The sequence below is a fragment of the Loxodonta africana genome, chromosome 1 (assembly GCF_030014295.1).
Source record: "Loxodonta africana isolate mLoxAfr1 chromosome 1, mLoxAfr1.hap2, whole genome shotgun sequence".
In the NCBI taxonomy this organism is placed as follows: domain Eukaryota; kingdom Metazoa; phylum Chordata; class Mammalia; order Proboscidea; family Elephantidae; genus Loxodonta; species Loxodonta africana.
This window is the reverse complement of record NC_087342.1, coordinates 46281863-46570220: the sequence shown is the minus strand read 5'-3', so window position 1 is coordinate 46570220 and position 288358 is coordinate 46281863. Positions and strand designations below refer to the sequence as shown.

The 288358-nt window shown below is 41.6% G+C and overlaps 1 protein-coding gene across 1 annotated transcript; it reads left to right on the top strand.

The window, feature by feature from the left end:
• Positions 1–47596: 47596 nt before the first annotated feature.
• F13A1 (coagulation factor XIII A chain) lies at positions 47597–282991 on the top strand. Its single transcript, XM_003417863.4, has 15 exons — positions 47597–47705; positions 50385–50532; positions 63579–63767; positions 118448–118699; positions 158031–158149; positions 161627–161734; positions 184206–184380; positions 187022–187160; positions 216816–216919; positions 225941–226029; positions 234794–234947; positions 242946–243233; positions 250149–250309; positions 271607–271743; positions 281232–282991. The coding sequence occupies exons 2-15, from the start codon at positions 50403–50405 to the stop codon at positions 281383–281385; spliced, it is 2199 nt and encodes a 732-aa protein (XP_003417911.1). The 5' UTR covers positions 47597–47705; positions 50385–50402; the 3' UTR covers positions 281386–282991.
• Positions 282992–288358: the final 5367 nt, after the last annotated feature.

Below are 288358 nucleotides of genomic sequence, written 5' to 3'. Positions count from 1 at the left end.
CATGACTCTGTATCAACAGATAAAAAGGGAGTTACCATACTGGATGGTGTGATTGGTCCTGATTATCAAGGGGAAGTTGGATTGATATTACATAATGGAGGTAAAGAAGAGTATAGCTGGAACACAGGAGATCCCTTAGGGCGACTCTTAGTACTACCATGTCCTGTGATTAAAGTCAGTGGAAAACTATAGCAACCCAATTCTGACATGACTACTAATGGTCCAGATCATTCAGGAATGAAGGTTTGGGTCACTCTATCAGGCTAAGAACCAGGACCAGCTCAGGTGCTTGCTGAAGGTAAACAGAATATAGAATGAGTGGTAGAAGAAGGCAGTTCTAAATACCACTTATGACACATGATCAATTGTAGAAATGAGAACTGTAATTGTTTTGAGAATTTCTTCCTTGTTTTCTTATACATATATGTGTGCATATGTGTATATATATGTATATATAGAGAGAAAGAGTGCAAATATTGTTTTCCTTCCTCCTTACCCCATTGCTTATAAAATGTAAGATGTAAATGGGGTTGGTGCATTTCCCATTGTATGCATCTTAGTTGTATCATGTTAAGTGCATATGTGACTGTCTTTATTTAGCGATTATGTATGGTTTAAGGATTGTGTACAGGTGTCAGTTGACAAGGGGTTTGATGGTCAATGTTATGTGTCAATATGGCTAGGCCATGATTCTCATATTATGTAATTATCATCTATTTCATGATCTGATGTAAGGGATGTTTTCCTGGACCTGCATCCAATATACATGGATGTTCTGGCAAAGCTCTCTCTTTCAATCCTGTATCCGACTTGTCATCATCTGACCTCCAGTTCTTGGGATGTGAACCAGCAGCTTGCTGCCTAACCTTCAGATTTTGGGATTTGCCAGCCTCGTGAGCCAGCAGCCTGCTATCTGACCTGCCAATTATGGGTTCATCAGCACCTGCAACCATGTGAGCCAGAAGAAGCCTCCAGACTGATGGCCTGCCCCACATATTTAGAACTTGCCAGCCTCTACAATTGTGTGAGCCATTTCCTTGAAATAAATCTCTCTCTATATATATACTTATATATACAGCAACCGGTCTGACAGATTGGGTCCCCAGAGTCCCCTTGACCTCCTGAAGGCCCTTGGCAATTCCTGTCTTTAGGATGCAGTTGGGGGCTTAATGGTTCAATGATAGAAATCTCACTTTTCACACAGGAGACCTGGGCTATGCAGCCACCACCCATCTGTCAGTGGTGGCTTGTGGGTTGCTGTGATGCTGAACAAATTTCAGTTGAGCTTCTAGACTAAGACAGACTAGGAAGAATGGCTTTCACTGGTTTTGCTCCTCTGGAGAACCCAGCCTAAGACAATGAATTTTAAAAACGGGAATTTATTTTCTCACAGTTCTGGAGGCTAAAAGTCCAAATAATGTCTTGGCCATGTTGATTTCTTCCTTCTTTGTGTGTCTCTGTGTCTATTCTGGTGTTTTTATAACTCAGAAGTGATTAAATTTAGGATCCAACCTACACTGGTATGACCTCACTAACATAACAAAAAGAAAACCTCTATTTCCAAACAGGATCACACCCATAGGTACAAGGGCTGAGAATTCAACACATATTTTTTTTTGAGGGGGAACACAGTTTTAATCCATAACAATTAGCAATCTCTATTTCAATACATATCACAGAATCATTATATCAATAACCTAATTTTTCATGACTTGTGTAACAAATACAAAGATATTTGTTTTCTGCTCAGAAAAAAATACATATGCCCAAACATATCTGAAGCAAAGCTGAAAAAGTTCTAGTTTCCAGAGTTATTATTTGTTTGAATAATACCTATTTTTATTGTAAACAATAAATCTTTGCTATGGATTTTTTAAATGCTAAAATATTTTACATTGAGTGCCTATGGCCATTTTGTTTTGCTGGATTAATCTAATATGTTATGGATTTACCTGTTGAACTTTTCCATGAGAAATGAATATAAGTGCAGCAAATTAAGCAACTTGAAGAAATAGAGAAAAGATGGTCCAACACATGAGCTTCATTTAGAGAATTTAATTAGGTGCAGAAGTAGGAGGGTGACTCAGAGGTTATGTATGATCAAGGAGCTGATCAGAAAACCTGAAGGAAGAACATCTCTGGTGGAGGATAAAAATAGACATTCAAATCAAGATGCCAAAGCAGCTGCAGACAGATGGTGAGAGCAGAGGGTAGTTCTGCAAACAGCAACACGGTGCCTAGGGAGGTTTGCCATGGAGTCATTTTTAGTCCTTGCCAGAGAAAGAGGTAACCTCAACCAGGGCCTGCAGGATGTTAGTGTTGGTAATGGGAGGCCCTGTCTCTTATCTCCTCTTGTGTCCTGTATTACTGCAGAGGTGCCAGGGCCACATGCGAGGCACCTAGGGTTAAGTGTCCTGCCCCCCTGCCCCAGCCTCATGTAGAAACTCCCAGGTCTGCAGGTGGAGGGGGCTTGAGGATTCCTTTTGGATGGCTGCAGCCATAGGCATCAGAACCTCACTGGGGCAGGGAAACCACTCTCTGTGGCAACTGGCCTGATATCTTGGGTCCCCAGCGTCCCCATGACCTCCTGAAGGCCCTTGGCAATTCCTGTCTCTAGGACACAATTGGGGGCTTTAGTGGTTCAATGAGAGAAATCTCACTTTGCATGCAGGAGACCTGGGTTACATGGCCACCACCCGTCTGTCAGTGGTGGCTGTGTGCTGCTGTGATGCTGAACAGATTTCAGTGGAGCTTCTAGACTAAGATGGACTAGGAAGAGAGGCCTGGAGATCTACTTCCACAAATCAGCCAATGAAAACTCTATAGATTGTAATGGTTCAATCCACAATCATGGGATGGCACAGGACAGGGCAACTTTTTATTCCTTTGTACGTGGGGTTGGCATGAGTCAGGGCCAACATGATGGCAGCTAACAACTGTAGTATGCATTTGGGAGTTGGTTGTATTTGGTTTGTGTTTCTGATTGTCTTATCTTCTCACTCAAGTGTGTTTGAATATCTTCCCAGGAACCCCTGCAAATGTATTCAGGTGTCTCACACAGTGGGGTCCCTGATGCAGCCTCAGCATCACTGGGAACTTTTTAAAAATGCAAAATGGGAAGCTGTCCAGGGGAGCCCTTGCAGGCCACAGTCTGGCAGGCCCCACCCCCAGCCCCTGGCACCTTCTGCAGCCACAGGAAATATTCAATGAGTACTTGTAGAATTGAACCATTTGCTTCCTTTTGAACAAAGCAGAGCTTCTAATAGAAGCACGGCCTTTTAGTATTCAAGGACTGAACAAACTCAGCTGAATAGCGCCTCTCTGACCTGAGAAAGTGGAGTAAAAACACATTAAACAGCATCTCCTCCCCACACATTCAGCCTTCACCCACTTGAGAGACTTCAAGGAGCAGGAATGCTTATGGACTATGATGAGTGTGCCTTCACTGCCTGAATGGGAAGCCTTGTAGAAAAGAGAAGCTAATGACCCTGGGAAGTGCTGATTCCTAACAAGGGGCTGGTATCAAAGCAGATGCGCCTGTGAGTGAATTCTCTCTGATAACGTCCAGCTGCCCCACACAATGTGAAAGCCACTTGTTGATAGCTACCCTAGAGTTGGCCCCTGCACGACAAACAAAATGTAATGCTGCCTGGTCCTGTGCTATCCCCATGATCAGTTGTGAATCACACTGATATGATCCATAGGGTTTTCACTGGCTGATTTTCAGAAGTCTATCATCAGACCTTTCACCCTAGTCCTTCTCAGTCTGGAAGCTCCACTGAAGCCTGTTTAGCATCATAGCAACATTCAAGCCTCCAATGACAGATGGGTGTTGGCTGCAATGAGGTGAGTGGGCCGTGAACAGAACCCAGGGCTTCCACATGGAAGGCTAGAATTCTACCACTGAACCACCACTGCCTCAGGTGAAAGTCATTTACCAAGTGTGGCCTAGTCAGGAAACCAGGAATTGTGCCATCCTGTCAAAAATGCCTGAACAGTCTTTTTCCGCCATAAACATAGCTACGTATGCAAAACCTGGGCTCTGTTCACAGTAGAAACCAATTGGAAAATTTGAGAGTGTGAAATTATATTTCAAGGGAGTCTTGCACGTGATTTACACAGGGCATGCATCTGCAATCACCATTAAAGGAAAATCAGCTGCAGTCGGCAGATCCCGAATACCTCAATTTGCTTTACTTTAGGGAAGTAGGGCCAGATGACCAGGCTTAGAAATGCCTTTTTTTTCCCCCTATTTTTCAGAAAACCCATGAAGCTGGCAAGAAAAACAAAATCTGAAAGCAGTAAAACAGATTGCAACCCTTATTTGGTGTGTAAACCCTGACAACCAGCTCCTCTCCAAGGCCTCTCATGTTTTCATTGCAATGCTTTTCTAAATAGTCCACAGGCTCTTTGGTGAAGGGAACTACAGCGGGAGTACTGTGGGTGACTGAGAGTGCACTCACAGGGTTTTTAAAGCATCCAGAAAGAATCCCATACAAACTCAGGCCAAGGTGCCTGGAGGGAAGATGCCCCATTGACACAACCAGTAACTAGTTGCCACTGAGTCAGTAAACCAATGTGTGTCAGAGTAGAACTGTGTTCCATAGAACTTTTAATGGCTGATTTTTCAGAAATAACTCACCAGGCCTTTCTTCTGTGGCACCTCTGGGTGGACTCGAACTGCCAATCTTTCAGTTAGCAGGTATGCCTGTTAACCATTTGCACCACCAAAACTTCCTTGGCCCCGGACCTCATACACTACAGAACCTAATAAGCATGTATCATACTGAGGGCAGGCTTGATTGTAAATAGACCGCCTCTCTGCTCCACAGATTTTGCACTCTCAGTGTTGTTGTCGTCATTGCTAATTGCCCTTGAGTTGATTCCAACTCATGGTGACCCCATGTGTGCAGAGTAGAACTCCTCTATAGGGTTTTCAAGGCTAAGACCTTTCGGAAACAGATTACCAAACCTGTCTCCTGAAATTCCTCTGGGTGGGTTTGAACTGCCAACATTTTGGCTAGCAGTGGAACATTTAACCATTTGCACCCCAGGGATCCCTTCTCTTCTTAGTTTCATACTTCAATTAAAAAATGAATCTGGCTGGGGGGACCATGGTCTTGGGGAACATCTAGCTCAGTCGGCATAACATAGTTTATAAAGAAAATGTTCTACATTCTATTTTGGTGAGTAGTATCTGGGGTCTTAAAAGCTTGTGAGCAGCCATCTAAAATACTGCACTGGTCTCACCCCATTAAGAGCAAGGGAGAATGAAGGAAACCAAAGACACAAGGGAAAGATTAGTCCAAAAGACTAATGGACCACTACTCCCACAGCCTCCACCAGACTGAGTCCAGCACAATTAGACGGTGCCTAGCCAGCACCACTGACTGCTCTGACGGGGATCACAGTAGAGGGTACCAGACAGAGTGGAAGAAAAATGTAGAACAAAATTCTAACTCACACACACAAAAAAGGCCAGACGTCCTGGTCTGAAAGAGACTGGAGAAACCCCAAGAGAATGGCCCCCGTATACCTTTTTAGCTCAGTAATGAAGTCACTCCTGAGGTTCACTCCTCAGCCAAAGATTAGACCAGGCCATAAAACAAAACAAGCAAAACGAGACTAAATGTGCACACCAATCCAGAGCAAGGATAGAAAGCAGGAGGGGGCAGGAAAGCTGGTAATGAAGAACTCAAGGTTGAGAAGGGGAAGGTGTTGGCCTGTTGTGGGGCTGGCAACCAATATCACAAAATAATATGTGTATTAATTACTTAATGAAAAACTAGTTTGCTCTGTAAACCTTCACCTAAAGTACAATAAAAAAAATAATATCTGAAGCTCATTATTGGCAATGCTTTGTATGCTAGTTCACTGAGGTGAAATACAGACAATAAAACTCAAAGAAATGCAAGTATAGTTAACATAATAATTCCTCCATCTCCTCCCCTCTAAAGGAAAAGCGTGACTAAAATTCTGCACAAAAAAGTATGCCTGCATGCAGATGAGAAGTCTGGTAAATACATTAAAGCCACCTTAAAATGTGAGTCTTATCAAGGAACCATCTCAGCAATTAGGCACGACAGTGCAGAATAAAGAACTAAAAGCCAATTACGGATCCCCTGGGCCCTGGAGAGATTTCATAAAAAATTAATGCTGGGTAAAATAGAAACCATCTGAACTATAGCTGGCAGACATGTGTGATGCTCTTTGATAGCCAAGGCCCAGCAACAAAAAACATTTTTCTGTTATCATTTGTTAGACTGGAAGAATTCTTCTGCCATATTTCCTGCCTGTGCTGAAGAACATTTTAGGTTAGAGAAGTGGTGGATGTGAGAGTTGGAATGGGGATAGTAGATGGTCATCACATTCAGAATAAATGAGTGGTTCTAACGCACTCTGGGTAACTAAGGTGTCCAGAGCATAATGAACTTAGTAGGTTTGTGCAAAATTCCATAATGCCATGTCTTAAAAAGAGCCTGCAGAATGGGGTTATTGGGATGGAATTGCCCAGGATAGATGATAAATTTTGATCTTTCCTGTCACTAATGAGCTTAGGGGCCAACTGTAAGCCCCTTGACGGAAAGGGCAATTTCTTGCTCCCCACTGAATCACCAGCTCACCTAGCGGATTACCTAGCCCCTACAAAAACCAAAAAACCCATTGCCATCAAGTCAATTTTTACTTATAGCAACCCTATACAGGGGTCCAATAAAAACTAGTATATATAGATCACAACACTTCCATCTGTGTCTTAGTCATCTAGTACTGCTGTAACAGAAATACCACAAGTGGACGGTTTTAACAAAGAGAAATTTATTCTCTCACTGTCTAGTAGGTTACAAGTCCAAATTCAGGGCATTGGCTCCAGGGGAAGGCTTTCTCTGTCGGCTCTGGAGGAAGGTCTTTGTCCTCAATCTTCCCCTGGTAGAGGAGCTTCTCAGGTGCAGAGACACCAGGTCCAGAGAATGTGCTCTGCTCCTGGTGCTGCTTTCTTGGTGGTATAAGGTCCCAGGTCTCTGCTTGCTTCCCTTTCCTTTTATCTCTTGAGAGATAAAAGGTGGTGCAGACCACCCCCCAGGGAAACTCCCTTCACCTTGGATCAGGGAGGTGACCTGAGTAAGGGTGGAGTTACAATTCTACTCTACTCCTCTTAACATAAAATTATAATCACAAACTGGAGGACAATACTGGGAATCATGGCCTAACCTAGTTGATACACACATTTTTGGGGGGACATAATTCAATCCATGACCATCTGCAACCAATTATGGGGTTGGTGTAGGACTGGGCAGTGTTCTGTTCCACTGTGCCTGGGATCTCCATGAGTCAAAGGCTGATCTGACAGCTAACAACAGCAATTGACTGACTTGTGGGAGAGGGGAGGCATCCTACACACAGGATGGTTCTGTAAGTACATGCCAGTCACCACACTTAAATGTCACCCTTTCATCATACGTTAAAAAGCTCTGAGCCATGTGCCTGTTTGCCTCTGTCACCACACAGGCGATTTGGATAGATTCAATCGTTGTCTCCCTGGGTCAGTATGAGCCCAACTCTAGAGACACCTGGAACATGTAGGTTTTAAGGGAAGATGTGAGTAAGAAAGAGATGGTAGCTTGGGGAAGGTGTATTTTAACTGAGACCCTGAATTTGATTAAAACACATTAAGTTTGAGCCCCAGATCTGTAACTTAACCAACTGTGTGATTATGAGCAAGGTCTCTTTGCCTCTCCAGGCTTCAGTTTCCTTATTTGTGTACTAGAGATATTGTAGAGGGTCATTTTCAGACTTAAATATCAGTTATGAAAGTGCTTTATATAGTACGAGGTGCTGGGCCAAGCAGGCTCTGCACAAATACTGAATTTCACAATAAATCACAACTGTGCTAACTATCACTACTCTTATTCAATATTGTACTGGGAGTCCTAGCCATAGCAATAAAGCAAGAAAGGGAAACAAAAGGCATCTAAATTGGAAAGGAAGAAGTAAAACTATCTCTATTCAAAGATGACATGGTCCCAATGATTGCACAAAAAAACTACTGGATCTAATAGACGGATTCAGCAAAGTGTCAGGGTACAAGATCAATGCACAAAAATCAAATGGATTCTTTTACACTAACAAGGAGAATTCCAAAAAGGAAATCAAGAAAACAATACCATTTACAATAGCCCCCAAAAGGATAACTTACCTAGGAATAAACCTAACCAGGAATATAAAGGACCTATACAATGAAAACTATAAAACACTAATGGAAGAAACTAAAAGAGCGCTTTATAAATGGAAAAACATTCCATGCTCATGGATTAGATGACTTAATGTTGTGAAAATGTCAAGACTACCTAAAGTTATCTGTAAATATATTGCAATTCTGATCCTAATTTTGACAACGTTCTTTGCTGAAAATGGGAAAACATATTACCAACTTTATATGGAATGGAAAGATGCCCCGAATAGTTAAAGCAATACTGAAGAAAAACGAAGTAGGAGGCCTCGCACTTCCTGATCTCAAAACACATTATACAGCCACAGTAATTAAAACAGCCTGCAACATAGACAGATGCATCATGTTGACCCTCTGCAGGAAAGACCCAAAAAACTAAAACAGATACGAACTTCAATCCTGGAAACCTAAGCATCAATGAAGGGATAAAGACCTAGATCAAACACCAAATTGAAGAAGAAGCTGACAGGAAAAAGAGAAAGAGGAGAGATACAGAGTGGAAGCCCCCTGCCAGCTAACACAGCACAATGTCACCATCTTGTAACATAGCCAGCAACTGGCCAGGACAGGGAATACGGGAATGCAACTTCACGGAGCTCCCAACAGGAGACAGAGCACCCAGAACCAGAGAAACATGCTTTCCCACTCCTCACCCTTCTGCCACATACACCAAATCCACCCCTTCCTGCCAGGCTGCGCTGCATCGCTCAGCTAGAGAGTCAATGATCAGCTGCCACCCAGGTCTGCCATGCCCCCATTACCAGCTCCCCCCGTGCCATTTTGAAATTTTATTTTATATATAGTTTTCCTTTTTCCCCTTTCTTCCTTTTCTTTCTCCCTCCCACTGAGCTCCATCTGACCTCTACCTTTCCCGCCAGGCCACACCATGCCACCTTGGCTAGACAGCCACCAGCACACCACCACACCAGGTCAGCCTCAAACCCACCTGTCGGCTCCCACTGCGCCATGTTTTCTTTTTCCCTTTCTTCCTTTTCTTTCTTCTTCTCACCTAGCCATATACTCCACTTAACCCCTTTCCACCAAGTCACACCCGCACCACTGCAGCTGGACAGCTACCCACTGGCCTGCTGCCACTACTGGTCCTCCCCGTCCCCACCACCAGCTCACACCAAGCCATTATTTTATTTCTTTTTCTCCCTTTCTTCCTTTTCTTACCCCTCCCAGCTATCCTGTATGCTACCTTCCCCCCATCCACAGGACCACACCTTACAGCTGTGGCTAGAGAGCCACCTGCCTACCACTGTCCCAGGTCTGCCCCACCCACCTACTATCTATGGTGATGCCACCACCTTTTTTGTGCTTTTTTCTTTTTTTTTTTAATTTCTTTTCTTTCTCCCTCCCACTTAGCCTCTTAGATCACCTCCTCTCCCTTCCAACTTCAGATCAACCTTGTCCCCGCTCACTGGCCCCCACCACATCACCAGTTTATTTATTGTTTTTCTTTCTTTTCTCTTTCTTCCTTTTCTTTCTCCCTAAGACCTAGTCAAGTAAACCACCTCCCTCCTCTCTGCTGGGCCCCACCATGCTGCCGTGGTGAAAGACCCATCAGCATGCCATCAGCCCACCACTGGTCCAGGCCCACTTCCGCCACATCCACCAACTCCCACCAAGTTGTCATTTTTTTCCTCTTTCTTTTATTTTCTTTCCCATCCTAACTAACCCTGTAAACCACCTACCCACCATTTCCACTGGTCCTTGGGTTCAACCTGCCCCAATTGCCAGCCCCCACCATGCAGCCAGTTTTTTTGATTTACGTATTTTTTTTTCTCTCTTTCTTCCTTTTCTTTCTCCCTTCCACTTAGTCCTGTACACTACCTCATCCCTTTCCCACCAGACACCACTACACCAAAGTGGCTGGAGAGCCACCTGTGCACTGGAGCACATATCATACCAAAATCTTTGGGGCACAGCAAAGGCAGTGCTCAGATGTCAGTTTATAGCAATAAACACACAAATCAAAAAGGAAGAATGGGCAAAAATCAAAACGTTAGCCCTACAACTCATACAAATAGAAAGAGAACAGCAAAAGTAGTCCACTGGCACAAGCAGAAAGGAAATAATAAAGATTAGAACAGAAATAAATGAAATAGAGAACAGAAGAACAATAAAAAGAATCAACAAGACCAAAAGTTGGTTCTTTGAAAAGATCGACAAATTGATAAACCACTGGCCAAACCAACAAAAGAAAAACAGAGGAGGAAAATAATAGCCCAAATAAGAAATGAGATGGGGAACGTTACAGTAGACCCAACTGAAATAAAAAGGATCATAACAGAGTACTATGAAAAACTACTCCAGCAAACTGGAGACCCTAAAGAAAATGGACAAATTTGTAGAAAAACTATCTGCCTAAACTAACACAAACCGAGAGAGAAAATCTGAACAGACCTATAACAAGAGAAGAGATTAAGGAGGTAATTTAAAAAAAAAGAAAAGAAAAACTCCCCATAAAAAAGAGGCCTGGCCCAAATGGCTTCACTAGAGACTTCTACCAAACATTCAAAACAGAGCTCACAGCAGTACTACTCAAGCTACTTTAGAGCCTAGAGAAGGAAGGAGTATTCCTGAACACATTCTGTGAAGCCCACATAACCCTGATACTACACCCAGGCAAAGACACCACGCACAAAAAAAGAAATTACAGAGCAATATCTCTCATGAACATAGATGTAAAAATTCTCAACAAAATTTTAGCCAATAGAATTCAGCATCATATCAAAAAAAAAAAAAAAATACACCACAACCAAGTGGGATTCATACCAGGTATGTAAGGATGCTTCAACATCAGAAAGTCAGTCAACATAATCCACCACATAAATAGAGCAAAAGAAAAGAATCACACGATCATCTCAACCAGTGCAGAAAAGGCATTTGATAAAATCCAACACTCATTCCTGATAAAAACTCTCAACAAAATAGGAATAGAAGGGAAATTCTTCAACATGCTAACAGCTAACATAATTCTCAATGTATAGACGTTGAAAGCATTCCCCCTGAGAATGAGAACAAGACAAGGATGACCTTTATCACCACCTGTATTTAACATTGTGCTGGAAGTCCTAGCTAGAGCAGTAAGACAAGAAAAACAAATAAAGGGCATACAAATTGGAAAAGAAGAAGTAAAACTATTCCATTTGCAGATGATACGATACTATACATAGAGAATCCCAACAATTCCATAAGAAAAGTACTAGAACTAATAGAAAGATTCAGCAGAGTAGCAGGATACCAGATCAGCATACAAAAATCAGGTGGATTCCTATACAGCAACAAAGCGAACTTTGAAAGGAAATCAGAAAAACAATACCATTTATAATAGCCCCTAAAAAGATAAAATACTTAGAAATAAATCAAATCAGGGACATAAAAGATCTGTACAAAGAACACTACAAAATACTACTGCAAGAAACCAAAAGAGACCTGTATAAATGGAAAAACATTAACATGCTTATGGAAAGGAAGACTCAACATTGTGAAAATGTCAGTTCTATGCAAAGCAATAAAAAGATATAACTCAGTTTAGGTCCAATACCAACAGCATTCTTTAACAAGATGGAAAAAGGAATCACCAACTTTATACGGAAAGGAAAGAGTCCCTGGGTAAGCAAAGCGTTACTGAAGAAAAAGAACAAAGTAGGAGGCCTCATCTATCTGATCTCAGAACCAGCTATATAGTCACAGTAGTCAGAACAGCCTGGTACTGGTACAATGACAGACACATAGACCAATGGAATAGAATCGAGATACCAGATATAAATCCATCCACCTATGATCAACTGATCTTTGACAAAGGATCAAAGTCCATTAAATAGTGAAAAAACAGTCTTTTTAACAAATGGTGCTGGCAAAACTGGGTGTCCATCTGTAAAAAAAAAAAGTGAAGCAGGACCCATACACAAAAACTAACTCAAAAGAAATTAAAAACCTAAATATAAAACCTAAAATGATAAAGATCATGGCATTAACAGAGTATGAATCATAACTAACAATGCACAAACACCAAAATATAAACTAGATGTGTCCCCCCAAAATATGTGTCAACTTGGTTAGGCCCTGATTCCCAGAATTGTGTGGTTGTCCTACATTTTGTGATTGTAATTTTATGCTAAAGAGGATTACCGTGGGATTGTAACACCGCTACCCAGATCATATCCCTAATCCAATGAAAAGAGAGTTTCCCTGGGGTGTGGCCTGCACTACCTTTTATCTCGCAAGCAAAAAAAGGAAAGGGAAGCAAGCAGAGAGAATGGACCTTATACCACCAAAAAAGCAGAGCATGTCCTTTGGTCCCGGGGTCCCTGCGCAGAGAATCTTCTACTCCAAGGCGAGATTGGTGAGAAGTCCGACAGAGAGAGAAAGCCTTTCCCTGGAGCTGACACCCTGCATTTGGACTTTTAGCCTACTTTATGTACTGTGAGGAAATAATCTTCTCTTTGTTAAAACCAAAAAGTATTTTTTAGTATTTTTGTTAGAGTAGCAGTAGATAACTAAGACACTAGATAACTTGAGGTTCCTAAAAATTAAACACTACGCTCATCAAAAGAGTAAAAAAAGAACTACAAACTGGGAAACAATTTTTGGCTTTGACATATCCAACAAGGGTCTAATCTCTGAAATCTATAGAATACTTCAACACCTCAATAACAAAAAGACAAATAATTCAATTAAAAAATGGGCAAAGGATATGTACAGACACTTCACAAAATAAGACATTCAGGCTGCTAACAGACACATGAGGAAATGCTCACAAGCATTAGCCATTAGAGAAATGCAAAGCAAAACTACAATGGGATACAATCTCACTCCAACATTATTGACACTAATCAAAAAAACAAACCAAAAAAAAAAACCCAGAAAATAACAAATGTCAGAGGGTTTGTGGGGAGATTGGAACTCTTATGCACTGCTGGTTAGAATGAAAAATGGTACGATCACTATGGAATACAATATGGCACCTCCTTTAAAAGGTAGAAATAGGAATACCACATGATCCAGCAAGTCCACCCCTAAGAAGATATCTTAGAGAAACAAGAGCAGTCACATGAATAGACATATGCACACCAGTGTTCATTGCAGCATTATTCACAATATCAAAAAGATGGAAACAACCTAAGTGTCTATCAGCAGATGAATGAAAAAATAAACTATGGTGCATACACACGATGGAATACTGTGCAACGGTAAAGAACAATGATGAATCTGTGAAACATCTCACAACATGGGTGAATCTGGAGGGCATTACGCTGAGTGAAATAAGTCAATCACAAATGGACAAATATTGTGGGAGACCACTATTACAAAAACCCAATAAAAGGTTTACACAGAAAAAAAAACAAAAAACAAATCTTTGATGGTTATGAGGGAGTGTTAGGGTAGGGAGGGGAAATCACTAACTGGATAGTGAGACAAGTGTTAACTTTGGTGAAGGAAAAGAGAACACATGGTATAGAGGAGGTCAGAACAGCTTGACCAAGACAAAGTCATAGAAGCTTCCTAGACACATCCAAACAATTTGAGGGACCCAGTTACCAGGGGTGAGGACTGGGGACCATGGACTATGGGGACATCTAGATCAACTGGCATAACATATTCATAAAGAAAATGTTCTACATCCTACTTTGGTGAGTAGCATATGGGATGGGGTCTTAAAGGCGTGCAAACAGCTGTGTAAAATACAGCTATTGGTCCCATTACATTTGGAGCAAAGGAGAATGAAGAAAACCAAAGACCAAAGGAAAATAGTAGTCCAAAGAACTAATGGACCACATAAACCACAGCCTCCACCAGCCTGAGCCCAGAAGAACTAGATGGTGGCCTGCTACCACCACCCACCACTCTGACAGGGCTCACAAAACAGGGTTCCAGACAGAGCTGGAGAAAGACACAGAACAAAATTTAAATTCACACACACACAAAAAGACCAGACTTACTGGTTTGAAAGAGACTGGAGGAACCTTTGAGACTACAGCCCCCAGATACCCTGCTAACTCAGAACTGTGGCCACTCCCAGAGTTCACTTTTCTGCCAAAGATTAGACAGGACTGTAAAACAAACAATAACACATGTGAGGAATGGGCTTATTAGATCAATCAAGTATATGAGACCAAACAGGCAACACTTGCCAAAAGCAAGGAGGAGAAGGCAGGAAGGGACAGGAAACCTGGACGAATGGACACGGGGAACCTGGGGTATAAAAGGAAAGAGAGTGCTGACCCATTGTGGGAATTGCAATCAATGTTACAAAACAATTTGTGTATAATTTTTGATTGAGAGAATAATTTGTGCTGTAAACTTTCACCTAAAACACAATTAAAAAAAAAAAAAAAAAAGGCCTGGTACTAGTAAAATGGCAGACATGTAGACCAATAAAAATTGAGAGCCCAGAAGTAAATCCATCCATCAATAAAAAAAAAAAAAACCGATAGGTAGCTGATTTTTGACAAGCGTTCAAAGTCCTTTGAAGGGGAAAGAAAGGGTCTATTTAACGAATGGTACTGGCAAAATTGGCTGTCTGCTTGCAGAAAAATGAAGCAGAATCCATACCTAACACCATACACAAAAACTACCTCAAAATGGATCAAAGACCTAAATGTTAAAGCTAAAACTACAAAGTTCCTGGAAGACAATATAGGGACAAACTATGGGACGCAATTATTGTCAGTTATAGATTGCCAAACACAACTAAAAATATACAAACAACAGAAGACAAATTAGATTTCTGGGACCTACTAAAAATTAAAAATGCTCATCAAAAAACTTTATCAAAGAGTAAAAAAAGAGCCTACATACTGGGATAAAAATCTTTAGGAATGATATATCTGATAAGGGTCTAATCTCTAAATTATACAGAAAATTTCAACAACTCAACAACAAACAGACAAAGAATTCAATTAAAAAGTGGGTAAAGGACATGAACAGAAACTTCACGAAACAGGGTATTCAAACGTCCAAAAAATACATGAAAAGATGCTCTTGATCATTAGCAATTGAAATGATACAAATCTAAACTACAATGAGATATCATATCACCCCTGCAGAAATGGCACTGATCAAAAAAAAAAAAAACAAAAAATGCTGGCAAAGTTTTGGGGAGATTGGAACCCTTATCCATTGATACTGCAAATGTAAAATCATACAACCCCTGTGGAAAATGGTATGGTGCTTCCTCAAAAAGCTAGAAATAGAAATACTGTCATTGCTCAGTATCCACAGGGGATTGGTTCCAGGACCCACACAGATACCAAAATCTGTGGATCCTTAAGCCCATTATATAAAATGGCATAGTATTTGCATATGACCTACACACATCCTTCCATTCACTTTAAATCATCTCTAGATTACTTTTAATTCCTGTTGTTGTTGTTGTTGTTAGGTGCCATCAAGTTGGTGCCATCATAGTGACCCTATGCACAACAGAACGAAACACTGCCCGGTCCTGCGCCATCTTTGCAATTTATTGCTATTCTTGAGCCCATTGTTGCAGTCACTGTGTCAATCCATTTCGTTGAGGGTCTTCCTCTTTTTTGCTGAGCCTCTAATTTACCAAGCATGATGTTCTTCTCCAGGAACTGATCCCTCCTGATAACATGTCCCTAGTATGTGAGACATAGTCTTGCCATCCTTGCTTCCAAGGAGCATTCTGGTTGTACCTCTTCCAAGGCAGATTTGTTCATTCTTTTGGCAGTCCACAGTATATTCAATATTCTTTGCCAACACCACAATTCAAAGGTGTCAATTCTTCTTCAGTCTTCCTCATTCATTGTCCAGGCTTTGTATGCATATGAGGTGATTGAAAACACCATGGCTTGGGTCAGGCGCACCTTAGTCCTCAAGGTGACACCTTTATTTTTTAACACTTTAGAGAAATCTCTTGCAGCAGATTTGCCCAATGCAATGCGTCTTGACTGCTGCTTCCATGGGTGTTGATTGTGGATCCAACTAAAATGAAATCCTTAACAATCTCAATCTTTTCTCCTTTTGCTTATTGGCCCAGTTGTGAGGATTTTTGTTTTCTTTATGTTGAGGTGTAATCCATACTGAATGCTATGGTCTTTGATCTTCATCAGTATGTGTTTCAAGTCCTCTTCACTTTCAGCAAGTAAGGTTGTATCATCTGCATAACGTAGATTGTTGATGAGTCTTCTTCCAATCCTGATGCCCCATTCTTCTTCTTATAGTCCAGTTTCTTGGATTATTTGCTCAACATACAGACTGAACAGGTATGGTGAAAAGATACAACTCTGATGAACACCTTTTCTGACTTTAAACCACACAATATCCTCTTGTTCCGTTCAAAGGACTGCCTCTTGATCCATGTACAAATTCCCCATGAGCACAATTAAGTGTTCCAGAATTCCCATTCTTTGCAATGTTATCCATAACTTGTTATGATCCACACAGTCGAATGCCTTAGCATAGTCAATAAAACACACGTAAACATCTTTCTGGTATTCTCTGCTTTCAGCTGGGATGCATCTGACATTAGTAATGATATCCCTGGTTCCATGTCCTCTTCAAATTTGGCTTGAATTTCTGTCAGTTCCCTGTCAATATACTAGTGCAGCCACTTTTGAATGATCTTTGGCAAAATTTTGCTTGCACGTGATATTAATGATATTGTTCAATAATTTCCACATTTGATTGGATCACCTTTCTTGAGAATAGGCATAAATATGGATCTCTTCCAGTTGGTTGGCCAAGTAGCTGTCTTCCAAATTTCTTGGCATAGATGAGTGAGCACTTCCAGCACTGCATCCGTTTGTTGAAACATCTCAGTTGGTATTCCGTTAATCCCTGGAGCCTTGTTTTTCACCAATGCCTTCAGTGCAGCTTGGACATCTTCATTCAGTACCATCAGTTCCTGACCATATGAAATGACCTCTTGAAAAGGTTGAACGTTGACCAACTCTTTTTGGTATAGTGACTCTGTATTCCTTTCATCTTCTTTTGATGCTTCCTGCATCGTTTAATGTTTTCCCCATAGAATCCTTCACTATCACAACTCAAGGCTTGAATTTTTTCTTCCGTTATTTCAGCTGGAGAAATGCCAAGTGTGTTCTTCCTTTTTGCTTTTCTATCTCCAGCTCTTTGCACGCATCATCATAATTCTTTACTTTGTCTTCTCAAGCCACCCTTTGAAATCTTCAGTTCAGCTGTTTTATTTCATCAGTTTTTGCTTTTTCTTTAGTTACTCGATGTTCAAGAGCAAGTTTCAGAGTCTCTTCTGACACCCATTTAGGTCTTTTCTTTCTTTCCTGTCTTCTTAATGACCTTTTGCTTTCTTCATGTATGATGTCCTGATGTCATTCCACAACTCGTCTGGTCTTCAGTCATCAGTGTTCAAAGCATCAAATCTATTCTTGCAATGGTGACTAAATTCAGGTGGGATATACTTAATGTTGTGTTTTGGCTCTCATGTACTTGTTCTAATTTTCTTCAGTTTCAACTTGAACTTGCATATGAGTATTGATGGTCTGATCCATAGTCGGCCCCTGGGCCTTGTTCTGACTGATGATATTGAGCTTTTCCATCATCTCTCTCCATAGATATAGTTGATTTGATCCCTGTGTATTCCATCTGGCGAGGTCCGTGTGTATGGTTGCCTTTTATATTGTTGAAAAAACGTATTTGCAACAAGGAAGTGGTTGGTCTTGCAAAATTCAATCATGTGACCTTTGGCATCATTTCTATCACCAAGGTCATATTTTGCAAACACCGATCCTTCTTCTTTGTTTCCAACTTTTGCATTCCAGTCACCAGTAATTATCAGTGCATCCTGATTTCATGTTTGATCAATTTCAGAGTGTAGAAGTTGGTAAAAATCTTCAATTTCTTCATCTTTGGCCTTAGTGGTTGGTGCGTAAATTTGAATAATAGTCATATTAACTGGTCTTCCTTGTAGGTGTAAGGATATTATCCTATCACTGACAGCGTTGTTCTTCAGGATAGATCTTAAAATGTTCTTTTTGACAGTGAATACAACGTCATTCCTCTTCAAGTTGTTCCCGGCATAGTAGACCATACGATTGTCTGATTCAAAATGACAAATACCAGTCCTTTTCAGCTCATTAATGCCTAGGATATTAATGTTTATGAGTTCCATTTCATTTTTGATGATTTTCAATTTCCTAGATCCATATTTCAGACCTTCCAGGTTCTGATTATTAATGGATGTTTGCAGCTGTTTCTTCTCATTTTGAGTCATGCTACATGAGCAAATGAAGGACCTGAAAGCTTGATTCTATCCACATCATTAAGGTGGACTCTACTTTGAGGAGGCATCTCTTCCCCAGCTGCCTTTTGAGTGCCTTCCAAACTGAGAGGCTCATCTTCCAGCACTATATCGATATTCCACTGCTATTCATAAGGTTTTCACTGGCTAATTCTTTTCAGAAGTAGACTGCCGGGTCCTTCCTAGCCTGTCTTAGTCTGGAAGCTCAGCTGAAACCTGTCCGCCATGGGTGACCCTCCTGGTACTTGAACACCAGTGGCATAGTTTCCAGCATCACAGCAACACACAAGCCCCTACAGTATGACAAAGTGACAGACATGTGGGGGTATAATGCCTAATACAATGTAAATGCTGTATAAATAGTTGTTAATTCTTACACTTAACGCTTTCTCAGTCTTTGCAAGCTTTTTGGAACTTTTTTTTTTTTTATGCATGGTTGGTTGAATCCATGGATGCTCGACCTGAAGATATGGAGGGTCTGCTGTGTACAACAATCCAGCAATCCCACTCCTAGGTATATATCCTAAAGATCTATCGGTAGTGACATGGGTAGACATATGCACACGTATGTTCATTGTAGCATTATTCACAATAGCAAAAAGTTGGAAACAATCTAAGGGCTCATCGAAGGATGAATGAATAAACAAAATGTGTTATATAGACACAGTGGAATACTATGCAGCTATAAAGAATAATGACGAGTCTAGAAAACATTGTACAAGATGGATGAATCTAGAGGACATTATACTACATGAAATAAGTCAAGCACAGAGGGACAAATATTGTACGATCCTACTTTTATAAAAAGACAAAAATAGGTATACATATAGAAATCAATGTTCTTTGGTGGTTACCAGGGATGGGAAAGGGCGGGGAGGAATCGCTCTTTACGCAGTAGACACTTGTTATTTTTGGTAATAGTAAAGGAAACACTGAATGACGATGAAGTGAGCACAACTTAACCAGGGTAAATGATGACATTAAGAAATACACAAGAATAAGGAACATTACTGATAAGTGCTATAACATGTACAATTTGGCAACAATGGCAGTAATAACCAAAAAATACATGAGTGGTTACATAGATACATATGTATGCACATAGGTGTACAGGAAAGTACATGAATGTGTATATGTGAGCATATATGTCCAGGCATATCTATATACATGTCTGTGTGTGCTGCACATATATTCATACACATAATAAGGTACATGGGGGCACAGTCACAGATACCTCCCAGACATAACCAAACACCTTGTAGGATTGGTTTACTGGATTTGAAGGCTTAGGAGCGTAGTCTTGTAGGACATCTCAGTCGATGGCACAACATAGTCTATAAAATTTATGTTTTATATCCTAGTTTGGTTAGTAGCTTCTGGGGTCTTAAAAGCTTGCTAGTGGCCATCTAAGGTACTTGTCTGGAGCAAAAGAGAAAGAAGGAAACCAAGGACTCAAAGAATAAACCAGTCTATAGGACCAATTGCCTACATGAACCACGACCTCATCTATCCAGAGATCAGAACTAGATGGTGTCCAGCTACTACTAGCAACCGTTCTCACTAGAGCCACAATAGATGGCCCTGGAAAGAATAGGAGAAAATTATGGAACAAAACTCAAAATCTTTAAAAAAAAAAAAAAAAAAGTACACACTTACTGGACCAGCAGAGGCCTGGGGAATCCCCAAGACTATTGCCTTGAGATACCATTTACACTTTGAACTCAAATTGAACTGAACTGATTCTGGAGATTACTTTTCAACTAAACAACAGATTGGCTCATAGAATAAATAATACACCTGTAAGCACTGTGCTTCTTTTATTTAAAAAAAAAAAAATTATCTATTTGACACCAAATGGTCAACATCTACCCTAAAGCAAAGATGAAAATGTCAGGGGAAGGCAGGAAGCAAGAATAACAAAAGCAGAAAAAGAGAACGGAAATAATGAGAGTGTTGTTGCAATACGGAAAATGTAACCAATGTCACTGAACGATATGTGTAGGAATTGTTAAATAAGAACATAATTTCTGTGAAAACTTTCCCCAAAAATTCAATGAAATATGTTAAAAAAAAAATCACAACTGTGTTTTCTATAATCGATCCCAATTAGAAGGTTGATAGAAAATGTTATGGCCTTTTTAGGTGAAAGCATTTTGAAGACACATGTTAAAAATTAAAGTAAAATGCTTCTGATTTCTAGAACTTTCTCTAGGCTATTCAGCTCTATGGCACCCATTTTGTATTTGTGTATGTGTATATAAACATATATATATACACACACAGATATTTATTTGTTATTTATGTAAATAAAATATATATATAATGTTGTTGTTGTTGTTGTTGTTAGGTGCCATCGAGTTGGTTTCAACTCATAGCGACCTTGTGTACCATAGGACAAAATAATGCCCAGTCCTGCGCCATCCTCATAGTTGTTGTTATGCTTGAGCCCATTGTTGCAGAATAATTCTATTGCATATATATTTGTATATATATTAGGATTCTTACATGATAAAAATGATTATTCCCCATATAAAATAAAATAAATGCTGTAATATTAAAGTACATATATATATAAAGTTTAGTACTATAGAAAATCATATAAATCAATATCGCCATGGGACAAAGTACTGAAAGAAATTATGCCAAGTTAGTCTCAGGTTGACTTAATTATCTTGATTTTATTAATCTATGATATACACATGGCTGCTGACTGAAAGGTTGGTAATTTGAAGACACTGGTCTCTCTGTGGGAGAAAGATGTGGCAGCCTGCTTCCATAAAGATTTAGTCCTGGAAACCCTAATGGGCAGCTCTACTCAGTTCTATAATGTTGCTGAGTCCTAGTCAACTCCATGGCAATGAGAAATAGTATCTCCACATCAAAGTGTGATCTTGCTCAAGTTTCCAAGTTTATACGGCTGAAGGCAAAGCAAGTAGGGGAGGAGAGGTTGGTGGAGTGACTAAGGGTATTGAGTGGTTTGTTGGCTCTGTCAATATTTCCAAGCTCAGACTCTAAAAGACATTTCACTGTAAGTGCGCTGCCCATAGTTGTCGTCTTAGTCATCTAGTGCTGCCATAACAGGAATACCACAAGTGGATGCTTTAACAAGAGAAGTTTATTTTCTCACAGTCTAGTAGGTTACAAGTCCAAATTCAGGTCGCCGGCTCCAGGAGGAGGGCTTTCTCTCTCTGTCGGCTCTGGAAGAAGGTCCTTGCCCTCAAACTTTCCCTGGTCAAGGAGCTTCTCAGGTGCAGGGGCCCCATGTCCAAAGGATGTGCTCTGGTCCTGTTGCTGCTTTCTTGATGGTATGATGTCCCCAACTCTCTTCTTGCTTCCCTTTCCTTTTATCTCTTGAGAGATAAAAGGTGGTGCAGGCCATACCCCAGGGAAACTCCCTTTACCTTAGATCAAGGAGGTGACCTGAGTAAGGGTGGTGTTACAATCCTACCCTAATCCTCTCAACATAAAATTACAATCACAAAATGGAGGACAACCACCCAATACTGGGAATCATGGCCTAACCAAGTTGATAACACATATTTTTGGGGGTACGCAATTCAATCCATGACGTTACACTCTTTGGCCTCCCAAAAATCACATCCTTGCAACAAGCAAAACATATTCATCCCATCATATCATAGCAAAAGTCTTAACTCCAGGTTCAGAATCCAAAAATTCCTCTTCATCTGTGAAATCTAGAATACAAGTTATCTGCTTTCAAAGGTACAATGGCAGAACAGGCACAAGACAGACATTTCCATTACAAATGGGAGAAACTGGAGGGAAAGAAGGGATAACAGGCACCAAGCAAGTCAGCAGAACACATTACATTTGCCCTCAAAGCTTTGAAAATAATCCTCTGTTCTCTAAGACAATTTACACTATAACCCTGCCCTCCAGCCTCTAGGTATCGGCCACAATTTTGGGATTCTGAGTGGAAGCCCCCTGGCCCTGAGCATCGACTCTGCCTTCCAGGCCCACTAGGACAGCAACTCTGCTTCCTCAGCTTTAGGTGCACCATTCTCCTCAACCATCTGAATGGCAACTCTGCCCTTAGAAACACCAGAAGCCATGGCTCCACCCATGGCCATACCATTTGAGACTGAGGCAGGTCACTTCTTGAGTAGTTTCTTCAGCTTCTGCTTCCTGGTTTTTTGGCCTCTCGGCTCCTTGGGCCTCACACCTGCATCTGCCCTGCTGGGGCAAGTGTTCCAAAGCTCTGTAGCTCCACCAATAAGTGCCTGGAGGCACCCCACTTCACCAGGAAGCCTCCTGCATACAGGCACTCAGCTCTCTTGCTCAGCGGGTTGGCTCCAGCGCCGTCTCACACTGGTCTCCTGGTTCTGCTGCTGTTTGTTCTCTGCTGTTGCCACTTCTCTGCCGCTGCGGGTTCTCTGCTGTGCTGGTGCTTCGCTGCTGTTGCAACTCTATCTGTTCACAGTTTCAAAACCACTTCCAAATTTTAGGTAACTGTTAGAGCAGCACCCTACTCTCTCGGTACCAAATTCTGTCTCAGTCATCTAGCACTGCTATAACAGAAATACCACAAGTGGATGGCCTTAAAAAGAGAAATTTATTTTCTCACAGCCTAGTAGGTTACAAGTCCAAATTCAGGGTGTCGGCACCATGGGAAAGCTTTCTCTCTCTGTTGGCTCTGGAGGAAGGCCCTTGTCCTCAATCTTCCCCTGGTGGAGGAGCTTCTCAGGCACGGGGACCCCATGTCCAAAGGACACGCTCTGCTCCTGTTGCTGCTTTTCTTGGTGGTATGAGGTCTCCAACTCTTGCTTGCTTCCCTTTCCTTTTATCTTTTGAGAGATAAAAGGTGGTGCAGGCCACATCCCAGGGAAACTCCCCTTACCTGGGATCAGGGAGGTGACCTGAGTAAGGGTGGTATTACAGTCCCACCCTAGTCCTCTCAACATAAAATTACAACCACAAAATGGAGGACAACCACCCAATACTGGGAATCATGGCCTAAACAAGTTGATACACATATTTTTTGGGGGACACAATTCAATCCATGGCAGGTGTCCTCTGAACAGGAGAGGAACAGTGTTGGTTAGCAAGATCTTCAGCATGAGTTCCTAGGCCTGGTGGTACAGGACACTCAGTGCCTGCCCTCTACTCTCTCTGTACTTAGAACAAGGCTTATCCGATAAACATAAACACCAGGGGATGAGCAGCCCAAAGAAAGTGTGGGAAGAGCAACCCTGTAAATTGAAACATAAATGGTTACCTAAGTAATATTTTTTAGAAGAAATTGGGCACATGTTACTTAAATAGGGATTATTGTGTGTGAATAGGAGACCCTGGATGGTACAAACAGCACATCTGGCTGCTAACCACAAGGTTGGAAGTTCGAGTTCACCCAGAGGACCTCAAAAGAAAGCTTAGGCAATCTACTCCTGAAAAGTCAGCCATTGAAAACCCCAGTTCTACTCTGACACACGTGGGGCTGCCACGACTCAGAGTTGACTCAATTGCAACTGGTTTGGTTGGTATATGAATAATTCACTTAGGTGTTATAGGCAGCATAAGTCATTATTTATACTTGGAGTTATGAATAAAGATAATAGCAATTATTGGTGCTCCCCTCATGTGGCTCTCAGCTTTAGGAACTTTAGTGTAAAGTTAGTGGCTAATTGTATAAGGCAAGAGACAAAACGAAAACCAGCACTCCATACACAATTCATTGAAAGCCTTACTTCTTATTTTTGTGAGCCATACTTATTGATTTCACTAATCAGAGAGATTCCACCGACTGTAATTACTGAATTAATTAATATATATTTTTTGGACACATTAGCCAGATTAGGTTCATAAATAGGATATTCATCTTGGGGGCAAAAAATAAATTATCTTGAAGTCTATGAAATCACGGAAAGAAGCTTGTAGACTGAATTCCAAAAGATTAGGTTTTAACGTCATTTCCTATCTAGACTATATTCCTTAAAGATAGATATCTTTTCTTATTCATGCGGCCAAAGTAAGTATCAGATAAATATTTGTTGGATTAACATGCCGTAATTATCCATTGGTGCGTAACAAGCTATCCCAAAACTTAGGTGCTTAAAATAACAGCCACTCTATTTAAACTCTTTCAAGACTGAACTATTTTCTATACATGTCCTCTTCAGACAGCAGCATGTACTATAAAGGGGACACTGGAATCCCAAGATCCACAAGAGGTAAAGAATATAAGTGGGCCTTGTGCTTCCCAGTGATCAGACAGCAGCACGTATTATAAGTGTAAATTAGCAGCCCAAGAAACCCGAGAAGTCAAAAATTTAAGTGGTCCTTACGTGTACCTGGAGTCATGAAAGGGTTGCTTAATTGTTTCAATTCAAATGGTTGCTCTTTCCACACTTTCTTTGGGCTGCTCATTCCCTAGAATTTATCATTACAGTTTTATCATTTAGGCAGGGCTCAGCAGGGCAGGTTGTCTCTGCTCCACATGGCATCAGCTGGAACACCTTGACTGAGCTAGAGGGTCCACTTCCAAGTTGGTTCACTCACATCATAAGATGGGTAGCAAGTTGGCAGGGACAGCTGAAGGCTGGGTTCCTCTTTCTCTCCATGCAGTCTCACGGCCTCCACCTCTCCACATGGCTTTTCCACTTGGTAGCTGGAATCCAGGAGGGCATATGGGACTTCTCCATGGTGGGTTAGGGTCCTAAAAGTAAAACATGGAAGCCTCCAGGACCTCTTAAGGCTTAGGCTGAGAACTGGCACAGTGTCATTTCCATTGCATTCTATTGGTTAAAGCCCAACTCCAAGGTGTGAGGGGACTACACAAGGGCATGAATACTGGGAGGCATGGTTAATTTGGGCCATCTTTGGAAATCAGACAGTACAGAATGAATGAATGGATGTGATTATTCAAGAATGCTTCATGCTTAAGGAAGGATGTTTTAGGACAAGTGGAAGAAAGTACAGAGTGCTGCATAAGGATATATATGTATATGTATATGTGTATGTATATGTATATGTGTATGTGTATGGGTATGGGTATGGGTATGGGTATGGGTATGGGTATGGGTATGGGTATGGGTATGGGTATGGGTATGGGTATGGGTATGTATATGTATATGTATATGTAAGTGGGACATATATACCTGTTGTTAGTTGCCACTGAGTCAGTTCCAACTCATGGCAACCCTGTGTGTACAGAGTAGAACTGTGTTTCGTAGGCATCCTGTCTTCTGAGATGCCTCTGAGAATGTTCAAACCACCAGCCTTTTGGTTAGTAGTCTAGTGCTTAACCATTTGTGCCACCAGGGGTTCCATATTACCCTAGAAGCCTGTAAACTAGGTGAATGTATAGTACAGCAATGCATGAATGCTTCTTAAAAAATACCAAACCCATTGCCATTGACTCAATTCTGACTCATAGTGACCTACAGGACAGAATACACTGCCTCATAGGGTTTCCAAGGAGCAGCTGGTGGATTCAACTGCTGACTTTCTGGTTAGCAGCCAAATGCTTAACCACTGGGCCACAAAGTCAAATTCCATAAAGCACAATTCTACATGATATCACACAATTAAGGTTCTGGTCACAAACACCTGAGCTTTAATGAGCTTTATGATTAAGAAGGATCTATGGTGGCACAATGGTTAAGCTCTAGGCTACTAACTGAAAAGTAGGCAATTCGAATCCACCAGCTGCTCCTCTGTGGGAGAGAGATCTTCTAGTCCATCTTAGCCTGGAAACTCTGCTGAAGCCTCTTGAGCATCATAGCAACATGCAAGCCTCCTCTGTGCATGAGGTGTGCTGGCTGGAAGTGGGACTGGGTCTCCTGCACGGAAGGTGAGAATTCCACCACAGAACCACCAAGGACCTCTAGACCACTGAGGGTGCAAAATAGGAAATCCAAAGGGTTCCTTTCTCCCCTTCCCAGTGGGCCCGAAGAAGGCCGGCTGGACCATGGAATATCAATTGTAACAGGTGAACACAGCCTTTCATTTTAAAACCAATTCCATTTCACAGACTAAAAATCCATTTAGAAACCACCGGGCTCTAGGCAGTAAGCAGCCCTTGTTCTGCCACCAGGGGTCCTCCCACACCCTGCAACAATAAGACACTCAGTGGGGCCAACAGGTGAAGTTCTTGTTTATTGTTGCTGCAACTTTCACAGTTACTAAAAAAACAAAAAACAAAACCATTGCCATCCAGTTGATTCCTACTCATAGCAACCCTGTAGGACAGAGTAGAACTGCCCCATAGGGTTTCCAAGGAGCACCTGGTGGATTCAAACTGCCAACCTTTTGGTTAGCAGCTGTAGCTCCTAACCACTACGCCTCCAGGGTTAGCGTTCCATTAAATAAAGAGATCTAGCACATTAAATACATCACAACCTGCAAAGCAAAAGACTGCAGCCATGTGACAGAAGAGGAGAGGGAAGTCCGGGCCCTGTGACCAGCCGGCCAGAGGAGGTACATTCTTTGGGGGGGCAACACCAACATTCCACATACTCAGGGGTATATACCTTATTTATACTTATGTATAGAGATCTTTGAGTTTTGAGTATACAGAGAACGGTATGTTACAAACACAATATTATATTTCTCCTGACGCTTTACAATAACTCCACTCTCTGCTGTGCTAAGTGTGTACCAGGAGTTCTGTCCCCATAACCTTCATACACTGCCTGCAGGAAGGAGGAAATAAAAGTCAGAATCATACGATCCAGTCAACACGAACCAAGGAAGGAGTAGATGGACAGGACACGGACACTGACAAGGGGGCTTATGGATGAAAACTAAAAATCCCACAGCCATCAAGTTGATTCTGACTTATAGCAACCCTATAGGACAGAGTAGGACTTCCCCATAGTTTCCAAGGAGGGCCTAGTGGATTCTAACTGCCAACCTTTTGGTTAGCAGCAGTAGAACTTAACTGGATGAGGCAGTTGTAATCCGTAGGGATTGCAGCCTTGGAAACCCTATGGGGCAGTTCTAGTCTGTCCTTTGGGGTCGCTATGAGTCGGAATCCACTCACCGGCAGCAGGTTTTGGTCTGATCAGGGAGGAATTTGGATAATATCAAGAACAGTGGACTAAAGAAGTCCTCGGTGTTAGAGGGCTTCCTTTTGGAGTTGATGCTAGATCTTTATCAAGCACAGAATACAGGGCGGGATGAACCACTCGAGACCCCTAACATAATTTCTTTTATTCTTGGACATCTGTTCCATCTTTCTCAGAACATAGGTCCAGAGACTCTTGTCACAATATCTAAATTTATTAAAAATAGATATATTTAAAATAATTGTTTTTATTTAAATTAGAAAATGGGTTGAAGGCAATGTTTTCAGGGGGTCATAATATACATCCCTATGGTATAGCTAGTATTTCAGATGCTATTCTAACAACTTAGAGTTACCATCACGATACGAGAAATGCACTAACAAGAAAGACATTCACAGGAAGGACTTGGCACGGTTATCCGCAAACCTCACTGCAGAAATCGCTGAGGAAGCAACAAAGAAAAGAGAACTGCCCCATTCTTTGGCTGGATTTTTAGTGCCCACACGTGGGGTTGCGCAATGGCCTTCAAATTGTTTTGTTAATTTATAGCTCATTATCCAGAGGTTCTGCTGTGGGGAAGACACTGAGGAATATCAGGCCCTTTCCATTTCCTGCCAGGCCTCGCTAGAATCTCCTCTTCTAGTTTCCAGCTTTGGTGTTTGTCTCTGCTCTTGTGTCCCTCCAGAATACTCCTGCAGGGCTGGGTCTCGTACTCAACTCGTCAGCAAGAATGTGCATTGTGTGGCTAGGCCAGGGAGCAGCAAAGCCCTCTGACAAGTGACTGCAGTGTACCGGGCTGACCCTCCTGCCCACATGCATGGAGCCTCATTAAAACGATTTGGTGAGATGCCCAGGCCGGGGCTATTCCTTTGGGTTTCCAAAAAGAACTGGACTCCACACAATAGCTGGTCCATTCATTTGGCATTGTTGTTGTTAGCTGCCATAGTCTTGGCCCCAAATGATGAGTACCCCATGCGCCATAAAAAGAAATATTGTCTGGTTCTGCACTGTCCCAATGATCAGTTGCAGGTCGGACTGTCATGATCCATAGGGTTTTCACTGGCTTATTTTCAGAAGTAGAACTCCAGGCCTTTCTTCCTAGTCCATCATAATCAGGAAGCTCCACTGAAACCTATTCAGCATCATACCAACATGCAAACCTCTGACAGGCAGATGGTGGCTGCACATGACCTGGATTGGCAGCTAATCGAACCTGGATCTCCCACATGGAAGGTGAGAATTCCACCACTGAACCACCATTGCCCGTTATCTAAAATCCTTCTCTGATCCACTCCCTCTAAAAAAAAGCTCCCTCTAGCCTTCCTTATTTAGCTTAAAAATAAGAGGTTTTTGTTTTCTTCCTTTAGAAATAGGTCTGGGTGTACCCTTCCACACACAACTACAACCAGCCTGTTATAAATCTACAGCTCTGTGACGATCATGAATTGCAGAGAGGACCCCTGTAGATGATCTCATCCCAGCAAATTAAGTGGCTCTCGTCGATGTCCAGCTGTCATGCCACAGATATTGTTGAAAGCCCACTCTGTGCCAGGCATTGTTCTAGGCACTGTGGACACAGCCGTAAACAAAAGAGAAAAATATTCCCTGTCCACATGGAATTTACATTCTAGTGGGAAGAGATAAAACTTAAACAAAATAAGTAAAATTTAGAGTATGCTAGAAAGTGAAACCTACTGTAGAGAAAAATAGAGCAGGGAAAGTGGCTGCGAGGGAGGGAAGGGGCTGCAAGGTTAAATAGGATGGTCACAGAAAGGCTCATTGAGCAGGTGACCTTGAGGGAGGTGAGGGCATGAGGGAAAGAACTTTCCGGGTGGAGGGAAAAACAGATCCAAATGTCCTGAAGCAGGAGTGTGATTAAGGGTTAAAGGACCCACGGTCAGTGTAGCTGGAGAAGGGGCAGTTATCAGGAAAGGACAGGAGATCAGCTCAGGAAGGAAAAGGGGAGGAATTCAAGTGGGTAGGGCCTTGTTGGCCATTGTAAGGAATATGACCTTCACTCTAAGCGAGACAGAAGCCTTGTTGGAGGGGAGAGGAGTGATGACAGCCCTGACTTCATTTCTATAAGATGACTCTGGCTGCTTTGTTGAAATAGACTGACAAGGGCAAAGGCAGAAACAGAAGCAGAAGGCTGGTTAGGAGGCTACTGCAGGAAGCCAGGCGACAAATGATAGTATACATAACACCTGCCAACACAGCACCAGAAGGGTTGAGGGATTTCTCAAGGCCTGCTCCGGCTCTTAACCATACTCTCCTCCCAACAGCCTCGATGCTGACTGCCACCCTTATTTCCAAGCACACAAAGCACTTCCATGCCCCAATGTACAACCCTCCTCCCAGGGCTCCTAGGCTTTCATACAGACTCATCCCCATGCACATTAAATTTGTGCTGTCCTGAAGCCCTGGTGGCACAGTGGTTAAGACCTTGGCTGCTAACCAAAAGGTCAGCAGTACAAATCCACCAGCTATTCCTTGGGAATTCTCTGGGGACAGTTCTACTCTGTCTTATAGGGTCACTATGAGTCAGAATCAACCCGATGGAAATATTTTTTTTTTTCTTAGTCTGGAAGCTCTGAAATGGGTGATCCTGTAGGTATTTGAAATACCAGTGGCATAGTGTTGGCAAAGAATATTGAATATACCATGGACTGCCAGAAAAATGAACAAGCCAGTCTTAGAAGAGATACAACCAGAATGCTCCTTAGAAGTGAAGATGGTGAGACTTCATCTTGCTTGATTTGGGCATGCCATCAGGAAAGATCAATCTCTAGAAAAGGACATCATGTCTAGTAAAGTAGAGGGTCAGAAAAACCACAGGAAACCCCCAAGCAGATGGATTGACGCATAGCTGCAACAATGGACTCAGACATACCAGCAGTCAAGAAGATGGCACAGGACCAGGTAATCTTTTGTTTTATTATACACAAGATTGTCATAAGTTGGAGCCAACTCGACATCAACTAACAACAACAAAACACTTCTTCACCTTTTCACATCTCTTCTAGGAGAACCCTGTAAGGAAACCCACTGCAGTCCAACATTTACTGAGCACCTACTTTATGCCTGGCCCTGGGATAGCTGCTGAAGGATTACAGAGATGAGACAGCAAGGTCCTTGCCCCAGACTGGTGACCCTCCTCACCCTTGCTACATGCATTCATCCGTGTCTGGAACAGGTAGTCCAGGGTGGTGTTTTTTAAATGATCACCTGAATCTCTCTACTGGTCCAGAAAACCCCACCTGTCGGACCTTAAATTGTTTTTAAAAAACTCAAGCATTTTCTTTAGTTCTGACCAATTTTTATTTGTATCTGCAACAAAAGCTATTCACTAGTATCTTACAAAATGCTTATTTAAGTGGTATTAAATTTTGATACTTACATTTGGTAGGGTAGGCTAAGTTTCTTCTTTTAACTTTTATTGTGCTTTAAGTGAAAGTTTACAAATCAAGTCAGGCTCTCATACAAAAATTTATAAACACCTTGCTATATATTCCCAGTTGCTCTCCCCCTAATGAGACAGCACACTCCTTCCCTTCTCTATTCATGTCCATTCGGCCAACTTCTGACCCTCTGTACCCTCTCATCTCCCCTTCAGACAGGAGGTGACAACATAGTCTCATGTGTCTCCTTGATCCAAGAACCTCATTCTTCACCAGTATCATTGTCTATCCCATAGCCCAGTCCAATCCCTGTCTGAAGAGTTAGCTTTAGGAATGGTTCCTGTCTTGGGCTAACAGAAGGCCTGGGGACCATGACCTCCGGGGTCATTCTAGTCTCAGTCAGACCATTAAGTCTGGTCTGTTTACGAGAATTTGAGGTCCGCATCCCACTGCTCTCCGGCTCCCTCAGGGGCTCTTTGTTGTGTTCCCTGTAAGGGCAGTCATCAGTTGTAGCCAGGCATCATCTAGTTCTTCTGATCTCAGGCTGATGTTTTCTCTGATTTATGTGGCCCTTTCTGTCTCTTGGGCTCATAATTACCTTGTGTCTTTGGTGTTCTTCATTCCCCTTTGCTCCAGGTGAGTTGAGGCCAATCAATGCATCTTAGATGGCCGCTTGCTAGTGTTTAAGACCCCAGACGCCACTCTCTAAAGTGGGATGCAGAATGTTTCTTAGTAGATTTTATTATGCCAATTGACTTAGATATCCCCTGAAACCATGTTCCCCAAAACCCCGCCCCTGCTATGCTGGCCTTCAAAGCGTTCAGTTTATTCTGGAAACTTCTTTGCTTTTGGTTTAGTCCAGTTGTGCTGACCTCTCCTGTATTGTGTGTTGTCTTTCCCTTCATCTAAAATAGTTCTTGTCTACTATCTAATTAGTGAAAGCCCCTCTCTCTCTCTCCCTCCCCGCTCTCATAACCATCAAAAAATATTCTCTGTTTAAACTATTTCTCGAGTTCTTATAATAGTGGTCTTATACAATATTTGTCCTTTTGCAGCCGACTAATTTCACTCAGTGTAATGCCTTCCAGATAGCTCCATGTTATGAAATGTTTCACAGATTCATCATTGTTCTTTATTGATGTGTAATATTCCATTGTGTGAATACACCATAATTTATTTATCCATTGATCCGTTGATGGGCACCAACCTTTTGCTATTGTAAATATGCTGCAATGAGCATGGGTGTGCATATATCTGTTCGTGTAAAGGCTCTTATTTCTCTAGGATATATTCCAAGGAGTGGGATTGCTGGATCATATGGTAGTTTCATTTCTAGTTTTTTTAAAGGAAATGCCAAATCGATTTCCAAAGCGGCTCTACCAATTTACCTTCCCACCAGCAGTGTATAAGTGTTCTAGTCTCTCCACAACCTCTCCAACAATTATTATTTTGGATTTTTTGGATTAATGCCAGAAAAAAATTTTTTTTTTTTTTGTTGGAGTGAGATGGAATCTCATTTTAGTTTTGATTTACATTTCTCTAATGGCTAATGATCGTGAGCATTTCCTCATATATCTGTTAACCACCTGAATGTCTTCTTTAGTGAAGTGCCTGTTCATATCCTTTGCCCATTTTTTAATTGGCCTATTTGTCTTATTGTAGTTGAGTTTTTGCAGTATCATGTAGATATTAGAGATCAGATGCTGATCAGAAATATCATAGCTAAAAACTTTTTCCCAGTCTGTAGGTAATCTTTTTACTCTTTTGGTGAAGTCTTTGGATGAGCATAGGTGTTTGATTTTTAGGAGCTCCCAGTTATCTGGTTTCTCTTCTGCATTGTTAGTAATGTTTTGTACACTGTTTATGCCATGTATTAGGGCTCCTAACATTGCCCCTATTTTTTCTTCCATGATCTTTATTGTTTTAGATTTTATATTTAGGTCGTTGATCCATTTTGAGTTCGTTTTTGTGCATGGTGCGAGGTGTGGGTCTTGTTTCATTTTTTTGCAGCTGGATATCCAGTTATGCCAGCACCGTTTGTTAAAAAGACTGTCTTTTCCCCATTTAACTGACTTTGGGCCTTTGTCAAATATCAGCTGCTTATATGTGGATGGATTTATGTCTGGATTCTCAATTCTGTGCCGTTGGTGTATGTATGTGTTGTTGTACCAGTACCAGGCTGTTTTGACTACTGTGGCAGTAAAATAGGTTCTAAAATCAGGTAGAGTGAGGCCTCCTACTTTGTTCTTCTTTTTCAGTAATGCTTTACTTATCCGGGGCCTCTTTCCCTTCTATATGAAGTTGGTAATTTGTTTCTCCATGTCATTAAAAAATGTCATTGGAATTTGAATTGCATTGTATCTATAGATCGCTTTTCACAGAATAGATATTTTTACAATGTTAAGCCTTCCCATCCATGAGCAAGCTATGTTTTTCCACTTATGTAGGTTTCTTTTGGTTTCTTGCAGTAATGTCTTGTAGTTTCCTTTGTGTAGGTCTTTTATGTCTCTGGTGAGATTTATTCCTAAGTATTTTATCTTCTTGGGTACTACTGTAAATGGTATTGATTTGGTGATTTCCTCTTAGATGTTCTTTTTTTTGGTGCAGAGGAATCCAACTGCTTTTTGTATGTTTATTTTGTATCCTGATACTCTGCTGAACTCTTCTATTAGTTTCAGTAGTTTTCTTGAGGATTCTTTAGGTTTTTCTGTGTATAAGATCATTGTATCTGCAAATAGAGATACTTTTACTTCTTCCTTGCCAATTTGGATGTCCTTTATTTCTTTATCTAGCCTAATTGCTCTGGCTAGGACCTCTAGCACAGTGTTCAACAAGAGTAGTGATAAAGGGCATCCTTGTCTGGTTCCTGGTCTCAAGTGGAATGCTTTCAGACTCTCTCCATTTAGGACGATGTGAATGTTGGCTTTGTAAAATGCTCTTTATTATGCTGAGGAATTTTCTTTCTATTCCTATTTTGCTGAAAGTTTTTGTCATGAATAGATGTTGGACTTTGTCAAATGCCTTTTCTGCATCAATTGATAAAATCATGTGATTCTTGCTTTTGTTTTATTTATGTGAAGGATTACATTAATTGTTTTTCTACTGTTGAACCATCCCTTCATACCTAGTATGAATCCCACTTGGTCATGGTGAATTATGTTTTTGATATGTTGTTGAATTCCATTGGCTAGAATTTTGTTGAGGATTTTTGCCTCTAAGTTCATAAGGGATGTAGGTCTGTAATTTTCTTTTTTTGTAGTGTCTTTACCTGGTTTTGGTATCAGGGATATGTTGGCTTCCTAAAATGAGTTTGGGAGTATTCTGTCCTTTTCTATGCTCTGAAATACCTTTAGTAGTAGTGGTGTTAATTCTTCTCCAAAAGCTTGGTGGAACTCTGCAGTGAAGCCTTCTGGCCAGGGCTTTTTTTTTGTTGGGAGTTTGTTAATTACCTTCTCAATCTCTTCTTTTGTTATGGGTCTATTTAGTTGTTCTATCTCTGTTTGTGTTAGTTTAGGTAGACAGTGTTTCTAGGAATTCATCCATTTCTTCTAGGTTTTCAAATTTGTTAGTACAATTTTTCATAGTATTCTGATATGATTCTTTTGATTTCAGTTGGGTCTGTTGTGATATCGCCCATCTCATTTCTTATTGGGGTTATTTGTTTCCTCTCCTGTTTTTCTTTTGTCATTTTGGCCAATGGTTTATCAATTTTGTTAATTTTTTCAAATAATCAGCCTTCAGTCTTGTTAACTCCTTTGTTCTTCTGTTCTCTATTTCATTTAATTCCACTCTAATTTTTATTATTTGCTTTCTTTCAGTGCCTGAAGGTTTCTTTTGTTCCTCTCTATTTGTTCAAGTTGTAGGGATAATTCTTTGATTTTGGCCCTTTCTTCTTTTTGGATGTGTGCGTTGATTGATATAAATTGACCTCTGAGCACTGCTTTCGCTGTGTCCCAAAGGTTCTGAAAGGAAGTGTTTTCATTCTCATCAGATTCTATGAATTTCTTTATCCCACCCATAATGTCTTCTATAACTCAGTCATTTTTGAGCAGGGTATTGTTCAGTTTCCAAGTGTTTGATTTCTTTTCCCTGCTTCTTCTGTTACTGATTTCTACTTTTATGGCCTTATGGTCAGAGAAGATGCTTTGTAATATTTTGATGTTTTGGATTCTGCTAAGGCTTGCGTTATGATCTAATATGTGGTCTATTCTACAGACTGTTCCACGTGCACTAGAAAAGAAAGTATACTTGGCTGCTGTTGGGCGGAGTGTTCTATATGTCTATAAGGTAGAGTTGCTTGATTGTGGCGTTTAGATCTTCTGTGTCTTTACTGAGCTTCTTTCTGGATGTCCTGTCCTTCACTGAAAGTGGTGTGTTGAAGTCTCCTACTATTATTGTGGAGCTGTCTATCTCACTTTTCAACACTGTTAGAGTTTGTTTCATGTATCTTACAGCCCTGTCATTGGGTGAATAAATATTTAGTATGTTTATATCCTTCTGGTATATTGTCCTTCCTTATCCTTTGTGGTGGATTTGAGTTTGAAGTCTATTTCATCAGAAATTAATATTGCCATTCTAGTTCTTTTTTGATTGTTGTGTGCTTGATAAATTTTTTTTTTCCATCCATTGAGTTTTAGTTTATTTGTGTCTCTAAGTCTAAGCTGTGTCTCCTGTAGGCATCACATAGACGGATCATGTTTTTTTATCCATTCTGCCACTCTCTGTCTCTTTATCAGTGCATATAGGACATTAACATTCAGCGTAATTATGGATAGGTATGAGTTTAGTGCTGTTATTTTGATGTCTTTTTTTTGTGTGCTGTTGACTGTTTTCCCCACTTAATTTTTTGTGCTGAGTAGTTTATCATGTATTGTCTTTTCCTCTTTTTTGTTTTTGTTGATTTTGTTTCTCCCGGGTCTCTATTTTTTTCTTGTATTTTATTTCAATGAATAGGACAGTCTCCTTTGTGGTTACCTTAATATTTACCCCCTTTTTTCTAAGTTTAAACCTAGCTTTTATTTGTTTATATCGCTTTGCCTTCCTCTGCATATGAAAGATGTATTACTACAATTTCTTAGCTGTTCTTTATTATTTTAATGTGGCCTTCTTTTACATAATGACATTGCTGTTTCCCCATTTTAAGGGCTTTTTTTTTTTTTTAGTCTTGATTTATTTTTGTGATTCCCCTGTCTGGGTTAACATCTGATTGCTCTGTCCAGTGTTCTAGTCTTGAGTTGATACCTGATATTATTAATTTTCTAACCAAAGAACTCACTTTAGTATTTCTTGTACTTTTGGTTTGGTTTTTACAAAATCCTTAAACTTCTGTTTATCTGGAAATGTCCTAATTTCACCTTCCTATTTGAAATGCAGTTTTGCTGGCTATATGACTCTTGGCTGGCAATTTTTTTCCTTCAATGCTTTATATAAGTCATCCCATTGCCTTCTTGCCTGCATGGTTTCTGCCAAGTAGTTTGAGCTTATTCTTATTCATAGTCCTTTGTAGGTGACTTTTTGTTTATCCTTAGCTGCTGTTAAAATTCTCCCTTTATCTTTGGTTTTGGCAAGTTTGATTATGTCTTGGTGACTTTCCTTTAAAATCTACCTTATGTGGAGTTTGATGAGCATCTTGGATTGATATTTTCTCATCTTCCACGATATTAGGGAAGTTTTCTGCCAACAATTCTTCAACAATTCTCTTTATTTTCTGTTATCCCTCCCTGTTCTAGTACTCCAATCACTGGTAGGTTATTTCTCTTGATAGAGACCCACATGATTCTTAATATTTCTTCATTTTTTTAAATTCTTTTATCTGATTTCTCTTCAAATACATTGGTGTCAAGTGCTTTATCTTCAAGGTCCCCAATTCTGCCTTCCACTTGCTCGATTCTACTCCTCTGACTTTCTATTGAGTTGTCTAATTCTGTAAAATTTTATTGTTAATCTTCTGAATTTCTGACTGGTGTCTCTCTATGGATTCTTGTAACTTACTAAATTTTTCATTATGTTCTTGAAGAACCTTTTTAATGTCCTCAACTGTTTTATTTGTGTGCTCCTCGGCTTTTTCTGCATAGTGCCTGATCGCTTTCCTTATGTCTTGAAGAGTTCTGTATATTAATCTTTTGAAGTCTGCTTCTGGTAATTTCAGGAAGGCACCTTCTTCCAGAAGATCCTTTGAGTCTCTGTTTTGAGAGCTTGTTGAAGTGATCATGGTCTTTTTCTTTATGTGGTTTGATATTGACTGTTGTCTCCAAGCCATCTGTAAGTTATTGTATTAGTTTATGTTTGCTTACTGTATCCTAATTTCTCACTTTGTTTTGTTTTGACATGCCCAGATGCATTGCTTGAGTGAGCTAGCTTGATCATTTTCACCTTTGGGGCTCTGACATCCTGTCACCAGATGGCTAGAGCTGTTATCAAGTATATGAGCTTATGAGTCCATTCACTTTTCTTGTGTGGGTTCAGCTTAGGTGTCCAGGTAGCTCGTCATCAAGTGTGTGGTACGGGCTCTGTCCTATAGTCTTAGAGGGGCAGGGGTGTTTGGTGTAGGTACCAGTATATGATTGCAGCAGGGAGTCATGCTCTGAACAAGGCAGGGGGCTGAGAACTTACCCCTGAGTGTCTCTGAGGAAAGCACATCCCTTTTCCCTAGAGTGTGCAGGTGGGTGGGTTCTGCAGATGGACCATGGGCACCCAATGCTTTTGGTCATAATGACTGGGAGATACCAGTTATCCTTGGACCCCTGACGCAGGGGCTGGGTGACCTGAGGGGAGCCACCAGTCCTTAGGCCTCTGATGTGGGTAGGTGAGGACCCTGTTTAATAGGCAAATCTGTGTCAAATATCAAACATCCAGCTCTTTACCACACAGCTGAAACAGTTGCAGTCTGCCAGCAAGGGCCTATTCTCCTGATCCATGCAGGGGGGAAAGGTATTTAAAGTTCATGGACCGTTTATGCTGGGACAGGAGCCACTTCTGTCCTGAGCTCCCCAGGTTAGTGGAGCTAGCAAATTATCTTTTCCCCTGTTGTGAATTTATTCCTTCTCCAAGTCCAGGAGCATGGCTTGGGGTGCTCAAATGGGCCTGTCTGAGGCCCAGGGAAACCAACAGCCACTGAAGCTAGCTTGAGGGCGGGGGGCACAGTAAAATACACACAAGTACTTAGCTTTTGCCAAGAGTGCTGTTCTTCTCTGGTTCCGGAGGTGTGAGTAAGCTGTGCAGCTGGCTGCTTCTCCCTGAGGAAACTGTGGCTGAATACTACCACCAGTCTGCCACAGCTCCTCCTGGAAATGTTGCCTGAGGGAATCCCAGCAATTCAGGTCTGGCAACTCCTCTCTGCTTCTGAATGGTCTCACTCTCATGCTGCCACTTAGTCCATTTTCTAACTTTGCCTTTGATGTTCAGGGCTCCTGGCTTGTTATAAATATAATCATTTCACTTGATTTTTCAGGTCTTTGTTGTAAGAGAGATTGCCGGAAACATCTAGGCTAACTTTTAAAGAAAACAAACTCCATATCTCAGTGTCTTAACACAATAAAATTGTATTTCTCCTGCACGTCAAAGTGGAATACAGGCCAAGGGAGAGGAATCCTTTGCTCCTGAAGCTCCTCCCTCCTCTATGCCCTTAGAAGGATTAAACTTGGGAGAGATTGTGTGGGCACATGAAACGGGCACACATTGCTACGCTCACACCCCATTGGTCAAGACTCAGTCACAGGACCATATCCAACAGCAGGGATGCTGGGAAATGTAGTCTAGCTGTGTGTCCAGGAAAGGAGGTTGCCTTTGATGTTGATAAGCACCAGCTGTCTACCACAGAGTCTAAAAATTAAAATCAGCACATTTCTACAGTTTACTGTGAACTTCCATCTAATATTCTAAAAATGGTGTCATATGAGGAAGTAAAGTTTTATTCGAGGCCCTTCTCTGCTTCCCTGGGTCCTGGCTGGCCTCTTCCTCCATCCCACAACTAAGAGGAAGGTGCAGGGATTAGTGTGGTAACAATTTAGAGTTGCCTGTCAAGGAGAGCACATTCTCTAGTTGCTAGAATATTCTGGTGTCAGATGCACCCAGCCCATAGGGAGGTGTCAACTATGGCAAAGGGGGTTAATGGCTTCTGCCACCCTGAAGGCATAAAAAAGGGACCAGAAAGAAAGCTTTGTATTATCTTCAGGAAAGAGTATTTTTGGAGAGTTTTTGAGGATTCACAGCACTTCTCCCTCCTTTTGGCGGGGGTGGGCAGTGGAGAGAAGAAGAAGGAGAAGATGAAAGGAGGGAAAGAGGGGAGGGGAGGGGGAGGGAAAGGGAAGGGAGGAGAGAAAGACAGCACAGAGAGCCTGCCCCTCTCCTCTGCAGACAGCCTCCAGCAGCCCCACAGGAGTGGGCTCAAGCTGAGGGTAAAGGAAAGGATTACATACCCTCACCCCTGGAGCTTTGGACTGGAAACTGCTGCAGTAAATGCTGATTATAAACCCCTCCCTTAGGTTATCTGGAATCATTGCAATTTGGCAAGTTTAAATTTACTTCCCTGATAACAAGAAAGTGTAAACAATATCAATTATTAGAAAAAGTTAAAATATTCATCACGGATGAGTCGATGCTGCTCAGTTCACTTCTGCTGTTTTTGGTAATGCTTCTTTAGTGCTAGCTTTGTGCCAACAACTGCACAAAGTGTTTTATATGCCTACATAATCTAAGAGGGAGACACGGTTGATCACAGGTGAGGGAACTGGGGTATGGAGAGGTTAGGTAACTTGCCTAAGGTCACACGGGTGGTGAGTGAGGGAACCTAGATTTTAATGCTGATGGCCCTGCAACACTTGGAAACCCTGCAAAGATCCTACTGCACCTGTGTGCACACACACACATGTGCACACACAGACACTGAAGTAGTTGCCATAAGATTACACACTGACAATTTTAATAACATCAACATCATTTCCTGCGCATTCCCATTTGCCTGGGGTTGGGTGTGGTTTTAACTATGACTACTCTTTTAATTAATACATTTGTAATACATTTGTGGAATTACTCTTAGATTTCACTTGTGTTGATCCTTTTGTTCATATGCCTTGATATGTTACCATTTTAATTGCTTTCTTTTTCTCATAATGTTTTTGTTATCTTTAAACACCTTTTCTCCTGAGAAGTAGAGAACCTGAGCTAGGTGGGTGTGGTACCTCTGCTTGCAGCAGTCTCTCATGCCAACAGAGGCTGGGCACCACACACGTAAAGAAGGGGTCAGCAGAGCCCAGCAGCCCTAACCCGATACCTGGCTGGGTGACGGGTGCTGGCTGTGACTTCTTAAAGGCATCTTTCTCACTCATGATGTCTCTAATAAATCAACAAGTTACAAGAAGAGCCCTCCTTCCAAATTTAAAAAGTCTTTATTAGTAGGAAAGTTCAATCTAGTTGACTTTTGTCATGCTTGGTAAAGTCTTTTAAAGTTTAAAAAGGTCTCAGAAGCTCTTTAAACTTTAAAGTCCAACCAGGACCCTGGAGGAGTTAGGATGTCAATAGAGAGTGTTCTCTGGAGCTGAACCCACCTCCCAGAGTCAGCATGAACAAAACACCCTCAGCATTTCCTTAGTCCTCCCTGACCGTGCCCACACACCCTCATACATTCATTCAGCTAGATGTATACACACACATACAGACACACTCACAAATGCCCTCAGACACAGGCACTCAGACACACACTCACAAATACATTCAGATACACACATGCAGACACACGCACACTCACACACTGACCCATATACTCACAAAGCACACACACACGCACTCACACAGACACAGACACACTCCTAGCTGTAGTTATAAGTCATCCAGGACACATGAGTTGCTCATTTTAAGCCTGATTTTACATATTCCTTAGTGGAAAAAGAACGTTCTGTAAGTGCAACCATTTGACTACCAGTGACAAAAAGTCCACATTAAAGACAGATATTCATCGTAATCGGGTGAGTGCGTTAGTTACGTCATTCACTCCTAAGGAAAATAACAGCTTCCCTCTGTTCATCCTTGCGATCAGCCTGCCACGAGGAGGTGCAGCCCAGTCAGGCCCTGCCGCTCAGGGGAGAGGTAAGTTCAGGGTAAAGGCCGACTGAAGGCAAGAGGCCATTCCTGGGGAAGCTAGAGCAATGAGACTTCTGCCATCTGGAGCTGTCACAGGCCTGAATTTACATCTCCTCACAAAGAATAAGGGAAAGAGACTGTCTAAGAAACAGTCCCCTTGTAGACCCCAAGCCCTACTGCAGCTGCTATGGCACTTCGGTAAATTCCTTCCCAGCGCTTTAAATGTCATTGTCAGACTTTGTGAAAACTCCCCTGAGGCCTCTTAAAGATGTGGGTGGATGTAGAAAGCCACTAAAAGCTAGACCTCACAAACTGCTCCCTACTGTAGCTGGAACATTATTGTAAACTCCCTGCCCAGCTATCCTCCCACCCTCTTGCCCTCCCCACCTCCTTCTGGAGTGGAAAGTTTTCCCCCTACTCCTGCAGGCTCAAGGGCACTTGAGGAGAAAGTGTCCGCAAGGGAAGGACTTATCACTCATGTCAGAAGGTTTGGCATCTTTGTATGACATCAGTTCCTATTTATATTCACCCACTTGCATCTGGACCTTCAGCTACAACCAATAAAATACAGGTCCTGTTTGGCTGGAAAAGTCCAGTAGCATCTGGACATGACTAAGTTTTTGTTTGTTTGTTAGTTTGTTTGTTTGGGATGTGAAGTTTTGCATGTAAATCAAATAGAGTTTACTGGAAAAGCCATCCCCTGAGCAAATATAGTCTGCTTCTTGAGTATTGCCAAGAAGGAGGAAGATGGCGGTTTATCTGGAAAGAAGGGTGCCTGTATCATAGAAGTGACACCTCAGGTTGAAAGAATCAAGGTAAAGAGACTTGCAATCCCTCCTCCCATCACTCCCAAAGGTTGCTGCTTGTTTCTAACAGGAGCCAGGATCCCTAAGCGATATTTTTAGGCATTCTTTCTCTGCCCTTTGGGAAGGCAATGGGGTGTAAATTGCAGATGTCTACAAGTTTCAGTCAACGGGACCTTGGGATCATGGCCTCTTGCAGAAAAATGAGAAGGCAAGGCAGGCCTTATGCACTCTGTAGTGCTACAACTGTTAACCAAAATGTTAGCAGTTCAAATCCAGCCGCTACTTGGAAACTGTATGGGGCTGTTCTACTCTGTCATATAGGGTTGCTATGAGTCAGAATCAACTTGACGGCAACGGGGTTTTTACTATGCCTGAACTGTTTGTGCAAACAGTGTGGTTATGCATAGAATTTTGGTACATGCTAGGCAGAGGGTGCCTATGTGACCAGGCCACAATAAAAACCCTGGGCACTAAGTCTCTAATGAGCGTCCCTGATACCATTTTACCTGTGTTGTCACAACTCGTTGCTGGAGAAATTTAGTGCACCCTGTGTAGCTCTGGAGCCCTAGTGGTGCCATGGTTAAGAACCCAGCTGCTAACCAAAAGGTCCCCAAAACCACTGCAGCAGTTCGAATTCACCAGCTGCTCCCTGGAAACCCTATGGGGCAGTTCTACTCTGTCCTATAGGGTTGCTATAAGTCGGAATAGACTCAAAGGCAACAGGTTTGGTTTTTTGGTGGTTTTGTGGGACTCCACTAGGAGAAGGCATTTGGAAGCTCATACCTGGTTTCCCTATCTTCACTGCATGTATCTTTTCCCTTTGCTGATTTTGCTTTGTATCTTTTCACTGTAATATGAGCATGCCTATGTGCTATGTGTGAATCATTGAATCTGGAGCTGGTCTTGGGGACCCCTGATATGAGGGTGCAGTGCTAACTTTCAGGCTGTTTCCCATGCTCCTTTGTCAATTACTTTTAGTCCCTGTTTAGTAAAAGATAGTCACGGAGGGAAAGTGAAAGAGGAGAAAAGGACAACCTAAAATATTTCTTCTTCTTTCTCTTGACCTCACCCAGTGTTTCTGGCAATAGTTGAATCTTGAGTGCCCCAGACAGGCCCACATAGCTCCGGTTCTGCCACACGATGCATAACGCCAGCCCTTGTGCTGTGATGGCACCAACCCCTCCCTGCTGTTGCTATTTGACTAGCTGACTTTCCTTCTCCTGCTTGGCTTCTTGTCTTTTCCACCACCTGTGTAAACCATCCCCTTGGTTAAATTCCCTCTTTTAAAAATACCTAATGTGGTTTTCGTTTTCCCAGCTATACTCCACCTAATACATTTCTTAAATACCAACACTGTACCAGCTCTCTGCCAGGTAAGGGAAGTTCAGCAGTAAAAGACACCTCTCATCCTGAAGGGCCTCAGAGTCTATGCACCCAGGCTGCTTCTGCAGAGGTCACATTTTCTAGCACAGCTCAAGGTTCATCATATGGACAGAAGCCTTGGCTCTGATTTCTAAGGCATAGGACTGTCAAGAACCGCTCTGTAACTTTGATGGGTTTCAAACTCCATCCATGGCTGGTGCTCAGGGCCCTCAGATGTTCTTATTAACCCCAGTTGTTAAGCATGAGGAAAGCCATTGCAGTTTTCATGCTGTTGGGTTGGTGGTTGTATTAGCCTCCTAGGGCTGCTGTAACAAAGCACTACAAAGTGAGTAGCTTATAAGAACAGATATTCATTGTCTCACAGGTCTGGAGGCTAGGAGTCTGAATTCAGGGTCCAGCAGGGCCATGTTTTCTCTGAACTCTTTAGGGGTGGCTCCTTTCTTGTGTCTCCCAGTTTCGGGTTGCCCCAGGCATTCCTTGGCTTGCAGCTGGAGCATAACTCTGTCGTCACCACCTTCCCTCTCTGTCTGTGTCTCTTCTCCTCTTTTGTAGAACACCACTCAGAGTGAGGAAACCCTGGTTGCATAGTGATTAAGCACTACGGCTGCTAACCAAAAGGTTCAAATCCACCAGGAGCCCCTTGGAAATTCTATGAGGCATAGAATTCATAAGGTTGCTATGAGTCAGAATTGACTCAAAAGCAATAGGTTTCGTTTTTCTTTTTGCTTACAGTGGATTAGGACCCACCCTACTCCAATAGGACCTGATGTTAACTGACAACTTATTCAAGGATGTTACTCCCAAACAAGGTAACATTAACAGGTAACAGGGGCCAGGACTTCAACATAAATGTTTAGGAGATACAATCCAATCCATAACAGTGGTTTGGGGGAATTAGAAAGCTAATCTAACATGCGAGTGTTCACAGAACATCCATGAGCCTCAGGCCAAAAGTGACACTAGTGTGATAGTGTAGGGTGGTTGGGGTGGCAGGCCTGCCCTGAAGGCAGCAACTCAGCCAGGAAGCCCAGGGGACCTGGCAGCTGTGTCCCCTAAACTATCTAATCTGAAGGATCCAAGGGTGGTCACTCTCACTTAAACCCCACATGAACGAGGGCTTCTAGGAATTCTGGACGCTTTGGTTGGATGTTTGCCAGAACTACAACAGTATAATGACACCTTCTCTAGCAGCCAGCCAAAGATATGGAAAGCATGGACTATGGTTAACTGCAGGATCAGCAGCCTCTGTAGCCCTAGGAACTCTGGTCAGAGACCCTACCCTCATGTAGTCTAGTGTGGGTACACCTGAGACAGATACAGTTAACTGTGCTGGCAGAACAAAAGAGCTGTTAAAAGATTACACTCTGGAAGCTGGGTAAACAGGAACCCACCCTATCAACATGATAAGTTTGAAACAACCCATGAATTACTATCTCTTTCTTAGTGTTTTTCTAGTTCCCTCCTCCTTTACAGGCTCAGCGTGCACAGAAGAAGAGTGACCACGGTTTAACCTTCCTTAGTCCTCCGAAGATGGCGATGTAGTGCCAAAGATCAGTACGCTTTTGCTATATCCCATAATAAACGATGCCAAGGGCTGCCGAGAGGACTCTATCTTGACTATCAGCAGGTTCCATCTTGGATTCCAGATGCCCGCGCAACCTAATTAATATACATCGCCATTTTGAGAAGCACCCGCCCCTTGAAAGAAGCCCACTAAATAGTCATTACTCTGTTGTCTCCACGGAACCCATATAAGCCCTATCCTTGCTTCCCTTTTCAAGTCAGTCTTTTGGAAAGGCTTAGTACACCACTGACTCCTTTTGCTTGACTCAGAATAAAGCTTGCTAAAGATAAAGTTTGTCTTTCGTATGTATTCCTACTTAGGAAAAGACAAGGACCCTTTGTGTCAGATTGGCGATTGGTAACACAGCCAAGGAAACAGAAAATAACCAGAGTGAGGAGCGAGATGACAAGGCATACTCCTTGGAGGCCATCTCAGCAATTCAGGCTGAGATCTGGAGGGTGAGTTAGAAATGACCTGTGGAGAGAGGGGGAGTGAGGAGTATGCTCCTGGCAAGGGCACAGGAGAATGAATTCGTTGTGGCTGGAGCAGAGTGAGGGTGGTCAGCCGGGCAGGGCTCAGGGAGTAGAGCAGCATATCAGAGAGAATGAAAAGAGGTGGGCTAGAGATTTAAGTAGGGTATGGATTGTATATGACCTTGTCAGTTAAAGTTTGGAATTTATCCTTCAAGCAAAGGGAAGCAGGCATAGAAGGACTCTGTGCAAAGAATAATCCGATTTGAGTGCCACCAAGTTTGCTCTGACTGCAGTGTCGAGAACAGATGGGAAGGACCGAGGGTGGAGGTGGTAGGAAGTGGTTCTGGTGATTGACAAGAGATGATGCTGTGGTGGCCTGAGCCGACACTTTGGGATAGGAAGTGTAGAAGGGGAGATTTAAGAGATATTTAAGAGATTTAACAGGAAATATTTATTGAAGGATTGGATTTGGGGGTTGAAAGAGAGAAAGAAGGAAGTGCCAAGAATGGTGCCCACATGTCTGGCTTGGCAACCAGATGCAGGGTGATGGCATTTATTGTCATAGGAACTCCTAAGGTGGAACAGGTTTTTCAGGGGGAATTATATATTTAATTGTAGAATGATGAGTTTGAGTTATCACTGGGACACATCAAATGAAGCTGGCTGGTAGTCAGGTGAATCTGAAGTTCTGGAAACTATGGTGGCTAAAGATCTCAATTTGGATATAGATGGAAAAGGAAAACCATGGGAGTTTCTGAGATTATCAAGGAAGCTTGTACAGTACTAGAGGAAAACTCTGAGCGTGCAATGCCAGAGAGGCCAGGGGAAAGGCCTCCAAAGAGAGAGTGGCCATCAGAGCTAAATGCCTCCAAAAGGTTCAGTAAATAAGTCCTGCATCGTGCCCTTTGGCACAGTCCATCGATGACCTTGACCTACAGTTTCAGCAGAAAGATGGGAGCAGAAGCCAGATGGCAGAAATTTAGCAATGAAGGGGAGGAGAGAGAAGGAACAATAGCTGGGAGGGAGAGTTTTAAAAAAATATTGAAGAAACTTGACTTGAAATTGTATAAATGCTGATGGAATTAGCTACCAGAGAAAGGGAGCTTGAAGATGTGGACAAAGAGTGGATAAATGGTACAGTAAAGTCCTTGATAAGAAGGTGACGTTGTAGACAGGTAGAAGGGAACTCAGAGCACTTAGTCTTGGACCAGAAGTTGTTGTTAGCTGCCTTCCAGTCAGTCCCCAACTCATGGCAACCCTATGCGCAACGCGGAATAGTCCTGAATGTTGTGATCTATTAGGTTTTCATTGGCTGATTTTCAAAGTGGATCTCCAGGCCTTCCTTCCTAGTCTGTCTTAATGTAAAAACTCTGCTAAAGTCCATTCAGTATCATAACAATGTATATGCCTCCACTGACAGACATATGGTAGCTTTGCATGAGGTGCATCAGCCAAGAATTGAACCAGGGTCCTCACAACGGAAGGTGAGAATTCTACCACTGAACTACCACTGCTTCCGGACCAGGAGAGGGGAAATTTTCTGCTTTAGTTACAGAAAGAAAGAAGGAAAAATGGGTGACAGTACAGGCAAGATAATAGGTTCAGTAGCATAAAACTGAGGGAAATTCCAACCAATGGCATTTTTTTTTTCTCTATAAAATTAGATCAAGTTTCAGGGTCACATATTTGAAGACCATAAAGAAGGTTAGGAAGAGCCATGTTGGAAAATAAGTGTATTTAGAAATACAAAGACTCAAAAAAATATGGAAAACTTCAGGAGGAAAATTCTCTTTTCTTTTTCTCCAATTATTTTGGGATAGACCAACATAGTTTTGTGGTATCCTCATAGGCAGGCATCACCTTCTGCAGGAAGTCTTGTGGTTGGGTTGGTGGTGGCTGTGGCTGTGTAGACCATTCAAGAATACAGCTTATGCCCACAGCCTTATTTCCACAAGAGGGACATATTACTCTTACTTTATGCATGGTCACAACTGTCTGTGTGACCTGTCTGCAGGGGACAGAATTCTCTTTTGCCAAGCCACCCAGCCAGCCTCTCAACCCTGCATGGCAAAGACATTACTTTGTAAAGGGAGACCCCTTCCAGCCCTTCTGACCAAAAGGAAGGTGCAGGGACCTGTGTGGTGCCTCACACTCCCAGAACCAAGTGAGGGAGGCACAGGACGGAATTGTGGGTGGGGATGGCGAAGACAAGCTGGGCTGAGATACTGCGAGTCAGGGGGCAGGGGAGGGAGAGCAAGCCAGGATAACAGATAACAGAACAGAAAGGCAGAAGTAAGTGGGAAGTCCTTGAAGCTCTTTGCTAGCTCTAGCTGTCAAGAAGGGGGAGGAGAAACCCAGTGGGACAGGGGAGGAGGGAGAGGGCTGTTAGGAAGTTATTTAAGAGCCAACTTTCTAGTCATTTTTTCCTGCGTCCATTTGAGGAAGCCCAGAGACACACCGGCCAGGTCTGCCCCAGGGCCCCTCTGGCAGGGACCACAGGTAAGCCCCTACCCCTTCACCTGAGCATCCCGCAGCCAGCGCCCCGGGCTGCCTGCACTTCCGTGTCCCTGGCGATCCCTCCGGTGCCAGGGGTGGGGATGAGAGGCACCCCACTGTCCTCTTTTAGCCTTTTGCTCTCAACCCCGCACCTCCTCAGCCCCACTTCCCAGCAGGGACTTCTCTCAGGTCCTGCATGAAGCTTTCCTGAAGCTACCTGCTAGGAAGAAAATGAGAATTAGGAGTGCTTCCCAAAGGGGAAGTCCTCTTTCCTCAGGGAGGGGACTCTTAAGCAGGGGATGCAGAGGTTGCAGGGAGAAGCCAGGTAAGGTGTCTGCTTAGTTGGGAACGGGCGCTCAGGTTGGCTCCCCACTCCCGTGCCCATCCCCATTCCTCTGTGTATGAACTGCCGCTTCTTCCCTTCCCCAGACCTGCTGAGAGGGGGCACCTTGCCCAGCTGCACTCACACAGCCAGGCCTGGGCAGGCTCCTCTTGACTTAGCAATGCTTGGAGCTCCCTAGCTGTTCAGTTTTCAAGCTCACTCTCCCCAACGGGCTGCTGCACTGCTCCGCCCTGACCTCCCTCAACCTTTCCCAACCCCAGTGTGTCCTGCACTCCACTTTTGCTATATCCCACCAGGGTACTCCTTTTCCTGCTCTCTCCATTATGAACTTTTTCTCTCTCATCCCTTCTCTCCTGCTGTGCACTGAAAACTGTCTATAAATATACGTATAGGTATTTATGGATACCTATTCAGACTTTGGAGCCCCGGTGGCACAGTGGTTAAAACACTGGACTACTAACAGAACAGCACTTCCAACCCACCAGCAGGCTCTGCAAAAGAAAGATGTGGCACTTTGCTTCTGTGGGTTCCAACCACCTACCTTTTGATTACAGACAAACGGTTAACCACTGCACCACCAGGGCCCCTTCAAAGATTTACAGACTTGGAAACCCTATGGGGTAGATTTATCGTGTCCTATAGGGTCACTATGAGACGGAATTGACTCAATGGCAATGTTTTTTTGTTTTTTGTTTATTCAGTCCTTACATTTCCAAAAGACTTCTATCTCCTTATAAGACCAAATAACTTAGGAAGTGGTTCTCTTGTCCAGCCAGGCTGCCATTGCTCAACCTGTTTCTGGAACAATCTACCCTAGTTGCCTCTACAATGGCAACTCTTCATCTGTTGAGGGCGTGCCTGGTTTTTTAAAACAGCTGAGTCACCAGGAGTCATGACTGGGTAATCAAGGTGATTAAGGGGGGAGACTTCAGTTAGAGCCAGAGACAAGGTTCCCATTCATTGGGTCAGCTGGTCAACAAATACTTGTTGGGCATGGACAGTGAGGTGTGTAGTGTTTAAATTGGCCCTGTATCTGCACAAACCCCAAAGGAAGGAGAAGCATGCCTTGAGCAATAGCAATGTTAGCACCACTGACCAGGTCAGTCTAGAGAGCTGTCTATGCACAGCCTGCCCTGTCTACTCGATTTAACCTTGCAATCTACCTCCTCCTACCTCCCAAGCTCTGCATCTCCCTCGCCCTGCTTTACTTCATTCTCCTTCCCCAGCAGATATCACTGTCTAACACACTACCTGGTTTACTTATGAATTGTTACAGGGCTCCCCCTTAGCTGCCACTAGATTGTAAGCCCCGTGAGGACAAAAATCCTTGATGTTTTGTTCTCTGATGTAGCCTGAGTGCCTGGGACACAGGCAGGGGTGGATTATCCAATAGGAAAGGTAAGCACCATGCTTACCTTGCTTACCAGATCATCTGTAGTAAACAATTTCACATTTTTTCACCACATCAAAGATTCTGCTTCGAGATATGGCTGGCATCTGTCTCCCTTCCAACTCCACAGAACCTTCCTGCAGAATCAAAGTCCCTTTTCGAATTTACAATTCCAGACAGGGACAGATTACCCAGTCAGCAGATAAACACCTCAAAGATGTGGTGAGACCCATGTGGAATTGCTCACTACAGATTAGTTTGTAAGCTCAAGTAAGCCCGTGCTTACCTTGCTTATTGGGTAATCTGCCCCTGGTCACAGCCTCATGGCGACCCTATGTGTGTCAGAGTAGATTGTGCTTCACAGGGTTTCCAATGGCTGATTTTTCAGCAGTGGATCACCTTTCTTCTGAGGAGTCTCTGGGTGGACTCAAACCTGCAGCCTTTAGGTTAGCAGCCCAACGTTAACTGATCGCGCCACCCAGGGCCCTTAATGACATTGGTTGAATTGAATTGCAAACATGAACATTTTGGAGGACAGCACTTATTTGGATATGGTTGTGGGAGTTTATTCTTAAAAGTTGCTTAGGTCTCATAATCTATATGATATGGGTACATGTACATACATACTGCAGTAAATGTTGCTGCCTTTAGGAAGATTTAGAACAACAACAACAAAAAACCCTGCCTTCCAAAACTGTCTACATTCTTCATTTCTTCAAACAAGCCTTCTGTCTTCTGTTTTACATATGTTTGGACAAACACCAAATCCCCCAGAGACCCTTGGGGAACAATATCTTCATTGCGTGTTTCAGTTTTTATTTATGTGAAACTCGAAATGTGTTGCTCAAGTTCTATCACAAATAGATACATCTTTTTATTTTTGAATCCTCGTCCCAAATGTGTAACTCATTTCACATGTCCTTTTCCATGTTTCTGTTTTTCCTCCAAGTTGCTTGTGAAACTGAGAATGTCAGAAACAACCACGGCCACCTTCGGAGGAAGGAGATCAGTCCCACCCAACAACTCCAATGCCGCAGAAGATGACCTTCCCACCATGGAGCTGCAGGGCCTGGTGCCCCGAGGTGTCAGCCTGCAAGGTACGTGGTATGCCTAGTCCAGGCCCATCCCTGGCCCCAGCACTGGGTGAGCATCCTTTGCCTCCGTTGACCTCCCACAAATGGATGCTCCTTCCATCTTTGGTTTTAAAGAAGACCAAACCAATTGCCATGGCATTGACCCTGACTCATAGAGACCCCATGTGTGTCAGAATAGAACCGGGCTCCTTAGGGTTTTTAAGGGCAGATTTTTTGGAAGCAGATCCTTAGGCCTTTCTTCAGAGGTGTCTCTGGGTGGACAAGAACTTCCAACTTTTGGTTAGCAGCTGAGCATGTTAACCATTTGCACCACGCAGGGACTCCTGTTTTAAAGAAAGACTCCGAAAACCTCTTTTGAATGGTGAAGACACCAGAGACCCGGACTCTTATTCCAGTTCTGCCATTTAGTAGCCTTGTTGCCTTAGGGGAATTACTTTGTCTTTCTTCTTCTCCATTATTTCCTCTAAAAAATAAGTGCGTTGCGTGAGTGGAGGCCTCTTCCAGCCATACTGTTCTATGCTTTGAAGATTTTTCCCTAGCTGGAGGACTCCACTTCCAAAATACTGTGGCTCTTCGGGTTGTCTGGCTTCCACCTCCTTCCTTCTCCCTCCCACCTCCTCCATCCACTGCTGCAAAGTTCAGAGCTGTTGAGAGGTGCCAGACTTTGACACTAATGGCGATGGAAGCCTCTGTTTCTCTCCAAGCTGTCTGGTGAGCAAGCGAGGCAAACTGATTCCCCTGCCTTGATCTCTGCCTGATCCTGCGGGACCTGACCTCTACTCACCTTGTCAGCTGTGACAGGGCACAGGTGCCAGTGTGATTTGGAGACATAGACGCTGGTCCCTTGGGCCCCAGCAGGGACAGACTCACCTCCCTGAGTGGCATCTAGCAGGGAGCACATTTTGTCACTAGCACATATGTACCTGGGTAGGACCCAGTTTTGATCCTGAGGATGCCCTGTGCTGGGTCCAGCAGGAAGAAAACATCTAGTTGCTGGGAATGGTCATGGTCACCCTGTGGCTCTGCGGGCAATTCCCCTCAGAAAGATCTCATAGCGGAAAGTCCCAGGTTGATGCAGCCCTCTTGGCAGCAAGGGTTAAATCAGGAGCAAAGAGAAAGGACACTGTGGACTGCTAACAAATCCAGCAAAGCCAAAGACCTGCCCAGGCACTGCAGACAGTTTGATTGTGATAATGTCATCTCTAGACAATTTGGTATCAAATTATGAAAAGAAAGAGACATCCAGTCCACCGCATTAGGCGCCATCCCAATTGTGTGGAGGGCGGGGCCAGTGGGCACAGGTCAGAAGGGCATCCTTAGTGAGCAGTTCAGTTTGAGGGGCCAAGAAGAACTTGTAGTTCTGAACACTCTTCCCCAGCTAAGCACTCCGTTCTCTAACACTGCGTGAAAAGAGACTTGGAACTGAGGGCCAAAGCAAGCAGTTGATATTCTTCACTGCCTGTTCTTGGAATTTTTGTTTTTTAAAGAATGTAAATATAGTTGGAAAGCATGCAGACAACAAATTACCAAGCAGATCACTTTAGTATATTCCATTTACTAGCAAAATCCCTTTTGGCAGAGAAGACCCTGGACCTGGCAATGGGGTGCCAAGGTGCTGGAAGAATTAGGAAGGAAGAACAGATAAAGGAAGGGGACACAGCTGCCCTGGCCCGGGTCAGTGAGGACATATGTGAACCTCCAGAAAAGGGCATGCAGTGTTGCAGAGAGCACCCTGGTCCTGAGTTGGGAAGACCGGGTTCCTATCAGACACTTGCCACTTGCTCACCGGGGACCCAGAGCAAGTTGTGTAAGGGCCCTAAGCCTCAGTTTCTCCATCAGCAAAATAGAAGCAACACCTACTTCACAGGTTGTCATGAAGATCACATGAACAGTGCCTGTATCTGACACATAGCACATGACCAAAAAATGTTCGTTGATTCAGAATGTACAAATTATTGTAATCTAACAAGATCAGGAAGCCACTCAAGTGAAGACTTGTTTCAGAGCGGAATATGTCCAGCCTGTAGCCCTGTAAATCTGAAATCTGAACAAAATGTTGCCAGTAAGACCCCACAGCTGCCAGAGAACTTGAGCAGGGAAGTCAATTAAAAAATATATATATACACAGGATTGTTGCTTTTTGTTTATTTTTCGAGGCATAGGGCAGCTTAACTGAATTACTTTGGGAAAAAAATCAGTCATTATTACTTTATCGTCATAGGTGACATTCTGGGGTGCTCATAGAGGCCCTGGTAAAGGCAGTGTGAGTGTGCCATGGCTATTTGTAGAATGAATGAGCACAGTCAATCACTGGAGAATTGACTAATTCATCAGCCCTAAGGTTTTTTGTGTTTGTTTTTTTAAGGTAATTATTAGTTTATTATTAATAACAGAGTCTGGATTTTATAAGCATGCATTCATTTAATATTTCTCACACAAATTAGCTAAGTGCTACATGCTATGAGGATTGAGTCTCTATCCTCAGGAAGTACAGCGTTAAGTCACAGATGACTATGATAGAAAACATAAAAGCCACCATATGAACTGCCCGAACAAGGAGATCCCTCTCTTGGTTTCTTTACATTTCAGATTTCTGTTTAATGATTCTAAAAGCATTTAGACATGCAGGTGTTCTGGCTCTAAATTGATCAAATTTAGTCTTTTTTTTTTTTTTTTTTTTTTACCAGTAGAAGGCATGTCATTGTTGTTGTTAGCTACAGTCCTTGACTCATGGTAACCCCATGCACAACAGAATAAAACACTGCCTGGTCCTGTGCCATCCCCATGATCTTTTGCGGACCAGACCAGTGTGAGCCATGGTTTTCATGGGCTGATTTTCAGAAGTAGATTGCCAGGGCTTTCTTCCCAGTCCATTTTAGTTCTGAAGCTCCGCTGAAACCTGTTCAGCATCAAAGCAACATGCAAGCCTCCACTGACAGACGGGTGGTGGCTGAGCCTGAGGTGCATTGCTGGGAATTGAATCGGGGTCTCCACAAAGGAAGGTGAGAATTCTACCACTGAACTGACACTGCCCACAGGAAGGCATAGGCACTCATTTTAAATAACATCTTCTTGCAGTTCACTCAGTGGCCACTAGTGGCCCCCAAGAGGACTTGTCTCCTGATCACCCATTTGAGGATGACTTGGCCTCCGAAGAACACGGAGCCCTGAGTCAAACTCTATTTCTTCTTCTTCTTTTTTTTTTTTTTATTGGTAGCTCTTCCCTTTACCAACTTCCTCTTGTGAAACTGAGAAGGAAAGAGAGATAAGAACAGGAAAAGGGGATTGGACTGGACTGTAAGATAGAAAATGATACTGGTGTGGAGTGAGCTTCTTGTCTCAATTAGACACATGAGACTATGTGGGCAGCTCCTGTCTGGAAGGGAGATGAGAAGGCAGGGGGGACAGAAGCTGGCTGAATGGACACAGGGAATACAGGGTGGAGAGAAGGTATGTGCTGTCTCATTTGGGGGAGAGCAACTAGGAGTACATAGCAAGGTGTATATAAATTTTTGTATGAGAGACTGACTTGATTTGTAAACTTTCACTTAAAGCACAATTTAAAAAAAAAAGACCAGGAAAAGAGGAAGAATCCAAGTTTTTTCATTTTTAATAGTCTGTCAGTAATCCCTGACTGTCACTGTATATACAGGTGCTCTGGCGGCGCAGTGGTTAAAGCACTTTGCCACAAAACACAAGGTCAGCAGTTCAAACCCACCAGCTGCTCTGTGGGAGAAAGATGTGTCAGTCTGCTTCAGTAAAAATTTACAGCCTTGGAAACCCCACGCGGCAGCTCCACTCTGTCCTATATTGTTACTATGAGCCAGAATTGACTTGATGGTGGTGGGTTTCGTTTTGGGTTTTTTTTTTTTTTTATCATTGTATACAGCTTTCAACTGAGTGTGTATAACACCCTTAGTTGGCTTTGGTGACTATTTGGTTAAAACTGTTTTAGTAAAATCTGTATTTCAAAATGTATAAACTCAAGTTTCCTCCCCTACAACACCACACTTTTGAAGAAAAATTGAAGTTTTTGAGGTGACACTACCACCCCAGAGTTGGGACTGGTCAGTAGTGGTGGCATTTGACATCCTGCATGGTTTTAGGGATCCTTCATGTCCCCATTTGAACTCGATTGTAGCCAGGAAACGTACTGTGAGACTCTCTCAGGTGGTCTGGATTTGCGTTGATTTCTAACAGACTGCTGTGCACGCTCTGCATGGTGTTTCTGAAAATCTCTCTACAGCCTTTCTGTCCTCAAAGGTTATGTTGAGCTGGGAATTTCATGTCCTAGAAGATAACCTTAGATTCTCGGGCTGGTTTGACTCTGTGTTATTAACAATATGTGATCATTTGCAGCAGTGATTGTGAAACTTATTTGACAGGTCTAATGCAATGAATTCAAATTGAAAAGCAAGCATGTCTCTATTTTAAAAAGTCACGTAGAATTTATGTTTTCAGGTTAATGAGGTCTTGTGCCTTCTTAAGCCTCCTCTCCTCCACCACTCCTTGTCAGAACTAAGTAAACTAATAAACCAGTTAATTATCAATCTCCCCTTTGTGCAGAGTAAACCTGTCTGCATTCAGGGGAATTGAAAGGATGAGACAGGCATCCAACAGAGATTAAGAAACCATGTTGCAAACATCAGTCCTTCCTCTCTTTGAGTTCCCGGAAAAACATTTACTGTGTGTCAGAAACTGGGCCAGGCTTTCTCTGGGGACACAAAGATGTGCGTGCCAGTACCTGGCCTCAAGCAACTCTCAGTCTAGTAGACAAAACAGACAAAAGATAATTGCAATTCAGTGAATACAATAACAGAAATGTGTGCAAACATATGGAAAAGCAGAGAAAGAAATGAAGAATGGTAAGGGTGGAGTGGGAAAGGGGTGAGGAAGGCTTCATGAGGAAGGGACATCTGAGTTGGGTCTTAAAAATGAACAGGTATTTTCCAGGCAGACAAGGGTGCGGAAGGTCACTTCCAACACAGGGGACAGTGTGTGCCAAGTCGTGGGAACGGGAAAGAAAAGCTCTCCTTGGAGAACGACAGGTGCGGTGTGGCCGGCAGGTAAGAGAAGGCAGTCAGTCATCTTGGAAACACAGGCAGGGACCGTGGTGCAGCAGGCCGGAAGACCTCAGCCTTCATCATGCAGATCACATGGTACTTGGCAAGGATTTTAAGTAGCAAAATGACATAATCAGAATTGTTTTATAAAGGTAATTGTAGTGGAGAAGAGAAAATGGGGTAGGGGGGCTATATTTGGAGACTATGGAGAGAGTTCAAGCTGGAGGAGAAGTAGACCAGATGACTGGGAGATCCTGGAGCAACTGGTATCTTGTTTCTTATTCTAGTTTCCTCTCAAGCTAGGGTATGCCAAACCCAAAACCAAACCCATTGCTGTCGAATCATTTCCAACTCATAGTGACCCAATAGGACATCTTAATAGTAACAGTTAAAAAAACTGCTGCTTAAGGGGAAAAAAAAAATCATTCCAATTAATGATACTTTAGTATTCTGGGCATCTAAGAGATGTGTGAGGAAGAACCCATTATCCTGTTGCTCTCTTCACAGTAAACAGACTTGTTTCCTCCTGGGTAGCATTTATGCTCATAGTTTAGTAATAATATTACCAAAGATTGCACAGAGAATTCAGTTCACCAGGGAATCCCTAGAATATGAACCTAAACATTAAACTGATTTCAAGATTCCATTCCTGACAGGTATAATCATTCTCTGAAGAATATTTTTACAACCTAGGGAGAAAATAATCCACTTTTTTTCATATTAGGGAAAGTGTAGGAGAAAAATGCAGCTGGTTTGCAAGGAGAGATTTTTTTCCTAAACAGTACACTTTCTGATGTGTTTGGAATTAGGCTAAATTGTGTTAGGTAGACTTTTTGAAAGCTGTCACTCTGAAATAGCGAGCTGCCAAGTTTCCAGCTACAATATGTCTACAAAAAAAAAAAAGTGGCTTAACAATGAGCTGCTCCTACATTTTTCCAAGAAGTGGGTTTGGACAGGGAGAAAAAAAAAAAAGAAGATGAAGAAGCAAATTCATTTCCTGTTTGTGGCAAATGGAGCCTGGATGATGAGAGGGTTCTTTCAACCTAAACTAAGTCTCATCAAATCAATAAACAAAGCAAAAATCAATATTCCAGCTTAATAAATGTTTGAGTGCCCACTATGTGGGAAAGGGCACTGCTAAAGAAATTGGAGGATAGAAAGAACTATGTTACTTTTATATCTCTGCCCATATTTTATGACAACCATTTTTAGAGTCCTTCTATTACCAGATACTGTAAGACCCAGATACTTGGCTTAACCTGGTGTGACAATCTATGAGCAGTGAAGAAAATCTGTGGTATGGAGAGTGTTACCTCCTTCCCCAATATTTGGGACTCTTGTTGTTGTTAGCTGTCATTTGCCCCACACTCCTGGTGACCCCATGCACAACAGAACAGAACACTGCCGGTCCTGCACCATCCCCAAGAACAGCGGCAGATCAGACCGTTGTGATCCATAGAATTTCCAAGGGCTGATTTTCAGAAGTGAATCATCAGGTGTTTCTTCCTAGCCCATCTTAGTTTGGAAGATCTGCTGAAACCTATTCGGCATCATAGCAATACACAAGCCTCCACTGACAGACAGGTGCTGGCTGTGTGTAAGGTACACCGGGTGGGACTCAAGCCCGAGTCTCCCACATGGAAGACAAGAATTCTACCACTGAACCACCAAGGCCAAAATCTGGGTCAGCCCCCAATAAATCCATAAACCAATTAGGAGATTACATTTGAGAGAAGGCATCATGGCTGCCACTCCCTTCTCTCCTTCTAAAGAATAAACTACTGTGCATATTACCCTTCTCTACATTTTATGCATTTGACCACAGTCTGCAATGTTATTTCTTTAAACTCTCTACCTCTCAGGGTAGCTTTTAATCTTCTATACCTTTATCCAGTTTTCTTTTTTAAATGAAATATTTTTCTAAGTTAATTTAAGGTGGACTGTTACTTTAAGAGATTACACAGAGAAAATTTACTTATCACTGCCTTAGTTCTTCCCCACTTGGAGCACTCCTATGATTTCCTATAATTTTTTTTTTCTTTCTTCCTAAAGGCATTGAATTGTTAGGGTAATGTTGCAATAGAGAATGAAAAGATCACTTAGAAAAAATAATATTTTTTAAAACTCCATACTTAGAGTTAAATGTTGTCAAAAGCATAATGATATAGCCTATACTATCTTAAAAAAGCTCTTCTCATTCATATATACATACCTAATTTTTTCCGCTAGGAAAGAACTGTAAACCCACAAGCATCTCTTTATATTGAGTTTTGGGGTCTTTTTGTGGGTTTTTTTGGTGTAAGTTTTATACTCAAAAGGGATTCATTAGCACCGTTTTGTTTACTCTTTCTTATGAGCAGTTAAGAGCGGGCTGTATGAAGATAGAATATTTTTATTCCAAACTGAAACAAAACTATTGATCTGGAGGCCTCGTGTTATAAAAACCTGTATCACCATCTTCAGCAATACACATGGCCCCCAAACGAGCATATATTGAGAATGACATTGTCTGAAAAATGACATTTAAAGGATTCCTGTGGTTAATCCTATAATAAATGAAAAAATCCATTTTAAAATGAATAGTCAACTCCAAGCTCTAATTTTCAGGCATTGGGTTTGTATAAAGTGAGAAATGACATATTTGCATATTTCTATAGCATTTTTCACATTGCCCAGGCACAGTGACAAGACGATTAAGACACAGTCCCGTTCTCAAGGAGTTTATAATCTAATAGATAAAATCACCTACATAAACACACAAAGTGCTTTATGATAATGCACATTAAAAAAAAAGAAAGAAAGAAATCAGTGTTCTGGTAATTGAGAGGAGAAAAGGATTCTGCCCACCTGAAGAAATTCAGGAAAGGAAAGCGAGCCTGTGTGGTCAGAAGACAGTGGATGGGAGGGGTAAGCTGGCCTGGAGAGGGCTGGAAGGCCACTCCTACAAGCCTCACGGGGAGACGTTCCTTACCTTGATGGCTTCCCCTTGCTCAAATTCCAGCCTTCCATCATGCCCTCTCAGATACCTGATATGCCAGCTCATCCACCCCAGGTGTCTGCCCAAATGCTCAGTGCTATTTTAATTCCATCACTGCTGTCGTTTATTGAGCATGTGCCACGTGCCAGGCCTGTGATGGAGCACAGGATGCATTTCCTCACTCAAACCTCACACCAACTACATTTTGCAGTGAGAACTACAACTGTCATAGGTACTGGAGTATTACTTGAGTTTCCCCCTCCAGATTTATTTTTCCCTAGAGTCAAAGCTATTTGGGAAAACCAAACAAAAAACCAAACCCACTACCCATCGAGTTGATTCCGACTCATAGCAACGCTATAGAACAGAGTAGAACTGCCCCATGTGGTTTCCAAGGAGCGCCTGGTGGATTCGAATTGCCGACCTCTTTGGGAAGGCAAGCCATAAAGCTGATACACACATTCTGGGGCAAATCCTCATGGGGCGGAGGGGAGGGGTAAGCCCTGGGAGTGTTCCAGGACCAGCACATTCCATTTCCCACCGGCAGACTGGACTCCCCACCATCTCTCACCCAGAACACTGCAGCAGCCTTTTGACTGCCATATATACATGTATATCAAGATATCTGTAATCTTTCAATGGGGGTCCGATGAAGACCTGAAACAGCAAACTGACATGATTTTATATATATATATATATATATACACACACACACACACACACGCGCACGCACACACGCACGCGCGCACACACACACGCACGCACACACACACACACACACAGAGGAAACCCTGGTGGTGTAGTGGTTAAGCGCTACGGCTGCTAACCAAAAGGTCAGCAGTTCAAACCCGCCAGGCGCTCCTTGGAAACTCTACTGGGCAGTTCTACTCTGCCCTATAGGGTCGCTATGGGTCGGAATGGACTAGACTGCAGCAGGTTTGGTTTGGTTTTTTAAAATATATATAAACACACATAGCATCTAAAATTAGAGGTCCCTGAGTGCCTCACATGGTTTGAATCCACCCAGCGGCTCCGTGGAAAAAAGGCCTGGTGAAAAACTGAAGTTAAAATTAAAGTCCAAACTCCTTAACATGGTCTACCAGGCTTGTATGGGCAGACTCCAGGCTACTCTTCCACTGTGGCTCCTCCTACTATACGCAGGCAACCAATCATCTTCCAACTTCTTAAACAAAACATACCCTCTCTTGCCTCATTCTTCACACATGCTTCACAATTTCTTCCCCACCTCCCCACCTAGATAACTTACTCATCTTTAAGACTACAGCTTATACTTCACTTCCTCCAGAGAGCTGCTTTATCCTTTCTAGTCTGAGCGAGGGGCTCCTTCCAGACATCCCCCACTGGTAATGTACCCTTCTTTGTCAGAGTATTTATTGTACTGTATTGTAACTATCTGTTCACTTTTTAGTACCTAACACTGTGCATTTACCTAGCTTATTTTTATTAGGCAGTTGTGCAATGGGTAAGCACTTGGCTGCTAAATGAAAGGTCAGTGGTTTGAACCCACCAGTGGCTCTGCAGAAGAAAAGGCCTGGTGATCTGCTCTGATAAAGATGGCAGCCCAAGGAACCCGGTAGGGCAGTTCTGCTCTGCCACGTGGGGTCACTATGAGTCAGAATCCACTGGAAAGCACACAACCACAACAACACAGCCATGTCTTAGTTGACAACATAAAATAATACATTGATAAAATTCATGGTAGACAGGAATCAAGAGAGGATATTAAATATATTGAATGCATACTTAGGGTCTAAAATTATCTTAACAGCATGGAACAATGAACCAAATTCAATAAGATGAAATAATATTAACACATGTAAGATGCTAAAAATGAGTTAAGCAGAAAAAAACAATTGCATAAATAATAAAATATAGACATGATTAAATAACAGCATGGGTGAGTGATTTGCAGGGTCTGAATTGAATTTTTAAGCCCTAGTGGCTCAACAGTTAAAGTGCTAGGCTGCTAACCAAGAGGTTGACGGTTTGAACCCACCAGCGGCTCTGCAGGAGAAAGATGTGGCAGTCTGCTTCTGTAAAGATTTATAGCCTTGGAAGCCCAATAGGGCAGTTCTGCTGTGTCCTTTGGGGTCACTATGAATCAGAATCAACTTGATAGCAGTGGTTTTTGAGTTTGAATTGAATTTAAATCCATTATTGGTAGGAATGACATCAGAATGTATTTTTAAGGGTTTTGGCAACATTAAAGAATGATTATCAAAAACACTAAGGATATCTTGGGCCAAAATAATAGAAATATATTATTTATTTGGAAAGAAGTGACTTTCTCATTGTTTTTTCTTGGAAAAACTACAACCAGAGTAACGTACTTAATTCTGGGAACTACATTTCAAGAGAGAAACTGACAAAATGGAATGTTTTCCAAAACAGTAATGAATAAAAGTTCCTGAAATAATTTCTTAAATAACAGTTGAGGAAATGGAGAATGTTTCACTTAGAGAAATCATGACAGCAGTCGTTCAATATCTAACGAGTGCCAGATGAAATGCATAGAAGACATATGCTGTATTTATCCAGACGTCAGAACCAGGATTCATGGGTAGAAAAATTATAGAAAAGCCAATGTCAGTTCGTTTTAAGAGGATTTTTCAAATAATTAGAGTTGCTTAAAAATGAGACAGTTTTCCCTCTCAGGTGGTGAGTTCCCTGTTCCCATGGAGGCTAGAATCCCAAGTACTGACGCTTTCATGGAGATGTTTCATGCAGTAGATAGCAGGTATGCCAGATGCTCCAGAAAGTGCCTTTGAACTCAGAGATTCTGTGAAATTATAATGTCAGTATATTCCTTCCAGTGGTGCTAATGAATGGAAAATTGATTGAACCCATTTCTGAGGACTTGTGGTTCTTAGAAATTTTTTTGTTGTTGTTGAAAAGACCTCATTAAAAGGCACTGTGTTAAGAAAGAAGGCCAGATGAGTTGATTACTAAGGTCTTTTTCAGCTGTGATGTTTATGATTCTCATGTTTTCTCCTAGGCTGGTTTAACACTGGGGATTGTGACTTCAATAAGGCCAGGGAACTTAGAAGGAAGGCAGCCTGGAAGAGAGAGGTCTAGAAAATTAAGCATATTCAGCCCACAGCATAATGGAAAGAAAGTGCCCTTCAGGGGGCCGTGTGCTGCAGCTGGGCTCTGAGATGAAGTAAAAATAAAACTGCAGCTTGCGTTCTCCGTTTGCAGTAATGTTGCACTCAGAACAACCCACTGAGCACCAGGCCACGTGAAATGGCTCCAACCGAGGACATATCCAGAGAGCCCATCCACCCCCAGCCTTCCCTTCCCGATGGCCCATTAGAACTCCAAATACACATGCAGAAATCTGTTTTTAGACTAGATTTTCTAAAGTACAGTGTAGCTGAGTAGTTAAGAGTTACCTTCACATTCAGTGATCTCAGGTAGTCTCTATGTGAGTCTGTGAAATAAATGTTAGTGTCTACATTTTATGAATGAGGAAATGAGTTTATGTCATTTATGCAAAGTTATAAAAACCTGTTACCATCAAGTCAATTTCAACTCATAACGAACGTTAGGAGAGAGGAGAACTGCCCCATAGGATTTCCAGGGTTTTTTTTTTAATCTTTAGGTAATCCAATTGCCACATCTTTCTCATGTGGAGTGGCTGGTGGGTTTGAACGTCCGACATTTTGGTTAGCAGCTAAGCACTTAATCGCTGTACCACCAGGGCTCCTTATGTATAGCCAACATTCACACTCTTGATTCCAAAAATCAGAGGGAAAAAAAATGTGGATTTTGGAGTCAAGCAAATCGGGGCGTGATTTGTAGGTTGGTCATTTAGTAGCTAGGGAAGCACGACATGGAACATAGGCGTGTTAGGGCCTTTTCTCCAAACCTGCCCCTCGCTTCCTGCCTTTGAGTGACCAGTTCTAGTTTTAGAATTACAGAAGAAGGGGTTATTTGAACCTTCCTTAGTTAAGAGAAGAATTTTGGATTCATGGGCAACTTTGTCCTTGAAACATCCCTTTGAGACTATGTCAGATTTGATTCTTCCCTTTTAAAAGATGAGAAAATTGGAGTGACTGTTTCCGACTTATCCCTAGCCAGTCACACAGTGAAGCGCTGGTCACAATGGAAAGCATCAGACCTAAAGTATATCAGCATGAGCCTGAGAATCTGGAGACCTGAACTCTGGTCCTAGCTTTTCTGTGTCTAGATCTATGAGATGCTTGCACTGTTGTTAGCCGCCATCTAGTCAGCCACCAACTAATTTGACCCCATGCACAACAGAATGAAATGCTACCCAGTGCTGTGCCATCCTCATGATCAGTTGCAGATTGTATCATTGTGATCCATAGGGTTTTCACCAGCTGATATTCAGATCACTAGGCCTTTCTTCCTAGACCACCTTAGTCTGGAAGCTCCACCGAAACCTGTTCAGCATCATAGCAACACGCAAACCACCACTGACAGATTGGTGGTGGCTGCACATGAGATGCATTGGCCAGAGATGAAACTTGGGTCTCGTGCATGGAAGGCAAGAAGTCTGTCAGCAAACAGCCAATGTCCTTGATCAAACAAAAACCAAACCCAGTGCCGTCAAGTCGATTCCGACCCATAGCGACCTTACAGGACAGAGTAGAACTGCCCCATAGAGTTTCAAAGGAGCACCTGGTGGATTCAAACTGCCGACCCTTTGGTTAGCAGCCGTAGCACTTAACCACTACGCCACCAGGGTTTCCAATCTATAAGATAGGCATTATAAATACTGCTTCATCTATCCCCGAGTGAGTGCCCTATGGTCTGAAATGACACCATAAGGTGGAAAAAGTCTAAGACTCTTCTTCAAAAGCAGTAATGTCACGTGAGACTGACTCGCAAGTTGGCTGACTCTCATAAAGAGTTTTATTCAACATACCTTGCTGCCAAGTGTCTTCAAGAAAAATAATCTTGTTTTTTAGTTTCTATTTAAACCAAACCTAACATTCTTCCTCTATTGCTTTCTTTGTGCATAGACTATCTGAACGTCGTGAATGTTTACCTGTTCAAGGAGAGATGGGACAGCAACAAGGTGGACCACCACACTGACAAGTATGACAACAACAAGTTGATTGTACGTCGAGGACAGCCTTTCTACATCCAGATAGACTTCAATCGTGCATATGACCCCAGAAGGGATCTCTTCAGGGTGGAGTATGTCATTGGTGAGTACCACATGCAAACCTGAGTCATGGTGCCATGGACTGCGCTGTAGAGAAGGGTGGGTACAGGTGAAACTGCATTATTTCCTGGAATCACAGATTAACATTTGGCTGGAGCTGGGATTACGTCCAGTCTCTGGACCACTCTGTGCTCTCAGCTGTGTCCGTTTAATGCCGAAACATCAATCATTTGGGCTTACCCAGGCAAAAATGCAGTATAAATGAACGTGAGTACAATTGGTACAAAATGTTGGTTAAATAAGTTATTTTTCCTCAGACTAATGGTTTTGGCATCATATACTTGTGATCTTTGATTTATTGCCTGTGCCTCATGATTTAATTGGCCTCATGTGATGAAAACATTTGCACGTTATAGCATGCTATCTCCATATGAGCATTTTCCAAAATTTGTTCTGCTCTAATTTGGTCCCATGGGATGTTTGAGGAAAATAGGTTATCAAATAAAGTTCAATAAATAAGCTGTACTCTACCCTTCTCTTGAAGATTCACAATGTGTATTAGACTTAAAGATTCTAGGAAGTACCATTATTTAGCTTTGCTTAGTCCAGTGCTTCTCAAATTCATGAGATCATGGAACCCTTTTATAAGTTATAGTGATTAATACTTGACACATTTTGGTAAACTTTTCTTAGGAATTTACAAAAATTGCAATTAAACACATGCAAAAAAAAAAGCAAGGGTAGTTCAATATCAGGAAGTCTGACCATGTAATCATGTACATAAATAAATGAAGGAAGAAAAATCAGACAATCAACTGAATAGTCACTGAAAAGGTACATGATAAAATTCAAGGGTCATTTCAGAAAAACAAAAGTGGAAGAAAACTACTCAATTATAATAAAGGTGTTTTACCCCAAACTAACAGATTTGGCACCCTAAGTGGCAAAAACGTCATCATTTTAATAAAAATTAGAAATTAGACAGGGGTGCCTGCTATCATCGTTCCTTTTTTTTTAAAGCACTGCTTTCAACAAATGAACAATGTAAGAGAAATAACTACTGTAAACACTGAAAAATCGGAGGTAAAACTATATATTTTGTTAATGCTATGATTGTATGGAAACCCTGGTGGCATAGTGGAAACCCTGATGGTGTAGTGGCTAAGTGCTACGGTTGCTAACCAAAGGGCCTACAGTTTGAATCGGTCAGGCAATCCTTGGAAACTCTATGGGGGGCAGTTCTCTGTCCTATAGGGTCACTATGAGTCATAATGGACTCAATGGCAACAGGTTTGGTTTGGTTTTATATCTAGAAAACCTGATAGATTAAGGAAAAAAAGCACTACCAGTATGTCTTAGTTATCTAGTGCTGCTATACCAGAACTACCACAAATGTGTGGCCTTAACAGACAGAAATTTATTTTCTCACAGTTTAGGAGACTAGAATTCTGAATTTAGGGTGCCAGCTCTAGGGGAAGGCCTCCTCTCTCTGTTGGCTCTGGAGAAATGTCCTGGTCTCTTTTGAGCTTCTATCCTTTGGTTCCTTAGTGATCTTCATGTGACTTGGCATCTCTCTTCCTCCATCTCTGCTTGGTTGATTGCTTTTTTAATCTCTTTCATATCTCAGAAGAGATTGACTTAAGATATACCTTACACTTATACTGCATCATTAACATAACAGAGAACATCCATTCCCAAAAGGGATTATAACCACAGATATAACCCAAACGCATTGTTGCAAGTCAGTTCCTACCCACTGAGATCCTACAGGACAGAGTAGAACTGCCCCATAGGGTTTCCAAGGTTGTGATCTTTACAGACTGCCCTATCTCTCTCCCATGAAGTGGCTGGTGGGTTCAAACGGCCAAGCTTTCAGATAGCAGCCAAGCGCTTAACCACTGTGCCACTAGGGCTGTATAGAGGTTAGGGTTTACAACACATATTTTTGGAGGACACAATTCAATCTATAACACAGTATTAATAAAAATAATTGTAAAATGGCTAGATAGAAGATAAATACACAGAAATCAATAGTCTTTTTTTTCTTTTCTAGCACTAAACTCCTAAAAATGAACATAAGAAAAAAAATTTCACTTATAATTGTGACCAAACCTATAAATAATGTAAGACTAAAGCTAAAAAAAACAAGACATGAAACCTATATAAATCAGGTAAAATCTTAAAACACATGAAAAATCAATGAAAAGGTATGTATGTCTTTTAATGTGAAGTCTCAAAATATTAATAATAAAAAAGATCTCCCAAAATCAATATGCAAATTTTACACGTTACCAACTAAAATCCTGATGGAGTCTTTTTGTTTGTTTGTTTATTTTGACTGGGGGAAACCTTGGACAAAATAATCATAAAGCTTATTTTAAAGAATACCTGACAATAACAAAAAAAACTGTACAAAGGAAAAATAATAGATTTTCTATCAGAACTAGCTATTAGAATAAAATATATATAGCAGGAAGAGAATAGAAAGTTTAGAAATAGATCACAATTAATATAGTTGTTGATTTAATGGAGTAAGAAATGTATGGTTTTTTCTTTTTTTTTTTTTTTTACAAATGATCCTAGAACAACTGAAAGAAAATAAAAATTGACCCTCATTTCATATGATATATACTACTAACTTTCAGATGGGATAAATATTAATGTAAAAATAAAACTCTAAAAGACAATTTTGTCAGAACACTTAACCTAAGACTGGAAATTCTAAAACCGTCAAAGAAAGACCTTATAAGTATGTGTGTGTATACTTGTAATACTGTATTTTTGCACAAATAAATGCACCTTCTATGTTTGTTTGCCAACCACGTCCTCCCACTGTGAAATATTTTCATAAGCGCCACTATACCAATTTTTTACATGTTGCTGTAAAAACAATTAGCATAACATGTTTACAAAAATACCTCATGGGAGGAGGGTGCAGTTGCAAACAAAAGCAGAAGGTGCACATTATTCCTGTAAAAATATGATACATACACCAAAGTACCATAAATGAACAAAATATAAATATGTAATTCAAAATACCACAAATTCTCTAGACAAAAGATAAATCTGGAAAAATATTCAAAATGTCAATAACAGATAAAATGTTAACGTAGAAAGCAAAAGGAAAAAATTCTGTTACAAACTAATAATACAAACAATAGGAAATATGCAAAGGCTGTGAAGAATCAATTTGCAAAAGAGAAAGCCAAATGGTGAATAATCAGATGAAAATAAGCTTAAATTCATTAGTAGACCAAGGAAGCAAAGTATACCCACTCACTTATTGACATGGTTAGGTTCCAAAGACCAGTTCATTATGTGAAAATCAATGTTATGCAAAAACGGAAGATGACCAGGGACGTGGGGATGCAGGGTGCCCCTTGCACTCTTCCTTGCATCTTGGGGCTGGCAGGTGACACATCCACCATGGCAGGTCCACTCCAACACCCTCCTCCTCTCCGCTCCTGTTCCCTTCCTTCTCTGCCCTCTCTCCCAACTCCTCCCCTGCAGCCTCTCCTTCATTCCTTCTACTCCCTTGGTCTCTTCCTCTCTCTGCTCTCCAGCTTGCTGGGTTGGGAGCTAGTTGGAGCTCAGGGCTGGTGTCAGAACGCAGCTCTCTGGAGCCAGGCAGGTTGGCCACACTGAAAGGACCCCAGCACAGTGGGTGCAGACCCAGGGTGGGACTGCATGAGAGTGAAGAGTGGGGGGATGGGGACCATTCCTGCATGGCCACTGTATACCCAGATAGGCCACCAGATCTCCTGGCTTACTGTAGCCACTCCATGCCACTTGGATCTGGGAGTCACCATGAGCCACCTGCACCTGCTACTGGGAGGCGAGTCCCAGAAGCCCAGACATCTCCCCTGTGCAGGCTGGGGCTGGTACGAGAGGAGGTCCATGGGGGAGTGACACCATGAGTTACCACATTGGGTGACACCAACCATAGCGAGTCCGCTGCAGCCAGCATTACTCTCACCTCGCACCTCAGCATTCGTTACTGCCAGACATACATTGTTAACGTGCAAAAGAGTCGGCAGTAGATTTTTTACTATACCTTCACCTCACTTATCAACAGGGTTAGGTTCCAAAGACCAGATCATTAAGCAAAATCAGTGTTATGTGAAAATGGAAGATGGCCACATCAGATCACAAAATGGAAGATGACTACATTGTTATATAAATGCCAAATTACATCATTGCATAACTGCCAAATTACATTATTACATAACTGCCAAACCACTGAGAATCATGGTTCAGCTAAGTTGACAGATAACCATCATAGCTAGCGCTACTCTCTCCTTGCACCTGAGCATTCATTGGTGCCAGACATATGTCATTAATGTGCAAAATAGTTGGATAGAAGATTCTTTACTGTTGTTGTAAATACAAAATGTCAGATAACGAGATAGTTGGCAAGTGAGGAGAAGATGTATTGTTGTAAATGCAAAGTATTAGATAGCAAAATACTCGATAAGTGAGGTGTAAGTGTGTAACATCTAAAAGATTGGCAAAAATTTGAAAAAGACTATAATACCTGTTACTGGATGCTATGTGGAAAAAGCATACCCTTATACACTGCTGATAGAAATGTGCAATTTTTTATAACCTTTTTGGAAAGTAATTTGGCAATATATGCTAATATTAAAAATATACATGCCCTTTCACCCAGCAATTCCATTCTTAGGAATTTATACCATAGATTAAAGATCTGGTTTGGAAAGGTAATATTTACTGCAATATTGTGTATAGTGAAAAAAAATGAAACAAATATTTCTCAATGGTGGAATGGTTGAATATATAGTGATATATTCCCGTAATGTATTATTATTTTTAAAAAATGAATTATGTCTATGCCAGATGACTTCAAGAAAGACAGTGAATGAGAAAAGAAAATACAGAAGAATGTACAAACGGCCTTCCATATACGTGTGTGTAACTGTTTATGTACATAGATCTGTGTAATATTCTGAGTACTAAAAAGAGTATGAAGGACACACATAGATGTTGATATGAGTTTCTTAGAAGGAGTGGGGCCAAACTAAGCGAAGGAGGAGCAAAAGGGAGAGGGAACCAAGCAAAAAAAAAATAAAGGAGGAAAAAAACAAGCTTGATACGATATGTATCATCTATGTAAAATTACTGATAAAAGTTGTTGTTGTTAGGTGCCGTTGTGTCGGTTCTGACTCATAGTGACCCTATGCACAACAGAACGAAACACTGCCAGGTCCAGCGCCATCCTTACAATCCTTGTTATGCTTGAGCTCATTGTTGCAGCCACTGTGTCAATCCACCTCACTGAAGGTCTTCCTCTTTTCTGCTGACTTTGCCAAGTATGATGTCCTTCTCCAGGGACTGATCCCTCCTGACAACATGTCCAAAGTATGTAAAATGCAGTCTCGCCATCCTTGCTTCTGAGGGGCATTCTGGTTGTATTCTTCTAAGACAGATTTGTTCGTTCTTTTGGCAGTCCATGGTATATTCAATATTCTTTGCCAACACCACAATTCAAAGGTGTCAGTTCTTCTTCCGTCTTCCTTATTCACTGTCCAGCTTTCACATGCACATGATGCGATTGAAAATACCATGGCTTGGGTCAGGCGCACGTTAGCCTTCAAGATGACATCTTTGCTCTTCAACACTTTAAAGAGGTACTTTGCAGCAGATTTACCCAATGCAATGCGTCTTTTGATTTTTTGACTGCTGCTTCCATGGCTCTTGATTGTGGATCCAAGTAAAATGAAATCCTTGACAACTTCAGTCTTTTCTCCTTTTATCATGATATTGCTCATTTATCCAGTTGTGAGGATTTTTGTTTTCTTTATGTTGAAGTGCAATCCATACTGAAGGCTGTGGTCTTTGATCTTCATCAATAAGTGCTTCAAGTCCTTTTCACTTTCAGCAAACAAGGTTCTGTCATCTGCATATTGAAGGTTGTTAATGAGTCTTCCTCCAATCCTGATGCTCCAGCTTCTCTTATTATTTGCTCAGCATACAGATTGAATAGGTATGGTGAAAGAATATAACCCTGATGCACACCTTTCCTGACTTTAAACCAATTAGTATCCCTTTGTTCTGTCTCAACAGCTGCCTCTTGATCTATGCAAATGTTTCTCATGAGCACAATTAAGTGTTCTGGAATTCCCATTCTTCACAATTTTATCCATAGTTTGTTATGATCCACACAGCCGAATGCCTTTGCATAGTCAATAAAATACAGGTAACCATCCTTCTGGTATTCTCTGCTTTCAGCCAGGATCCATCTGACATCAGCAATGATATCCCTGGTTCCACGTCCTCTTAAGAAACTGGCCTGAATTTCTGGCAGTTCCCTGTCGATACACTGCTGCGGCCATTTTTGAATGATCTTCAGCAAAATTTTGCTTGCGTGTCATATTAATGATATTGTTCTATAATTTCCACATTTGGTTGGATCACCTTTCTTGGGAATAGGCATAAATATGGGTCTCTTCCAGTCAGTTGGCCAGGAAGCTGTCTTCCATATTTCTTGGCATAGATGAGTGAGCACCTCCAACCCTGTATCCATTTGTTGAAATATCTCAATTCATATTCCATCAATTCCTAGAGCCTTTTTTTCACCAACACCTTCAGAGCAGCTTGGACTTCTTCCTTCAGTACCATGGGTTCCTGATCATGTGCTACCTCTTGTTTTGTTTTCTTTCAATATACGTAAATGGGATACTAGATTGCGCTGTCTTGATTGTTGTAGCCCTTGAATCACTTATGTCCTATTACCAGCTGGTTTGGGCTGTTACCAGATATATAAGCCTAAGAGCCCATTCACTATTCTTGAGTCGAATCTGATTTTGGGTCACCAAGTGTGAGGTGCAGACTGTCACCTATCCACCTAGAGAAGTAGTGGTGATAGTTGTGTGCACCTGATTCTAGTAGCAGCAGGGGTTCACACTCCGGGGGGGGGGGCAGGATGCTGACAGGCTTCCCCCAAGTGCCAGTGAGGTAGGTGTGTCTCTATTCCTAAAGCACTTTGGTGGGTGGGCTCTGCAGCTGGACCTCAGGCCCCCAATGCAAGTACCTCTACAGATTGGTAGGTGTCACCCTCCTTAGACCCCTAAGGCAGGAGGCTAGGTGGTCTGGGGGGAGCTTCAGCCCTCAGTTCCCCATTGTGGGTCAGTTAGGGCTCTGTTGAATACGCAGAGATATCAGACCTGGGAAACTTGTCTTTCCAGTAATCTGCTAAAACAATTACAGCCAGATCCCTATAAGAAATGCCTTTGCATGTAATAGCCACCTTGTTCCCTGTAGGGATGAAAGCCCAAGACTGTGGATCACTTATGCTTGGCTGGAGCTGGTTCTGTGTTTTTAGTCCAATTAGGGAAGGATTTTTGGTCCCTGGGTTTTTTGTAGCTGCTTCCCTCAGGCCAGGAGAATGGGTTAGGAAAAGACCAAAAAAGAAAGAAAGAAAAACTGCAGCGCAGTTCACTCTCTGGCTCAGGAAATTCCAATGTTAATGAAGCCGCCTGGGAAGGGGTGGGGAGGGTTCAGATAAATAGGAGAGAGTAGCACCCTGGAATATAGACAAAGTTACTTATCTTGCTTGGGATGACTGTTTTATCTGAGATTCCCGAGGGGCGTGTCGACTGTGTGCGCTGGCTGGGTAGAGATTGCCCCCGAGGGTCAGGCCCGCGTCCCGTCCCGTGCTTGCGCTGTCTCAGAAGCCATGGTTAGTTCCTCCGCTCCCAGTCCAAAGCCTAGCGCCAAGGTTCTCCGGCTGCGACGCCGCACTCCTGGCTCCAAAATCAGTCACTGCCTTTCGATAACTTCTCCTCCTGTCAGCCATGTCACTGCACTGTCTGCGTGCATTGGCTGGGCTTCCCCCGAGGTCACTTCTGGGGGATAAGGCTGCGTCCCATGTTTGCGCCATCTCAGGATGCCGTGCTCAGCTCCCCTGCACCCAGTCCAAAGCCCGGTGCCAAGATTTTCTGACTGGGACGCTGGCTCCAGGCTCCGAAAACAGTCACTGCTTCCCCGTGGTTGTTCATTCTCAGTCTCTGTCACTCAGGTCAACTCTTTGGATCTGTGTTTGATGGTCAGGGTTCGTAGATTGTCATGTATGTGATCGATTCACTTGTTTTTCTAAGTCTTTGTTGCAAGAGGGATCCAAGGTAGCTTCTACCTAGTCAGCCATCTTGGTCCTGCCTCCTATGCTACCTCCTGAAATGGTTGAACATTGACTAAATACACATAATAACTCTGTGTATTCCTTCCATCTTCTTTTGATGCTTCCTGTTTAATATTTTCCCCATAGAATCCTTCACTATTACAACTGGAGGCTTGAATTTTTTCTTCAGTTATTTCAGCTTGAGAAACGCTGAGCGTGTTCTTCCCTTTTGGTTTTCCATCTCCAGCTCTTTGCACATGTCGTTATGATACTTTACTTTGTCTTCTTGAGCCGCCCTTTGAAATCTTCTGTTCAGTTCCTTTACTATTATCAATTCTTCCTTTTGCTTTAGCTGCTCGACATTCAAGAGTAAGTTTCAGAGTCTCCTCTGACATCCATCTTGGTCTTTTCTTTCTTTCCTGTCTTTTCAATGACCTCTTGCTTTCTTCATGTATGATGTCCTTGATGTCATTCCACAACTCGTCTGGTCTTTGTTCACTAGTGTTCAGTGCGCCAAATCTATTCTTCAGGCGGTCTCTAAATTCAGGTGGGATATACTCAAGGTCATATTTTGGCTCTCATGGACTTGCTCTGATTTTCTTCAGTTTCAGCTTGAACTTGCATATGAGCAATTGATGGTGTGTTCCACATTCGGCCCCTGGCCTTGTTCTACCTGGTGATATTGAGTTTTTCCATCGTCTCTTTCCACAGATGTAGTCAGTTTGATTTCTGTGTGTTCCATCTGGCGAGGTCCATGTGTATAGTCGCCGTTCATGTTGGTGAAAGAAGGTATTTGCAATGAAGTCATTGGTCTTGCAAAATTCTATCATTCAATTTCCGGCATTGTTTCTATCACCAAGGCCATATTTTCCAACTACTAATCCTTCTTCTTTGTTTCCAACTTTTGCATTCCAATCACCAGTAATTATCAATGCATTCTGATTGTATGTTCAATCAATTTCAGACGGCAGCAGCTGTTAAAAATCTTCTATTTCTTCATCTTTGGCCCTAGTGTTTGGTGCATAAATTTGACTGGTCTTTCTTGTAGCCATATGGATATTATCCTATCACTGACAGCATTGTACTTCAGGTCTTGAAATGTTCTTTTTGATGATGAATGCAACACCATTCCTCTTCAAGTTGTCATTCTCAGCATAGCAGACTATGTGATTGTCCAATTCAAAATGGCCAATACCAGTCCGTTTTAGCTCACTAATGCCTAGGATATTGATGTTTATGCATTCCATTTCATTTTTTATGATTTCCAATTTTCCTAGATTCATACTTTGTACATTCCAGATTCCGATAATTAATGGATGTTTGCAGCTGTTTCTTCTCATTTTGAGTCATGCAACATCAGCAAATGAAGGTCCTGAAAGCTCTACTCTATCCATGTCATTAAGGTTGACTCTACTTTGAGGAGGCAGCTCTTCCCCAGTCATCTTTTGAGTGCCTTCCAACCTGGGGGGCTCATCTTCCAGCACTAAATCAGACAATGTTCTGCTGCTATTTGTAAGGTTTTCACTGGCTAATGCTTTTCAGAAGTAGACTGCCAGGTCCTTCTTCCTAGCCGGTCTTAGCCTGGAAGCTCAACTGAAACCTGTCCTCCATGGATGACGCTGCTGGTATCTGAATACTGGTGGCATAGCTTCCAGCATCACAGCAACACACAAGCCCCCACAGTACGACAAATTGACAGACACGTGGGGCTTTCTTGATAAAAGTAGGACTATGTATATATAAAGAAACCAAAAGTACTAAAACAAAAACTAAAAATAAGTGATACTTTCTTAAAAGAAAAAAAAAAACTCTGACCCCTGATCACTTGAAGTTTATGCTTACTTGCATTTACAGTGCAAACTGGAATATAAATATGGGGAAAGCAATGGGTTGAAGCCAGAGCAGAAATAGGAGAGGTAAAGAGAGATCCCTGAGTTGGAGTAAACAACATGGGTGGGATGCTTGGGGTTCTACATAGAATTGTTTGTTATCTCAATTATAGGCTGAGAAGGGAAAACTAAATTATTATACCTGTATGTTAGGCAAAATGAAATAACTGCAGTTTAATTACAGTTAGAGAGCAGGCTATTATTTTAATACACATTTTTAGGTATTTTTAATAATAGGTATTCTCTGTGGAAAAGGGGTCCACAGTTAATCCGCAGCTCATATTCTAAACATTTTAAGATAATATTTTTTTCTTTCCTTAAGTTCATTTATCTCTTTCTTGTGTGTGTGTGCTTGTGTGCATGTGCATGTGTGCACCTGTTTGAGTACCAGGACTAGATTTGACTAAAATGCCCTTGACAAATATGTAATAGAATTATGGCTCATATTCAATGCATGTCAACAAATAACCATTTGAGTACTCTATCCATACTTCTGCTCAAGGTATGAAGACATTTTTATCTCTGCCTTTATACCCAAGTACTCAGGGCACTGAGAAGAGGCCAGGGAAGCCTTGTCCCTGAATTGGACTTGCCTGAGACCCTCTTCCATAGATGGTTCAGAAAATAATCGTGATGATGACCATCTTAGGGAGAATGACAAAATGTGGTTCTTAGATTGGGTTCCCAGGAAACAAACTCTGAGAAGGAGATTAGTGTGCAGAAAGTTTATGGGGTGCCCTCTTGAGATCAACATTTGTGATGGAGTAAAGGGATCAGTATTGGCTAGAGAGAGTCATTGAGCCATGATGTAACAAAGGTCTCAGTGGATCACATGGGGAGCTCTACAGCTGAATTGGATCTTCAGAGTGGTTCCAGTATGAGGAGAAGACATGGCATTGGGCATTGACTGGTCATTAGCTACAGGCTATCCCCAGGGCAGGGTTGTAACTTTAGTGTAGTTGACTTTCTATGGCCAAGAGCAGATCCCTGAGAGTGACTCAGTAGGAGCTGTCAGCCACCAACACTCAGCAACTGGAGAAATAAATGCCTCAGTCTTGAAAGAGAAGGATCTGGGCAGAATATTGCAGCATTCAATACAGTGAGCATTTGAAGTCTTCTATTTCACAAAAGACATATTAGTAATTTTGTGCTTCAGGAAAAAGGGAAATACAGCATAATGTCTTTGATTTTGACATAAAAAAATATATATATATTTTAAACCTACATGTATTTTAAACCCTTCTCAGAGCTCATAATAAGTACTTTCAAACAGAGATAAGTATTATTCCATCATGCATGGCCTATTATAGGCATTATTACATTAGGTGATTTTCTGTTTCCAAATTTATTATAGGTACAAGAAATGGAAAACGGTAAAATTCACCATTCTGCTGTTTAGTGTATGAGAAATCAAGCACATTACCATACTAAACCCAAAAAACCAAACCCACTGTCACCGAGTCTACTCTGACTCATAGTGACCCTATAGGACAGAGTAGAGCTGCCCCCATGGTATTTCTGAGGCTGTAAATCTTGACGGAAGCAGACTGCCACATCTTTCTCCCTTGGAGTGGCTGGTGGGTTCAAACCACCAGCCTTTCAGTTAGTAGCCAAGCACTTAACCACTATGTCACCAGGGCTCCTCTAAAGGACCAATAATAGGGCTTTATCTTTTTCATTGTGCTTACTGCACCTCAAGTCTTTCAGGCAGTTATAGACCGACCTCAGTTTTCACCCACTGCGGTAGTACTGAGACTTAAAAAAAAAACAAACACACATTGTTGGATGCTCACGGGGGCTCAGAAGTAAGTCTCTTGAAATGCAGTACTTGTTTCAGTGGAACTGAATAAAACCATGAAACTTAGATTTTTAAAGTAATTGCTATAATGAGAAGAGACAAGTGTTGAATGTGAATTAGAAATGAAGTTAAGTGCAAAGGTTTATAAATGCAGGTACAGCTCAATTTCAGGAAACTCAAACTGTGAAACTCTGGATCTAAACAACAGAAATACAAATACTCTGTAAACAATAAATGACACATAAAAATATCTCTCTAAATATTTCTTTTTGAGGGTTTTTAAAGCAATTAGACTTATCAGCAAAAATCAATTACACTACTACTTTTAAAGAATACATCCATTGCCTAGAGCGGGCTATTATTATATTTAAAATACAGAAAAATAAACTTACACTTCATTTTTCCAGTTTGCATTCATTTCTTTGTTAGTGTTCTTTCCTCTTTCCCTGTGACTTTATTTAAGATGAACTGGGATGCGTTAATACACTAGAAAACAGGTCATGGCAATTATGTATAAGTGGCTCTGCCTTCTAATCAAGTTTCTCCTTTTCTTTATAATTAAATAGACTCTCTTGGATGGCCCCATATTAACTCATTTTATGCTGGATTCTACATACAGAGAAGTTGAACCCTAGAACTAGTGTATTATTTCCACCAGGGCTGTATAAACATTTGCTGCAGATGGTCTCTGTGCATCCATTAGTTGCTGGCAGAGCATAGCTATCTCTGTGAGTTAGGTGGGAGGTGTTAATGAAATTGAGGAGGTGGGTGTGGCTGAAAAATTTGCTTGGTAGTCTATGGGGCCTCTTCTCTCCTTCCACCTCTGAACCTGCAGCCATGATAACTCCTGAAATGCATGGAGCAGAGTGTTAATTGTAGGTTTTGCTAACCTGTAGTTAGAGCTGTGAAAACTTGGAAACAGCTTGTTGGTGTTAATTTGCTGTTACTTTAACATGGCCCCCTACTTCTTTGTTACACTGTTCAGGGAGAGTCATTCTAAGGAAAGAATTCTCAGCTGTATTCCTTACCAGTTCTCCCCCTCAAAAGGACAGACATTACCCTACCAGGTGAGCACTTTGAAATAACCATAGAGTCAGTGAGCAAGGTTCTTTCTTCGTGGAGTCCAATCATAGGAGCCCAAGGGTGTCAAGGCTGACACGTCTGAGATTTTCTTGACTTTCTCTTCAATCTCATGATGGCTCCCACAGCTCCAGGCTTCATATTTCTGGTTAAGGCAAAAAGAAGATGAAAAGGATGTCAAAACCTGTCCCTTTTACCAAGACTAAAAACTTTCCCAGAAGCTCCACAGCAAACTTCTACTTAAGTCTCATTTGCGACCTTTAGCTGTAAGGAAAGGTGCTTTTGTTATTAGTTGCTATCGAGTCCATTCTGACTTATGGCGAACCCATGTGTGCAGAGTAGAACTGCTCCACAGGGTTTTCAAGGCTGTGACCCTTTAGAAGCAGATAACTAGGCCTGTCTTCCAAGGCACTGCTGGGTGGGTTCGAACTGCCAACCTTTCAGCTAGTAGTTGGATGCTGAACTGTTTGAGCCACCTAGGGGACCAAGAAAAGCCATGAAAGTGAATATTTCATTTTTCAAGTCTTCAGAGAAGATCGGCAAGGGATTGTTAAGAACAGATGTTGGTAGACAACCAATGAGGTTTGTCACAGGCCCTTTCCAGCTTTGCCAACCTGTAAGGCTAAAAACACAGCCTTCTTAAGAAGTGGCCCTTGATGATAACATTGAGGCCATTCATGGTACAGTCATTACATGACCCAGAATTTTCAGGACTGTGCCAATTGCACATATTTTGCATCACTAACTCCATAAAACATCAAAATATCATCAACATTTCAATATTTTTATTTCACTTATTCCTTCAGTCACTGGCACTTATTGAAAGCTGACTGGGGGGTCAGACTCTGATGTGCTTTAAGGATGAGAGTAACACGGGCAAATCTTATTTGGGATAGCTCACTCCAGCTCACCATATGGAGGCAATTTGGGGGTAGGAGAAGGAGCCTAAGACTGGGGAGAAAGTGCTCAGAGGAGAGGGAGTGAGAGCCTGAATTAAGGCAGTAGTTGTAGAGAAGGGTAGCAGGATTTGAGAAATATTCGTTGCTGTTGTTAGTTGCCGGCAAGTCAATTCCTACTCAGGGCAACCTCAGCGTAGAACTGCTGTATAGAGCTTTCTGGACTGTAATATTAATGGAAGCAGATCTCCAGACCTTTTTTTTTCCCCCATGGTACCAGTGGGTGGGTTTGTATTGCCAACCTTTAGGTTAGCAGTTGAGCACAAAATGTGTCACCCAGGCCCTTATTTAGCACCTTATTTAGACTACTTGTGATAGGTAGTCTGTGTGGAGTGAGCGGGAGGAAAGAGTCAAATACAACTCCCAAGTTTCTGCCCTTGTGACTCTGATGATAGATGCTAGCACTTCCAAATGAGATAGAGAATGCAGGGAGTTGAGGAAAAAAAAATGGAGTGTAGGGAATAATGATGGTGGCTGCCATTGATAGTTTACCTCTGCTGGGCAGATGCTCTGCTTCGTTCCATTTAATTTTTCAGTACCTATCTAGGCATGGTCATCTCCATTTTTCAGATGAAATGAGGGTTGGAATGGTTAAGTAACTTACCCAGTGTCACACCTGGGAAGTGCTGGAGCTGTAATTCAAACCAAGTCAGTGTTTTCTAGTCACTGTGTAAGTAAGTACTGCCGCCATCAAGGAAACGGTGGAGGTATAAACATGATTCAGTAGTAAACCTGCTGGGCTTGAAGTCCTTGAGGGACTCCCTGGTAAGCATGTCCCATAAACAGTTGCGTATATGAGTCTGAAGTTCCGGTAAGAGGTTTGGGCTGGATGTATGGAAATTTGGATATCACACACACATAGATGGACAAGATCACTCAGAAAAAGTAGATCAAATGAGAAGTGGACTGAGGCTCAACTCCTGGGGAAAACAACTTTAAAGGGTTAAGTTGAGCAGGAGACTCTTCTGAAGAACAAACACAAAGACTGATCCAATAACTAGGACAGTCAGGAGAGCGCAGTGCCACTAAATCCAAGGGAGTCAGGTGTTTAAAGAGGGAAGAGCAACCAACTGCATCAAAGCTGACAGGGAGACCTAGTGAGGTGAGAAATTTCCTTTGGACTCAACAATCAGAGGAATACTGGTTACTAGGAAAGAAACCAAATTTTAATGGGCTGAAAGTAAATGAGAATTGAGGAAGTGGACTTAGAAAATCTGGATTAACCTTTAAAGAAACTCGAAGGAGAAAAGAGGAGAATCTGGATTATAAATAGAGAAGAATGTGGATTAGAGGAGGGGTGTTGCTGTTTGGGTGTTTCAGGATTGGAGGTACTTGAGCGTAGTAGAGGTCGAGGGGCAGGAACCAGCAGAGAGAGAGATTGGACATTCAGTAAGGACAACAGATGGCTGAAGGAGAAGGAAGGCGGTGGAAAGAGAACTCAGTGGAATGGGCGAGGGATTGACTAGGAAGAAGAATCCTTTTCCTCTGAGAGTGTGAAAAACAGGCAAGGGCAAATGTTTTCAGTAGAGGGACAGGAAATTGAACATCATGCCTGGGCAGGTGAGTAGGTGCTAATGGAGCTTAGGGGCCCATTTCTTACACCTGAAAGCTTCACCCAAATCCTTAAATACTATGGATTCCATTGATTTTTGGTTCAGAAAGCCCAGATAAAATCACCACACTGTTGCACAATTTTGATGGACATAGCACAGTTTCTCTGTTTAGAAATTTCTTGCCACAAATCATGAAGCTATTAAGATAAAGAGAAATAGTTCTAAGCCCACGCTCTTTCCACTCAGAAAAAGTAGATCAGATGAGAGATTGAACATTCAGGAGGAACAACAGATGTCTGAAGGAGGAGGAGGCATTTTGCTGAAAATAAACTACCTATTTCACCATTTTGAAGCAACGTTTACATAGGATGCAACTTCACTTGTTGTGTCTGTGTGTTTCTGTATCAACGATCAATGTGTTCGCTTTTGAGCATCTCTGTGAAGTGATTAATGATGGCATCCAAGAAACTAGGACAGTGTTTCCCAGAGTATGTTCTGTCTGAACACTTGTCGTGTGGAATGCTCCTTGAATGGAAAAAAAAAAAAAGTTGTATGGCCCAATAGATTTAGGTCATGCCACATAGCATGTCCTTTCCTGGAGAGTCCAACACACACCCATGCATTAAAGGCTCTGAGGATGCCCACAGTCAGACACTACCTAACCTTGTTTAGCCCATCTTCTCCCAGAGTGGGTTTACCACAAACACCCTACCATGTTTTTACTTTCATAAAATGCTTTAATAAAATGCAAAACCCACCCTCAGACATATTAAACTAGAGCTGCAAATTACCTTTGTTCTGTAGAATCCTGAGGTGGAAGGGTGATAGGACTTGAGAGGCTTTGTAATCTGTGTGTCATGATAACTCAATGTCTGTTTGTATTCTTGACACTTAAGGTTTTGTGCCAAACATTAATTCTATCAATTTGGCATTCACATTCAATAACTTTTCTTTTCAAAAGGATTACTTTCCCTTTTTAAATTATTTATAACTCTTATTTTCCAGATTTTTATTCAACTTCTTTTACTATAGAGCCTGTTTAGTTTCCTTTTGTATAAGCTTATTTAACACTTATTGAACATCTTATATATGCAAAGCACTGTACTGGGAATAGAGTAGAAAGATGTGTTCATTCTCCGTGCTTAAAGGGCTCACAGCCTCGGGATGCAGCCTGAGCAGCAGAGGTTGAGAATAGTGCTAGCTAGCCCCTTTGGCAAAATGCCTAGAAAGTGACTTTAAGAAAGGGATTGACTGTGGGTAGTTGGAGGAGTCTCCCAAGAAGTAAATTTGAGCTGGATGTCAAAGGATGTATAGGAGTTGACCCAGTGCAATGGAGAAAGTGTATATTCTAGAAAAAAAAAAAGTCTAGTAGAGAAAGAAAACTAGGGAACATATTGATGACTTCATATGCCATGATAACAAGTTTAGAGGTTATTCTATAAACAGCCAGGAGCCTCTACGGAAAAGGTTTAAGCAGGGTATTAACAAGATCTGATTTTTTTACTTCTTAGATTACTGGGACAGAGATATGGAAGATTAATTGGAGGACTGAGATTGTTGTTGACAACATCAATAAAAAACTTGGAAAAAAAATCTTACTAATAGAAGATAGGGTAAATACTTGTTGCATCATTCTGTATCATTTTTCTCTCTCTTTTTTCCCAGAGGAACCTGTATGTAATTTCACAGTAAGTAGTACAGTCTTTCCTTTGCACAGTAAACTAAGGCTCACCTGTAATAAAGTGATGTTCCTGTGGTCTGAGGGATCACAGTTCACTTCAATGACCAGCCCTTGGTCATTTGTGGAGTCATTTCAGGAATGCCAGTTCCTTTGATTAAGGGGTCAGGAAGCAAGCTGGTGGAAGAGGAGGGCTTTGGAGTCAGGCAGACCCCAGTAGGAATCCTAAATCTACCACTTAGACAGATGACAAAATTGCTGAACCCCCTTAGTTACTGCTTTTCCACTTGCAAAACCTGGAATGTAATGCTTCCAATTTCAGATTGCTGTTAACGCATTAAAGTAGACAATGACAACGAAAGCGTCTTTTTATTTTCACAACAAAACTGGGAAGCAGGGAGGGTAGAACAAATCTCATTAAAAATCTGGAGACCAAAGTTCACAAAGGTTAAGTGACTTGTCTAGGGTTGTGCAGTGGAGAGGGGATCCCCTCTCCCCAGCTTCTCCCCAGGCCATTGGAATCTTAGACCCTGTGGTCCATTCCACCTTAGCACTGCCTTCTAAAAGGTGGCACAGCACCAAGCACTGAGTTGGCAATAAAAGAGTAAAATTAATCCCCATTGCATTATTTTGGTGAATTAATTCATTTATTCTGTTCTAATCACCCTGTTACATTGTTGTTAGCTGCGATCAAGTCAGCCCCTGACTCATGGTGAGCCCATGCATAACAGAATATGAAATGTTGCCACCCCCATGACTGATTGAAGATAGGACCATTGTGATCCACAGAGTTTTCAGTGGCTGATTTTCAGAAGTCTATCACCAGGTCTTTCTTTCTAATCTATCTTAGTCTGGGAGCTCCGCTAAAATCTGTCCAGTGTCATAGCAACACACAAGTCTCCACTAACAGACAGGTGGTGGCTATGCACAAGGCACATTGGCCAGGAATCGAAACCAGGTCTCCAGCATGGATGGTGAGAATCCTACCACTGAATGACCACTGCCCCCAATCTCCATGATAGCTCTCCTGTAAATTGAGACTCTTGCTCAGGCACCAGTCTGGCATGGCTTTAGGTATCATTGCTTCTTTGAGAAGCTTTCTATGGGATCAGCTTCTCCACTATTATATATCCCCTTTATGGTGGCCCACCCCATCCTGGTCCTGAAGAAATGGCAGTGAGAGAGAATGGGTCCTTAAAGACTTCGTCATCAGACCAGTGGCACTGGATGAGGCTCTGAGTTCTACTGAATAATACTTTCAAAAAGGCAAATGGGAAGTCACTGCCCTTGTGTTTCTCTCTTATGCTGGCAAAGCAAAGACAACAGTCACTGAACTTCCAAACAAAAATACCAGTGTCCTTGCAACATCCATGCTGACAGCTTAATTAGTCAATATAGGAACCCTGACAACCCACAGGCTGAGTCTGCTCACAATGACTTGCCCATAGTTCAGGCTGAAGTGACGAAGGTTGGTTAGTCAAAGTAGGGATTGTCATTCCTGTTCTGGTGGCAGAAGCCTTACAGTACATCTCGGCCTGCCTGTGATCCACATCATAGCCTGCAGAGCTTGCGTTGCTAAGCGAAGCTTAGGGTCTTTAGGATAATAGAATCACCGAAATATTTTTGTAAGTGCACCACACAGAGTGCTTGAGAGAGCTCTGGGTGTTGGAATGAGAATTCTCACATAAATGCCAGCCTTTCTCCTTCTGCTTTCTCCCCTCTCTTTTTTATTTCTCTAAGTTGCCTTGCCCTTGTTCCTCTCTATTTTCATGCTTGTAGCTCACAGTGACCTCCGCCACTTACAAGAATTCTTAAGCTTGGCTCATTAAAAAAAAAAAAAAGCTCATTAGCACCCTCATAATTGAAACTGTGCTTTTTCAAAAACTCATGATCTGAACTCAGTCATTATACAGCACGAGCATCTAAGACATCCTTGCAGGGTGTGAAGGAAGGGGTAAAAATGGTGGGTGGGGGGCAAAAAGTTAATGCAAACTAATGTGCCCACTTTCATACCTTGCTCTTCAGTCTCCAGTCCCTGGAAAGAAGCAGCGTCTACCTGGCATGAAAACCCACTTATTCATCCTCTGTGCCTGCTAGCTACTCCACAAGCGTGTTCTAAGGATTGATGAGGGAACAACTCAGAAGCTCTTTGAACTCCTTAGTGATAGTTACTTGCTAATAAGATGACCCAATTACCAGCCTTATTTTGAATATTGCAACTATAAAAAAAAAAAAAATAAGAAAGCTAAATTCCTATAGTACTCTTTAAGGAAGTTTAACCTTCATAAAGTGCTACTTTAACAGCAGCCAGGGCCAGACAAGTATTAGAAGATAAGCTATGAAGAGCTGTAACTCATTTTTGCTGTCTTTTTTACCTTGTCTCTCTTTTCAGTGTCTCAGCCCTCCTTCTGTTCCACTACTTTCTTGTGACTGCTCTGACTCTATGTCTGTCTTTCTGTTTCTCTCACTCTCTCCCTCTCACACACATACAACTGTCGTTTGGATGAATGTTTGGGTATTTACCCATTAGCCAGGGAAATAATGGGAATTACCCTCACGAGGTTGGTATAGCACTGCCTGTGCCTTCAGCTTCCAGGAAGCTGAAGTTGCACGGTTCAAATGAGCTCCGCATCTCCTGCTGAAGCCTAGCTTAGCTATTTGGATGCTCCTTTGCTGTCCTTCCTGTTGGAGGTTTTTCAGGGAGTCTTGATGTGGCTTCTTCAGCTTCCCTGTGTACTTCCTTCCCATCCCTGTATAAGTGCCTTTAAACACCTCATCTCACATCCGGTTCAGTGACTTTCTGGTGTAGATAGCTCTGTGGTGTGCAGCATCGTGTGAGGGGCTATGGGAGATGAAGAAGGGTTTCAGACACCATCCCTGTCTTTAAACAAATGAACAAATAGCTGCCATCTGGTTGAATCAGACTCATGGCAACTCCACATGTGTCAGCGTAGAACTGTGAACCACAGCATTTTCAATGGCTGATTTTTCAGAAGTAGATAAGCAGGCTTTTCTTCCAAGGTACCTCTGGATGGACTGGAACCTCCAACGTTTCTGTTAGCAGCCAACACATTAACTGTTTGCACCACCCAGGGTATATAGTTGGGTGAGGGAGGATTCTACAATTAAAGAACACAACCATATGGTATGTAGTCAAGTGCTAAACTGACACAATTCTCTACCCAAAGTGTGTGATCCAAGCAGGCACTGCTCTGGGCAGTCAGGAGTGAAAGGGTCAGGCTTGAGTTAAAGGGTAAGGACTCAAGACAAGGCAGGCCTTAGATGAATCTTGAAGGACTGGAAGTATGACAAGATGGATAGGAAGGACACAACCTCCAGGCGGGGAGTTAGGACATTCTTAGAGGCCAGGAGCTCCTATTTCTGCCAGTACACGCATGTTTCTAATGAAAAAGACATACTAGCTGAATCCAGGTTCCCGGCTGTAGTCGGGGTCTGGGTACCACTCACTCTCCAGGTTCCCTGAGTTTTGTAGAGCTTGCAGTAGTCAGGAAGGCATAGTCTGGCAGGGCTATAAGGGAGGTGCTCACCTTATGGACCTAGCCTCCAGGTATTGCTCAATTCAGGAATCTTTGTATCTCAGGTGGTAGAATTCCGAGATCATCTTCTCTGCTTAGGTTGAGGTGAACTGCAGCATCTGGATTTTCCACATAGCATATCATTATCCTTCCAAAGCAACCCATTTTATCACGTCAGAATAAAACGCAAGCCCTGAAAAACTATCTTTTATCAAAGATCAGCATCCAATTAGCATGACCAAATGCAATTAAGTCTCTATTAGTTTTCAAGAACATTTTAAGAGTGGCTCAATAAATCTTGTAGGTCTCTGTATAAGTGGGAGTTTGAGGGAAATTTGAGTGGCACCTACTTCCTTTTTACTTACTCACTGTCTTAGTTACCTAGTGCTGCTATAACATAAATAGGACAAGTGGGTAGCTTTAACAAACATAAATCTATTCTCTCACAGTTTAGGAGGCTGGAAGTCTGAATTCAGGGCGCCAGCTCTAGGGAAAGGCTCTCTGTCTCTGTCCATTCTAGGTGAAGCTCCTTCTCTCTTTTGAGCTTCTATTCCTGGGATCCTTGGCGATCACGTGGCGTGTATCTTCCCCTCTGGTTGTGCTTGCTTGTTTGCTTAAAATGCTCTTTTATATGTCAAAAACAGATTGATTTAAGAAATGCCCTACACTAATACTTCCTCATTAACATAATGAAGAAAACCCATTCCCAGTTGGGATTACAACCACAGGTATGGAATTTACAACACATATTTTGAGGGGACATGATTCAATCCATAACATTCACCAAATAAGCCTATGGGGAGGTGATGTAGGGGTGATATGATCCATGCTGTCTTGCTGATCTAGAGGTTAGAAATCCTCACATTTTGAACTGTGAAACCGAATGTAATTTAAAATAATAAAGGCTTCTGGGGAGGAATTGTAATGAAAGTAGATTTTCAACCCTATTCATTCATTCATACATTGTTATTCACCAACCATACGTTGAGCTCATATTCAGTGCCAGGCACTGCCATCTGCCAAGTTTATAGCTCAGGTAGAGGGGCAGCTATCTGGATGGTGAGACATGAAAGGTGTCCCTGACACGGCACGTTAAATTCCCCCATTGTAGTTACTCCTTTGAATGAAGACATGTTATTTGAAGCCCCCCTAATAAAATGAAAATGCTGCATAGGGAGAGATGATACCATCCAACCAACACCTTTTAATAAATTAGCACAGGTTGGCTTTGCAGAGCAACTAGATGACACCCCTCAGAGAGTGGCATTGTAAGGAAAGGAGATATTCAGAGAGTAAGCTTTCAGAGAAAAGACGGAAAGCATGGGAGGCTGGGCCCAGAGAGAGGCAAGACAGTGGGGTACCATGAGTCCACAGCAGGTGAAATGAAGATGCTAAGGATTGAGCTGGTATTCAGGGCAGAAAGGGGGAACTGGAGGAGGAAGACAAGAGCCCAAACTACCCACCCACCGTGCAATTAGGACTCACTGCACTGAAAACCACGCCTCTCTGAACGCTTTACTGCGTGCATTTGCTCATTGTTAAAGCAAAGTCATCCAAAGGTTGCTGCATTTCATAGAATCACAGATGTTAGGGCTGGAAGGAATCACAGCCATCATTTTGCCCAACCCACTTGTTTGTCAGATCTGCAATCTACCCATGCCCAATAAGGGATTCTAACACATTCCTGCGCCAGATCAGCCCCCAGAGGCCTTCTGGGACCTCAGTGAGGTGACAATGTAATTTATCATTCAAACCAGTAAGTTTCTGAGATTGAAAGAGGGGCTGACTGGATGAGATGCTAGGAAAACAGACACACATTGGGACTGTCCTTAACAAATGTGGATATACGGGTGTCATGTCAGCAATGAGACAAGAGGAAGTTCCTAGAAAGCTATAGAAATGTAGAAGAGGAAGGGGAAGCAATCACAGGGTGCTAGCAATCAGTGTACATGCCCACACAGTGTGCAGCAAATCCATCCAGCAAGACTCAGGAGCCAAGAGCCATTTGATTGCATGGGCTATAGTTTTGATCTGGCCTTGGGTATGTGGAATGGGAGTGGTGAGTGCATCAGATGCATATCAGGTCAGGCTGAGACAACCATTCAAAATGAGGCAAGAAGAAGACCCAGCACCCAGACCTGGGCTGAGCAGGACTGATCTGAAAGCTGACTCCAGCAAGCTATTAGAGGAATAATGTGGGATCCTTTCCACCTCCTCACTGCAGGAGCAAGGAAGCCAGAGCCACCGAAGGGGGTGAGCAAGAGGGAGCCACCTCTACTCTCCAGCAGGGAACAGCTGAGTCTCTCTCCATGGCTCTCTTGTTGGGGGCTGTGCAGGGTATTACCACTGTACTCTATAACCCTCCAGGTTCCGGAGGGGGCGGCAGCCTTGAATTAGCTGTAGGCTCAATTGGATCAACTAGGAGAGGATTAGGACTCAGATAAGGCAGTCCCTGAAAGAAACTTAGAGCAAATGGGGGAATAACTTGGCCAAAGTCACATGAATCTGTGGCTCAGCCAGTGTGGAAACCAGGTTCCCAATCATTCTCTTTCTAGGTATATGAGGTATTACAATTATAATCTGCATTTTGCATACGAGGAAATGGAGGCAGTGGCCTTCCAAGTATTTCAGGAAGGTTCACACTGCCCAGTAAGTGGCTTAGTCCTCCCCACGCTGGGACTTCATCTGGGCCAGCCTTTCCTGCCCTAGCAGTACTTGGATGCCAAAGGTCTCCACACTTTACCCCATAAAAAGAGCCATTTGGTAACTCATTCGAAAGGAACTGGTCTCAGTTAACAGCTAATGGCAAGAGCCTAATGCATTCATTCTTCCTAAAATTTTCGTATCAGATAAGACTGGTTGTACTACCTCCCACCTCCACATTTACTCTCTATAAGAAATAATTCCTTAACATCTTAAATGAATAAATTGCCCTGGTTGGATTTCATTCAACACATAAAATTTGTAGAGAGGGATGGATTCCTGGCCTTAGCTTCATATTCAGTGGACCAGCTTTCTTCCAAAACTTTCCAGATCCCAAGCCCAGCATCAGAAGAGGAATACAAGGACCAGCCAACAATCAGAATTTGAATTCCACTGATTCCTCCTTGAGGGAAGAGACCAGATATATGGAGCTTGATTAATGTATCAATTCAGGCTAGTCAACCTGAAGGCCTTTAGTAAGGGAGTGAACAAGACAAAACCAGCTGCCACTGAGTTGATTCCAACTGAGTAGAATGGTGCTCCATTGAGTTTTCAATGGCTGATTTTTTGGAAGTAGATCATCAGTCCTTTCTTCTGCCTGTGGGTGGACTGGAACCACCAATCTTTGGGTTAGCAGCTGAGTGCATTAATGTTTGCTCCAACCAGGTACTCTTAAGGGAATGACAGTGGGGATGGAAAAGAGGGATGAGACATCATGGAATGAGAGACTCTTGAGAGCTGACACTTCCTGCAATCCAGCAGCTAAATGACATGTGTGTAACACTTCACACTAGGGGTGTTACATGGGGAGAAATGCATTTGCAGAATTTTTTGGAAAGCAGTGATCTTCATAACACTATCAACTCTTGCAATAAAGACATCATGCTTTCCATTTGGACTTACGTCACAAGAGCCAATGCTATTTCAAGTCCTGTTCCCTTGAAAGGGAAAAATGCAAAGAGAAAATATCTTTCCTTCTCAACTGCATAACTGACTCCCAAAGGTAGAAGCTCCACATGTCAAAGTTAAGCTGACATATATGCTATAGGTTCACCAGAAAATTACTCCTCTGGGTAGACAAGAGCCTTTAGTATTCGGAAGCAATTAGTTTCACAAAAAGAGACAAAAACAATGTTTCCATGACTGAAGTGATGGAAATGAAGTAGTGAGGACAGCTAGGATGACATTTTTCCATCAAACAACTTTTTTTATTTGTGTAACATATTTCTAAGTGATGGAAAATGACACTGTCTCCATTGCTTCATTTCCGTCATTTCAGTCTTCTCTAACTTTCATATTTGTGAAACAAATTGCTTTAAACATGTCAAAGACACTTGAGTGAAGTGTTAGCCAAATTTTAAAAATAAAGATGATTCATAAAGACAGCACATGTGTTTATAACCATCAAGATAAAATTTCAAGAAAAAAATCACAGTCCTAATTATTTAGGGCACAAGCATAAGGAAATCTTCTTTGGAAGTCAGAAAGAAATCTCTTTTCGCTCTCTGCCTCATTTCCCCTGGATTTATAAAAAAAAAAATTGGCACAGTAAATCTGGCCTTTTGATTGCTCTATCTTCCGTGTTTCTATGATTTACTAAGGAGCCACTCATGTATTGATTCCTTCAGTCTCCGGATTTTGTTTGCAACATTATGCAGTGGGTCTAGCATCTCACTGATGTTCTGCTCCTCACCAGTTAGTCCTATGCTTTGTTAGAACTGATGCTTCTTAAGAGGAAAGGCTATATTATGCTCAGGAGGTAAGGGGTTACGAGACTGACTTAGCCATTCTGTGATGTCCCAGGCATCCAGGCTCTCTTAACTTCCTGCTCTACCAGCCTTAATGTGTTGTCTGATGTCCTTGTCCTTGGTGCCTTGCAATCACAAGATGGCTGCTGCAGTTCTGGACATCACTTTCACATCCAGAGGATTACAGCTTTATTATAGCAAAAATGTATAAATGAAGACACACATAGGGTGAGGTCTGAGAAGGTTCCCATTGCAAAGCTTTCATGCCCCCAAAAAGGACACACTATCCTCCCACATGCACTGATGTCTTTCATCAACCAGGAAGTCCCCTATCACTCATTTTCTTTATGTTCAAATTGTCCTAGAGTTTTTCAGTGGAAGGCCCTTCCAACTGGCTTTGGTATCCTTGGTTCTTTATATTCTGACACAACAAGATATTTCAGACTCCTCTTGTATTTTCCCCATCTTACTATAGGTCGCTATGAGTCAGAATTAACTCAACAGCAATGGGTTTGGTTTGATTTTATCCCTGGAATCAATCATTTCTTCAAGGAGAAATGGTTTGTTTTAGTGGAAAGTAGTATTTAGGAACCAAGATCTGGGCATTACATGTGCTTCTTTCTGTTTTACCTCCTTACAGTATTCCCTAATCCCACCTCATTCATCTCATTTTCCATTTTTTAGACTTTTTTCGATGGCTACAGTGGCCCTCTGACCTCCGTAACTTTTTGTATCCTTGAAGTTTCTCCCAATTCATATCTGTGGATATGGGTGTACACCCAATAGTAATACCAGCCAACATGTGCTGAGTCTTCAAAATGTGCCAATACTATGCTTTGTGTTTACGTTGGTTTTCTATGACTGCTGTAACAAATTACCACAAATTTAGTGGCTTAAAATAAAACAAATTTATAGGGTCGTCGATGAGTCAGATTTGACTCTACAGCAACTAACAATAACAGTTTTGTAGGCCTTAAGTCTAATATGGATCTCACTGAGCTAAAATCAAGGTGTCAGCAGAATACTTTCCTTTCTGGAGGCTCTAGAGGAGAATCTGTTTCCTTTAATTCCCCAGCTTAATAGATGCCTCCAGCATTCCTTGGTCAAGGCCTCCTTCCTTCACCTTCAAAGCCAGCAGTGGTGGGTTGAGTCCTCCTCCGGCTGCATTTCTTTGATCTTCACCTCAATCATGTTTCCCTCTTACCGTAGCCAGGACAGATTATCTGCTTTTAAGGGCCCTTGTGGTTACCTCAGTCCCACCCAGATAATCCAGGGTGATTGTCTCATCTTGAGGTCTAACCTTAATCACTTCTGCAAAGTCCCTTTTTCCAAGTAAGGTGGTATAGTCATAATTTCTGGGGGGCTAGGAGGAGTCCCCACAATTTTGGGGGACATTGATTACAACCTTCATGAAATGGAGTTCTAACAACAACCATATAAAGTAATTACAATTATGATCCACCTTTTGCATATAAGGAGACTGAGGCAATCATCTTTAAAGTGGAGCACACTTTGGGAGACAGAAGAATATACATAACCTCCAGTTATGTTTATTTCTATTTTATTTTATCTTTGTGTGTATTTTATAATTTAAATAATTTATATAAATAATATATATTATATATAATGTATATGTAGAGTATATATGAATATATAAAATATTTTTACCAATAGGACTATACAAATAAAATGTTAGAAACTAAATTAAATATATAAACAAGATAATAAACGAATACATTTTTTAATCTTGAATGAATGAATGTATTTAAGGGAACATCACTACCATTCTGCCAGCTGTGAATTTCCTTTTCTTTCTCTCCTTTTACCACCATTTCCAATAAACTATGAAGCCCCAAAGATTCACATTCCATGATATCTCTTTCCATCACTTCTGCTACTTCTTTACTAAAAACATTCATGTTGAGCAACCTGGATTATTGAAATATACCTTAATAGAGCTCCTTATATCTAGTCTCTTCACTCAAGGAGAAACATAAAGAGATAGTTAACAATGACCTTTATTAAAGATTTCAGGAAAATCAGTGAGTAGCAAGTTACTAAAGGAAATGAGAGAAGATTGGAGTATATTCCAAGGCTTTGGAGAAACACCAAGTAAAACAATCGTGTTCTCTCAAAAGCCTCCCTTGGCAGGGTTCCACTGGTCCAACCCAGTGTGCAGTTCCTTTACCTCCTTGTGTCTAGACTGTGTTCATGGTCTCTTCTGTAGTTTATCTGTGTCACACGTGCAAACAAGGCTTAAATACAGTTCTTTTTATGATGCTTTTAAATGGGAGCAATGATCAGCTAATGAAGTAACTCTGAACATTTATAGTAAGTGAATTAATTAAAAAAAAGTAAAAATTTTATCCACTCATAAATATGCACATGAACAAATAAATGCAAATATGCCCGTTGTTCCTTCTGCCCAGGCTTCACATTTCACCTTCCTGTTACGCATGTAACGAAGCCGTTCCCGACTTCCCCCACAATTCACTGCTTTTTGCCTGTTACTTTCAGGTGGCGTTGGTGTTTTGACTTGAATTAAAGTCTAAACTTGGATATTTGATTCTAAACTCACTGAGAGCAGCAAGTATTTCAGATACATCTCAATATGCCTACCCTTGTCTTCTCCAGATTAAGTGGCATTGCTTTGCTCATAGTAAATGTCTACTGAGTAAATGTCTGTTGAGCATGTATTGTGATTATCCACAGACGGACTGCATCTTATTCCCTAGCATGACACTTGATGGCATAGTGGTTAAGAGCTTATCTGCAAACCAAAACATCAGCAGTTCAAATTCACCAGCTGCTCCTTGGAAACCCTATGGGGCAGTTCTGTTCTATCCTATACAGTCACTATGAGTCAGAATTGACTCAACGGCAGTGGGTTTTGGATTGGTTGGTTTAATTGGCAAACTCATTTAGCATTTGCTGTTAAATGTTGCCTTCATATATATTGCATTCCAAAGACAAATATTTTGTTAGAATTACCAATGATTTGTCCTTATTCCCATTATTGTTACCTTGAAATTATCAGCCAGAATTAACTGTTTTAGTGAAAATTTCATCAGTTGATCTGTTTATCTGGGAAAACTTTCAACTAAACCTTTTGATCTTATCCTTGCTGGTCAATGACACTTCGTTATTTTTAATCAGTTGCCATGATTTTAATTAAATAATTCTTTCTCATCAGACCTACAGGCTTCTGTCTGCTCTCCTGATGGACAGAGCACAAATAAATAGAGCTTTGACTCCATAGTGTTTCCATTTGCAGGGAAATCCAGTTCTTGGAAGAAAAAATTGGAGTCCCTGGGAGATGCAGGTTCGAGTCCACCCAGAAGTGCCTCAGAAGAAAGGCCTGGCAATCTACTTCTGAAAGATGACCAAAACTTGTAAACAAACCCATTGCGGTCGAGTCGATTCTGACTCACAGCGACCCTATGGTTCAGAGTAGAACTGCCCCATAGAATTTCCAAGGAGGGCCTGGTGGATTTTAACTGCCGACCTTTTGATTAGCAGCTGTAACACTTAACCACTACACCACCAGGGTTTCCCTGAAAGATCAAAGTCATTGGAAATCCTATGGAGCACAGTTATACTGTGACACTCATGGGGTAGCCATGAGTAGGAATTGAGTCAAGGGCAATTGGTTTGGTTTTTGTTGTTGCTTTTAAAGAATTACTTGTGGTACACTTCCCAAAGTTGATTGAAAACATGAAAGAGGTTGGCCTCAAAGCTGCACCTGTCATGTGTCTGATCAGTGATCCTTGTGTTCAGTCCAAAGTGTGTTCTCCCCCCAAAACCCTCTCCACTTCCCACTTCCAGAGCCCAGTGTGAGGGTGGCAGAAACCCAAGAAGTATGGAAATATCCTTTGTCATTTGAAAGGATTACATAATGATTGGAATGAGGTGGGGCAGAAAGCTGGTATGTAGATTGGTTCATAATCATGAAAACCCAGCAAACTAAAACCAAAGGGATGTTTGTGACACCAACATCCTTCCCCAATGTCTAGAACCTGGACAATTGTAATCTTGATTGATTGATGGAACAACAGAGTTTTGTTTAAGCCATGCCAGAGAAGGGCTAAAGATTGCCCCAGAAACAACTGTGACATAGATGAACTTTGTATTTCTAGTGGCCACATTTTTATATCATCTCCATGAACAAATTTTTCTATCTTCAAAGTCCAATTCCTTCCCAACTGTGAAAACCAGCTTTTAGGAAGGTTTTTGCAATCCATTTCTACATCATAGCATAACTAATTAAAGCAAACATACTGCATTTCCCAGGAATGTAGGCATTTTAGCATTATCTCTAATTTGTCCTCTGTTGGAAGGATTTTAATTATCAACAAGCAAAGTGGGAATATTAGTGAAAGTCAAGAGATCTTCATCACAAACTCAATTGCTCTCCTACTGTCTTCACACAGCTACCAGAGTGATGCTTTACTTTAAAGAACTTAAGACAGACCATGTCTCTTGGCTGCTTAAAACACTCTAATGACTTAAAACACCCCAATTATGAATTCTTTCATCAATCAAAAATAAAATCCAAAGTCCTGACGGCATTCACAAGGCCCCACTTGGTCTTCAGGCTCTCTCAGCCTCATCTTCCACTGCTGTCCCCACTTCTCCCTCTGGTCCAGCTCCTTCCTCGGGATCTCAGCACTCGCTGGAATGCTCTTCTCTCCAACATTCCCTTGGCTTCTTTTACCACTTCTCTGTCTCTACTCAAATGTAACTTTAACAGAGGGCCCCTCTCTGGCCACTCACTCTCAAATTAGTGCCCCCACCTCCATCACTCTCTGCACCTTTAGGCAACTTTATTTATTTTTTCATAGCACTTGCTGCCATTTGACATATTACATATGTATTTGTTCATTGTCTGTTTACCCCCATTAGACTGTAAGCTTTGCAATTCTTGTTTGTGCTGACATTGCCGTATTCTCAGTACTTAAAACAGTGTCAGCCATGTAAACGGGGTTCAGTAAATACCTGGGGACTGAATAAATTCTGGAATTATGTCTCATTGACAGCCACCTTCTTCACAGCCATGTGGTCATGTTCAGAAATAAAAATAAAATAGGCATAATGGGTTTTCTTTGCTCTGGCCTGTCTGTTGCCATTGAGTTGATTACTACTCATGGCAACCCTATAGGATAGAGTAGAACTGCCCCACAGGGTTTCTAAAGAGCACCTGGTGGATTCAAACTGCCCACCTTTTGGTTAGCAGTTGTAGCACCCTTCCACTTCGCTTTCCTCAGAGTCAGCCATTGTCATCTATGAGGACACCATCACTCCTCACCTGAGTACTTCTGCAGCCCTCTGACTGGATTCTCTGACTACACTCTTGGTCTTCCTATCCATTCTCCACACAGCAGCCAGAGTAGGTTTTCTGTACACATCAGGCCACTTAAGGGTTTAACACTTCTCAAAGGCTCCCATCTCACCTCCAGCCCCTCCCAAGAATACAGTCTAACTTCCCGTGCAGGGCATCACAGGTTTCCTGGACTCTTTCCCTATCTAGGCCGACTTCTTCTTTATGTATCATGCTTTCTTTATTCCCTCAGCTAGGAAGATTCTTCCCCATCTTGTCCACCTTTCCAATTATGTTCCAAAGCCAGCTTCTCTAAGGACTCTGCTCCAACTCCCTCAGGCACCAATAGCCACTTCCTCTTCCGGATTCCCACAGCAGCGAATAGCAGTTACCACCTTGTTGTAAAGATTGATATTTCAGAAACCCTCCCCCCGCCCCACACCGTGTTCCACATGGACAGTAATCCCAGTAATGCTTGGCATTCTCTAGGTGTGTTTAAAATGTGTATAACTGCTATTGAAGGAGCTCTATTGGTGTTCACAGCTGGAGAAACTTTCCTATGTCCATGTGTTTCCTCCGAATGTTATCTCATACCCTCCCTTTCTTCTCTGTGCCATTGGCAGCACCCTGGGCCAGCCCTCATTCTGTTCATGTGCTGGGTTGACCATATAACCCTCATGTGCCTTAAGACCAGGAACAATTCTAAAGAGATTTCTAGTGAGTTAGGAACCTTTTGAAAGGAAAGCGAAAGAAATAAAGTTAAGGTGGAAAATACACCTTCAGTAGTACCTGACTTCAATTCACCCAGTATTTATTGAGCACCTACTATGTTCCAACATTGTACAAGCCTCTGGGCATACATAGTTAAACAATAGTCCTTACCCTTGAGAAGTTTCCTTGCCCTTCCCCAGTGTCTTAGGCTTGGTTCTCTAGAGAAATAAAACCAGTGAAACATCTATACATACGTATAGATAGAGAAAGAGAGAATTTATATCAAGAAGATGGGTCACACAGTGATAGAGCCTGGAAAGTCCCAAGTTCGTGGGTCAGGCTGGAGATTTCTCCCAACTCATATAGCTGCAGGGGCTGGCAAACCCAAGATCAGCAGGTCAGACAACAAGCCTCTGGCTCATAGGCTGCAGAGGCAGACAAACCCCAAGACTGGCAGGTAAACTAGCAGGCCACTGGCTTACAGACTGCAGAGGCTGATAAATCCCAAGATCGGCACATAAGCTGATAAGTCCCAAGAACTGAAGGTCAAATGGACAGGAGCCAGCTGCAGGATCCAGAGTGAGCAAAAGCCCTTGAGCCTTGCTAGAAAGTCCACCTATACTGGATGCAGGCAACACCCCCAAGGAAACTCCTTTTCAACTGATTGGCTACTCACAGCAGAGCTAATCATGGAAGTGATTACATCATTATACAACCGCCAGCCAAGCTGACACACAACCTTAACTATCACACCTAGTTTGTCAGAGCTACGAGATAAACATCGCCAGGAAGCTTTCTTCCTTTAGTAAACATCTGGGATAGAGATATAGATATACAGATATACAGACAGAGGTAGAGGTGGAGATATAGATACCTCACCACCGGCCTGTCAAGCTGTCAGACTGAGGTGGATTGTGTGTTGCTATGATACTGATATTTCAGATACCAGCAGAGTCACCCAAGGTAGACAAGTTTCAGCAGAGTTTTCAGAATGAGACAGACTAGAAAGAAAGGCCTGATAATCTACTTCTGAAAATTAGCTAATGAAAACCTTACTAATCACAACAGAATATTGTCCAATATACTGCTGGAAGATGAGTCCCCTACATTGGAAGGCATTCAAAATATGGCCGAAACAATGGACTCAAAAATACCAGTGAGTGTGAAGGTGGCACAGGACCAGGCAATGTTTCATTCTGTTGTGCGTGCGGTCACCAGGAGTCAGAGATGACTCAGTGGCAACTAGCAACAACAACCTTCCGTTGGTAAGGCAAATGAAGAGGGCAGGTTCTTGAGGTCTTTAATGAAATGCTTTTCTTTCTTTTTTTTTTTTTTTAATAACTTTTATTAAGCTTCAAGTGAACGTTTACAAATCCAATCAGTCTGTCACATATAAGTTTACATACATCTCACTCCCTACTCCCACTTGCTCTCCCCCTCTTGAGTCAACCCTTTCAGTCTCTCCTTTCTTGACAATTTTGCCGGCTTCCCTCTCTCTCTATCCTCCCATCCCCTCTCCAGACAAGAGTTGCCAACACAATCTCAAGTGTCCACCTGATATAATTAGCTCACTCTTCATCAGCGTCATTCTCCCACCCGCTGACTAGTCCCTTTCATGTCTGATGAGTTGTCTTCGGGGATGGTTCCTGTCCTGTGTCAACAGAAGGTCTGGGGAGCATGGCCGCCGGGATTCCTCCAGTCTCAGTCAGACCATTAAGTTTGGTCTTTTTATGAGAATTTGGGGTCTGCATCCCACTGATCTCCTGCTCCCTCAGGGGTCCTCTGCTGTGCTCCCTGTCAGGGCAGTCATCGATTGTGGCCGGGCACCAACTAGTTCTTCTGGTCTCAGGATGATGTAGGTCTCTGGTTCATGGGGCCCTTTCTGTCTCTTGGGCTCTTAGTTGTCGTGTGGCCTTGGTGTTCTTCATTTTCCTTTGATCCAGGTGGGTTGAGACCAATTGATGCATCTTAGATGGCCGCTTGTTAGCAGTTAAGACCCCAGACGCCACATTTCAAAGTGGGATGCAAAATGATTTCATAATAGAATTATTTTGCCAATTGACTTAGAAATCCCCGCAAACCATGTTCCCCAGACCCCTGCGCTTGCTCCGCTGACCTTTGAAGCATTCATTTTATCCCGGAAACTTCTTTGCTTTTGGTCCAGTCCAACTGAGCTGACCTTCCATGTATTGAGTGTTGTCTTTCCCTTCACCTAAAGCAGTTCTTATCTACTGATTAATCAATAAAAAAACCCTCTCCCACCCTCCCTCCCTCCCCGCCTTGTAACCACAAAAGTATGTGTTCTTCTCAGGTTTACTATTTCTCAAGATCTTATAATAGTGGTCTTATACAATATTTGTCCTTTTGCCTCTGACTAATTTCGCTCAGCATAATGCCTTCCAGGTTCCTCCATGTTATGAAATGTTTCAGAGATTCGTCACTGTTCTTTATCGATGCGTAGTATTCCATTGTGTGAATATACCACAATTTATTTACCCATTCATCCGTTGATGGACACCTTGGTTGCTTCCAGCTTTTTGCTATTGTAAACAGAGCTGCAATAAACATGGGTGTGCATATATCTGTTTGTATGAAGGCTCTTGTATCTCTAGGGTATATTCCCAGGAGTGGGATTTCTGGGTTGTATGGTAGTTCTATTTCTAACTGCTTAAGATAACGCCAGATAGATTTCCAAAGTGGTTGTACCATTTTACATTCCCACCAGCAGTGTATGAGAGTTCCAATCTCTCCGCAGCCTCTCCAACATTTATTATTTTGTGTTTTTTGGATTAATGCCAGCCTTGCTGGTGTGAGATGGAATCCCATCGTAATTTTAATTTGCATTTCTCTAATGGCTAATGATCGAGAGCATTTTCTCATATATCTGTTGGCTGCCTGAATATCTTCTTTAGTGAAATGTGTGTTCATATCCTTTGCCCACTTCTTGATTGGGTTGTTTGTCTTTTTGTGGTTGAGTTTTGACAGAACCCTGTAGATTTTAGAGATCAGGCGCTGGTCTGAGATGTCATAGCTGAAAATTCTTTCCCAATCTGTAGGTGGTCTTTTTACTCTTTGGAGAAGTCTTTAGATGAGCATAGGTGTTTGATTTTTAGGAGCTCCCAGTTATCTGGTTTCTCTTCATCATTTTTGGTAATGTTTTGTATTCTGTTTATACCTTGTATTAGGGCTCCTAGGGTTGTCCCAATTTTTTCTTCCATGATCTTTATCGTTTTAGTCTTTATGTTTAGGTCTTTGATCCAGTTGGAGTTAGTTTTTGTGCATGGTGTGAGGTATGGGTCCTGTTTCATTTTTTTGCAAATGGATATCCAGTTATGCCAGCACCATTTCTTAAAAAGGCTATCTTTTCCCCAATTAATTGACACTGGTCCTTTGTCAAATATCAGCTGCTCATACGTGGATGGATCTATGTCTGGGTTCTCAATTCTGTTCCATTGGTCTATGTGCCTGTTGTTGTACCAGTACCAGGCTGTTTTGACTACTGTGGCTGTATAATAGGTTCTGAAGACAGGTAAAGTGAGGCCTCCCACTTTCTTCTTCTTTTTCAGTAGTGCTTTGCTTATCCGGGGCTTCTTTCTCTTCCATATGAAATTGGTGATTTGTTTCTCTATCCCCTTAAAATATGACATTGGAATTTGGATCGGAAGTGCGTTAAATGTATAGATGGCTTTTGGTAGAATAGACATTTTTACTATGTTAAGCCTTCCTATCCATGAGCAAGGTATGTTTTTCCACTTAAGTATGTCCTTTTGAATTTCTTGTAGTAGAGCTTTGTAGTTTTCTTTGTATAGGTCTTTTACATCCTTGGTAAGATTTATTCCTAAGTATCTTATCTTCTTGGGGGCTACTGTGAATGGTATTGATTTGGTGATTTCCTCTTTGGTGTTCTTTTTGTTGATGTAGAGGAATCCAAGTGATTTTTGTATGTTTATTTTATAACCTGAGACTCTGCCAAACTCTTCTATTAGTTTCAGTAGTTCTCTGGAGGATTCCTTAGGGTTTTCTGTGTATATAATCATGTCATCTGCAAATAGTGATAACTTTACTTCTTCCTTGCCAATCCGGATACCTTTTATTTCTTTGTCTAGCCTAATTGCCCTGGCTAGGACTTCTAGCACGATGTTGAATAAGAGCGGTGATAAAGGGCATCCTTGTCTGGTTCCCGTTCTCAAGGGAAATGCTTTCAGGTTCTCTCCATTTAGAGTGATATTGGCTGTTGGCTTTGCATAGATGCCCTTTATTATGTTGAGGAATTTTCCTTCAATTCCTATTTTGGTGAGAGTTTTTATCATAAATGGGTGTTGGACTTTGTCAAATGCCTTTTCTGCATCAATTGATAAGATCATGTTGTTTTTGTCTTTTGTTTTATTTATGTGGTGGATTGCATTAATGGTTTTTCTGATATTAAACCAGCCTTGCATACCTCGTATAAATCCCACTTGATCAGGGTGAATTATTTTTTTGATGTGTTGTTGGATTCTATTGGCTAGAATTTTGTGGAGGATTTTTGCATCAATGTTCATGAGGGGTATAGGTCTATAATTTTCTTTTTTTGTAATGTCTTTACCTGGTTTTGGTATCAGGGAGATGGTGGCTTCATAGAATGAGTTGGGTAGTATTCCGTCATTTTCTATGCTTTGAAATACCTTTAGTAGTAGTGGTGTTAACTCTTCTCTGAAAGTTTGGTAGAACTCTGCAGTGAAGCCGTCCGGGCCAGGGCTTTTTTTTGTTGGGAGTTTTTTGATTACCGTTTCAATCTCTTTTTTTGTTATGGGTCTATTTAGTTGTTCTACTTCTGAATGTGTTAGTTTAGGTAGGTAGTGTTTTTCCAGGAATTCATCCATTTCTTCTAGGTTTTCAAATTTGTTAGAGTACAATTTTTCATAATAATCTGAAATGATTCTTTTAATTTCCTTTGGTTCTGTTGTGATGTGGTCCTTCTCGTTTCTTATTCGGGTTATTTGTTTCCTTTCCTGTTTTTCTTTAGTCAGTCTAGCCAATGGTTTATCAATTTTGTTAATTTTTTCAAAGAACCAGCTTTTGGCTTTGTTAATTCTTTCAATTGTTTTTCTGTTCCCTAATTCATTTAGTTCAGCTCTAATTTTTATTATTTGTTTTCTTCTGGTGCCTGATGGATTCTTTTGTTGCTCACTTTCTATTTGTTCAAGTTGTAGGGACAGTTCTCTGATTTTGGCTCTTTCTTCTTTTTGTATGTGTGCATTTATCCATATAAATTGGCCTCTGAGCACTGCTTTTGCTGTGTCCCAGAGGTTTTGATAGGAAGTATTTTCATTCTCGTTGCTTTCTATGAATTTCCTTATTCCCTCCTTTATGTCTTCTATAACCCAGTCTTTTTTCAGGAGGGTATTGTTCATTTTCCAAGTATTTGATTTCTTTTCCCTAGTTTTTCTGTTATTGATTTCTAGTTTTATTGCCTTGTGGTCTGAGAAGATGCTTTGTAATATTTCGATGTTTTGGACTCTGCAAAGGTTTGTTTTATGACCTAATATGTGGTCTATTCTAGAGAATGTTCCATGTGCACTAGAAAAAAAGTATACTTTGCAGCAGTTGGGTAGAGTGTTCTGTATAAGTCAATGAGGTCAAGTTGGTTGATTGTTGTAATTAGATCTTCCGTGTCTCTATTGAGCTTCTTACTGGATGTCCTGTCCTTCTCCGAAAGTGGTGTGTTGAAGTCTCCTACTATAATTGTGGAGGTATCTATCTCACTTTTCAATTCTGTTAAAATTTGATTTATGTATCTTGCAGCCCTGTCATTGGGTGCATAAATATTTAATATGGTTATGTCTTCCTGATCAATTGTCCCTTTTATCATTATATAGTATCCTTCTTTATCCTTTGTGGTGGATTTAAGTCTAAAGTCTATTTTGTCAGAAATTAATATTGCTACTCCTCTTCTTTTTTGCTTATTGTTTGCTTGATATACTTTTTTCCATCGTTTGAGTTTTAGTTTGTTTGTGTCTCTAAGTCTAAGGTGTGTCTCTTGTAGGCAGCATATAGATGGATCGTGTTTCTTTATCCAGTCTGTGACTCTCTGTCTCTTTATTGGTGCATTTAGTCCATTTACATTCAGGGTAATTATAGATAAATAAGTTTTTAGTGCTGTCATTTTGATGCCTTTTTATGTGTGATGTTGACGATTTCACTTTTCCGCATACTTTTTTGTGCTGAGGCGTTTTTCTTAGTAAATTGTGAGATCCTCATTTTCATAGTGTTTGACTTTATGTTAGTTGGGTCGTTACGTTTTTCTTGGCTTTTATCTTGAGTTATAGAGTTGTTATACCTTTTTGTGGTTACCTTATTATTTACCCCTATTTTTCTAAGTAAAAACCTAACTTGTATTGTTCTATATCGCCTTGTATCACTCTCCATATGGCAGTTCAATGCCTCCTATATTTAGTCCCTCTTTTTGATTATTGTGATCTTTTACCTATTGACTTCCATGATTCCCTGTTATGTGTATTTTTTTTTAAATTAATCTTAATTTCTTTGTTTTTGTGATTTCCCTATTTGAGTTGATATCAGGACGTTCTGTTTTGTGACCTTGTGTTGTGCTGATATCTGATATTATTGGTTCTCTGACCAAACAATATCCTTTAGTATTTCTTGTAGCTTTGGTTTGGTTTTTGCAAATTCTCTAAACTTGTGTTTGTCTGTAAATATCTTAATTTCGCCTTCATATTTCAGAGAGAGTTTTGCTGGATATATGATCCTTGGCTGGCAGTTTTTCTCCTTCAGTGTTCTGTATATGTCGTCCCATTCCCTTCTTGCCTGCATGGTTTCTGCTGAGTAGTCTGAACTTATTCTTATTGATTCTCCCTTGAAGGAAACCTTTCTTTTCTCCCTGGCTGCTTTTAAAATTTTCTGTTTATCTTTGGTTTTGGCGAGTTTGATGATAATATGTCTTGGTGTTTTTCTTTTTGGATCAATCTTAAACGGGGTTCGATGAGCATCTTGGATAGATACCCTTTTGTCTTTCATCATGTCAGGGAAGTTTTGTGTCAGGAGTTCTTCAACTATTTTCTCTGTGTTTTCTGTCCCCCCTCCCTGTTCTGGGACTCCAATCATCCGCAGGTTATCCTTCTTGATAGAGTCCCACATAATTCTTAGGGTTTCTTCATTTTTTTAAATTCTTTTATCTGATTTTTTTTCAGCTATGTTGGTGTTGATTCCCTGGTCCTCCAGATGTCCCAGTCTGCATTCTAATTGCTTGAGTCTGCTCCTCTGACTTCCTATTGCGTTGTCTAATTCTGTAATTTTATTGTTAATCTTTTGGATTTCTACGTGTTGTCTCTCTGTGGATTCTTGCAACTTATTAATTTTCCCACTGTGTTCTTGAATAATCTTTTTGAGTTCTTCAACAGTTTTATCAGTGTGTTCCTTGGCTTTTTCTGCAGTTATCCTAATTTCATTTGTGATGTCTTGAAGCCTTCTGTAAATTAGTTTTTTATATTCTGTATCTGATAATTCCAGGATTGTATCTTCATTTGGGAAAGATTTTGATTCTTTTGTTTGGGGGGTTGGAGAAGCTGTCATGGTCTGCTTCTTTAAGTGGTTTGATATGGATTGTTGTCTACGAGCCATCACTGGGAAACTAGTTTTTCCAGAAAATCCGCTAAAAAAAAAAATGCAGTCAGACCCCTATCAGAGTTCTCCCTCTGGCTCAGGCTATTCGGACGTTAATGAAGCCGCCTGGGGAGGATGGGGGAGGGAACAGAGAGGTAGGAGAGTAGCACCTCAGAATATAGCCAGAGTTGCTTGTCTTGCTTGGAATGACTATTATATCTGAGATTCCCGCGGGCGCTTCGCCTATGTGTGCTGGCTGTGTGGAGATTGCCCCCGGGCGTCTGGCCCGCTGGAGTCACGGTCAGATCCTCCACTTCCAGCCCCACGCCCAGCGTCAAGGCTCCCCTACTGGGATGGTGCACTCTCGACTCCAAAATCAGTCGCTGCCTCCCGGGGACTTCTCGTCCCTCCAGCCGTGTCGCCGTGCCGCCCCCGCGAACCAGGTGGGCCCCCTCCCGGGGTTAGTTCAGATGGGTAGAGCAGCTCCCCGTGCTTGTGCCGTGACCGAGTGTCCTGGCTGGGAAGCTGTTCTCCCCGCTCCAATACCAGTCGCTGCCTCCCGGGGACTTCTCCTATCGGCTGCGTCCCACTCCGCCCACGCGACCCGGCTGGGCCCCTTCCTGGGGTTAGCTCAGGGGGGTGGAGCAGCTCTCCGTGTTTATGCCGTACCTGCATCCAGTCCAAATCCCGGCGAGACGGTTTCCCCGGCTGGGACGCTGCTCTTCGTGCTCCAAGACCAGTCTCTGCCTCCCGGGGACTTCTCCTACCAGCTGCGTCCCACGCCGCCCGCGGAACCGGCTGGTCCCCCTCCCGGGGTTAGTTCAGGGGGGTGGAGCAGCTCTCTGTGCTTGTGCCGTACCTGACTGGTACGCTGGCTCCAGGCTCTGGAAACAATCGCTGCTTCCCCGTATTAGTTCGTTCTCCGTCTCTAAATCTGTGTTTGTTGTTCAGGGTTCGTAGATTGTTACGTATGTGATCGATTCACTTGTTTTTCCGTGTCTTTGTTGTAAGAGGGATCCGAGGTAGCATCTGCCTAGTCCGCCATCTTGGCTCCGCGCCAATGCTTTTCTTTTGAGTGTTTGTTTTTCCTTCCTCTTAGTTGCAGTCATCCAAGATCTCTGTGCCTTATTGTTTGTCTCATTTTGGTGGTGGTGTTTGTTTTTGTAGGTGGTAACCTGATGTTTCTAAAAGTTATTTGTGGGCTTGTTTCATCCTGATCCCCATGCACTTCCATTCGAAGACTGTAAAACAAGGCTTGCTTCCCTTTACAAGGCTACTGTATACACACTTCCAACTCGGCCTTATGTATCACTCTGTCACAGTAATACTTCCAGGGCCCATTTGGAAATAGATCGATTATTTTGAACACAAAAGGTGTATCTCGGGGAAAACAAATGAATCAAATGTGAAAATGAATTAACATCATGAAATTTACCTTCCCAGCTGGAGACATGATATATTCCTAAGTTCCTTAGAGACAATTCTCTTATAAGAACACACTATTGAAGAAAGGCTGCAGTTAGGTGGAATCAGAGCTCAGCTTTAAAATGTGTTTATCTATGAATGGAAAACACTCTCCGAAGGAAAAAGTTTAGAGTTGGAAATTTTTATTTCTTGCAGGGGACACTTGGAATTGACACTTGGATTGCCACAGGTGTCTTATCCCAGAACTTCTAAAGACTCTGTGGTAGGACCTGACAAATGCAACAACCTCAGTTACGTCAAATTGACATTCACTGGGCACCTACTGAGTGCTTGGTGGTGTGACATTCAATAGGGCTATAAAGATATCCAGGATAAGACTTTCAGGTCAGTTTAATTAGAAAAATAGATATCCAAGTGAATTACTAAGGAGGAGAGGTTTTATTTTGGTCTTTTCAGGTGATCAGTTAAGGCTCACAAGACCGAAAGTTTTACTATCAATAAGCATAGCATAGGCGGAGCACAGGCTATGGCCACTGGACTTAGAGACCGTGTGCCTGAGACATGGGCGACATGGGGTGTCCTGAGTGAGGGCTTCTTCACGTTAGAGCACCAGTGGGCTAATGACTGAAAGGATTGTCTCCTTTGGTGACTGGTGCCTTCCCCTCCTCCATGCTGGGCATGTTCTCCCACAGCCTAGATGTGAGTAAGGGAGAGCCCATCAGTTCTATTGGCAACAATATCCAATCATGCTGACTGTACCGTGTACTGACTAATGACCTTCTCGGGCTATCTGGGGACCGAATCACCACATAGAACATTGTCTTTTTAATGTAAAAAAATTCCAAAGCCTTCAATTAACTAAAAAAATTAATTTTTAAAATGTAGCACATTTCTCCACTGGGTGTTACATCTGCAGTGCAATGAGCACTTGGGTGTGTGAAAAGAAAGGTGGAAAGCAAATTCCCCCATGGCCACCTAGGGCTCAGCCTGAGTTGGAGGCGGATGTCATCTGCCCCCCCTTGTGAATGGCACAGATATGAAGAAACAGTGCAAAAAGCCCTGACCCATTTAACCAGGATAGGGAAAGAACAAAAGCTTAAAGGTGCTAAATGTTTTCATTCTCTTAGTTCCAGGCTGGGGGATTAAGGCAGGTATATAGCCCTCTGTATTGACACATGTCCACGTAAGGGGGGCGCTAAACGAGGGCCAGTGTGGTGTTCAGATACAGAGATACATACGGTCTAAGTGAATTTTGCTTTACAAATAGTATTTTTTTTGTGACCTCAAAAATCATTTACAAATTAAGTAAGCATTGAAACTAAGAACATATGTTAATTTCTAGATCACTTGGGAGGATGGAACCCATTTTACATAAGTGTGAAAGAATGCAATTGGTAATTATTATATTTGTTTCATGTTTAGCCATCTAATCTCAAATGCTACATTATTAAAAACAAAATGAGAATCCTTTGTGGGATATGATATTTCCTGCTCTTCTTTTTCTTGATTGTATTTTCTTTAACACAGAAGTTGGGGAAAAAACGACAACAGCTTCTATTCGGGCATTGCACCCTCTCAGCAAACATGAGCACGGCAGTCACTTGTGTGGGCTCTTTCTCATCCGCATTTAGCAAAGGACAGCTGATAGACAGACGGTCATGGGTGGTGAGGAATGGATGTTCTGGAATGTCGCCTGCTTGTGCTTCTTCAAGGCGCGGACTCCTGGGGGTGCAAAGGCTGTTTAGCTAAATGAAATACTATCCTGCCACAACTTCCTCACTCACAATTCAATCATGGAAAATTCCTCCCCAGTGCTGTCACTGCAATCATTACACTCAGAATTAAACATGGTGTAATGGAGCAGCTGACAAACCCCAAGGTACTATTGACATGTCAGGTCTCACATTAATAACAAGCTTTTCCACACAGTGAATAGGAAAAGGCCTGCAAATGGGTCCTCACTTTGGAATTAATGGAATCGCTAACTATGCCTGCTGGACTTGTCTGTTTTTTCCACACACCGGCCTGGGCATGCCCAGGTCCATCAGCAGTGCTGCTCACACTGCTCCTGTCTTCAGTCACTTGCTTATATCACTTTAGAAACCTTCCCGACTCTCAAGCCCATTGTAGCCCGGAGACCATCTGGAAAGTTCCTTATTGACAGGTCTTCTTTCCCACCACCCGGTTATAGCCTCTTTAATCCGTACTTTCTCAAGCATCTGATATCCTCTCACTCCTCTTTGCCTTATTTTTTAAAATTTTTATTTATTTATTGCTTTTGTCTGTTTGCTTTTTACTGTCATTTGCCATCAAGTGTCTCCGACTCATGGCGACTCCACATACAACAGAACAAAACTTTGCCAGGTCCTGCATCATCTTTACAATTGCCAACATTTTCAAGTCCATTGTTACGGCTATTGTGTCAATCAATCTATCTCTCTCACTCTCCTTGGCATTATATTTCACTAAACATGATACCCTCCCACTATGGTCTTTCTCAATGACGTGTCCAAAGCAAGAATTTCAACAACGTTCTGTTTTGATCCATAAGGTTTTCATTGGTTGATTTTCAGAAGCAGATTGCCAGATAGTCTGTCTTAGTCTGGAAGCTCCAATAAAACCTGTCCAACATGGATGATGGTGGTATTTGAAATACTGCCAGCATAGCTTCAGCATCACAGCAACACATGCACCATCACAGTACAACCCACTGACAGGTGGTGGCTTTTGCCTCATATCCGTTAATTCTTCTCTTGGTTTCCTTCATCTTCCCTAATGCCTTCCAGCACTCTCCTTCCTGCCCTTCCATGGAGGCCCATAATGTAGAGAAAAGGAGATGTCTTCGCAATGCAGAGGCCTTGATCTAAGCCCTGTCTCCTCCTCTCCCAGTTACCTTATGCTATGTGTGTGACTTAACCTCATGGAGCCTCAGTCTCCCACCTATAACAACTTCCTTACAGGGTGGTTGCAAGGCCCAGAGGAGAAAAACCTACATTCCTGTCACTTTATTTCCATCTCTATCTATATGAACAGCCTTGACAGCTCTACACAACTTTTACGGTATTAAAATTCTTGAATATTTCAGCTATGTGTAGTGAAATCAATAAAAAGCTACGACCAACCTCCTATGTTTGAAATACCCTCTAAGGCTGAGAAGAATTTAACTAGGAGGCTTTAAGGAAACTAAAAACTGATCTAATAGCAATGTGGATGGTTTATATTACTTAAGTTACATTTTTCTGTGTGGGAGGAAAAACTGGGTGATGGTATTTTCTTCTTAGGTCCAAGTCTTAGATGTTGAGTGTCTGTAATAACCAAACCCATTGTCATCAAGTCAATTGCACTCATAGTTACCCTATACAACAGAGTAGAAGTGCCCCATAGGGTTTCCAAGGAGCAGCTGGTGGATTCGATCTGCCGACCTTTTGGTTAACAGCCAAGCTCTTAACCACCACGCCACCACGGCTCCATATATAATAAACCCACTGCCGCCGAGTAGATTCTGACTCATAGCGACCCTACAGGACAGACTAGAACTACCCCATAGAGTTTCCAACGAGCACTTGATGGATTCGAACTGGCAAGCTCTTGGTTAGCAGCTGTAGCACTTAACCACTACGCCATCAGGGTTTCCCATCTATAATAAATCTCCCCTTAAATAAGTAAAATATAAAATTCTCAAAGGCAGGAATTGGCAAACTTTCACTGTAAGGGCCAGGTAGTAAATATTTTAAGCTTTGCAGGCCATATGGTCTCTATCACAACTGCTCGACTGTGTTGTTCTTACACAAGAATACATAAACTTTATTTACAAAAACAGCAGCAGGCTCAGTTGGCTCACAGGCCTCTGCTCTAAGGGATGCCTGGAGATTACAGTGACCACCAATGATGCAGAAAGTCAGAAATTATGGTTGGATGACAGATTTCAGGAGATACTACTGATAATTCTGGGATTATTAAGGATGTTTGGTTAATAATGAATGCCATCCTTATTTTTTGACCTGAACTCATTCTCCTGAGAGAAAAATCAATTGGCTCAAGACTTTTTAATCTGGAATAACTTGCCTTTGAAAGTAGACTTGGATTCTATAGGTTTGTTGGCAATAGGTGAACCCATCTCAGCTCCCCCACCTGGAGTAGAGAGAGGACCACTTAAAGGAATCAGAAATCCCAAAAAGTGGGGAATTAACAATAACATTAATAACTGCTATTTGTTGAGCTGCCCTCCCCTTCACAAACCATGAGCACTGTGATCCACATTTTACAGAATACAGCTAGATTTTAGTTAAAACAAAAACAAAACCCTTTTGCCATTGAGTAGATTCCAACTCATAGTGACCCTATAGGACAGAGTAGAACTGCTCCATATGGTTTCCAAAGAGTGTCTGGTGGATTCGAACTGCCAACTTTTGGTTAGCAGCCAAGCTCTTAACCGTTATGCCACCAGGGTTTCCAGTGTTAGTTAAGAGAGAGTAAATAATACACCCGAGATCACACAGGGCTGGGATTTAAATCCAGATGAATTACTTTCCATTTTGTCTCTATACTTCCCTCAGCAAAAGTAACACAACTTTCCCTGGGACACCTACCTCTTTCTTCAGATTCAGAACCAGAGGGGAAAAAGACCTCTTCTTCCTTTTACCTTTATTTTCTAGCAGTACGTATGTTTAAAACACAATAAATGTCTCCTGAGTCAGACGCTACTCTGTGCCAGGCATAAAGCTTTCATTATATTATAAAATCTACATATTTTTTTAATTTCCAGAACTAAACTGCAAGGAAATAAGGAAATGGAGGCTCAGACAGTGTAAGCAATTTGCCCAAAGTTGCACCAGTTAACTGTGGAGTCAGAACTTGAGCACGGTTCTTACCAACTCCAAAGTATTTTCTACACGTGCAGTCATGTTCTAGTTTAATGGTTAAACTCCCAGGCTTTCAAGCCAGACTGTCTGGAATCAAATTCCAACTCTTAGCACTTACTAGTTAGCTCACTCTACACAAATTGATCGATGATTCTGTGTCCTAGTTTCCTGATTTGTAAAATTGTTGTTAGGTACCATCGAGTCAGGTCCGACTCATAGCGACCCTATGTACAACAGAACGAACCACTACCTGGTCCTGCGCCATGCTCACAGTCATTGTGATTTGTAAAATTAGGATGATGATAATGATTTCCCTCTCACAGCCTATTATAGTGAAAAAGGGTAGCAGGCATGTAATAGACACCACATGCATGGCTTTCTCCATGGAATGTAAGGTCTCTGAACGCAGAAGTAATTGTCAGTTTTCTTCACTGCTTCATCTCTAGCACTTAGAATAATGTTTAACACATAACAGGCAATACTGTTGCATGAATAAAAAATGTTCAAACTAGAGTCTTTAGGCTGTGATTGGGTTCAAAGCTAGTTTGAATAAACATGGCTCTTTTTAACCTTTTCTAATAACTGAAATAAATTTGATAGGCAAAATTTAATGAATCTTTGAGGTCATAATTTGAAGTGTAGTAATGGAAACTAGTGATTGACTTAGTTCTTTCAATGTTCTCAACGAAAGTAGATGTCAACACAAAGATGAAACAAGTTTACAGCACATAGCAGGTATGAAGAGTGGCTTTGGATACTCCCTGCTAGTTCTTTGCTACTTCCAGAGATGCAAGCTTATGGAATTCATTTTAAAATTCTATTCATCCTTCCCCCCCGCCCCTTAAATCTGTCATTATTACATGGACTTTTATCTCTGAAAGTTTGTTTTTACTAAGCTTGTGTCTGGTTTAATGTTGTGCATTCTAAAATCCAAGGCACTATTTAGTGGCAACAGCTGCTGGCAGCCACTGTAATCAATGAATTATGATTCCACTTACCTGGCAAGTTTGCCTTTGATGTCTACCCTTCAACATTAATGGGGGCCCCAGAAAGCAGCAAGGCCTCTGGGAGAAAGGGTAACCTCATTGGCAAGTTTGGGCAGGAACAGGGAGGATATATACACAGAAAATACAGGCATGGACGTACCTTTGGAACAAACATGCTTTTGCAGCTGGATTTATGTAGGGGCTTCTACTAAGCCCCATGTATTCCCAAAAGCACTACCGAGACACTGTGGCATCTTGGCAGAAAATCATTGTTAAGGTTTTATTGAATTTACGATAAGTATATGTGATACTCATTTTTAGTGGTGGTTAACTGATAGCCTCAACACATAGCAAAGCACTGGGCTTCTTATCTTTCTCCCTGATTTCCACTTTGCAAATTATTATTTTCATTAAGGTTAAGCATCTCACAGAATTACACCACAGTAAGTTATGGAACCACCTTCTTAGCATGCTCTATCTACAGCAATGTACCCCCCAAAGAATCTTGAACACCTCAGTAATGTTGTTTGTTTTAATGTGGAATCCTCTATCTGTTTAATATAAACCAAATGAAGTGAATAAGTTTTGCTGTCGAAGCTTCTTCTGCTTACAACCAAAATAATTTGCAGGTTCACATGTGTCAGATTTGTAATATTTTTTTAAGTCAAGAAGAATTAAATGTGTATAACACTTTGGAAAAGTTTGTAACGAGAGATTTCCTCCTATTTAAAATGTCTATGCATTTGGGGAGGCGGAGCCAAGATGGTGGACTAGGTAGACGCTACCTCGGATCACTCTTGCAACAAAGACTCCGAAAAACAAGTGAATCAATCACATACATAACAATCTACGAACCCTGAACAACAAACACAGATTTAGAGATGGAAAACGAACAAATACGGGGAAGCAGCAACTGTTTTCGGAGCCTGGAGCCAGCGTCCCAGTCAGCAGATTTTCTGGAAAAACAAGTTTCCCAGTGATGGCTCAGAGACAGCAGTCGATATCAAACCACATAAAGAAGCAGACCATGACAGCTTCTACAACCCCCCAAACAAAAGAATCAAAATCTTTCCCAAATGAAGATACAATCCTGGAATTATCAGATACAGAATATAAAAAACTAATTTACAGAAGGCTTCAAGACATCACAAACGAAATATGGCAAACTGCAGAAAAAGCCAAGGAACACACTGATAAAACAGTTGAAGAACTCAAAAAGATTATTCAAGAACATAGTGGAAAAATTAATAAGTTGCAAGAATCCATAGAGAGACAGCATGTAGAAATCCAAAAGATTAACAATAAAATTACAGAATTAGACAACGCAATAGGAAGTCAGAGGAGCAGACTTGAGCAATTAGAATGCAGACTGGGAAATCTGGAGGACCAGGGAATTAACACCAACATAGCTGAACAAAAAAACAGATAAAAGAATTAAAAAAAATGAAGAAACCCTAAGAATCATGTGGGACTCTATCAAGAAGGATAACTTGTGTGTGATTGGAGTCCCAGAGCAGGGAGGGAGGACAGAAAACACAGAGAAAATAGTTGAAGAGCTCCTGACACAAAACTTCCCTGACATCATGAAAGACGAAAGGGTATCTATCCAAGATGCTCATCGAACCCCGTTTAAGATTGATCCAAAAAGAAAAACACCAAGACATATTATCATCAAACTCGCCAAAACCAAAGATAAACAGAAAATTTTAAAAGCAGCCAGGGAGAAAAGAAAGGTTTCCTTCAAGGGAGAATCAATAAGAATAAGTTCAGACTACTCAGCAGAAACCATGCAGGCAAGAAGGGAATGGGACGACATATACAGAGCACTGAAGGAGAAAAACTGCCAGCCAAGGATCATATATCCAGCAAAACTCTCTCTGAAATATGAAGGCGAAATTAAGATATTTACAGATAAACACAAGTTTAGAGAATTTGCAAAAACCAAACCAAAGCTACAAGAAATACTAAAGGATATTGTTTGGTCAGAAAACCAATAATATCAGATACCAGAACAACACAAGGTCACAAAACAGAACATCCTGATATCAACTCAAATAGGGAAATCACAAAAACAAATTAAGATTAATTAAAAAAAAAAATGCTCATAACAGGGAATCACTGAAGTCAATATGTAAAAGATCACAATAATCAAAAAGAGGGAGTAAATACAGGTGGCATAGAACTGCCATATGGAGAGTGATACAAGGCGATATAGAACAATACAAGTTAGGTTTTTACTTAGAAAAATAGGGGTAAATATTAAGGTAACCACAAAGAGGTATAACAACTCCATAACTCAAGATAAAAGCCAAGAAAAACGTAACAACTCAACAACATAAAGTCAAACACTACGAAAATGAGGATCTCACAATTTACTAAGAAAAACGTCTCAGCACAAAAAAGTATGTGGAAAAATGAAATTGTCAACAACACACATAAAAAGGCATCAAAATGACAGCACTAAAAACTTATTTATCTATAATTACCCTGAATGTAAATGGACTAAATGCACCAATAAAGAGACAGAGAGTCTCAGACTGGATAAAGAAACACGATCCGTCTATATGCTGCCTACAAGAGACACACCTTAGACTTAGAGACACAAACTAAAACTCAAACGATGGAAAAAGTATATCAAGCAAACAATAAGCAAAAAAGAAGAGGAGTAGCAATATTAATTTCTGACAAAATAGACTTTAGACTTAAATCCACCACAAAGGATAAAGAAGGACACTACATAATGATAAAAGGGACAATTGATCAGGAAGACATAACCATATTAAATATTTATGCACCCAATGACAGGGCTGCAAGATACATATATCAAATTTTAACAGAATTGAAAAGTGAGATAGACACCTCCACAATTATAGTAGGAGACTTCAACACACCACTTTCGGAGAAGGACAGGACATCCAGTAAGAAGCTCAATAGAGACACCGAAGACCTAATTACAACAATCAACCAAATAGACCTCATTGACTTATACAGAACTCTCCACCCAACTGCTGCAAAGTATACTTTTTTTTCTAGTGCACATGGAACACTCTCTAGAATAGACCACATATTAGGTCATAAAACAAACCTTTGCAGAGTCCAAAACATCAAAATATTACAAAGCATCTTCTCAGACCACAAGGCAATAAAACTAGAAATCAATAACAGAAAAACTAGGGAAAAGAAATCAAATACTTGGAAAATGAACAATACCCTCCTGAAAAAAGACTGGGTTATAGAAGACATAAAGGAGGGAATAAGGAAATTCATAGAAAGCAACGAGAATGAAAATACTACCTATCAAAACCTCTGGGACACAGCAAAAGCAGTGCTCAGAGGCCAATTTATATCGATAAAAGCACACATACAAAAAGAAGAAAGAGCCAAAATCAGAGAACTGTCCCTACAACTTGAACAAATAGAAAGTGAGCAACAAAAGAATCCATCAGGCACCAGAAGAAAACAAATAATAAAAATTAGAGCTGAACTAAATGAATTAGAGAACAGAAAAACAATTGAAAGAACTAACAAAGCCAAAAGCTGGTTCTCTGAAAAAATTAACAAAATTGATAAACCATTGGCTAGACTGACTAAAGAAATACAGGAAAGGAAACAAATAACCCGAATAAGAAACGAGAAGGGCCACATCACAACAGACCCAATTGAAATTAAAAGAATCATATCAGATTATTACGAAAAATTGTACTCTAACAAATTTTCAATCCTAGAAGAAATGGATGAATTCCTAGAAAAACACTACCTACCTAAACTAACACATTCAGAAGTAGAACAACTAAATAGACCCATAACAAAAAAAGAGATTGAAACGGTAATCAAAAAACTCCCAACAAAAAAAAGCCCTGGCCCGGACGGCTTCACTGCAGAGTTCTACCAAACTTTCAGAGAAGAGTTAACACCACTACTGCTAAAGGTATTTCAAAGCATAGAAAATGACGGAATACTACCCAACTCATTCTATGAAGCCACCATCTCCCTGATACCAAAACCAGGTAAAGACATTACAAAAAAAGAAAATTATAGACCTCTATCCCTCATGAACATAGATGCAAAAATCCTCAACAAAATTCTAGCCAATAGAATTCAATAACATATCAAAAAAACAATTCACCACGATCAAATAGGATTTATACCAGGTATGCAAGGCTGGTTTAATATCAGAAAAACCATTAATGCAATCCACCACATAAATAAAACAAAAGACAAAAACCACATGATCTTATCAATTCATGCAGAAAAGGCATTTGACAAAGTCCAACACCCATTTATGATAAAAACTCTCACCAAAATAGGAATTGAAGGAAAATTCCTCAACATAATAAAGGGCATCTATGCAAAGCCAACAGCCAACATCAATCTAAATGGAGAGAACCTGAAAGCATTTCCCTTGAGAACGGGAACCAGACAAGGATGCCCTTTATCACCGCTCTTATTCAACATCGTGCTAGAAGTCCTAGCCAGGGCAGTTAGCCTACACAAAGAAATAAAGGGCATCCGGATTGGCAAGGAGGAAGTAAAATAATCTCTATTTGCAGATGACATGATCTTATACACAGAAAACCCTAAGGAATCCTCCAGAAAACTACTGAAACTAATAGAAGAGTTTGGCAGAGTCTCAGATTATAAGATAAACATACAAAAATCACTTGGATTCCTCCACATCAACAAAAAGAACATCGAAGAGGAAATAACCAAATCAATACCATTCACAGTAGCCCCCAAGAAGATAAAATACTTAGGAATAAATCTTACCAAGGATGTAAAAGACCTATACAAAGACAACTACAAAACTCTACTACAAGAAAGTAAAAAGGACATACTTAAGTGGAAAAACATACCTTGCTCATGGATAGGAAGACTTAACATAATAAAAATCTCTATTCTACCAAAAGCCATCTATACATACAATGCACTTGCGATCCAAATTCCAATGTCATTTTTTAAGGTGATAGAGAAACAAATCACCAACTTCATATGGAAGGGAAAGAAGCCTCGGATAAGCAAAGCATTATTGAAAAAGAAGAAGAAAGTGGGAGGCTTACTCTACCTGATTTCAGAAGCTATTATACAGCCACAGTAGTCAAAACAGCCTGGTATTGGTACAACAACAGGCACATAGACCAGTGGAACAGAATTGAGAACCCAGATATAAATCCAACCACATATGAGCAGCTGATATTTGACAAAGGCCCAGTGTCAGTTAATTGGGGAAAAGATAGTCTTTTTAACAAATGGTGCTGGCATAACTGGATATCCATTTGCAAAAAAATGAAACAGGACGCAAACCTCACACTATGCACAAAAACTAACTCCAAGTGGATCAAAGACCTAAACATAAAGACTAAAACGATAAAGATCATGGAAGAAAAAATTGGGACAACCCTAGGAGCCCTAATACAAGGCATAAACAGAATACAAAACATTACCAAAAATGACAAAGAGAAACCAGATAACTGGGAGCTCCTAAAAATCAAACACCTATGCTCCTCTAAAGACTTCACCAAAAGAGTAAAAAGACCACCTACACACTGGGAAAGAATTTTCAGCTATGACATCTCCGACCAGCGCCTGATCTCTAAAATCTACATGATTCTGTCAAAACTCAACCACAAAAAGACAAACAACCCAATCAAGAAGTGGGCAAAGGATATGAACACACACTTCACTAAAGAAGATATTCAGGCAGCTAGCAGACACATGAGAAAATGTTCTCGATCATTAGCCATTAGAGAAACGCAAATTAAAACTACTATGAGATTCCATCTCACTCCAACAAGGCTGGCATTAATCCAAAAAACACAAAATAATAAATGCTGGAGAGGCTGCGGAGAGATTGGAACTCTTATACACTGCTGGTGGGAATGTAAAATGGTACAACCACTTTGGAAATCTATCTGGCGTCATCTTAAACATTTAGAAATAGAACTACCATACAACCCAGAAATCCCACTCCTCAGAATATACCCTAGAGAAACAAGAGCCTTCACACAAACAGATATATGCACACCCATGTTTATTGCAGCTCTGTTTACAATAGCAAAAAGCTGGACGCAACCAAGGTGTCCATCAACGGATGAATGGGTAAATAAATTGTGGTATATTCACACAATGGAATACTACGCATCGATAAAGAACAGTGACGAATCTCTGAAACATTTCATAACATGGAGGAACCTGGAAGGCATTATGCTGAGCGAAATCAATCAGAGGCAAAAGGACGGATATTGTATAAGACCACTATTATAAGATCTTGAGAAATAGTATAAACTGAGAAGAACACATACTTTTGTGGTTACGGGGGGGGGAGGGAGGGAGGGAGAGGGTTTTTTACTGATTAATTAGTAGATAAGAACTGCTTTAGGTGAAGGGAAGGACAACACTCAATACATGGAAGGTCAGCTGAACTGGACTGGACCAAAAGCAAAGAAGTTTCCGGGATAAAATGAATGCTTCAAAGGTCAGCGGAGCAAGGGCGGGGATTTGGGAACCGTGGTTTAAGGGGACTTCTAAGTCAACTGGCAAAATAATTCTATTATGAAAACATTCTGCATCCTACTTTGAAATGTGGCATCTGGGGTCTTAAATGCTAACAAGTGGCCATCTAAGATGCATCAAATGGTCTCAACCCATCTGGATCAAAGGAGAATGAAGAACACCAAGGTCACACAATAACTACGAGCCCAAGAGACAGAAAGGGCCACATGAACTATAGAATTACATCATCCTGAGACCAGAAGAACTAGATGGTGCCCGGCCACAATCGATGATTGCCCTGACAGGGAGCACAATAGAGAACCCCTGAGGGAGCAGGAGATCAGTGGGATGCAGACCCCAAATTCTCATAAAAATACCAGACTTAATGGTCTGACTGTGACTAGAGGAATCCCGGCGGTCATGGTCCCGAAACCTTCTGTTGGCACAGGACAGGAACCATCCCTGAAGACAACTCATCAGACATGAAAGGGACTGGACAGTGGGTAGGAGAGAGATGCTGATGAAAAGTGAGCTAATTATATCAGGTGGACGCTTGAGACTGTGTTGGCATCTGCTGTCTGGAGGGGGGATGGGAGGATAGAGAGAGTTGGAAGCTGGCAAAATTGTCACGAAAGGAGAGACTGGAAGGGCTGACTCATTAGGGGGAGAGCAAGTGGGAGTAAGGAGTAAGATGTATATAAACTTATATGTGACAGACTGACTTGATTTGTAAATGTTCACTTGAAGCTCAATAAAAGTTAATAAAAAAAATGCCTATGCATTTGATTGCCCTATAGGCAGGAAGATAAGGATTAAAGAAAGCTGGGAGGTTGACTTTCTATATACAGTAAAGACTCTGATGTTTGGGAGCCCCTTGGTAAAATTAACTCTGACGTTAACAGTGTGTAATAAGAACTTGGTCCAAAATGCCAGCAGTGAAGAGAAATAAGAGTTGCCATGAGACGGTTTCTCCATAAACTCTGATGAGCCTTAGAATATGGCAAGTTGCCCTGATGTTTATTCTTCTATTAAAACAACCACTAAAAAATGATCAAGTATCTATCATGGGTCAGAAATTATGTGCAAAGCATCTTATATCTTTCATTTCATTTCATCTTTCTATGAGATAGGTAGATCATTATCCTTGTTTACTGATTAGGAAAAGGGAAGAAAATGGGGATTTGTAAATGTCAGGTAACTTGCCGTGCGTTGCTAGGGTACTATGCAGCAGACCCAGGACTGAAACCCAGATAATTTGCCTTTGGGGCCTGAAGTCTTACCCTTTGCCCATGAACTCTCTACTGGGACTGGCAATAAACACATTTTAGGTTGACTACAAAAACAGTTGCATAGGGACATCCTACAAGTATAATCCTGTTATAGGTAGTATCATCATAAACAAAGAAAATACATTCACAATAAACAAAAGCCAGTTGTCTTGTGGCCCTGAAAATAGTGTTGTGTAACTGTCTTAGTTATCTAGTGCTGCTATAACAGAACTACTATAAGTGAGTGGTTTTAACAAACAAAAATTTATTTTCTCACAGTTTAGGAGGCTAGAATTCCAAACTCAAGGTGTCGTCTCTGAAGGAAGGCTTTCTCTCTTTGCTGGCTCTGGAAGAAGGTCCTTTTCTCTTTGAGCTTCTCTTTCTGCGTGATCTTCATGTAGTTTGGCATCTCTCTTCCTCCATCTCTACTACTTTTGCTTACTTGTTTTAATCTTTTCTGTATCTCAAAAAGATTGACTCAAGATACACCCAACACTAATCCTGCTTCATTGATATAATGGACAACCCATTCCCAAATGGGATTATAACTACAGGCATAGAGGTTAAGATTTACAACACACGTTTTGGGGGAAAATAATTCAATCTGTAATAGTAACTAAAATGACTTTCATCCAGTAAAACAATTCTAACTCTTTAGAGGGTAGAATTTGGGGAAAATGATAATATTACAGTACCCTATAAACTCTGTTTTTTGTTTTTGCATCTCAGACTAGTGTTTCTACATCTTACTTGAGTTCATTGTTTAAATAAACAAAAATCCCTGTACGTATTTCTGTTTTTCTGTAGACATGACAAATCTGAGACTCAAAGAAGTTAGGAAAATTATCTAAGATCATACAGCTAGTTGGTAACAGAAATGGAACCCAAACTAAAATCTTACGATTTCAGGTCTAGTGAAGTATGGTACACACAAAAGTGGTTTGAGAAATACACTCAACACTGTGTTTGTTCTTTCTCCTCCCAGGGCGCTACCCTCAGGAAAATAAGGGCACCTACATCCCAGTTCCTGTTGTCCCAGAGCTACAGAAGGGAAAGTGGGGCGCTAAAGTTATCACGAGAGAGGACAAGTCCGTCCGGCTGTCTGTCCAGCCGTCCCCAGGGTGCATTGTGGGCAAGTTCCGCATGTACGTTGCTGTCTGGACCCCCTACGGCATAATCCGCACCAGCCGGAACCCAGAAACGGACACGTACATCCTCTTCAATCCTTGGTGTGAAGGTAAGGGACGGGTGTCCATTTTTCGCACGAATAGACGTGTATCACATATTTTCAATGCATCCGAGGGGTAGCAGGATTGTTCTAGACGACATTTCCCTTTCCTATATATACTGTTCTCCATTAGTTAAATAATAATAAAAAAAGATATTATGCAAAACCTGTCCTCGGTGTGCAAATACGAGGGTAAAACCTGTGCGTGTGAAGTTAATGCTGCCATACATTTATTTATTCCAGGGAGTAGTCAAAGATACCCAAAGTTGCACAGTTAGTTGATTGTGGAAATGCATGTTGATTTTTTGCTCGTGTGTATACTATGGCTCTGTTAAGAAAAAAAAAAAAAAAGGATTTCTTAAATTTGACTTTCAAAACAATTAGGATCCCTGACTCTGACTTCAGGAAAACAGAATAAACTCAGCCTTGTCCATCAGGAACTTGCTTCTCTATCTCCTAATTCAACAGCAGGAAGCCTGAATGTCTAAAGGATCCTATAAGTTTGTTTATATGCATAATAGGCACAAATTTCAAAAGTCATACCTCTGGATGTTCAAACATGTAACTTCATTTTAATTATAATACAACTTAATCTTTACTGCTATTTTGAGTCTTCTGTCTGCTGCAGAAACTTTATCTAGTCATATCCAAATAAAAAAGCCAAGTTCAACAGTTTTTCTGAGTTCATTTTAAAACCTCAGTGACACACAGAATTCCCTCCCCATTCCCACCTCTGCCCTTCTGCCCCTGCCCCCCTCCACTTGCTCCCATACTTAATATGGGGCAGATTTTAAATTCCAGACGTCAGTGTTGCAGCAGCATCGATGCGGGGGAGGGTACACGTTCAGATCTTAGGAAACAGGGAGTGAAATGTACAAAAGCTGAGGTAGGACGAACAGATATATGCATACCCATGTTTATTGCAGCACTGTTTACAATAGCAAAAAGCTGGAAACAACCAAGGTGTCCATCAACGGATGAATGGTTAAATAAATTATGGTATATTCACACAATGGAATACTACGCATCGATAAAGAACAGTGACAAATCTGTGAAACATTTCATAGCATGGAGGAACCTGGAAGGCATTATGCTGAGTGAAATTAGTCAGATGCAAAAGGACAAATATTGTATAAGACCACTATTGTAAGATCTTGAGAAATAGTATAAACTGAGAAGAACACATACTTTTGTGGTTTCGAGGAGGGGGAATGAAGGAGGGTGGGAGAGGGTTATTTACTGATTAGTTAGTAGATAAGAACTACTTTAGGTGAAGGGAAGGACGATACTCAATACACAGAAGGTCAGCTCAACTGGACTGGACCAAAAGCAAAGGAGTTTCTGGGATAAACTGAATGCTTTGAAGGTCAGCGGAGCTAGGGTAGGGTTTGGGGACTATGGCTTAAGGGGACTTCTAAGTCAATTCACAAAGTAATTCTATTATGAAAACATTCTGCATCCTACTTTGAAGTGTGGCGTCTGGGGTCTTAAATGCTAACAAGCGGCCATCGAAGATGCATCAATTTGTCTCAACCCACCTGGATCAAAGGAGAATGAAGAACACCAAGGTCACACGATAACTATGAGCCCAAGAGAAAGAAAGGGCCACACGAACCAGAGACTTACATCATCCTGAGACCTGAAGAACTAGATGGTGCCCGGCCACAACCGATGACTGCCCTGACAGGGAGCACAACAGAGAACCTCTGAGGGAGCAGGAGAACAGTGGGATGCAGACCCCAAATTCTCATAAAAAGACCAGACTGAATGGTCTGACTAAGACTAGAAGAATACCAGTGGTCATGGTCCCCAAACCTTCTGTTGGCCCAGGACAGGAACCATTCCCGAAGACAACTCATCAGACATGGAAGGGACTGGACAATGGGTTGGAGAGAGAAGCTGATGAAGAGTGAGCTATTTGTATCAGGTGGACACTTGAGCCTGTGTTAGCGTCTCCTGTCTGGAGGGGAGATGGGAGGGTAGAGAGGGTTAGAAACTGGCAAAACCGTCACGAAAGGAGAGACTGGAAGGAGGGAGCGGGCTGACTTATTAGGGGGAGAGTAAGTGGGAGTATGGAGTAAGGTGTATATAAGCTTACATGTGACAGACTGACTTGACTTGTAAACTTTCACTTAAAGCACAATAAAAATTATTAAAAAAAAAAAAAAAGCTGAGATAGGGCAAGGAACTTTTCACACCATCCTGTCCCAATGCATTGCTCTGCAATATCTTTCAGAATGACTCCATGTTTTTGCTGAGTTTGAATGAGCTTTGTTTGGGAGAGCTGCATTTTTATCAGAGTTGATCTGATCTAGACAGTAAACAGATAATAATATTTTGTATTTATACATAACATAAACCTGGATCATACTGACCTTTGCTTTGAATTATCTTTTCCAATAGTGTTGACAGATGGCACCAAGCTAATCCTATACTTCCTTCCCACCCACCCCCATTATCTTGTACCCAACACTCCTATCCAACACGAGTGAGACAGATGTTCAAGGTTAGCAGCAACATGAGATGTTGACTGGGCCTGTGCAGTTCGAAGGTGCCATTTACAGAGATGAAAGAGACTGAGGGTCGTGGAGGCCTAGAGGTAAACCGAGAGCTTGAAAATGTTAAACTGGAGATATGTGGATATCCAAGTGGAAATGACAAGTAGGTAACGAGGTGAGGTGAGGAACAGAGAAGGAAATCTGGGAGTTATCTTCACCTAGGGAGAGAATGTAGAAAAAGAAGGAAAGAGGAGATAATATCGAGCCTAAAGATATCAAAAATCTAAGCTTTAATTGGGTCCCTGGTGGCACAGTGTTAAGTGCTTGACTGCTAACCAAAAGGTCAGCAGTTCGAATCCACCAGGTGCTTCTTGGAAACTCTATGGGGGAGCTCTACTCTGACCTATAGGATGGCTATGAGTCAAAATCGACCCAACGGCAACAGGTAAGCCTTAATCATTTAGGAGTCTGGTGAGAAGGAAACAGCAAAGGAACCTTGGACAGCGGAGTAAGTAGCAGGTGGCCTTATTGTAAGAAAATTGTATTTTAAAAATCCATCCAAGGAAATAAATAAATCAGGAGTTTTTTTAATTGACTTTCTTTGCATTACAAAAGGAAAACCACGAGCTTCATATAACTACCCAGCACCCTAGGGTATTTAAAGAATAATATGATTTACCCAAGCTTTGGTTTGTTCACAGCTTTTCTGAATCACATTGTCTGTGTAAGATGCAGTACCTGTCTGCATACATTTCAACTTACCTGGCCACTCTCCTAGAGCTAAAAGGGTTAGCTCTGTTACCTGACACAACTGACTTTACAGGAGAAACAGTCGGGAGGTAGATAGTCCAATAACCCTGACTTAGGAGTGAAATCCTTGCGGGGCTGGCATCCAGGGGCCAGGCAAAGGGCCCTTAATAGGTGGGGAAGTAGAAGGAGGTGGGCAAAGGTGCAGGTTTTCTAGATTCAGTGGAAGGAGGGTGATGTCTAAAGCAAAGTCATCTGTTGAGAACGAGGACTGAGGAGGGACTATCAGGGGTTTGAGGGAGAAGACATAAGATCTTACTTAGGAACTGGAAAGTGAGCTTACTGGAGAAGCATCACAGGTGGGGCCCTGTTCCTCCAAACACAGGAATAACCGCCATAATCCCTTTAGCTCCCTGGCCAGTGGAAATCAACATTTCTGCAGATCCCGTGGGGATTTCTGTCCCTATGGCCATCTCTGCTTCTGGGAATCCTATTTCCCACAGTGCTGAAACCTATGCCAATCCAGGGGAGAAACTTGACCCTCCTTCACATTCAAGAGCAGCAATAACAAAAACAGCCTCAAAGTGTCTGTGAACATGGTGGATGTTGATTGCAATTTGATGCAGAAGATGAGAGAAGGAAAGATTCACTCAGTGGTTCTCAAACTCAGTGCACATTGGAACCACCTGGAGGGCTTGTTTAAACGGATTTCTGTGCAGCAGCCAGATGGAGTAGGTCTGGGCTGGAGCCTGAGAATCTGCATCTCTTAACAAGTTCCCAGAAGATGCTGATGATGGGGCCAGGACCACACTTAGAGAACCACTTTTCTAGGTAATAATCACACAAGAATAATCACAAAAAAATAGGAAAGTATAATTTACTCTTAAAATTTCACTGAATCGTCCTTCTCTTGACTCTTTTTTCCGCTTGTTCTCCAAACTCTTCTCTCCCATTCTCTCTTAGGAACAAACCCTCTTTCTTCTCTCATGCAGGGCAGTTCATTTTCATTGGGTTGCTGGGCTCTTCGAATCTACCAGCCACTCCTGGGAAACCCTAAGGGGCAGTTCTACTCAGTCCTATGGGGTCGCCATGAGTCGGATCGGCTCAACGGCAATGAGTTTTGGTTTTTTTGGTTTCCAACAATCATGCTTTTGGGGTTGCACACTTTTCAAAGATCATTCCCTCCAGAAAAATTCTACCACCAACCCTTAAGATAGTAATTTTTTACCTCCTTATGTTACTATACACAGAGATCTTCCAGGGATTATTTATGAAATAGAAAGTGGTCTTCTCATCTTCCTCACTGTTGGTCCTCCCAGCCAAGCATCCAGGGTGTGACCTGGAAAGGAAAACTGTATGAAGAACACCCCCACTCCTGCCAAATACACTTTGTCTGAGAATCACTTGCGGCTTGTGTTTGCTTATGCCAATTCCTAATGGGGGACTCATATAGATACGGCCTGGCAGCTGGAAAGTAGGTAAAAAGAGAAGGGTGGGACCATTGCCCAAGTGGAAAAGAAAACAAGAGAAACAGAACCAGTCAGTCCTCACAAGTCATCAAAAGAGGGAGGAGAGAGACAGAGCTGACAGAGTTGCCCACGTGCAGAAGTGAAGTCTGGAGCGGGAGAAGACAGAGCACTGGGAAGTACACCAGCAGGGACGGTACTTATTGATAAAAGCATGCTTGGCTCTGCTCCTGGGGGCCCTTCAGCCTGCTTTGCATTCATAGGCAATTTGTCCTCCTTAATTTTTTTTTAATCACTAAATCATTAATGGCAATCAATAGCAATTCTACACTGCGAGGGCAAGGGTGGACGCAGAGAGAATTACTGGTTAGTTTTTTTTAATCTAGAAATGCTAACTGGGCTTCAGGTCCATTCCATCAGGGAGCCCCTCTCCAGGGCACTGGAGACAGAACTGTCCCCACAAAGACAGCAGGAGTGAGTGGGGCACTTATTGTGAATTTATCTTGTCTTTCTGACCACTTAGGAACTCCGAATAATTGAGTGTATTTCACTATTTAAATTCAGTTTTTCAGATTGGTAGTCTAGCATTAGTGACAGACAATGGGTTCTGAAATTTCAGACATTTGTGCCTGATGCCCTGGGCCAGTATTCAGCTGTTACATATGGTTGCTCGTCAGTCTTTTCCCCATGTCTTGATAACTCATTTTCCCCTACACTCCCCATAACTGAGTTTCCCCTACCTCATTGTTAGCTGCTGTAGAGTCGACCCCTGACTCATGGAGACCCCGTGCACAATGGACCATTGTGACTCACAGGGTTTTCATTGGCTGATTTTCAGAAGTATACTGCCAGGCCTTCCTTCCTAGTCTGCCTTAGCCTGGAAGCTCTGCTGAAACCTGTTCAGCATCATAGCAACATGCAAGCCTCCACTGACAGACGGGAGCGGTGGCTGCAGGTGAGGAGCACTGGCTGGGAATCAAACTCGGGTCTCCTGCATGAAAGGCAAGAATTCCACCACAGAACTACTACTGCCCCCAGCTGGCTCATACTTGCCATTTAGTAAGTGCTGCATTGAACTAATAATTCCATGTAAATACTTTTTAGGTTCACTCCACCGTATAATCACAGATAAGTTTTAAATGTAATCTCAGATCTTACCATCTTGAAAAAAGTTAAAGACCTATATTATGTGTGCGTAAGTGTGTATAGGTGTGTTTAGATTTCTCTCTTAGCATCTGACATTAAATTAACATTTGGTACTTCTAACTTTGCATTCAAAGTGATTTTTGCATTTGCCTTTAGACAAAGAAATCAATTTAATTTAAAGAAATCAATAAATTTCCACTGTCTTGGGTGCTTTTAATAGAGAGAAAATAAATATGATCAGTGTGTTTTATTATGAAATTAATCCTTATACTATCTACTTGTGTAATTAGACCTGGTCTTTTAGACTCTTCAGTACAGAATGGAGTAATTTCACTAGGACTTATGTTTCTGGATAATAATATCCAACACCCCTTCTCCTGCAGTAACTTGAGCCCTGAACAGAATTTATACCCTCAGTCTAGAACCATTAATTTATTCAGTGTACACATATTGATAGTATGTATTCTCCCGGTGCCTGTGACATACATAGCGTGTACCCATACGTGGAGTCCTTAAGTGGAAGACATAAATGGTTAATGCACTTGGCTGCCAACTGAAAGCTTAGAGATTCAAGTCTACCTAGAGGTACCTCCAAAGAAAGGCCTGGCAATCTACTTCCAGAAAGTCAGTTGTTAATAAAAAAACCCTGTGAAGCCCAGTTCTACTCTGACACACATGGATCACCATGGGTTAGAGTCAACTCGCTGGCAACTAGTTTTCAGGTTTTACCTATGCATGTTGTTATTACTGTGTGCCATTGAGTCGATTCTGACTCATTGTAACCCTATAAGACACAGTACAACTGCCCCATAGGGTTTCCTAGGCTGTAATCTTTACAGCAGCAGATTGCCAAGTCTTTTCTCCCGAGGGGAACCTAGTGGGTTCAAACCACCGACCTTTTGGTTAGCAACCAAGGGCTTAATAATTGTACCACCAGGACTCCTTTACCTATAAAAAACCACCAAACCAAACTCGTTGCCCTCAAGTCAATTCCGACTCATAGCGACCCTATAGGACAGAGTAGAATTTTACCTATATATAGTACAAAATATCATTTATTGGTTCACAAACATTAAGGGTCAATGCTAAATTAAGTACTGGAAATATGGCAGGGAAAAAGACATACTCCTTGTCCTCATAGAACTTCTAGCAAAAGCTTTACAAATGAGCTACTAATAAAAAAGTAATTACGTTTGTGAACAGTACTGAAATTAAGTCAGGGCATGACAAGAACATATAACAGGGGCATCTGACCTCATGGGGAGCAGTGGATCAATGGCTTTTCTTCATATTCTCTGTAGCCTCTAGGATAGTGCTTGCCTAAAATAGTAATAGCAAATGAAAATTTTAAGCCCTTATCATATAAGCCAACTTTCTGTTTAATAAAATAGTATGTATCCCTCTTTCCAGTGTCCGAGTCAGTTACAGTTTCATTCATCCTTTTTGTCCCAAAGAAGTATCAGTCAGTGTGGCTTTGTTGCACTGTAGTCAAAAGGAGCCCAAAGAACTCAAAGTAAACATCCACTTCAATGGCATATACGTGGCCCCAGGAACAAGACCCCAAAGCTGCTTATGAGATGTTTCTGGGAGGAGCAGATTTGGAAGGGGCCAATCCAGAATCACATTCATCTACCAATTTATGTGGTTTGTAATTCTCTGTTTGCGGAGGTTTTTATGCTCTTCAAAGTATTCTCCTAGCCAGTCTACTTGGATTGTATGTTTTCAGAAAACAGGATCCTTATCTCATTCAGCCTAGCACACTGCCTGGCACAGAGTTGATGCTCAGTGAAAGTTTACTGAAGTGCATAGATCACCACCAGTCTGCGAGACAGGGAGAGGATTATCAGTCTCATATTTCAAGAGAGAAAGCAGGCTCTATGGTATTACTTAAATTTCTTAAGGTCATACAGAAAATTAGGAAACAAGGTGGGGCTAAAATGTGGGTATCCTGACTCTGTCAGGGTAAGCTTTGTTTTTAAAACCATAGTCACTGGTATCATGCAAGAGAAATAAGAGTTCAATGGCCAGCCAGGATGTACCTATGATGTTCCAATCACGTTCAGAAAGTCCTGCAAATAAATAAATAAATAAAACTCCATTGAGATCCATAAGTTCAAATGAATTTTTGTGTGCAACTTTTTTGTTTTTAATGCAGCCAGCAAGGGCACAGACTCCCTTAGAGGATACATGTTAAGCAAAGAAGCTCTGACGTTTTCTTTGTAGAGTTGCTTCATGAATAACGGCCTATCTTTTGAAGATAGATATTTCAGTACACTAAAAAGCCCTGAACCAGCAAAACTGCCAAATTAGCACACATCAAATAAGCCTCCCCAGCCAGTCTAATCTGTAATGCAATGCAACATGTTTGCAGGGAATGTAAACGGTCCAACTCTTCAACAACCTTTTGCTCGGGTTTCATGGACTCATTCCATTCTGAAGTTCACAGGATTCAAGGCACGGCCTCCAGAGTGCCTCTATTAAGTCATTTTAGGACAACTTAGGACAACAGTGCCTTTGAATCCTCTCAGAAAAAATGTACAGACTCTGGAAATGCTGTATACTGCAGTATTTCACAACCTCTGTAAACAGGAAGTGATTCCTAATAGACCAGCAGCACTCACTGCCTGCTGTGGATCCCAGCATCTTCTGATTTCCTTTGAGATGGAAAAACATACCATGATGACGCCAGTCTGGAGTCACATTTGTTCTGCAGATGCAGCCATTTCCTCAAAGAGTGAATACCCTCGCCCAGCGTAAGTCTTCCCACTTGGTTTTGTTGTTAGGTGCCCTAGAGTCAGTTCTGACTCACAGCGACCAATGTGTGCAACAGAACAAAACACAGCCCAGTCCTGTGCCATCCTCACAATCATTGCTATGTTTGAGCCCATTGTTGCAGCCACTGTATCAGTTCTTCTCATCAAGGGTCTTCCTCTTTTTCGCTGACCTTCTACCTTACCAAGCATGATGTCCTTCTGCAAGGACTGGTCCCTCCTGATAACTTGTCCAAAGTACGTGAAACAAACTCTCCCCGTCCTCGCTTCCAAGGAGCACTCTGGCTGTACTTCTTCCAAGACAGACTTGTTCATTCTTCTGGCAGTCACTGGCATATTCAGTATTCTTCAAAAACACTATAATTCAAAGGCATCAATTCTTCTTCAGTCTTCCTTATTCATTGTCCAGCTTTCACATGCACATGAGACAACTGAAAACACCTTGGCTTGGGTCAGGAGCACCATAGCCCTCAAAGCCACATCTTTGCTTTTGAACACTTTAAAGAGGTCTTTTGCAGCAGATAGAACCAATACGATATGTCTTTTGATTTCTTCACTGCTCCTTCTATGGGTATTGATTGTGGATCCAAGTGAAATGAAATCTGTAACAACTTTAATATTTTCTCCATTTATCATGATGATGCTTACTGGTCCAGTTGTGAGGATTTTTGTTTTCTTTATGTTGGGGTATAATCTATACTGAAGACTGTAGTCCTTGATCTTCATCAATAAGTGCTTCAAGTCCTCTTTGCTTTTAGCAAGCAAGGTATTTTTGTCATCTACATTCCACAAGTTGTTAATGAGTCTTCCACTAATCGAGATGTCACCTTTTTCCTCATACAGTCCAGCTTCTCAGATTATTTGCTCAGCACACGGATGGAATAATTTTACTGAAAGGATACAACCCTGATACACACCTATCCTGACTTTAAACAAAGCGGTATCCCCTTGTTCTGTTCGAACAACTGCCTCTTGGTCTATGTACAGATTTTGCATGAGCACAATTAAGTGCTGGAATTCACATTCTTTGCAATGTTATCAATAATTTATTATGATCCATACAGTCAAATGCCTTTGCATAGTCAATAAAACTGAGGTAAATGTCTTTCTGGTATTCTCTGCTTTCAGCTAAGATCCATCTGGCATTAGCAATGATATCCCTCATTCTACGTCCTCTTCTGAATCCAGCTTGAATTTCTGGCAGTTCCCTGTCAATGTACTGCTGCAACTGCTTTTGAATTATCTTCAGCAAAATTTACTTGTGTGTGATATTAATGATAATGTAAGATAATTTCTGTATTCTGTTGAATCACCGTTCTTTAAAAGGGGCACAAATATGGATCTCATCCAGTCAGTTGGCCTGGTAGCTAGCTGTGTTCCAAATTTCTTGGCATACATGTGTGAGCACCTCTAGTGCTGCATCCGCTTGTTGAAACATCTCATTGGTATTCCATCAATTACTGGAGGCTTGGTTTTCGACAATGCTTACAGTGTAGCTTGGACTTCTTCTTTCAGTACCATCAGGTCTTGATCATATGCTACCTCCTGAAATGGTTGGACATCAGCCAATTCTTTTTGGTACAATGACTCTGTGTATTCCTTCTATTTTCTTTTTTTAAAAAATAATTTTTATTTTGCTTTAAGTGAAAGTTTACAAATCAAGTCAGTCTGTCACATATCAGCTTATATACACCTTACTCCATACTCCCACTTACTCTCCCCCTAATGAGTCAGCCCGCTCCCTCCTTCCAGTCTCTCCTTTCGTGACCTTTTTGCCAGTTTCTAACCCTCTCTACCCTCCCATCTTCCCTCCAGACAGAAGATGCCAACACAGTCTCAAGTGTCCAGCTGATACAAGTAGCTCACTCTTCATCAGCTTCTCTCTCCAACCCATTGTCCAGTCCCTTCCGTGTCTGATGAGTTGTCTTCGGGAATGGTTCCTGTCCTGGGACAACAGAAGGTTTGGGGCCATGACTGCCAGGATTCTTCTAGTCTCAGTCAGACCATTAAGTCTGGTCTTTTTATGAGAATTTGGGGTCTGCATCCCACTGTTCTCCTGCTCCCTCAGAGGTTCTCTGTTGTGCTCCCTGTCAGGGCAGTCATCGGTTGTGGCCAGGCACCATCTAGTTCTTCAGGTCTCAGGATGATGTAAGTCTCTAGTTCATGTGGCCCTTTCTTTCTCTTGGGCTCATAGTTGTCGTGTGACCTTGGTATTCTTCATTCTCCGTTAATCCAGGCGGGTTGAGACCAATTGATGCATCTTAGATGGCCGCTTGTTAGCATTTAAGACCCCAGATGCCACACTTCAAAGTGGGATGCAGAATGTTTTCGTAATAGAATTATTTTGCCAATTGACTTAGAAGTCCCCTAGAGCCATAGTCCCCAAACCCCCACCCTAGCTCCGCTGACCTTCAAAGCATTCATTTTATCCCGGAAACTTCTTTGCTTTTGGTCCAGTCCAGTTGAGCTGACCTTCCGTGTATTGAGTATTGTCCTTTCCTTCACCTAAAGTAGTTCTTATCTACTAACTAATCAGTAAATAACCCTCTCCCACCCTCCCTCCCTCCCTCCCCACTCGTAACCACAAAAGTATGTGTTCCTCTCAGTTTATACTATTTCTCAAGGTCTTATAATAGTGGTCTTATACAATATTTGTCCTTTTCCTCTAATTTCACTCAGCATAATGCCTTCCAGGTTCCTCCATGCTATGAAATGTTTCACAGATTCGTCACTGTTCTTTATCGATGCGTAGTATTCCATTGTGTGAATATACCATAATTTATTTAACCATTCATCCGTTGATGGACACCTTGGTTGCTTCTAGCTTTTTGCTATTGTAGACAGTGCTGCAATAAACATGGGTATGCATATATTTGTTAGTGTAAAGGCTCTTATTTCTCTAGGGTATATTCCAAGGAGTGGGATTTCTGGGTTATATGGTAGTTCTAACTTTTTAAGAAAACGCCAGATAGATTTCCAAAGTGGTTGTACCATTTTACATTCCCACCAGCAGTGTATAAGAGTTCCAATCTCTCCGCAGCCTCTCCAGCATTTATTATTTTGTGTTTTTTGGATTAATGCCAGCTTTGTTGGAGTGAGATGGAATCTCATTGTAGTTTTAATTTGCATTTCTCTAATGGCTAATGATCGAGAGCATTTTCTCATGTGTCTGCTAGCTGCCTGAATATCTTCTTTAGTGAAGTGCATGTTCATATCCTTTGCCCATTTTTTGATTGGGTTGTTTGTCTTTTTGTGGTTGAGTTTTAACAGAATCATACAGATTTTAGAGATCAGGCGCTGGCCGAAGATGTCATAGCTGAAAATTCTTTCCCAGTGTGTAGGTGGTCTTTTTACTCTTTTGGTGAAGTCTTTAGAGGAGCATAGGTGTTTGATTTTTAGGAGCTCCCAGTTATCTGGTTTCTCTTTGTCATTTTTGGTAATGTTTTGTATTCTGTTTATGCCTTGTATTAGGGCTCCTAATGTTGTCCCTATTTTTTCTTCCATGATCTTTATCGTTTTAGTCTTTATGTTTAGGTCTTTGATCCACTTGGAGTTAGTTTTTGTGCATAGTGTGAGGTTTGGGTCCTGTTTCATTTTTTTGCAAATGGATATCCAGTTATGCCAGCACCATTTGTTAAAAAGACTATCTTTTCCCCAATTAACTGACACTGGGCCTTTGTCAAATATCAGCTGCTCATATGTGGATGGATTTATATCTGGATTCTCAATTCTGTTCCATTGGTCTATGTGCCTGTTGCTGTACCAGTACCAGGCTATTTTGACTACTGTGGCTGTATAATAGGTTCTAAAATCCGGTAGAGTGAGGTCTCCCACTTTCTTCTTCTTTTTCAGTAATGCTTTACTTATCCGAGGCTTCTTTCCCTTCCATATGAAGTTGGTGATTTGTTTCTCCATCGCATTAAAAAATGTGATTGGAGTTTGGATCGGAAGTGCATTGTATGTGTAGATGGCTTTTGGTAGAATAGACATTTTTATTATGTTAAGTCTTCCTATCCATGAGCAAGGTATGTTCTTCCACTTACATAGGCCCTTTTTAGTTTCTTGCACTAGTACTTTGTAGTTTTCTTCATATAGGTCTTTTACATGTTTGGTAAGATTTATTCCTAAGTATTTTATCTTCTTGGGGGCTACTGTGAATGGTATTGATTTGGTGATTTCCTCTTCGATGTTCTTTTTGTTGATGTAGAGGAATCCAAGTGATATTTGTATGTTTATCTTATAACCTGAGACTGTGCCAAACTCTTCTATTAGTTTCAGTAGTTTTCTGGAGGATTCCTTCGGTTTTCTGTGTATAAGATCATGTCATCTGCAAATAGAGATAATTTTACTTCTTCCTTGCCAATCCGGATGCCCTTTATTTCTTTGTCTAGCCTAATTGCTCCGGCTAGGACCTCTAGCACAATGTTGAATAAGTGCGGTGATAAAGGGCATCCTTGTCTGGTTCCCGTTCTCAAGGGAAATGCTTTCAGGCTCTCTCCATTTAGACTGATGTTGGCTGTTGGCTTTGTATAAAAAAAGTTGGCTTTGTGTAAATGACCTTTATGTTGAGGAATTTTCCTTCAATTCCTATTTTGCTGAAGGTTTTTATCATGAATGGGTATTGGACTTTGTCAAATGCCTTTTCTGCATCAGTTGATACGATCATGTGGTTTTTGTCTTTTGTTTTATTTATATGGTGGATTACATTAATGGTTTTTCTAATATTAAACCAGCCTTGCATACCTGGTGTAAATCCCACTTGGTCGTGGTGGATTATTTTTTTGATATGTTGTTGAATTCTATTGGCTAGAATTTTGTTGAGGATTTTTGGATCTATGTTCATGAGGGATAGAGGTCTATAATTTTCTTTTTTTTGTAATGTCTTTACCTGGTTTTGGTATCAGGGAGATGGTGGCTTCATAGAATGAGTTAGGTAGTATTCCATCATTTTCTATGCTTTGAAATACCTTTAGTATTAGTGGTGTTAACTCTTCTCTGAAAGTTTCGTAGAACTCTGCAGTGAAGCCGTCCGGGCCAGGGCTTTTTTTCTTGGGAGTTTTTTGATTACCATTTCAATCTCTTTTTTTGTTATGGGTCTATTTAGTTGTTCTATTTCTGAATGTGTTAGTTTAGGTAGGTAGTGTTTTTCTAGGAATTCATCCATTTCTTCTAGGTTTTCAAATTTGTTGCAGTACAATTTTTCATAATAATCTGATATGATTCTTTTAATTTCCGTTGGGTCTGTTGCGATGTGGCCCATCTCGTTTCTTATTCGGGTTATTTGTTTCCTTGTCTGGCCAATGGTTTATCGATTTTGTTAATTTTTTCAAAGAACCAGCTTTTGGTTTTGTTAATTCTTTCAATTGTTTTTCTGTTCTCTGATTCATTTAGTTCAGCTCTAATTTTTATTATTTGTTTTCTTCTGGTGCCTGATGGATTCGTTTGTTGCTCGCTTTCTATTTGTTTAAGTTGTATGGACAGTTCTCTGATTTTGGCTCTTTCTTCTTTATGTATGTGTGCATTTATCGGTATAAATTGACCTCTGAGCACTGCTTTTGCTGTGTCCCAGAGGTTTTGATAGGAAGTATTTTCATTCTCGTTGCATTCTATGAATTTCTTCATTCCCTCCTTAATGTCTTCTATAACCCAGTCTTTTTTCAGCAGGGTAGTGTTCAGTTTGCAAGTATTTGATTTAGTCCCTCTTTTTGATTATTGTGATCTTTTACATAATGACTTCAATGATTCCCTGTTTTGAGCATTTTTTTCCTTTTTAAAATTAATCTTAATTTCTTTTCGTGATTTCCCTTTTTGAGTTGATATCAGGATGTTCTGTTCTGTGACCTTGTGTTGTGCTGGTATCTGATATTATTGATTTTCTGACCAATTTCTTTTAGTATTTCTTGTAGCTTTTCTCTAAGCTTGTGTTTATCTGTAAATGTTTTAATTTCACCTTCATATTTGCGAGAGAGTTTCACTGGATATATGATGCTTGGCTGGCAGTTTTTCTCCTTTGGTGCTCTATATATGTCATCCCATTACCTTCTTGACCTCATGGTTTCTGCTGAGTAGTCTGAACTTATTCTTATTGATTCTCCTTTGTAGGAGACCTTTGTTTTATCCCTGGCTGCTTTTAAAATTTTCTCTTTATCTTTGGTTTTGGCAAGTTTGATGATAATATGTCTTGGTGATTTTCTTTTTGGATCAATCTTAAATGGGGTTCGATGAGCATCTTGGATAGATATCCTTTTGTCTTTCATGATGTCAGGGAAGTTTTCTGCCAGCAGATCTTCAACTATTCTCTCTGTATTTTCTGTTATTCCTCCCTGTTCTGGAACTCCAATCACATGCAAGTTATTCTTCTTGATAGAGTCCCACATGATTCTTAGGGTTTCTTCCTTTTTTTTTAATTCTTTTATCTGATTTTTTTCCAACTATATTGGTGTCAATTCCCTTATCCGCCAGCTCCCCCACTCTGCATTCTAATTTCTCCATTCTGCTCTTCTGACTTCCTATTGAGTTGTCTAATTCTGTAATTTTACTGTTAATCTTTTGGATTTCAGAATGCTGTCTCTCTATGGATTCTTGCAGCTTATTAGTTTTTCCACTATGTTCTTGAATAATCTTTTTGAGTTCTTCAACTGCTTTATCAGTGTGTTCCTTGGCTTTTTCTGTAGATAGCCTTATTTCATTTATGAGGTCATCCCTGATGTCTTGAAGCATTCTGTAAATTAGTTTTTTATATTCTGCATCTGGGAATTCCAGAACTGTATCTTCATTTGGGAAAGATTTTGATTCTTTAATTTGGGGAGTTGTAGAAGCAATCATGGTCTGCTTCTTTATGTGGTTTGATATTGACTGCTGTCTCCCAGCCATCTATAAGATATTGTAATGATTTATTTTATATTTGCTCACTGAGTCTTACCTTGTTTTGTTTTCTTTCAATATGTGTAGATGGGCTACTAGATTGTGCTGTCTTGATTGTTGTAGCCCTTGAATCACTTATGTCCTATTACCAGCTGGTTTGGGCTGTTACCAGATATATAAGCCTAAGAGCCCATTCACTATTCTTGAGTCGAATCTGATTTTGGGTCACCAAGTGTGTGGTGCAGACTGTCACCTATTCACCTAGAGAAGTAGTGGTGATAGTTGTGTGCACCAAATTCTAGTAGCAGCAGGGGGGTCACACTCCGGGGGGGGGCAGGATGCTGACAGACTTCCCCCAAGTGCCAGTGAGGTAGGTGTGTCTCTATTCCTAAAGCATTTTGGTGGGTGGGCTCTGCAGCTGTAGCTTAGGCACCCAATGTTTGTACCTCTACAGATTGGTAGGTGTCACCATCCTCAGACCCCTATGGCAAGAGGGTAGGTGGTCTGGGGGGAGCTTCAGCCCTCAGTTCCCCGTTGTGGGTCAGTGAGGGCTCTGTTGAATATGCAGAGTTATCAAACCTGGGAAACTTGTCTTTCCAGTAATCTGCTAAAACAATTACAGTCAGATCCCTATCAGAATTGCCTTTTCATTATAATAGCCACCTTGTTCCTTGTGGGATGAGAGCCCAGGACTGTGGATCTCATATGCTTGGCTGGAGCTGGTTCTGTATTTTTAGTCCAATTTCAGGAAGTCAGGGAAGGATTTTTGGTCCCTGGGTTTTTTGTAGCTGCTTCTCTCAGGCCAGGAGAATGGGTTAGGAAAAGACTAAAAAAAAAAAAAAAAAAAACCACAGAGCACTTCACTGGCTGGCTCAGGAAATTCCAGTGTTAATGAAGCTGCCTGGGAAGGGGAGGGGAGGGATCAGATAGATAGGAGAGAGCACACCCAGGAATACAGACAAAGTTACTTGTCTTGCTTGGTGATGACTGTTTTAACTGAGATTCCCGAGGGTTGTGTAGCCTGTGTGCTGTTGCCTGGGTCGAGATTGCCCCCGAGGGTCAGGCCCACGTCCTGTGCTTGTGCTGTCTCAGAAGCCGTGGTCAGTTCTGCCACTCCCAGTCCAAAGCCCAGCGCCAAGGTTCCCCAACTGGGATGCCACATTCCAGGCTCCAAAACCAGTCGCTGCCTCCTGGTGACTTTTCCTCCTGTCAGCCTTGTCGCTGCGCTGCCTCCGTGCACTGGCTGGGCTTCCCCCGAGGTCACTTCTGGGGGCTAGGGCTGTATCCCGTGTTTGTGCTGTCTCAGGATGCCGTGCTCAGCTCCCTTGTGCCCAGTCCAAAGCCCGGTGCCAAGGTTTTCTGACTGGGATGCTGGCTCCAGGCTCCGAAAACAGTCATTGCTTCCCCGTGGTTGCTCGTTCTCAGTCTTTGTCACTCAGGTCAACTCTTTAGATCTGTGTTTGATGGTCAGTGTTCGTAGATTTTCATATATGTGGTCGATTCACTTGTTTTTCCGAGTCTTTGTTGCAAGAGGGATCTGAGGTAGGTTCTACCTAGTCAGCCATCTTGGCCCCGCCTCCTTCCATCTTGTTTTGATGCTTCCTGTGTAGTTCAATATTTTGCCCATAGAACCATTAAAAATTGCAACTCGAGGCTTGAATTTTTCCTTCAGTTCTTTCAGCATGAGAAATGCCAAGTGTGTTCTTCTCTTTTGGTTTTCTATTTCCAGGTCTTTGCATATTTCACTATAATACTTTGTCTTCTCAAACTACTCTTTGAAATCTTCTGTTCAACTCTTTTACTTCATCATTTCTTCTATTTGCTCTAACTGCAAGTTTCGGAGTCTCTTCTGACATCCATTTTGATCTTTTCTTTCTTTCCTGTCGCTTTAATGACCTTTTGCTTTCTTCATATATAATGTCATTGATATCATCCCACAACTCCTCTGGTCTTTAGTCATTAGTGTTCAATGAATCATATCTATTCTTGTGATGGTCTCCAAATTCAGGTGGAATATACTCAAGGTCGTATTTTGGCTTTTGTGGACTCGTTTAAATTTCTTCAGCTTGAACTTAAGTTTGCATATTGGCAATTGATGGTCTGTTGCACGCTTGGCCCCTGGCCTTTTTCTGACTGATGATATTGAGCTTTTCCATTGTCTCTTCCCACAGATGTAATCAATTTGATTCCTGTGTTTTCTATCCGATAAAGTCCACATGGATAGTCACTATTTATGTTGTTGAGAAAAGATATTTGCAGTGAATAAGTCAGTCTTGCAAAATTTTATCATGTTATCTCTGGCATGGTTTTTATCACCAAGGTCATAGTTTCCGACTATTGATCCTTCTTCTTTGTTTCCAACTTTCTCATTCTAATCACCAGTCATTATCAATGTATCTTGATTGCACGTTCGATCAATTTCTTTAGGTATTCTTAAATTTTATTTAAAGGAGAGGCAAGTAAAAGTTATCCCTGATCCCCTCACTCAAAACCCCTCCCTTCACTAAAAGGGTGACTCACCTTGAATTTTTGCAGGGGCCAAGCCATTATTTCTTCTAAAAGATTAGAAACAAAACCAAGCCTTGGTTTAAACTCTTCAGCAGTTTCTTCACATACATAACTTGAATGACAGCATTCCCAGCACTGTAATCTTCTCTGATCCCTGAGTTTGCTTTGCTAGGCTTGAGGTTAATGACTATGGAAAGTGGACTTGCTTTAACTTTAAAATAGCATGTAAATAAGCTATATATAGATATATATATTAACCCATGTAGTGATGAATAGCCCATCTTCTCCCAAAGAGGTTAAACAGGTACTAAAATCAATAAGCTCAGCATTTATTTCTACATGTTTGTTATAAATTCTTGCTTTCTGTATGTTGGGAGGCAAGTGGTAACTTCCCAGTATGCCTGAAGTCAGCCCTGTTTAAGTTCTAAGCTTCCTTAGCTCACGATTTTCTTTTCGTAACTCTCCTACTGTTCCCAAGAGAACAACCGTAAAATTAATGAAATTATCTTTCTTTACTACTTGCCTCACATAAATTGCTAGTCACCCTGTAAGGGTGGTTATTTACAAGGCATTTTGAAAGTCTGTTCTGTTGGCAGAGTCAGTGGAAGTGAACAGAGATATTGTAATGTGTTCCCCAATGATGTCAAGTATAATTTTTCTCCCTTTAAATTTTATTGTGGAGGTGGTTGTTTGCCAGAGGCTACTTAAGATGGAAAAGTTGTCAGTCGGTCCATCACGCTACCACTGAAACTATGAGCTATTTAGGAAAAAACAAAAAAGGTGCCATCAAGTTATTTCCAACCCCTGCCAACCCCATGTGTGTCGGAGTGGATCTGTGCTCCACAAGGTTTTCAGTGGCTGATTTTTCAGAAATAGATTGCCAGACCTTCCTTCAAAGCACTCTGGCTGGACTCAAACCTCCAACCTTAGGTTAGCAGCTGAGCACCTTAACCATTTACACCACCCAGGGACTCCTATGAGCTATGTAGACTTAGTCCTCATATGTTTGGCAAGTGTAATCCCCAAACTCCATACTCACACACTAGCAAGCACATACATACACACACATTCGCATACACCCCTATCAATAATTCAAATTGTTGGTTTTCTAGAACAGTGAGTTATTTGCCAGTTTAGTTTTCCTGTTAGTAGAGGTCTCTGTTTTACTAAGTGGAGAAGAGTTTTCTCCCTGGGGCTGGTCGATACCTACTACTCCTCTCATTCGAACCAAAAATGAAAGAATGAACAAACAAACAAACAAAGCCAACAACAAAAACCTCCAGAGGCAAATGATTAAGTTTTCCTATTCTGGTTAGCCTATCAAATCGAGGGAGTGTTTTGGAGTTTCCATAGTGATATTTAAAAAAAAAAAAACTTTTAACCTAACTTTGGACAGCTATATTTTAAAGTGACAGATCTAAGTAAAAACAGGAGAAAGAAAGTACTGCTTCCCACCTTCAATCTTATTTTCAAATCATAAATATATTTAAAATTAAAATTGTGGCTTCCCCAAGTGATTTCCCCTGCCTTGCTGTGAATTCATGATTAATATGCTCACCCGTTTGGAGGCAAGATTTAACTCAGCTGCTGGGAGGCAAAGGGTAGCCCATTCCTGAGCTGCAGAACTCCACCCTGGTCGTAGGTTGCTACAAAAATTTATAACTTCCTGTCAACAATAACCCAAAGCCCACAAGTAAATCTTTCATTCCGTTGGACTTCCCTCTCACTCTCTAGGCTCCAGATATCTGTCTGTCTCTATCTCTCTTTCTTCCAGTAGACATTTAGTGATTTCTACTACGCCCAAGACACTGCTCTGGATGCTGAAGAGCCAGTGACTTCTGGGACTCAAGAGTCATATCCACTTGGGAGACAGCTTAGTATTCAAATCCTGGCATCACCTCTTACTATTAGTGTGGCCTTGGGAAAGTTACTGTACTGGCTGCCTCAGTTTCCTCATCTATAAAATGGGGATTATATAATACCTTCCTCATAGGGATGTTATGAGATTTTAATGAGTGATTTTTTTTTTTTAAACAGCAAAGTTAACAAAGTTTCTGGCACTGGTAAATGTTATATGCATGTTTGTTAAATGTTTTTCTTAAAAAAAAAAAAAAACCTGCATAAGTGGAATAAATGTTACCCCAGCATCCATAGAGCACTAAGGGCCAAGCCTAATCCAGCCTGTACTGAGAAGAATAAGGATGCACAGAGCCTTAAAGAAAGAGGAGGAGTTATGATCGTATGATGATATTTAATAAGGACACTCATAATAAAAGAGCACAACTACATAGCTCTAGAAGAAAAATTAATACATCAAAATTGAACTTACATACCTCTGAGTAAATATGTAGTTTCACATAAATGCAAACACCTTTTTAAAAACAACTTTTTTTTTTTTTTTTTCTGATGATGAAAGTCTTCTAGAAAACAAAAACAATGAAAGCAGAAAAAGAGCTCAGAGTTCTACAAGTCAGGGACACCATACTGTTGTCATTTTGGTGTATTTCCATGTATTTAATATATTTGTAAATGGTTTTAATTTTTAATTGATGATTAACTGAATACATTGTTCTTGTCAAATAGACACACATAAATGCATGGTAAAATGTGAAAATTCCCTTTCACCAACCCTCCAATCCTGCTCTTTTCCTCAAAGAAAACCAATGTTAACAGGTCTGTCCTTCCAGATACTTTGCAATAATTTTTACATGTTTGTATCCATATATGAGGTCCCTAGGTGACACAAATGATTTGTGCTAACTGCCAACGTAAAGGTTGGCGGTTCGAACCCACCCAGCAGTAAAGTACCATGCAAAAAAAGACCTGGTGATTTGCTTTTGTTAAGATTACAGTCAAGAAAACCATATGGAGCAGTTCTACTCTGTAACACCTGTGATTACCATGCTCCATAATCAACCCAATGGCAACAAACAACAACAACATGTCCACATATGCACATATAGAGTTTGGATTTTTTTTTTTTTTAACCACAGATGGGATCATGCTATAATGATGCTCTATAACTTACTTTTTTGCACAACATATCTTGGCGATCTTTCCATATCCATATATACATATTTTGTTTCATGGCTGCTTAATATGGCCATGCCATAATTAATTTGGTCTTTCATTTCATTAGATATTTAGATCATTTCCTATTTTTCACTATAGCAAACCATGCTACATTAAATGTTGCTTATACATTTTCTATATGTATAGGTATTTCCGTAGAATTTTGTTTTTGTTAGTTATCATTGAGTCAGTTTGGATTCATGGTGAACTTATGTATAATGAAATGAAAAGTTGCCCAGTCCATCGCCATATTCATATCCTTCTGTGTTTGAGACCTTTGTTGCAGACATGGTATCAGCCCATCTCATTGAGGATATTACTTGTCTTCCCTGGCACTCCATTTTAACAAACATGATGTCCTTTCTCAGTGATAGGCCCCTCCTGATGACACATTCAAGGTAAATGAGTTGAAGTCTCAGACAATATTCTGTAATACATAGGGTTTTCATTGGCTAATTTTTGCTATAGATCATTCAAAAACGGCTGCAGCAGTATATTAACAGGGAACTGCCAGAAATTCAGGCTGGTTTCAGAAGAGGACGTGGAACCAGGGATATCATTGCTGATGTCAGATGGATCCTGGCTGAAAGCAGAGAATACCAGAAGGATGTTTACCTGTGTTTTATTGACTATGCTAAAGCATTCAACTGCGTAAATCATAACAAATTATGGATAACATTGTGGAGAATGGGAATTCTGGAACATTTAATTATGCTCATGAAGAACCTGTACATGCATCAAGAAGCAGTTGTTTGAACAGAACAAGAGGATACTGCATGGTTTAAAGTCAGGAAGGGTGTATGTCAGGGTTATATTCTTTCACCATACCTATTCAATCTGTATGCTGAGCAAATAACCTGAGAAGCTGGATTATATGAAGAAGAATGGGGCATCATGTCTGGAGAAAGACTCATTAACAACCTAGGTTATGCAGATGATACAACCTTGCTTGCTAAAAGTGAAGAGGACTTGAGGCACTTACTGGTGGAGATCAAAGACCACAGCCTTCAGTATGGATTACACCTCAACATGAAGAAAACAAAAATCCTCACAACTGGAACGGAGAAAAGATTGAAGTTGTCAAGGATTTCATTTTACTTGGATCCACAATCAACAGCCATGGAAGCAGCAGTCAAGAAATCAAAAGACGCATTGCATTGGGTAAATGTGCTGCAAAGGACCTCTTTAAAGTGTTGAAGAGCAAAGATTTCACCTTGAAGACTAAGGTGCGCCTGACCCAAGCCATCGTATTTTCAATTGCATCATATGCATGTGAAAGCTGGACAATGAATAAGGAGGATCGAAGAAGAATTGACGCCTTTGAATCGTGGTGTTGGTGAAGAATATTGAATATACCACGGACTGCCAAAAGAATGAACAAATCTGTCTTAGAAGAAGCACAACCAGAATGCTCCTTAGAAGCAAGGATGGCGAGACTGCATCTTACATACTTTGGACATGTTGTCAGGAGGGATCAGTCTCTGGAGAAGGACATCATGCTTGGCAAAGTACAGGGTCAGCAGAAAAGAGGAAGACCCTCAACGAGGTGGATTGACACAATGGCTGCAACAATGAGCTCAAGCATAACGAGGATTGTAAGGATGGCGCAGGACTGGGCAGTATTTCATTCTGTTGTGCATGGGGTTGCTATGAGTCGGAACCGACTCGATGGCACCTAACAACAACAACAACAGATTACCAGGCCTTTCTTCCTAGTCTGTCTTAGTCTGGAAAAAAAAAAAGCTGAAACCTGTCCACCATGGGTGACTCTGCTAATATTTGAAAAGCTGATGGCATAGCTTCCACTATTATAGTAACACAAAAGCCATGACGGTATGACAAACTGACAGATGGGTGGTGCCTTCAGGATCATGCTCTTCAGAAAGAAATATCTATTTGGGATCAAACTGAAAATTGCAACTTGAAAGGTCAGATAAGAAGCTTATGGGGCAGTGAGTTTATATTAAAGGGGGAGGAACAATTCAGAAAAGAAAGATGAAAATGGTTGCACGACTTGAAGAATGTAATCAGTGTCACTGAATTGTACATGTAGAAATTGTTGAAGTCGTGTATGTTTTGCTGTGTATATTTCCAACAACAATACTAGAAATAGCACTGCTTGGTCAAATTATATATTTTTTTAATTTGCATAGATACTGTCAAATTACCTTTTAAAAGGCTGCACTAGTTTATAATATAGCCACATCATATGAGAATATCTATTTCTTCATACCCTCAATGGCACTGAATGTTATCAACTGTTTTAATACTTGCCAGCCTGGTAGGCAAAATACGGTATTTTGTTGGTGTTTCATGTTATTTTAGCTTGTATGTATCTAATCACTAATGAGGTTGAGCACTATATATATTATATATTTGTTAAACGTTGCATTTCTTCTCTGAATTAGCTGTTCCTACCTGGTACATTTATATGAATTAAGGATTAGCAGGAAGCACACACCTGCACCTCTTGAATCTACCTATAAATTTTGTGTATGGTGTGAAGAAGAAATCTTACTGAAATATTTTCCCATCTGGATAACCAGTTGTTAAAAAACAATTTATTGATCAAATCTATCATTATCCCTTGATTTTTAAATGCCATCTTTATTATACACTACAATCTAATTACATCTCTTCCATCCATATTACTATGCCAATACCACCTAGTTTAAATACAGCTTTGTTTCAGTTAGCTATAATTATAATCTTCGTAAGAAAGAACCAAAAAATATTAGTGACATCCAACCATAAGTACCAAGTCTCTGTTGGTTGGCTGGGTCAGGCTACCCTTGACTGGGTTTGCCTGGCCAACTCTGCTTCAGCCTAAAGCAGCTGGAGAAGCTCTACTACTCACTGTGGGTCTGTGGAGCCACTGGGTTCCTTGTGTCTGTCTCCCAGCCTCCTTGCACCAGTGTCCATGTTTTTTCTCGTGGTAACGGCAGAGGTTCAAGAGCACACGCTCAGCTGTGTAAGCACATTTCAACCCAATTAACCAAAGCAAACTCAAAGCCAAGAGGGGGATACTGTCCATCTTAGAAAAAGATGAATTGAGGCCAAAAGTTCCTTTTACCACAAACTTTACAGTATCTTTTGAAAGTTCCTCAGTTTTTCTTCTTTTTCAACATTTACCTTTTTGGCTATTTTTTCACATTGTCTTTCAGATAAACTTCTAATTCAACATGCAGAGTTTTAAAAATCTGAGTAGAATTTTGGTTGGGTTTGTATTGGGTAGAACTGATGTCTTTACAATATTAAATCTTTACAACCAAGTAGAAACATTTTGTGTATTTTCATTTATTCAAGTTTTCTTTTATGCTCTTTTTAAAATTTATTTTTATTATTTCAAATAAATTAAAAAGAATAGCACGATTAATACCTACATATAGTTATCAAGATTTTGCTACATTTGCCTTATATATCCTTTTTTCCTTATTTTTTTGCTTTGAAATTTTCAAGCAAGCCCCAATCATCATGTTATTTTACCTGTATGTATTTTAGTATACATCTCTGAAAAATAAACACACACACACACAGTGCCATTATTACAGCTAATAAAATCAACTAGAGTTTCTTAGTATTATCTAATATCCAGTCCTTAATTCAATTTCCCCAAATGTCTAGAAATATCTATTTACAGTTTGTTCATACCAATCAAGGTGTATGCATTAAATTTGATTGATGTCTCTTAAATCTCTTTTATTTATCTTTTTTTTTTTTTTAATGCCGTGAACTTGTTAAAACTGAGTCATTTGTCATGTATAACTTCCCGTATTGTGGATTTTCCTGATTGTGGCCCCTTTATGCCATGTAATACATTCCTCTAACTCCAGTATATTCTGTTAAATAATAAGTTAGATCTAGAGACTTGATGAGATTCAGCTTCAGGTGGGTACTGGGGCAGTAGAAGGGTGGGCAGGAATGCTTCATAAGTCATGCTGTGTATTTCCCAGGGCACTCATCCCGTCAGGAGATACATAATGTCTGCTTGTCCCTCTTTTGGTGATGTTTAGATTTATCTGTGGGTTTAGATTTTATCGGTTTTACTCATTCATTATGAAATTCCCCATGAGCTTTTTAACTAATGGTTTTAGCCTAGATCCATTATTTCATTTGTTATTGTTGTTGTTAGGTGCCATTGAGTTGGGTCCGACTCAAAGCAACCCTACGTACCACAGAGTGAAATGCTGCCTGGTCCTTCACCTCCTCACAGTTATTGCTATGTTTGAGCCCATAGTTGCAGCTACTGTGTCAATCCATCTCACTGACGGTCTTCCTTTTTTTCGATGACCCTCTACCTTACCAAGCATAATGCCCTTCTCCAGAGACTAGTCCTTCCTGATAATATGTACCAAGTCCTTGAGATGAAGTCTCACCATCCTTGCTTCTAAGGAGCATCTGGCTTTACTTCTTCCAAGACAGATTTGTTCATTCTTCTTGCAGCCCATCATATATTCAGTATTCTTCATCACCACCATAATTCAAAGGTGTCAATTCTTCGCTCTTCCTTATTCATTGCCCAGCTTTCACGTGCATATGAGGTAATTGAAAATATCATGACCTGGGTCAGGTGCACCTTAGTCCTCAAAGTGACATCTTTGCTTTTTAACACTTTAAAGAGGTCTTTTGCAGCAGATTTGCCAGGTGCGAAACGTCATTTGACTTCTTGACTGCTACTTCCGTGGGTGTTGATTGTTGATCCAAGCAGAACGAAATCATCTGTAATAAGTCATTTCTTTTAAGGAGCTTTGATTCCTTTTAGTGGAGAAAGAGAAAAGGTATTTTAGAGATGATCATCTAGGCTCTAGACCTTTCCAGTGATCAGAGGTAGGAAGTATAATTCTTAAATAGAAGATACATGATAACATAATACTAATATTTTTTTAATTTATTATGCTTTAAGTGAAAGTTTATGAATCAAGTCAGTCTCTCATATAAAAACTTACACACACCTTGCTATATTCTCCTAGCTGCTCTCCCCTTAATAAGACAGCACATCCCTCCTCTCCACCCTGTATTCCCTGTGTCCATTCAACCAGCTCCTGTCCCCCTTTGCCTTCTCACCTCACATCCAGACAGGTGCTGTCCACATAGTCTCATGTGTCTACTTGAGCCAAGAAGCTCACTCCTCACCAGTATCATTTTCTGTCTTATACTCACTGTCTGAAGAGTTGGCTTTGGGAATGGTTCCAGTCTTAGGTTAACAGAGGGTCTGGGGACCGTGACCTCCAGGGTCCCTCTAGTCTCATTCAGACCATTAAGTCTGGTCTTTTTATGAGAATTTGTCGTCTGCATCCCACTGCTCTCCTGGTCCATCAGGGATTCACTGTTGTGTTCCATTTCAGGGCAGTCATCGGTGGTAGACAGGCACCATCTAGTTCTTCTGGTCTCAGTCTGATGTAGTCTTTGGTTTATGTGGCCCTTTCTGACTCTCGAGGTCATCTCTTATGTCTTTGGTGTTCTTCATTCTCCTTTGCTCCAGGTGAGTTGAAACCAATTGATGTATCTTAGATGGCTGCTTGCTAGTGCTGAAGACCCCAGACGCCACTCACCAAAGTGGGATGCAGAGTGTTTTCTTAATATATTTCCTTATGCTAATTGACCTAGATGTCCCCTGAAACCATGGTCCCCAGACCCCTGTCCCTGCTACTCTGGTCTTTGAAGTGTTCAGTTGTATTCAGGAAACTTCTTTGCTTTTGGTTTAGTCCAGTTGTGCTGACCTCTCCTGTAATACTAATATTTTCAAATTAAATTTAAGGTTACAGGTTTTAAATTTCATTTCTTTGGTTTTGTATTTATATATTTTTCTCTTATGAAAATCTTGGTTTTAAAGGCATTAACATATTCACTTATTTTTTATTAGTTTCAAAATAGTGTTACCAATATTATTACTAAGAATATGATTACTTAGTACTTTTTTTGTCATTTTTCTTTTCTTTATGGTATATCCTACTAGAGATGTATAGTGAAGTTAGTCTGTTTTAAACCAACTTGAAATAATTATTTTTTGTGGTTAAGCCACTAATGCAATACATAGGTTCATTTGTTTCATTTTGGCCTTCTTCTTCTTCTTTTTTTTTTTTAAGAAATTTCTTTGTTTTTAAAATTTTTTATTTCATTTTGTTTTATGTTATTTATAAAACAATTACTTAGTTCATTTTTATACACACACATACATATATATGTGTATGAATATAAATGTCTGTCTGCCTATCTATCTATCTGTCTATTTCCCCGTTCTTAAATAAAAAGTAGTAAACTATACACAGTTTTGCATACCTTCGTTTTTGTTTTTGTTTTCTCATCTAATAATAGATCCTGGCTATCCCTCTATAACAATATGTAGTTATTTGCCTCATGCCTTTATACAGCTGACTTTTACGCCACTAGGTGTATTACCATACAACATTCAACCAGTTGCCTAAGTAAGTACAGACTTCCAGGTTATCTCAAGTCTTTTGCTGTTACAAATAATGCTGTAGAAAATAGCCTTGTGTGTATAACACTTTGTTTTTTTGGTTTCATATCTTTGGGATAAATCCCTCAAAGTGATTTTTCTAGGCTAAGATAGATACATATGTAGCTTTGCTAGATACTGCCAAATTCCCCTTTATTGGTGTGTACCATTTTGCATTCCCACAAGCCATATAATGCAGGTGTATTTTTACCCGCGATATGACCAACAGAATATGCTGTCAAATTTCTGGTGCCAATCTAAAAAATGGGAAACAGTGTTTTAGTTATAGTTTTAATTTTTTCCTCTTTTATTTAGAGCAAGTTTGATAATATTTTCACATGTTTATGGAAAATTTTGAGTCACATAAATGAATTTGTAGTGTTATGTTAATATATAAAGCAATGTATATAGTATCCTTCAGAACATAATATTTTTCAAACGTTCATTTACCTCATTCCACCCAACCCCTGCTATTCCTTATGTTGAAATCACCTGGAATTTTAATTTCATATTGTTAATAATTTTTTTATGTCATGCAGCAGTACTTTTTTTATAGGTAACGTACACTGTGTACATCGTTGAAAACTTCTTTTAGAGAAAATGTGCAAGTAATCAGATTTCTTAGTTCTTTCATGACAAAAAAAAAGTCTTTATGTTGCCTTTTATTTGAATGACAGTTTTGCTGGGTATAGAACGCTAAGGTCAAAATCATTTATCCCTTAACTTTTTTGCCTGGAGATGAAATCCAGGCATTACTCCTTTGCCTTTTAGCATCCAGGACTACTTGTGAAAAGTCTAATATCAAAATACCCAATTTTATTCATGAAAATGTTTTTTATAGTTACAGATTTTTTTTAACTTGAAGTCTTTAAGGACTTTGCTTTGTCTTTGAAGTTTTTGGCGTTTAGACACTTTACATCTAGGTCAGGTCATTTTTTCATTTACTACTCAAACATGTACACTGTGGTCCTTTTCAGGTTGACCCCATGAGTCTTTGTTAGCTCTGAGAATTTTTGTCTCCTATCTTTGTGTTCTCTTTTTACTTGTATGCTTTCTTATTGTAAAACACCTTTGAGGCAGATATTTTACTTTTTGCATCTGTCTTTCATGCCTCTTTTCTTCTCATGCTTTCCTATTTTTGTCTTTTCTCATTCTAGGAATTTCTTGATTATTTTGCAAATATTGAAGATATTTTGCAATATATGTATTCAGTCATTTCAAGAAACCTATAGTAACTATATAGGTAGAGAATTTCTTCAATCAGCCATCTTGATCAAACTATTTCAAGCCTTTTGGCAATATTTTTTACATAACTGGTACATGTCTTTACATGACTTTGTATTCTACATTTAAATTTTCACCTTGCTTCATGCACAGTTTCCAGTATTCTTTAATGCATTTAATCAAAAAGATTTAAAATGCTGCCATTTGTATTTAATTTCCAGTTTATTCTGATGTACAGAAAATTTACTTTTTCTAAATAGTCAACTTTCTCAGCTGGATTTAACAAGTACTTCAGTCATTCACTTTGATTTATGATATTCCTTGTATCATAGTTTCAAAGATAGATGGATATATACATTCAGTAACACCTATTTTTATGCTATCTATACTGGGTATTTTGATCCATTAATCTATTTCTATTCCAGTCATTTAAATTATTATAGCTTTATAATGGTCTCTAATATCTTACAGGGCAAGTCCCTAAACACCTCGTACTATACGAAAAATATTGTGTTTAAAAAATATTCCTAAATGGCACTTCTAAACCTCAGTGGCCTTAAGAGTATATTTCTATCCCCAAAACAGGCGTTTGAAGGTCATATGGTAAAGCCACTCATTATTACAATAAAGTCACATCATTTAAACCACTATTATAAAAGAATAAAAGCAAAAGTAGCCTTTCATTTTCAGGACGTTTAGATAACATTCGGTGAAGAGCTGTGCCTTTGATGTCCTTTCATATATAATTTTGTTTACTATTCTTTTTAAGTAAAAGTATTCTTTCATGCTTTTACTCAGAAATATTGACCTCAAACTCATTTGTGGTTTCTTTATGTGTTATCTCTACTTGGTTCCACGTGAAAATGAAGCTGAGGTTTTATTTTGTGTGGCATCCTGCTGTATAGAGATTGTTGTCAAAACCATAGCATCTGCCTCCAGGAATCAACAAGGCAAGACCAGAAGTTTAGAGGCATCGATGTTTGCACTTGCAAGGGCTGAGGGAGCCTGGGGCACATTTATGTAACTCTGGCTTCTTCTGGGAGGATAAAACTGACTTCAGGAGTAAGGAAGTATTGATGCAACAGCATGGATGAATCTCAGCATAACTATCCTGAGTACTCTATGATTCCATTTACATAAAATTCTAGAAAATGCGAAGTAACCTACAGCGACAGATGCAGATTCCTGGAGGAGGGGGTTCAGGAGAGAGGGATTACAAAAAAGTGCAAGAAAACTTTGGGGGTGATGGATAGGTTTATTATCTTGATTGTGAAACAATATATTTTATTATTATTTTTTTTTACTTACATTTGTCTTTTTTAATCATACTTTAGATGAAAGCTTGTAGAACAAATTAATTTCTCATTAAACAATTAATACACATATGGTTTAGTGACACTGGTTGCCAACCCCACGACATGTGAACACTCTCCCCTTCTTGACCTTGAGTTCCCATTACCGGCTATCCTGTCCCCTCCTGCCTTCTCATCCTTGCCCCTTGGCTGGTATACCCATTTAGTCTCATTTTGTTTTATGGGCCCGTCTAATCTATGGCTGAAGAGTGAGCCTCAGGAGTGACTTCATTACTGAGCTATAAGGCTGTCCGGGGGCCGTACTCTCAAGGTTTCTCCAGTCTCTTTCAGACCAGCAAGTCTGGTATTGTATGTGTGTGTGTGAGTTAGAATTTTGTTCTACATTTTTCTCCAGCTCTGGCTGGGACTGTCTATTGTGATCTCAGTCAGGGGTGGTAGCCAGGCACCATCTAGTTGTGCTGATCTCAGTCTGGTAGAGGCTGTGGTAGTTGTGCTCCATCTGTCCTTTAGAGTAATTTTCCCTTGTGTCTTTGGTTTTCTTCATTCACCCTTGCCACAGACGGGATGAGACCAGGGGAGTATCTTAGATGGCTTCTCACAAGCTTTTAAGACCACAGATGCTACTCACCAAAGTAGGATGTAGGACATTTTCTTTATAAGCAGCGTAATGCCAATTGAGCTAGATGTTCCTCAAGACCGTGGTCCATATCCCTTAGCCCTGTAATTGTGTCCCTCAGTGAGTTTGGATGTTTTTGTGGAGCGTGCCTTGGTCAAGTTGTGCTGGCTTCCTCTGTTTTTTGTACTGTCTTATCCTTCACCAAAGTTACCACGTTTCTACTGTCCGTTAAATCTTTTTCCCTCCCCACCCCTTCCCTCCCTTGTAACTATCAAAGATTGTTTCTTTCTGTGTACAAACCTTTTCATGAGTTTTTATAGTAGTGGTCTCATACGATATTTGTCCTTTTGTGGTTGATGTATTTCACTCATCATAATGCCCTCCAGATTCATCCAGGTTGTGAGATGTTTCACAGATTGATCATTGTTCTTTATCTTTGTGTAGTATTCCATCGTGTATATGTACTATAGTTTGTCCATTCATTTGTTGAGGGCACTTAGGTTGTTTCTGTCTTTTTGCCATTATGAATAATACTGCAATGAACATGGGTGTACATATGTCTATTCATGTGACAGCTCTTACTTCTCTAGCATACATTCCTAGGAGCGGGATTGCTGGATCTTATAGTATTTCTATTTCTAGCTTTTTAAGGAAGCATTTTCCAAAATGGTTATACCGTTTTGCATTTCTACTAACAGTGCATAAGGGTTCCAATCTACCTGCAGCCTCTCCAACATTTGTTATTTTCTGTTTTTTTTTTGTGTGTGTGCGCTGGTAATGTCAGGGTGAGATGTATCACATTGTAGTTTTTATTTGCTTTTCTCTAATGGCTAGTGATTCCGAGCATTTCCTCATGTGTCTGTTAGCCACCTGAATTTTTAATTTGGTCTGTTCATATCCTTCCCCATTTTTTAATTGGGCTATTTGTCTTTTTGTTGTAGAGGTAATGGATTTTTCTGTAGATTTTAGAGATTAGACCTTTGTCAGATTTGTCATAGCCAAATTTTTTTTTTCCCAGTCTATAGGTTCTCTTTTTACTCTTTTGGTGAAGCCATTCGATGAGCATAAGTGTTTAATTTTTAGAAGATCCCAGTTACCTTCTGGTGTTTGTTTATTGTTAGTTATGGTTTGTATCCTATTTATGCTGTGTATTAGGGCCTGTAGCGTTGACCCTATTGTCTCTTCTATGATCTTTATAGTTTTATATATAGGCCTTTGATCTATTCTGAATTAGTTTTTGTGTATGGTGTGAAATATGAGTTCTGTTTCATTTTTTTGCAGATGGACATTCAGTTTTGCCAGCACCATTTGTTAGAGACTGTCCTTTCCTCATTCGATGGACTTTGGGCCTTTGTTGAAGATCAAGGTGACTAGATGGATGGATTTACATCTGTGTTCTGGATTCTATTTCATTGGTCAATGTATCTGTTGTTGTGCTAGTACCAAGCTGTTTTGACTACCATAGCTCTGTAGTAGATTCTGAAGTCAGGTAGTGTGAGTCCTCCTACTTTATTCTTCTTCTTCAAGAGTGCTTTACTTATCCGGGGCTTCTTCCCTTTCCATATAAAGTTAATGATTAGTTTTTCCATCTCTTTAAAGAAAGCTGTTGGTATTTGGATTGGAATTGCATCGTATTTGTAGATTGCTTTGGGAAGAATAGAAATTTTCACAATGTTGAGTCTACTTAACTGTGAGCCTGGTATGTTTCTCCATTTATGTAGGTCTCTTTTAGTTTCTTGCAGTAGTGTTTTATAGCTTTCTTTGTATGGGTCTTTTACATCCCTGGTTAGATTGATTCCTAAGTATTTTATTTTTTAGGGGCTGTTATAAGGGTATTGTTTTCCTGATTTCCTTTTCATAGTTTTCTTTATTGGTGTATAGGAATCCAACTGATTTTTTGTATGTTTATGTTGTATCCTACTATTCTGCTGAATCTTTCTATTAGTTCTGGTAGTTTTCCCGTAGAGTCTTTTGGGTTTTCTATGCATAGTATAATATCATTTGCAAATAGGGACAGTTTTCCTTCTTCCTTACCAACTTGGATGCCCTTTATTTCTTTTTCTTGCCTTATTGCTCTCGCTAGGACTTCCAGCAGAATGTTAAATACGAGTAATGAAAAAAGAACATCCTTATCTCTCGTTCCTGTTCTCATGAAGTTAGCTGTTGGTTGGTTTTGTATAGACGTCCTTTATTATGTAGAGGAATTTCCCTTCTATTCGTATCTTATTGAGAGTTTTTTATCAGGAATGAGTGTTGGACTTTATTGAATGCCTTTTTCATTGACTGAAATGATCATGTGATTCTTTTATTTATGTGCTGGATTGCACTGATTGATTTTCTAATGTTGAACCATCATTGCATACCTGGTATGAATCCCACTTGGTTGTGGAGTATTTTTTTAATATGGTGCTGAATTCTACTGACTAGAACTTTGTTGAGAATTTTTGCATCTATATTTATGAGAGATACTGGTCTGTAATTTTCTTTCTTTGTGATGTCTTTGCCTGGTTTTAGTATCACTCCTATGCTGGCTTCATAGAATGAATTCAGAAGTATCCCTTTCTTTTCTATGTTCTGAAATAGTTTGAGTAGTACTGGTGTAAGCTCTTCTCTGAATGTTTGGTAGAATTCTCCAGTGAAGCCATCTGGGCCAGGGCTTTTATTTGTTGGATTTTTTAAAATTATTATTACTTTTTCAATCCCTTCTCTTCTTATGAGTCTGTTCAGATTTTCAGCTTTAGTTTGTGTTAGTCTAGGTAGGTAGTGTGTTTCTAGAAATTTGTCCATTTCCTCTAGGTTTTCAAATTTTTTGGAGCATAGTTTTTCACAGTACTGTTATAACCCTTTTTTGTTTCATTTGGGTCTGTTGTAATGTCCCCCATTTCATTTCTTATTTCAGTTATTTGTGTCCTGTCCTGTTTTTCTTTTGTCAGTTTGGCCAATTGTTTGTTGGTTTGGTTGTTCCTTTAAAGGAACCAACTTTTGGTTTTGTTGATCCTTTCTATTGTTTTCCTATTCTCTATTTCATTTATTTCTGCTCTGATCCGTATTATGTCCTTTCTTCTGGTGGCTGTTGGCTTCTTTTGCTGTTCTCATTTTGTTTGTTTGAGTTATGTAGCTAATGTTTTGATTTTGTCCATTTTTTTATTTTTTGATGTGTGCATCTATTGCTGTAAATTGATCTCTGAGCACGGCCTTGCTGTGTCCCAAAGGTTTTGGTATGATGTATTTTCATTCTCGTTTGATTCCAGGACTTTTTTTTATTCCATCTTTGACTTCTTCTGTTACCCAGTGGTTTTTAAGCAAGGTGTTATTCAGTTTCCACATATTTGATTTTTTTTACTTGCTCTTCCTTTTATTAGTTTCTACTTTGATAACATTGTGATCAGAAAGATACTTTGTATTATATCAGTGTTTTGGATTTTGTTTAGGGTGGCTTTGTGGCCTAAGATGTGGTCTATTCTGGAAAATGTTCCATGTGTGTTGGAAAAGAATGTGTACTTTGCTGCTGCTGTTGGGTGAAGTGTTCTGTATATGTCTATGTGGTCACGTTGGTTGATTGTGGCCTTTAGATCTTCTGTATCTTTGTTGAATTTCTTTCTAGATGTACTGTCCTTTACCTAGAGTGGTGTGTTGTAGTCTCCTAGTATTATTGAGGAACTGTCAATTTGTCTTTTCAGTGCTGTTGGAGTCTGTTTTATGTAATTTGGAGCTCTGTCATTGGGTACGTAGATACTAATTATGGGTGTCTTCATGGTGAATTGTTCCTTTAATCATTATATAATGCCCTTCCTTGTCTTTTATGGTAGATTTTGTTTTAAAGTCTATTTTATCTGAGATTAATACTACCACTTTTTCTCTTTTTTGGTTGCTGTTTGCTTGACATATTTTCTCCATCTTTTGATTTTTAATATATTTATGTCTTTGTTTTTAAGATGTGTCTCTTGTAGACAGCATATTGATGGATTTTTTTTTTTTTAAATCTATTCTGTCACTCTCTGTCTCTTTGTGGGTGCATTTAGGCCATTACATTCAGTGCAATAATTGATAGATACGCTTATTGCTGTCATTTTATAGTGCTTTTTTCATGGTGCTGATGTTTTCTTTGTTTCTCTTACTCTCAGGTGCTGAAATCCTTTTGTTTGTGTTTTTCTTTTTTTTTCATTTCTTTTGTTTTTGTATATTTTATGTTTACTGAGACTATATGTTTTCTTCTTTATATTGATGAGTAGGTTTGTTAACTTGCTTTGTGGTTACCTTGAATTTTACCCCTGTCTTCTTAAGTTTCAACCAGTCTTTTCTTACTTGATATTGCCTTGATCCTCTCCATTTGAAAGTTCTATACCTACACTCTTTATTCCCTCTTCTATTGTCCTAACATTGTTGTCATTTACAGATTGACCTCTGTTGTAAATCTTTGAGTTTGTTTTATCCTTGAGAGTTCATTACATAAGTTGGTATCTGGCTGATGTGGTCTTGTGTCCTAGTTTCAGGCTGTTGTCCAATGTTGTTGATTTTCTAACTGAAAGACTCCCTTTAATAATTCTTGTAAGTTTGGTTTGGTTTTTACATATTCTTTTAATTTCTTTTTATCTGGAAATGTCTTAATTTCACTATCATATTTGAGCAAGAGTTTTGCAGGATATATTATTTTTGCTTGGCAGTTTTTCTCTTTCAAAGTTTTACACATGTCATCCCATTGTCTTCTTGACTGCATGGTTTCTGCCAAATAACCAAAGCTTAGTCTCATTTTTTCCCCTCTGTATGTAATTTTTCATTTTTCTTGAGCTGCTTTCAGGATTCATTCTTTGTGTTTGGTTTTAGTGAGTGTGATTATGATTTGTCCTGGTGATTTTCTTTTGGGGTCTATCCTATATGGGGTTCACTGAGCTTCTTTGATGGTCAGCTTTTCCTCTTTCATGATACTAAGGAAGTTTTCTGTCAGTAAATCTTCAATGATCCTCTCTGTGTTATTCATTTTCTCCTCTTGTTCTGGAACTCCAATTGAAGGCAAATTTTTGCTTGTGATTATATCCCACATCATTCTCAGGATTTCTTCATTCTTTTTCTCTGATTTTTCCTCAAACAATGAGGTATTCAAGGACTTGTCATTAATTTTGCTAATCCTGTGTTCCATTGTTTCAAATTTTCTCCTAAAACCTTCTATGGCACTGTCCATTTCTGAAATCTTGTTGCTTATCTTTTGGATTTCTAATTGCTGTTTTTGTATGATTTCTAGTTGTTTCATTTGACATTTTATTCTTGTATTATTTTCCTGAATTCTTTCATTGTCTTGTCTGTCTTTTCCATGATTTTGCCTATTTTTTCCTTATTTTTTTCTGCATTTTCCTTCATTTTTTGGAGACCCCTGGCTATTAGAGTTTTGAATTTCCTCTTAGGTAGTCCCAGTGCCTTTTCTTCTACCAGGAGGTCTTCTGGTATTTTATTTTGGATGCTTTCTGTAGCCATCCTGTCCTGTTTTTAATATTGTCTGTTGTCTTTGGGACATTCCGGAATTAATTTCCTCATTTATTGATTGTAGATTTGTTTTGTCCTGCTTTTTTGTTTTATTTCATTATGCCTGGGCAGGGGGATGGGTGCTCTTTGTTGTTTTGGTTGTCTGTGGGCTGATACTTCGCACCACCTTGTCCATGTGGGTAGAGCCAATTACTCAGCTATGGTGCAGCAGGGCAGGTCCAGCAGAGGGGAAAGGGTGGAGATGGGTTGTTTGCAGCACATCCTGGGGCCAACAGGGTGGGACCGGGTGGCAATGCAGGGCAGGGTCTGGTGGTCCACACTTGTGCTGCTCAGGGGCATAGTGCTCAAGAGGCTCAGAGTGCAGTAAACATAGGAAGGAGGGAAGTGGGAAGATGTGATATGTGGAGCTAAGTGGATGTGGGAAAGAAAACACAGTGAGAGAGAAACAGAAACCAGAAAAAATGATGTGGACCTGGGGAAGCTGCCTGCCAGTGGTTTTGTAGCCAGGTGGTGTTGCACAGCCTGTCAAAAAGGAGCAGAAATAGCACATGCAGCTAGGTGGGTGGGAGAAAGGAAAGGGAGGAAGGACAAGAGATAAAGAAAAAAAAAAAAAGGCACACATGGCCAGGTGCCCAGGAGAAAGGAAAAGAAGGAAGGTAGAGAAAGACAAGAAACTGAGGGGCGGGGGAAGCCCCGAGGGAGCCCACCAGTGTGGCTGGGCAGACTGGGGAAGCCATGTGTCAGCAGCTCATTAGCTGAGTAGTGTGGCACTGCCTGTCAAAAAGCAGCAGAGACAGCACATGTGGCCAGGTGGCTGAGAGAAAGGAAAGGAAGGAAGATAGAAAGAGTCAAGAAACAGAGAGGAAAAAAACGCCACAAGGGAGCCCACCAGCATGGCGGTGTGCACCAGGGAAGTGGCTCCCCATCCAAGTGGTGCGACACAGTCTACCAAGGAGCAGAGATAGCACATGGCACCACCTGGGTAGGAGAAAGGAAAGGAAGGAGATGAGAGAGAGAGAGAGAAGAAACAAAAAGAAGTCCAAAAAAACAACAGTGAAAAAATGGCACTGAAGGAACAGTGAGGTGTCAGTGTCTCCCCCACAGCCTGACCACGGCCTACTTGAAAGCAGTAGAGGCAGTGCAGAGAGAAGGGGAGAGGTGGGGAAGCACATATCCCTCTCTACCAGGTGCTCTGTCTCCTGCTGGGAACTCCGTGAAGTTGCCTTCCCATACTACCTGTCCACCATTCTTGGTGGCTGAGGGGTCTGAGATGGTGAGTCCATGCTGCGTTAGCTTGTAGGAGACCTCCACTCCATAGCTCTCCTAGTTCTCTGTCAGTTTCTTTTTGCATTCAGTGCTTGGTTGAATTCTTTATCCCTTCATTTGATGCTTGGGGTCCCAGGATTGACATTTGTATCTGTTTTACTTAGTTTTTTGGGTCTTTGCTGTAGAGGAATGGCGTGATGCGTCTGTCTATAGCTCCATGTTGGCTCTGCCCTTGCGAAACAATATAAAAAATGTGTGCAGTTTACTGGATGTCGATATTATACATACCCTTGCCACCGAGTATATAATATTATATATGTTTTATATATATATATATATCTTTAGAGTTGCATGGGAACAGGCTAATTGTAGACAAGAGGCAGAGAACAGAAAGAGGAAGATACAAGAAAGTATTAGAGACCAGACGAGACCAAGGAATCAGCAAAGGATTCATTCTAAAGGATCGTACAGCCCAGAATGGGGGTCTCAGATGATTGGACTGAGCAGCGCTTCTCAAGTTTGAATGTGTATAGAAACCACTTGGGGATTTGTTAACATGCAGACTCTGGTTCAGCAGGTCTGAAGTGGAGCCTGAGATTCTGCATTTCTAACAAGCTTTCAGGTGCTGCTTATCTTTAAACCACACTTGGAGTTAGCAAGGGGCTATGGCATTTGTTCTCAACTTGAGCTGCGCAGAAAAATCACTGGGGACTTGAAAAGAAAAAAAGACCCCTGTATCTGGATCTGACCCCAGCTGATTCTAATGTGCAGCCATGGCTGTGAGAACCATTACTTTAGAGAGAGTGATCAAAGCCTTTTCAGGGAATGAGGAAGAAAATCCCTAATGAAGTAATAGGAATGACAGATAGGACCTAGGCCAGAGAAATGTAAGGAACCATGTCCCGATCAGAACTGAAATTAACTCTTTTCCAAACACACAAGCTTATCTGAGTGTGATGCACACTTATATGGTCCTGTCTGTATTAAAGATACTTTTGCTTCTCTCACATCTGGCCTTGGAATAAGTACCAGACTGATTGTTAAGTGGGTAGACAGGAAGCATGACCTCCTGAGATTATAGCCCCAGAGAAGAAAAGTCTTTGCACTAGAGACAGCCAACCAGAGAGTCTGATCGAACACACACCTGCCAACACATCCACAAGGAGTGTTCATTAAAAAAAAGATAGCCTCCAGCCTCCTTTCTTCTGCCAGTGATGGCCCACATACCAGACATGGTACATGGTATCTTCCAGTGAAGGTCCCTGGTATCACAAATGTTTTGTGCTGGACTACTAACTGGAAGGTTGGTGATTTGAATCCGCTCAGTGACGCCTCAGGAGAAAGGACTGGAATTCTATTTCTGAGACATCACAACCTTGAAAACCCTGTGGAGCTGTTGTGCTCTACACACATCGGGTCACCATGAGTTGGAGTCGAGTTGATTAGTATCTTCCAGTGTCCCCTGGATTTGTTTTCAAAATAATTTTCAATTTGACTAGTTTTCTATTAACATTAACAGGTTGGAAAAAAATTTTTTTAATCTGTTATAGGTTTGTTTCAGCATCATAGAATTTTCGATTCTGAAACTACCGATGTACCAGAATAAAAAAAAAAAAAGTTTAATGAGACATATGAATTTAGTTATCCTTCATGAAACTTAAGAAAAGTCCAGTGTGTCAGCATTTTGCACCAGGCATCATTCACAGACTGGCTTGTGGTGCTGATTATGTTCACCATCACCACAAATTACACACTGGGAAATGAGCTCTGCTTAGTGAAACAAAAGATCCTTTTTTTTTTTTCTTTTTGTCATTTAGTTGACTAAATTGCAGTTTAGAAAATAATAAATAAACTTGCGAGTATTTGAAAACAGGTTGGTATGGTAATGGCCATTATGTTTAAATCCTCCTGCAGAGGATGCTGTATATCTGGATGATGAGAGACAACGAGAAGAGTATGTCCTGAATGACATTGGGGTTATTTTCCATGGAGACTTCAAGGACATCAAGAATAGAAGCTGGAGCTATGGTCAGGTGAGCCATTTAAAATTTCTCATTGTCAAGGGCACTTATTTAATGTTTTTGTTCCTTGAATCACTGCAGGTGACATACATCGATATTAGACAAGCACAATTTCCTGCTTTCCAGGATCTGAGACTCCAAGACAGAGAGCATGGGAGTAGAGACCTTTAGAGACAGCTGCATAATTTATCAAATGAAACCACATATCTTCGGTTATCACAACGTTATGGAGTTCAGCGATTCTGTGGATAATAGGGCACTCTATTGAGAAATGCCTCTCAGGACACTGAAATCTTATAAGCGAAGACATTGCTATTCCATCTAGAATGGACTGGTTTTCCTTTCCTTATAAAGAATGGACTTTTGATAATGATGCAAAGGGTACTGCAAGATATGTCCCCGACCCAAAGAAATCACTTTTGTGTAACTGTTAGTATATATACCCAAGAAAAAAAACCAGTGCTATCGAGTCAATTCCGACTCATAGTGACCCTATAGAACAGAGTTGAACTGCCCCATAGAGTTTCCAAGGAGTGCCTGGTGGATTTGAATTGCTGACCCTTTGGTTAGCTGCCATAGCTCTTAACCACTATGCCATTAGGGTTTCCGCTAGTATATATAAAAATACTGCTAATTAGAAAGGAGTGTTACCAGTTCATCAAAGGAGGGCCCCCTGGGCTTTGATTTAGAGACATCTCATCAGCTGCAACCTGAAGCTACTATCTGGTTATAAAGTATCAAATGGTATTTCCTTTAAGATATTCAATTATTCACACTCTTTTAGTGTAGTATCTTCAACATTGGATCAAATGGGTGATATCACAATTCCATAATTCAACATTGGATCAAATGAATGATATCACATTTCCATAAATGAATACATGTGATTAAAAAATGATTTTTCATTAGCAACATGAGAGGAGAGGAATGTGTCCCTTCTCATATCTCAGAGTTTTGGCCAAGATGATCAGAATCAGGAATCCTTGTCCTGTCGATCCAGAGAGGAATTTCACCTGCCTGCAGGGTGCTTTCTTGCTTTCATGGTGCTTTCTTTTTCCTGTGTCTTATTTTGTCTTCCATCTGGGTGGTCTCTAGATGCCTCACCCTCGACTCCAGCATGACCATTGGTGCTCTTGTCTTATCCACCTATCTTTGAGACTAGCCCCTCACCCTGACTCCAGCTTACCCTTTTGCATTTCTCATGCCCTGCCAAGCTCATACCCTATGTTCTCTTTCACTGTTTTTGAGTCCCTGTCTGGCTCCCTAGAGCCCTCTCTTTCCTGGGTGACCACACAGCCTTTGACTACTGCCTACTCTCTGATGCTCTTGCCTTGGGGCCTCAGCTCCTAGCTTTTGGGTGTGGTTTTGTTTATGGACATAATGTGACAAGCTATAGATGGCCAATAAAAAGAAAAGTCAGCAAGGTGAGTAGCAAGTAGTACTGGAAAAGTGTCCCAAGTAAGGCCAGGGTACTCCTGAGCCAGCATGCCTTTGATTGTAATGATGGTTACCCTTGAAACCCACCACCCATCTGTCAGTTTGTCATACCGTGGTAGTTTGCATGTTACTGTGATGCTCGAAGCTATGCCACCAGTATTTCAAATATCAGCAGGATCACCTGTGAAGGAGAAGTTTCAGCAGAGCTTCCATACTAAGACAGACTGGAAGGAAAGGCCTGATGATCTACTTCCAAAGCTTAAAAAATAAAAGCCAATGAAAATTCTATGGATCATAGAATATTGTCCAAATCTTCAACTCACTTAATTTGGTCATGTCATCAGGAGGGACCAATATCTGGTAAAGGACATCATGTTTGTCAAAGTGGAAGACCAGTGAAGGTGAGGAAAACCCTTAGTGAGATGGACTGACACAATGGCAACAACAATGAACTTGAGCATACCAAACAAGGATCATGAAGTTGGCACAGGACTGGGCAACACTGAGTTCTGTTGTATATGGGGTCGCCATGAGTCAGAAGAGTACTGAACATACCATGGACTGCCAAAAGAACAAACAAATCTGTCTTGGAAGTACAACCAGAATGCTCTTTAGAAGCAAGGATGGTGAGACTGCGCCTTACATACTTTGAACATGTTATCAGGAGGGATCAGTCCCTGGAGAAGGATATCATGTTTGGTAAAGTAGAGGGTCAGCAGAAAAGAGGAAGACCCTCGATGAGATGGATTGACACAGTGGCTGCAACAATGGGCTCAAACATAACAACAATTGTGAGGATGGCACAGGACTGGGAAATGTTTCATTCTATTGTACATTTAGGGTTGCTATGGGTTGGAACCAACTCGACAGGCACCTAACAACAACATGAGTCAGAGCCAATTCAACAGCAACTAAAAACAACCACCCTTGAGCACAGGCACTGCTCTAGTTAATATCACTTAAAAAATCAGTTGATTTGGTTCCTTCGGCCAAAGTAACAAGTCAATTGTGTTGTCTGCAGTATACAACTAATATTTTAACTCTCCAGTTGGTTCTACCATGTCCCATAGACACAGCTGAGCAATACTGCTTAATAAGAACCAGAATAATGAGTTATTTATATACCTGAAGGACTAGTGCAATTACCCGCTACTGCATCTATCATTTCAGTTTTGGGTACCCACAGAGTTGGTATTCTAACTGGACTTAATAAAGAATTACATGGTAATTGGCTATTAAGATTGTGGTTTCTATCACAAGTACTTGGATAGGCGATGTGCAAGATTTCTGTATTCAGGGAAATGTCCTACTGTATTGAGTTATAGTATAGGTGAAACCTTTCAAACTTGCCCTTTTATTACTATCTCATCTCTATTCCTTTTTAAGAAAATTCTTGCATTTTCTGTGGCTAGCAGTTTTTTCTAGGCAAATTGAACTGACCACCACGAATGCCTTTGATGTTACAATCTAGTCTCTCTAGGCCTCTGTGCCCTCTCTTTGACCCTGGGGTCCACCTTGTCCCAGAAGAAGGGACTCTTAGGCTGACATTCATTAGATGAGGTCTCGTACTATTTCAGATGCAAGCTAACTATTCCTGAAATACGTCACTGCAATACACCTGGGAGTTGTTTATTTTAAAGTTGCACGAGGACTCATGACTCATATTACTTTTGAAGTCTCAAGACTTCATTCATGGTAAATCATCCTTCGCTTTGCTTTGGACACTGGATATCTTGGAAAGATTGTCTAAATTCGCTTGAACAACCTTCTGAAGATCTTCAAGTTAGTCCATGTTCCTTGAGAAGATCAGCTATCTAGTAGTTCTGTTTATATTTATGGTTTGCTTTTATGTTCTTGTTAGTTGTAATGGAAAAAAAAAAAAAGAGGATGTCTTTTTCCTTTCATTTTGATACTTCATACTAAATATTATGAGAGATTACTCTATAGGAAATATACTCATTAGATTGTGGATTTGTTGCATTTTTAAGCAGAGAATACCTTGTTTGCATAGTGTACATTAAGCAGTTTCTCCTTTTCTCTTTTCCTGGATAGTTTGAGGATGGCATCCTTGATGCATGCCTGTATGTGATGGACAGAGCAAAAATGGACCTCTCTGGTAGAGGAAACCCCATCAAAGTCAGCCGCGTTGGGTCTGCCATGGTAAGCAACAACTAATGATTATTAAAACCTACAACACATGTTGTTTGCCTCAGTATAGATGCTAGTTCATTAAGCTGTTGAAATGATGACTAACACTTAATAAACTTTCATTTGTAGGATTCAGGCTTATGACATCCCGTATAGCTCTAGGAGTTTTTTAAGCGTATCATCTGCTTAGAACAGAATTATTTTCTCAACACTGTGTTTCTTCAGCTTTAAACAAATGGTGATAGATTACATGATACTATAGACCAATTATTCTCAAGACTGTCTTGTCTCAGGATTGAGGAGTGGCCATGACAAAATGTCAGTGACTATAATCAATCAATGGATCAATTGATCAAAAGGCACACAAAAGTAAATGAAAGGCATGCAAGACCCACCTTTTGTCTACTTTCACACTGATAGCAAGAATAAAGAAATAAATGGCTCTATCTAATCCTAGGTTCTATTACAATGATACCTCACCTTAGCGCTTTATAGCTGATACGTGGGTATTTATTATTCACAGGAGTTCCATGAGGTAAATAAGGTAAGCACCACTAATGCCACTTTACAACTTAGGACACAGTGGAGTAAGGTCAGTGACGAAGCCTCAGTAGAGCCCAGTTCTACTGACTTCAAGTCCAGATACTTTCTTCCTTCCACGCTGTTCTCTGTGGAAGATCCTGAAACACCTTTGGGAATGCAGAGATCCCGCAGTGGAATAGCTTGCTGAGAGAGGTGATAGCGCTCCCATAAGTGGGAAGGTTAGGGTTCAGGTGTCGTAGGAGAATTCAGTGTGACCCATAGGCCCTTGCAGTCCTGGAATACACTCATTTACACAGCACAAGCAGTCATCTCCTTGGTGCATAAAAGTATATGAAATCCAATTCATGAGCTCAGTATTCCTGAAGAAACTTTGGCCAGGGGGTATTTCATATAATCAAAACGTGAACAAAAAATAAATCATATTATTACCAATATCTTTAAAGTTTCTAAAAACTTCTCTCTAGAGAAGAATTTTATCCTTAAGTTTTGTTTGTGTATTCTTTTGAGTTAAATAAAGTCAATATTTTTAATATGAAAATATTAATCTGATAATGATATGAGGTGTAATCTCTGGACAGCTTTTAAGAAGGGACGTTTTTATTTTATTAGTAACTAAGCTACATATAAATTTAATAAATAGTGGAGCTTAAAAAGTTAAGGCAAAATCTACCATATACTGACCCTTTTCTGCTGTTAGTTTACATAATGAAAAGACAATGAGTTCTAAAAAATTTAAGAATTTCTTTATGAGAACAATTTATCACAACATATTCTAGATAAATCTAGAGATTTATCTCTATTTTTCCTGTTTCACAGACAAGCTTTCCCCATTTCCTCTTCTTTGAAGTTACCATGATAAGTTTGCCATGAAAAGAGAGGCAACAGCTAGCAACAGATGAATATAAATTAATTCCTTTTTAAGCATCCTCAAATGGCCTGCTCCTCAGCCTAAGCTTGCTCACATAGTTTGTGTATTTTTGCTAATCCAGAAATCGCTGCTTAGCACAGCCCATGCAAGAGGGAAGCAAATACGAGACGGCTTACCTAATACTGTCTCCACTGGCGCTTGGCCAACTGGAAGCTCTTAAGTCTTGAATCAAGCACATAATCCTAATGCAAATTGCCTTGAAATTTCATTAATCATAACAAGTCTATAAAGTTCTAATTTTGAAAATGTATAACCCAATTACAAGGTTTAGAACTGGATACAGAGAGTCTATTTGAGGAGCAGTTTGGTTTGGGTTTGGTTTTGGGTTTGGGGGCACTGAGGGGTGGGAGTGCTTCGGTTCTTAGAGAACCTGGGTGGCTTGAATATTTCTGTTTCCACAATCTCTACCGTTTCCATATGCAAAATGCTTGGCAGTTTTTTCAAAACCCTTTCACATCTACTACCTCCTTCAGTCCTTGGACTAGCTCTGTGACTCTTTCCAAAATCCATTCATTTATAATGATTTTAAAAACTAAGATATTGACCCTCAAAAGAAAATTAAAAAGGTGACACTTTTTTTTTTTTCTAATTGTGTTTTCTGATCATTCAGGCCGTTACCCTCCTGTATACAAATGCTAGAAATCTATCAGGAAATTGCAGAGTGAAGTTCAGCAAAGACTGGGGTGGGGGGAAGCCCTCAAATTTCTCAATTAAAGATTTGTCTTCAAATATGAGAAGATTATTTAGGGAGCACGGAAAGAAACTGTTGATGCTGGGAGAGTCTAGCCACAGCTGGGACTCAAAGGATGATAGGCCTGTGTGTTTGCCTCAGGGCTGACCCAGCCTTCTGATAGAACAGACCCTGGGAGCTTTCTCAAAGACCTCCCCAGCCTAATCACTGAGGCTTGAAATTTCTTTCACAGGTCCAAATACTAGAGATACACTGTGACATGAAAATTTTCGGGAGACCTTTTTATTTTTACTATATCCACTTCACCTCATCCCAGGGTGGAAGCGGTGGAAGACAGAACTTTCTTGGGAGCGAGTGTTGCCAGAAGGGCGGGGATAAAGCTGTGTGGCCCTGGCTGGGCTCCCGAAGATTTAGAGGGGAGTGAGGACAGGAGGACAGGAGGCAGGAGCAGATGGCAGGACCCCAAAGACCAATTTGCTTACCACGGTCACCACAAAGTCCCGCACTGAAGATTGGCAAGGAGTTTGCTGAGTAGCTGGGTGCCTGGTGCTAAATTAGCCTGGGTGATGGCTCAAATTGTGCAAACTTTCTATGTCTGACAACAGAGATCCCCAGTACGTGCACAATCCCCAGATAAAAATCTTTATTGTCCAGCGTATATGGCCTTGAGTAAGCCAATACACCATGGTTTGTCAGCCTCAGTACAACTGACACTTTGGGCTGGATAATTCTCTGTTGTGGGGGCTGTCCTGTGCACTGTAGGATATCTAGTGGCATCCCACCTTGTACAAACAAGATACCAATAGCAGCGTCCTTTCCCTCCCCCCAACTTGCAACAATTAAAAATGTCTGCAGATGTCACCAAATATTCCCTGGGGGTCAAAATCACCCCCACCTGCAGACCCCAATATTAAGTTACTCCGTGGCTGAATTTCTCAGCTTATAGAATGTAAATAACACTCTCTTCTTGCCCACATAGAGGATCTGTCTCCTTAACTCCTTCAAAACCTGCATTTTTCATCCCTCTGCTAAAGGGAGAGGGAAGGCAATGTCATATGGAAAGGGTCTTGGTCCTATGTCGAGAGATCTGACCTCTGTTTGGCTTTGCCACTAACTTGCTGGGTGACCCAGAACAAATAGCTTAACCTCTCCAGGTCTTATTTCTTTGTCTGTGAAAGAAAATCTTGTCCCTGTACTCAAACCTTGTTTGTTATTCCCAGTGCAGTAAGAAAACCCCTTTATTCTTCAAAACAGCGCTCTTTTCTTCAAATTTTTTGCCTTTATATATTTGGTATTTTCTCTAGCTCTTTTTTTTTGAGTTGTTGTTTGCATCACTTTTATGTGAAAATAGGAAAAGTTTATGACAATCTGGACAGCCTGGGGCTATTGAATTTCCCCAGGAGAAAGAAAAGCTCCAAAATCCTGTAATCTCACTGCCTGGGGGTTGGCCTGAGATGTGATAACCTTACATAAGCAAACTTCTGTTGAGGCTCCTCTAAATACTGAGTAGTGCATTCTACCAAAGCTACACTGCAGATTGATTTAAGGGAGAAGAGAAAACAAACAAACAAACCAACAAAAAAGGGAAGTAGAAAAAAAAACTTGCCGAAAGTTGTTCGTCCTCCTTTAAATTGTAACGCTTGATTGCTGCTTTCTTTCCACTTCATTTCTGATGTAACAGTCACCACCTGGAAAATGATCAGGGAATTTTACAAAGGAGGTTTTTTTCTCACACTGCATTAACAAAAATATTCTACTTCTAACCCAAAAATGCTGTAAAGAAACTGGATGTGGCCTCCGAGCTCCTAATTAGCCCATCAGAACCGTTTGTGCTATGACATGTTGTGACGAGGACAGCATGGTTCTAGGGAAAGGGGGAGTTGGTAACAATAGCCTGGCATTACTGTGAGGTGGTTACCTGCCTGTGCCTGTTTCTACCCATGACTGATTGGATCTGGCAGCAACTCGGGGCTGGGAGCTTCTCCAGGGAGGTGCAGCTGCTGCTGCAATGGTAAGGTCACGGCAGATGCTGCGTTCTCAGTCCTCTGTGACACTCCCCAATATTTCACCCCTGCACAGATTTGCTACTCTGGGTGAAGATTTTGTTCATAGAAGACCTCTGTTCAAATGTGTGTAGAAGCAGGCTGTGAGATGCAGGAGACTCTCCAGGGATCTTCTGGGGGAGGAAATGGAAGTCCTTGGAATTTACCTCATGCAGTCAAAGGCACACGGCAAATAAGTGGCTGAGCTGGAGCTAAATATTGTCCTTACTCTCAGCTCATAGACCTTAGAGGGCCAGTAATAACACATTATTACAAATAAGAAAATTACCATATCAAATTAACTAGCTGCCTCCCAGAAAAGAACAAGATCCCAAGGGAATGGGGCTCAGAGCAGGTGAATTTTGAATAGGACAATAAGTGAAGAAAGGTGTGAATTAGAGGATTCTAAACAGCCAAAGGCAATGAGTCCCTGGAGAAGCAGCTCCCAAAGAGGATTAGGTACCAAACGTGGTATGTTGATGGTGATATTTGTGGCGATGATGGTAGTGAAGGTGGTTGTGGTAGTGATGGTGATGATGGCAATGGTGGCTGTGGTGCTGGTGATGATGAAGGCCATAATGGTGGTGGTGGTAGTAGTGATGTTGATGATGGTAGCTAACTGGCTGTGGTGCTAGTGGTGGTGAGGGTCCTAGTGGTAGTGGTCGTGGTGGAGGTGGGTGTGATGATGATTGTAATGGTAGTTATGGTGGTGATGGCAGTAGTGGTGCTGATGTTGGTAAAGCATTTAGTATTAACTCATTAATTCAACAAGTATTTATTGAGAATCTATCAGTCTAGGCACTGGGGTACAATTGTGAACAAAACATTCTTCCTGTCTTCATAGAACTTATAGTCTTGTAGAGAAGACAGACTAGGAAGTAGAAAATTTTAGCACATTATAATGAATTCTCTGATGAAAATAAGCATAACATCAGATAGGAGAGGAAATCTGTCAAGTTTAGTTCACAACCTTCCCAGGACTACACACCAATCTAGCAAGTATTGGGTGATTGGATCAAGGGGTAGGAGAATGGCTGACAAGGATCCATAGCAATAATAGACCTTGCTGTTATTCACAGAAACCCGTTTCCCCATGGTGGAATGGGTAAGTTGCTCCTCTAGGAGTTGGCGTGTTTTGCAATTCCGAAAACAAAGTCCCCACCATGGAAGTTTTTTCCATGGGGTCCCAATGTTTACACTTATTTGCCTCCATGACACTTTGATTCTGTTATAATTAAAAAACAAGATCACACTGATAGGAAAATTTGAAAGGTGGGGGAAGAGAAAAAAATATTAATATAGTTACGTGTTTTAAAATTCCAGTGCTTTATACTGTTGCCAGCCTGGACTCTCCAGCTTTCCATGAGGTGTACATATTTATTTTTAACTCTAGTCTTTTGCTAATATCGAACCACAAAGGCCTTATTAATCCTCATTAATACCCTGCTCTGACCATGCCTCATGGGAACTAACTCAACAGTGAACTTTTTTTTAACCAATCGATGTTCGATGTACTCAGCACTATAAAAACAATCTGGAATTCCAGCTAGTAAATCAAAGTGACCACAAGTGGAGGCAGGTCCTGGAGTTCCTAGGGCCCAATACAAGATGAATGGCCATGCACCTAGGAGACAAAGCAGGCTTCAGGGCTCTGGTCTCCGAGGACCTGCGATCCTGTGGATAAGCTGACCACAAAGTTAGTTTTCACTTTGTGCATCTTTCCTCCCCTTCTCATTGTCCTAGAATTTAGGAAGGTCTCATTTCATATAGGAATGGCATCACTGCTTTGATACTTTGCCAAGCTGTACTCCACACTGGCTACTACAAAGTGTGAGCTTTACTTTCCTGCAGTTGTTTACTTGGGCATCTTACGGGTAGCTTCACGTTTAGTACGCCTCTTCATGCAATAAACCTTGAATGAAAGTATTCAGATTACATTTTAAAATTCACTTGGGTTAGAAACTCTACCCCTTGGTCATCTCAAATGAACCTCAAAGTCAGAAATAAATACATTAAGTCTCTTCCTGATCATACAGACCAATCACACCATAGCGCCCTAGCAGCTATATTTTAAAACATATAAACTTCAATTTCTAAAGCAGCTGATATCCCCTTTCTTAGAGTGAACTACCATGGGGAAATTTGAGGACCTTGCCGTTACTCCCAGAAACCCTGGTGGCGTAGTGGTTAAGTGCTATGGCTGCTAACCAAGGGGTCAGCAGTTCGAATCCACCAGGCGCTCCTTGGGAACTCTATGGGATGGTTCTACTCTGTCCTATAGAGTCACTATGAGTCAGAATCGACTTGACGGCACTAGGTTTGGTTTTTGGTTTTTTGCCATTATTCCCAACTTTTCCCCACCAAGAGCCTTTTCACATTTCCCCATATGGATCTTATTTTTTTGAAAAAATTCATCTATTAAAAAAAGCATGATTATTTAATAATAATTTGGCTCCCCATGCTTGCGTCAAAGACTTAAATAATTGCCAATCAGGATCTCTAGTCAGCACCAGATAATCAGTGCCACCGCAGCAAATGTGATTCCTTGCCATCTTTTTTTTTTTTTTAATATTTTATTGTGTTTTTGGTGAAGGCTTACGCAGCAGTTTAGGTTCCCATTCAACAATTTCTACATAAGTTGTTCAGGGACGTTGGTATGTATTCTTGACGATGTGTGAACCTTCTCATTATTTCTGTTCTGATTGTTCTGTTTCAGTGCCATCTTTTTGAGCATAAATAATGCTATTTCCATTTGGTGTTTTGGAAGAGTAAAACTAACTCACACACCAGCATTACTAACTTTTCAGGCTCCTGGAGGTCAGGGGTCCTGGGCTGGTGACCACTGCTAGATGTGGGCTTCATGATGGATTTGAGTCCCCATCCAGAGCCTCTGGGCCTCCAACCCTATCTGATTTTTTATTTCAAATGGTTATTTCTCCATGATCCATGCCCAGGAATGAAAGAAGTGACATTCCTCATTTTGTGAAGGCAGAAAAAGCCAGAGGCCTCTGATGTTGTTTATGACCTTTCAGTGGTGACACATCTCAATGTCTCAGGGCTCCCAGCGTGGCTCCTTGTGGAAAACCTACCAGTTAGTGTTAACGAAGAATGTCATTGCAGCCAGCTAGGTAAAATATGAAAATGCCAGTCCTGATAAGATTTTTGTAAATGCTTAAAGTTGGAGTCAGGGTATCTCTAAGCACAGGGGGCATTGCTGCAGCTCAGGAATGGCCTAGGGTTCCATGGTGAGGGGGAGGTGGAAAGCCAGACAATTTTCAGATATGTTTCAAACTAAACGTAATACCGTAAGGTCACCTTATTCACCAGGGATTTTCATTTCTGTTTACTGAGAATTTTTAACAGTTGACAAATACATTGGAAGTTGGTGGGAAAATAGAACTTACCTAACAGAAATTATCTTCATAGCCACTTTTGAGAAATTACATCTATTTCATAAATAACCCATGCACAGATGGAAAGACTGAGGAATCAGGAAGTGAAGTATATTTATTTCCCAGAGTCTCTGTAGAACTGGAACTGGCTCACAGGTTGCCTGACCCTGCTGTTCCACGTAAAAGACACAGTGTTACATTTCCACTGTACTTGTCCTCTGTCTGTCCTCCCTCCCTGTCACATGAGCTTCTTGGGTACAGATGTACTGCCTTTCCATGCCCTGTCTGAGTCCATCCTTCTCTTTCGGGGGGAGGGGGAAGGGGTAGGGAGGGAACAATGAATTGTTCAGACATCATTTTTTTTCTCTAAGGTAAAAGCCAGCGATGTAATGAAGTTTTCATTTGTGGGCAAACAGCTTGGTTTCTCAATTATTAAGGTTACATTTCTTATGCCTGCTCTGTCCATATTTTTGGAGAAAAACAGACATTTATTACGAGCCATCGCTCGAATGTGATAATCATAGTCAATCTAAATGTCTGCTTTCCCCAAATTGCTTCTTGGAATGAGGTTTCCACACTGCATCTATTTTGTAATCACACAGGCTATTTCTGAAACACGGGATGTTTTCAGCACTCCCTCCAAGCTGTGCGTTGGTGCTGCTCTGGTCTCCGGGGCAGACACCCTGGGACAGATGGATGGAAATGTTGCAAGGCCATCACCACCCTCTAGGACCTGTCCGACAGCTTGATGCACCTTGTGTTCCCTTCCTGCCCTCTTTCCTTCCCTTGCTCTCCTCCCCTGACATTCTCGCCCTTCTCTCTTCCTCTGGCTCTGCTGTTTTCCCTCCCTTCCATCCTTGTCTTTCACTCACGTATTTACAAAGGCCTGTCCTCCACCATCCCTGTTCTATGCAGCGGTGGTATGGCCATGAGAAAAGCAGCCAATACTTGTAGAGCTTAAAAATCCCAGTTTCCCTTTCTTGGTCCTTGTTTGGTTATTTTTCTTATGATTGCCAACTGGTAAAATATGTTTGGGCCAAATGGATCCTCAGTTATTGAGGGAGACAAGGTTTATAATTCCTTGTTGTAATAGCTATCATAAGAAATGCATTTAATCACCTTCCCCTGCCAGAGCTGTGCATCGTGTATGTAGACTAAAGGACATGTGTGTGCCAGTGATTACATATTTCACAATATGGACTAGGGTTAGTTCATGGTTTGTTTTTGTTTTGTTCTGTTTTGTTTTGTTAATTGAAGCCAAGCTACATACACTGAAATGTGTGGATATTACATATACAATCAATGAGTTTTGAATGGCAGAATCACCACCTCAGTCAAAATATAAACTATCCCATCACCTCAGAAATTGTCCTCTTGCTCCCTTCTGGTCAGTTCATATCCCCAAAGGCAATCACTATCCTGATTTCTTTCAATAGATCAGTTTTGCCTATTCTTAACTTCATATAATTGGATTCATACAGCATGTACTATTTGGGCTTTTTTTTACTCAATCAGTTGTGGCATATATCTTTAGTTTGTTCCTTTTTATGGCTGAGCAGTATTTCATTGTATGAATATATCACAATTTGTCTATCTGTTCACCTGCTGAATGGACATTTGAGATATTTCCAATTTGGGGTTAATATGAATAAAGCTACTATGAGCAATTATGTACTAGCTCCTACATGCGCGTCTTTTTGTGTATATATGTCTTCACATCTCTAAGATAAATAGCTGATGGTAGCATGCCTGGATCATAGGGTAAGTATATGTTTAACTTTATAAAATATGCCAGTTTTGTAAAGTGGTTTACCATTTTACATGCCTACCAATAATGTATGAGAGTTCCAGTTTTTCCACAGCTTTGCTTATTATAATTTGGTGTTTTCAGCCTTTGTAATTTTAGTCATTCTAGTGGGTGTATAGCAGTATCTCACTGGGGTTTTCATTTGCATTTCTCTGATGACTAATGGTGTTGAGTACCTTCCGCCCATTTATTGGCCATTCATATATCTTTCTTTTCATTCAAGTCTATTCAAGTCTTTGCCCAATTTTATTGGATTATCTGTCTTTATATTTGTGAGTTGTAGTTACTCCATACACAATCTAGCTACAAGTCAAATATATGTATAGAGGGTATTTTTTTCCCCAGACTTTGGCTTGCTATTACATTTTCTTAATGGTGTATTTTAAAGAACAAAAATGTTTATGTTTTTTGAAGTCCATTTTTTTTTTCAATTTTTTAGAGTCCTTTCCAAGAAATATGCTATTTGCACAAGGTCATGGAGATATTCCCCTCTGCTTTCTTTCACAAGCTTTATAATTTTGGCTTTTACATTTAAGCCTATGGACCATCTTGAGTTATCTCTCTGCATGGTGTGAAGTAGGGGTCAAGGTTTATTTTTCCCTGTTTATCCATTTGTTCCAGCACTATTTGTTGAAAAGACTGTTAGGAAGGTTTTCCTTTGTTAGAAAGACTGCCATTTCTCCCACTAAATTGTTTTGACAAATTTGTTGCAAATTAAATGACTGTGTACCTGAGTATCTATTCCTGGGCTCTCTATTCTGTTCCAGTGGTCTATTTGTCCATTCTGATACCAATATTATACTGTCTTGATTACTGTAACATTATAGGAAGTCTTGAAATTAGATAGTCTTCCAATCTGGATTTTTAAGATATTATTTCAGATCTTTTGCATTTCTATATAAATTTTAGAAACAATTTGCCAATTTCAACACAAATATTTGTTGGCATTTTGATAAACCAATTTACTTTGATCTGGTAAAGAAATATTAAAAGGTGGCTTGCACACACCCTATACTAATACAACATCCATTAATTGAACAGACTTTACTGAGTGTTCACTCTGTGGGTGCACTGAAAATACAAAGTCAAAACATTACGATGCCTTCCCTCCAGGAGCTTACCGTCTGGTAGTGGGAACAAAGGCAATGAAATCAATGACACGGTACAATGACGTACACAAGAGGATAGCACTAAGCAAAAAGTACTGTGCAAGCAGAGGAAGGACATCTAAATCAAGGTGATAGGTAGAGACTTCCAGATTGAAACCAGCTGAGTTTTAAAGAATCCGTAGTCATTTGCTGGGTAAAGAGGGGATTTGAGTATGGAGGAGCATTCCAGGAAGAGAGAGTAACATTGATTTCCCATAGCTCCAAGGCAGGAAGCAGCTCGTTAAGGCCATCTCTATGAAAAGCCTTGGAGACAGTGATGGCTTTTGTTGGAGCAGGGTTCAAGGTCACCAACAAAAGACACAAACCACACACTCTGCTAGTGCATGGGATAACGCTTTACTCACCAAAGAAGAGACACAGTGAGATCACTTTACTTGGGATCACCTGTCTCCCATGGCCAGCGAGTCGTCCCTTGCAGCTAGTGCAGGGTGACTGCTCTGTACACACCCTTCCTGTGACACAGACTGAGAGACACCATTCCCTCCATGCTGGGAACAGATATAGGACTGGGGTTGGCCAGGTATCAGGTGGTGCCCATACATGAGCAAGAAACAGAGAAAGTTATTGTGTGCCTAGAACTGGGGGAAGGCTTCTCTGATAAGGAGGGACTATGAGAGAGAAAGATATCCAATTCCTAGTCTTCTTATCAGAGAGTGTTCTGCGCCCAAGGCCTCTGTTTAGCAGCCCACATGGGAGATATAAAGGCAGACCATCCTCTCAACAGCTTTCTTTTCCTTTGGGCCAAAGTGTGTGACCAAAGCTGTTTTAAGTGTTGTGAAATCCCGGAAGAATTAACCATGAAGAGCCAGGCAAGGGAGAAAATAGGATTTCTGCTACCCCATTTATCTTCTCTCTTGTGTACTTGCTGGAAGGCCTGCGCATGGAATAATCTAAGAGCGCTTCATCTTCAGCTCATCTCTCCTCTGTCCTCACCACGTACCCTGGTTAATGGCAGAGCAGACAATAAACAGATTCCCACATTCCTAGACCACGTTTTCTCAGAGCTATTTTTTCAAATGTGGAAAAGAGAAAATGTGGACCTGTTGTCATTGAAGAGAGGTCATGTTTGAAGCTCCTACCACCCCACTCAGCCTCTCCTGACTATCCTTTACTCTATCCCCCACCAACACAGTGACCACTGAGGTTCTTTTGCAGAACCCTAGAGTGCCATGGGGCACAATTTGACATCTACTCTCCACTTCCACCTATGATTAAGATGGATCACCTCTGGGCTGTAGCTGGGGGCTTATGGTCCACAAAATCTGGAAAGAATCTAATAACAGGAATAATTTTTCCTGCCTCAACTTAACTCCCCACTTTTGATGCTAGTACATGTTACCAAGAATTTATATCCAGTGGTCTTTTAGAAACTGTGATAGGCAGGATTAAGTATAAAATTATTTTCTAAAAGAGTTACAGAACTCCTAGCCTTTATGAGAGCATAACTCTTAAGCAATGAATTTTAAGAGAATATAATAAGTTTATAATACAGAGAAGTCATTTCATCGTAGACATATAAAATGGGCACACAGGAGAAAGATGCCTTTACGTATTTAAAAAGAAATGGAGAGAAATAGTAACTACACCCACACACAAAAAAAACAGTAACTAAAATTTTTCAAAATTTCTTTTTCCTACCAAAAATTCAGATACCTCATACAATACCCTGTAAAGCAATAATTGGTGGCACATGACAGTTTCTTTGATTTCAAACAGTAATAAAGGCTCCTGCCTTGTGGTAGCATGCACTGTCAGTGGTACAGAAGCTTCCCAATAAACCCCAGAGGCTGAAAAAGTTGATGGTCACTATATGTACAATCAGGCACAAATGGGTTAACGGTCTCCTACACTTGTCTGTCTGTAGTGTCTGTCCTGTTGCTGTGATGCTGAACAGGTTTCAGTGAAGTTTCCAGACTAAGAAGGACTAGGAAGAAAGGCTTTGTGATCTACTTCCAAAAAACAGCCAGTGAAAACCCTATGAGTCACAATGGTCTGAACCTGTTGTACGTGGGGTCCTATAAGCTGGGGGCCTATCCAAAGGCAGCTAACAACAACAACCCAGAAGGCCCCACATTTTCTGTCTAGATTTCCCACAACCACCCAGACCCCATTAATCCACCTCCTGAAAGCTAAGGCCACTCCCGTTTCAGCCCTCAAAGAGCATTGGCTCTGCCCCTCCCCACATTTGAACAGCTCAGTCTAACCACTCCTCATGAACCTAAACCTTGAAATCTGAGAGGCAGCCCAATCCACCAGGCAACTTCTCTAACACACACACAAAAATTTTAGTATGCTATCCCCTAGGGTTCACCACCTGTCTGTCAGTTTGTCATACTATGGTACTTCGCATGTTGCTGTGATGCTGGAGGCTATGGCACCTGTATTTCAAATACCAGCAGAGTCACCCATGGTAGACAGGTTTCAGTGGAGCTTCCAGACTAAAACAGACTAGGAAGAAAGGCTTGGAAACTTGCAAAAAGAAGTCAATGAAAATATTACAGATCACAACAGAATGCTGTCTAATATAGGGCTGAAATATGAGCCCCCTAGGTTGAAAGGCACTCAAAATACACAATGGCCACAACAATGGACTGGATCATGAAGACAGCACAGGATGGGGCAATGTTTCATTCTGTTGTATGTAGGGTTGCCATGAGTCAGAGCCAACTCAATGGCAACTAACAGCAACAACGATATATCTTAGGGTAAATATTTGGAAAAATTTTAAATATCCAAAAAATTATAAAGAAGAAAAAATCGTTATATATATATTCTCACTGCCAAAATTAACAGTTAGCATCTTGACATATCTGCTTCCAGTCTTTTATAAGAAAAATCTTTTTTTTGTAAAAAAATGATTAAAAAAACACAAAAAAATGATACTGCTCTCTAAAAAGTATTCATAAAGTGCAGAATATTTTAAAGATAAAGTTTTAAAAAATCTTCTCCACAAAAATCACCCCAAATTTCACCACCCAGAAATAACCATTATTGATATTTGATTTGGGAGGCAGAGCCAAGATGGCAGAATAGACAGACACTTCCGGTGAGCCCTCTTACAACAAAGACCTGAAAAAACAAGTGAAACGAGTATATTTATGACAAGCTAGGAGCCCTGAACATCAAACGCAAGCTTAGAAAATGAACAGAGGGGCAGAGAGAGGAAGAGACAGTTCAGAAGCAGAGAGGGGTTACCGGACCTGAATCATGGGAAGCCCTCAGGCACCATTCCCGGGAGGGGCGGCGGTGGAGTGGTACTAGTGTTCGGCCACAGTTTCCTCAGGGAGATACAGCCAGCCACACAGCCTACTCACACCTCCGGAACCAGAGAAGAACGGCAGTCTCGGCAAAAGCTAAGTACATGTGTGTATTTTACTGCTGCCCCCACCCCGCCCCACAAGCCAGCTTCAGCGGCTTATTTCCCTGGGCCTGAAACAGGCTCTGTTGAGCCCCTAGAGCCATCCTCCCAGCCTTGGAAAAGGAATAAATTTGCAATTCAGGGAAAAGATAATTTGCCAGCCCCACTGACTGGGGGGAGCTCAGGACAGGAGCACCTCCTGTCCAGGCATAAACCGTCCGTGGACTTTGAGTACCTTTCCCCTCTGCTTGGACCTGTATGGGCCTATTTCAGGAGAATACGCCCTTGTTGGCAGACTCCAACCGTTTCAGCTGTGTGGAGGAGAGGTGGGTGTTTGATGTTTGACATTGCTTTGCCTATTGAACAGGGTCCTCACCTACCCACATCTGGGTCCTAAGGACTGGTTACTCCACTCAGGTCACCTAGCCACCCATGACAGGGGTCCAAGGATAACTGGTACCTCCCAATCTTTACAACCAAAAACATTGGGTGCCCATGGTCTGTCTGCAGAACTGATCCACCTGTATGCTCTAGGGAACAGGGACACGCTTTCCTCAGAGACAAGTGGGGGTCAGTTCTCAGCCCCCTGCCTTGTTCAGAGTGTGACCCCCTGCTGCAACCAGATACCGGTACCTACATCAATCACCCCTGCCCCTCTAAGACTGTAGGACAGAGCCTGTACCACATACTTGATGATCAGCTACCTGGACACCTGAGCTGAATTCATACAAGAAAAGTGAATGGACTCCTAGACTGATATACCTGATAACACCTCTAGCCATCTGGGGACAGGACGTGAGAGCTCCAAAGAAGAAAATAATCAAGCAAGCTCACTCAAGCAACCCACTTGGGTATATCAAAACAAAACAAAGCAAGATGCTATGACATAGTAAGCAAACATAAAATAAACTAATACGATAACTTATAGATGGCTCGGAGACAATAGTCAGTATCAAGCCACATAAAGAAACAGACCATGGTTGCCTCAACAAGCACTGAAAACAAAGAATCAAGGCATCTTTTAGATGAAAGTGCCTTCCTGGAATTACCAGAGGCAGAATACAAAAGATTAATATATAGAACCCTTTAAGACATCAGGAAGGAAATGAGGCAATATACAGAACAAGCCAAGGAACACAGATAAAGAAATTGAAGAAATTAAAAAGATTATTCAGGAACAAAATGAAAAATTTAATAAGCCGGAAAAACCCATAAACAGACAGCAATCAAATTCAGAAGATTGATAATAAAATTACAGAAGTAGACAACTCAATAGAAAGTCAGAGGAGCAGAATTGAGCAAGTGGAAGGCAGAATTTCTGAACTTGAAGATAAAGCACTTGGCACTAATACATTTGAAGAAAAACCAGATATTTGATTCGCATCATTCCAACTAAATATAATCCGCCCATTGCCGTTGAGTTGATGCCTACTCATAGTGCCCCTATAGGACAGAGAAGGACTGCCACATAGGGTATTCAAGACTAAATCTTTATGGAAGCAGACTGCCACATTTTTCTCGAACTGTGGACCTATCGGTTAGCAGCCAAGCACTTAATCACTGTGCCACCAGGGCTCCTCCAACTAGATACATGTTGTTGTTAAGGTGCCATGGAGTCACAAAACACTGCCCAGTCCTGCACCATCCTCACAATCGTTATGCTTTAGGAACTAGATATATAGATATTTAAATAGATACAGTGCTTAAAATCACAAATGGTATTGTACTATTGATGTTAGTTTAAAAGATATTACATTTTATAGCTTTATTGAGATATAATTGACATACAATAAGGTACACATATTTAAAGTGTAATTTGATAAATTTTGACATGTATATACACCTGTGAAACCATCACCACAATCAAAATAAAGAGCATACCCATTAACCCCACAAGTGTCCTTCGCAATTTCTCCCTTTAACTCCTCCTGCTTCTCCTCACACCCTCAGCAACCACTGCTCTGCTTTCTGTGCATTGTTTGCATTTTCTGGAATTTTATATAAATGGAACCATACAGTATGTACTTTGGCTTGTCTCATATCTTGAGCTTCATCCCTGCTGGTGCGTGCCTCAGCAGTTTATTTCTTTTATTGCTGAGTACCATTCAATGGCACTGGGGTTTTTTAAATTCTATTCTATGGATGAGCCAAAATCTGGTTATCCATTCTCTTGTTGGTGGATATTTGGGCTGTTTCCAGTTTGGGATTCTTACAAATAAAGCTAAAAACATTCATGTAGAGGTGTTTTATAGACCTACGTTTTTATTTCTCTTAGATAAATGCCTAGGAGTAGAATGGCTAAGTCGTACGGTACATATGTTTGACTTTTTAAGAAAATGCCAAACTTTTGCCAGAGTGATTGTACCATTTTACTTTCCCACCAGCAGTGTATGAGGGCCCCAGCTGCTCTCTGTCCTTTCCAACACTGGGTATGATCAGTCTTTTTAATTTTAGACTTTCTAGTAGGTGTGTCATGGTGTCTCATTGTGGTTTTAATTTGCATTTCCTCAGTGACTAATGATGTTGAGCATCTCTTCATGTGCTTATTTGCTGCTCATTCATCTTCTTTGATGTAGAATCTGTTCAAATATTTTGCCCATATTTTAAAAATTTGAATTTTTTTTTATTATGTGGTATTGAGGCCTCTTTACATATTCTAGATACAATAGTCATACACATATTCAGATATGTGATTTATAGATATTCTCTCTCGGTCTGTGGCTTATTTTTTCATTCTCTTCCCAGTGCATTGCAAAGATCAAAAGAGCAAAATTTTGATTAATTCAAATTTATAAATATTTTCTTTTATGGATCATGCTTTTGGTATTATATCTAAGGAATCTTTGCCTAATCCAAAGTCACAAAGATTTTCTCCTGTGTTTTCTTCCAGAAGTTTTATACACCCACAACCACCACCCACTGCTGTCGAGTCGATTCTGACTCATAATGACCCTACAGGACAGAATAGAACTGCCCCATAGAGTTTCCAAGGAGCACCTGGTGGATTTGAACTGCTGACCTTTTGGTTAGCAGCCATACCTCTTAATGCCACCAGGATATCCAGAAGTTTTTAGGTTTTACATTTAGATCTATGATTCATTTTGAGTTCATTTTTGTATATGGTGCAAGATATGGAACAAAGTTTATTTTTGCATATAAATACCAAATTGTTCAACCACCATTTGTGAAAAGACTACTTTTGTCAACTGAACTGCCTTTTGCCTTGGCCAAAAATCAGTTAACTACCTTTCTGTGGGTCTATTTCTATGCTTCCTGTTGTGTTCCATTGATCTATTTGTCTTTATGTCAAATGGTATCATGCTATTTAATTTAAAAGTATTAAATAGCATGATACCTTTTGACATTTAAGTTTTATTTAAATTAAACAAGTTATATTTATTTAATTTAAATTATATTTTATTTTGATTAAAGGTGTTAAATTTGCTTAATTCACTTACATTAAATTTTACTTTAACGGAAGAAAAAAATTGAATTGTAATTGAAGATACATTGAATTTCAAATGAATGCTTTTTACTAAAAGGTATATCCTAACAGATTCTCCTAAGATTATTAAGATATCAAATTCATTAAAAGATCAAAGTATTTATTTTTCTAAGTTATGCTTTAATTTTAATGTTATCAGTTAACCCTGGCAGATCAATACATTAAACCATTGGTACTTGCACTCCTCTTCACCTCTTTTCTCCCCTCACATTTAATTTTTCTTAGTTATTATTTTTACATTATCGAGGTTTTTAATTCATATTCATTCTGTGTCTATAATTCTGAAAGCTGTTTAAATTTATATTAATTTTTTTTTTCTTGTCACAAGCTCTTTTACCACAGTTTCTGTCCCTGGGTTCTTTATTTGTTTCGGCTTTAATTATTATGATATCACTTTTCAAATAGTTTTGCTAAGAAGGTTACTATTTCCTTGAGATGCTTCAAGTTTGAAAATGTGTGCTGTTTACTTTTTATTTGCATGACATCTTAGTTGTGCATAATTTTCTTGGCTCACTCTTTCTGTCTCTCAGGACCATGTAAATTTTGCTCACCTGGGTTTTGCTATTGGAATCCCAATCAGCTGAAGTCTGAAGACAGCCTGATTCTCCTCCTAGTAGCTAATTTTCATTTTTGGTCTAGATGATTGAGCAATTATTTCTTTATCTTAACTTCCTATAGTTTAATTAAAATATATCTAGACAATGAACATTCTTCACCAAATTTTCCTGGAGCAAAGATTGCTGTTTTAACCTATAGATTCAGTTTTGCATCACTTAAGTAAAATTTACGTACATTATGTCATGAATATATCCTTTGTTTCATTTGTTGAGTTCTCTATTTTGAGGACACTAATTGTTCTTATGTTGTATCATCGTCTTCCATAACTATTAGCTTCTCTCTAAATAATTTCAACTGTCTTTTTCATTAGCATTTTCTTTGATTATCTCACTCTTTTCTCATATGCCATTAATTTTATTTCCAGCAGTGTCTATTCTGTTTCTTATAAGTTCGAATTTATTATTAGTTTTGTTGTGGTGTGCTTTGGTCCTCAGTTTGTTCCCTTAGTTCTGTGATGTCCTAAGAGAAATTTCTTTCTGTTTTTTAATTTTATTTTCTTCTAGATATGCCTTTTTCTTTCTCTTTCTCATGTGAGTTCTCTCTTTCTCTCCCTCCCTTTCTTCCCCATTACTGCTTCTTTTCTTTTTTTAGTCATGCTCATACTTGTACAGCTCTTCCCCAGGTGTTCTATTTTCTCTAAGATAAAAAAAAAAGAAAACATTTTTTCTTTCTTTTATCTTAAAATCTTGACTCTCTTCTCAGCCTGAGATTAGTTTGCTTTCTCCTCCAAACTACATTTTGAGGTTCATGTATTTCATTGTATCTAATCTTTAGTACCTGAGAAAGAATGGAGTTGGAAAAACTGGAAAAACTGAAACGATGTGAAGTCTCTGTTAGTAAACTTGGGCTCTGATCTTTCTTTTAAGATTCTGTAAATTTTGCATTCCAGAATCCACTACACCTAATTGATGGTATATCTCATTCCCATGCAGGATACTCTCAGACTTTGTATCATTTTCCCAGCAAAGTCTGTGCCTCTATCAGAGGTGAAGATGCTTTTACATCTATTTCTCCACAGCAGTTGTTTCCACTATTCTGGTCAGAACAGAAAAAAATATTAGAGTTTTTTATTCAGTTTTTCTCTCTCTCCCAATTGTGAAATAAGTGAGAAATCTCAGGACTTTGTTGACTTGCCAGTAGGGCTTCTGAAAAGGTAGTGGCTAGGGTTAGGGGCTGAGTCATGCTGCCCCTCTCCTCCATGCCATAATCCTCCTGTCTTTTCTTGGCACCAGATTTTGAAATTTATTGTGTTATGTTATGTGACTTACGTTGCGGTTAGTGACTTTTGGTGGGCTAGTTTTTTACTTTTTCTATTTTGTAAGTGTTTTGGGGGGGCAGTTTAATGTGCCTTTAATGAAGTTGAATAATGCTTCCTGTCTATAGCCCTAGTTTCGTATTGTCTACTTGACTCAAGGTCAAGACATTTCATTCTGCCACAGGTAAAACTCTGAGTTCATGATAGAGTATTCAAACAGCTCGTTGTGACATGAAAAACAACCAGTATGTCTTGCCCTTGAAGTGTCCTCCAGGCATATCTAATTGTCTAGGAAAAGAGACATTATTTTAACCCTTTACATCTGTTACTAAACACCTCTTTCAGTGCCTGGTCTCCCCAGACATCAATGTTCCAATTAGAAACCAGCAGTTAATCTGGTCAGGTGCTAATAAATGAGAGTTGTGATTTATCCAGCAACAGCCTAGCATTAACAATTAAAGGGTCTGTAAAGGAGAGAGCTTTTTTTTTTTTTTCCTTTCTTTTGCTGTTAGCTGATTGGGTTCGGCCTTATGCTATAAATAGCCCTTTCAATTAATAGCTGTTTAACAGTCATCCTCAGAACCACTTTTTAGGACCTGTTACCTATAGATCCATAGACCCTGTTCTTTTCATCAAAGACAGTGGGATGTTAATGTGAGTTTAAAGCTGAATCTACCTACTCACAATGACCATATCACAAAATAGCCTACCCAGTCACTCTTTAAGCTTCATTATGATAGATACAGACTTTTTAATAATCGCTTCAACTGCCGTGAGAAGCACGGATCATGAATAGGCCAACAGGGTTGGCTAAGCCCTGCTGCACCTCAGTCATGTCATGGAGCTACAGCTTGAAGTCAAAAGTTTACATCAAAAGCATGAGTCTGCAATTAGCTGAACAAGGTCCTTCAAAAGCCTCCAAATAATTGCTTTCTACATTGAATAAATTAATTGGGTAATTACTAGAACTTTCTGTCACTTTAAATTGACTAGACACATCAAAGGGGGAAAATAGTGTGTCAGAATAGAACTATGAGTCAGAATCCACTCGATGGCAATGGGTTAAACAGAACTGAATGGCAGTTTTTTAAGGAACGCTCCCCAGAAGAACTGTCTTTGGGAAATGCCAATCAGTGCTACAGTAAATATCGTGTGTCAGTGGAGGGCTTGTCATTCACAGCAGAAGGTGCTTACACATCTTAAGTATTTTCTTCTAGTATTTTGTTTAATGTTGCCTACTTATATGATACTCATGCAAAGCTGCTAGCAAGTCTCTGAACCTGCCATATTGTTTCATGGCACCAAGCAGTAATTCAAACTGTTTCCTCCGTGGCTCTCAGACCCTGAAGATCTAGCTTGCTTGTCATCTCCTCTATGAAGCCTGACCACCATCACTCACTTCAACCTGATATAACTGATTACTCTCTACTTTGGGCCCCCACTCTACCTGTACATCTTTCTCTCTTAATATCAGTAACTACTTCCAATTGATTTGTTTCCTGTCCATGTCTCTTCAAAGATAAGATCTTGTCTTATTCGAATCTGTTATGTCTATATGCTCATTGAATATAAAATTGATTATTCAGTAACTATAGAGCACTTACCATTTGCCAATACTTGCTAGAAATCTCAAAGACATAGATTTTTATCTCTGTTCTCGAGGAACTCATGAACCAGTGGGGAAAACAGACTCCTACACAAATAAACTCAGCAAGCCTAGGAGAGGAGGCTGGGCTCGTGTTGAGGCTGAGTTATTAGTTTATGGTGCAGTGAACATATACAAACTCACCATATTTTAACATTTCTTCTATGGTTTCATAATCCAAACACACGTGTTTCAATCATTCTTAATAGTGTCTTTTAGGCAAACTATAAATCTGTGCTTCTCAAGCTAATGTGCACTAGCAGGGATCTTGTTAAAATGCAGATTCTGATGCAGTGGGTTTGGGGAGGAACCTGAGAGTCTGCATTTCTAACAAGTTCCTGGGGAAAGTCAATACTGCTGGCCCATAGACTAAGCAATTGTCATGTCAACATATATACGTTGTTGGTGTGGCATGAGTTTTTTAAAAGCTCCCACCACTCCCCACCTAGACGTTCTGACTATAATTAAACGTGATGAAAGTTATACAGATTCAGCAGTACCCCAGAAAAAAAATGACACGATGCCACCAGACTGTTACTTCACTGCCTTTGCTTTATTGTTGAAACATGCGAGGTCTCTGTCCCTGTACTCCAGGTCTGCTCTACCAGATGACTGCAGTCCAAATGTGTAGGAAGGTTTTCACAAACATTGGCTTCTTTGCTTAAGTCTTCCCATATTTAAACCATAATACCCCAGGCCCTTTATATACATGGAAATACCTTTTAACAAAACTATAAAACTTTAATTTCTTTAAACAATCATAAAGAAAATACTTCTTTAACTTTTTTGAAACAAACTCTGAAAGGTTCATGTGTGAATCTCTTTTTTCTTAACCCTTAATGGTTTCTGTGATGGCATCTGTTAGCTTTATCAACTCATTGGAGTCTGCCGCTCCCTACCATAGAAGTTAAAATTAGACCACTGATTCCTGACTTGTCCATTTTGAATTCTCTTTCGACCAAGCTAAGACCCTCTGCCTGAGCTTCCTTCTCTTATATGCCTTCTTCCTCTCTTCCTCACTTTTCTGTCACAAACCAAGTTTTTTATGTTTATCTTCTCCCAGTCTTATGGAGAAGACTCTACAACTCTTCCTATCTGCTGTTCAACCTAACCTTACAACAGTAATATGCCATTTAAGAGATAGTCTTGGTTATTTTGTTACTGCTGCTCACTTGGAGCCCTGTTCGCACAGTGGTTAAGAGCTCAGCTGTTAACCAAAAGGTCAGCAGTTCAAATCTACCAGCTGCTCCTTGGAAACCCTCTTGGGCAGTTCTATTCTTCCCTATAGGGTCACTATGAGTCAGAATTGACTAGACAGCAAGGGGTTTGTTTTGTATACTTAGTCATTGTATCATTTTTTCATGACAGCAGAACAGGGAATTAAATAAGAAGTAGAACCATGTTCATCATGCAGGACAGATGGAAGACACTGGAAGCCTTAGCTTGCCCACTGGGAGTTTCTCTGCATAGTCTGGAAAGTACTCATCTAAGTGACCTTTCTTCCTTCTCACCACTCGTGGCCTCACTTAGGTTAATGCCAAAGATGATGAAGGCGTCCTCGTTGGATCCTGGGACAATATCTATGCCTATGGCGTACCCCCATCAGCCTGGACCGGAAGTGTTGACATCCTATTGGAATACCAAAGCTCCAAGAGTCCAGTCCGATATGGCCAGTGCTGGGTTTTCGCTGGTGTATTTAACACATGTAAGTATTCAATTGAGTATCTTTTTTAGTGTAAACCAGATTTTATTCCATGATATTTTATTGAAAACCTAGCAAAGAGACCTATCAGCCCCTCTGTAGAGTTTATGAGTGAGTATTCTGGGATGAAGTCAATGCATAATTAAATTGCACTGGGTCAAATATGCTCATAGTTTCTTCTTTACTACAAAATCTTTATAGAAAGAATGATGGACTATTCCCATATAATACATCACTAAACACCCAGAGAAATGGAGGGTCCCAGAGCCCAAATAAGAATGTGGAGAAAGGGATAAAACATTTTCTTTTCAGTCACCCCCCTCCCACATTTAAAAATGTTTAAATAGTAAATTTTTAATAATAAATAAGAAGAAAAACACATATGGCTTATTTTTAGAAGTTATAAATATGGCTATTTGTACATTGTTTGTTATCGAGGTTTCATAAATATACCCTCTTAATTTTTGCCCAGCTATGAAAGGGGTCATAGCAAGTGGTCTCAACTCCATTTTTAGTTACATAACTGAGTCTCAATGCCCCTGAGCAATCCAATATCAGAACCTAATGAACAACCTGCACCTTGCCAGTTTCCCTTCTGGTCTTTAATCCACCCAATATCCAATCTGTAGAGGAAAACACATGGGACCAGAATTATTCTATTCTGCCTCATACCTCATTTTTCAAAACGGCATTCGCCCCTCTAGGCCCAGACAATGTTATGGTTAATTCAATGAATGTTTTTTAAAATGCATTTATTTCCGCATGCCTTCATCTTTTTTTTTTCTTCATCTTTAGTAATGAAGTTCATTCACATGCCATTTCTACAGTCTTGGAGAAAACATTAAGATCAAGTCTGAATTTCCTTTCTACCCACTTGTTAACAAAGGATATCCAATCTAGTTAGCAGTTTTTAAATTAGAAAAGCCAAGTAGGGGCTGGAGGTCAGGGTGAGGCCATTTTTTTAAATGACTATGAAACCTATCGATTTCAGCTCAAATTTGTGACAGCCTAAGAATTCATCAGGGATCAAAGTGGAAAGAAACTATGAGTCTTGTTTTGGTTTTTCCCCACGGCATCAAGCTGAATAAAATTATATTCTTATCCATTTTAGTATACTCAAGAACTAAAAGAACAATAAAAGCCAAAAGTACTGGTCTCCTAGAAGTGCTGGTCTTTGAAGTTCTAGATGGAAGCTTGAGCTTCATGACGGCCTGAGGGTTGGAGGTAGTCCCCCTTCTTTGAGGCTCCCAAGCCAAGACTATGTGGACGCTGTTTGACACCGGCAGTGACTCTTAAGAAATGATTTCTGGAAAACAGAAAGGACCCCCTAATGCCCCAAGTCCTCCCCTACCTAAAGTTTCACCATCCCAGAGTAATTCGTCTGGGTTTGGAACCAGATAAAATAGTAAACACCTTACATCCATTCATGCCTTTTGTATCAAAGGGTCATGAGATCTGTTCCTGAAAACTTCCTTCACTGGCAAGTTAAGGAGGAAAGGCAGAAGCACACCGCGGAGAAGTTGAAATGAGAGTAAACCTGAGGAGGGAAACTGCGGGAGGAGGTACTGGTGCCTCAGAGTCGAGCTTCACCTCCATTACAGTTAGAAGAAACGCAAACTCAGAGCAATGGTTCTCACTCTGTGGTAATGTAAATTAGAATTAAGCCAGAAATAGAGCTCATAGCAACCCCATAGGGCAGAGTAGAACTGCCCCATTGGGTTTCCAAAAGAAGCAGACTGCCACAGCTTCCTCCCGTGGAGCAGCTAGTGGGTTCGAACCTCCTACCTTTTGGTTAGCAGCCGAGCACTTAACCACTGTGTCATCAGGGCTCCTTCTGACAGGAATAGGGGCTGTAAATCAGTAGAGTGGGAGGAAAGTGATGGAAGCCATTGTGCTTTGAAGTCATTTAAGGAGGACGACACCTAAGTTTCCACCAGACTCAAGTGCGAACTTCCAAGGTTATTCTGTTGAAGGAGGTGGAGTATGTTTGGTTAAAAATGCTAAACTATTCCGAGAAGAAAAGACAAGCCAAGTCATTAATCTTAAAATTGTCAGCTGAATTATATTCAATGAGCCCTGATGGCTGGAGTCCTGGCAGCTAGGGAGGGCATTTGAATTAAGTTTAATCAATACATATGGGAAGAGATGCATCCAAGTAATTTATTATCTAACAATTAAAATGAATCTATGGTGTCACCCTCAACGCAGTGCCACAGGAGCGGACTCCAGCTCCAGGAGCAAACCCCACTAAGGACTTGCCTTAGAAATTCCCGACTTTCTATTAGCTGTTTTGCTTATTTGTTTGTTTTCAGGAACATAGTTCCATTAGCTTAACTAAAACAATACTTCTTTGAAGATTGTATGGTTAGAAACTAAACAATGAGAACCCTGATGTAGGGATTCTATTTCGATTGACTTCATTTGGAGCCAACTGCAGTTCTGAACTCACACTCAAGGTTTCTCTCTGAAACCCCCATGCTTTATAACAATCCCCCCCATTCAGTATCGAACATTTGAGGACAAGATGTGCAAAGGGACTTTGCACGTTGGTGAAGAAGAAATGCCCTGATAAGAAGGGATTTTTACTACATGTCTCTTAATTTTGGTGATGTCTTCAGTCATGGTCTGCCCTTCTTCCCTGTAGTTTTGCGATGCCTGGGGATACCAGCAAGAGTCGTTACCAATTATTTCTCAGCCCACGATAATGATGCCAATTTGCAAATGGATGTCTTCCTGGAAGAAGATGGGAATGTGAACTCCAAGCTCACGAAGGATTCAGTGTGGTGAGTGCGAATTACAAGGGCATTTGCTGATATCAACTTAAAGTGACATGGCATATCTACCACAAGACAGACTCAGGCTGATGTTTCTTTCCCATCTATTTCAAGGACCCTTCAATGCCATATGTAGAAATGTCTGTCAGAGATTGTTTTTAGCTAATGAATTAGAAATGTTACCGAATAGGCAGTTTGGGTTCCTAGGAATAAAGATGGGTCATTCCAAGTGCGAAAAAAATTTTTTTTTTTTTTTTTTTCTGAAGAGCAGCCACTAAAAAAAGCCATGGTTCTATCTGCTAGATGTGCCTATACTAATTTCTCTCTACCTTAGAATATTAATATTATGGTTGGTGACACAAATATTAAAGCCAAGCTTTCCCAATGTCCTTGCTTTAAGAGTAATACAGCTGATGCTTATTCAGCTTGTGCTATGTACCAGACTCCTCCACCCGTCTGTCAGTTTGTCCTACTGTGGTAGCTTGCCTTTTGCTATGATGCTGGAAGCTGTGCCATGAGTATTTCAAATACCAGCAGGGTCAGCCAGGGGAATAGGCTTCAGCAGAACTCCCAGACTAAGACAGACTAGGAAGAAAGGCCTGATGATGAACCTCCAAAAATTAGCCAAAGAAAACCTATGGATCATAACTGAACATTGGCCACCTCTCTTGCTTTGGACGTGTCATTGAGAAAGACCAGTCACTGGAGGGGGCCATCATGTTTGGTGAAGGAGAGGGCCAACAAGGGCGAGAGAGACCCTCGATGAGAAGAATTTGCACATTAGCCCCAACAATGAACTTGAACATGCCGGTGACTGTAAGGGTGACGCAGGACTGGACAGCATTCTTGCTGTTGTACATAAGGTTGCCATGAGTCTGAGTCAATTCGACTAACAACAACAATGTATCAGAACTGGGTGTGCGTGATCGTATTTAATTTTTTTAACAGTTTTATCAGGTGGGTGCTATTAATATCACCATTTTACAGATGAGGAAACTGAGGTCCAGAAAGGTTAAAATAATTGGCTCAAGGACACATATATGATAGACTGGGAATAGAACCAAAATGCATCTGACCCTTAATCGCAACCCTAATTTGCCTTTTCAACATTTGATTGCTCTTTGAGTATAAAGATGCTGTTCTCCTTGCTTTGTGCCTTCATCTTTCATTCAGAGATAGAAATGGTAGTAAAGTGGAAATTGTTGCCAAATATCAACCACATGGTTCTTTTACTGCCCTGAGCAGCTGGAGAAATATCCTTTTTCCGTGGGACCCACTCTATCCAAAACAATAAACTGAAAAGAAGGAAAAAATCCTGACAGTCCAAATTGAAAGGATATTTACGAAGGTCTATATTGGGACATAATTTCAGCTGTTGCCAGGCATTGAACTAGATGGGATTTCCAAGCCAAAGATACGTCCCTAAGGTTGTTCTTTACAAGTAATAAAGTTAAAACACTGTCAGTTGTAAAAAATCCAAATGCGGATGACAGGAAGTTACAAGCTCATTTTAAGAGAAATTAAAAGTTAGAAGTGCCTTAACTCTCCTGTGTGACAGGAACGGAGCGTGGTTGTAGGAGTAGTATTAACTCACCAGTACCAATAAGCGCTCATTTGAGAATGTTGAAAGAAAGAAAGAAATAGCTGAACTAGTAGCAAAGTGCCACTATGAATAAAACATAGTGCAGTTCATTTGAAGGCAATGAGCTGAGCAGTGGTAAGCTGGAGAATTTGGGCAAGAGAAAAACCTCACCTCTGTAAATTGAACAGCAATTTATTCTGGGGAGTTACAGTGTAGTGGCCCTGCGTGTATATGGAATGACAAAAACAGACCAAATAGCTGCCCCAACGCCCATGTGACAGTCTGAAGTGGCAAAATAGAATTATTTGGCATTCTTCATCCATATCTCTTCCTTACACACACACATACACACACACACATTCAGGTCTTTGGAGCCAGCTGCAATTTCTAGCACTTCCTCCCTGTGCCTTGATCCAAATACCCACCATCATAAATCCCCACTGGGCACCCCAACAAATAATCCCACTAGCCCCTAAACAAAACTGAGGCAAAACGTGAAGCTGATAGGTCTTGGTCTTGGCAACCCTTTTCCCTTCAGCTCCCTGCTGAGCTCTGGTTCCTTTCCTTATCCCAGGCACCACTTTGCTCTTTACACGCCTTCCTCAAATATCCTATCACCTTAGGATGATGTCCCCTTGCCTGAGAGCTTGCCCTGTCCTCCACTGTGCAATCCAGCACCCTAGGACCCTCCCCCTTCCCTTGCTCTGCCCGTAGTAGGTTTTCAATATATGAGATGACTGATTGACTAATGAATGATGACTGCTGCTCCACCCTGGGACACCCCCAAACAACTGAGCACAGTTATTCAAGGGGTCCAGCAGCTCTGGGTTCAAGCCCTAGCTCTGCTTCTAACCAGCTGTATGACCTTGAGCAAGACACAACTTCTCTGTGCCTCTCTGTCCTCTAAAGTGGAGACGACATTTCCTACCTCACTCAGCGCAGCCGAGTATAACAGGTGCCTAATGAATGTGAGCCGTTCTAATTGCCTTAGTTATTAGTCTCCCAGCTGGAGCTGGTAGCCGTGGAATTCTTAGAGGCAATATGCTGCCATTGACCTAAGCACACTGAGCAGTCAGAAAGAAGGATGCCCGGTGTCCGAAGATGACTATGCTGTTCTGTAACATTGGGGTATTTTTTCAATAAAAGCAAACAATGGGGCACCTTAGAAGCTATGGATGCTGCGGGAAACCAAATGTGTTCCTAAGGCCTTCCTTGATTGAGGAAGCTGGGGACTGTCCCTGGACACACCTACCAGTATGCTGTCACCACAGTTATACCCCATGTCAAGCTCTGGCTGGGGCAGGTACTTACTGTGTGACCTTGAATATCTGACTTCACCTCTCTAAAGCTCAGTTTCCTCCTCAGCAGAATGAGGGCAATCTTAGCAGCTACTGTTTCCTGATGGGATAGCCACAGGGACAGACTACCCAATGGGCAAGCTACACACAAGCTTAATTGTGTTTACTTGCCAATCTGTATGCACAATTAAACCCAGGTGAAATTGTAAGTAAACACAATTAGTAAGTAAACACGATTAAGCCCCAGCGTATCTTGCTTACTGTAAGCTGGTAGCTACCATGCTTACCGGTTGTTAATCCGCCCCTGGGTACCTGTGAAGATTGGCACAGTAATCCAGGTAAAGTACTGAGCACAGTGCTAGGCCCAGAGGGCGTGCCCAGTGGGGCCTACGGAGACAGATCATTCCTGGGAAGAAACAGGGCTGCCTGAGCTGTAGGTGGGCATCATCTGACCCTGAGAGGTCATTGTGGCATAAGCCAGCAAAATGCAACCAAATGAATTTCCTGGCAAGGGTCTGAGGAGCGGTTAACCTCACCCAGGGCCCAGAGACTCACATCTCTCTGTGAGCTCCGGACCACTGACCCACCAGCATTTTCTCCCTCTGGGTTTGTGTGTGGTTCCTCCTCTCGTGGACCCTCCTCCCCCTGAGGCGTAGCTCCTCTTCCTCCCTTAAATCTCTCTCAGAGCTCCATCCTCCATGAAACCTCTCTGAGTTCATCCAGCTCACTTTTCTCTCTGTGGTCTCTACTGTCTCTTCAGCATTTTAGCCCACACAATACATGGTTTTCGGTGAATTAGTTTGTCCCATTAGGTCTCAACTACCCAGGCCTCCTCTCCTCCACTTCTCAGCCATGTCCCAGTGTGCCAGAAGCAGAACCAGCCAGGATGGAGGGTCAGAGGGAGAGGTCAGGAATGTGGGAGAGGGCATGCTCAAGGCACTCCAGAGCCAAGAGAGACCCCCTGCAATTTTGCCCTTCCACTGTTGTCACAGAGCATCAAAGCTGAGGCTTATTTATCTGCTTCCTGTTTGCCCCTTAGATTCTCTGTGTGCTGAAGTGTACCCTCTGACCTAGGGAGGCAGTGGTGGTTCAGTGATAACGGTCCTCACCTTCCATGCAGGAGACCCAGGTTTGATTTCTGGCCAATGCACCTCATGTGCAGCCACCAACCTGTCCATGGAGGCTTGCTGGTTGCTGCAATGCTTAACAGGTTTCAGCAGAGTTTCCAGACTAAGACAGGCTAGGAAGAAAGGCCTGGAAATCTACTTCCAAAAATCAGCCAACGAAAACCCTGTGGATCACAAAGATCCGATCTGAAACCGATCACGGGGTTGCAACAGCACTGGATAGTGTTTCATTCCACTGTGCGTGGTGTCACCTGAGTCAGGCTGACTGGATAGCAGCTAACAAGAAGCAGCTGACAACAACTCTGCCTCAGAACTCTGAGAGCATCATGCCCACACAGGCTGATTTGTAGAAAGTGTCTTCAAAGTCTGGGCTCCTCAGTGAGCCAGACAAGGAGGGCCTGAGGAGCATAGCTGAGCAGAGTCAAGGACCCTGGGGTAGCAATGCAAGGTAGCATCTCCTGGAAAGAGTGCTGATAGGCACTGAGTTATGTGTCACCTCTGGGGTGGCATCTGGGAATCACTGTGGACAGTTTAATGGAGATGCTTGCTCAGTGTTCAGCTGCAGTCAAAACAATGAGTAGGGATATGAGGGCTTTTTTTTTTTTTTTTTTTTTTTTTTTTTGAGGAGGGGAGACCAGGGCTAACTCAGACAGCCAGGGAAACACTAGCAGATAGGCCTCACCTTGGAATAGCTAAGTTTGGCCAGGTTGTTATACGAAAGTCACAGTAGGAATAGAACCAATTTTAAAGGAAAGGGCTGGTGGCACTTACTAGGGCCGAGAAAGGCGTTTCAATGAAAGGTTTCTTTCCTTCTAAATGAAAGCACTACCCTTTGTCCTTTGCGGGGGAGGACATTGTCAGTTCTGTGATTCTGGGTGGGGGGGCTGTACCAACCTTTTGGTTTACATGCCTGTCTTTCCCCACCCGAATGCAACCCCCCTGGGGGGAGCCATGTCTTACCTACTTTTGTTTTGCCCGCATGTAACAAAGTGCAGGGCCTGGGGCAGGTACTTTTAATAATGGCATTTTTGGTGAAAATTGTAAATGCTTATTTAACTGAATAAATATCATTTAATCATTCACCGAACACTTACTGTCTTAACACCAGATGCTAAGGATTCAGAAAGGACTTAATCAGGGTCTCTGCCCTTGAGGAGCTCTAACTACAAACATGTGGGTGTTGCTGTTGTTAGGTGCCGTCAAATCAATTCCAACTCATGGCGACGCCACGCATGTCAGAGTGGAATTATGCTCCATAGGGTTTTCAAGGCTGTGACCTTTTGGAAGCAGATCACCAGGCATTTCTTCCGACGTGCCTCTGGGTGGGTTCCAATTGCCAATCTTTCAGCTGGTCATCAAGCACTTAACCGTTTGCACCACCCAGAGAGTCTATAAAAAATGTAAGGTGCACTATCATGTGAACCTGTGGAAACCCTGGTGGCACAGTAGTTAAGTGCTATGGCTGCCAACCAAAAGGTTGGCAGTTCGAATCCGCCAGGTGCTCCTTGGAAACTCTATGGGGCAGTTCTACTCTGTTCTCTAGGGTCGCTATGAGTCCGAATCGAATCGACGGTGTGGGTTTGGTTTGGTGTTTTTGTATTATGTGAACCATGAGTCGCAGAGATAGAGGAAAGGGGAAAGGCTGCTTACATGAGAAGCAGCAACGGACCATCTTCTGGCTGTGCTGTCCAAGGACAGAATGACTAGAAAATGGCCCTGGCCCCCAGATGACACCTAGAGTATGTCTTTAAAAGTCTCAGAGGCTGAGACAGCCAGAGAGCAATGTGCTTCGAGGACCGGTAGTACGTAGAGTTTCATCGGAGGTATCATATAGTATTATGACTATAGTTGTTGAGCATTTGAACTTATTCTCATGCTCTTGATCCAGCCCTTGCCACTCCTCTGTGTACTACACAAGAAAAGGGCCTGGCTTTTTGACCTTGCCTTCCTGGAGGGGCCAATGCCCCATGCACTGCCCGCAATGAGCAGGGGCAGCTATGCTGTTTGAGGATGGAATAGCCTGCTGTTATCCCTCTACCTCCTCCTGTCCCTATTTCCCCACCCTCTAGAGTCCTGGCACCAGCCCATCCCAGGTCCTGCCTCCTTTAAGTAAAACCTACCCCTTGCTCTCTAAGTTTTTAGAGGGTCCACCAATCAACAGACTTCAGATTCCATCTTGGAAACAACAGCTGCCTTGATCACTGACACTGTGACTTCTCTTTGTCCAGCTTTGAGACCACTCACCTCCTGTGCCCCTTTCAGTCAGAGAAAGTGTTCCCCTCCAGACAGTGCCTTTCCAAGGGGGGTGGGTGGTCTGTGAGGAGCAGTGGGCTGAGCACATACATGCATACTCAGGGCCATAAGCCCAGCAGTCTGTTTGTAAAGTCCAGCTAACTTGCAAATTGGCAGAAAATAGCAGCCTAACTCAGAGTTATAAACATTTTGCATGATATTAAAGATAATTGTAAAAACAGTCTGAGTGCTAAAACAATTAACAAGAATCTTGATCTGCTTTATCTTCTGTTCATTTGAAATTAAGTAGGTTTGGTTAAAGTGGCTCTTTCAATTCAATTTTTTTAAATAGTTGTGAACTAGCGAATTTTTATTATCAGTTTCAGCTCAAAGTTACACAACCTGAGAATTACCGGTGATCCAAGTGGAAAGAAATCACAAGTTTTGTTCTGTTTTTCCCCATGGCTTCATGAAAACACATCAAGCCCAGTCAAACTATTCATGTAACTTGTCTCTGTCTCTGTCTCTCTGTTTCTCTCCCGTCCCTCTCTCTTTCTACTCGTTGTTGTTGTTGTTAGGTGTAAAGTTGATTCCAACTCATAGCGACCCTACGTACAACAGAACGAAACACTACTGGGTCCTGTGCCATCCTTACAATCGTTGCTGTGCTTGAGCCCACTGTTGCAGCCACTGTGTCAATCCATCTCATTTTTGCTGACCCTCTATTTACTAAGCATGATGTCCTTCTCCAGGGACTGATCACTCCTGATAACATGTCCAAAGCATGTGAAACACAGTCTCACCATCCTCGCTTCTAAGGAGCACTCCGGTTGTGCTTCTTCCAAGATAGATTTGTTCATTTTCATTGCGTCTTTTGATTTCTTGACTGCTGCTTCCATGATTGTAGATTCAAGTAAAATGAAATTCTTTACAACATCAGTCTTTTCTTCATTTATCATGGTGTCATTTATTGGTCCAGTTATAAGGATTTTTGTTTCCTTTGTGTTGAAGTGTAATCCATACTGAAGGCTGTGGTCTTTGATCTCCATCAGTGAGTGCTTCAAGCCCTCTTTACTTTCAGCAAGCAAGGTTGTGTCATCTGTGTAACACGGGTTGTTAATGAGTCTTCCTTCAATTCTCATTGGGCAAGGCAATATGATTAGCTTTGCCACAAATTAGCTGGGTGACTTTAGACAAATTGCTCAACTTCTCCGGGCCTTAATAATGACCAGTGGGATATACGGTTCCCCATCCATATATTTTGCTTCTCAGACTCATTGGGAAGTTGCCTTCCCAGTGACTGTGTGTGCTGCCACAAAGCAGGGGCCTGTGTAACTGTTTGAAACTGAAAAAACAGGCATATGCACTGCAAATTACTGTTTCTGCAGGGTATTGTATGAGGTATGTGGGTTTTGGGTAGGAGAAAGAAATTTTGAAAATTTTTCTTTGAGACACCATCTGTCCCTCTGGACTCCAGGTGGCTTCCAGGGTTGAATTATTGGAACAACGTATGTCCCTGGGGACTTGGAGGGTAGGATTGAAGGGAGCAAAAAAAAAAAAAATCCATACCAAAAATTCAGCGTCACTCAATTACTCAGCACGCTTCCATTAATAAAAGCATGTGGTATCAACAAAAAATTCAAAGCAGAAAATAATTTGGGTCTTGAAAGTGTTAATTTTCTCACATGTAAATTAAGAGTTTGGTCTTAATGAGCTATGGGTCCTTTCCAGCCCCGAAAATGTCTTTTTAAAATAAAGTTCACTGTTCTTCAAACCGGAAACCCTGGTGGTGCAGTGGTTAAGTGCTACGGCTGCTAACCAAAGGGTTGGCAGTTCAAATCCGCCAGGCACTCCTTGGAAACTCTATGGGGCAGTTCTACTCTGTCCTATAGGGTCGCTATGAGTCAGAATCGACTCGACGGCACTGGGTTTTGGTTTGGTATTCTTCAAGCCAGGCCTTTCCTCCAATATTTGGCAGGTCTCCTTCACTTTGTGTGAAGGCCTGCTCATCTGCACAAGGCCAGCCCCTCATCTGAGGCTCTCTCCTATATAGGTGCTGCTTTGCAAACTGGCTTCATATCAACTAACCAGGAATCAAAAGCACAGCAGTAAATTTCTGCAGTTGTTTGGCTGGCTTCAGTGCATTTGGATCTTAAAAAAAAAAAAAAAAGGTCCAACTTCCTTCAATATCTTTTGGGAAGAGTACAGTTGTTATTGTTTTGTTCTGTTTTTAAACTCCAAATGCAAAAACTTCTCTGTGTACTGCAATGGGTTTTGTTGAATATACAAACAAAACTCTTTCAAAGAAAATTTTAGAGCAGAAATTAACAAGCTTGTGCCCCTGGGAGCCTCCCCTGACATGTGGCACAGCCACTAATCTTAGTTCTCACTGCAGTTCCAGCACTTGGTGTGGGGGTTTGCACATTGTAGGTGCATTTTTGAAATTTAGACTGTTCCACCTGGTATGCTGTTATAGACACTCAGTGTGTTCCAACTAGTGCTCTGTTGTTAGACTTGGATTGTCATGCGATCCTGAGTTTTAATCATTCTGTGTGGAAAACAGAATTTCCGAAAGTGGATCACAAATAAAAAAGTAGGAAAAATTTCTGAATATAGACCAAAATGCATAAAGACACTTAAAGTTTTGTAAAATTACCACATGGAGCCTCAAAGTTATCAATTCTTAGCAGTTACTGATGATACTTATTTTCAGATTGATCACTGTGCGTCATGGGTGGAATTGTATCCCCCCAAAAATGTGTGTATCAATGTGGCTGGGCCATGATTCCCAGCATTGTGTGGTTGTCCCCCATTTTGTGATTGTAATTTTATGTTAAAGAGGATTAGGGTGGGATTGTAACACCCTTACTAAGGTCATATCCCTGATCCAATGTAAAGGGAGTTTCCCTGGAGTGTGGCCTGCACCACATTTTATCTTACAAAAGATAAAAAGAAAGGGAAGCAAGCAGAGTTGAGGACCTCATACCACCAAGAAAGCAGTGCCAGGAGCAGAGTGTGTCCTTTGGACCTGGGGTCCCTGCGTGGAGAAGCTCCTAGTCTGGGGGAAGGTTGATGAGAAGTCCGACAGAGAAAGAAAGCCTTCCCCTAGAGCTGACGCCCTGAATTTGGACTTTTAGCCTACTTTACTGTGAAGGAATAAATTTCTCTTTATTAAAGCCATCCACTTGTGGTATTTCTGTTACAGCAGCACAAGATGACTAAGACACTGTGTTAACCACATTTCTGCCAGGCACAATGTTTTTAGGAAAGTCACCTGGAGCTAGGTCACGAGAGCAGCTGTTGAAGGACTGAGAATCTGCCCATGAATACACACCAGAGTCTTGAAGAAGGGACCAAAAAAATTATTTGCCTCCTCCTAAGAAGGGTTTACTCTGTCCTATAGGGTCGCTATGAGTCGGAATCGACTCAACGGCAGTGGGTTTAAGAAGGGTTTTGGGTAAGAATAAAAATAGCTGATATTTATGGTCTGTTTACTTCCTGCCAGGCTCTGCTCTAAGTGATGGCATCTATTAACTCATTTAATCTTTTTAACAACCCACTAAGGTGATTGCTACTATTATCCTCATTTACAGATGACGAAGCTGAGGCACAGTGATTTAACTTTGGTCAAAAGTGGCAGAGCCTTGATTACAAACCCAAGTGCCCATTCCTTTTTTTTATTAATGCATTTATTGATAAAAAGCTCTGTGCTCACCAAAAGGCCAGCAGTTTGAACCCACCAGCCACTCCTCAGGACAGGTGTGGCAGTCTGCTTCCGTAAAGGTTTACAGCCTTGAAAATCCTATGGGGCAGTTCTACTCTGTCCTATAGGGTAGTTCTACTCTGTCCTATAGGGTCACTATGAGCTGGAATCAACTCAACGACACTGTTTTTGTTTTTGCTTTAATTGATATAAAATTCCCATACCATAAAATTCACCCTTTTAAAGTGTGCAGTTCAGTAGTTTTTAGCATGTTCAAAGAGCTGTGCAACCATCACTGTTATAAAACTCCAGATCATTTTTTATCACCTCAGAAAGTAACCATATACCCATTAGCAGTCAATCTCTCTCCCCCCTAACTGTAACTACTAACTTACTTTCTGTCTTTGTGGATTCCCCTATTCTGGGCATTTCATATAAATGGAATCGTACAATATGTGACCTTTTGTGACTGGCTTCTTTCACTCAACATAATGTTTTCAAGGTTCATTCATGTTGTAGCATGTATCAGTACCGCATTCTTTTTATTGCTGAAGAATATTCCATTGTATGGATATATCACATTTTATTTATCCTTTCATCGGTTGATGGGTATTTGGGTGGTTTCCTTTTTTTTTTTTTTTTTGGCTATTATGGATAATGCTGCTATGAACATTCCTGTAAAAGTTTTTGTGTGAGCGTATGTTTTCATTTCTCTTGGCCATCAACCTAAGAGTGGAATTGCTGGGTCATGTGATAACTCTGTGTTTAACTTTTTGAGGAATTGCCAAACTGTTGTCTACAGCAGCTGTACCACTTTACCTCCCACCAGCAATGTATGAGGGTTCCAACTTCTCCGCATCCTTGACACTTGTTATTTCCTGATTTTTATGATGGCAATCAATCCTAGTGGGTGTGAAGTCATAGCTCATTGTGAGTCTAATTTGCATTTCCTTAACAACTGATGACATTGAGCATCTTTTCATGTTTATTGGTCATTTGTGTATCTTCTTTGGAAAATGTCTACTCAGGTCCTTTGCCCATTCATTTTAATTGGGTTGTTCGTCTTTTTTTGTTGTTGTTGAGGTGAAAGAGTTCTTTATAAATTCTGGATATTAAGCCCTTACCAGTTATATGATTTGCAAATATTTTCTCCCACTCTGTTGGTTGTCTTTTCTCTTCCTTGATGATGTCCTTTGAAGCACTAAAGTTGTTAATTTTGATAAAATTCAATTCATCTATTCTTTTTTTCTTTTTTGTCCGGCTCATATTTTTTTGAGGAAACCCTGGTGCCATAGTGGTTAACAGCTATGGCTGCTAACCAAAAGGTCGACAGTTTGAATCTACCAGGCGCTCCTTGGAAACACTGTGGGGCAGTTCTACTCTGTCCTGTAGGGTTGCTATGAGTCAGAATCAACTCGATGGCGATGGGTTTGTTTTGGTGGGGTTTTTTTTCTTTTTGTATTTTTGATGTCATATCTAAAAAACCATTTCCTAACCCAAGGTCGGGAAGATTTGATCCTGTTTTCTTCTAAGGGTTTTATAGTTTTGGCTTTTACATCTAGGGAAAGGATCCATTTGAGTTAATTTTTTTATATGACGAGAAGTAGAGATTCAACTTCATTATTTTGCATGTGGACTATTCTTTCATCCCTCGAATCGTCTTGGCACGCTTGCCAAGAATTGTTGTTAATTGACCATAAATCCAAGGGTTTATTTCTGGGCTTTGAATTCTATTCCATTCATCTCTGTCTGTTCTTATGCCAATACCACACTACCTTGATAGATTAATATAGCTTTGCAATAAGTTTTGAAATGGTGGTGTGTGAGTCCTCCAAATTTATTTTTCTGTTTCAAGATTGTTTTGGCTATTCTGACACCAAATATTTATTTGCATTTACATATGCCTATTAGAATAAGTTTGTCAATTTCTGCAGAAAGACAGCTGGGAATTTGATAGGGGCTGTGCTGAATCTGGAGCCCTTGTAGCACAGCGATTAAGAGCTTGGCTGTTAACCAAAAGGTCTGTAGTTCAAATTCACCAGCTGCTCCTTGACAGTTCCACTCTGTCCTATAGGGTAACTATGGGTCAGAATCAACTTGACTGCAATGGGTTGTTTGTTTGGTGCTGAATCTGTAGATATATTTTCACATCTGTATTCATAAGGGATGTGGGTATGTGGTTTTCTTTTCTCCTTCTTTCTTGTGTCCTTTTCTGGTTTGGGCATCCGAGTAATGCTGGCCTCAGGGAATGAGTTGGGAAGTGTTCCCTCCTCTTCTATTTTTTGAAGGAGTTTGAGAATGATCAATATTAATTCTTTTTAGATGTTTGATAGAATTCGCCAGTGAAGCCATCTGATCCTGGGCTTTTATTTGCAGGAAGTTTTTAAATTATTCAGTGTCTTTACTTGTTATAGGTCTATTCAGTTTTTTTATTCTCCCTTTGAGTCAATGTCAGTAGTTTATGTCTCCAGGGATTTGTCCACTTCATCTGAGCTAGCATTTCTTGTGGAACACATCTAGTGGTAGTGAACTCTCTCAGCTTTTGCTTGTCTGGGAGTGTCTTAATTTTGACCTCATTTTTTTTTTTTTTTTTAAGGACAATTTTGCTGGATATAGAATACTTAGTTGAAAGTTCTTTTCTTTCAGTATTTTAATACGTCATCCCTCCTACTCTGGCCTCAATGGTTTCTGAGAAGAAATTGGCATTTAATCTTATTCAGCATCCTTGTATGTAACAATTCACTTTTCTCTTACTGCTTTCAAAATTCTCTCTTTATCTTTGGTTTTTGAGAGTTTGATTATGATATGTTTTGGTGTGAAAGTCTTTGGTTTTACCCTACTTGGAGTTATTGAGCTCTTTGGGTATGTTGATTCATGTCTTTTGTCAAATTTGGGAAGTTTTCAGTCATTCTTTCTTAAAATAATCTTTCTACCCCCTTCTTTCTCTCCTTTCCTTCTGAGACTACCATTAGGAGTATCCCACGCATTGCTGAGGCTCTGTTCAATTTTCTTTATCCTTTTTTCTTTCTCTTATTCTCAATTGACCTATTTTCAAGTTCACTGATCCTTTATTCTGCCTGTTCTAACCTGCTGATGAGATCCTCTGGTAAAGTTTTCATTTCAGTTATTGTAATTTTCAACTTCAGAATTTCCATTTGGTTCCTTTTATAATTTCTGTTTTTTCATTGATATTCTCTATTCGGTGAATCATCCTTCTCATGCTTTCCTTTAGTTCTTTAGACATGGTTTCCTTTAATTACTTGAGCATATTTATAATCTGAATCGAACTTATAACAACCCTATAGGAGAGAATAGAACTGCCCCATAGGGTTTCTAAGGAGCAGCTGGTGGACTCTAACTACCAACCTTTTGGTTAGCAGTTGAACTCTTAACCACTGGACCACCAAAAAAAAAAAAAAAAACCAAACCCATTGCTGTTGAGTCAGTTCTGACTTATAGCCACCCTATTGAACAGAGTAGAACTGTCCCCATAGGGTTTCCAAGGACCACCTGGTGGATTCAAACTACTGACCTTTTAGTTAGCAGCTGAGCTCTTAACCGCTATGCCACCAGGGCTCCAACCAGATGACTTAAAATATTTGTCTAATAAGCTCAATGTCTTGGCTTTCTCAGTGACAGTTTTCTTTGATGGTGTGTGCTTTTAGTTAGCAGCTGAGCTCTTAACCTCTATGCCACCAGGGCTCCACCCAGATGACTTAAAATATTTGTCTAATAAGCTCAATGTCTTGGCTTTCTCAGTGACAGTTTTCTTTGATGGTTTGTGTGTGTATGTGTGTATGGGCCGTACTTTTCTGTTTCTTTGGCTTGTAAAATTTTGATAAAAATTGGGTATTTTTAATAATATAGCATGGTATCTTAGTTATCTAGTGTTGCAATAACAGAAATACCACAAATGGATGGCGTTAACAAAGAGAAATTTATTTTCTCACAGGCTAGAAGTCCAAATTCAGGGCGTCAGCTCCAAGGAAAGGCTTTCTCTGTCTGTCGAGTTCTCCACGCAGGAACCCCAGGTCCAAAGGACGCTCTTTGCTCCTGGCACTGCTTTCTTGGTGGTATGAGGTCCCCCTGTCTCTCTACTCTTTCCTCTCTTTTATGTCCCAAAAGAAATTGGCTCAAGACATAATCCAATCTTGTAGATTGAGTCCTGCCTCATTAACATAATTGCCACCTATCCCCTCCTCATTAACATCATAGAGGCGGGATTTACATTAACACAGAAAAATCACATCAGATGACAAAATGGTGGACAATCACACAATACTGGGAATCATGTCCTAGCCAAAATGATACACATAGTTTGAGGGGATGCAACTCAATCTATGACACATGGCAAGTCTACAATTCAGATTTTCTCACACCAGGGTCTGCTGTTATTGATGTTTATTGTTTTTGTTGTTGTTGTTATTGTTAGTGTGTTTTTTAGTAGGTTTTCTGGATTAATTCTAGAAAATCAGTATTCTTTGTCATGTACAGTTATTGAAGCATCTGCTCAGTCAACCAAAACAAAAAAACCAAACCCATTGCTGTCAAGTCGATTCCAATTCATAGTGTCCCTATGTAAACAGGGTAGAACTGCCCCATATAGTTGCACGGAGCACCTGGTGGATTCGAACTGCCGACCCTTTGGTTAGCAACAGTAGCTTTTAGTGGTCAGCTGATTATTGTACAGAGATTTCCTTGAATTCCTCAAATCAATAACTCTCCTACCTTTGCTAAGGGGCTCTGTGTGTGTTGGGGTATATCTTCAGTGCTCCAGCAAGCAGTTTACAATCCAGTCTTAGCTTTTACTTCTAGCTTGCTCAAATCCTCAAGATCAGCCAGAGTTGAGAGATTAGGGCCTTCTCAGGTCCCTCCTGAGCATGTGCACAGCCCTGCACATGGCCTTTTAGATCCCCATGACTATGTTGGTGGCTTTCAAATTCCCCTATTGGCATCTCATTCCCAGTTTTTCCAAGTTTTTTTTTTTTTTTTTTTTTAATTGGAGGGTGGGGAGCCTCTTGTTATTTCCAACTAGTATCACCCTTTCAGGTGCTGCAATGTTAAACAATTACTTCTAATTGTTTTCAACAAACACTCTACGAATAAAGCTGTTTGCACAGAATGAGTTCTGAGTCAGGTTAAATAAAAACAAGCCCAGAGAATGGGGCTTTTCAGAGAGGTGCTAGACAAGTTAAATAATGGCAATTCTGTGGAACTTTTGGCAAGTTCCAAACCTATTTTCTCCTTTTCATTAGTTGCTGCAGGGTTGAATAGATACCATAGCTGGAAGACTGTTAGATTTCAAGACTACCAAAAATTATGGAGAGAGGGGTAGGAATTTTAAAATGCCATAAATATTGCTGTTCTTACTGAGATTCAGCTGTTTTTCTTGAATAAACACTCCTCAGATTATTACAACCTTTGGTTAATTACCAGAGTCTGGAAAACTTGATTTTGATCATATATGCTAGTATCCTCATTGCTTTTATAAACCAAAAAACCAAACCTGGTGCCATTGAGTCAATTCCAAATCATAGCGACCCTATAGGACAGAATAGAATTGCCCTGTAGGGTTTCCAAGGAGTACCTGGTGGATTTGAGTTGCTAACCTTTTGGTCAGCAGCCATAGCTCTTAACCACTACACACCAGAGTTTCCAATGTCAACCGACTGTGTTGGCCGGGAATTGAACTTGGGTCAACTGCTTGGAAGGCAGCTATACCGCTATACCACCAACACTACACCATTGCTTTTACAGAGGAGTGGATTTTCAGAGGTCCTTACTTTTCTGAAAGTACTTCCCGAAAGCCCACTCTTAACCACAACTCAAGTGGTTCCAAAGGGGGGTGGGGGAGTTTTCACACTCTTGGAATGTAATTTTGAAGGGATATCTTCCGCATCTAGTTTGATCTTCCTGACATATACTTATTGAAATACATGTTATTTTTATGTGCATCCTTTTATTTCTTCTGTGCACTACAGGGCATTATGTTGATCATTTAGAAATCATGTGTGTAGGAAGCTATCTGTGAATTCCACTTCAGTATTAAAAAGGTGTGTTAAAAATATTTTTAAATTAGGAAGCAGCACTGTATCTGAGAAGGTTGAAAATCACTGCACCAGTCCCTCCTCCCATTCCTATCACACACCTACCTAGACTGAATATCTCCAAAAAGTATCTGGATCCCCTATTCTACTAAAGTCTCAGTTAAGAATGAGCACAGAGGGAGTTTGAAAATTAAAAAGTCAGAGGTCATTAAAATAACGTCTCAGGAAACTAGGCAGAATAGGGAAGAAAGTGGGAACCATCTAATAAACCAAATAGGAAACACTAAGGTATTTTCCATCATAAGAGAATGTCATGCTCTGGTTAATCATAAATTCTGCCTAAGAGATAGTCATTCATACATACCATTCAAAGATTACCCATTTTCAAATAATAAGAACTGAGTAAAGTATTCACCACCAAAGCTATACAGAATGTAATTTAATTACTTTTGATGATTAAGACCTCCAGAAAAATTTATATCAGTAAGTGCCATCAATTTTAGAATATCATACATATAAACAGCTTTATAATGCAAAACAGAAACTGGCGCCTAATAAGCCTGTTGGTTGAACTGGGGGAAAAAAAAAAAACTTCCGTCTTAGTCATCTAATGCTGCTATAACAGAAATACCACAAGTGGATGGCTTTAACAAAGAGAAATTTATTTCTTCACAGTAAAGTAAACTAAAAGTCCAAATTCAGGGCTTCAGCTCCAGGTGAAGGCTTTCTCTGTCAGCTGGCTCTGGAGGAAAGTCCTTGTCCTCAATCTTTCCCTGGTCAGGGAGCTTCTCAGGCACAGGAACCCCGGGTCCAAAGGACACGCTCTGCTCCAGGCACTGCTTTGTTGGTGTATGAGGTCCCCCATCTCTCTGCTCACTTCTTCCTTTTATATATCAAGAGATTGTCTCAAGACACAATCCAATCTTATAGACTGAGTCCTGCCTCACTAACACAACTGCCACCCATTCTCCCTCATTTAAAATCATAAAGGCAGGATTTACAACATACGGGAAAATCACACAATACCAGGAATCATGGCCCAGCCAAACTGATACACTCATTTTGGGGGGAACATAATTCAATTCAGGACACCTTCTATACAATAATTGTGGATAAACTTTGCCAAAATTTATAATAGGAAGTTTTTATACTTCAGAGTTATGGAAAAAAAAATCCAATTGTTTCTTCATATTCATTTGAGGTATCAATTCCTAACTTTTATGCCAGAGAGAGAGGTAAAGGGAGATTAATTTTCAAAATAAATGCTGCAGGGAGAACCAGCAGAGGTCAGAGAGGGCCTTTTAGTAACTAGTGACAGCAAATATGGCTCGTGTGGATGGATGGATTGTACCTCCTGAGTGGTTTGTTTGTTTGCTTGTTTGTTTGTTTTAAGCCAATTTCAGTTTGAACCTCTGTCTCTACCATTTGCTGGTGTCACAAAGGAAAAATAAAACACATGATTAAAAGAGAGAAAACAAGATGGCAGACCAGTCGGATGCACAAAGCCATTCCACTGCAACAAAGTATGTAGGTATAGAATTTTCAAATGGAGAAGGAGTGAAGGAGACATCAAATAATAAAAGACTGATTCAAACTTAGGAAGATAAGAGTAAATTTCAAGGTAATCACAATGAAAGTTAACAAACATACTCATTTAAAATAAAGAAGAAAAACATAGTCTCAGTAACCACAAAATCTACAATAATGAAAAAAAATGAAAGGAAATTTCACAAACAAAAGGAACTCAGCACAGGAGAGTAAGAGGAACAAAGAAAATGTCAGCACCACACACACAAAAAAAAAACTACAAAATGACAGCGACAAACTCACATCTGCAATATCACACAGAATGTAAATGGCTTAAATGCACCTCTAAGGAGACAGAGAGTGACAGAATGGATTAAAAATAGATAAATAAATAACCAATCAATATGCTGCCTACAAAAGACACACCTTATACACAAGGACATAAATGTATTAAAAATCAAGGGATGGAAAAAAATTTATCAAGTAAACAGCAACCAAAAAAGAGCAGGAGTGGCAATATTAATCTCAGATAAAATAAACTTTAAGGCAAAATCTTTAATCTTTAAAGAGCCCTGGTGGTACAGCGGTTAACAGCTCAGCTGCTCACCAAAAGATTGGCAGTTCAAATCCACCAGCCACTCCTTGGAAACCCTATGGGGCAGTTTTACTCTGTCCAACAGGGTCACTATGAGTCCGAATCAACTCAATGGCAGTGGGTTTTATGGCAAAACGCACCATAAAAGACAATAAAGGACATTATATAATGATTAAAGGGACAATCCATCATGATGATATAACCATAATAAATATCTATGCACCCAACAACAAGGCTGAAAAATACATAAACAAACTCTAATAGCACTGAAATGAGAAATTGACAGTTCCACAATAATAGTAGGAGACTTCAGCACACCACTCTTGGTAAAGCAGAGAACATCTAGAAAGAAACGCAACGAAGATAAAGATCTAAAGGTTACAGTCAACTGTCTTGACCTCATAAACATGTATAGAACACTTCACCTAACAGCAGCAAAGTATACATTATTTTCGAGCACACATGGAACGTTTTCCAGAATAGACCACATCTTAGGCCACAAAGCAACCATCAGAAAAACCCAAAACATTGAGGTGTAACACAAAGCATCTTCTCTGATCACAGTGCCATAAAAGTAGAAATTAGTAACAGGAAGACCAAGGGGAAAAAAATCAAATACATGGAAACTGAATAACACCTTGCTTAAAAACCACTGGGTAATAGAAAAATCAAAGATGGAATAAAAAATTTTCTAGAATCAAATGAGAATAAACACAGATCATACCAAAACATTTGGGACACAGCAAAGGCAGTGGTCAAAAGGTCAATTTATAGCAATAAATGCACACATCACACAAGAAGAAAGGGACAAAATCAAAATATTAACAAAACAATTTGAACAAATAGAGAACAGCAAAAGAAGAACACAGCCAAAAGAAGAAAGGAAATAATAAGGATCATAGCAGAAATAAGTGAAATAGAGAATAGAAAAACAACAGAAAGAATGAACAAATCAAAAATTGGTTCTTTGAAAGGAATAACAAAATCAACAAACAATTGGCCAAATTGACAAGACAAAAACAGGAGAGGAAGCAAAGAATCCAAATAAGAGATGAAATGGGGGACATTACAACAGGCCCAAATGAAAGAAAAAGAATCATAACGGTACTATTAAAAATTGTACTCCAACAAATTTGAAAACGTGGAGAAAATGGACAAATTTCTGGAAACATACTACCTACCTAAACACGCACTGAGGTAGAAAATCTGAACAGACCAATAATAAGAGATTGAAAAGGTAATAAAATAACTCCTAACAGAAAAAAGTCCTGACCCAGATGGCTTCACTGGAGAATTCTACCAAGCAGTCAGAGAAAAGCTCGCACTAGCACTGCTTAAACTATTTCACAACAGAGAAAAGGAAGGGATACTTCCAAATTCATTCTATGAAGCCAGCATAACCCTGATACGAAAACCAGGCAAAGACACCACAAAAAAAGAAAATTACAGACAATATCTCTCATGAATATAGGTGCAAAAATTCTCAACAAAATTCTAGCCAATAGAATTCAGCATCATAAAAAAAAAAAAAATACACTCTGTCCAAGTGGGATTCATACCAAGTATGTAAAGTATGGTTCAATATTAGAAAATCAATCAATGTTATCTACCACATAAATAAAACAAAAGAATCACATGATCATCTTGATCAACACAGAAGAGACATTCAATAAAGTCCAACACCAGTTTCTGATAAAAACTCTCAGTAAGATAGGCATCGAAGGGAAATTCCTCAAAATAATAAAGGGCATCTGTACAAAACCAACAGCCAACATCATTCTCAATGGAGAAAGGCTGAAAATATTCCCCCTGAGAATGGGAACAAGACAAGGATGCCTTTTATCACCATTCCTATTTAACATTCTGCTGGAAGTTCTAGCTAGAGCATTAAGGTAAGAAAAAGAAATAAAGGGCATCCAAACTGGGAAGGAAGAAGTAAAATTAACCCTATTCACAGATGATATGATACTATACATAGAGAACCCTAAAGACTCTGCAGGACTAATAGATTCAGCAGAGCAGCAGAACACGAGGTAAACATACAAAAATCAGTTGGATTCCTATATATACCAATAAAGAGAACTACAAAAAGGAAATCAGGAAAGAAATATCATTTAAAAAAATAAAATACTTAGGAGTAAACCTAACCAGGGATGTAAACTAATGGAACGATTCAGCAGAAATAGCAAGTTAAAAGATAAACATATGAAAATCCCAACCTCTACCAGACTGAGCCCAGAACATCTAGAGGGTGCCTGGTTTTCACCACCGACTGCTCTGGCAGGGCTCACAATAGAGAGTCCTGAACAGTGTGGGAGAAAAATGTAGAACAAAATTCAAATTCGCAAAAAAAGTCCAGACTTACTGATCAGACAGAGACTGAGGAAACCCTGAGAGTACGGCCCCTGACACCATTTTAACTCAGCAATAAAGTCACTCATGAGGTTCACCCTTCAGCCAAAGATTAGAGAGGTCTAAAGGGCCAAGAATAACACATGTGAGAAACGTGCTTCGTAGCTCAATCATGTATACAAGACTAATGGACACAACGGCCGGAAGGGTCAGGAAAATTGGAAGAATGGAAACAGGGAACCTGGGGTGGAGAAGGGGAAAGTGTTGATACATCACAGGGTTGGCAGCCAATGTCACAGAACAATTTGTGCATTAACTGTTCAATGAGAAACTAATTTGCTCTATAAACTTTCATCTAAAACACAATTAAAAAAAAATAAAAAGCAGGAAAACAGTGAAAGGAGAAAAAAGAAATACACATGGTTACCCTCTAATTTTCAAAAATTAATGTTAATAAACACCTAAAATCCTCTTAAATATTCAAGAAGCCTGTACCCGGAAGCTTAAAAAGAGAGTAGAAAGGTTGTACTCTCAGGACCAAGGAAATACATACTCCTAGAAACCTTTGTGAATGGAAACTTGTTAAAGAGTAGTTTACTATGTATGTGATTGAACACGTATGGACTGGTGTACCCTGGTAGGACTATACTAGTATTTAGAGCCAACATCCTTCCTGGTTGGTCAAAACTTCTGGTTGGTTCCTGTCTGTGCCTGAGCAGTTATCATGTTGCTTATCACCCCTAGCACATATACATCTCACAGTTTCATTCTGGGATTTAAGTGTATCCTCAAGTCCACTTCGATCTGTAACACCTTCCATTGGCATCTCTTATGCTACAGCAGACTGTGCTTAAACTGAGACTCTTACTGATGAGCCTTGTGGACCCCTGTTCCTTCAAAGGACAAGCAAGAGTAGACACCTTTATTACATCTGCTTTTTCTTGGTAGGCATTTGGTCCCTACACAATGTCCTTTACTGAGCTAGGTCACCTTCAGCATCCTCCATTCACATCCCTCATGGCATCACTGTACAATGAGGCTATGCATGACTGGTTACCTGCAGCTTCTCCAGGTGGCCCCCAACCTGAGGGAACAGCAGCCGCTGAGCCTCAGTGAGAACAGGGGGACTGGCCAGCTATCCACCTGATTGGGCATCTGGTTCCAGCACACCAGCATCCCGACAGTGGACAGCTGCATTCTGAAGTCTCAGCTCCATGACAGATTTCGCCAGCGTGCCTCCTTCTCTGAATAATTCCCTTTTGTTGTCTTGTCTAATAACCTTTCCTAACTGACAAGTCTCTTCTCCACCGAGGTTTTCATTTCCACTTTGAATGTCTTGTTACATAAGCCTCAGAATCCACCAGCTTCTCCCTGTTTCTTTCTAACGACACCCCCACCACCTTCTCCTCCGCTATTGGATTGGTTAGAGCACAAGAACCTCAAACAGGGCAGATTAACCAGTAAGCAAGGTAAGCACGGGTTTACTTGTGCTTACTTACTAATCTGTATTACACAATTTCACCTGTTTTTCGCCACATCAAACAGGTGAAATTGTGCACTACAGATTAGTAAGCACAAGTAAACCCGTGCTTACCTTGCTTATTGGATAATCCGTCCCTGACTTCAAAGTGTGCTGTCATTTTGTCACCAATATTGCCTGTGTTAGGAGTCTATCCGCAGAACCAGAGAGGTGGGCTGTGGCCGTCTGCTACCAACACACAAATCATTTACAGGATGAATGATTGCCTTTCTTCTACCCCTGCCATTTTGCAATAAAAGAATCCAAACCCTTGGTTTACACTTGAATTTCTTCCCAGCCATTTCTTCCAGGACTTTCGCTCTGTCTTATTTGTGCTATCCCTTGAGCCCTAGCAAAACCACAGGAACAAAGTGACAAGCCCATGTCTCTTTCTTCCCTTTTAAGAATTCTTTTTCTCTGAAAACTTTCTGGACAGACTGTAAATGAGAGGACCCTGTGGAGTGTTTAATAGGCAAGTTAAAGGCATTAAAGGACTTGTTGCTTAAATTGGCCACTTTATTTTCTTTGAACATGTGGCACACAGAGCTTGGCAGCCCATCTTGGCCTAAGGTGTGTAAGGTGTGTTCTCTGTCCAGTTCTCCACCATCCTGTGACCTCAGCGCCTGAGGGTGTCACCTCACCAGCCAGTCGAATGGGGCAGGTTTGAGCTGTGCCCTGTTGCTCTTGGCAGCTGCCTTAGAGTAGGCTCTGACTCCTGACAACAGAATGGAACACTGCCTGGTCCCATGCCATCCTCATGACCCCTGATGTGCTTGAGTACATCACGACCTGCCAGCACTATATCAAGCAATATTCTGTAGTGATCCCTAAGGTTTTCACCAGCTAATTTTCAGAAGTAGATCGTCAGGCCTTTTTTCCTACTTTGTCTTAGTCTGGAAGCTCCGCTGAAATCTGCCCACCATGGGTGACTCTGCTGGTATTTGAAATACCAGTGGCATAGCTTCCAGCATCACAGCAACACAGAAGCTGCCACACTATGACAAACTGACAGATAAGTGGTAGACCTGTGCTCTGCCTTCTTTTAATTAAAAAAAAAAAAAAGTCCTCTTAATATTTTCTTGGGAAATTCATACATGTTTATTGTGAAAAATTTTAAACAGTGCAGAAAAAAATACAAAAGTAGAAAGCATCCACTGTCTTACTGTTCAGAACATTTTGACAAGCGTCCTTTAATATGCCTCTTCGTGTATTGCCTTCATTTTTTATTGGTGCATAACAAATTACCACAAACTCAGCAGCTTAAAACAATACAAATTTATTAGCACACAGTTTCTGTGGGTCCGGGTTTGGACACGGGTTAGCCAGACCCTCTGCTCAGGACGGCAGTTGCCTCTGACCCTCAGGGTTCTCTTCCAAGTTCATTAAAGCTGTTGGCAGAATTCAGTTCCTTGTAGTTGTAGAATTTACGGCAGCTCCCATCTTCTTCAAGGCCAGCAGGAGAATGCCTCTGCTCCTTGGAATCCCTGTCTCTGATTTCTAGGCTCAGATTTAAAGGGCTCATGTGATTAGGTCAGGCTCACCCTGATCATCTCACTTTTGATTAACTCAAAGTCAACAGATTAGTAACTTCAATTGCCTCTGCAAAATCCCCTTTGCCATCATATTCACAGGTTTTGTGCACCCGAGGGGAGGGAATTACGCAAGGGCAAGTGTCAGTGGGGGTCCCTGAGAATTCCGTCTGCTGCACATACGCAGTGAGTGCATACACTGTGCACGGTCTTCCGTAGCATGGTTTCTTTAAGTTAATATGCATGGCCATCTTTCTTGCCTGGTAAATATTTTTTGTTGCTGTTAGTTGCCTCTGAGTTGGCGCTGACTCATGGCAGCCCCATGTGTGACATAACAAAATATTGCCCAGTCTGCATCATCTTCATGATCACTGGCACGTTTGAATCCATTGTTGTGACTACTGTGTAGTGCCCTCCAACCTAGGGGGCTCATCTTCCAGCACTGTATCAGACAGTGTTCTGTTGTGATCCATAGGGTTTTCATTTCCTTATTTGGGGGCTAATTATTGGAGGGTTAGCAAAAAAGAGGAAGACCCTCTATGAGATGGATTGACACAGTGGCTGCAACAATGGGTTCAACATAACAACGATCATGAGGATGGCACAGGACAGGGCAGTGTTTCGTTCTGTTGTACACAGGGTCGCTATGAGTTGGAATCCACTTGACAGCGACTAACGACAATTTTTGGAAGTAGATTACCGGGCCTTTACTCCTAGTCTGTCTTAGTCTGGAAGCTCCACTGAAACCTCTCCACCATGGGTGATCCTGCTGGTGTTAGAAATACCAGAGGCATAGCTTCCAGCATCATGGCAGCCTACAAGCCACCATAGTACAATAAACTGAGAGATGGGTGGTTGGCCCACTAAGTATAGCTCTGTGTTTTTATGGCTGAATAGCATTCTATTTTGTGTTTCAAAATAATTAATCACATATGGACAGTTAGATTGTTTCTGATTTTTCTTTCTTATAAATTATGCTAGGATGATCATTCGTATGTACCTGCCTTTGCAATTGTGTGATTATGTCCCATGTGTCAATTCCAAGGAGTCAAAGAATAAACTAAGCCAGCACTGTGGCACCCCTTGCCAGGCCTCCAGGACTGCCTGGTGCTGGCTCGTTTAAGGAAGCCTGGCCTTGGGAGAGATTCTCGGCATACTTTGTACCAATTCTGCTGAGTTCTAAAAATCACTTAAAATGAGTTCTGAAAATCACTAGCTGTCACTGCACAAAATATACAGAAAGTCAAAGAAAACAAAGATGTGTTCTTCACTTGTCTTCCTCATCATTATAAAAATTTTTTTTTGTTGTTTTTCATCCTGACATCCTGATTAAACAACTGAATGAAATGGGGCATTATTTTAATGTCTACGCTGCTTCTTTAGAAAAAGGCAACCAGGAAACTAGGTCACTTTGGAGGTGTATCATATTTTTAACTTTACAGGGACAGTGTATGCTGTGATCGGAGTGTGGGACCTCGAGTTTCCAATGAAGGCTCTGAGAAACTATGAAATCTTAAAAACAAACAAGCAAAGGCTTCATTCCCACTGCCTTGCTTGGAGATGTCCTCACCATTCAACCAGCCCGTGCCCGTCGAGCCCTGTTGTGTGCCCAGCAAGCCCTCCTGTGTGCCCGGCAAGCCCTCCTGTGTGCCAGGCACTGCTCTATGCTGGGGTGGGGTGCAAAACAGGACCAGCAAGTGGATTCATGCATTCTAGGTAGAATTTCATAATAAGAGGAAAATCACAAGAGTTTCATGGATCTAGATAAAGAAACTTTAAAATATGAAGTAATATTGCAGGAAGCAGTGTATGTATATCCCAAACTGGAAGGTTAGGCAAATGGCATTAAGAAATGTCTGTAAAGATTAGCTCCTTTCTTGGGGAATTTGGGATATGCAGACATGCATGCTGATTTTGTTAGTTGCCATGGAGTTGGCTCTGACTCACGGTGACCCCATGTATAGCAGAACAAAAGGTTGCCTGATCCTCTGCCATCTTTGTGATTGTTGGTATGTTTGAGCCCACTGTTGCGGCCACTGTGTAACCTAGGCAGGTCATCTTTTAGTACTATATAGAACTCCATCTGGCTGAGATCCATAGGATTTTCGTTGGCTAATTATCAGAGGTAGATTGCCAGGCCTTTCTTCCTAGTCTGTCGTAGTCTGAAAGCCCTGCTGAAACCTGTTCAACATGCGTGACCTTGCTGATACTTGAAATAGTACTGGTGATATAGTTTCCAGCGTCACAGCAACATGCAAGCCAGCACAGTATGACAAACTGTCAGATAGGTGGTGGGTTATTGAACTATTCCGCCCTAAATACACAGATAACATCTCAGGCATAAGTGAAGCTGAAAAAGGTCACGTGTAACTAATTAGATACCGTAGCGAGAGGAACGAAGGCTTTCCCCATCCTGGTCATTTGAAAAGAAATATTATCCTCAAAGAGAAGTCTTTACCAGAGATCTGAAATGCAAAGCATATTTATCTTTTTCAAGGCGAACCTTGCCAAGGATATTTGAATTTAAATAAGGATGTCCCGGGGCCTATTAGTCTAGGGTGGTGGCGTTAACACCCAAAGCCAGGGCTGCCCTCCACCGTAGGTTGTATAGGCGGCAAGCACTGGCGTCTGCTGGGGATTACAAATTTGTTATTGCTGTTTCTCTGAACCTCTCTGCCTGATGGTGCTGCCTTTACTGTTCTGACAGAAGCGAGCAGAGTCATCATTTAACACTCGTGGTGGCCTTCCTTCCAGTTTTCAGAGCAAAGATGAAGGCTCTCAGGTGGGAGGGGTCCTACCACGTCTTCCTCCATGTGTTCCCCTTGATGCGCATCTGCACCCCCCCCTCCCTCCCACTGTGGCCCATGCCTCTCTTCCCATGCCTGTACCCTCCTGGTGATCCTGGCCCACACCTTGCTTCCCACACCTGTGCACACGTGGTGATCCTGACCCAAGTCTCACTTCCCACACCTGTGCACATCTGGAAATCCTGACACATGTCTCACGTCCCACTCTGTGCACACCTGGTGATCTGTGGCCCATGCCTCGCTTCCCACACCTGTGCATGCCTGGTGATCCTGGCCCACGCCTTGCTTCCCACACCTGTCCACACCTGGTGATCCTGACACACACCTTGCTTCCCACACCTGTCCACACCTGGTGGTCCTGACACACACCTTGCTTCCCACACCTGTGCACGCCTGGTGGTCCTGACCCCATCCTGCTGCATCCTTGGTATTTGAGCTCCTTTATACCCTCACCCTTAAATCTTTATCTGTTCCCTTTTTACTGGATTCTGCCTCCATAACCACTCCTTGATCTCTCCTCTCCTAAAAATTGCCATTGTCCTTTTTTTACTCCCTCTCACAAACTAGATCACTCTCAAGAAAGAAACCCACCTGTCTCTCTCCCATTCGCCCTCCTTCTTCATCTTTTGCCCCCACCCCTTCCATGTACAATCAAGGATCCATTAAATTCTGAGTGTCATGTGTATATATAAAAAGGTCCCTGAGGTTTCATCTCCTGGATTTTCCACAGGCACTTCAAGTTCACCAGGTCCAAAACTGAGCCATTTGCTCATCATCACGTCCACCCCAACACACATCTTCTGCTCTTCCCCCTCTATTCAGTCTTGGTGAATGGGGCCATCATACTCCCCAGAAACGACAGCCTTCCCCCACTCATCCAGCTCCCTCACATTTCCACACGCCAGCAGGTTGTGCCTCCTGATGGCTCTCTCCCTCCCCAGCAGAGGCCTCCCCTGTAGTGAACACCCCTTTGATACATTCTAGGCCGTAGCAGCGCCTCTGCTGGGGCGCAGGACTTGGCTCTGTCTCCAGTATTGCCTCTCCATCCATCTCCCACAGAGATGGAGATCTGTAACTTTAACTCTCCTTCTTAAATTATTTCGATGAGTTCTCATTGCCTAAGAATAAAGCCCAAATATTTAACTTGGATAAAAGTATCCCACAATCTCATCCTCGCCTATAGCAGACATAGCTCAGTGTGTAAAAGCATGAACCGTGGAACTCTGTCACTAATTGGCTGTGTAACCTTGGGCAAGGTTCTTAACCTCTCTGTGCTTCAGTGCCCTCGCTTCTAAACTGAAGATAATAATAATAGTATCTTTCTCACAGAGTTCTGGGAACATCAGATGTGTTAGTAGACATAGTCCTTTCAACAGTGCCCAGCACATAGTAAGTACCACCCCTACCTGTTAGTTTTGTGAGGACCTGTCCACCCTCCTCTGTCATCACTCTCTACCCATACACACAAATATGCAGACATGAGACCCTTGAGCCACAACAAGTAGCTTCCAGTTCCCAAATGTGCTATATTAGCCATTTCACATCCCCACTGTCCTTACTCCTTTTCTTTCCACTTGCCACTTGTCTTTGAGGACTCAGCTCACATCATCACTTCTGTTGTGAAGCCTTCCTTCCCTAAACCAAAAAAACCAGTTGCCGTCAAGACAATTCCAGCTCATAGCAACCCATAGGACAGAGTAGAACTGCCCAATAAGGTTTCCAAGGAGCACCTGGTGGATTCGAACTGCTGACTTTTTGGTTAGCAGCTGTGGCTCTTAACCACTATGCAACCAGAGTTTCCTTCCTTCCTTAGTACCTGGAAATTTTCTTTACTGAGATCCCATTGTCCCACCAATGAACTTCCATTTTAGCATGCATCACTTGAAACGATAATTTTAACAAACGTTTGAGAGTTACCATTTTTGAGCACTTACCACCTGGCAGGCCCTATTCTAAGCGCTTTACCCGACTGTCTGTTTGCTTCATAGTATTATCTCATTTAAGCCGCACACACACACAAGAAAAACAAAAGAGTTATCGCTGAGTAGATTGCAACTCATGGTGACCCATGTGTGTCAGAGTAGAACTGTGCTCCATATAGTTTTCAAAAGCTGAGTTTTTGGAAGTAGATGACCAGGCCTTTTTTCCAAGGCACTCTGGCTGGACTTGAACCTCCAACCTTTCAGTTAGCAGCCAAGACTGTTAACCATTTGCACCACCTATAAAAGTTTTAATAGTTGGTTTATGTATTTCTCTCTACCCCTTGTTTTTTGTGAGCAAGAACCTGAGTCTTGATCAACTTTAAATACCTAGTGCCTAGCACAGTGCCTGGTACATGGTACCACACCACTCCATACATGTGTGTCAAAACATCTTAACTGAGCCAATCATCAATGAGCTGAACTCAGAGAGAAGTGGGAATATGAATAAATTACTGACACTGAAAGATGTTTTGGGAAAGGATGGATAGTAGTTACATGTGGATTTCATCAGTGCTATAAAGTAAAGGAAGATTGCTGTTATCACCTCATCCCATCGTTAAGTCATTATTTCTATATGAACATTTTCTACAGTGCTGATAGGTTAATGTGTTCTCATTTGCTTCTGTACTGTCATAAAATTTTAGGTCTTCCCAAGGACATAATAATACAATTCGTGATGATACTTTATTTCATGCTCTGGCTTCGAGGATCATACACAAAGTCCTAAAATGTTTTGCATGGCCCTTAGCTCATGGGACACTCACCTTTGATAAAGGCTAAAGAGATACTGACCCTGACAACCTTTTCTTCTCATTTAACACCAAATGGAAATTTGCCACAAATTATAGAGAACTATAGTCAGTAGTTAAAGCAGTCCTTTCTATGGCAATGGTCTGAGATGTAAACATAAAGTACTTTACTACTTAAATATTTCAAAGTAATTTTTTTTTAATAAATCCAAGCAATATGAAAGAAAGACAAAGATATATGTCCTTCTATTTCGATTTTCTTCTCTACCCTTTCAATACACAGTAAGTTCTACTTTCATTAGGCAGCAAAGAATAGCTGAGATCAAAACTGTTAATGCACTGATTCAAATATCTTTGGGAGAACTTGAAGCCAATAGTCACAGAAGAAAAGCAGCATCCAGACCGTGAGTTTCCCCAGGGTGTGTCAATGGAAATGAATTTGCCCAGCAAACTCAAGTCTAGTTTCCCAGCATGTCTCTGGGAGTCCCAAATTAACTTAATACATTCCAGTAATTTGTAGATAACATATCCCTAGGATTCTGAGTGACTTGCTGATGTCTTAGAGCACTGACTATGGTGGGAAGCTTAACCTCTTGGTTGGTTGTGTTTTCTAAGGAACTACCACTGCTGGAATGAGGCCTGGATGACAAGGCCTGACCTTCCTGTTGGATTTGGTGGTTGGCAAGTCGTGGACAGCACCCCCCAGGAAAACAGTGATGGTAAGGCTACATCCTCTCTTGGGGAAACTGCTTCACTGCTGATCTTTATTTTGCTTTTATGATAGCATTTGACATGCAGAAAACACTCCCATTGCATACCAACATCAGAAGTATGCTTTCTGCGTACACAAACAGCATGGAATACCTGCCTATCAACTTTAATTTCTTTCCAATAGTCAGCTTTATCCTGATTACTATATAACTTTTTAAAAAAGAACATAAAACTTAACATATATACTTCATCTACTCCAGCATTGATAAGCAGTTTTGAAGACAAGAGAAAAAGTATCTGTGCAGGCATTTTTACTAGTACTTCAGCCCTCCCAGACACACAGTGATAAGATATAAGGCAGTAGAGAAAATAAGGAACTCAGAAAATAATTACAGATTGTTTTGTAAATTCTTTCCTCAGACCCTGATTTCCTTTTGATGTTGTGTGATTCCTTTCAAAATTTGGGCATGAGGGTATTTGCCTGCTAACTTGCAAACTAGGCTAAGCTGCGGCAGCTATGACCTCTCCCAGATTTTTATAAAATCAGATCATAGGCCTTCATTTTACTTTAACATGATTTTTAAAAATTCTGGGGAGGCGGGGCCGAGATGGTGGAATAGACAGATGCTTCCAGCAAGCTCTCTTACAACAAAGACTCGAAAAAACAAGTGAAACGAGTATATTTATGACAAGCTAGGAGTCCTGAGCATCAAAGGCAAAGTTAGAAAATGAACTGAGGGGCAGGGGAAGGAAGAGACGGTTCAGAAGCAGAGGGGAGTTACCGGACCTGAATCACAGGGAGCCCTCAGGCACCAGTCCCGGGAGTGACTGCCTCGGGCTGATATTAGCATTCAGCCACATTTTCCTCAGGGAGAGGCAGCCAGCCACACAGCCTGCTCACACCTCTGGAACCGGAGAAGAACAGCGCTCTCACCAAAAGCTAAGTATTTGCGTATATTTTACCGCACCCCCACCCCCAAGCTGGCTTCAGCAGCTGCTGATTTCCCTGGGCCTGAAATAGGCCCTGTTGAGCACCTAGAGCCACCCTCCCAGCCTTGGAGAAGGAATAAATTCGCAATTGGGAGAAAATATAATTTGCCAGCTCCACTAACCTGGGCAGCTCAGGACAGAAGTGGCTCCTGTTTAGGCATAAAACGATCAGTGGGCTTTGAGTACCTTTCCCCCCTGCATGGACATGTGTGGGCCTACTTCAGGAGAATAGGCCCTTGTTGGCAGACTACAACTGTTTCAGCTGTGCAGTGGAGAGGTGGGTATTTGGTGTTTGACACCACTATGCCTATTAAACAGGGTCCTCACCTACCTACCTCAGTGGCCTAAGGACTGGTGGCTCCACTCAGGTTACCCAGCCACTTGCGACAGAGGTCCAAGGATAACTGGTACCTCCCAGTCCTTACAAACAAAAACACTGGGTGCCCATGGTCTGTCTGCAGAACCTGCATGCTCTAGGGAACAGGGACATGCTTTCCTCAGAGAAACATAGGGGATGAAGAGCCCCCTGCCTTTTTCACAGCATGACCCCCTGCTGCAACCAGATACTGGTACCTACACCAATCACTCCTGCCCCGCAAGACTGTAGGACAGAGCCTGTGCCAACACTTGTCAATCAGCTATCTGAACACCTGAGCTGAATTCATACAAGAAAGGTGAATGGACTTCTAGACTGATATACCTGATAACAGCTCTAGCCATCTAGGGACAGGACGTCAGAGCTCCAAAGGATAAAATAAACAAGCTAGCTCACTCAAGCAACCCATTTGGGCATATCAAAACAAAACAAAGCAAGAAGCTATGACACAGTAAACAAACATAAAATAAACTAATACTATAACTTATAGATGGCTCAGAAACAACAGTCAATATCAAGTCACATAAAGAATCAGACCATGGTTGCCTCAACAAGTTCTCAAAACAAAGAATCAAGGGATCTTCTAGATGAAAGTGCATTCCTGGAATTACCAGAGGCAGAATACAAAAGATTAATATACAGAACCCTTCAAGACATTGGGAAGGAAATGAGACAATATGTAGAATAAGCCAAGGAACACACAGATAAAGAAGCTGAAGAAATTAAAAAGGTTATTCAGGACCTTAATGAAAAATTTAATAAGCTGGAAAAATCCAGAGACAGACAGCAATCAGAAATTCAGAAGACTGACAATAAAATTACAGAAGTAGACAACTCAATAGAAAGTCAGAGACGCAGAATTGAGCAAGTGGAAGGCAGAATTTCTGAACTTTAAGATAAAGTACTTGGCACCAATATATCTGAAGAAAAATCAGATAAAAGAATTTAAAAAAATGAAGAAACCTTAAGAAACATGTGGGACTGTATCAAGAGATGTAACCTATGAGTGATTGGAGTACCAGAACAGGGAGGGATAACAGAAAATACAGAGAGAACTATTGAAGATTTGTTGGCAGAAAACATCCTTGATATCTTGAAAGACGAGAAGATATCTATCCAATATGCTCATCGAACTCCACGTAAGGTAGCTTTTAAAAGAAAGTCACCAAGACATATTATAATCAAACTTGCCAAAACCAAAGATAAAGAGAGAATTTTAAGAGCAGCTAGGGATAAATGAAAAGTTACCTACAAACGAGAGTCAATAAAAATAGGCTCAAACTACTCGGCAGAAACCATGCAGGCAAGAAGGCAATGGGATGACTTACATAAAAAGTTGAAGGAAAAAAAATGCCTGCCGAGAATTATACATCCAGCAAAACTGTCTCTCAAGCATGAAGGTGAAATTAGGACATTTCCAGATAAACAGAAGTTTAGGGAATTCATAAATACCAAACCGAAACTACAAGAAATACTAAAGGGAGTTCTCCAGTTAGAAAATCAATATCGGGTATCAACCCAAGACAAGAAAACTGGACAGGCCAACCAGATGTCAACCCATATAGGGAAATCAAAAAAATAAATCAAGATTAAAAAAAACACTCAAAACAGGGAAACAGCGATGTTATCATGTAAAAGAAGACAACATTAAAACAATAAAAAGGGACTAAGAAATATAGTCATAGATCTCTCATGTGGAGAGGAAAACAAGGCGATACAAAGCAATAAAATTTAGGTTTAAATTTAGAAAAATAGAGGTAAATATTAGGGTAACCACAAATGAGACAAACTATCCTACACGTCAAAATAAAACACAAGAAAAAAATACAGACTCAGCAGAAACAAAATCAACAACAACGAATATGAGGAAAAGACAATATATAAACTACTCAGGACAAAAAATTAAGTGGGAAAAAGAACCTGTCAACAACACACAAAAAAAAGACATCGAAATAACAGCACTAAATTCATAACTATACATAATTACGCTGAATGTAAATGGATTAAATTCACCAATAAGGAGACAGAGAGTGGCAGGATGAATTAAAAAACACGATCCGTCCATATGCTGCCTACAAGAGACACACCTTAGACCTAGAGACACAAACAAACTAAAACTCAAAGGATGGAAAAAAATATATCAAGCAACCAACAACTAAAAAAGAGCAAGAGTGGCAATATTAATTTCTGACAAAATAGACTTTAAATCTACCAGAAAGGATAAGGAAGGACACTATATAATGATTAAAGGGAAACTATACGAGGAGGATATAACCATATTAAATATTTATGTGCCCAATGACAGGGCTGCAAGATGTGCAAAACAAACTCTATCAGCATTGAAAAGTGAGATAGACAGCTCCACAATAATTTTAGGAGACTTAAACATACCCCTTTCAGTGAAGGACAGGACATCCAGAAAGTTGCTCAATAAAGACACAAAAGATCTAAATGCCACAATCAACCAACTTGACCTCATAGACATATACAGAACACTCCATCCAACAACAGCCAAGTATACTTTCTTTTTGGTACACATGGGACATTCTCTAGAATAGACCACATATTAAGTCATACAGCAAGCCTTAGCAGAATCCAAAACATTGAATTACTACAAAGCATCTTCTCTGACCATAAGGCCATAAAAGTAGAAATCAATAACAGAAAAAGCAGGGAAAAGAAACCAAACACTTGGAAACTGAAAAATACCCTGCTCAAAAATGACTGGGTTACAGAAGACATTAAGGATGAAATAAAGAAATTCATAGAATCCAATGAGAATGAAAACACTTCCTATCAGAACCTTTGGGGAACAGCTAAAGCAGTGCTCAGAGGTCAATTTATACCAATAAATATACACATACAAAAAGAAGAAGGGGCCAAAATCAAGGAATTATCCCTACAACTTGAACAAATAGAAAGAGAGCAACAAAAGAAACCCTCAGACATCAGAAGAAAGCAAATAATAAAATTTAGAGCAGAATTAAATGAAATAGAGAATAGAAAAAAAAAATGAAAGTGTTAACAAGGCCAAGAGCTGGTTCTTTGAAAAAATTAACAAAATTGATAAACCATTGGCCAAACTGACAAAGAAAAACAGGAGAGCAAACAAATAACCCAAACAAGAAATGAGATGGATGATATCACAACAGACCCAACTGAAATTAAAAGAATCACATCAGATTACTATGAAAAATTGTACCTAATGAATTTAAAAACCTAGAAGAAATGGATGAAGTCACAGAAGCATACTACCAATCTAAACTAACACAAACAGAGGTAGAACAACTAAATGAACCCATAAGAAAAGAAGAGATTGGAAAGGTAATTAAAAAACTCCCAATTAAAAAAAAAAAAAAGCCCTGACCCAGACAGCTTTACTGTAGAGTTCTACCAAACTTTCAGAGAAGAATTAACATCACCACTACTAAAGCTACTTCAGAGTGTAGAAAAGGGTGGAATACTCCCAAACTCATTCTATGAAGCCAGCATATCCCTGATACCAAAACCAGGTAAAGACACCAAAAAAAAAGAAAATTACAGACCTATACCCCTCATGAACTTAGATCAAAAAATCCTCAACAAAATTCTAGCCAATAGAATTCAACAACATATCAAAAAAATAATTCACCATGACCAAGTGGGATTCATACCAGGTAAGAAGGAATGGTTCAACATTAGAAAAACAATTAAGGTAATCCATCATATAAATAAAACAACATACAAGAACCACGTGATCTTATCAATTCATGCAGAAAGGCGTTTGACAAAGTCCAACACCCATTCTTGATAAAAAAAAAAAAAAAACCTCTCAGCAAAATAGGAATAGAAGGAAAATTCTTCAACAAAATAAAGGACATTTGTACAAAGCCAACATCATCCTAAATGGAGAAAGTCTGAAAGCATTCCCCTTGAGATCAGGAACCAGACAAGGATACCCTTTATCACCACTCTTATTCCACATTGTGCTGGAGGTCCTAGCCAGAGCAATTAGGCTAGATAAAGAAATAAAGGGCTTTCAGATTGGTAAGGAAGAAGTAAAAATATCTCTATTTGCAGATGACATGATCTTATACACAGAAAAACCTAAAGAATCCTCAAGAAAACTACTGAAACTAATAGAGGAGTTCAGCAGAGCTTCAGGGTACAAGATAAACATACAAAATCAGTTGGATTCCTCTACACCAACAAAAAGAACATCGAAGAGGAAATCACCAAATCAATACCATTTACAGTAGCCCCCAAGAAGATAAAATACTTAGGAATAAATCTTAGCAGAGACATAAAAGAACTATTCAAAGAAAACTACAAGACACTACCTCAAGAAACCGAAAGAGACATACACAAGTGGAAAAACATACCTTGCTCATGGATAGGAAGACTCAACATTGTGAAAATGTCTATCCTACCAAAAGTGATCTATAGATACAATGCAATTCCAACCCAAATTCCGACAACATTTTGTAATGAGATGGAGAAACAAATTACCAACTTCATATGGAAAGGAAAGAGACCGCAGATAAGAAAAGCATTACTGAAACAGAAGAAAAAAGCTGGAGGCCTCACACTACCTGATTTTAGAATCTATTGTACTGCCACAGTAGTCAAAATGGCCTGGTACTGGTACAACAACAGATGCATAGACCAATGGAACAGAATTGAGAATCCAGACATAAATCCATCTAAATATGAGCGGCTGCTATTTGACAAAGGCCCAAAGTCAGTTAAATGGGGAAAAGACAGTCTCTTTAACAAATGGTGCTGGCATAACTGGATATCCATCTGCAAAAAAAAGAAACAAGACCAATACCTCACACCATGCGCAAAAACTAACTCAAAATGGATCAAAGACCTAAATATAAAATCTAAAACAATAAAGATCATGGAAGAAAAAATAGGGACAATGCTAGGAGCCCTAATACGTGGAATAAACAGAGTACAAAACATTACTAACAATGCAGAAGAGATACTAGATAACTGGGAGTTGCTAAAAGTCAAACACCTATGCTCATCCAAAGACTTCACCAAAAGAATAAAAAGATTACCTACAGACTGGGAAAAAGTTTTTAGCTATGACATTTCCAATCAGCAACCCATCACTAAAATCTACCTAATACTGCAAAAACTCAACTACAAAAAGACAAATAGGCCAATTAAAAAATGGGCAAAGGATATGAACAGGCATTTCACTAAAGAAAACAATCAGGTTGCTAACAGATACATGAGGAAATGCTCAGCACCATTAGCCATTAGACAGATGCAAATCAAAACTACAATGAGATTCCATCTCACTCCAATAAGGCTGGCATGAATCCAAAAAACAGACAATAATAAATGTGGGAGAGGCTGTGGAGAGACTGGAACACTTACACACTGCTGCTGGGAATACCAAATGGTACAACCACTTTGGAAATTGATTTGGCGCTTCCTTAAAAAGCTAGACATAGAACTGCAATTCCACTCCTTGGAATATATCCTAGAGAAATAAGAGCCTTTACACGAACAGATATATGCACACCCATGTTCATTGCAGCACTGTTTACAAGAGCAAAAACATGGAAGCAACCAAGGTGCCCATCAATGGATGAATGGATAAATAAATTATGGTATATTCACAGAATGGAATACTATGCATCGAGAAAGAACAATGATGAATCCGTGAAACATTTCCTAACATGGAGGAATCTGGAAGGCATTATGCTGAGTGAAATTAGTCAGTTGCAAAAGGACGAATATTGTATAAGACCACAATTATAAGAACTCGAGAAATAGTTTAAACAGAGAAGAAAATATTCTTTGATGTTTAAGAGAGAGGGGAGGGAGGGAGGATGGGAAACAGGTATTCACTAATTAGATGGTAGATAAGAACTACTTTAGGCGACAGGAAAGACAATACACGATACAGGCGAGGTCAGCACAACTGGACTAAACCAAAAGCAAAGAAGTTTCCTGAATAAACAGAATGCTTCGAAGGCCAGTGTAGCAGCGGAGGGGGCTTAGGGACCGTGGTTTCAGGGGATATCTAAGTCAACTGGCATAATAAAATCTACTAAGAAAACATTCTGCATCCCACTTTGGAGAGTGGTGTCTAGGGTCTTAAATGCTAGCAAGCGGCCATCTAAGATGCATCAATTGGTCTCAACCCACCTGGATCAAAGGAGAATGAAGAACACCACGGATACGAGGTAGTTATGAGCCCAAGAGACAGAAAGGGCCACATATGCCAGAGACTACATCAGCCTGAGACCAGACTTAATGGTCCGACTGAGACTAGAAGGACCCTGGTGGTCATGGCCCCCAGACCTTCTGTTAGCCCAAGACCGGAACTATTCCCAAAGCCAGCTCTTCAGACAGGGATTGGACTGGACAATGGCTAGAAAAAGATGCTGGTGAAGAATGAGCTTCTCAGATTAGGTGGATACTTGAGACTATGTTGGCATCTCCTATCTGGAGGGGAGATGAGAGGGCAGAGGGGGTCAGAAGCTGGCGGAATGGACATGAAAAGAGAGAGTAGAAGGAGCAAGCTGTCACATTAGGGGGAGGGCAATTAGGAGTATATAGCAAGGTGTATATAAATTTTTGTGTGAGAGACTGACTTGATTTTTAAGCTTTCACTTAAAGCACAATAAAAAAAATAACAAAAAAGTCTGTGTGCTGGGGGCATGATTATGTTTATTTCCTCAGGTGTTGATAGGATTCTTTGATCTGGATATATAGACATATGAAAGCATAAACCAGTTGCCGTCAAGCTGATTCCAACTCATGGAGACACCCTTTGTGTATCTGAGTAGAACTGTGCTCCATAAGGTTTTCAATGGCTGATTTTTCAGAAGTAGAGAGCCAGGCCTTTCTTCCAAGGTTGCCTCTGAGTGAACTTGAACCTCTAACCTTTAATTAGCACCCAAGCACTTTAACCATTTCCACCACCTAGGGATAAACATAAACTTTCAGTTCATATTCCTAGTGAAACCTTATTATAATACTGGATTTGAAAAGAGAGTTCAACACTTCCTGGTGTTCTGGATTATATGTCATGAGATGGCTTATGTTATAGAGGTAACTAATGGCAGCTACTCTTATCAACTAAAGATAGGGGTTAAAGTCTAAAGAATATTAGAAAAGTAAACTTAAAACTGCTGACTTCCTGAATCCATGGTGGTCGTTAGTCAACGTGTGTGATGAATGCCACATTCTCCAGTTAAACTTGACTTCAACTGTGGCTAGAAATTAGTCATAATCTCCAAAGACTAAAGACAAAACTCAAAATAAAAAACAAACACCACCACTGAGGACACATCAACATTTCCAACATTTCAGAGACTTGTTGAAAAAAGAGACAAACACTAGGTAAGACAACAGCTTGGCCAAAGTACACTTGGGTATGTGTTTGTTGGTGGCAGAATAAATGCAGAAAAGTGTTATCCTTCATATTTTTTAATATGGCTTCACATTTTAGTTTGAGGAAGTATTTCCAACCAAACCCTCTTCATTAAATGTTTTGGCTTTCCGCCCTCTCCACCCGTCAAGAGCATTTGGGCTAAATCAATGATGAAGTTGTGAAACGCTTGTCTCTGAAGAGCCATCCCCAGTGCTATGAACTGCGCTGTGTCCATATAGAACCAGAGATGGGCTACTCACGCTCTCCTCCCTCTGTGTGCTGTAGGGATGTACCGGTGTGGCCCAGCCTCTGTTCAAGCCATCAAGCACGGCCATGTCTGCTTCCAGTTTGATGCACCCTTTGTTTTTGCAGAGGTGAGTGAAAAGCAGCAGGGGAATGCTTAACACGTGAAAGAATACCATGCTGGGTTATTACTTCTAAATTTCCCGTGTACACAATGTATGCTCTTTGTTTATGGAGTTAACTAGGCATCGTTCCAACCTAAAGGCTCTTAATTCTATGTGCAGTTCTTACCTATTATTTTCCTTTTTCCCCCTGAAAGCAATGATTTACTAACCTTAGCTCAGTTTTCTATATCCATAAAATAGGTATCAACTGCCACTAAGAAATAAGATGATTAAATGAATTTTAAAAAAATCCTTTGCCATAAAGTCGATTCCAACTCATAGCAATCCTATAGGACAGAGTAGAACTGCTCCATAGGTTTCCAGGGAGCAGCTGGTGGATTTGATCTGCCAACTTTTTGGTTAGCAGCCTAGCTCTTAACCACTGTGCCACCAGAGCTCCTAAACCACTCGGCTGAAAGTTGATGGAGAGAGTTCATGGATTGAAATGTCTGTGCATACAGCTTCCCTCTTGGACTAGCTCAGTAAGCCCTGTAACACAGAATCTAAATACACCAACCGAGGTCTTGGTCTGAGAACTGCCATGCATTTCCTGCCATCACTGCTGAGGGAAAGTAGAGCTGCCAGAGTGAGGAGGAAGGAGGGAGGGAGAGAGGGATGCAGTCTACTTAATGGCCTCATGGGAACACTTTGGTGAAGGGGTCTGAAATTCTAGAAAATCTGAGGAGGGGACTTGAAGGAGATGAGGCTGTAAAGAATACGCCAAAGGGAGTTCTGAAAATCACATTAAATGTAAACCATGTCAGGTAAAGGAGCAGGCTAACAGGTTCAGGGCGAGTTACAGGAAAGGCTGAGAGACAGGACTTAGCCAGCTATAGTTGGACCAATAAACACTGAAATAACAGCTACCCCGTATTGAGCTCATGCTGTGTAATCACTTTGCCTACCATTTGATACTCTTAGCAGCCTTTAAAAATGGGTATTATAATTCTTCCCATTTTACAGAAAAGAAAATTAAGGCACAGAGTAGTTAAATAAACTTTCCATAATCTTCTAGCTAGTAAATATTAGTACAATAGCATAATAAAATCCAGAAAAACTCAGTTGCTATCAAGTCAATTTGTGTGTCAGAGTAGAACCGCACTCTGTAGGGTTTTCAATGGCTGATTTTTCAGAACTGGATCACCAGGCCTTTTTTCTGAGATGCCTCTTGGTGGACATAAACCTAAAAATTTTGATTAGCAGCCTGTACTGGGAATTAGTGCCTGTACTGAGTCTGGAGGGATGTTGTTATGCTGTTAGGTGCCATCAAATTGGTTCCAACTCCCAGCCACCCTATATACAACAGAACTGCCGGGTCCTGCTTCATCCTCACAATTGTTATGCTTGATCCCATTGTTGCAGCCACTGTGTCGACCCATTTCATTGAGGGTCTTTCTCTTTTTGACTGATCCTTTACTTTACCAAGCATGATATCCTTCCCAGGGACTGGTCCCTTCTGATAATATGCCCAAAGTATGTGAGACGAAGTCTCGTCATCCTTGCTTCCAAGGAGCATTCTGGTTGTACTTCTTCCAAGACAGACTTGTTCACTCTTCTTGCAGTCCATGGTATATTCAATATTCTTCACCAACACCATAGTTCAAAGGTGTCAATTCTTCTTCAGTCTTCCTTACTCATTGTCCAGCTTTCACATGCATATAAGGTGATTGAAAACACCATTGCTTGGGTCAGATGCACCTTGGTCCTCAAGGTGACATCTTTGCTTTTCAGCACTTTAAAGAGGGCCTTTGCAACAGATTTACCCAATGCAAATCTTGAAGGATGTTCAGTAGTTATTCAGACAAGGGGGTTAGAAAGAAGCCAGAGGAGGCAAGGTGTTTTGGGCAGAGGAGAGTTCTTCAGGCAGGTGGGCACTGGATGGCGTGTGGGAGACAGAAACCTGGGCAGCTCACTGGAGTGTCAGAGATGATGGCTGAGGGGGTAAGGCAGGGAAAAATGTGGGTGTCACCCTGTAAGCAAGAGGGTTCTCATTGGGGAGGAATGTGAGCCAGCTCCTGGATCACTGGCAGCCTTCTGGATCACAAATCAGATGGGAATGTCACTAGAGGTAGCGAGACCAGCTAGAAGGCTGGGACATTACTCCACACCTGAGATGGAGAGGCCTGAACTAAACAAATGGCAAGAGCAATGAAAGGAGGAGGCAGGCGCAGGAAAAATTTAGGAAGTAAAATAAGTGTGGATATTTAATCTGCAAAGTCAGAAATTTGAAATACACCACAGGAAGAGGGTTTCTTCCACAGGAATTACCATTATGGTCGCTAGAACCCTTGGGAGAATGGGCATTCCGTATTTGGAATTGTATCCCTTGCTTTCACTTTGGGATTCAAAGACTTATACAAACCTCCTGAGCTACCGTCTTAAGGTTTATGATGCTACAAGAACCTCTTAATGGAAAATCACTGTAAAATTCACAAAGCCTTATTTTTATAATTTCATTATGCCTTATTGCTGCTGAGGAAAAGAGAGGGAGAACTTCCCTCCACAAGTGAATTGCCTAATAGCTGTTAATGTAAATGCCTTTTGCTATTATTAAATATAGATCTGGGTGCTATGAATGTCATCAGCATTTGAAGATTATAATTATTCCTCTTTATCCACTGTGGAGACCTGTCTGACAGTGTATGATTTGTTGCTCCAGCTCGGGCTGAGCTCCAGGGCCGAGCCATTTCTAAGATCATGTTGTTGAAAACTGTATGAGGAGTCTTTTCTCAAGGGGGCCTAAAGTAGAACCCCAGGGGAACGTAGTATTTAACTTTAAGGCAGATCTACATGACTCAGATGGTGCACTCTCTGTCTCTTCTCCCAGTTGTGTGAGCGTGCTCCCTGCTACCCCAGGTACGTCAGCAGGAGATGCCTCTCAGCAGGTTTACTTTCTTGCTCATTCTTTACTCATTTCCGGGCCAGATCATAGAGTATGTTCACTGACTAATTTTTTGAGTGAAAACAGACTCCTAGAATACGAGGGTTACATATGGGAAGAGTCTTGTCTTCTGTCACTTTTCTTCTTGCCCTCCATTCCAGAAATTCACCCTTCCCATGTCTAGATTTCTTTCAGGACTTGAAGCCTGTTTATCTAACCTCGTCCCTTCTCGTGGTTTCATCATGTGGTGGGTTCCTTCAGTTCTCAAGGCCCATCTGCCTTTTCTCTCCCCAACTCTTAGTGGCCTGGGACTTCTGAAGGGTTGAGAAGAACACAGAACATTTCTAAGTGTCTGGAATTGTCTTCTGAACATCATGTTCATGAGGCACTCGGGGGATGCCCCTTCCCTTTTATCTTAGCTTCTTCTAATTGGCTCTGTCATCCCTCTTCATCCCTCCAAAAAACCTGTCTTTCTTAGCCCTACACGCACTCACACGTGCACTGCACATACACCACATGCATCTGCATGCAGTGCACTACACACATGTACGCTCACGCATGTGCACACATACACTGAACACACAACACATGTGAAGGTGTGTACACACAAACATTTATGCAATATGTGCACACGCACTACACACACGTACATGTGCACACACGCATATGCATGCACACGCACACACACACACACTCACGCACTGCACACCCACGCTGTCTTGCCTTCCCTCCCCTGCCGCTTTTGCAGCTGCAATGACTGGCCTCTCAGGGCCACAGTAGCCACCCCATGGCTCCAGAAGCTATGCCATCTCCAGCTCTTGGCCCGCAGTTCTCTGTAGACCGTCTGTACAGACACTTCCCTGCAGATTCTTCTTTCCCAACTCAAAAGTTGTAGCTTATTTACTTCCACTTATTAGATGCAGGGAAACCCTGGTGGTGTAGTGATTAAGTGCTACAGCTGCTAACCAAGAGGTCAGCAGTTTGAATCCACCAGGTGCTCATTGGGAACTCTCTGGGGCAGTTCTACTGTGTCCTATAGTGTCGCTATGAGTCAGAATCAACTTGACGGCAGTGGGCTTGGTTTTTTTGGATTTATTAGATGCAGGGCAGTTTTTAATGTCTTATTTTGATCTAAAATTATTCATCCATTCATTCAAAAAACAAATACAACTTTGGAATCATCTCGGTGCCCCTTCTTAACCTTCCTCATTTATCTTGCCAGTAATACCTTCAAAAGTATGAGCCCAACCACTTCCCTGATCTCACTGTTACCCTCTGGCCCACTGCACTGAGCTCTAATGAAGTTGCCTCCTGTCTCTTACTCTCTCTCTTACCCATTTCAGTCTATTCTCCACAAATCAGCCAGAATTATCCTTTAAAAATGTAAACAAAAATGTCGCACCCCTGTGCCAAATCATCCAATAGATTCCCTTTCCGCTTACAAAAAAACTGAAAATATATCTTCATTAGACTGTATGCGATCTGGCCGCTGGCTTCCTTCCCCCACATTTGCTTGCTCATTTCCCTCCAGGCATACTGGCCTCCTTGCTCTTCTGGAAATATCCAAGCACACTCTTGTTTCAGGGTTTTTTGCACATACTGTTCCTTTTACTAGGAATGCTGTCCCCCCACTCCCACCCCAATTCGCATGATTTCTTACTTCACTCAAGTCACCTCCTCCTCACTAGCCCACCCCCACCTGACTTATCACTATCTTCCCTGTTTTTACCTTCTTACCCTGTCTTAGTGTGTATTATTTCTCCCCTGTCTGAAATATAAACTCTATGAAGGTAGGCTCTGCTGTATCCTCATTGTTGAGAGCAGGGCCTGGCACATAGTAACCTTCAATGAATATTTATTGAATGAATAAGTCAATCAAGCAAGCAGGCAAGAGCTGGTGCAAAATACACTGCTAAGGACAGTGTCTCAGAGAGCTAGGAGCCAGAGTCACACCCTCAAGGCTTGCAGTCGTGGTGGTGAAATGAGGTACACCTGTAACATGTATGCATGATCAGCAGAGAGTGCACGTTGGGGCCTGACAGCACGACTGACACCTGCAGACACCTGGAGGAATGGCGAGCAGGGGGTGGGCACATGGCTGTCATGCCAGGGGGCCTCCTGGCAGAGGCAGGTACCCACTGCTTCCTAGTCCTCTGAGGAGCAGTGTTTTCTCTGCACAGCGTGTAGTTATTTCTACTTGGAAGCAAATGAACAGCCCAAAAGAAACGCTGTCCGGGGTCCTGAAAACGAGCGATTCTGGCATAGCTTCTACCAGCAGCAGACACATCCTCACATTCTATGGACACAAGCGAAGTTTGCAGAGAGATGCCCTCTAACTTGCTGCCACAGCCTAGTTTTGCTGAATTCCCGGGGTCTGGGCCCCCTTCTGCATAAGAGTGCCTGTGTCAGACCAAGGGGCAGGGACGTGGTGTAGTGAAAATAGCACCAGATTTCATGTTGGATACAGAGGATCTGCATGAATTTAGCCCCCTCAAATGCAGGGGTAGGACTAGTCAATGGCTAAGACCCCTTTGCATTCAAAAGAAAGAGAAGAAATTAGCCTTAAACATAGGGCTTGCAGAGGTAGTGCTAATCTACCTCCCAGCCCAGCAAAAACAAACCAGTTGCCATAGAGTTGAGTCTGACTCATGGTGACCCCAGGTATGCCAGAGTAGAACTGTGTTCCATAGGGTTTTCAGTGACTGATTTTTTGGAAGTTGACCCCCAGGCTTTTCTTCCAAGGCACCTCTGAGTAGACTTGAACCTCCAACTTTTTGGTTAGCAACCAAGCACTTTAATAGTTTGCACCACCCAGGGACTCCACCAGCCCAGCAAGGAAAGTATTATTAAACCTAGGCTCAGAAAGATTTAGTAACTTTCCCAAATTCTATATTCTTCCCTGTATACCCTGCGTGTTCTACTCTTCTATGTAGTGATTCAATCCGTCCTGGGTGGGGCCTCACAGGTATTTTGTGAAGCTCCTCAGGTGAGTCTAAGGTGCAATCAGGGTGGAGATCCACCATACTAGCGGCTGAAGCTGAAAAGCTTGCCACCATCACTTGGAAAGAGCATTTTTCCCACCCCCAGCCCCAACATACATATACAAAAGTCATCCCATAAATACGGCTCTCCTTTCCTCTCGCCACAAAGCATGGTCGTGTTGAACTGACCTGAGATTTTATCCTATGTAAATTTCCTAAGCCATTCTCAAGGGGAGCAAAGGGTTTAGGTGCTTTCATATTTAGCCTTGTCTCCCTGGAAAATCATAAACTGTGGTAAGGGTTTGTTATTACGAGGATATTTATCATCATCATTGCTATAACTTGCAAGTGAAGGAGGTAGCTGTCTGTGCTTGCTGGCCCTTTGGAGGAAACGCCAAAATTCTCAGGCAGCTCATTTAAAGTTTTTTAAACATTACCTCCCTCCCCAAATTACAAATATTCCTTGGGTACCTGCTCTGTCTTCTCTTGTCCTGATTCCTGATTTCGTATGTCAGCCTTTCACATACAGCTAGCACCATCCAGACATGGGGACCCTGCCTGAGAAGTGGGGTCACCACTGGTCACCCCTCAGAAACCTGAGCCCCGAGTGTGGGACTATCTCACCATTTATGTCAGGCTGATGCTTATGGTCCCCAGGGACCATGAGTGGGAGAGGCAGTGTGGTGTGAAAGTCAAGGGAACAGGCTGTGGACCAACTGAGGGTTTGGATTTCTGCTCCACTGGCTCCCAGCCATGTGACCACAAACAATCCGCTTGACCTCACTGAGCCATGGTGTCCTCATCAGTAAAATCGGGGTCAAAGTACATGCTTCACAGGGTTGCTGTTGTGAGGCTTAAATTTAGTAACTTATAGAAAGTCACCAAAACATTGCAGGTATTCAAGAGGTTGGTTATTTTCTCCTTAGTAGGGGTTGAACTTAATGTAAATTCAGAACATTCTGTGAGAAAGTAGAGAAAAGTTGTTCTCTTTAACCTCAGCTTTAAAAGTTGGGTGTATATCATTTCCTTTCCCCACTACCTAATAATAGCCATTATATTTTACTGAACATTGAAGTTTACAAGTCATTTTCAGATATACCCTATATCATTTAAATAGGCAGAACAAGTATAATTATTTTCATTTTATAGGAGCTGGAACTGAAGTTCAGAGGGGTGAATGTGACTTTCTAAAATTATGCATCCAAGATCAGAATCCAAATTCTTGCAGCTAATCCAGGGCCTCTCCCAAATACCTTCCAAGGAACCCTTGTCCTTCCAGCCCCTTCACCTATAACAGAGCTCCATGCATTCCTGAGCTCACTAACTCCTACTCGTCTTCCAAGTTACAACATGGGTGTCACTTCCTAGCCAACCCCCCGCTCACAGCCTCCGGGGCTCCATAGCATCTCGAGCTGGACCTTCCCTTTACCTTTGTACTATATTTCAGGGGTCCTCAGGCCTGGGTGTACATTAGAGCTGTCTGAGAGATTTTTTTTTTAATTAAGACATTTAGGGTCCACTCAAGACCTCCTTCATCACTCATCTACTTTTAAACAGTTCCCCAGGTGATTCTGATGCAGTGAACCACCCTTATTAGAGAGTATAAACCCTGTATAGGACACTGACAGAATCTATTTGTTCACCATTCAGTCCCCAGCACCTTGAACAACATCTGACAATACTATAATATAATATATTATATTATAGTTGCTAGCATTATTTATTATTTACCATATGCTGGGTGCGGTGATAAATAATCGGCATGCATGTATTTCAGTTGATTCTGCCAGTCACACCGTGAGGAACTGTTATTACCCTATTTAAAAAAGGAGGGAACTGATGCTTAGAGAGGAGCTTGGAAAACATGTAGTAAGTACATCAGTGGCTGTTTTCAGCGGCAGCGGTGACATCTGTGTTTCCTGCCTGCGTCCATTCCAATAAGCGGAACCCCCAAGAAGGTGATTAAAAAAGAATGTAATAAGGGAATCTGGGGATATCAGCTTTCAGGCTCAGATTAGGCATTGCTTCTAGAAAGTAAGGTGATAAAACAAGGCATTGGAAGAGTTGAGGGTCACCCAGTGTGGCCCCAAGATGCTATTTTGAAGCCCCACAAATAATATGGTTTAGTTTCTGAACCACCAGAAAATTGCCTGGATTCCTCCTGGATAGTATAATAATATTTTCAGTTAAGATGCTTTTGGCTTCAAGTAACACAATTAAAATGACTTAAACAGTAGGAGTTTATTTTTCTCATATAATCCCAAAGTTGGCTTAGCCAATTATCAGCATTGTCAAGCACTCAAATGCTTCTCACCTTTCTACTCAGCCATCTTCAAATCGTTGGCAACGTTTCTCTGTTCTCTCCCGGGATGGTTGCAGCAGCTGCAGGTATTACCTCACATGACATCTGAAAGCAGGAAGAAAAGAGCAGCTCTCTCAGCCCATGTACCTCTCTTCTTTCATGAAGAAGAAGAATCTTCTTCAGAACCCACCTATTAGACTCGCTCTTCTTCCCAGAAGCAGGTCACATGGCCACTGCTAGCTTAAAATACATCTGGGAAAGAGAGTAAGGGACGTGGTATTTTCAGCTCTCCCTGAGTGGGAGAAAAAAGGGGAGAAAGAAATTGGTGTCTTGACAACCAATAGTGCCAGCCATACAGGTTTTTAATTTAGAAGAATCTGATGATTAATCTAAACTAGATTCTCCTTCAGAATATTTTGAAAACTAGTTTGGCCCTATGAATCCATTGTTCTTGAAGAAAGGGTTGTACGCACTCTAGGGATCTCTAGATGATGATATCACTGAGAGTTGAAAGTTTGGGTGACAAGGACATTTAACAATGGTAATCCTCTTCTTTTCTGCTTTCAGGTCAACAGCGATCTTGTTTACATTACAGTCAAAAAAGATGGCACTCATGTGGTTGAAACTGTGGATTCCACCCACATTGGGAAATTAATTGTGACCAAAGAAATTGGAGGAGATGGCGTACAAGACATTACTGATACTTATAAATTCCAGGAAGGTAATTTACTACAACTGCAGGATGATTTCTTTGCCCGAGTTCCTTTCTCTATTTCATTTAGTACATATTCACTGCCACTACAAAGAGTGTTTCAGGGAATGCAGCAGTATTGGCAGCATTTGGTAGCAAGGGCAGAAGTATAAACCCTAAAGATACATCACACCCACAATTTTTCACTGTAGTTTTGCTTTCTGGTTTGTTTTGAGCAGAATTCCATTCCTGTGGCTTGTGAAATGATTTTGTTTGAAGTCAGGTCTATTTATAACAGGATATGGACATGCCCTTGCACATAAAAATATGAAGAGACCTTAATTTAAAATAATCCTATTAGAAAACACTGGATAACTAATATGATTTTAGTTCAGTAATAGAAATTTAAATAACTACTAACCTTTGTTTAGGACTTTACAAACTATTTTTTATATACATTGCTCCATTGAATTCTCATGGAAACCCCATGGCATAGAGAATACAATATTGATAGTATGGTGGAAGAAAAGCCTGGTGGTCTACTTCCAAAAATCAGCCAATGAAAACCTTATGGATCACAATGGGATGGTGTCCAACCCACATCTGATCCTGAGGACGGCACAGGACCCCGGCAACATTGCGTTCTGTTGTGCATGGGGTTGCCATGCGTCAGGAGCGATTTGATGACAGCTAACAGCAACAATAGTACAGTACAACCTCACCAATTCGGATCAGTTAGGTTAAAGGCCAATTTTAATCATTCAATAACATTAAGGTGGTTTTGTTAACTTTTATCGTACAGACGGTTTCAAACAGAAGCATTGGGTATAATTCCGTCTTGATTGATACTGAGCGCCTGTATTAATTTGTGCCTGGAATTGTGTTTGGTGCTAGGGATTGCAGCAGTGAGCAGGACCCACCTCCCATCCAGGGCCAAGTAATAGGATCATTGTGCAGAGGGGCTTTGGGAACAGAGAATAAGGACATTCAGCCCAGCCAGGGCATGCAGAGAAAGCCAACCCCAGGGAGAGGAGTTACAGCCTATGGTTAAAGAAAGGCAGGCTGATTTTTCCAGGCAGGTTGAGCACAGCAGAGGTGCAGAGGTGGACTAGCCCCCTGTGTAGGGCTCACAGACATGGCTCAGGCATCAAGCTCAGAGGTGCCCTGTGGCCTCGGACAAAGCTGCTCACAGTGAATGGTCACCAGTATATGGAGGGCCTTGCATAGCTCAATGGAGAACGTGGAACATATTTTGCAAATAATTCATCAGCAGAGGTTCTTAGGAGAGGCATTTATTTTAGTGAATGGATAAAAATGACTAGTAATTAGCATACACCTAAATATTCATCAGCATTCATTCCTGAAGTGCTACAGAGAGCAGAGTTTGTTTTAAATATTCTAGACAGTCGCCCAGCTCTTATTTACAGAAGTAATTTGCACTGTAAAGAATGGAGAACTCCTGTGCATAGTATTAGAAATTCAAGATTTTTGTCACCTGAGCTAGTGAATTTTTACTGTATTTCTGAAGTGGTTTATTCTTCCCTTCTGTTGGTTATCAGCTATTACATATCACAAATACAAAGGGTATTTTTTTGTTTTTGTTTTCTCTTTGGCTTTTTTCCTAAGAGGAAAGTTAGAAACAATATAAGCAAAGTAAAAAAAAAAAAAAAAAAGTATCCTTTCAGAATAGAGTTACAGGCAAAAAGGTTTGGAATGGGGGGAAAAAGAAACTCCACAGAAATAACTGAAAGAAACTAGCTACAGCATTTATTCATTCATCCAAAATTTGCTATTAAGCACCTACTATGTTCCAAGAAGGTCTCTGGGTGGTATAAACAGTTTGCACTTGGCTACTAACTGAAAGGTTGGCAGTTTAAACACATTCAGCAACACCACAAAAGAAAGGCCTAGAGACCTGCTTCCAAAAGGTCACAGCCAAGAAAGCCCTATGGAGTTCAGTTCTACTCTGTAACATAGGGGATCACCATGACTCAGAATTGACTCAACAGCAAAGGGTTTGGTTTGTTTTTTGTTTTTTTTTATATTCCAGGAGGAGTCGCTGGGTGGTACAAACAATTAAGCACTCTACTACTAACCTAAAGGTTGGCAGTTCAAAACCACTCAGAGACTCCTTGGAAGAAAGACCTAGAGGCCTGTTTCCTAAAGGTATCAACCTTAAAACCCCTATGGAGTGCAGTTCTACTCTGAAACACGTGGGATCCTCATGAGTCAGAATCAACTTGATGGGAATCGGCTCAGTAATAGTGCAATCAGGGGTCCCTGGGTAGGAATCCCTGGGTAGTGCAAATGGTTAACACACTCAGATGCTATCCAAAAGGTTGGAGGTGTAGGTCCACCCAGAGGTGTCTCTGAAGAAATTTCCTGGTGATCTACTTCCAAAAAATCAGTCATTTAAAAACCCTGTAGAGCACAGTTCTACTCTGGCACACATGGGGTCACCATGAGTTGGTGTCAGCTCGGCCGCAACTGGTAACTGGTATACTCCAAGCACTGTCTAGGGATGAGAGATAGTCATAGCCCCTGCCTTCCCATCTAGCCGGAGAGACAACCAGGAAGACAAGCGGTGACCTTGCTGTGTGACAAGTACTATGGCCAGGCGGTGCAGATGCTACAGGTGCACAGAGAAGGGGTACCCATTCCAGGATGGACCAGGGAAGGACTTCTGGAGGAATTTAATGATGGGTTCAGTGAGACCAAAGGAAAAATAGGGATTGGCCAGGTGAAGCATGGGGAAGGATTCTCAAGGGAAAGATGGCAAGGCAGGTATTGCAGTATGAATTCTCCTACTTGGAAGAAGTCCTAAATAGTGTAATGAACAAAAGGCAAGCGTACAGGGAGCTAGGAGAAGCAGTAGGCGAGCTGACTAAGCCACCAAATGTCTTGTCTAAACCACGTAGCAGAGCTCAGTTGCTATGAGCTGTCAGCTGAGGAGGTGCCAGCGAAGGCCAAATTAAAAATGGGACAGGGTCAGATGCCAAGAGAGGAAGGACCACACACTGGTTCACGAAAGAGAAGTCAAGCTTGGCCAGGGATGGGCAGCAGATTAAAACATAAAAAATGTGCCAATTTCAAATGAGGAAGGCATCTGATGACCAGACCTCCAAGAAGACTAGGCTCCAGAAGAAGGACGGTGCAGTGGTCTGGCTCAACCACCAGTAAAACAGGTTGTTGTCAAGTATATTCCAACTTATGGCCACCCCATGCGTGTCAGAGTAGAACTGTGCTCCATAGGGTTTTCAGTGATGTGACCTTTTAGAAGTACATTGCCATGACTTTATCCTGAAGCGCCCCTAAGTGGACTGGAACTGCCACGCTTTCAGTTAGCAGCCAAGCACATTAACTGTTTGCACCACACAGAGTCTCCTGGCCTAACCAGGAACCCTTCAATTCTCAGATAACTGTAAGATTCAGTGTACTCTGCTTCTGGGGCTGGAGTTTGATCTCAAGTGGTTAATTAGCCTTTTACTCAGGTTGGCATATACGTTTCACATTCTAGCTTTGGCAATGACTTAGTGGCATGCTACTTTGAGAAGGATGCTGAGGCTGCATCTGAATATGGTGGGAAAGGGTAATTGATTATTGATGTCTGCATTGGGCAGAAAGGAAAGGGTCAGCAACATTCATGACTGTAGAGTTGCCACCCTGGTTCACACTACTGAGTTTCCCAAACAATTTCTCCAATCCACAAATGCTGTGTGGCCACTAGAACATGGACATGAGTGAAAACATAGAAAAGAAATGATTATCAATATAGAGATCAACTATTTTAATTAAATTATGGAGAGGTCACTTTTCACTTCAACTAACTAAAACTTAATTCATTTTATAACTTTCTTCAAAATATAAGATTAAGAAACTATAAAGTTTTGAAAACCAGAATTCTTCAAATTTTTCCTGTAGCAAAGCACCTGTCTTGATTTTCTCCATCAATTATTCCCTGTCTCTTGTGTTTTTGTACATTCCACGCTCCAATTATTAATGGATGTTTGCAGCTGTTTCTTCTCATTTTGAGCCATGCCACATCAGCAAATGAAGGTCTCAAAAGCTTTACTCCATCCACGTCATTAAGGTCAATTCTACTTTGAGGAGGCAGCTCTTCCCCAGTCATCTTTTGAGTGTCTTCCAACCTTGGGGCCTCATCTTTTCTATTGCGTCCTTCCCACTAGCATTCAAATGTGCTCAAAAACCTTTTATATTAAAAAAAAAAGCAAAAACCTTTCAGCAATATATTTCCCACCAAATGTTGCCTCTTCCTTCTCTCTTCTTTCCTCCACAGCCAGCCATCTTGGAATGGTTGCCTAGACTAGGGATGATGTCCTATTGCCTTCCTTTACCATTCATTCCATGCTGTTATTTAGTTTTTGCTACCACCATGTCCTTGAACCTGTTCTTCTCAAGGCTGCAAGTGACTACTTGATCACCAAACAGAACAAATGCATTTCGGACTTTATCTTATTTGACCTTTCAACACCTCTCAATGCTATTGTCCACTTCCCTTTCTTGAAGTTCTCTCTTCTCTTTGTGTCTATGATACCACTTTCTCCTGGTTCTAACCCCACTTACCTGACTCTTTCTTCTATCTCTTTCTGCGGCTCTAAGCTTGCCTTTCTTTACCCACCTTCTCACTGTTCCTTCATCCTAGAATTCAATCACTGGATATTTCCACCACTTTTTGTTCTTTCTCCATAGCTGTTGTTCACTCTCACACATGTGCTGTCACCCCGAGTCCACGTCTTCAGCCCAGACTTCACTTTTAAACCCAACACAGAAATCTAAAACTCACCCTGTCCCAAATGTCACCTACTCTCCCCTCCCTCCCCTATCCTAGATCTATTTCTCCTGCAATCCCTATCCTAGTGAAGAAAACCACAATCCACACAAATTTAGCAATTTGAGAGTTGGCCTAGTCCTCCTCTTTTCCTTATTCCTTACACAGAGTCCATCAGCAAATTCTCTAAATTTTTCCTCTGAAATATTTCTCATATTCATCCCCTCCCTCTATTCCATGATTACTTCTGAGAATTTAATTGTACCAGGTATGTAGCATGCACTCGGCTGATATCTGAAAGGGTGGCGGTTCAAATCCACCCAGAGTCTCCTCAGAAGAGGACCTGGCGATCTACTTCTGAAATTAAGCTGATGAAAACCCTACGAATAAACAACAGTCTGATCTGCAACTGATCGTGGGGATGGCACAAGATTGGGCAGTGTTTTATTCCATTGTGTGTGGTGTCGCCCTGAGTTGGAGATTGACTTGACAGCCACTAATAACAACACAAAGGCAAATGATCTGTCTCTGTCTGAAAGCAAAGTGCTTCTCCAGACCTCAGACAGTCAGAGCCTCTGTCAGGTGGGACCTGGGTCCAGGAGACACAGAGGTGAATGAGACAGACGACGTCCCTGTTCTCATAGTGCTTATTTCTGTGGGGGGTGGGGGCAGTATACTGCCACACAGTGTGGTGTGACAAGTACTGTGAAAAGGAAAAAAAAATCAGGTGATGTGCTAGTGATGAGAGGAGAGGACCAGGATTCGGGTTGTCCCCATGTGTGTCAGAGGAGAACTGTGCTCCATAGGGTTTCCAGCGGCTGATTTTTTCAGAAGTAGATTACCAGGCCTTTCTTCCAAGGTGACTCTGGGTTGACTAGAACTGCCAAGCTCTCAGTTAGCAGCGAGCATGTTACCCATTTGTATCACCCAGAGACTTCCCACCATCTCAGCTCCTCACCTAAAGTAGCCCCTCTCTGATCCTGCTGCTGGAGTTTGCCCCGCACTCTGTCTGAACCCACATTTGGCCCCCATCCAAACCAGCGATCGTTAATGCTCTCTCTCGCTAAGCTCTTTTGCCAAATGATTTCTGCTAAAATATTTCATGGCCCTTTTATTTTTGTAGGCCCTCCTTCCCTTTGTTGTTATCTCACTCCTATTGATCTGTAAGTATGTGCTGTCGCCAATGGTAGAACTAGACCAGTTGTTTCCGACACATTCTTGCAGTCTTGACAACAGAAAAATAGTTAATGCACACACACACACACGCACATGCACACACACACATTCATGTTTGTTTGCAACACCTGCTGGCATTGTCTCCACCATTGCAGAGGAATAGGAGCCTCCATTTATTTGCATCTACTATGCCCACGTAGAGCCCTGGTGGCATAGTGGCTAAGAGCTACAGCTGCTAGCCAAAAGGTTGGCAGTTCAAATCTACCATGCACTCCTTAGAAACCTCATGGGGCAGTTCTACTCTGTCCTATAGGGTCGCTGTGAGTCGGAATGAACTCAACAGCAACAGGTTTGGTTTTGGATTTATGCCCAGGCAATCTGCACAAATCCTCTCTAACAACCCTGGAGGTAGGCCCCCTCATTTTACACGGAAGGAAAGTGATGGCCACAACAGGGCCCACCGAGTAGCAGTGCCTGCTGTGCAGGGTAGTCGTGAGGATTAATTGACATAGGGGACAGCAAGCACTTACCACATAGTTAGCTCCCGATGATATTCTTAGTCTCCATTGCCTTTCATTATTAACTAGGCAACATGGAAGCCACTATCTTAAAATCAGCATAATTATAAGCATAAAGTGTTTTTTTTGTTTTTTGGGTTTTTTTGCTATTTCCCTGACTAGTTTTTATAAGCCAAAAAATGTGCCCTTGTCTTTACCATCCTCAATGCATTAAGATATGCTCAGTGATATTTAGGGTGGAAAAGAGAACAGCTACTGTCCTTCTACACCTCCAAGACCTGAGCTTGGTAAAGAGCGTTACCTAGTCTGTCAGCATCTGGGCAGCAAGCTACCAGGCCTGCCTTGCATTTCCCACTTCCTTGCCTGAACAAAGCTATCTTTTTCTTTTTCCAGCACTTAGCCCTTCTCCTCCTCCCTCTCCCTTCATCTCCACCACTACCACCTTGGAAAACCTACACAGACATTTTCCTCAAAGCAGCACACATGTCTTAAACTGCACTGAAACTTTAGTGCACAGCCAGGTGCCAATAGTTCCTCCAAAAACTCTGTTCTGCGTCAACTGTCAACAGAGTTCTGGAAATCATGGGTTTAAGAAAAGTAAGCAAGTCTCTTTGCTGTAGGGCTTAATCACAGAACTTTGGGTAGGCTAATGAAGTTTGTGGAAATCCAGGGAGCAGCGCTAGAGAATGCATATTCCCCGAGGGGATTTGACCTGAGAGCCCTTGTTGCAGGGACTTCTGTCATCACCTTGCCAGATCTGAGTAGGAATCCCTGAGTGGTGCCAGTGGTTAACTTGTTTGGCTCCTAACTGAAAGGTTGGAGGTTCCTAACCACTCAGATGCACCACAGAAGAAATGCTGGCTGTCTACTGAAAAATCAGCCACTGAAAACCCTATGGAGCACAGTTCTACTCTGACAGACATGGGGTCACCATGAGTTAGAGTCAGCTCAATGGCAGCTGCCTAGATCTGAGTGTTGTGGGGCAAACAGCACAGAGGAGGGTGGAGGCAGAGGGCAGGAGCTACCTGGAGTCAGCTCAACAAGGAGCTTTTGGGGCAGCCCCAAGTGGAAGACAGGTCTTGTTTGGGGAGGGGTCAAGGAGTTTGAAGGGATGGTCATGAACAGGAGAAAATACACATTGCAGAAGGTAGGACGAGTTCCAAAATCTACACCTAGAGATCCCAAAATCCTAACCACATAGAGGGAAGCACATTGGCCCCACAGTTCAAGAAGAGTTAGATTTTGCCTGTTATGCCTGTTGGACCCTAAAACAGTAGCATTGGAGATAAAGCCCTTAGAGCAACAGCCTCTCTGGGTAGAGCCCAGCACCACCACTTACTAACTCCATGACCTGGGCAGGTCACTGACTCTTGGAAGCCGGTTTTGCAGCATTTATAATGTGGGAATAGTAACGTCTACTCAAAGGGAAGCTGTGGGCCCAATGAGGCATGGCTCAGAGCCCAGCATGCAGCATGAGCTTATTAATGCTCCTTTCTCATTAATGGGTCTCATCTGCTCTTGTCACTCTCTCTGGATTCATCTTAGGTCAAGAAGAAGAGAGGCTGGCCCTAGAAACTGCCCTGATGTATGGAGCTAAAAAACGCATCAACACAGAAGGCATCCTGAAACCACGGTCCAAGGTTGACATGAACTTTGGAGTGGAAAATGCTGTGCTGGGGAAAGACTTCAAAATTACCATCACCTTTCAGAACAACAGCCCCAACCGTTACACCATCTCAGCCTATCTCTCGGGCAACATCACCTTCTACACCGGTGTCGCCAAGGTCGAATTCAAGAAGGAGACATTTGATGTGGTGCTGGAGCCTTTATCCTGTAAGTTAAAGGGTGTGGTTCTCTCCAGAACTTCTCAACTGATTCCCTGTGACCTCGGGGATGACCTCCCCCTGCCCCAATAACATTCTGTCAAAGTGAAAGTTCTCCCCCAGAGCTAAGGATAGTGAACTCATTTATGGGAGAACCCACCTATTCTAGAAAAGCCTCAACTTTTGTCTTTAAGTCCCAAGTATGGAGGCAAACACTGAAATGCTCAAAGCCTAGAGCCCCAGGTAACTTGTGAAAACTAAATGTATCTTAAAATCTTGCTACTCAAAGTAATCAGAACAGCTGAAGTGTCAGCATCCCATGGGAGGCTGCTCCCCAGGCCTGCTGACTGGGAATCTGCATTTTAACAAGCTCCCCCGGGCATCCACCCACACAGGAAAGTTTATGAAGCTCTGGTCTGCAGGACCCATCTCAGAAAGCAGGCTTCCTGGGGGTTCCTCTCTCTCGAGTTAGGAAAGGCTTTGGGGGGCTGCCCAGAAGGCAGTGTGTGTTTTGATTGACCATTTAGAAGACAGGGTATGTTAATTTTTTATGGCTGCCTTAACAAAGTATCAGAAAGTGGGTGGCTTATAAGAACGGAAAATCGTTGTCTCACAGTGTGGAGGCTGGGAGTACGATTTCAGAGTGTTGGTAGGACCATGCTCCCTCCAGAGGCTCTAGAGGAAGACTTTCTTGTCTCTGTCAGCTTCTGGTGGCCCCAGGCATTCCTTGGAGTACACGTGCATTTTCACAGGGTCCTTTTTCCTCTGTCTGTCTCTCTGTGTCTCTTCTCTTTTGCAAGGCTACTGAGATGAGATTAGGACCCGCCCTACTCCAGTATGACCTCATGTTAATTTAATCAATAGCATCTTCAAAGACCCTATTTCCAAACAAGGTCACATTCACAGGTACAGAGGTTAGGACTTCAGTATGTCTTTGTGGAGGGGTGGGGGTGGGAGGGACACAATTCAATCCATAACAAAGGGAGAAGTAGGCTCTGCATACAGGCTCCTTCTTTGTTTCTTAAAAATGATGTGTCTGAAAATGTAGGGCCAGGACAGAGCCAGATGTTGGGAGAGGAGAACAGATTCAGAGGGTGTGCTGTCCCAGAGCTGTAAAGGACTTGGCTCCCTCTGCCATTGCTCCTGGTGCCTTTTTCTCATCCTTGGTTTCTTCCAGCCTCCCTTGCATACATCCCCTTCCAAGGACTCTTTTCACTATAAAAATTCAGAATATTTGAAGCAATATTGGGATCAAAACACTGAAGCCTGCCTTTGGGATTGCAGTTTGACTAATTGCATTCCCTGGGGTACTAGTATTGGTGGGCACCACAGCTGGTCATACAACTGGCAGAAAGTCAGGTGGAAGAACCTGGGCTACAGCCAGAACATGTCAAGTTAGATCAAGCAGGTCGGGAAGGGTGAACACTTTCAAGACATTGGGTTTCTGTTGATCTGGCATGTGGCTCTGCTTCATTGGTGGACTCAAAAAGAAAAAAAAAAGTCTACAAATAACAATTTTTACAAAGCAGAGACAAGCAAGACTAATAGGCACCCCTGGGATAACCGAATCATATGTTATCGATTGTTCTTAAGCTTTCTGGATTTGGTATTCCCAGAAAAATGGGGAACTATTCCTGAAATCCTAATTCCAAGAAACCAAACCAAAACTGAAGGAAGTAAATCTTCCTGGATTCAGTAATGAAGGTAATAATTAAATCACCCTGATACTTTCTTTGGAAACTGGAAAATTTAGCACCTTTCCTATCCCTGGGGGTAAAAAAAATTTTTTTTAAAGTTGCTGTCAAGTCAATTCCGACTCATAGCGATCCTGCAGGACAGAATAGAACTGCCCCGTAGAGTTTCCAAGGAGGAGCCAGCTGATGGATTCAAACTGCCGACCTTTTGGTTAGCAGCCGTAGCTCTTAACTACTATGCCACCAGGGTTTCCTCCCTAGGGGTAGGAAAGATAATACTTACAGAAAAGAAGAGTCAGTATTAAGGACTCAAGAGGAGATCAGCTGTCATCATTTTGTAGAACAGTTAGACACATGGGGCGTAGAGAGCCTGAGCTTTGGAATCAGACAAATCTGGGTATTCCTTGTGACTGTGCCACGTCCTAGCTGTGTGGCCCTCAGCAAGTAACTTTCGCCATCTGAGCACAAAATCCTCCTCTGCAAATGGAGATGACGCTACCTTACGTCCCACGGTTGTTGCGTCATTCCCCAGACCTTTATTTAATGCTTTGCAAGTCCAGGTACTGTTTTGTGCTGGAGACATAGCAACAAATAAAACAGAAGTCCCTGCACTCGTGGAGTTTACAGTCCAGAGGGGTACCAGACGATAAACACCCACGCAGTGAGTGTATCGTGTGTTGATGGTGCTAAGTCCAATGGAAAAAATGAAGCCGGTTAAGGAGGATAAGAGTGCTGGGGGGCAGGGGTGGTCAGGTAAAACCTCTCTAATAGAGTGACCTTTAACAGAGACCTGACAGAGGGCAGAGTGAACCCTGTGGATATCAGAGGAAACCATAAGTGCAAAGGCCCTAAGGCAAGAGTATGTCTGACGTGTTCAATGATCGGCAAGGAGACCTGGAGCCGAGGCGGCAAGGGGGACAGTGCCAGATGCAAACCATGTGAAGAATTGTAGGTTCTTGTAAGGATTTTGACTGTATTTCCAAGTTGGGTGGGTAGTCATTGGAGCTCCCTCAAAACCTGCGCAGCATCATAGCAACTGGCAAGCTTCCAGTGAAGACGGGTGGGGGCTGCGCATGAGGTTCATTGGTCAGGCACTGAAAGAGCTTCCTGCAAGGGAAGTGAGAATTCTCCCCCTGAACCAGCACTGCCGCAGTGGGACAGAGCAGCATGGTCTGTTATCCCTCTCAGTCATGTATCTGGGAACAGCTGGCCAAACCTAAGCCTGGCTCAGTATTAACACAGTTCCCACCCACTGAGCTCATCCCAAGAGCTTGTCCTGTATACCTTGAAGGGAACAGCAGACTTCTGTGCTTTATCCTGCAGGTAACAGCATTAATCATATGCAGTAAACTGCTGTGTACATTGCAGAAAGAAACATAATTCCAGACCTTGATCAAGCAGGTCAAAGATATACATTTCTGGGTGGCCCTATTAAAAAGAAAGTTTTCCAAGGAGAATTGAAGGCATACTTTCCAGATTGATGATTAAAGGGAATGTGTGGGCTGGAGTCAGCTGGAAGATTTGAATAACTTAAACCTTCCAGTACCTTCAAAGGTGCTATCATTTCCACTTGGATATATTTAGTTTTCTTTGCTTTTTGGAAGAGATGAGGCAGCTCCAGTCTGTGTCTCCCCTGGCTTTCCCCAGACACCGTAAATGATGTTGGCAGCATCCCAGCTCCACCACTCACATAGTGAAAATCTATTCTTCTTTCTCTTGCCACGTTTAATAAACTTTATCTAGAACAATTTCTTGTTCAGTGGCAAAACACAGCACTTACATAACATACTATTTCAGGAACACTGTTCTCTTGGGCTCTGAAGCACAGCCCAGTTTCTTTAGTTCTATGATCTTGGGGATTTGCTATCTCAAAGAATAAAGAAGTCCTGTTGCTGAGATTGTGAAGGCAGCGAGAACCTCTCTAAAGACTGGTAGGAAGAGAGCAGGCACATCCCACCAGCCTAAAGGAACCTAGTGGTCAAATATAAAAAAACCAAAAACCAAACCCAGTGCCGTCGAGTCGATTCTGACTCATAGCGACCCTATAGGATAGAGTAGAACTGCCCCCAAGGAGCGCCTGGCAGATTCAAACTGCTGACCCTTTGGTTAGCAGCCGTAGCACTTAACCACTACGCTACCAGGGTTTCCAGTGGTCAAATATACGCCTCTAGAAATAGCCAAAGGAAGTCCTCTATTTTTTTTTTTTAATTATCGTAGCTAGTGTTTTTTTTTAGAGGGAGCTAGAGGCAAAATGCATGTTCTTCAAAGCCTGTCACTCTGCTACTCCATCAGGCCCAATCTGGGGCCAAGTGAAAACAGGCCACATATGCTCAGCCCAGATCGTCCTCCACTTGGAGCCATAGCCTCGTTCATGGGGACAACTAATTGCTAGGGGAGCTGTGGAGAAAGCAGGGACCAGGGTCAGATCCAAAAAAAGCAAAATGAGTGGGTCATTCAAAAAGCCAGAATTTGGGGGTCAAGGTCAAGACAAGGTCATAGCTTCAAAACATTCTGAATAGAACAGAACTGCCCCAGGAATCAGGCCAGTTCTTTAGCACTTGTCTAGGATGAAACAATGCATTTTAATAACTCCTCCTAGCCTAGGACAGGGCTCCTCAACCATTGCACTACCAGCATTTTGGATGGGGTACTTCTTTGTTGAGGCATCCTTTGTTTATAAGGATGTTGAGAACCAGCCCTGGCCTCTACTCACTAGGTTCCAGTAGCACACACCCCCAATAGTGACAATCAAATATGTCTCCAGATATTGCCACATGTTCCCTGGTAGGGGCAAATTCGCATCCAGTTGACAACCACTGTGTTGGGCAATCACCCATTCTGGTTTGCCGGGGATCAAGGGGGTTACCAGGACTTTCAGTTTTAAAACTGAGACCATCCTAACTCCTCCCTAACTCTGCCCTAACTCCACTCCATCTGCTGCCAGAACCACCTACAGCTCAAAAACTCTCAGACTTCAGCAAGCATCATCTGAGGATCTTACTAAAGTGCAGAGCATGAGTCAGCAGGGCTGGGAGGGGTTATGGAGCCTGCACTTCTGATGAGCTTCCAGAAGATGATAGTGCTGCTGCTCTGGGGACTGCAGGCTTGGAGTAGCGAGGTCTGAGATGGAAAGGCCCATGCCTTCCACTTAACCAGTCGCCGTTCACTTGATTCCAACTCATGGCGACCCCGTGTGTTTCAGCATAGAACTGTGCTCCATAGGGTTTTCAGTGGCTGATTTTTTGGAAGCACATGACTGGACCTTTCTTCTGAGGCATCTCTAGGTGGACTCGAACCTCCAACCTTTCAGTTAGCAGCCAAGCAGGTTAACCATTTGCACCACCTAGAGCCTCCGTTTTCCACTTAGACTGAGGCTTTGGGCAGGACTGGTTCTGTGGCGTTCACCTGGTTGCTGGTGTAGTGCTTCTTGGCCCTGGCTGCACATTAGAACTTGGTGAACATTTTTAAAATACTCTTGCCTGGGCCCTAACCTTAAGGACTCTGATTGGATTGGTCTGGGATAGAATCTTGCACAGCAGGTTCCTCGGTGTCCGTGGGCGATTGTAATGTGGATCGAGTTGGAGAACTACTCCATTATTAGAGGGCTGGAGGCACTCATGGCATCTGCTCATTTGTGGTGAGTCTTTGCAGTCAGGTGCTGCCCAGGCCTCCCTGGTCTCCTGGTCCTCAGGGCCTAGGGTACGTCACCATAGACCAACCCCAGGGTCTAAGAGCCCCAGCCACGGGTCATAGATGGCCTGACACACCCTTGGTTGGGAGCCAAGGTGAGTCCTGGTGGGTCACCACCCCCCAAGAGCACCACCCTACGCTCCCCCAAGCACAGTGTTCCATCATTGATAGGGGCCTGGTGCTCAGTCTGCAGGGCTAATACGGGCTTCTCTCTGCCTTTTAAACTGACAGCCAGGAGAGCTGTTTCCTTTGATAACTTCCACAGAGGAGCTGAAGGAGGGATCTTTGGCAGAAGCCCTGAATTGGACAGGGAAGAGGTGGAGATGTTTATAGAGGCTGTGCTCTGTGCTGAGGATGGAGGAGCGAGTCATTGCCCCCCATCCTGGGCTGCGGCTGCCACTGCATCATCAGCAGCCTGGCTCTGCCCAGGTGGCAGCCCTGCTGCACCGTGCAGAGGCCTGGCCAAGGACTGCCCTTTGCACTTTAGAATCATGAGCTATAGGAAGTAGGAGAGAGAAAGCAGGCAGGGCAGCCAGAGCCTCATCGCAGTGGCCAAGCCACAAGCGAGAATCCCCTGCCCCCCAGTCCTCAGCCCAGATGGTGATTGGAAGGGAGCCAGGGCCACTCCCTCACTGGCCCATTGTCCCCAATACCTAAAAAGCAGCACCAGTGATCTGCAGAAACAAGCATTTGGCACAAGTATCTTGTTTTGAGCTGCAAATAGGACAGGGAGAGGAGAGGGCTGACTGTTTCTGATGAAAGCTGGTTTCAACAGCTTCTTTCTCTTAAACAGAAAAAACGTGATGCAGGGAGGTACAGAAAAAGCTGGGGAGAAAACGTGGTGGCTGCAAGGATAAGGCTGCCATAGTTCGCAGCTGTGCCCCCAAGTATGCTCCGTGGCTGGGTGAAATGCTGCTTATTCTAAGAGGTCAGCAACACCTGAGTGCCCTTGGCTACTCCTCATCTGCCCTCGTGGGGTTGCCCTCTGCCCAAGTCCAAGCAGCTACAGTTAAAAACTCCTGGCTCCTCAATATTAAACATCTTTGTGAATCTCTGGGTGGTGCAAACGGTTAAGTGCTGGACTACTAACTGAAATGTTGGCAGTTTGAACCCCCCCAGAGGTGCCTTGGAAGAAAGGCCTGGTGATGTACTTCTAAAAAATCAGCCATTGAAAACGCTATGGAGCATGGTTCTACTCTGACACACATGGGGTCGCCCTGAGTTGGATACAACTTGACAGCAGCTGTTTTTTTGGTTTGTGGTGGCATTCTATTTTACAACACCAAAAGCTTTGTTCTGAAAGTTTGACACATCTTTTCTAGCAAGGCTTTACTGAATATTAAGTTTCCAGCACCTTCTTTCATTGACAAAGAAGCAGGAGAGCTTGTCCCCAATTGACTCTGTTCTATTCGCCCCTCACCTTTGCTTTGTCCCTGGATGCTGCTGTGTGAATGTGGGAAAGAGGGCAGAACTTGGGGGGAAAATAAGATAGATCCCATTTCAGGTCTTGATGGCTGGTGTATTGTTTCTCCCCCTGCCAGTCAAGAAGGAGGAGGTGCTGGTCAGAGCCGGCGAGTACATGGGCCAGCTGTTGGAACAGGCCTCCCTGCACTTCTTCGTCACAGCCCGTGTCAACGAGACCCAGGATATCCTGGCCAAGCAGAAGTCCATTGTGCTAACAATCCCCAAGGTCATCATCAAGGTCAGTGTTTGCATCACAGACAAGGCTGTGGATTAGGTATCCAGGCTTAGTGAACGTGAGAAAAGTGAGTGTTCTGTTCTGAAAAACAGATCCAGGATCCTCCTGTTCTTTGAAAGAAGCAAACCAGCCTTTATATAGACACGCACATATAACACTCTTCTCTCTTCTCCAGATTTAAATATATAGATGTGGCTGCAGATACAAATATAACCTGTGGGTATAAACACTTGTGGAGGAAGATAAAGATGTGTGATAAATGCAGAGACTTAGAACTCTCAGTGTCTCAGAATAAAGTGGGCCAAGCAGAGCGTGTGACGGATGCACTGCCTAGATAATCTCCTGAATGCATTTTGGCTAGAAATATTGTTAATTGGGGTATAATCCGTATGCAGTAAAATGCACAAATTGAAATATACAGCTTGAGGATGGTGACTTTTTACATATGTATGCACCCTTGTAACCACCAGTAGAATAAGATATAGAGGATTTTCAACATCCCAGAAATTTTTTTCTTGTGTTTTCCAGTCAACAGACCCTCTCCCACCCACTCGTCACCAAGATAACCACTTTTCTGACTTCTTATACTGCAGTTTTGCCAACAGTTTTGTGGAATAGTTTGGCTAGTAGATTTAACATTGCCTCGCCAGGGACCACGAGAAAACTCTGCCAAAGGGCTCAAGGGACTTGGCAGAGGAGAGTTATGGGTGGGCAGGAATGGAGGATGAATATGGTGGCCGGTCTACTCCTGTTTCTCAGGAGCACAGCTGTAGCTTCTGGCAGTGTCTGTGGCCACGTGCCTGAGACACTACTCACCCAGCCTCCAGCAGGGACTTTGGGGTGTGGCACCGTGTGGTTAGAGACTGCTCCTCGACTCTGGAGAACATTTTTCTTGAAGTGGCTGGGAGTGGTTAGCACAGGTCCTCTAAGGAGTGTTTCTGAAAGGAGGTAGATAAGTCAAAATTGTATCAAATGTGTCATATTTTAAATGGCCCTAGGGTGGGGGTGTCTCGTTTCTTAAAGGACCTTTGCTGTGAGTCATTTGTAAAGGTAGTAGCTATGAATGAAGCATTCAAAATGGCCGCTTTCATTGCATTCTTACTAGGTTCCAGGCACTGTTGTCAAAGCACCTCATATCCATCATCATTCCATTTTCAATACACAGCAGCCCTACGAGGTAGGCAGTACTAGTATCTGCACTTTACAGATGAGACAACTAAAGAGCAGAGAGGCTCTGCAAGCTTGTCCAGGTCCCGCAGGCTGCTGTGAGTCAGGCTGAGCCAGCTTTCTCACTGCTCTACGTGGTCTGGTCCTATGTGGACGGTCCTGTAAGACAGCCACGCATGCAGGCCCTCGGCAAGGCTTGGCCAAACTCAAACACTTGTGCCTGTTGAGGAACAGAGTGCCAGGTGCTCCATCTCCAGAAAAGCCTGCACCACCTGGTGTCTGGTTCTCTGGCCCCAGAACCACCCACAGGCAGACCCGTCACACACTGTACACGAGAGGCCTTGAGAGACAAGATAAGAATGAGAGTGGGTGCTGGGATCCCCAGAGGCTCAGTAAAGCCCAAGAGGACATGCATTCAATACCATATGGCACCATAGACCACCTCCAGGACCAGCCATCCGTGAGTGGGAAGGCTGCTCATCACGGCAGGCTCCCGAGACAGGTGTCAGCCCTCCTCCGTGCCTCCCTCAGCCCACAGGAGCAGGGCTCACAGTGAACTCAGCCCTGGGACCAATCCCACCAGGGGCCAGGCCCACGTGCTTTCCCTGTAAATGAACCAGCAGCTTGTCCCTGCCAAGGTCTCAGGAGAGAGCCTCTTCAAGCTATGAAGCGCTCAAACCACAGCCTAACACAGAATTTAATTGTACCGCTGATAATAAACTGTATGTATAAAGGAAACTAATAACTTTCATCTTTTAGGCATTATTAATTTGAATGATTATTTGTTAGTCATCTTCTGGGCTTATTTAAAGAGCACTTTCACTCCCCAGGAGCAGAATCAAAATACCTTATCCGACAAGTTGACTAACCTGGGGGTTAGCAGGGGAGAGCGTGATCTGTACTTTTAAAAGAGTCGCTTTGTTTTGTTTTGTTTTTATTTGGACAGAGGTACTGGGGATGCTGTTGTGGAGAAAGTGTACCTAGAGGAGGGGCTGGTAGGGCCATTTGGCTGGGATTCAAACATGAGACACATATTCTGGTCCTGGGCAGTGATGGATTAGCTCAGGAAAGGGACAAGGCATCTTTACATAAATCATCCCTCAGGAAATCTAATAGCTCCAAGGACAAACTAAATCTGACCCTGGGAAGAGATATGTCTGGACTGAGTACCTCATATCCTAAAAGCCACCCAGGTGTCACTGAGCTGTGAAAGGCCCTGATTCTGGAAACTCTGGCTCATGGAGTGGGGACCTGGATATCTGCTTATGGACTAGAGTTATGAAATACAGAGCCATGCCTACAGTTGTGAGTGTCCACCCTGAGTGACATAGGGAGAGGGAAGCCCCAGGGCAGGGGAGGGGAGAGGAGGGATACTCATTGTAGTAAAACTGCAAAACCGCAAGGGCTCAGAGTTATCTAGGACATATCCCCATATTCTAGGAAAATTCTAGAACCCCTCCTTCAATCTCTTTGAGCCCGAGACAGACCCACAGCTGACTGCACCTCCTAGGGCTATTATCCATGAAGGTGCCGGGCACAGGGTGAAACAAAGTGAGAGACAAAAAAAAAAACAGGAGGATAGGAACCTCCCCTTCCCTTGGTTTCTATTCAAGAGGAAGAATGAGACAAGCGCATGCATGATGATAATGCTGAAAGCAGCTCTGATTTACTGAGCAGTATATTGAACACTTCCCTTGTATTTTCTTATTTAATTTTCATTATCATCCTGTAAGGTGGGTATTGATGCAGGAAACACCCAAAGAAGATGGAAGGAATACACAGTCAGTATACCAAAAAGAAATGGCTCATGTTCAACCATTTCAGCAGGTAGCATATGATCAAGAACTGATGGTACTGAAGGAAGAAGTCTAAGCTGCCCTGAAGGCATTGGCAAAAAACAAGGCTCCAGGAATTGACAGAACACCAACTGAGATGTTTCAACAAACAGATGCAGTGCTCAAAGCGCTCACTTGTCTATACCAAGAAATTTGAAAGACAGCTACCTAACCAACTGACTGGAAGAGATCCATATCTGTGCCCATTCCAAAGAAAGGTGATCCAGTTGAATGCGGAAATTATCGAACAATATCATTACTATTAAACACAAGTAAAATTTTGCTGAAGACCATTCAAAAACACTTGCAGCAGTACATCAGCATGCAGCTGTCAGAAATTCAAGCCAAATTCAGTAGAGGACATGGAACAAGGCATATCATTGTTGATGTCAGAGGGATCTTGGCTGAAAGCAGAGAATACCATAAGTATGTTTACCTGTGTTTTATTGATTATGTGAAGGCATTTGACTCTGTGGATCATAAAAAATTGTGGATAACATTGTGAAGAATAGGATTCCAGAACACTTCATTGTGTTCATGATGAATCTGTGCTTAGACAAAGAGGCAGTTGTTCAAACAGAATGAGGAGATACTGCGTGGTTTAAAGTCAGGAAAGGTGTGTGTCAGGGTTGTGTCCTTTCACCATACTTATTCAGTCTGTATGCTGAACAAATAATCTGAGAAACTGGACTATATATGAAGAAGAATGGAGCATCAGGATTAGAGGAAGACTCATTAACAACCTGTGTTACGCAGACGACAACAGCCTTGCTTGCTGAAAGTGAAGAGGACTTGAGGCATTTACTGATGAAGATCAAAGACCACAGCCTTCAGTATGGATTACACCTCAACATAAAGAAAACAAAAATCTTCACAACTGGACCAATAAGCAACATCATGATAAATGGAGAAAAGTTTGAAGTTGTCAAGGATTTCATTTTACTTCTATCCACAATGAACACCCATGGAAGCAGCAGTCCAGAAATCAAAAGAGGCACTGTTTTGGCAAATCTGCTGCAAAAGACCTCTTTAAAGTGTTGAAAAGATGTTACCTTGAGGACTTTCTTAGGCTGGGTTCTCTAGAGAAGCAAAACCAGTAAAGTGTATAAATATATAGAGAGATTTATATCAAAGAAACGGCTCCTGTGATTGTAGAGGATGGAATGTCCCAAGCCCGTGGGTTAGGATAGAGGCTTTTCCCAATTCACATAGCTTCTGGGGCTGGCGAACCCAAGATCAGCAGGTTGGAAAGCAGGGCACTTGCTCACAGGCTGTGAATATTGCAAATCACAAGAATGGCAGGCAAGACCTCGAGGCTTCTCCTGATTCACATAGCTGCAGGGGCTGGTGAACCCAAGATCCGCAGGTCGGAGAGCAGGGCTCTGTTCAAACGCTGCGAATCCCGAGATCGGCAGATAAGCTGATAGCTCCAATTCCAAGAACCAGAGGTCAGACAAACAGGAGGCAGCCACAGGATCCAGAGTGAGCAAAAAGCCAGAATATTTGCAGGCCACACGTCCAAGGAAACTCCCTTTCAACTGATTGGTTACTCACAACAGATCCCATCATGGGAGTGATTATATACAAACACTGAGGATCATGGCCCAGACAAGTTGACACACAATCTTAACCATCACTGTCCACCCCTTGTCAACTTGGTGCATGTATGCATCTCTTTAAACCATACGTAATCTCTGAATAAAGACAATTATAAAGTCATACTTGTGCCTTACATGATACAACTAACACTCGTACAACTAAAAATGCCCTAGCCCCATTTACATCTTATATTTCATAGGTGAAGAAAACAAAAATATTTGACGCACACATACAAAGCGGAAATACTCATAACAATTACATTCCTCATTTCTGCAACTGATCACATGGTTGTAACTAGTAATACGAACTACCTTCTTCTACCACCCATTCAGTATTCTCCTTGCCCTCAGCAAGCACCTTAGCTGGTTGTGGTTCTTTGCCTAGTGGGGTGACTCAAACCTTCATTCCTGAAGGGTCTAGGCCCTTAGTAATCATGTCTGAATTGGGTTGCTGTAGTTTGCCACTGACTTTAATCGCAAGACATGGTGGTACTAAGAGATGTCCTAAGGGGTCTCCTGCATTCCAGACATACTCTTCTTTACCTCCATTGTGTAATATCAATGCAATTTCTTCTTGGTAATCAGGATCAATCACACCAGCCTGTATGGTAACTCCCTTCATTGTTGATCCAGGGGCATAAGAAGCCCAAAGTGGCCATGTGGCATTATTAGCTTCCAGTTCAATGGAATCGGTCATGTCTCCCCAGGTGGGAGCATTCCTCCCTTTAAAAGTAAGACCTCTAGACATGCAGAGCATAAGGTCACAGGGACAGGAAGCAAAAATCTTGCGAGTGGGTCACTAGGGCTAATAGTGAGTGGTGCCACTCACGTTTCCACCCCTTGATTCCTGGATCCATGAATCTTGGCTATGGGAGAAACAGCATCATATATTGGATGCTGGTTTAGATTATATACAGCCTCCTGGAGAACATTGCCCCAACCCTGCAAAATATTACCACCTAGCTGGTGCCATAATTGTGTCTTTAGAAGGCCATTCCATTGTTCTATCAAGCCAGCTCCTTCAGGATAATGGGGACCATGGTAAGACCAGTGAATTCCATGAGCATTGGCCCACTGCCACACTTCATTTGCTGTGAAGCGAGTCCCTTGATCTGAGGTAATGCTGTGTGGTATACCATGATGGTGGATGAGGCATTGTGTAGGTTCACAGATGGTAGTTTTGGCAGAAGCATTACATGCAGGGAAGGCAAATCCATATCAAGAGTAAGTGTCTGTTCCAGTAAGGACAAAGCACTGCCGTTTCCATGATGGAAGTGGTCCAATGTAATCAATTTGCCACCAGGTTGCTGACTGATCACCTCTCAGGATGGTACCACATTGGAAACTCAGTGTTGGTCTCTGCTGCTGGCAGACTGGGCACTCAGCAGTGGCTGTAGCCAAGTCAGCCTTGGTGAGTGGAAGTCCAATGTTGCTGGGCCCATGCATAACCCCCATCCCTGCCACCATGGCCACTTTGTTCATGAGTCCATTGAGCAACGATGAAAGTAGCTGGGAAAAGATGATGACTGTTTTCTACAGAATGTGTCATCCTGTCCACTTGATTGTTAAAATCATCCTCTGCTGAGGTTACCCTTTGGTGAGCATTCACATCGGATGCAAATATCTTCGCTTCTTTGGCCCATTCAGAGAATTCTATCCACATACCTCTTCCCCATAAAACCTTGTCTCCAATTTTCTAATCATGTTCTTCCCAAGTCCTTCATCATCCAGCCAAACCATTGGCTGCAGCCCATGAATCAGTATACAGTTGTACATCTGGCCATTTCTCCTTCCAACCAAAGTAAACAATGAGCTGCACTGCTCCAAGTTCCACTCATTGGGAGGATTCCTCTTCACCACTCTCCTTCAGGGAGTTACCAGAAAGGGGATGTAGTACTGCTGCTGTCCACTTTCAAGTAATGCTGCTGCTGTCCACTTTCAAGTAATGCCTGCATATCGCACAGAACCATCTATAAACCAGGCATGAGTTTTCTCTTCTTCAGTCAACTGATAATAAGGAACTCCCCACAAGACCATAGGTACAGACTGGGAGATGGAAGGAAATGTGACAGGAGTGGAGGCCCTGGGCATTTGGGCCACTTCCTCATGCAATTTACTTGTGTCTTCAGGTTCTGCTTGGGCCCGATCTCATATATACCACTTCTAGTTAATGATGGACTGCTGCTGTGCACATCCAACTTTATGGCTCTGTGGGTCAGACAACACCCAGATCACGATGGGCAGCTCAGGCCGCATGGTGACTTGGTGTCCCGTGGTTAAGCATTCATTCTTTACTAAGACCCAGTAACAATGCAAAAGCTGTTTCTCAAAAGGAAAGTAGTTATCTGCAGCAGATGGCAGGACTTTGCTCCAAAATTCTAAGTGTCTGATCTGTAATTCACCAATAGGGGCCTGACAAAATCGCTAAACCGCATTTCTATCTGCCACTGACACTTCAAGCACCATTGGATCCACTGGATCATATGGTCCAAGTAGCAGAGTGGCTTGCACAGCAGCCTGAACCTGTTGCAGGGCCTTCTTTTGTTCTAGGCCCTGCTCAAAACTAGCAGCTTTTCGAGTCACTTGATAAATAGGCCCAAGTAACACACCCAAATGAGGAATATGTTGCCTCACTAGAATCCAAAGGGCCCCACTAAGCATTGTGCCTCCTTTTTAGCTGTGAGAGTAGCCAGATGCAATAACTTATCCTTCACTTTAGAAGGAATATCTCGACATGCCCCCCCACCACTGAACCCCTAGAAATTTCACTGAGGTGGAAACTGAGGTGGAAGGTGCCTGAATTTTTATGGGATTAATTTTCCACCCTGTAACACACAAATGTTTTACTAAAAAGTCCAGAGTCATTGACACTTCTTTCTTACTAGGTCCAATCAGCATAATATCATCAATGTAATGGACCAGTGTAATGTCTTGTGGAAGGGAAAGGTGATCAAGGTCCCTGCACACTAAATTATGACATAGGGCTACCTCGAGGTAGCTCTGAGGTAGGCAAGTGAAGGAGTATTGCTGGCCTTGCCAGCTAAGACAAACTGCTTCCAATGGACCTTCGAAACAGGTATGGAGAAAAAGCATTAGCCAGATCATTACTTGCATACCAGGTACCAGGAGATATAATAATTTGCTCAAGCAATAAAACTACATCTGAAACAGCACCTGCAATTGGAGTTACCACCTGGTTAAGTTTTTGATAATCTACTGTCATTCACCAGGATCCATCTGTCTTCTGCACAGGCCAAATAGGCAAGTTGAATGGAGATGTCGTGGGAATCACCACCCCTGCATCCTTCAAGTCCTTGGTGGTGACAGTAATCTCTTGAATCCCTCCAGGAATTCGGTATTGCTTTTGGTTTACTGTTTTCCTAGGTAGGGGCAGTTCTAATGTCTTCCACTTGGCTTTTCCTACCATAATAGCCCTTACCCTATTTGTCAGGGATCCAGTGTGGAGGTTCTGCCAGTTGCTGAGTGTATCTATTCCAATTATGCATTCTGGAACTGGGGAAATCACTACAGGATGGGCTCAGAGACCAGTTGGACCCACTATGAGACAGACATGAGCCATGACTCCATTAATAACCTGACCTCCATATGCCCCTGCTCAGACTGGTGGGCCACAGTGATGTTTTGGTTCTCCTGGAATTAGTGTCAGTTCAAAGCCAGTATCCAGTAATCCCCAAAAAGCCTGATTATTTCCTTTTCCCCAGTGAGCAGTAACTCTTGTAAAAGGCCCTACATCCCTTTGGGGAAGGATGGGAGAGAGATTAACAGTAATAAATTTTAGCAGTGTGTTGGAGTCCTTCCTCAAGGGGACCTGGCCTCCCCTTCATTCAAGGAATTGTGGGTCTGTAAACTTGCTCAAATCTGGGAATGGATCGAGAGACTGTGACTGTCTATTCTGGCAATTCGAATTAGACTGCTGTTCACCTGACCTAGAATTCATCCATTTGTACAGATCAATTAAATAGTAGATTTCTTATCTATTTCACTCCTGGGAACACCATGACTAAGTAGCCAAGGCCATAAGCCCATACAAGTCAGACTATTCTGATTACTGCTTTGACTTTGCTGTCCATTACTGTAACCACACCCACCTTGTCTTTGTTGATTGAATGCCGCCGCTTGGCCCCTACCACCACAGGGTCCAATCAGCCCCGTTGTAGTTAGGTGTCTTAATTCAGTTAGGGCAGTTCCCACTGTCAAATCTGATTTACATAAAATAGCAATCACAGCAGTCTTCAAGAATACTGGAGCTCCCTTCACAAATTTGTTCCTCACAGTTATGGTAAAAGGTGTGTCCTCTGGGCACTCAATGTGTGGGTCTGTGGGTCTAACCTGTTAAATCCACTCTAGCATGCCAATTTCCCTAAGCCTTTGGATACCTTCTTCTATAGTATACCAAGGCAGGTCTGGTACTTTTCAACTTGATTTAGTGTAGGCCACTGAGTAATACATGCTTCAGCAACCCAGCCAAATAAACTGTTAGATCCTTTCCTAATTTCTCAAGCTGAAACACTGAATAAAGAATCTGTGCTTAGTGGACTCATATCAATAAAATCAGACTGATCTATCTTTATATTCCTTGCACCATTATCCCATGCCCTTAATCGCCATTCCCACACATATTCCCCAGGTTTCTGTTTGTACAGATTAGAAGTCAAGCAGTTCTTTTAGAGTGTAGTGTACCTCCTCCTGGGTCACATTTTGAACTTCACCTTTTAGGGCTCCCTGGGAGTTAGGTCTTGAAGTCAGAATTGGTAGTGTAGAATTCTTTTGAGGACATTCAGCATCATCTTGTAAAGCATCTGCCCCAGGCCATGCCCCAGGCAATGACTCAGGCAAGGGCTCTTTATAGGCAGCTAGGCTAGGGCCAATCTCATTAGATGGGAGTGGAGAGGCTAATGGTTTTTCTGGTCAGGGTAGTTTAGCAAACATGAAGTAACCTTTTCGGATGGGAGTGGTTCTATTGGCAGGAGTAATTCAACAGAATTTAGGGGCTCAGTGTCTCCAGCTTCTTGATTATCTGCCCATATGTCCCCATCACAAGTTTCAGGATCCCATTTCTTCCCAATCAATGCCCTTACTTTAACTTGGCAATTGAGCCAGAATTGTAATTCAGCCATCTTACAATAAGACTCTGGGTTTGATTTTCGGCAATTTCAGCTCCGTTACTACAAGTAATAAGGCTTTCTTTCAAAGCACGAGTGGAAACTTTGAGATTATTTATGCAGCACTTGAGCTTTGACTCTGAAGACATGAGTGCATCTCTTTCACCAGTTTGTCTAGCCAAAGTAGGAACAACAACCAGCTTTCTTATACTTCTCATGCTGACAAAACTGTAGAAATATATCACACATGTGTTCACCCAGAGCCTCGCCTTTCACCAATACTTGATCTATTGGTGGTGATATTTTTGTATTTGTATTGCCACCTCATGCCATGGATTAGCAGTGTCCTTTTTACTGCTGGAAGCAGAGTCATCAATACCTTTAAGACTAGCCAGACTTGAGAAACAGTTTAGAAAACTTATTTTTACAGTGTTGTTTCTCTAGAGCTACTCTTGGTACCAAATGTTTTAGGCTGAGTTCTCTAGAGAAGTAAAACCAGTAAAGTGTATAAATGTATATAGAGAGAGATTTATATCAAAGGAATGGCTTATGGGGAAGCGGGGCTAAGATGGCAGAGTAGTCAGATGCTTCCGGTGAACCCTCTTACAACAAAGATCTGAAAAAACAAGTGAAACGATTATATTTATGACAGGCTAGGAGCCCTGAGGAAACCCTGGTGGCGTAGTGGTTAAGTGGTACAGCTACTAACCAAAAGGCCGGCAGTTTGAATCTGCCAGACACTCCTTGGAAACACTACAGGACAGTTCTACTCTGTCCTATAGGGTCGCTATGAGTCAGAATCAACTCGAAGGCAGTGGGTTTGGTTTTTAGTTTAAGAGCCCTGAACATCAAAGGCAAAGTTAGAAAATGGACTGAGTGGCAGGAGGAGGGAGAGACGATTCGGAAGCGGAGAGGAGTTGCCGGACCTAAATCACTGGGAACCCTCAGACTGTGGTAGGCTGGTGGGACTGTTTGGCTGCAGTTTCCTCAGGGAGAAAGAGCCAGCGGCACAGCCTACTCACACCTCTAGAACCAGAGAAGAACTGCACTCTCAGCAAAAGCTAAGTACTTGCGTATATTTTACTGCACCCTCAGCCCCCAAGCCAGCTTCAGTGGCTGTCAGCTTCCCTGGGCCTGAGATAGGTCCTGTTGTGTGCTCTAAGCCATTCTCCCAGCCTTAGAGAAGGAATAAATTCACAATTGGGGAAAAGACAATCTGCCAACTCCACTAACCTGGGGAGCTCAGGACAGAAGCTGCTCCTGTCGCGGCATTAACTGTCCATGGACTTTGAATGCCTTTCCCCCCTGCATGGACCTGCGTGGGCCTATTTCAGGAGAATAGGCCCTTATTGGCAAACTGCAACTGTTTCAGCTGTGTGGTGAGGAGGTGGGTGTTAGATGTTTGACACTGCTTTGCCTATTAAACAGGGCCCTCACCTACCCACATCAGGGGCGTAAGGACTGGTAGCTTCACTCAGGTCACCCAGCCACCCGCGACGGGGGTCCAAGGATAACTGATTGGCTACTCACAGCAGATCCCATCATGGGAGTAATTACACATAAACACTGAGAACCATGGCCGAGCCAAGTTGACACACAATCTTAACCATCACAAGGACTAAGGCATACCTGACCCAACAATGGTGTTTTTAATCGTCTCATATGTACGTGAAAACTAGACAATGGATAAGAAAGACTGAAGAAGAATTGACACCTTTGAACTGTGGTGTTTGTGAAGAATATTTAATATACCGTGGACCTCCAAAAGAACAAACAAATCTGTCTTAGAAAAAGTACAACCAGAATGCTCCTTAGAAGCAAGGATGGTGAGACTACATCTCACATACTTCGGACCAGTCCCTAGAGAAGGATATCGTACTTGATGAAGTAGAGGGTCATCAAAAAAGAGGAAGACCTTCAACAAGATGGATTGACACAGTGGCTGCAACAATGGACTCAAGAATAACAATTGTGATGATGGTAAACTACCGGGAGTATATCTTTCTGTTGTACATTGGGTCGCTATGAGTCGGAACCAACTCGACAGCACCTAACAACAACAACAAAATAAAAATAATGTTAATACCCGCTTCATAGGGTTGTTATGAGGATTCAGTGGCTTAATGGATGATCCAGAGTCCCTAGGGGGTACAAATAGTAAATGCATCTGGCTTCTAACTGAAAGGTTGGAGGTTCGAGTCCACCCAGAGTCACCTTGGAAGTAAGGCCTGGTGATCTACTTGCAAAAGATCAGCATTGAAAACCCTTTGGAAGATTGAGAGCCAACTCAAGGGCAACTGGCCTTTTAAAGATGAGCCTAGAAAGGCAGCTTGGGGCCATTTTGAGGGAAGCCTAAAATTTTAGGATGAGAGCTTTGTAATCGACTCTGTGGATGAAAAAGCTTCAGTCTAAATTTTAGAGCATGAATGTAATATTATTGTCAACTGGCCCTGCCAAAAGTTGGAACCTCTTTACTTTCTCCCTTCTCTTCACAACCTTTGCCCAGGGCACTATCTTCTTCTGGGAGCCCCCGGCTCAGCCTTGGGACAGGGTGCCACTTCCCACTGGAGTTGCCTGGCAACCGGTTTCCTGCTGATCTTACCTAGCTCCGTTTCAGAGCAAATGTAGGTCAACCTACAATAAAACTGGCCCATTTGTCTAAGTCCAAGTCTTGGTTACCACCATGGAAACAGTGAAAAACTCATTGTCAACCAAAGCATTTAGGTTGGTGGCTACCTGTTTGTGTATCCTAATGGATCCAGTCTGGGATTTCATTCATCTCTGTGCCAATAAAGATTGGGATTGAGTTACACTGTGCACCCATTTAACTATTCCTGGCACCCACCAGGCATGAGTCACAGTGTGTAATCTTCTTATGGAAAATGGCAGGGAGAGACGACTCATTAAACTTTAATGAGCACACATCTCCTTTGCCATGCTATCAAAATATTTTGATAAGGAAAGTATATTTTATTAAAACCAGACATAGAATTTTCCTCTGCCTTCCTGTGTGTTGATTGTTATAAGATGCTTTAAGTTAGGAAAGATCTTTCAGCAAATTTCTTATGAACAGCTGTTTTTTGAGAGGATTGGGGCAACAGAGGGAATTCAAACTAGGGACTGGTTTGTCTGGAACCCGTAGCCCTAAATGCAGAAACAGAGTTCTGGTGGGTTTCTCTCATTCACGGTTAGCAGTGAAGGTTTTATAGCTTTCATGCCCTCGTGCAAGCAAGGGAGCCCTGGTGGCACAATGGTTAAGAGCTACAGCTGCTAACCAAAATATCAGCAGTTCAAATCCACCAGCTGCTCCTTGGAAACCCTGTGGGGTAGTTCCATTCTGTCCTACAGGGTCGCTATGCAATGTTTTTGGTTTTTTGGTTTTCATGCAGGCAAGGAAACCAGAGGTGTGCACACAGCCCCTTTTGTTAGGCGAAATAGCACAGTGGCTTAGAGATGCTGGAGTCAGACCACCCAAGTCCACAATCCTACCTGAGATGCCTTGGGCTAATTACTTCACCACCTCATATGTAAAATGGGGCCAATAATGGTACTGACCTCATTGGGTTGCTGGGAGGGATAATTGAAGCAACCCACACAAAGAGCTTAGCACGGTGCTCTTACCATAGTAAGTACTCAGTAAAGGCCAACTCTTACTATTAGCTTCTGCCACTCATGCCTACTTACGACTTTTCTCTTCTCCTGTCCTTTTGCTTTCTGGCGCATGCGTGCACACCCACATGCACGACACATTCTCTTTCTCTCTGAGCTTCAGTGTCCTCTTGGCAAAGTAGATAATACTAATGATTGTAATACTACTCTAACTATGAAATAATTACAATAATACATAAAACACAAAGTTGTAAGAACAAACATCTGTAATAACGTATGTAAAAATGCTTGGCCTAGTCCCAGGACCTGGTAAAAGACCTGTTGCAGTCAAGTCAACTCTGACTCATGGCAACCCCGTGTGTGTTAGAGTAGAATTCTGCTCCATGGAGTTTTCGATGGCTGACTTTGGGAAGTAGATGGCAGGCCTTTCTTTTGAGGCACCACTGGGTGGACTCAAACCTCCAACTGTTCAGTTAGCAGCTGAGCACTTTAACTGTTTATACCACCCAGGGACTCCCCAGGATCCAGCAGTTACAAATAGATATCCGCTCCCTCCCTCTCTAGTCCCATCTCTGCCTGGGAATCCAGCAGTCACAACCTGAGACGTGCTTCGGGCAGTGTCCGGCCCTCTGACCTCAGTCAAACGTGACCCTGGCCTGGTGTTGCAGTATCTCTCGAACGTGATCAGCACATGTTGAGAGTACGCATGGTTCTTTGCGGAACCTTCATCAGAGGGAGGCCTGTCTGAAGAGCCTGGTGTAAGGCTGTGGGGAGACAGGGGAGGGATTCATATGGTACTCAGGTGACTTTCATTCAGTATCTGGGGAAGAACTAGCCCCTGCAAGTGCCACTCTAAAACAGCTCAGGTGTCCTCACAGCTGAAATCAGGCGCACCCTTTAGTACCATCATGCGGGAAAAGCCCTGCATCCTCTGCAGGGCATCATCAAACACTGATAGAACTAATCCGTCATATATAAACTAGGGACAATTTCAGTAGGAGGAAATACAACCACTCTACATATATGCAATCAAAAATTACAACTGTGGTTTTTTTTTTTTAACTTTGATGAGAACAATTGACTGTTTCCAAGGTTTTTTATTAGCATTCATTTGTTCCTTATTATTTGTTCTGTTGGCTAAAAGAACATTCCAGTATTTACCCTTTGTTTAGTCACTCATTCATTCATTCACTTATTAATTCATTCAACAAATGGTTCTTTGGTGGCCATGCTGTGTAGTACATAAGTTGCAGCCATGCCAAGAATGGAGAAAATTCTATTCAATAAAAACTCAGCATTGAGAAACATTTCCCCTCTCAAGATCTTCAGCCAAGCACATTTCTCTTTCCTGACCTCTCTGTTGATCTCCGTGACTCCATGGCAAGCTCTGGTCACACCCTTTCCCTACCCCATCTCCACAGCCCTTCAGGATGAGGTCCCTCACTCAGGGGCTTTCAGACTGGGGTACAGGAGGCCAGGTAGGAGACTTCTCCACTTCCTCTTTAAAAAGTGTCGGTGGAAGGGATCAATTTCTCCCATATGGTCCTTTTCTCCAGTACCCAAGAAACCAAATCCACAGAACAAGGCCAGGGGCCGACTGTAGAACAGACCATCTATTGCCCACATGCAAGTTGAAATTGAAGAAAATTAGAATGAGTCCACAAGAGCCAAAGTACAACCTTGAGTATATCCCACCTGAATTTAGAGACCATCTCAAGAATAGATTTGACACATTAATGACTGAAGACCAGATGAGCCGTGGAATGACATTGAGGACAGCATACATGAAGAAAGTAAGAGATCATTAAAAAGACAGAAAAGAAAGAAAAGACCAACACAGTGGCTGCACCATTGGGCTCAGGACCAGCCAAGGTTTTATTCCGTTGTACATGGGGTGACTATAAGTCAGAATCGACTTAAAGACACCTAACAACAGCAACATTTTTTTTTTTTAATCTTAAGAAGAGATACACACAAAAAGAAAACCATCAAGAATAACCAATCCCATCAACCTTTCTGTATAATCCCACTATATTTGGGTTACTGGTCATCTTAAAGAATGATCTCTCTGTTTCACCCTAAATAGAAAATGCTATTATCATGAATTAATATATATCTAGGCCCCCAGGATACCCCGTCACATTTCACTCTGGCATATGATGCTGATGCCTCCCTGAAAAAGTCAAAAAGAAAGAGTTGAGAGGTATATATTTTCAAATTTAGTTCAGGGTGAACTTCTAATCATTGTCCTCAACTGGTGGTTTAGTGAGAACATAAGGAGGTAATGCATAAATTATTCTTTAATGGATTTCAGAAAATAAACTATTTCCAGCAGGAAGTGTTACTATTTTTGCTTCTCTGCTGTCAGAGATCACAGAGTAGGGAGTGTTTAAAGATTCATGTTTTGCAGTCAGAAAGACCTAGATTTATGTCCGGGTTCTGCCAACTTACTAGCTCTATAACTTCGGCATTTTATTTCTCTTCTAAAATTTAGTTTCCACGTCAATAGGGCTATAGAGAGGATTACGTAAGACAATGTAAGTAAAATGATAAATACACTGCTTGAATTACTAAGTAATTGCTAAATGTATGTACGTTATTATTATGATCATCATCATTATTATTATTCAGTATTAAGAGTCTGTATAAACCAGATGCTATCGCGTCAACTCCAACTCATAGTGACCCCACGTGTGTCAGAGTAGAACTGTGCACTATAGGGTTTTCAATAACTGATTTTTCAGAAGTAGATGGCCAGGCCTTTCTTCCAAGACACCTCTGGGTAGACTCAAACCTCCAATCTTTCAATTAGCAGCTGAGTATGCTGTTTGTACCACAGTATAAGGTCTTATTAAGCAAGGACTCTGGCATTCAAGTATCACTTGTCCAACTTACTGTGTGAACTTGAATGAGTTATTTAACTTCTTTGTGCCTTCGTTTCCTCTTCTATGAAATGAAGACTTATACCATCTACCTCATAGGGTTGTGAACATGTGTATGTAAATCACTTAACAGCACTGTCCAATGTGGTAGCCGTTAGCATCATATGGCTACTGAGCACTTGAAATGTGAATGATGCAACTGAGGAAGTGAATTTTTACTTTGATTTAATTCTAATTAATTTTTATTTAAAGAGCCATGTGTGGCTTGTGACTACCATATTGGACAGCACAGACTTAGAACATTGCCTGACCATAGTAAAACCATTAGCATTATTTATTAAATGCTAACCTAAAGGTTAGTTGGTAGTTGGAAGCAGCAGTAGTACTGGTGCAGGTGATCCTAGTTCACAGTCAATTGCTTGTTACTAGCATGGGCCATAGACTGAGCAGCAGAAAAAAGTTCAGTTTCTAATAATACATGTAACACATGATTGAAAACACTTAAAATAAGGACTGTTGTGTGAACTAAGGAATCATGTGAATCACACTGCCAACTAAATTCTTTCTTATTTTTCCTCAAATGTTTTCCTTCATTTCAGCTTCAATTTTGAACACAGTTACACGTATTGGAAGGTATATACTCAGTGGAAAATACCTTGTGATTTCCTAACAAGTCACTTATTCCAAAAAGTGTGCATAAGTGTGTGTGTTTTAGGAACTTTCTTGTTTACTAAAGAATCAGAGTATTTGCTCATTATCATGAAACAGCATGTCAATATTTGTGAATGGTGTTTAACTTGGAAAAGCGTGATATTATGTGTCAATTTTTAAAAAGCAGATTTTTAAACAGATTATTAAAAAGAAAAAAAAAGTGCCATCAAATGTATGGGAAAAAATTGGGATGCTACTGAGTATGGCTTATGCTTTGTCCTTTTTTCTGACCTGACTAATGGATAATCTTCTTGATCTAACCTCGGCATTGCCTAAAGGCTCTCTTTACTCAGGGTTTTATGAGAGCAAGAAAATCGAAAGTATAACTATGCTGATACGGGATTATTTCTATAGTATGATAAAAGTAGGAGCTGTGCAGATTCCTAAGAGAATTAGATGCAAACAGACATTTCTCCCCGAAATCACCACAATGCTCGGCATTTCACAGATACCCCAGCACAGTGCATTACTTAAATCAACACACATGAAAAAACTGTGTAAGCTTCCTTTTCCTCAGAAGTGGGGGAAGGAAAAGGAATAGCTGCATTTAAATTTCCCAAGCAGAGAACGGAAAATCTGGTGACACGGTGGTTAAGTGCTACTGCTGCTAACCAAAAGGTCGGCAGTTCAAATCCCCCAGGAGCTCCTTGGAAAACTCTTTGGGGCAGTTCTACTCTGTCCTACACGGTCTCTATGAGAACAAATTGGCTCAAAGCCCTAAAAGGAAAACACCACAACCTGAAACCCCCCTTTCATCTGTCCACTCTCCCCAGCTTTCTTCCCCCTTCAGGATCAGGGAAGCCTGGGCAGTATTTACAAGCCAGTGCCAGGAGCTAATTACAGAGATGATATCTGGAAGCAAACTGATTAGGCATGACCAAACTGAAACATGTTGCCTTCAAGCCAATTCCAACTCACAGCGACCGAGGACAGAGTAAAACTGCCATAGGTTTTCCAAGGAGCAGCTGGTGCATTCTAACTGCCGACCTTTTAGTTAGCAGCCATAACTCTTAACCACTGTGCCACCAGGGCTCCAATTAGGCATGACACTTGAAACTATCCTAGAAAATTTAATCTTCTAAACATGTTTATATCTAAAGCCTATTCCTGAAGGCTTACACACATGGGCCAGCTTTTCAAATACAAAAATATCTGATTCACTGTCATCAGTGACCTGGAAGGGGGCACTTTGCTTTCCACACCATAGCAGTCTATGTAGAGCTAGCCCACCAGTATGGAAAGGGTTCTTAACCTGGAGTGCATGAGGTCCTAAAGGCCAGGGATAGTCTTCAAGGGTCAGTGAATGAATCCCCTCGTTCTATATTTGTCACTGTGTGGAGGAAGGATCGATAGCTATTACCAGATTTTTCTTAGGGAGCTGTAACCCCTGACTTGTTGTAATAGGGCATCATAGAGAAGACAGAAGGCTCCAAAACATTTTCCCCAGAAAGAATTAAAGTGAGCATAGCAAATGTGTTTGCCAATAGTATATCTGTACTAGTCCGACTTTCTCCAGTTTACAGAGCTTTTTTAAAATGTTATCCTCATCTTGTATTTTTTTAAATCCAAAGGTGTGTAAAAAAAATTTTTTTTTTCAATTTAGAAAAAATATATTGGGCACACTTGGGAACTGAACCAAGGTACCATGTAAAGTATCCTAATTATGTACTATTCTATACTTCCAACGTTTAAATTGATAGAGCGACAGGACATCTTAGAATAAAGTGACAATTTCCGTCTGTCTTCCAAATGTTTTGTCTATACCAGTGATTTTCAATCTGGGACAGATTTGCCCCCCAGGGGACATTTCGTAATAGCTGGAGATACTTTTGATTGTCACAACTGGGTGCTACTGGCATCAAGTGAGTAGAGGCCAGGGATGCTGCTAAATATCCTACAATACACGGGGCGGGCACTTCCCCGTAACATAGAATGATCTGTCCCAAAATGTCAATAGTGCCAAGGCTGAGAAACCCTACTGGTTCCATCACAGCCTTCAAATTAGGCCAATCCACCCATACCCCGTGTCCCAACCAGCCCATACAAGTAACTTGTGGTTCATGTCCCAGTTTGGCAATTATTCAGCCAGTCTCCTCCCCACTGAACCTTATTTATGCTCAGTCTCATCATCGTGGCTCCAAACTCCGACACTCCCCACCAATTGAAATCTTCCTTCCCCCCGCAGCTGGCATTTTGGATTTCATTACAAAATGTTTTTTGGTTGTTTTGTTGTTGGTTTCTCCAGCTCTTCTGGCCTCAGCGTCTTAGAGCTCAGGTTCTGTAGTTAGACTTGAACTTGAGTTCCAGCCAGGTCACTTAGTAGTTTCGAGTCAGTGTGCAAGTGACTTATTTCCCTTACAAATGAGAAAACCACAGTTTTCTCATTTGTAAGTTGACACAAATGGTTGGGGCCCAGAGGACCTGTTCGCAAGTTACTTAACCCAGCCAAACCAAACCTGTTGCCATCCAGTTGATTCCAACTCATAGCAACTCTGTTACTTAGAGCTTATAAGATCCATCCGTAGTGTTGCTGTGAGGTTTACTCCAGGCAGTATGTGGACGGAGGTTCTCAGCTCTGGTTGGGCCTTAGAAATCAGCAGGGGTGCTTAAACTGATCACAGGCTCCACCTCCTGAGATTCTGATTGTTGTGTGGAGTGAGTTTAGACAACAGTAGTGTTAAAAGTTCTCCTGGTGATTCTGTTGTGCATGTCAGGTTGAGAACCGCTGGTCCAAGCGTTGAACACCATGCCTCGTACACAATACATACTGTGGTCACCATTGCGGTCACTGTCTGCTCCAGCCCTAAACCCCCTGGACTCCAGCTCTTCACCCATCCCATCCCAAGAGACGGGAATTTACATAGTAACAAACACAGGGAATTGGCTGAAATTTTCATTTAGAAATTCCATAGACACAGATGTAAGTCACAAGCCATGGCGTGAAGAGTAAAGCCGTAAGATTTTATTCTTGACTCAGAATCAGTAAACAAGAGTCCTCTTCTCCGGGAAAGGTCCTTTCTGTTTACCTTCATTCATCAGAAATGCTTATTTCTGACTCTATTTCCTACTTCATACACTGGTTAAAGAGCAAGGTATAATAATGGCTAGGTTGCTTTACAGAAGACTCAAACAACCAGTAAGTTCCACTTTTAAACAGTTAACTAATCAAGCAGATAATTATTGGGCAAATATGTATTAGGTGTTCGAGTTGAAAGTGGGCTATAATATAAGATGAACTAAACAAATTTCCATGAGCATTGCTACTCTAGAAAAGTATAAGCTGTAACAGACAGAGACTTCATCACATACCACAGAGTACATGAACCATTTTACATGAGTTATCTCAGCTTACCGCTTTCACATGAAGGAAGAGCAATTATTATTACCTTGTTCCCAAGTTACCTACAGCTTATACAAGTGCATTCGTTTGGCATGCACAGCCCCCAGACAAGTAAACGAATCCTCCTATAGCTGTCTGGTCATTTTCCAACACATTGTATTGGTGTTGGGAAGATATATAATTCCAAGTGTGCTGTACATAGACACAGCATAAGAGCTGATAATAATAATGGCATTGTACATAGATTATCCCGTAGGAATATCAGTCCAGTTTTAGAGGCAAGAAAACTGAAGCTTATAAAGGTTCAGTAACTTACCCAAGATCCCACTGCTAGTAAGTGTTAAAGCTGGCGTGGAACTGTGGCCATCACACTTCACGCTCTGCCAGATACCCTATAGTTTTCAGAAGTGCCTCAGTGGCCAAGAGCTGTTATGGATCAACTCTCCAACAATTGCCTTATATATCTCTCCTGAACTCAAATGTGGTGGCTCCAGATTAAAGTCTTTGTCTTAGTATCCAGATTCTTCATCCTCAAGTTCAACAAGAAAGGATTTCCTCTTTCGACATATTTCTTTCTAGTGTGCCTAAGAGTAAAGAGGTAGAGATTTCCCAGAGTGTATTCTACCATTTGAATTCAGGAATTTTCCAAGTCCTGGCAGGAAACGTGAGCCCCATTCAGAAGCATGGTTCACTTGGTGTCCCTCACCACAGAAATCTGTTCTACACCAAATGGATTTCCACCTCCCGCTGACGAAGAACAGCCAGTGGCTACAGCTATTAACCTCATGCTAATTAGGTTGGCATTTATAATGAGAAAAAAAGTGTTGTTCTAGTTAGTAATTTTCCATCTTTTTCTCTATAAGTATTCACCAGTCAGAGCAATAAGTTCTCTCATCATACTGGTTCCATTGCCAACAAGTACCCATACTGTACACCATAAGCAAATGTGAAGCTGGTTAGGTAGACAGGAGAGCAGAAAGAGGTTTCGGTTGTTACTAATGAGCTACCTTCTCCCCTCACTCATTTATCTCATAGGTCCATGGAGCTAAAGTAGTTGGTTCTGACATGGTTGTGACAGTAGAGTTCACCAATCCTTTAAAGGAAACTCTGCAAAACGTCTGGATTTACCTGGATGGTCCTGGACTCACGAGACCAAGAAGAAAGCTGTTCCGGTAAGGGCTGAGGGGTGGGAAGTGAGGAGAGAGGGATGGGTTTGTGGAGAGCTCTCTCTCTCTCTCTCTACCTGTCTATCTCTATCTCTATGTCTCTCTTTTACTCCTTCCTAAGCTTACAGCTAATCCTCCATGAAAATGCCTGACAAGATACTACCCCCATATTGCCCATTTATGTGGAGCACGGAATAAAAATGGGTTTGACCCACTCCCATCATTTAATCCTTAAAACCACCTTAATGAGGTAGGTGTTATTATTATCTTCCTTCTGTAGCTGAGAAACTCAAGGTTTTGAGAAGTTGACTGGTCTACTCCAAATTATGCAGCTTTTAAAAGTAGAACAAGGATTCAGATTCAGGGTGGCTGATTCCAGAACCCAGTGTTCAATCATTGTGCCGTACTACCAGTTACCAGTTGCTGTTAATTCTGACTCGTGGCGACCCCATGTGTGTCACAGTAGAACTGTGCTCCACAGGGTTTTCAGTGGCTGAATTTTCAGAAGTAGATTCTTTTTTCAAATTGACTCGATGGCAATGGGAATGGGTTAGATTCTTTTTTCACCGGCACCTCTGGATGGACTCAAACCTTCAAGCTTTTGGTTAGCAGCTGAGTGCATTAACCATCAGCATCACCCAGGGACTGTCATACTGCCTCCTCATATATCAATTCTACTAGTATCGAGTACCTACCATGTGTCAGATATTGTGCTGACAGATGCCTCTTTTCATGGGACCCTTCCTTTCCAATCCCACCTCACAGATTTTACCGAGCCAAGCACCTTTCTCTAGAACTGTTGCGTTCAGTAGAAAAAGGTTGAGGCTAACAAGGTCTCAACTTGGTTCCCCATCCAGGGGATCAAATACTACTTCAGGCTCTGCAATAATATGAATGAAATTAAGCCTTTTCTCACCCAGCACCATCAGACTATGCCCTATAGGTCTCTACCTCTGTGACATGTATTGACAAAGAGCCCATCACTCAACAAGACAGCCCATTCCATGGTCAGGTAGCTCTAAGTGTTAGGAAGCACCTTTTCTATCTCTTAGTTCTACCAACAATCCTAGTTTTGTCATCTGGATCTGTGCAGAGTAAAACCCATTTCTCTTCCCCCTAACAGTCTGCAAATGTTTGAAAACAGCTGTCACGGCTTCCTTAAGCCTTCTCTATTGGGGGTCAAACACCTGCCCTGACTCCATCCCTCTCGCTTCTAATGGGGTTCAGCTCCCTCCCTCTCCCAGGACACTCCAATTTGTCAGTGCTGCTCTTCAAGTCTGACACCCAGAATGGATCCCAATCTTTGAGGCTTATTACTTTCATTCCTACTAAAGAAAAGTCCATGTCAGCATCAATCAATCTAGCACATTTCCTGTGGGGTGACCTTGTAAGGCACTGAAAGGAAGGTGGAGGACTTTGTTGCTTGGAAAACTGCTTTTTGACTGCATATGTTAGGAATTTTCCCAGCGCCCTTCAAGGAATCTGCCCCACTCTGCCGTCTATGGAGACAAGTGCAAGGTTTCACTCACTCCTGGTCCACCTGTAAAAGAGGATTTGTCCACTGAGGGCTCCCTGCATTCCTTGCAAACACCATACAGGGCTCACAGCTTCTGCTTCACCATTTAAGAGTTTTGTTTTTGTTTTTGTTTTAATGCTGGCTGATGCAATCAACAACAGAGAAAATAATCTTAGTGCTTTAAAAAAATGCAAGCAGGAAGCATAACAACCTTCCTGTGCTAATAGGAAAGTTGCAGGAAAAGAGAATTAAATTAGAAATCAACCCCAGCTCGAGGGAGAGGTCAGCAGAGATAGCCCTACTTTCGTCAGAGACGACAGTCTCACCCGCCCGTTCTCGCACCTTCCCACTCTAATCAGATGCAAGATTCGCTTAGGCAAAGTGAAACACGCTTCTTCTTCCAAAAAGCCCCCTGCTGTATCCAATTTTTCATTCTCAAACAGAAGACGACAAGCTGCAGCTTTGTAAGTCCGGAAACCTCCAGCTACCTTTGCTCCTTGGCTGCACCAAAGTGTACAGATTTCAAGAATGCTGCCTTGATCACATACCAGCCCACAGAAAGGGACATCCTGTGTTTTAGAAAAAGATGACTCCACACACAGGGCAATGGCCCACCACTTGGGAGGTATAGGACTTACAGTAGGTTGAGTCCCCTTGGCTCTGCTTTTTGTTAATATTTGGCATCTCCAGTACGAGAAAAAGTGGCTTTTTTTTTTTTTTCAGTAAAATGACAGAAGAGGTCACTCCCTACATGGACATAGTAAATGTCCCATCCATATTCTGGTTTAAAGTACTATTCATAGTTAAGACCAAAACACAGGTCTATAGCTAAGAAGACAAAGAGATTCTCAATCACTTACGGGAACCCAGATCCAGGATGGACTCTCTCCCAGGCAATGGAAGCTCTGTTTCTCAGAACCAGTTGCCATGGAGTTGACTTCAATTCATGGCAACCCCATGTGTGTCAGAGTAGGACTGTGCTCCACAGTTTTCAATGGCTGACTTTTTGGAAGTAGATCACCAGGCCTTTCTTCCAAGGTCCCTCTGGGTGGACTGAAACCTCCAACCTTTTAATTAGCAGCTGAGCACAGTGCTGTTTGCACCACCCAGTGACTCTTATTTCTCAGAAACTGTCAAAAATTGGAAAGAGCATGAAACAGAAAATATATGTGTCTTAGGCTGGGTTCTCTAGAGAAGCAAGACCATTGAAGCATATATATAGAGAGAGAGAGAGGGAGTGAGAGACAGAGAGATTTATATCAAGGAAATGGCTCACACAGTTGTAGAGGCTGGCAAGTCCCAAGTCTGAGGGTCAGGCATCAGGCTGGAGACTTCTTCTGACTCTTATCACTGCAGGAGCTGATGAACCCAAGATTGGGAGATCAGACAGCAGGCCACTGCTGGCTCATGGGCTGTGTAGGCTGACAAAATCCCAAGATCAGCAGGCAACATGGCAGGCTGTTGGTTCAAGTCCCAAGAACTGGCGGTCAGATGATGATGGGCTGGATACAGGATCCAGAGCAACTGGGCGAGTTTTGTCAGAATGTCCATATATATACTGGATGCAGGCCACATCCCTGAGGAAACTTCCATTACAACTGATTGGCTGATCACAACAGATCACATCATGGAGAATGTCTACATCATTACATAACTGCCAAACCACTGAGAATCATGGCTTAGCTAAACTGACACACAACCTTAACCATCACAAAATATTACGTAGGCTGGATGAGGGACTTTGGAGCCCGCCCCACTTGCTCTGTGTCCTCCTGACTCAGGCACACACCTACACAGCCAAGACCTAGGCCAGCCAGCAATGCTTCCATCTCATCAGATACTTAGAAACACTTCACTGTACTTTGTGCTGCTGAGATCTGATCAAAGAGGGACAGATCCATGTAACAACTTGGACCCCTAAAAGTGCAATTCTGTAGAACTGGAACCCTTTTCAAGACTGTATTCCTTTCTAAGGTACACATCTTGAGTAGGCAAGGGGATCATCACACCCACCTGCCCACCATACCCTTCCAGGGCCCCATAATTGAGGGGATCTCATGCTCAAAGCACTGGGCTTGGGCAGGCGGAGCTGGTGAGCAGGGAGTTGAAACCAGGAAGAAGAGCAGTGTGGGTCTCGTTCCTTGCTCAGGGTTCAAGCCACCTGTCCTCTGAGATGCCTGATGTCCCTGCTCCCCCTTGCCTCCCGCCTGCCTCAGATGCTCCCAGGTTCTGCTGCCACAGACACTCAGCTTTTAAGTCTCTGCATTTGATACTTCCAGAACATCAAATAATTTATCTTCCAAATTCACTTTTCCCTTTAAAAAATTAGGTTCAGTGAGTTATTTCAAGAGAAAAATTCCCTGACTTTGTGAATTTGGTTTAAATTTTCAGTTTCCTGAGTAGGACAAAGATGGAGGGTTAGACACACAGAAGACAAACCCTGGGTAGTTGCAGTTTATTGTAATAATAATCCCATTTGCCTGCATGCATTCAAGATGATGAATGGCCGGTAGAGCCTGATGGCTCAGCACATTACTGAGAATCATCCATCACAACGTCTATCCCCAGGCAAACAGGATTATTCCAATATTACCCGCTTGCCAAATATGGGCAAATGGTTTTATTCTTTTCTCTTTCTGTGCATATTTATGTGGGCAAACACACATTAGACATGCACCCATTTCTTCACATGTGTATTCATCTGTGGATAAACACACACATAGACGTGTCTGTATTTTTACATGTGTATGCATCTGAAGGAAAACGCACACATAGGTTTTATCTGTATCTTCACATGTGTGTATGTATCTATTGGTAAACACACACAGACATGTGCCTCTCTACCTTCATGTGTTTATTTATCTGTGTATTTATGTCAATAAATGCACACGTAGACATGTGTCTGTATTTTCACATGTGTATGTATCTGTTGGTAAACACACAGACATGCATCTTATCTTCACGTGTATATAAATCTATCAGTAAACACGCATATAGACATGCACCTGTATCTTCATGTATGACCATCTGTATCTGTGCACATCAGCACGTGGAGTTTTATGAATAAGAGCAAAGAACGAGGATAAGCTCAAGGATTTAGTTTCTGTTTGAGGTAGTTACCTGCATGACATGGTCCAGGCCAAACCCCTAAGCAGGACAGCTGTTTCACAAAGTGTTTCTTGAGGGAGCCAGGGTAAAAATAGCACAGCTATTGGGAAATACCATAAAGCTTTTATCTGTGTTGAATCGATCATTGTAGATTACAGACAGAGAATTGTTTCCCTGCATACAGGCAGGAGAAGCTTACTTTCTTCAATTATTTTGCAGAGAGTCAGGCAAACAGCAGCCACAAAGGTGGTGATGAATAATAACAACAGCATTGACAAGAAGACATGTCTGACACTTTTTGGCACTCACCATGTGCCAGCACTGTTCCAAGTGCAGCACAAATAGTAACTCATCCTAGCCTCTCCACGTCCTATTCAGTACTATCAGTGTCCACCTTTCACAGGTGAGAAAACCAATAGTGAGGTCAGTGTTTTTCAAATCTTGGAGCAACCTAGGTAGGTGTGTATGCATTTGTCTCCTGATTTAGTTTTTATATAATTGATTAAAATGATTGGCACAGCTACATTTATAAAGTACAAAAATTAAGAAGAGTTAGCAAACATCCAATTAATTTAGACATTTTAGATTGCCAGGGTCAAAGTCAATTTCTGGGGTAGCCCCAGAGAGAGCTCCCAAGGCCTTAGGTGCCTTTCCCTATCCACTAGCTGCTGATATGAGAGAGGAAGGATTTCTTACTTAATGTCTGGAATTCTGAGATGTGGGGCTTTTCCTCTCTTCTCTTGTGAATGTACTCCATGGTCAGCTGAAATGCTACTGCTTTACTGACACTTGAGTTCTAACTTGATACAGACTAGGTCAGGCACAAATATATGGACCCAGGTTTCCCCTTCACTTAGGCTCTATCTACAATAGGGTTGTACAGCCCACCCCCAAGGGCAGATGGGCCTCAGGTAGCTCAGGTCGTGGGCCCTCCTGACTCTCTTTGACAGTTCCCCTTCCTTGCAACCCCTCCCACCGCCACCCAGTCGAGAGTGGCAGCCATCAGCCCCTGCTCCTTTGGTCCCCCAGTGCACTCGGTGGTGCCTAGTAGGACTGCCTCGTTCCAGTCTCTGACCTCTGACTCAGAGGCCTTTGGGGTCTCTCCATAGAGCTCCCCTGAACAGCTCTTCTCTCTTTTCTGAGCACAGAGCATCTTCTTTGTGTCTCCCAACATGTCTCTGTTCCTGAAGTTAAGCCATCCTTTTCTGACCTCAGTTCTCCCCAGAGTCCCACTTCCCTCACAGTCCTGAAGTTCCACATCGTGGGTGCTGGTGGGAACGGTAGGAATCAGCCCACTGGAATGCAGTCTGGCTCAGCCATTCACTAGCTGTACAATCCGGGAGGAGCCACTTGATGTCTTCGAAATGGACCTTCCTTGTCTCTAATCTGGAGGCAATAACACCTTCCTCTCAATCCTTCACTCCCACTTTTCCACTCCTCTGAGGCAGACCCTCCCAGACCCCAGCCACCCGCCAAGTCCACATACCATCTGGGGAAAGAGATTTTGACACAAGACTCAGCCTAATCATCAAAGTCATAAACACTGCTTTGAGGCCTGAGCTAGCTGATTTGCCATTTTATAAAAAATAGTTGCCATTGAGTTGATTCCAACTCATGGTAAACCCCATGTTTGTCAGAGTAGAACTTTGCTCGTAGGGTTTTCAATGGCTGATTTTTTGGAAGTAGATAGTCAGGCCTTTCTTCTGAGGTGTCTCTGGGTGGCCTTGGACTTCTAACTTTTGGGTTAGCAGCTGCGTATGCTAACCATTTGCACAGCCAGGGACTCTACTAAGTAAACCAGCCACGTAGCTACTGTTCCCTTTACTTTCAACTCAGCCTAAAGGTTGGGCATAGCCTGAGAATTATCTTTGCCTCAATGTCACCATAACCTGCTGATCTGGTAAATTCTGTCAAACAACAAATTAAGCTGCTGAGAGATGGAGGAGCAGCTGAACCACTCATTTGTCTTCCTGTAAATAAAGAAAGAAAAAAGCTGGTGTGACTGAGAAAGCAACAACTAGCTAATATTTACTGAATGGTCACCGCATGCCAGTCTTATGTGAGGCTCTTTGCTTGGATTATTCACTGAATTCTTACAACAGTCCTAGGAGGTAAACACTGCATTATCCCCATTTTACAGGGGAGAAAAGGAGTCCCTGGGTGGCACAAATGGTTAAGTGCTCAACTACTAGACAAAAGGTGGCGGTTCAAACCCACCCAGAGATGCCTCAAAAGAAGGACCTGGTGATCTGCTTCTGAAGGACTGCAGCCTTGAAAGCCCTGTGGAGCACTTCTACTCTGCACACATGCGGTCACCAGAGTCATAGTCAACTCAAGGGCAAATAACAACAACGACGCAGGAGAAAACACACTTAGAGAAGTACAATAAATGACCTAAGGTTACACAGTGGAGAAGTGAGAAAGTCAAGTTTTGGGCCCAAGTTTTCTGGCTCCAGAGCCCATGCTTTTAACCACATACAAAAAATCTCATTATACAGACACACGGTCATGACACACTATTTAGATAGCAATGTCTTTGATTTTTTACAATTAAAATGGATGCATTCACCCCAATTAGCTTTTCTCTGTATAGCTCCATCTGACACGCAGATATAATCATTAAAATAAACTTCACATATAATAGTGTTCACTTTGATACCAAATTTATCATATAGTAGAAACAAGGTCAGTATTCACTTGGTATTAATCATTGCAGATATATCACAATTTCCATTTTCATAACTTCTAAGCACCCCAAGCTGTTACTTACAGCAGCTTTATATAGAGTCCCTGGGTGTGGGAAATGGTTAATGTGTTCAGCTGCTAACCATGAGCAGGAGTCAACTCAATGGCAACTGGTTTTTTATGTCCCCAAATCCATTGGAATGAAAATTCAGTAGGCAACAATTTCAGCAACCATAGAGTAACTTTGAGAACCAGCTGAGTTTCCATCTGAACTACTCCTATTTGTAACAAACGCTACCTTGTACCAAGCACATGGAACAGATTGTGCTGTGTGAAGGCAGCCAAGTCTTTTGATATGCAGCAAGTCTTGTTAAAATCCCTCATTTTGCTTCCTGGCCTTCAGATTTGCATGAAATTCAAAATAGAATACACCCTATTGTACTAGCAGAATCTGGAAAGAACATGCAACTCACTAATTCTAGCTCTTCCACTGTCTAGGTCATTGGGCTGAGTGAGCTTGGATGAGTCCCTAGGCTCTTTAGGATCTCAGTTTCCTCATCTGTTAAATGGGACACTTGGACTAAGTGATTTCTAAAGTCCCTTCCAAGTCTGACATGCTGTGTCTTAGTAATTCCATGAAAATAGCCAGGCCCAGAGGTCCATGGTAGACCAGCCAGCACATGCTCTCCCTTGGCCCAGCAAGCAGACCCTAGGGATTCTCAAAGAACACCTTGTAGGAAGCTCTTAGTACTGAAGAAAAGGAACATCTTCTTGCTTGAGAAATAAAAACACGTGAAAAAGTAAGCAGAGTGGTCAGAAAAGGTGAAGTACAATGTGCAGTAGTAGAGAGAATGCAGGCAGTCCTTAGATTATGAATGTCCCACTTCCTGATAACTTGTACTTAAAAACGGACTGTCATAAAGCCTATTACATTAAAAATTTGGGTTAAATTCATACAATGATTCATAATAACGAACGCACACGCTACTTTGTGATGCTCATGAATACATTGTGTGGTTTGGAAGTGTTTCATGTGCATAGAAAGGTATTTACTATATGCTAAGAAAACATTTGACTAACTGATAATAAATAAGAACCGTATGTACCTGTTCCGACTTACCTGCAAATTCGACTCTAAGACAGAGTCAGGAACAGATCTTGTTTGTAACCCTGGGACTGCCTGTATTGGTTTGGAAATCAGATAAACAGGAGTTCAAATCTCACCTCTGTCAATTTATCAGCTATATAATCTTGGAAAAGTTATTTCACTTATTTAACTCTCCAATTTTCTTAATTATAAAATGTATAGAATAGTACCTGCCTTGTTGGGCTGTCATACGTATAAACACGCCTATGCTGTCTTCCTCCGGAGGCTTGCAAGGGATGATATGTGTGAAGTACCCCAGAGAAGCTTCAGTTCCCCCTGAGCCTGATAATCTCAGCCATCCTGGGACTGGGCTTGGCCTGGAGGCTTACGAGGACCTCAGAGCATGGGCTGGGAGGATGAGGAGAACACTGGGACCAGAAAAGGCTGGCCCAGTTATCAGGACGCTCTAGGGCACTGGCAGCCACAGTCAAGTAGTAGAAAGATACATGGATGGAAGGACCCAATGGTGGAAACAGGATTAGATGAAGGTTTACATGAAGATAGAAAAAGTCAGATGGCAGCAAGCAGTGTGATGTTCCAGGGGCTGGTCCTGGGAACAAGTCTCTCCCAAGGGGATTGGTAACAGCTTAATCATGTGTCAGGTCCTAGACCGAGGCAGCTGGGGGATTCATACAGGACTGTAACCCAGAAGGCAATAGAGTACTAAACATGAACGAGGCAGAAGGTAGGTCATATAGGTGAGGCTGATGGGGAGGGTTTGGGGACAAGCTCGAGTTCAGCTGGCTCATGGCTGCAAGGGGCTCACCCCAACTCCCCACCCTGGGTGGATATGTCTACTGGGAGGTCAGTGGAAGGCACCATGGCCAATAGTATGGTCACTGAGGGCTCTGGCAGAGCATCAGGAAGGGGGATCTTTGTGTTGGAATTTACGAAACCAGCCAACCAAGCCCTTCCACCATAAACTGAGAAACAGAGAGCAGCGACTGACAGGGGTTCAAACTGCTACCTGACCAAGGTGGGAAGCTGGGTCTTCTCTTCCAGGGAGTAACACCTGTCCTCTCTTTTCTACTGTTTCAGTGAAATCCGGCCCAACGCCACCGTGCAGTGGGAAGAAGTATGTCGACCTTGGGTCTCTGGCCGTCGGAAGCTTATAGCCAGCATGACCAGTGACACCCTGAGACACGTGTACGGCGAGCTGGGTGTGGAGATTCAAAGACAACCTTCTGTGTAAAAGCACTGAAGGCCTCTTACAGTCTTGGCCAAGGATGTTCCAACACACAAATAGTCAGCTCTTGCTTTAACTTAGGTGCAAAGGCCCAGATAGCACTGGATAAGACCCCAGAGTAGGGGTGCCATGTGTTCCAAGACACACTTTTTCAAACCCAGGCTATTCAGCATGAAAGTCAGTTTTTAATTGCCAGCTTCCAAAGGATTCTGAGTATTAACTTTAATTAAGCTCTAATTAAGCTCTCATAGCTCATAAGAGTAAAGGTCATCATTTATCATCTGAAATGGCTGCAAATTCAAATATCAGAGGACTTCCTTTAGCTGAGGGGTTTGCCCAATACCAGGCTTCATTTAAAACAAGACTTCTGGCTCCTTATTCTGCCCCATAGGGGTAACACACTCCCCAAAAGGGAGGGAAGCACGTGATTTGGGCCATCGAAATCTATTCCTTTTTCTTGGATTCAGGTTCTACCCTCTGTGTCAGAATATTTTTCCCACCCACAAATTGAGCACAACATCATTTTTCTGCTTGGCAAAGCCAGGGAAAGGTCTTTCATCTCGCACCTGCAGCAAAGTGACTGCCTGCCAAATTTCACAGATTTACCTTGTGCAAAGATGTGGCCCGTATTAACAAATTGCATTTGTGGGAAACTTAATCACTTAAGAGGAGATAAAAAAGCAACACTCAAATCTATTAAATAATGTAGTTTTATGATGCATTTTATAGGAGCCCTCACACTGTGGCCTGATCAGCAGGAACCAATATCCTTTACGTTAACCCTTTTTGGGGTACAGTACTTGGAAGTGACGAGGCTGGTTTGGGACAGGAGGGATGAGGGACTCGCCTCCTTAATTTGTGATTGTACTTCATCTCTCTGTCTGGAATCATCTCCTGTGCACTATAATGCAGGCCTAGGTACTTTGGCAGAGGTAGAATAAGCCCAATACGTTGGAGGAGCTGGAAGATTTAGTGAGCAGACGCGTGGGAGGACTGGCAGCCACTCTCTTGCCCTTCCCATGCCCCACATCAAGACCTCAACTGAGCGCCCAGGGGCTAAAAAGTAATATGGGGTCGGCCTTGAAAATAGCCAATAGGTTCAGACCCAATGCCAGAGGTTGCTGATGGCATTTGTATTATGCACCAGGAGACAAGGCTGCCTGGTATTTATTTGCAAGGCTGATTTATGGTCAGCATTTCCCACTGATATGCCTAGGGTGTGATTTAGGTCACTAGATTATGAGTCTTTGCAAAAAAATGGACAGAAGAAGGGAGTTGGAAGAAAGCAGAGCAGAATGCCCTGGTCAGTATAACTACAATTTTAGGCTTTTGAGACTGTTTTTTGAGGCTGTTCCTGAGCCTTCAGCACCAAGAATCCATGAAGATCAGGTGGTTCTCACTATAGGCGCATCATACCTAACTCTATTAAGTAATCTCTTGGCGTTTTCCAAGCTTTCCAATACCCAATTTTAAAATTAAATGCATTTTGCTAGACTATTAAACTAGCTTGACTTCATGTATTCTTATTAACTAGAATGTAATAGAAGCTTAAAATAAAGTTAACCTGATTATGTTTGCATCCACACAGAAGTAAGCCCTCTTCATTTTCAGCATATCATACTAGCTGCACTGTTCCAAAAACCTCCCTCAAGAGTAGACAGCCCATCCTGGATGGGAATACAAACATTTCTCCTTTAAAGAGAATTACTCTAATAGGTATTGATGTTACAGTTAGCTTCCCTCACTTCCATCTCTATATATCATTAACCACATTCACTGAAGGAAGAAGTTTGCATATTTAGTTCAAAAAACAGCTTTCAGAAACTATAAAATCTCTGTACTTTCTGTCTTAGTTATCTAGTGCTGCCGTAACAGAAATACCACAAATGGATGGCTTTAACAAACAGAAATTTATTAGTCTGGTAGGCTAGAAGTCCAAATTCAGGGTGTCAGCTCCAGGGAAAGGCTTTCTCTCTCTGTCGGCTCTGGACAAAGGCCCTTCTCATCAATCTTCCCCTGGACAAGGAGCTACTCCATACAGGAACCCCAGATCCAAAGGATGCAGTCTGCCCTTGGAACTCTTTTCTTGGTGGTATGAGGTTCCACTGTCCCTCTGCTCACTTCTCTCTTTTATATCTCAAAAGAGATTGGCTTAAGACACTATCTAATCTTGTAGATCTCACCAATATGACTGCTGCTAATGCATCTCATTAACATCATAGTGATAGGATTTACAACACACAGGGAAATCACATCAGATGACAAAATGGTAGACAATCATACAACTCTGGGAATCATGACCTAGCCAAATTGACAAATATTTTGGGAGGTTACAATTCAATCCATGACACTTTCTCATGAGTGACCTCGTAAATCATTGTGGTACATCAGTGGACAATGCTGCATGTATACCTATCATGGTGAACACCAGTTATGGTCTTAGAAGAGAGATGGCAAATACACATAGGGCATCCTATATTCATGGCAGACATCACTGATCAATTGTAGCTCAGATTGGGCTTCATAATCCTTCTCAATACAGTACTCCAGACAGTTACTACTAACTGAATGAAGTTGCCACTCAAGATGAAATCTACTGCCATCCCTGCCTTAGAACCAGCCCATCCCTTTGACACTGGGATTCCCACACTATCTAGTAATGCCATGGCTCTAAAAATAATATTCTAGCAATGCTAACAAGTAATGTGTCTCAACTGGCAGAAAAGACCCTGAATTGTAGTTTCTGCCTGTGCTAGTCCTCTCTGTTTCTGTACAAATTCTTATTTGTGTTTAGACCTTCAATGACAAAAGAAAGGTAACAATACTTAGTGTTACCAGAAAGTACTTCTAGGGAAAGTAGCAAACAAACCTTAACAATAGGACACTCACAACTATAGACAGACAGATGGACAAATAGATACCATATTATATATGTAAATTAACTATATATATGCAAATATATATGTATATATTTCAAATAATTTAACATCAAGTCAGGAGGTAAACGCAATTATTGCCAAACAGTAGATGAAGAAGCTAATAAGACCTAGGAAGCCACAGGTCATGGCAAATCAATCTGGGGATAGGAGCAGACAATAAAAGCTAATTGAGTTTTCAAGAATACCCATAAGCTGTATACTCTTTAAATGGAGCCCTAGTAGTGCAGTGGTAGAGTTATGGCTGCTAACTGAAAGGTCAGTAGTTCAAATCCACTAGCTGATCCTTGGAAACCCTATGGGGCAGTTCTACTCTGTCGTATAGGATCGCTGTGTCAACAGGTATACTCTTTAAATCTCTTGTTTTCTCCCCCAAATTTTAAGGATGTTGGATTAAAAACCAACTTCAAGCCTCTTCAAAGAGCTACAGTATAACAACAAATAAAAATATATTGCAATTTATAATGAGAATCTGGAAGAAAATAGAATTAGTGCTAGACTCTTTGACACTCAAAAGGCACGAAATCCCAGGTGGAAGATCACTGTTTATAAACACCCATCCAATGTCACTGTAAAGTCAATAAATAGTCAACCAGCCCAACCATTCCCATTCACCTTTTCAACCAACCCGCCATCCCTATCTCCTCACCATCCAGAGAGCCAGCCATCCTTCCAAACTGCTGTCCATCCTTTTTTCCAACCATCCGTCTATCCATCATTCACTAATACATGCATGCAAGCATGAATTCAGCAAGTATTTATTAAACATCAGGCATCACACTAGACCTTGGGGTCCACCCTCATGTCTCTTTTAAAGGAAAACCTCTCCAACTTAGCACCCAAGGAATTAATTGTTTCTGGAGAACCTCATTCCCACCTTAGAGCAAGTTTAGCCTTCTGTTTTCAGCATCTCAACTCATTCAGACTCAGCTCTACCTTCATAAGTACTTAGGTGTCTACAGAAGAATGAAAATAAGATTAAACAAAAACTTGTGATGTGTCTGTCCAAAATCACTTTATAAAAACAAGCACATACATAAGGGAAAAGACAAAACACCTCAGCTGCAGAGGAAGAAGAACAAGGAATTTGTGCTCATCCTAATTGCCAGGAGTTACACTAAGCATCTTCTGTCTCTAGAAAAGACGCTTCGTAAGCTGGCTGCTAGTGCAATTCATGAACTCCTATTAATGTTCACACTAATCGTTGCTTTAGGACTTAAGTAATTATACAAGCAATGTTTCACCATACCTGAAACTAACAGACATAAAAACCAAACTGAAACCCTTGCTATTGAGTCAATTCCGACTCATAGCAACTCTATAGGACAGAGTAGAACTGCCCCATAGGGTTTCCAGGGAGCAGCTGATGGCTATGAACTGCCGACCTCTTCTTTAGCAGCCGAAGCTCTTAACTACTGCATCACCAGGACTCCAACATAGGGGGTCTAAATGAGTATTTTCTCTTAATAAAAACAAGTGCCGATAACACAAAGAGGGTTCTTTTCTATCTGGGTTTAAGCAAGTTTAAAAAGTGGGAAAATGCAGCATGAAAAGAAGTTACAGTTAGATTTAGAATTTGTTTTCTTAAAGTGGCAGGTTATAAATGACCACAGATTTTTTACACTCTGTCATTGAGAGATGTCCACATCTTATCTCCTCCCCTTGATTCTAGGCAGGTCCTGTGACCTCTTTGGTCAACAGAATGTGGTGGAAATAACACTGCCAGTTCTCAGACCCAGGTCTTAGGAGACTGGTAGCTTCCACTGCTTATCTCTTGAAATCGTCTCCATAGAAGCCCTGTGCTTCCATGTAAAAGTTCAACTACGCTGAGACCTCCATGCTGGAGAAACCACATGGAGTTGCTACTGTGAACAGTCCTACCTGAGCCCAGCCTTCCTGTTGTCCCTGCTAAGGCACCAAACATAATAAGAAAATCATCTTGGGCAATCCAGATTGGTCCATCTGCCAGCTGGACATCACTAAGTGACCTCAGTCAATGCCACCTTGAGCAGAAGAACCACGCTTCCAGGCTTTGCCCAAATTTCTGACTCACAAAATCATGAGACATGATAAAATGGTTGTTGCTTTAAATGGCTAAGATTGAGGTAGTCTGTAATGCCATGAGACTTAACCAGATCACTTAGCCTAACAATCTCAGGAAGGAAAGCAACTCACTCATTAACATTATTCTCTTCTTTAATGCAATGCTCAGTGTTTTTAAAGATCATACTTTCTTTCTGGAAAACAGATACATGATACAGGTATATAGAGAGGTAGATTAGATAGATATAGATATGCAGATAGATATGTATAGATACATCTGTTTGCTCCTCTAACTCTCCACAGATTTCTTGAAGAAACCTAGCACATGGACTTCCATGTCTAATTGTTGAAATCTTGCCAGTTCCTTTAACTCTTCCTTTCAAGCCATGGTTTTCTGGACCCTTCAACTCCCTCTTCTCCACCAAGATTTAGTTAAATGCCATTAGGGAAAACTTTAAGATGAGAGAGGGCGCAATGAGGATGGTAGTCCTTTCTCACAGAGATTTAGGAAAGTGGAGCCACCCCATCGTGAACCTCAAAGAGATGTCAGATCCTCCACTACCCCCATGAACTCGGCTTCCCCACAAGCTGAAGCCTCTGGGAATGGCCCAGCATTCCGTTCACAAGCCTACATTCCATTCCCCCCCTCCCCGACCCCGACATTCAAAAATGCCTTAATTTGCACACAGGTTTACACCAATTTAACTCCAATTATGTGAAACAGGGGTGGTGCAAATGGTTAATGCACTCAGCTACTAAATGAAAGGTTGGGAGTTTAAGTCCACCCAGAGGCACCTCAGAAGAAAAGTCTGGCAATCTGCTTCAAAAAAAATAAGCCATCAAAACCCCTGTGGAGCACACATGGGGCTCTGACACACATGGGGCTTCTTTGAGTCAGAGTTGACTCAATAGCAACTGTTTTTTATGTGAAACAAAATAGAATATAGTAATTTATTTTTATGTTAGTTCTATCTAGACCCAAAATTTGCAGCCACTGTGACAGGTAAGACCAATAATGGCCTAAAATCAGGAGTTTCAGATGAGTGAGAAACCACTCATGGAAGCAGGAAATCAGTCACCCTTTGTCCACGATTGATGCCAATGACCCTAGAATAGAGTCTTGCTGTCTAGAAATGTGTTGCCATTGCTCACCAGTGGCCATAATGAGTTAGCCATTCTCCTGCCCAGGCTCTGATCTACAAGGGCCTTTGGATCACAACTGGGGCCCAACTCTTTTTGCAGATCCTTCCATCAGCATACTGTCAAAGACCCACAGAAGGTCCATATCCAGGTGATTTCCCTGAGATCTCAACAGGATGCACTGGCATACCCTCATCTCTCACATATCCTCCTTGTTCTTTCAGAAAGTAGAAGGGTACCTGATTTGACATCCTATGCCTTTTCTTCAGAAAAGGGATTCTTAAACCTGGTACAGAAAGTCCTTATATTATGCCCTTATATTCTGAGCCATAGTGTTTGATATGAATTTTTAATGGTTTCCCACCGTAATGACATGCTCATTTTCCTACTTTTAATAATATTTTTTCATTTGTTTAGCCTTTATTGTTTGTGGTGATAGTCTCTTACGGCTAATATTTTCCATATTGCAAATTTAGACATCTATAACTTCCAGTGATCTTCAGATGACAATGGCATGGAAGCAAGCACACTCCCTGACCAAGAATTTCCCTACCAAACCAAGCCTGTCAAGGCTGACATGCCCATGGTGTTGGTCTGCTGCTACCAAACTTGCTTCTTTGTATGTTACTTTTATTGTAGACACAAGGCTGAGCTCATGAGTATTATTCTTTTGTCTTGACTATAACCATGAATTCAAAATTATGGCTCCAATAAAGGAATCTGCCTTTTATGCTGATCATTAAAAAGAAATGCTAGGTATCGTCAATAATATCCCAATTAGCTTTATGGAATGCACAATACTAAAAACCCATACAGATCAACAAAATATTATTACTGACACAAAATTGAAAAATAGGTAT

Coding starts and splice junctions, on each gene's coding strand:
- F13A1 (XM_003417863.4), top strand. CDS start 50,403: ATGTCAGAAACAACCACGGCCACCTTCGGAGGAAGGAGATCAGTCCCA. Junction 158,150..161,626: donor GAAGCTGGAGCTATGGTCAG/GTGAGCCATTTA, acceptor TTTCCTGGATAG/TTTGAGGATGGCATCCTTGA. Junction 216,920..225,940: donor CCCCCAGGAAAACAGTGATG/GTAAGGCTACAT, acceptor TGTGTGCTGTAG/GGATGTACCGGTGTGGCCCA.